The 267,935-nt window shown below is 40.6% G+C and overlaps 7 protein-coding genes across 15 annotated transcripts; 3 read left to right on the forward strand and 4 right to left on the reverse strand.

The window, feature by feature from the left end:
* Nucleotides 1-347: 347 nt before the first annotated feature.
* PSMG2 (proteasome assembly chaperone 2) lies at nucleotides 348-9,075 on the reverse strand. Of its 2 annotated transcripts, XM_065629306.1 has the most exons (8): nucleotides 8,941-9,075; nucleotides 7,121-7,292; nucleotides 6,291-6,349; nucleotides 5,227-5,345; nucleotides 3,827-4,000; nucleotides 2,588-2,708; nucleotides 2,052-2,162; nucleotides 348-1,055 (listed from the first exon to the last, which is right to left on the reverse strand). In XM_065629306.1, exons 1-7 carry the CDS (start codon nucleotides 9,007-9,009, stop codon nucleotides 2,070-2,072), a joined length of 807 nt encoding a protein of 268 aa, XP_065485378.1. In that variant the 5' UTR covers nucleotides 9,010-9,075; the 3' UTR covers nucleotides 348-1,055; nucleotides 2,052-2,069. The 2 variants fall into 2 exon arrangements, with proteins under 2 accessions (XP_065485378.1, XP_065485376.1); XM_065629304.1 differs by lacking the exon at nucleotides 348-1,055 and having other exon boundaries at nucleotides 1,867-2,162.
* Nucleotides 9,076-9,127: 52 nt separating this feature from the next.
* Nucleotides 9,128-24,720, forward strand: CEP76 (centrosomal protein 76). 2 transcript variants are annotated; one of them, XM_065628358.1, is made up of 12 exons: nucleotides 9,128-9,292; nucleotides 10,496-10,651; nucleotides 10,985-11,066; nucleotides 11,436-11,660; nucleotides 12,738-12,923; nucleotides 14,694-14,791; nucleotides 15,398-15,526; nucleotides 18,282-18,473; nucleotides 20,389-20,555; nucleotides 22,235-22,568; nucleotides 23,765-23,982; nucleotides 24,411-24,720. In XM_065628358.1, the coding sequence occupies exons 1-12, from the start codon at nucleotides 9,230-9,232 to the stop codon at nucleotides 24,547-24,549; spliced, it is 1,989 nt and encodes a 662-aa protein (XP_065484430.1). In that variant the 5' UTR covers nucleotides 9,128-9,229; the 3' UTR covers nucleotides 24,550-24,720. The 2 variants fall into 2 exon arrangements, with proteins under 2 accessions (XP_065484430.1, XP_065484431.1); XM_065628359.1 differs by lacking the exon at nucleotides 24,411-24,720 and having other exon boundaries at nucleotides 23,820-23,897.
* Nucleotides 24,721-27,571: 2,851 nt separating this feature from the next.
* Nucleotides 27,572-160,594, forward strand: SPIRE1 (spire type actin nucleation factor 1). The gene is made up of 16 exons (XM_065628014.1): nucleotides 27,572-27,998; nucleotides 40,402-40,436; nucleotides 85,615-85,860; nucleotides 108,731-108,856; nucleotides 119,666-119,749; nucleotides 120,811-120,975; nucleotides 128,119-128,205; nucleotides 128,592-128,721; nucleotides 139,912-140,075; nucleotides 145,299-145,389; nucleotides 146,274-146,416; nucleotides 152,870-153,007; nucleotides 154,382-154,452; nucleotides 155,197-155,224; nucleotides 155,316-155,452; nucleotides 156,306-160,594. Exons 1-16 carry the CDS (start codon nucleotides 27,674-27,676, stop codon nucleotides 156,556-156,558), a joined length of 2,223 nt encoding a protein of 740 aa, XP_065484086.1. The 5' UTR covers nucleotides 27,572-27,673; the 3' UTR covers nucleotides 156,559-160,594.
* A 3,130-nt stretch (nucleotides 160,595-163,724) lies between these two features.
* On the reverse strand, nucleotides 163,725-179,696 carry PRELID3A (PRELI domain containing 3A). Of its 5 annotated transcripts, XM_065629864.1 has the most exons (8): nucleotides 179,543-179,696; nucleotides 179,247-179,381; nucleotides 178,678-178,753; nucleotides 175,297-175,465; nucleotides 174,793-174,882; nucleotides 173,964-174,034; nucleotides 173,767-173,869; nucleotides 163,725-168,108 (listed from the first exon to the last, which is right to left on the reverse strand). In XM_065629864.1, exons 4-8 carry the CDS (start codon nucleotides 175,432-175,434, stop codon nucleotides 167,995-167,997), a joined length of 516 nt encoding a protein of 171 aa, XP_065485936.1. In that variant the 5' UTR covers nucleotides 175,435-175,465; nucleotides 178,678-178,753; nucleotides 179,247-179,381; nucleotides 179,543-179,696; the 3' UTR covers nucleotides 163,725-167,994. The 5 variants fall into 5 exon arrangements, 4 of the variants coding, with proteins under 4 accessions (XP_065485936.1, XP_065485937.1, XP_065485938.1 ...); XR_010605844.1 differs by lacking the exons at nucleotides 178,678-178,753; nucleotides 179,247-179,381; nucleotides 179,543-179,696 and adding an exon at nucleotides 178,191-178,306 and having other exon boundaries at nucleotides 163,725-165,544; nucleotides 166,161-168,108; XM_065629865.1 differs by lacking the exon at nucleotides 179,247-179,381.
* Nucleotides 179,697-179,957: 261 nt separating this feature from the next.
* On the forward strand, nucleotides 179,958-207,028 carry AFG3L2 (AFG3 like matrix AAA peptidase subunit 2). 2 transcript variants are annotated; one of them, XM_065629707.1, is made up of 17 exons: nucleotides 179,958-180,140; nucleotides 184,365-184,464; nucleotides 184,932-185,000; nucleotides 186,476-186,591; nucleotides 187,506-187,658; nucleotides 189,841-189,915; nucleotides 191,151-191,272; nucleotides 193,804-194,077; nucleotides 194,629-194,766; nucleotides 198,826-198,979; nucleotides 199,561-199,668; nucleotides 199,817-199,942; nucleotides 200,963-201,073; nucleotides 201,741-201,856; nucleotides 202,817-203,017; nucleotides 204,700-204,894; nucleotides 206,022-207,028. In XM_065629707.1, exons 1-17 carry the CDS (start codon nucleotides 180,018-180,020, stop codon nucleotides 206,262-206,264), a joined length of 2,424 nt encoding a protein of 807 aa, XP_065485779.1. In that variant the 5' UTR covers nucleotides 179,958-180,017; the 3' UTR covers nucleotides 206,265-207,028. The 2 variants fall into 2 exon arrangements, with proteins under 2 accessions (XP_065485779.1, XP_065485778.1); XM_065629706.1 differs by having other exon boundaries at nucleotides 179,959-180,140; nucleotides 191,148-191,272.
* A 4,852-nt stretch (nucleotides 207,029-211,880) lies between these two features.
* On the reverse strand, nucleotides 211,881-220,410 carry TUBB6 (tubulin beta 6 class V). Its single transcript, XM_065629947.1, has 4 exons — nucleotides 220,280-220,410; nucleotides 219,556-219,664; nucleotides 218,539-218,649; nucleotides 211,881-213,555 (listed from the first exon to the last, which is right to left on the reverse strand). Exons 1-4 carry the CDS (start codon nucleotides 220,334-220,336, stop codon nucleotides 212,492-212,494), a joined length of 1,341 nt encoding a protein of 446 aa, XP_065486019.1. The 5' UTR covers nucleotides 220,337-220,410; the 3' UTR covers nucleotides 211,881-212,491.
* A 17,598-nt stretch (nucleotides 220,411-238,008) lies between these two features.
* On the reverse strand, nucleotides 238,009-248,789 carry CIDEA (cell death inducing DFFA like effector a). Of its 2 annotated transcripts, none has more exons than XM_065629648.1 (5): nucleotides 248,724-248,789; nucleotides 244,354-244,436; nucleotides 243,903-244,049; nucleotides 241,535-241,716; nucleotides 238,009-238,271 (listed from the first exon to the last, which is right to left on the reverse strand). In XM_065629648.1, the coding sequence occupies exons 1-5, from the start codon at nucleotides 248,740-248,742 to the stop codon at nucleotides 238,139-238,141; spliced, it is 564 nt and encodes a 187-aa protein (XP_065485720.1). In that variant the 5' UTR covers nucleotides 248,743-248,789; the 3' UTR covers nucleotides 238,009-238,138. The 2 variants fall into 2 exon arrangements, with proteins under 2 accessions (XP_065485720.1, XP_065485719.1); XM_065629647.1 differs by having other exon boundaries at nucleotides 244,354-244,510; nucleotides 248,724-248,761.
* Nucleotides 248,790-267,935: the final 19,146 nt, after the last annotated feature.

Here is a 267,935-nt window from a genome sequence, read left to right on the forward strand (position 1 = left end):
CCAGTGTGGAGCCCACCTTCCACCTTGCTCCCAGCAGTGGTGAACTCTGGTACTTGAACAGAGTTCTTTAGTGCAGGCCACCAGCTGCCCCAGCATGAGGAGAGCAGCAACCTCAGGTTCTGTCTGATGGACAGTGACAGACCAGTTAGTTTCTGCAAAGCAGCTTCTGTCAGGCAGCAGTTGGCCTGTGCCTCACAGCACAAGTGCTGGGAATAAAGAAGAGAAGCAGGCTTGTTTCTTACTTCTGCCTCAAAAAAATTTATGCCCTTGTCTCAGTTTTCAATGGGGTTAGTTTTCCCAACCAGTTTTAGGCTTATCGGACTTGCCTTGTGCCACATGCAGCCTTTTGTCTGTGTTCCTTGACCACATCCACACTCTGAATCACTTAGCTTATTAGTCTCGATACCTATGGAAATTTCTAAAAATGTTTTGGTTAATTCTCACTTTCCAACACTAGAACTGCACCATCTCATATCCACGACCTGCCATCACTTTCTAGTGGTTTTTCCACTGTCATCCCCCTCTCAGTTAATGTTGTTTGAACTCACTGCTGTTCAAACACCTTCCAGTTTCCTGAGTTTAGAACAGTATCAGCTTCTCTTCCCCCTCGACTCAACTGAGTCTACCTTACACGGAATCCTTTTCCTGCCCTTTCCTGTTAGCAACCCGAACTGCATTGGTGGTGTACTTGAAGAGGAATCCACAAGGTTGTGTCTGTTGACAATTCCTTTTTTTTTTTCCTCCGCATCAACATCCTATGACATTTGAAAAAGCCTCATGAAGCATCTCCAGTGCATATGTAACTGTTTCCAAATAGCTGTACTCGTTGTACAAGCAATACACAAGCTGCGTTTGAAGAGCTGGCTCTTCGACAGGTGCTGTTCGGGATGTTGCAAGCCAGAGTAGTAAAGGACGTACCCTTCAGGGCTGCTGCTTTACAGTCACTACAGCAGTAACAATCTGAGCCCTGCACAAATGCAGGAATATTCCCATGCTCATCTCGCAGAAGGACCTACGCTGAGGTCATCCAGAGGTAGGTGTTCATCCCCTTCTTTCTGAAAAAAAGTTTTCATCTCAGGAAAGCTTCAAGAAGGTCAGATGCTAATCAAGGAAAATGAATACTCTGTTCCAGATTCAGCAGTGCCTAAGAACAGGCAAGTAGTTCTTGTGATTTACACAGGCCTGTGTCCTTAAAGTTAAGAGGTCGTCAAAGTACTTACAGGTTCAAGGCAAAAGTTTTCAACCAGCTTGGCAGATTCAGCTTTCCAAACTAATGTACAGCAGTAAATTACACTCTTGTAACAGTTACCAAATGTCTCTGTGCTCATCACACAACTAGTATATCAGATGAAACTTACGTACAGACAGCAGACTGCCTGCTATCAGGGCAGTGTTTTAATTCCTTTATATTTCAGAGCACTGTATTCATCCTCAAATCAGCCTAAGAAGGCTCATCTACCTAGAAAGCTTCAGTTTTAGCATCTCTGCAGCCCTTGGAAGCAGAATGGAAATTATACAAAGGAAGTAGACCAGGGAAGAGAGAACAGGCTGTTATATCGCTTGCAGTCTCCCCAGCTGAAGCTACCACAACAGCACTGGGAAAAGACAGAATTAGTCACTTCTGAGCTTTGCTTACATCACCAGGAAGGTTTTGAAAAAAACTCAGTATCCACAATTGACATGGAAGAGTAGGGTTTTATCTTCGTAAGAAAATCTATGCCTGCACACCAATCTCGAGTTCTCAGCTACATTAAGAACATGCACCATAAGCTTTTCCATAGCAGTAACACTTAACCAAATAAAAAGGTTTTTTAAAAAATATTTTATTAGAAAGAAAAATCAACCAAAGTTATTCAATAAACAACTGTACAAAACATATTTCTTTGGTCAATTTGTGGAAGTTACCTTAATTTCTTTAGTTACCCACACACGTGAAAGGAATTTTCCTTAAATAAAGCATTTATGTACACAACGAATTAAGCTGCTGCTGCTTGGCAATTATTATGTAATCACCTTGTCAAGGAATTTCTGAGACTGCACGTGTGACTTACAGTAGTATTCAAAACTGATCAGAAGAGCGCAGGTGGAAGACCGTTGCCAAAAAGTAAGCGCCAAGAACTTGGTATTTTCCATTGTGAAGAAGTATCTGTGGAATTGTTGCTCTGCAACAAAACCAGAAAAATTCTTTAAGTTTTAAATAATGATTATGTAATAGTATCTCTGGCACATGCATTAAGATAATGGGCAGCATTTCCAGTGTATCATTGTGGCTTGCTTTAGAGAAAAGTACTGGAAGATCGAACTTGATCAAACCTTTATGCAATTGTCTCCCACACCTGTCAAACAATCAGACTGAGGCTGAGGTTTGGCTTTTCAGGTGGGGAAATTCTCAGTGAGATTTTTAATCAAAATGTATCTTTAATTTGGTGTATCCTTGATGAACAAGGGCCAAAACAAACCCAACCCATACATTTTTAACTTTTCTAGAATTCAGCTGAGTAACATTTTTTATGTTCTGGATTGAAGAAAAATGAAAATAACAGATATAAAATATGGAAGCAAGACCTCTAGATTAAACAGCACTTACTTCGCTTTTAATTAGCTGGAGCCATTCATTAAGATAGTTAACAAGTGCAAACGCATCAGGGATGTTGTCCCCTTCTGAGCAGAATTTCAGAAGAACTGCCATTTGGATTCCTTTTGAACAGCTGCAACAAAAATGAGCAGGCATTTATATTTCTTTTCTAAATCCAGAACAATTATATTTATGCATTAAGAGCAACAACAATCTGCACATGGCTTGCTAAAAAAAAAATATATATATATACACATATTATTTTTTCCTCTCCATACTTCCTTGATTGCATTTTTAGACTTCATGTTCTTTTTCATAGTTTTGAATTTCTTCTTTACACTGTGAGGCATGAATCCTAGATCATGGAAGAGTTACTTAGGGCCTCTTCTACATACTTAGTTTGCATTTTTGTGCTGGTGAGCAATTTACACTGATCCTTTGATACAATCACTCCTTATCATTCTGTGTGTTTCAAACAGCAGTTTTGAAGGCTGCATATCACTACTTTACTCACAACATTCCATTTTTTCATTTAGATATTAAGCTTGCTATTATTTATTTTTCCTCAAGTCTTGAGAGGTCTTTTCTTTTGCATTTGTATATTGTTTCCATACTGCAGTCAGTACAAAGGTAAGCATATTAGTAACTCTCCTGCTGTTGGATGCAACAGTTTATACAGGTGTCAAAAACAATAGGTAAAAAAGTGAATTTTCCACTTGACACTCACAGAACAAACACCTTTTGCAGAGCTAACACAGTTTTACCATAATAAGCGAGTATTACTATCCAAAATCTGAAACTCAGATATGCTTTTGGCACTACTACTGATGCATATACCTTTTAACAAAAATCCCCCTCATTCTTAGTGCTCAGCATTTTTTTTAATAACTGGTGATGGAGCTATTTCTCATAGGAAACAGTTTTAGTTAGAAGTATCACAGGTACAGGAATTTTACTATTTCCAAATTGTGATTTGCGTAAAATCAGGTACCAGATAAATAATGATCTTAACTGTAAAGGCTTTCTTATATTCCTTTAGCCCATTCACTTATATTTTTGTATTTTAGCCTTATGATTCAGAATTTTTTTTCCCTCTTCAGGCTTGATCTGGAAGAAGTTCTATTACTATAAAACCCTCTTCTATAAAAAGAGGGACTTTTCCTGTAACACAGTGGTTTAAAACATAATTTTACCCATGTACTAAAGCCAAGTCTTCTGTTATCTTTCTGTGCTTATCTTTAGGCAACTCACCTCTCAGTAAACAACAGTTTTGTGATGCCACCTCCAGGAATATGTATAACTTTTTCTGTACCATTTATTCCAGGGTAAGCTGCTACTTTTTCCATTTCTTTCCAGTTTAGCTCCTGCATAAGGCCTCCAGCTGCTTTCTCAAGATCAGGTGTAAGTAGGTAGCGTAGTGGTGTCCTAGAAACAAATCAAGAACACATGTGACAGAAAGAAGCAAGCATTGAGGACCTCACACCTGCAATGAAGAATTGTACTGACATCTCCTTCCTACTCAAACAAAATTTAAAAAGTAGACTGTGGCATCAAAATAGTATAAACTACTCAACTTTCTGCCACAAACAGAACTAAGGTACCCTCATTTTAGAGGCTCAAATAACTGGCAAGTACCAGATACATAAGCACATATGCAGGAGAACTGCTTATGGCTGTTAAAAAGATTTACAAATAAAAAGTGCTTTTTATTCCTTCAGATAGGAGGTGATTAATTTCTAGTTAGGGTAAACTTAGCCTTCACCACGATACACTATTTTTAAGAAGCTCACACTACAAATATATGCAGGCTTCAGTCAAGTCTAAGTATTTTCCCACTACACTCACTCTTTAGTGAACCTGCTTTAAGAGTTGTTCAGCGGTGCTGGGGTGGGGGTTAAATCACCACGACTTATGACTCAGACCGCACTGAATAACTATCAGTCCCTCTCATTTCATTCCATGTTAGCTGGCCATTCTGCAACTGTATGCAAGTATCACAAGTAACTACATCTGGGATGTGCGTGAACCCAAATCTCTAAGGCCCTGCACGTTTATGCAGCCTGAGGATAACAACTGATCTTTTGCAAAAATACTGATTTTTGTTTGTTTTTGTTAAAGCACCAACTATGATGTCTTCAATCAACAAGTAATGTTTGTTGTTTAATGGGATAGTATAAAAATACATACAGTCTTAACCTTCCAGTTGCCACCCACCAAATATGAATTGACAATTTCCTATATTAAAGAAAACCTTAAAAATGCAGAATAATGACAAAGAGGTAAGAAACTAACCAATATTCTAATTAATTGTTAAAAATCTAATCTGTGACCTGTATGTTAGCAGCTAAACCCTGGCATTGCTTACAACCACAAGAAATTAAGAAAACTGAGGCTCTGTTGCCTGACAGTGCAGGCCAAGTGCAATTTATTTACAGCTTATTATTTGCTTACTTTTGATAGCAGTAACCAACAAAGTCCACTGACTAGCCCTGTATAACACGTTTTAATAGTATATTGAGTATTTTATGACTTATGTACCCAGCAAAGCAAAAGAACCCTGCCCTACTGAACAGTACTCAGTAGAGGGAAACATGTCACTTAGTCAAAAAGAACAGAAACATTAATTAGGTCTTTCAATGAAACAAACATACCCAAGAAGTTGCTCGTCATCACGCTGGTATGCATGGCTGCTAGACAGAAGAACGACTCTGGCACATTTGCTGCTTTTCACCCAAGAAAGAAGAGTTTGACAGAATGGCCTGTACTTGTTCTTTATGCAGAGACAGATTAAAAAGTGAAAAAAAGATTGTGTCAATTTAAAAAAAGCCAAAAGCCAATAATACTAGGTGTTATATAGAATGTTTAGCAGTTGTGTAAATTCTTCTTCATATCAATTTATTCTTCAGCTTCAGATACATTTTTAAAAAGCAGAGGGCTGCTCTGGTTGTTTACTTAAAACTACATGTATAATGACAAAAATTAGCATTAAGACCACGTTAACAACAGCAGTACCACCTGTTTTGTGTGCCATTAATGCCAATGGAAAAAGCTTTAGAGTAAGATGGGATAGTAGGAACGCAAAGTATTTTTTCATGTTTTGAACTGCTAAAAACTGCAGCATAGATTTCCTTCTGGTGTAGTATTCTGCTTATTTTAAATTACAGCCACTGTCTGGTGGATGAGTAATTCCAAATTCTTCATTTTTTACATAATGAACACAGATCAAATTAATATAGAACACTACGAAATAATTAAATTGGCATGACATCAAAAGTTAAGCTATTACAATAAAAGACAAACACACAAAGACAGTAAGAATAAAGAAAAAAAGAAATGGACAAAACCCAGACCATTTTGTGTTTCAAAGACTGTTAATAACTAAGGACATATTTACAGTAAAATCTACCCTACACCTGGATTGTTCTGAGGCTTGGAAAAACAAAAAACCCTCAACTCTCAATGAATGCAGAAGTCAGTTTTTATAGCTAAAATTGTATCAACTGCAGAAGGTGTTATAGCACAAATTAGAAAAATATTTTGCTCTCTTTCAGTCTGTGGGGGTTTTTTTAAGTTTTATAATATGGCAAAGTTCTTCTAGTTTTGCTTGTTTAGTCTGTTCTAGTGTCTTAAAATTTACCCAGGCCACTTTAACTATTTTCCAGCAGAACTATCCAAACTGAATAGTGAAGTAAGAACAATCAACGAACATACGTACCTTTATAAAAGGTGATCTGATCTGCAGAACTACAAGTTTCTTTGAAGGTAATGAATACACTAGAAGAAGAAATAATTAAGTTTTGTAAGAAGAAAGCAAGAAAGAGCTTTTGGCTTAGAAGTATCCAGATTTATCCAATTTACAAAGTTGAGGATAGTAAACCTTTCAGCTATCAATTCATACAGGAAAGCTTCACAATATCCTGAGTGTTAAAAATACATATTTTTGTGCGTTGTCTTCACTGGATTTAATAAATTCAAACAATTGAATGAAGAAAAATATATTAAGTTCTGCCTCTCATAATGATTCAGACAATCTCTTTATGCAGCTTTGCAAAGATTATGACAAATCATTTGGAGATTTCCATTATTAGAGACGGGAGAAAAAAGATGAAATGCAATAGTCTATATAGGGAAAGAACCTAAGAATTTGAAGGGGGAGAAACATCACAGAAGGAAAAGGCAAACGAAGGGCAGAAGGATGGATAAATATCTTGCTACACCAGAAGTTCAGCTTGCATTCCGGCAGTTTACTGCAAGTACGTGCACACTTCATGTTGCTTTGGCTTAAACCTGCAGAGCATTTTGGCTGCAGTGTAATATGGTCAAGAGTCAACATTTCTTAGCGGTTCCATATGTCAAACTGGTTATCCAAAATAACAATAGTAACGCTTTGCGAAGTGTACATACATTCTTATCTGTAAGTTACTGAAGTTATTACTGACCTTAGTTTAAACACTGTTCATGTAAGCAAAACATAACAACAACAAAAAAGTGTGACACTCTTGTACCTTATGCAGCTTGCAAATATCTTCAGCATTCGACACCTACCTTCAGCATTTATACTCAACTCCGTTGAGTTTTCTTCTGCTGTTGCATATGGATTATTTCCAACCATCGGCACCAGGCAATCAGTGTAGAAATAACCAACTTTAGTCATGTTGAGTGTGGAAATCACTAGATCCACTGCCAGCTGACCAACATTTCCCACTGACACTGCTGGCTGAGGTAAGAAAAGTTACTGAATTACAGCGTGTTTTATGGACAACACAATATGGTCTTCAAAGAGTGGACATTTAAACTACTACAGTCCTTGACAAACATGATTTCTAAAAGTGGCTGCTCATTCTCTGACAAAGGTGACTATTTCTTAACAGATTACTAATACAGATTTTGGCCCTGTCCCACAAAAACATCCCGGCCGCATCTGTGAATAATCCCATCGCATTGTACACTTAAATAAAGGCTTGGAAGCTTGTCTCCTCCCTGTCTTTTTTTGGATACGGAGCAGATCAAAGTCACTCAAACCACTACAGCTGAGACTGGTGGCCCTCAAGTGACACCTAATGGTAATGTTGATATTACACTCTAAACCTATAAGCCTGTAAATGGACTTACATACAAAAGTAGGTCATTTTCCATTTTTTTTTTAAGGATTATAATGCTAAGGGTCATCTTGGATTCATTTAATAGGAATCACCATGGGTTATCACCAATCACGGCAGATACTGACCTAATCTCATGGCATAGAAAGAGAAATTCAAGAATTTGTGTCCTTCTACAGAAACAAATGCTGGAAGACAACAATAAAATTTTTGGTTGCTTCCCTCTAATTTATAAGCAACTCCATTTCTAGGTATTTCTGCCGCCACCAACTGTGGAAATATCAAATTTGATGCTGATAAGCTCACGGTGAAAGAGAACCTAACGTTACTTAAGAAGTTGTCATTACAAACTGGCTGGCACTCAACAGCCTGTTACTCCCAGACAAGCAAAACAGCAGTGATCTATTTCCCGTGGCCAGTCAGCTGATCTGCAATGACTTCCCGTGCAGCCTGCAGAGTCATTACAAGCTGTGCAGCCCTCAATGAAAGGTGGTAAGGTTACCTTTAAGTAATACAGTTAAGGGACTCACTAACAGGAAAAATGATGGTTTGCTACTTCATAGCCTGCACTGGAACTCCTACCCCACAATAACCAATGTAAGCTCAGGCAGGTTATCTTAAATTGATTTCATACCGTGTAGGAAGGTGATTAAAACACTTCCTAAAACAATCCTAATCGGAGTCTAAATATAGCACAAATGAGATTTTTTTTCATTAAAAGCATATAGATATATGGCATCTAAGTGAAAAAATAAACTTTTATTCCAGTGCCAACCCACAGATACTGCAAATTTTGTGAGGCGACATAAAGCACTTTAATCTTAGAGCAAAAGCATGTAGCTATAGCTCAGCACATAATGTTCCCCTTGACGAGCAGAAAACGAGGAGCTGAGGAGAGAGAAATTGAGGGAAACGGAAGAGACCGCCTTAAGCTCTGCTGGAAACAGCTCTGGGAAGGACCCCTGCAAATCCCCCTCTTCCACTCGGCAAAACACCCGATACACACACGGGCACAGCAGCCGCCTGCCCAGCGCCTCTCCGCTTCCCCGCATGGAAATGCCAGGGGCGACCCCCGAGCAGGGCAGAGAGAGACCAAAGCGCCCAAGCCCTCCTGCCCCAGAGCTGCAGGCGGTCCAGGAAGACAGGCCCCTGCCCACGCCCCACAGAGCGGAGAGGAGCGCTCAGCTCCGGGGTGCCCTCTTGGGGCAGCGCCCCCTCAAACCCATCGAGGGCGGGGGAGGGAGAAGAAACAGGCGCACGACCTACCATGAGCAGAGTGAAGCCTTTAAAGTCGGAGCTGGCGGAGCCCCCGCCACGGTCGCAAGGAACAAACATGCCGGCGGCGGAGGAAGGAGGCGGCGGCAGGAGGCAACGGCCGCGTCTCGTCTCTCCTCAGCGGGGCGGGGAGTAACGGCCGCCGCCGCTCGCGCTGCGCCCCCCAGCGGGCGAGGCGCCGCCCGCGCGCCGGGCCGTTGCGCCGCCGCCCGCGCGCGTTGGAAAGGCCGTTGGGGGCCCCCCTCCCCGGAGTGGGAAGCGTCTGGGCCCCGCTCTTGCCATGGCGCTGCCGCCGGAGAAAGCCTCCGAGCTGAAGCAGATCATCCACCAGCAGCTGGTCAAGGTGGGGGTGTCTCCGCGATAGAGCGGCCGAGTGACTTCTCCTGTCGCGGGGGAAGGGTGGCCTGGCTGGGCTTTGCTGCTCCCCGTGCCGGCGGTGCGGAGCCCCGGCCCCTGGCGGCAGCAGTGCCCGCTGAGGGGGCAGGGTGCTCGCTCCCTGCCCCTTCCCTGCTTTGTTTTCCCTACTTCAGCCGCTTCAGGTGGTTCCCGGGCGCCGTTCGCGCCCCCTTGCAGAGCGGCCGGCGGCGGTTCGCGCTCCCGTCTGATCCCTGCCCCGCTCTGCGGCCTTTTCCTCGCCGTCTCCTACCGCCCCCGCTCCCCGGCCTCATCTCTTCTTTCCTGGGCCCCGGAGAGATGGAGCTGAGGCCCCTGTCGCCCTGTCCGCTCCCCCCTCTTGCTGCTCTCTGGCTCCGTGTCGCTGCCCCGGTCAGGGCAGGGAGAGGCCCGAGGCACCGGCGGCTGAGTGGGGAGGCCGGCACCCTGAGACTGAGGCTTTTCGGTGTTTTTTGCTCGATTTTCACAGAATGGTTGGGGTTCGAAGGGACCTCTGGAGATCAGCTAGTCCAAGCCACTTGCTAAAGCAGGTTCACCCAGAGTAGACTGCTCAGGAATGTATTCTTTGCTTGCAGCTTTTTGAGAGAAATGATTTGGCTTGGATTGAGGGGGAACTAAGTACAAATGCTTTAGCTCATATATCGCAAAGTATTTTAAGTCCCAGTAGCCGAGGCCTTAACATCCATCAGTTTTGCAGGTCCATGCAGTTTAACAACCGAGATGAAGGACAGGAATTCTGTTTTCCCTTTGTGCACAGGGGAAGCTTGCAATGGAGATTTCCTACTTCTGTGCCTTACCTCAAGTATAAAAAAGTGTACTTTTTCCCTTAAAAAATAAGAAACTATTATCCTAAATCTGAATTTTGAGGGAGACAAGAGTTTAAAACAGTGACCTTTTTATAATTGATGGATTTGCAGACTTTTTTATAAGGAGGCAAGTTCAAGGCAGGGAATGCTGTCAAGAGCAGTGAAAATGCTCAGGTTTATTATGCTTGTGATTTTTTTAACTGGTAGTTCTGAAAGGGTGAATATTTTGATGTAGTTATTTCTGTGTTCCTAGGAGAATATCTTTAGTCTTATTGAGTGACTGTTTAGTCATAGCTGCTACCATTTAAAGAGCTTGTATTTGTAGCATATAGAGAATTTTCTTTCAGATGGATGTCCATGGCAGGATCAGAGAAGTTCTTGCTGAGACTATACGTGAAGAGTTAGCACCTGAGCATCAGCAGTTATCCACAGAAGATCTGATAAAAGCCTTAAGACAACGGGGAATCATTGACGATGTTATGAAGGAACTTAAATTTGTAACTGTAAGTAGGTTTTGAAGAGTGAAAATATTTTTGCTTTTTCTTCTTACTGACTTGGTGTTTTGACAAAGTGAAAACTTGCTACTTCTAAAGATTTGTAATGGCTTTACTGATTTGTGAACATATTAGGAACAGAACGGCTTAATGCGTGTGCTAAAATTGGTTTAATGATAATATATATTGAAAGTATTTGTTCTGTTTCGCTACATCTCATGTAGGAGCACACCTGAGGAATGGTATTCAGTTGAAATTGAGGATTCTTTAATTTTTAGAAGGCTGTGGTAAGAGCACTGTTGCATCCCTTGATGCCTTAAAAAGTCTTAATTGTAATTTCAGGATGTGAATGAAAAGGAGAGGACTTCAGCTCCAAAACCGTCAACACATTTTGTTGACAGAGAACCACCAGTTTTGAAAAAAAGTATGTTGCTTGTTTATTTTAATATTTGGATCATAGTTTTGAGATAAATTTGAAGTCTATGAGTTTTTGAGCTCTGAATTAGTGGTCCAGTATGAACTGCCGTAAAGGTGGATGTTTTTCTTGTTTATCTACAGGAAGTAAATTTATGTAAGCAGCAGAAATTAAGTGTTGCATAAAATGTGAATTTTTTTAGTGTCATTTATCTTACATTAAGATAATTTCCATACATTTTAAAATCACTTTTTTCTAAGCACTCATTTTAAAAAAGTTGTGTTTTTTTTTCTCTAGTCTCCTGTTAGTTAACTGATATTTAACATGCTTCCTAAGATCTGTTTGTAGTCTCTTCATTTTTATTGCTACGCTTTACAGCTAACATTGACCCAACACGGAGGTATCTTTACCTTCAGGTTTTGGGTGGAAAAGCTTTTCTGGAACATCTTCAGGAACCAGAGCCTCTGCCTGGCCAAATCTGTTCTACCTTCACTCTGTGTTTACATTTCCGAAATCAGCGCTTCCGTTCTAAACCTGTCCCATGCGCCTGTGAACCAGATTTTCATGACGGTTTTTTACTTGAGGTACACAAGGATAGCCTAGGTAAGTATTGTGGGTCTAAGGCTGATGCTATCGGGGGTTTTTTCTGACTTCAGAGTTATTGCAAAATATATTTGATATTACTTACTGGCTTTCTTTCCAATTTTTTATCATGTTTTCCTAAGGAAACTGATTACTGTATTAGGTTATGTCACTTGTGGATTTTTCTCTACTCTTGCATCTTCTTTTCCTTCTTTTCCACTCTAAAATAACTTTTGAATTTGACCCACTTTATAATGGACAGCGAGATTATAGTCTCAGAGCTGGTAAGAGATACTAAGGTGGCTGCGATTTTTCATGAACTTTGTGCTGACAGTTGAAGAAGGGTAACATAAATTTGTCATTGGATGGAAAGAAAATCTTTAGTGTGAGTTCAGTTTCCCACTGGTTGGCAAACACCTGCAGAGGAGTCAGTCATCCACAGCCTGTATTACTGTTATTTTGTTGGTAGCCAGGGAACATGGTAGGAGCTAAGTGTGTTATGAAAAGACTTCTGGATTTTGTCTGAACCCTGTAGAAATCCAGGGTAGCTTATGGAATATCAGGTACCAGAGAGAAAGCCAGAGTTATTGCAGTTGGACTTGGGGAAGGGAGTGATTACACCATAAGTTCAAAGAAAACCAGACTTGGTTAATTCTGCTGCTCATGGAGCAGTTTATATCATAGGGGCAAGCTTAACTACAGAGAAATTTGTTTCCTAAATACTGATGTATATATAGTAAGTTGGCCTGACGCATTCCAACTTATTAAAAGAATATTTTTTTCAATTGCTGTTACTTAATGGTGCTTTAATATTTTTTTTCTTAAATGATAATTCCATTTTAATTTTTGTGCAACTAAACTGGTTACATTGGAGTACTCAACTACAGGAATCTTTTTATCTCTGTGTAAATTAATCTTTCTGTAGCTCTGTCCTAAGCTGAATTTGATTTTAAGATGGGATCATTGCTTACACTTCTGGATGTAAGATTTTTCTTAAAATGCAATGTATGCACTGAATGTAAATGCATACATTTTAATTTTGAGGAGGACTTGGGCTGATAATATTCTTGGTGTCTTATCTTGATTTAATAATGGCAGGTGAAGGAAGTAAAATGGTGGATGCAACCACTATGTTATCTATATGTGATCCAGTGCATATGGTTCTGATCAAAACAGACACATTTGGTGAGACAACACTAGTAGCATCCTATTTCTTGGAGTGGCGATATGTCTTGGCTGCAGAGAATGGCATAACAAATGTTGCTGTTGAACTCCTGGGTGTAGGTAAGGATAAATAATAAGGCTGTAATAGTGACTTAAAATATTGGATACTGAGCTTGCTCACAGGCTTAATGCAGTATTTATGATGTAGTTTAATTTTAGTTCAACTCATAAATTACTATAAGGTATCTTTAGAAAATGTGTAGGAGACCAATGGTCGTATTTTTCTGTTACTGAAATACTAAAAATATGTATTCCAGATTCTGTGTAATAATGGTCCCCATGTCTGGGAGCTCTCACTACTGATTTTCTGAAAAATCTGAACAAGTTGTCAAAAGCAAACCAAACAAAAATCAACCAATTAATCTCCAGGAATATATCAGACCAGTGCACTGAAGAGTAAAATCCAACTGCTGGATGAAGTGATCTCTGCTGTGCTGCCATTTATTCCAGTAGCTGGAAGCATGTTTTATGACAGAGGGGCTGAACAGCTTTGTGTAGGTGCTTAGCAGTTAGTATACATGTATGTTTTTGTGTATCACTTGTCCCCACTCCCCGTTTTAGGAGTTCCACCCTAAGTTTTTTTGAATATTATGATTTTGTGGGTAAAGATTAGATCTAGGACTCAATCTATCATGACTTCCTATACTAGTTATTGCAGTTTGGTCAAGTAGTAGCTGATAAGTCGTTTGAGTATTTATCATAGTTTTTCTACCTCTTAGGTAGGTGAGCAGTTCTTGATAGTTTCAAAAGAGATTAAATGATACCTTACATATTTTGAAGATTGGATAATACTACATAAGTTATTCCTGATTGTTATCACTATTACCTGGGAGGTTTTTTTTTTGTTTGTTTGTTTGTGGGGTTTTTTTGGTTGATTTGGTGCAGTGTTTTAGGCAGTGAATACAAATCTAGTAAGCTTATTTGCTAATACGTTTATTTCCTTCTGAAAATGCTGACTAGTGCCAAAACTTTAGTAAGCAATATGGATTTGGATAGTCTCTCAAATGGAGAGCTGCTTATTTATAATCACTTGGAAATGCATAACAAATAAGTTGAGTTTAATACTCAAAATAGGTGATGGGAGGAGTTAAATCTAATTACCATTAGCTTTTTTCCAAGTAATAAAGTATTGATGCAGTAAATCTAGTGCTTTTTCTCCTCTTCTGAAGTTTTGTCATTGTGAAAAATGCATCAAGAACATCGAAGCATGCTGCCACCTCAGATAAATAGGCAAACTACTATGTGAGGCTTGTATTGATTATAAATCCATCTCTCTGTTTTTTAATGCTTTTGTTCTTTGTGTAATTCTAAATTTTCAGCATTATGCAACAACATTAGGTTTGTGGTATTTTGTGGTTTGTTTGTCCTTTTTTTTTAAGTTGATTATTTGCATGGCATTCTGGATCTGTCATAATAAACTGTATCTTAAGGAAGATGAACTTCACTTATTTCCAACTAGTTAGGTTTGAGCTACCTGTATAGTCAGTAGGAATAGGTACTTTTACAGTGACTCTTCTCTATTTTAGATTCCCATTCTAGACATTTCTAGAATGCCATTCATCTCATATATCCTGGTATTGGCTGCAAAGAGGGCACTGGGTAATTATCTCAGATGTAGATGTCTGCTTTTTTGGCTGGGTTATGCTTTCATACAGCCTCTTTTGAGTTTGAATTTAAATAAAGGTTCTTATTTTGCATATACTTAAAGAAGTTTAGTATTTTTTTTGTGATTATATAGCTAAAATATGTATTACTTACTCCCGCCTGGCTGAACTGTCCTAAGTAAAAATGAATTTGAGAGAACTGATCAGAATTTATTTTGGTTCAAAGGTACAGAATCAAAGGTTTCTGTTGGGGTTTTAAACATCAGACTGGAAATGTATCCACAGCTTAATAAGACGCTCTCTCCAGAAGTAACTAATACTCAAGTAAGTAGTTTTGGGAAGGGCTTTTATGGAGGGGAGCTGAGTACAGAATTCCTTATGTACTTGTTGAGAGCTGTAGTATTTTGTAATGGGAAAAAGTATCAAACATTCATTTAAATATAGTTAGCTTTTTTAAACTACTTTGTTTATACTAAACATTATCTGAAATATTACTTTAGTAGTTTTTCTACTTACCTGTGTCAAAACTTGAAGAAAAATGAGAAGGATGCAATATACCTAATTCTCTTCAGGTACTATAGGTTTTCTTGCTCTCTCTCCTGTTTGAAAGAATAACTTCTGGTCAGCTATTGTGTCATCAAAAGCACATCAAAAGCCAAATAATCCTTCTGTATAGAAATGCATCACTTAAGATGAACACTACTTCAGTGGAGCTTGATGTGTGAGCCTACAAACAAGAAATGTAACTAGAAGGTTTTTTAATTGGATTTTAATTTAAAAATACTACTCTTCAGCATTTGCACGGCACACTAAATATTAAGCTTTATTTTACATAGACCCCATTTCGTGTTAATCTACTTATTGATTATGTTGGGTTTTTTCCTGTTTGGAATTAATGTGTGTGATTGGTTATGTTTTTCTTACCTGCAGTTTGCTTTAGAACGTCAGAAAACAGCAGAAAAGGAACGGTTATTTCTTGTATATGCTAAGCAGTGGTGGAGAGAGTACCTACAGATAAGGCCTACACACAATGTAAGGCTGGTAAAGATTTTTGCACAGGTTTGTAAATCTTACAAATAGACCAATCCTTTCTTTAAGTCATCTTTTTATTTTTAGATATAGTTTATGTATATATAGAATCTATATAGATTTATGATGCTACATTCAGGTCAGAGCTACATGTTGTGTATCGTGCAAAAAAAGAAATTTGTAAGGATTGAACTTGTAGATGTATATTGAAGCTCAATAACATGATGCAGAAAGAAGGGTTGCTCCAGCCATTTCTGATGCATGAGGTGATAAAAAAGTGTATTTAGTCTTTTTCTTGTATGCTCGCAAATGGCAAAGACTTAAGTGATCTGTGCAAACTATTTCAAACAAGTTTTATACCAGATAAAACAGTTATAAAAAATGAACTTACTTAAATCTATTAGAACATATCCACACAATATTTAAGCTGTGTGGTCTGTAAAGCAATCTGTCTGCTTATCATTACACACTAGCTACAGACATAATTACTGTAGGCTAATAAACTACTACGCATCAGTTGCTCCTTGCTAACTATCCCTCAGTAAAAGGAATGGTATGACTCTGCTTTTTTAGTGCCATTAATTTATCTTGCATGGTCGCAATTTTCCTGGCACAGATAATGAGCAGTAGCTTATCTCAAAGTAACTTCCCAAAGTGATCCCTGCCTACTCTTTCTTTTCAGTACAGTATTAATAACAGCTTACATTCTGGATGTACCATCTGTTCATTAGTGATGTGAACTTCCAAATAAGGATGTGGTGGGTCAATCCCAGCCAGCAGCTGAGTCCCCTCCCAGTCACTCTCTCACTCCACCTCAGCAGAACCAAGAAGGGAATGGAAAGGGCAAAAGTGAGGAAAAACTCATGGGTCAAGATGAAGACAGTTTAATGAGTGAAGGAAAGAAAGGAACAGGGGAAAAAGGTGATGCAAAAACAATCACTCACCACCTCCCACCAGCAGGCTGGTGCCCAGCAAGTCTCCAAGCAGGGGCTAGTTTAGAAAGTCTGTTCTTCACGTCCACCAGTTGTATTGCTGAACATGATGCTGTATGGCATGGAATATCCCTTTGGTCAGTTCAGGTCAGCTGTCCTGGCTGTGTCCCCTCCAAGCCTCTTGTCCACCCCGAACTTGGTCCATGTTGGGGCAGAATGAGAAACAGAGGCGACCTTGAAGCTATGCAGGCACTGCTAAGGAATAGCTAAAACATTGGTGTGTTATCAACTCTGTTTTGCTCACAAATCTGAAACTAAGCACCGTAGAGTCTGCTACGTAGAAAATTAACTGCATCCCAACCAGACTCAATACAAAGGCATAAGGTTTGTAGAGGGCAAGGTTTGTAGAGAAACAATATATATAATTAAATTGGGAATTGTAGAACTGGGAGATTGGTTGGGGATATGAGCTTAAAATGGGACTCCTACTATTTTGACAATAAAGCAATGTGTGAATTAATGGTATTCCACTTTATGCACCCACAAAACTACAATAGGGTTGGGAAGAAGGTTGGAGGGAAGAGTTTGTGGATAGGATTAGAGGACTAGGTTCTTTGTTACAGAGCAGTATAGAAACTGGCAGTCCTCAGAACACTATAGGAACCAGGCCCCCTGCTGGTTCAGTACCTATAGGAAGCTTACCTTGATTCTCTGGCTGGCCACAGCAAATATTAGTAAAACTACCCCTACTGGCCTTTCTCATTTCTGGGAACAGAAGTGAGATTATGAGAATTGTTTGATAGTTTAGTTACCAGGCAGTTTTGTAGGGATAATGCAGAAGGATGCATTACCTACATAAAACTATATTAAGTAAATAATTGATCCATCTTGTGAATTTTTTGTTTTGGCTTGCTTGTTTTCTAGCTGTGAAATAATTTACCACAAGATTCAGTCAGCTTCAAATAAATGGTGCTTTTCTTACACCAGCTTGCTGGAAAAGGGCAACATGTGACAACAGTAAAAAATATGAGACCATGATTTCCTGAAACTGCAGACATTTAAAAGGCTTGTTATCCCTTTTAAAATGTACAAACATAAAAGTACAAGTTTAGCCCAGTGAGGAAGAGTTTTATACTGTCTGAAGTATTTTTAATAGTTGATAATCATAATATTTCCCTGCAGCATGTAATAAAACAGACCTTTTTCCAGTCATCTTATTTTTTCTTTTTTTCCAAGAAATTAGAAATTCTTACTACTCTTGTAATTTTTATATATCTGATGACAGCACTGTGAGTATGTTGTTTCTTGCTGTTATGACTAGAGGTAAAGAGTATTCAAATTCAGAAGCAAATACATACCTTTTAAACTCTCAAATCAGCTGCTGAGGGGGGCTGTGTTTTGGGGTTGGTTGTGAGTCTTGGGTGTATGATTTTTGGAGGTTTTTTTCTTGTTTGATTTGGGGTTTTTCTTTGGATGTGGGGTGTTTGGCTGGTGGTGTTTGATTTGGGTTTTTTTGTTTGAAGTGAATATGGAAATTGACAGTGGATGGAGCATGAACAGTTCCTCACCCATTTAAGGAGATTAAGTTCAACCTGTACTACTCGAGGTGTCTGAACTTTTAGTCTAGAATGTCCTCTGGTGACAGAGGCAGTGGAAAAATCTAACTGTAAAGTCACTCCATACTAATTGCCTTAATGGTCTTGTGTCTTAATTCTAGAAGGATTTTTGTGTCTTAACATTTTTCAGTGATATTTATTTTGGGGATAATAAATCCTGTAGCAAAAAAGACAGTTTAAGATGAATCTTTTGTAACACTTGCATGTCTGGCAAATAAACATATTTTATATGTTCAGGATGAAAATGGGGTAAACCGTCCAGTATGTTCATATATCAGACCACTTCGAGCAGGCCGGTTACTAGACACTCCTAGACAAGCAGCGCGATTTGTCAGTGTCCTGGCTTATGAAAGAGCTCCTGTCATCGGAGGAGGTGGTGGCAAACAAGAACAGTGGTGCACCCTTCTTGCTTTTTTGTGTAGAAACAAGGTATGTGAAAATGGACTTTGTGTTACACAAGGCAGTTGGTATCATATTCTAGCAGAAGTCAGTAATTTAAAACAGGCAGCAAATACATCTATTAAATAAAATTTGGAGAATTCTTTTACAATAACTTGTTTAAGACCTTTTTAAAGAGAAACAGATATTAAATAGTAGACAAGGCAACTTTGGAGCAGACTTTCTTTACTGCTGTTGGGGCCCATTTGTTAATACACCTCTTTGACAATGAGCCTGCTTTTATTAATTTGCTTTTCTAAAATCCCGTATCATTATTCAATGAACCCCTGCTAGTGTGCAGGCCACTAATTTAAATTCTGGACTAATCCAGGAAAAGTCGGAAAAGTCACTTTTGAAAAACTGGCTTTTTTTTCAGATGGGCTAAAATATACTCGCAGACTTTGCATTTATTTTTTTACAAGACAGGGATTTTCACTAAAAGTTTCAGCCTAGTTCTTGGTGATCTGGCACTTGTATCATATGACTATAACAAATGAAACAAATTGTAACTCATTCTGGATTATAGCTCTTCTGTTGTATGAATAAAAGTAATAGTGATCCTTTTTTTACCTCTTTGGAGTGGTCAATGCTTTTCATTGCCATGGAGATACTTCTGCATTCAAAAACAATCTCACTGATGTGTTTAATATAAACAGATGTGTTCTTGGCAGCAGGAGCTGTATCCCTATTTTTAGAACTGTCACAGAGACCACACAGAACAGATATTAGCTGTTATCTCAGAATGTCACGTCGTGCATAGGTACCATTTAAAGGCACCACTGGCTGCTCACTGGTTTTCAGATGGAGGTTATCGATCATGACTTTGAGTTTAAGGACGTGTTGTTTGGAGATGCAAAGAAAGGGTTTCCTCCAAGGCAGAAGTGGAACACTGTATAAGAAAATAGCTGAATTTAGCCCCTGAGACACCAGCTGTACTGTTATTAATTTTTTTTGCAGAAAGTGGTGTGGCATTATTAAATGAACACAGGTTCACCAGAAACTTATTTAAACTTTTCTTGATATTTCCCTTGCACATTATGGTAGGGGAAGATTGTTTTGTCTGTGTAATGAACAGATGCATCCAAGAACACTGAATTTTACATTTTCAGCATTCTGAATAGTATTTGACTAAAGAGCTGTACTGTTCTACTTCTGAATGCTGTGCTTTGTGTTATGAAGGCTTCATTGCACGAGGAATTTTTTTTCTTACTTTACAGCTAACGTTTGTGAAGAACTTAAAAAGAGTTTACATAGCACATTCAGATATTGATTTCTCTGAATTACCAATGATAACAATAAATTTATGAAGAAAACTTTTTTTTTTTCTTCTGATTGAAGGGAAATGCAGCTACATGTGACTTCTAGTTGTTACACAGATTTGTGGGGGCATTTGTTTTACCTTTTTTAATTCCTGAACTTTGACAACACATCCAAGATAGTAAAATTACAATAGAATTACATTTTATTGTCTTCAAATTTCTGAACTGTGAGATAATACTGCATAATTTCTTATATCACCTCAGGTATTTGCCTTATGTACATTTTAGCATTTAATTAGGATGCTAATTTTGTCTTTACAGGTCAATAGTTTCTGGTTTTGATTTACTTGAAGGTATCTTTGTAGTCCTAAGAAACGTTTTCCAGTATTAAATTATATTTGAATTAAAAAAATATAGATAGTCTATTATTAAAACATACTAATATTTTAAAACAATTATTTCTATTGCAGAAAATTAAAACTTGTCAAGTTTAAACCTTAAAATCCTGTCTTCTGATCTGTGCTTTAGGTAAACAGGAGGGAAACATGACTTGTTAAATTATGATTAAAGAAATACCACTATATCCTTTCTTTAAGGTTTTATCCATGCCTGATACTCAAACCACCTTACTAATGTTTACTGCCTAGGGTGACTGTGAAGATCATGCTAACCTTCTGTGCAGTCTTCTTCTTGGGTTTGGATTGGAAGCCTATGTGTGTGTTGGAACAAAAGCAAAAGGAGTCCCCCACACTTGGGTAATGACTTGTGGAACTGATGGAACAATCACTTTTTGGGAGAGTTTAACAGGACATAGGTGAGTAAAAGGAGTATGAGAAAACTGAGCAATGTATACTGAGATTTGCGTGGGCTGTTTTTGTTGTTGTTTTTTCGTTTTTACACCCCGTCATGTAACTCATGTAATCAAAGGCAAAAGTCTTTGAAGTTTTTTCTATGTGCTGCTGTTTCTTTGGTTGTTTTTTTTTTTAATAACTGGTTCAGTGTAAGGTAAAATATTTCACCAGTTTGTAATGTAGTTTTCAGTGGCTTTGATACAGTATAGGAGCTGTTCTGTGTCTTATGGCAGCTGATTGCCATTGATCCTATTGCTGGTATCATTTGTAAAGAAGGAGATGAAATCTGATGTGATTGTTTAGGAACTGTTGTGGTTTAACTGCAGCCAGCAACTAAACACCATGCAGCTGCTCACTCACTCACCCCTCTGATGGGATGGGAGAGAGAATCAGAAGAGGCAAAATGAGAAAACTTGTGGGTTGAGATAAAAACAGTTTATCAGCTAGAGCAAAAGCTGCACACTCGAATGGCTCCCCCTTTCTTTCTCCTTTCCCCAGCTATATATGCTGAGCATGATGTCATATGGTATGGAATATCCCTTTGGCAGTTGGGGTCGGCTATCCCATCTGTGTCCCCTCCCAACTTCTTGTGCACCCCCAGCCCACTCACTGGTGGGGTGAAAAGCAGAAAAGGCCTTGACTCTGTGTGAGCTCTGCTCAGTAGTAACTAAAACATCCAGGTATTATCAACACTGTTTCCAGCACAAATCCAAAACACTAGCTACTATGAAGAAAATTAACTCTATCCCAGCCAAAACCAGCACAGGAACCCATATTTTTTGCTTATGTCATTTGTGAAATCAGTGTTACATTACTTTTTTCCCCTGCAGAAATCTCTGCAAGTTCTCTGCAATTCTCTCACTTGAGTCATTTTAGAAGGGCATATGTACCTGTTTTGTATTCCAAAGCTTCTGGAACATGTTTGTTAAAAGTTCTTTATATTCTTCTCATTCTGCCTGTTCTGTTGCCCAAGTGTGTAGAATGGTACTCGGTCTCAGTTTTTATATAGACTTTTTTTAAAAGCCTCAAACTTTAATGCAAAGAACTTCCTCTTTACTTGATTATGTTCGGCACTGTGATCCATCCCATCGGACTTACTAGTGCTATTGGAAGCACTACTTTTGGAAATAAAATTTTTGTAATATATAGCTTCAGGTTGCAATGGTAGAGGCACAGTGGGACTATGTATTTGAATATACGACTTTTGGCTTTGTGAAAAGTGCTGATTAATATCCAATGTTGCAAATAAGCAATTCTGTTTTGCCACTGTTTGTGTATCATATGATTAGCATTTGAAGATGGAAGTATTTCTCCAAATGTGATGAATAGTGGAGGAAACCGTATGGGTGTATTGTTGTAGTTGCAAAATTTAATTGCTGTTGAATATCTGCTTGATTATTCAGCTTATTTTTCTAGATTTAAACAAAAAAGTGGTGTATTATTTCATTGTATGTTATGCCTCCAAAATGTGTATAATTACTTTTCTGTAAATAAATTAATGCCATTTTGGGAAAAACAAATATGTTAACAAACTTGGCTTACATTTTTGGAAGGAGAAATGGCTTGTATCTATCCCATCTGAATATTTGTACCTTGCCTTGAAATAAAGTGTTCTAATAAGAAATTGAATGTTTTTGATTAGGTACATCCACAGACCTATCAACCCTGATGACCCTCCACTAGTTGAACAACCCAAGCCACTGTATCCTTATCGCACGATAGGTTGTATTTTCAACCATCAAAAGTTCTTTGGAAACTGTCAGCCCACTGATGCTGTGGAGGTCTGTGTGTTTGACCTGCACGATGAATCTAAATGGAAACCAATGAGTGGAGAAGCAATAAAATCTGTATGTTCCCCTGGAACAACATCTTCAGTTCCCCCTTTTCCTCCTCTGTGTGCTTCTGCAATTGATGCTGCAGTAGCAAGCAATGAGGTAGAATTGCAGCTGAGAATACTCATCTCTGAACACAGAAAGGTAAATACTGTTTAAAGATTGTCATTGATCTGTTGCGGTAATAAAGGTGCATGTTTTTACTGTATACTTGTTTTGGATAGCCATTTGGTAGTTCACATACTCATATCTTTGCAATGTGTTTTCCATCAGCTTTTGCAGAAATCCTATATGTGAAAAGTGAAATAACTGAAAAATTGTTTGGAAAGACTGTACTGAGCTAGTTCAGACATAATTATTTGCAGTGGTAATTCTGTAGCCTTGTGTGTGGGCTCTTCCCCCTACCCTGCCTTTGCCTTTCGTTCTAGGTCTGTTATCTTCAGCTTACTGGCACCTGCAGACTTACCTATGAGTGGTCTGTCAAAGCTAAAAGGATCAAATGTGGTTGTCAGTGGGCTTTGTCTAACCATCACAAATGGTCCCTAGATAAAAGCAGGCTTTCAGCTTTTATAACCTTACTCTTGACTGCTTTAGAAAATCAGAAGGTATTTCTAGAAGTTGGTTTCATCCTTTATCAGTATTTTTACAAGACGTAATGTGCCAGAAATTTTTCATCCTGTGCTGGATATGAAGGAGATGGTATTTTAAATCCCTGTTAGCTTATGTCTGTGGTGTTGGTGTGTGGGGTTTTTTTGTTTGTTTTTTGTTTAATCTCCCCACACAATGTTCAACCTTTTGGGTGGCAAGTAATTCTCAGCGTATGAATCTCCTGTAATGCTGAACACGTGTGGTAGATTTTTCTACTCATTTGCACTTGTGGGATGGTAGGAGGAAGGTGCACGTATGTGTGTATGTGTTTGGGGGAGCTGTAGGTCATTGCTTTTTTGGAAGTGGGTTTCCATGAGAAACATTAGAAGAATGTGAAGTGTATCTCATTTGATCATTCCTGTATTTTTGCTGTGTATTTATGCAGTATCTTCCTATATTTCATGCAGAGATACTGTAGGTAGAACATGTAGTTTCAACTCTGCTGGTCTTGTTTTAGTCTTGTAGTCTGACTTCGTTTCTTGGTAAATGTTTGGTGTTTTGTTGATGATGTTTGATTCATCTAGTTGGTGTGTGAATTAATATACAAATCTTATTGCTTCATGGATTCACTGCCATTAACTACAAATTAAAGATTTGTCATGGATTCATTTGAATCTATACAGTATACAAGCTTATTGATATCTTAATGTTCATTCTGCATGGTTGTCATCATTCTGTGACTTGCCTCACAGGATCTTGGCCTTTCTACTGTTTGGGATGACCATCTGTCCTATCTGTTGTCACCAGCGTTAGCAGCCTATGAGCTCGAACGTACAACAAGCATTTCTGCAGGAAATGAAGAGTTTCAAGATGCTGTAAGAAGAGCAGTACCTGATGGTCACACATTTAAAGGGTTTCCTATCCATTTTGTATACAGAAATGCCAGGAGAGTGTTTGCCACATGTCTTCGGTAAATATAAATATGTTAAAAGCAAATAGTAATAATTATGAATTGCAACTAGGTTTTTTTTTTATAATGACGTTTAAAGAAAATTAATTTCCTTAAATTAGAACAGAAAGAAGAATTGTGTAGTATATGTAATGTATCATGGGGTACAGAGCTTTTATGTTACATTGGTGAGTTCAGCGATGATAGGCTTTTCATGGGTTAAAGAATGAGGAGTTAATTTTTCTGCACTTGTTAAAAATGATCAGTGGTGGTCTTGTTCCAAGGCATCAGCCCCTGCACTGTGTAAAAAATATTGTTATTTATAATGACAGACTCATGACACTCATTTGCGTGTTAGTCACATTTTAAATAACTGCACGTATGCAATTGACAATTTTAATAACAGCTTAGTAATATCTGTTACTCTTGTTTTTCTGTCTGTCAAATAGGTCTCCTTTTTGTGAAGAAATAATCTGCTGTAGGGGCGACCAAGTGCGACTTGCAGTTCGCGTACGAGTGTTTACATACCCCGAATGTGCATGTGCTGTTTGGATCATGTTCGCTTGTAAATACCGCTCTGTCCTTTAAAAAAAAAAACCCAAATCATTCAGACTTTTTTAGATCTGCAAAATAATGTGTGTGGGTATAAAATTATGCAATTAAAACCCAATATTGTATTTTATAGAAGTGCCACTGATTTTGAATTCTGCAGCATGTGTATTGAAGAGGATTGTGTACACAGTAATGATTGTATTTATAAAGAGAATGTATGCTTATTTTTAATAAAAGTTACTTTTAATAATAATAGAAATACGGGTCAAGTTACTAAAATGTATGCATAAAATACTGGCTTTTCTTCTGCAGTTCTGCATTGGTGTCAGAATTCATTTAGAAAAAAGTCTGTTTTCCTTCTTCAGGGTAAGAGACTCTGCTCTCCAAGTAGCGCCCCAAGCGTGCTTTGTGAGTGGCTGAGATCCAGAAATAATGAAATTTGTGGAAAGGACATATACTCAAACTTCAGATCTGCCTCTCTTGGACCTAGCAATAGCTTCTACATTCAGCTTCTAAGAATAGTTCAGTCAGGTATAGGTAATCTGCTAATCTATGAATTTATTACCTTATGGATTTTAAAAATGCTTTTAACATTTAAAATTTAAACTTGGATACCTGAAGATGTGAATAGCTGTGCTGGGTTAGATAAAGTGGTTTAACCTGATGCCTTTTTCCTGGTGTTAGCTTAAGAAGTTTCTGAGCTAGAAGTTTAACCAGGTCATTTTGGTTAACAACCACTCATGAGTTTGTCTAATTCTGACACTCAGACCCATACTTAAAGCCATAGATGGATAATTATCTTAAATCTGTAAATGATGATTTTGCTGAGTGTCCTTTAGTCTTCATGCTTTGAGAAATGGCAAGCAATTGGACTTACTGAACTTCTCCATACTGCGCCCTTCATGTTTTTCACCACATGGACTCCAGCCATCTTTTTTTGAGGTTGAAGAATCTGAAACTATTTGATCTCTTCTGTGGAAGGCATTCCATATCTTTGATTATCCCTGTCCGCCTCCTTTTTTTCTACTTGTAAGAAAGATCCAACTCTTACTGCTGGTACTGGAGGAAAAAAAAATACAACCAAAATGCCTAATACTGGAGAAGCTTGAAACACATACAGCTGGAGTGAATGTTGGCATTTGGGCATATACGTTTAATCAGCAGTGTAATACTGTGACACTAGTTTTGTATTTTTCCATGAGTGTTAAATACTGCCTCCTGCAGCTCTTGGGTTTTTCCTTGAGGTTTTAATAGTACATTATGTACTTACTGGCAGTGCTGCTAATAGATCTAAAATACTTCACAAATCTCTTTTTGTCTTCCTTTTTATACCTGAAAGATCAGAACATGTTAATTTGCCTGTTACTAAATTAAGTAGCTTTATTTAAATACTAGTTGTAACTTATTTAAGCAGTGTATGTTACACACATGTATGTCGCTGCAGGAGCGTGTTTAGAATAATTAAAAGTGAATACAGGAGCTGACTTGTTAGAGCAGAGCGTGATGGGACCTTTCCAGTGTGCAGTGCGCTGTGTATACGGAAGGGGGACACTGCACAGTGCTGTCTTGTCATTTATGCACTTTGATCTTTCCATATAAAGTGGATGCTAAGGGGAAATTTTAAATTTCCTTTTGCGTATGCTAGGTAAAATTGTAGAATACCCGATTTTAAAAAAGCATAGAAATGTTTATTTGACGTGAGCTTTATTTAGTCTCTACAGCAGGAAGCTGGTTTTTCTGCGTGCAGTGCTCACTGGCTTGGTAGGGGCTGGGGAAAAAGCTGGTGCAAAGAAGGAGTCTTGGCCCTTCTGGTGCCTGGGGGGCTCAGGGACGGGAACCACACTGCACAGCTGCTGGGAAGACCGTTCCCTTTGTGACCGTTTCCAGGCCGTGCTCGTTTAACTGCGTCCAGCCTCTCCGTGTGCCCTTGGCGTCTCCTGCCTGGCTGCTGCTGCAGAGATGGAGATTGCCGGAGGAAGAAGCTTTGTGCCACGGGGTGCAATATTGTGTCCAGTTCTGGGCCTCTCAGTTCCAGAAGGATAGGGAACTGCTGGAGACAGTCCTGTGCAGAGCCACAAAGATGCTGAAGGGAGTGGAGCATCTCCCTTATGAGGAAAGGCTGAGGGAGCTGGGTCTCTTTAGCTTGGAGAAGAGGAGACTGAGGGGTGACCTCATTAATGTTTATAAATATGTAAAGGGTGAGCGTCACAAGGATGGAGCCAGGCTCTTCTCGGTGACAACCAATGATAAGACATAAGGGGCAATGAGTATAAACTGGAACAGAGGAGGTTCCATTTAAATTTGAGAAGAAGCTTCTTTTCAGTGAGGGTGACAGAGCACTGGAACAGGCTGCCCAGGGAGGCTGTGGAGTCTCCTTCTCTGGAGACCTTCAAAACCCGCCTGGACGCCTTCCTGTGTAACCTCATCTGGGTGTTCCTGCTAGGTGATCTGGACTAGATGATCTTTTGAGGTCTCTTCCAATCCCTGACATTCTGTGATTCTGTGTTGGCATCACACAGGCAGGCCGTGGGGTGGACAGCCGCCCTCCTGCCGCGACAGCAGGGCTGTGCTGGTGCTTTCTGCCCAAACCTCACCCATCGGTGCTGGAGATGTTGGTTGGTGTCATTTAACTCTTGGGGGTACAGGAGTCGCCCCGCTCTCCCACTGGAGGTGTTTGTTTCTCGCGGGCGTGGTTGAACCAGCAACCCGATGGTTATGAGCTAAGAACACCACGTCGCTATCCGTGACGAAAGCAGGTGGAAGCCCAGCAGCTGATTTAATCACACGGAGGTTGCCGTGGCAGCCCCCGAAGCGAATCCCGCCTTCCGCAGCCCCGCGCAGCCGGGACACCGCCCGCCGTGACGGCTGGCGCCGGCAGGGGGCGCTGCGGCGGCGGGCAGCGGGCGCTGCCGGCGGGGGCGGGGAGGACGCCATTGCGTTGCTATGAGCTGTCCTCCGCGGGCGCCGCTCCTCCCGCCGGCCGGCCGCTGCCCGCCCGCCTGCCTGCTGCGCGGGCCGGGCGGTCCGGCGGCCTGGTGGCACTAGCGGGGCGGGGAGGATGAGCACGGCGGGACCGGGCGGCAGCAGCACAAGCAGCAGCAGCAGCCGCCGCGGCGGGGCCGGTCACTGAGCCCGGGGAGCACCGCGGCGGAGGCCGGGCATGGCGCTGCCGGGGGAGCGCGGCGCGGAGCCCCAGCCCGGCGCCTCCCGCCCCGCCGACGAGGACGAGGACGGCGGCGGCGGGGCCGGCGGGCAGCCGGAGGCGCTGTCGCTGGAGGAGATCCTCAGGCTCTACAACCAGCCCATCAACGAGGAGCAGGCGTGGGCCGTGTGCTACCAGTGCTGCGGATCGCTGCGGGCCCGCGCCCGCCGCGGAGAGACCCCCGCCGCCCGCCTGGGGCCGGCCGCGCACCTCCGCGTCTGGCGGGACGGCGCCGTCACCCTGGAGCAGGGCGAGCCCCAGCGGCCGCCCCCGCCCGCCGCAGGTAAGGCCGGGCGCCGCCGTCGGCCCCCCTCAGCCCCCAGGGCACGGCCCGGTCCGGCGCAACAACCGCGGGGGCCGGGTGCGGGCGGCCGCCCTGCTCCTTCTCGCTTTGTCCGTGGGTTGACGGTCTCTCCCCGCCGGAGGGCTGCGGGGAGGGAGCGCTCGGCTCCCCAGCCGTGCCGGGGGCGGGCGGGTGCCCCTGCACCATCTCGGGTTTGTGCGCGGAAAGGGAGAAACTGTCGCCTTGAATTTAATCGGTCGCTTGCGTGTTGGGTAGAGGGGAGGTCGGTGCGGGTGTAGGGTTTTATAATCGCGTCGTCTTCTGGTGCGCGACACCGTGTCATCAGCACCTATATAGGCTTTTGGAGTTGCTTTGGCCGTGTTGCTCAGTGTCTTTCAGAAATAGTTCAGCTTCAAAAGGTGTAGATCACTTTAGAGCTGTGCTGACATTAAGTAAATGAGAAAGCCCTATAGACCTTCCAGGCGCTTAGCACCTACCGTCTGTTTCCTTAAAATACCCAGGAAAACACATTCTGCGTTGGAAAGGAGAAGAAGGGTGCACGTCTGTTTCTTGGCGCTTCAAAGCTTCTGGTTATGAATGTGGAAATGAATATTTTTTGTTGCAAGTAAAACTTGATTTCTGAAAAGAAACCAAAGCGAGGTAGCACAGGATTGCGCTCATTTGTCACAAGTGATGGTGTTCCCCAGTATCAACCTGATCCATGTTCAATGTCACTGAATTTTCCAGGAAGACGGAGGTTTCGGCATTTTAAAGTTATGTGAAGCAGAAGGCAATGGTAAACTCAGAAAACGGGGTTAATTTAGGCCTCAGCCTTTAGAACCTGGATATTATGCCTGGTGTTACAATTTAATGAAGCCTTTTAATAGAGTGCCTGTCTGAAAAGCCTTTTGGCAGAGATTTGCGGTAATCCAGTTTGGAGCTAGCGCTACATGCAAATATCAAAATATACTCAGTAGAAGAAGGGACATAATTTTGTTCCACAATTGGAATGAGTCTAATAATGACTTCCATTTAAATGTGATCTGATGTGCTTTTAAAATTATTTTTAAAAATGGGTTATTGTAATGTTAATGAAATACTAGACCAACACCCAGAAGTTCCAGGAAAATGCTTTCCTGACCAAGGCATCTGCATGTCACAAGAGCCCTGAAGAGTTCTGTACTGCGTATTGTGTGCTGCTTGTACCTACTGTGTTTTGACATGATATCAGACTCATTCCTTTCTCTCTCTTACTGTAGGAAATACGTTCATTTACTATGTATTTTTTTCTTTTGTTGCTTTTTCCTTGTAATTTGTGGGCTTATTCTATTTCCTTTTACAGTACATCTTTAATGGCCTGTAGGAAGGTCTTGGATATATCTGGATCTAAAGTTCAGGACCCCCACTGACATCCAGTGTGTTTACTATATGCTAAAGCTGCATGCTGCATCTACATTAGTCTTTTTAAAATGTTTTATTTAACATGTGCTAACCTATGTATGTTGATACTGCATTTAAATCCTTGGAGACCTTTTTGAAAAATCTTCCAACCCCGACTATTTTTCTCTTATATATATTTTTCTAACCTTATTGTTGTATGTGTCCTGTTGTATATCAGTTAACACCACGTATGTGTGCTTCTTTCTTGAAAATCTTAGATAGAGAGTGCGTGTATATATATATGTGTGTGTATATATATGTGTGTGTGTATATATAGATATATATGTATATATATATAAAAAAAAAAAAAAAATAACCAGTCAGCTAGGACCTTCCATGAAAGCATGAGGGGGGAGGTATCCCAGGGAGAGTATCCCCTCCAGTGCGGATAATAGGAAAGGGGAGGAGGGGTGGTTTCTGCCAGATGTCCATTCCTAGACCATACTTAGAGATCCCACTTTTGCATCAGCCGCAGGCTGGTAGGCGCCTGAATTTGAAAGCAGGCAGAATTCCTCTCCCTGGTGTCCTCTCCCTGCACCTCATCTTCCTCGTCTCCCTGACTTTGGATAGACTTCTGCAATATAGGCCATTGATCAGCCTTCAAGCTTTCACAAAGGATTTTGTGTGTCAGCAACATGAAACAAAGGTGGCCCTAGTCAGTTGGCATTCATTCTCCTTTGGTTTGTGGAACCTGTAGGAGGTTTTCACTGGAAACATCGTGTATGTGATACAGCAAATGCTGATAATTCACTACCCTGGATATTGAAGAGGTGACAATAGGCTTGCTTCTCCTTGGCATCTTTTGAACTGTCCCAGTTCTTTCCCTTGTTGCTCACTGCAGTGTCCTTAGGTGATGATTAATGAGCTTTCTGAGCCGGTTTCAGCTTGAGCCTCTTGAAGAGGTATTTATTCTTAGGCTCATGTGTTCTGCTTAGTAGGAATGAGAGCTTAAGAAGCAGCATTGCCCCGGTACTATGACTTGGGGAGCAGCACATTGTAGCATAGGCCCCGAAGCTGTTTGGCCATGTTCATTTTACTCTTGAGATACAAATTAAAGTTTTCTTAAAAAGAAATACTGATTATGTAGAAACCAGTGGTACTTTTCCAAAGCTGTTTCTTGTGAATCAGTTTTCCGATCAATGCGCGGTACTTGACATTCCAAGTAAAAATATTTAGAAATCGAAGAAAATGTCCTTGAGATATGAAACAAAGATGACTTTCACTGATACTGAGGCAGAACCACAACCTTGGAGTTGAATCCCGAACCTTAACCAAAACCAGAGACTGATTCTGAGATCTTTCTAGTTTTATCTATGTGTTCTATTAATATTTAGTGCTTTTGTTTTGTTTTTAATCAATAAGGTTTTGGTTAAATAGAAGTTAAAAGATTAAGTATGAAAATGTTGCTCAGCTGTTTGTTTACATGTAAGCATCGATATTACCTAATTCCTGGAAAGAGGAGGATCAAGAAGGATTCCTGCTAATTGTTTTCCTGCATTTGTATTTCAGACAACTTAGGTTTAAATGCCTGTGTCAGGAAGTTTAGTAGAGCAATAGGGGCTCTGCGGATTAACACTCCGAGCTGTAAAGCTATTTTGTTCTAGTGATACATAAAAAAATGTATAGCTGTAGGTTGGTGCATAGGTTTTTTTGATAATTCACAGGAACAAATATTGGCTGTTAGTTTCTGTTTTCGCAAACAGCAGAATCCTGTGTGGGCAAATAAAGGAGTCCCTGAAGAATGGTGTCTTTGGGTAGCGAACATTCAGGCTTTGTTCGGGATGGCAAAGAACGATGTGATCAGTCATGCCTGTCAGTGGGGGCTCGGGCGAAGTCGGGAGTGAACGCACCCGTGTCACGGAGTCTGTTTCAGAGATGCTCATGGAGCGATGTTTTCACCATGTGTTGCAAAACTTATCGTTTTGCCAGAACCGAAGTGAGTAAGGAATAAGCATGAATGTGCGAAAAATGAGGAGCTCGCTGTGGTCATCTTAGTATGAATCATTGTAACTGTCTGACGTCTGAATACCACAGAAATGTGGGTTGCTTAGAAATACCCACGATGCAATTGGAGATACAGTATAGAATGTATTTTACCTGATGGGTGTTCTAAAAGTCTCTTAGTTCCGTGCAATTTATATGAAATGAACTAACAGTGGCATCTAGTAAAGTGCCAGATGCAATAAAAAATAACTTCTGAAAGAGCTAAAATGCTTGGTATAAACACCTGGTTTGGCTCCTCTAAGCTTTTCTTGTGGAACGGTACTTATGAGCATTTTTTTAAACTTGAAGCAATAATGAAGTAATAGATAAAGGAGTAGAAAATCTGCACAAGAGCTGACAATCGACCTTGTACGCAGTACATAGCTGCAGCAGAATGCCCCGGGGCATGGGAGGCTGTTTTGTTGGGGTTGTGTTGTCACCGCGAGGTGGATAAGGGGCTCTTGCTTCTCGGAGTGCCGGCTGTGCCATCCCCCTCCCGCAGGGATGAGCAGGCTTGGAGAAACCCAGAGTCTTCCCCACATGTTTTGTCAGCACCAGGTCTGTGACTTAGCAAAGGCAGACGCTGATTTTTGGGCATTGCACTGAGTTCCTGAAGAGAAGCAGCCCTGAGGATCTCGAAAAGGGGCAACGGCAGGTAGCTGGAAAACCAAACTGTGCCGATATCCATCTGCTGGCTGTTGAGGGCTGGAATGTGTGTGGTTCTCCTCAGCCTTCCCTCTGTCTTCTGCAAGCATGCATTTGCGGGTAGTGTCAGCGGCCCTTCTGCCTTGTCCTCCAGCCCCAGAGGAGAAAGCTCAAGAGGGAAATTACTGCTGTTTCTATCAGAAGCAAGTACTATGCAGATTTTTCTCTTGGAAATCTGCCAGGCATTCAGTGGGAGGTCATGATGCATGGAGTGTTCTGGCTTTGCCTCAAAAAGATCACAGAGAAGTTGACTGCACGGTGGCGTTCGCGGGACCCGGAGGGCTCAGGATGAGAGACACTGGAGAGGAATAGCTTACATTGTCTTGGAAGTTTTGATGACTTTCATGTCCTTCTTACACTCAGGTGTGCCCAGGTATTGGAAGCTAGCGTGGAGAAATATAGGATGAGTAAATGCAAATTTAGTTTGTGTGCATCGAGAGTTTCTCATCTGTCAGTCTCTTGTAGAGCACTGAGGAAAAATATGCAAGATTTTTAGAGGAAAATGAATGTACTGACATTTTACTTCTAATTTTGTTGACCGTTTTGAAAGATAATGAATGCGAGTAGCCTTGCTTGCTGTTTAAATTTCAAAACAGGTATTGCTATGAATACTGCTACAATAAATAGTACCTCTAGAATTAAGAGTTAACTACGTTCTGAATTCAGATTTTGTTCAAGGGTATTCAAAAACATCTGTATTTAAAAACAGTAAGGTTTGATGTAGTAAACCTCACCTTTTCCTGCAAGAGTTTTAAGATATCTCTCTCTATATATCTATATAGATATGTCAATGTTGGAAGTCAAGGTAGGAAGAAAATGTCACTAGACAGCAGAGAGGAGCCTCGGTGAGTTGACACTTCATCTGTGCTCGCTGGCTTTGCTGATCTGTGGAAGAGGGAAAGCTTGGGCCTTCTTTGTGCCAGACTTTCTGCCATCAGTGTGGTTCCCAGTACGTAAGGGTGAACTGGAAGGCTTCCAGTCCTGGCTTATGCTGATGCATCCCGTGCACTGGGATTACATGGGCTCTCTGTGAACGCAGGCAGATGGGTAGGGACCCGATTGTAGACAGCTCTGGTGGGGGAGGACAAAATAAGCAAAGAAAAGATCCCAGCGTAACAAAAATAACGTCTCTGGAGGAAAAAAAAAAAAAACCAACAACCAAACAAAAGGCATATTCCAAATGCTTGCACAAAAGAAATGGAAGGAAGTTGCCCACAGTTACCTCTATTTGTATGCAGAGATGTTGAAAATGGTGAGTATGCAGTGAAGGAATAAAAACTAATTTGTGTTGTCTGAAATCTGCCTTTGTTCCTAAGGAAAACTTGAGAGCAAAGAACTCTGAGGAATTGTGGGCTCCTGATGTTCATAATGGCTTAAAGTAAAAGATAACACATTTGTAATTTAATGGAGGTTTTCTTGACTAGTGCAATAAAAATGTTGCTGTAGAAAGGAAAGTGGAATTGTGGTTGTCATTGTTAACTGTGACCGAAGAGAAGAGTGAAAAATGAGACATCTGCCTTGATGTTGCAGAGAGTTAATATTGTGTCCCTATGGGGCATCACTGGAGAGAAATCAGAGGTGCCTTTAAAAAAAAAAAAAGTGTAATGGAGTCCAACTTCAGGGTCTGGCTGGAGGTGACAGTTTACACCACAGTACCCAGCGAGAGGAGAGGGGATGGGGTGATGGGTGGGACTGGGGTGGCATGAGAAGGGCTTTGAAAACGAAGACGGTAGCAGTGTGTGATGTGATGGAGGGAGAGCGTGCGAATGCCTTTAACAGGATGATGCAGGATGTGATCAGAGCAACGGGCAGTGAAAACAACCCACGCAGGACCAGTGTTGTGAATGGGTCTGACCTGAGCATGGCTGCCTTTGCCAAGTGTGACATAGGTATGTTGCAGGTGACAAGAGGATTAGAGGTACATAACATCCTGGACCCACGCTGGCAATGAACATTTTTACAAAATTGGGAAAGCTTTTCCATAATGTCTGTTAAAAGGAAACTGGAGGGTGTTCACTCTTTGTTTCTGAATGAATTTATCACATTACAGCATTGGATCCCGTAAAGAGACAAAACTAATATTGTTCCTGATAAAACCTTAAGCTAGCTTGCATGACACATGCAACTATGAGTGTGTTATTGAATTTTATTACTGTGCACTTTAAGAGGAACAAAAAGAGATAAGTCAGTTTGTACAGTATAAATACAAGACTGCAAAGACATAGCTGAGGTGGAGAGGAATTAAGAGAACTACTTTTTCATCTACTTGAGAGAGTTTATTAATAGATGGTGAAAGTTCTTAACAGATCCTACAGTGCCGTGTTATCAATTTAGAAAACCTGTAACCTGCTTGAAAGTCTGGATCCATCAAACATGATGGTAGAAACTACTGCTGACTTCAATGGAGTCAGAATTTTGCAACAAGTAGACATACCTGTTGAATGAGCAAGCCTCTAGCTCCAGTAAAAATTAGAATATGATTAGAGTAACAGTACTTTTTTTTCTTTAAAAAAAAAAGAGAGAGAGACACGTGAACTCTGCAAATTCACACTTTTTGGAAAGGGTTGCTACCTGGACAGGCCAGAGGAAAGCGAGTGTAGTATCTGCAGTTAAGCATCTGCAGAAGAGACTGGTGGCTACGAATAGAGCTCGGCAGCGCTTGGAGATGCTTATCTACCACAGCATTTATCTTAGAATTTAAAAAAAAAAAAAAGTGATCCCTAGGTAAACTTAAGAGTTTGCTAAAGAGAGTGAGCAATGGAACGTGGAAAGAGTTGTATGGTAACCATGGCTGGTTTCCTTGCACAGAGTAGAAATGTAACAAGATGAAGAATGACCTTTTAATTATATCTTAGAAAGTAGCACTAAGGTAGTATGTATTTGTTAATTTGGAATTAAAGAATATTATTTTAAAATATTTTTTATTACAAAATATGTCTGGGTATTAACACCAAAGACCTGTCAGTGATTACCTTTGCTTTTTGCAATGTGCAAGAGGATTGCTTATGACTGTATGAAATGAGGAATAGCTTCAGTGAAGTATTGAACGGAGAAAGATGAAGGCATGAAGAAAGACTGACACAGGGAAGGAAAGTCCTGGACACCTTTTGTCTAGTAATCTCTCGAAGAGTTTTCCTTGTATTTTCTTCCAAATTTCTTTCTCTTTCTCTTTTCCTCTCCCAAGTAGAAAAATGAGGCGTACCATTTCTAAATCATCAGCTGCAGGCTGATGCAGAAATCACGACTCAGATCCAAAAAGCCACAAGCTGTAAAAACTCATCCCATTTCTTGTTGCTTTCCAATTACAGTTTAATGGAAGGATGTGCCGATCTTCAAAGCCCAAGTATTCTACTTAAAAACATGGGGCTCTGTGTGTGCTGCTTTGAGGGGTCTCTGTTTACCCCTCCTCATCCAGTTTTCCTCCTTCTGCTTCCTCATGTCCTCACTCTTGACCTTCCCTTACAGCCTGATCTCTCTTGCTCCTAAGCTTTACTTCACCTATATTTGTCTTTGTCTTTTTCACTTTTTTTCTTTTCTCTTTTGTCATGCAAGATTTCTCTATCCTCCTCTGTTTATGTCGTAATATCCGTCCTCTGGAAGTCCAGCTCACTCCTGCTACGTCAATATTTCACTCTCCATTTAATTATGAATCCTGTTCTTTGCATACTCATCTCTTTCTCCTTATGTTGCTTGGTTGCCTTTCTTCATTCTTTCCCTTTTATTGGTACTAATCTTGACTCGTGTATTGACAGCCTTGTCAGAGTTGGTAACTAACGCTCCGGTTCCTGCAATCAGATGATTAAATGTGAGTCTGAACTTCCCCCCACACACCTTTTTTTGTTTGTTTTTGTTTTGTTTTGTTTTTTTTTTAAGGAGTTCCTCGTTCTCTTGAGGGTAGGGAAAAGCCTACAGTGCCTCTTGAAGATGAAAAAGCTAGAAAGCAAATACCTATTCAACGCGTTAATTTGGGGGCTTGACCAAAGACTACTCAATTTAAGGATCTTGAGTTAGACTCCCCTGTTCTGCTTTGCTCCCTTTCCTTCCATTAGCCCCTGTGTTCCTTCTTCAGCCGTGTTTTCCACTGTCTTCCAGTACGTCTGGGTAGTGACTGTCTTTCCAGAGGGCAACTTGAGTTCTGCTGTCATGGAAAGAGCAGCTTGATTTCACCCAAAACCTGAAAGAAATGTGGTGTTTAATTAGAATATTAGAATACTAATCTTTAACACAAAATAAGTTTCGGGTTTGTTGCCAGTGTATACATCAGCTACACTATTGCCTGACAAATCAGTGCTAATAATTTCAATTCTGCAAGAAGCTGTCTGGAAGCAAATGCTTTTGGATCTATGCAGAGGAATCTGAGACATTAGAGGAAGGCTGGGAAGATGCTCTGAGGCTCTAAGCTACGATGGGCTGAGACTCATGGAGTAGCTGGTTACAGCTGAAACAGTGGCTGTGTGATTCTGGTGTCACATTGCTTAATTTTTCTTTGGATAGTGGAATGGAAATAAATGGTTTTGCACATTCTGCATGTTTTCTTACGAATATCCCGTGTCTGTCCATTTTAACATACTGAATTATCTATTTTGCTTTTAAATTTTGGTCTTCGATTTGTGCTTCTTACTATGGGCAGCAGTATTTGATATGCTTGCTGTTTGTTCTTGTATCTATGAAGACCCTTTCTAACCATGACCTTTTAAATTCTGCTTCAGTGAAGCACAGGCTATAGAGAAATTGACGATGGTCTTTTTTTAACAGCGTTGTGAGAGATTTTTGTGAAAATAATTATTTTTCGCTGTCTAACCAGCAGCCTGAAGCTCCTGCCTTGAGGAATGAGTCAGTGTGCCCTAATGCTTGATGAAAGTTTGGCATGACTCCTCTTGTTGAGGGTTTGAAATAAGAATAACTTTCAAATAGAAATTTTGAGGAATGAAAAATGACTGAAGGTTTGGGGATTTTTCTTTTTGGCAGCAAATATGTCTCTTTAAAGGTTGTTTTCAGAGATATAGGAAACTTCTAATTTCAGTTTCAGTCCTTCTTGCAAAAACTGTGCATTTTTTTCATTCAAACAATCATCTGATCTTCCCAAGTGCAGATTGTTTATAAATTGAAGTTAACTTGACAGTTAACGTTATGCTGCTTACTAGTAATGAATGCATTAGTCACTGTTGGAATGCTGTCATGGAAAAATACTGTTGAATTTTTTTGTCAGTAAGAGTGGTGAAAATGCTGCACAGATTAGTATCTAGTTGAATGGTTGTGAAGTCTGGATCTGTCTTAAGAAGTAGCAGCTTAAATAATTTTGTAAGTCTTCACCTATTTACCAGATAAGCGCTTAATACTGCTTACAGGCAGAGACTATTCTATGGCTTCTTGCAGAGAATACAGCCTAAGTATGACCCTCGGCTACATTTCAGAGCTTTTGCTTTTTCAGTCACATCAGCTGAAGAGAGAAGAAATTTCTCCTCTCAGTCAGTCTAAGTAAAGCCACTATAAGTAAACTGGCTTGCATCGGCCGCACAAAAGCAAAGTCATTTCAGCCTTGATAGATGCAGTAAGTGCATCTTTCTTGGGCCAGCACTGTTAATGCTGGTCTTGAGATTCCCAAAGGAGTGAGCTGATAAGTCACTGCAAACAGCTCAGAGAAATCTGTTAAGTGTATAGCTGGACTCAAGGTACAGAGGGATATGGAATGGTATGGTTAGTAAATACCATAATGCGGAATATCATATTGAAATGTTGTAAGTCAGTAGTTTGCAGCTGTCTGGAGTACTGTCTGTGATGCATTTGAACTGGTGTTAGACTTAAACTACTTTTTAATTCCCCCTTTCCTCCAAGCCCATGGAATCATGACAACACTATTGCTTTTAGAAGCGCTGATATAAATGTTGCCCTTCTCTTGTGTTGTTGCCCACTTCACAAGTAATAGGAATAAGTAATCCAGTTTAAGATGTTCATAACATTTTTTCATAATAAAACAAAAATTTAATTATGATTTGCTCTGAAAGTGGTAGTGAATTTTGATGGTACCATATATGAATTAAGGAAGGTTTTTGAAGTTTGAGTGCTTTTCCTTGAAAACCAGCTTTCATGGAAGTTTATCAAAGATCTGTCAAAAGGGCTGTGACATAAGCTTCTTGCTATCTCTTTCACAATTTTTACCTTACTTGTTTTGGCCTGGGCTCATTAATTTGTTTTGTGGTTCAGGAATGGGTTAAGACTTCTATTAAAAGGATCATCATAGGATCTCAGCGTTGCTGTGAGGTGTAGCAATTAATACTTTGTGTCTGTGCTTCTGAAAGGATCTATTACAATAGATAGTTTGACTCCTGCTCCATTAGACTGTCAGAGATGCAAGGCAGGATATTTTAAATTATCAGTGATTGCAAACATTGGTGGCTTTCTGTATGCCCTTGCATCATTATAGGTTTAAAATTATGACATTTTTCTGAAGCAGTAACTTTTTAAAAATAGTACTTTTCTCCAAAAGAGGCAGCACACTCTCCCCCCACACCCCCATCTTGACTAGATATCTGTGATTTGGTCTTGCATGATCTTGTATCGTGGAGGTACCTTGTTCTGGTTATCTGTCATTTGAGTTTCACAGAAGTAGCCCCTAATGTTAATAAATCTGCTAATAATTGTAGGGTTATTTCAAAAAAGTTCTCCGTAGGTTTCTCCCATTTATAATTTATAACAATCACACGAATGTTACCATTTGAAAGACAAAAAATGTCTCTTACATGGATCTTGAAGTGAATCAACCAGAATCACCGGTCCTCTTGAATACGAGATGCAAAACCTGCCTTTTTAAGCCGCTCGTGTGTTCTTCATTTTGAAGTCAGACGCCAGTGCTGAGCATTCCGCTGGCATCGGCAGCAGCTCAAAATGAAGGTCAGCAACTTTCACAATGTTTGGTGGATGTTCCCAATTCATGCGTTTAACCTGTAGTTTCACAGGGAAGATGACCGGTTCAATATGAAAGATTAATCTTTTTCTCAGCGGGTGACTCTTCCCTAGTGCCGACGGTTTTGCATGCCGTTCAGATTTAATGTATTAAGTTGATCGCTCCTCTGTGCAAACATTATGCTAACCAGTTGGTTGAGCTTCCTTGGGCTTGCCGGGCAATCTGACAGTCCCTCCACTTATGGCTACAAATTGCAGGCTCTTCAGAACTATTGCAGTAAATCCTACGGCTACACTGGGTAATGTTCAGCAACTATCGCTTGTAACATATGGTCTCATTGTACACACAGGCAAGCGAACACGCGCCGTTCTAGTTTTTGAGTTCATGGGCACTCAAAATCGTGCCATGCATTTCCTAAGGGTGAGTCCCGTCAGGCCCAAAGTCGCAAATCTTAAACTAGCAGTGCGGGTGCAGTGCAGCCAAAAAGCAAAGACGAAAAGAGTAGAATTCAATATCTATGTGTTTGGAAATTAAAGTTTTGGGTAGCTCCCCTTTGAAAGGGATATGTTTCTGTGGAATACTTGGCTTATTTGAGTGTCATTTTTCCAACAGAAAATCATCCTGTCAGAGTTACTTTACCCTACTTTGATATGAATTATTAATATGAAATTATAATCTTGCTGCTCATAGTGAAATTGTACTTTCCTACTATGCTGTGAAATTTCAGTCTTATGTTTTGTAAGCTGTCAAGCCATTTAAACTTTTATAGCAGAGTGTTTTGTCTTTGAGAAAATTGAGATTTCAATTTGATAAGACAATTCAGAAGCTTAATTTCTCTGTATTATATAAATTCCAGCGTGTTGTTTCTGAACTCAGAGAAAATGCAAAAATTGACAAGAGGGGACTTAAAAAATATTACAGCGATGTTTTGACTTTAATTTGCTTGAACTTTGTGTTGTTGAACTCTCTGATATCCCAGAAGTATCAGATGAAACACTGGCTTTTCACTGGTTTATGAATTAATGTCGCTTTTCTCTCTTGAAATAATTATTTGCTGCTGCTTAATTGAAGCCAACATGTTTTCATGTTCCCTCCATGGCCAAGCATCAGTCATACAATTTAAATAACGAAGCCAGGCATGAAAGACATCTTTTAAAAAGGGAGTATTATGAAGAATCCAAATAAAGAGGGCAGGGCTGCCTTCTTGTGAATTCTGTGATGCATACATAATAGCAGTATTATTGAAATGTATGAATAAAGTAAGGCAAATAACATTTGGCGATTACTCAAAAAAAGTTAGTCAAGTTTTTATTTTTTTATTTGTTTATTGTCTTTTACTTAATCTGAAACTTTCTTTTTTTCCAATTACAGACACATCGGGCCGTTTACACTGCACAGAAATGGAGGTGAGTGAAGTATTTTGTGTTCTCTACTAGTGCTTATTTAGCTCAGCTGTTTTTCATTAACTTAGAGTGTAATGTGGTACATTTATAGTGTGGACTTGTCATTGCAAAGTTGTACCGTGAAATGTGTATTGTATTTATGACTTTCATTAACAGCTGCATAAATGTGTCTTAGCATGGGATATTTGGTCTCATATTCAAAAACAGAGGAAAGGCCACGCGATTTTCCAAAAGCAAGGTCGAAGATACATTATGCAGCCAATGTAATCTCGTTTGATATTAATTTATTTTAAATACTTTCCCCCCCCCCCCCAGAATATTTTATTTAAATAATTTCTGTTGGATAAATTCTCTGAATTCTTTAGGAAGCAGTAGAAGGTCAGGAAATAAATACTTAGTGTTAATAGACTTGTTTGGTGATTTTTAACAACTGAAGAATTTGGGTGGAAGCAGAGAAGATAAGTGGTCTCAGAGTTGCTTGTCCATCTAAAGACATCCCAATTTCAAATACTTTTATTTTCTTTATCACTTGGCAATATTTTGAGGCCCAAGAAATGTTGTTTTATGTCTTGCTGGGGTAGCTACAGAACCACAAATTGAATTAAGTCTGCTTGGTTTATACCTTGACCATTATTTGACTCTGTCTTTGATACTAAGCTGTGACTGGTGTTCTAAGAATGTTCAAACTATCATTTTGTCAGATTCATAGACTTAATCCAAGACTGAAAGGAAAACTAAGTAGAATGTCTTGTTGAACAACATGGGGACTTGTAGTATAATTTTTATTATCATACGAAGTAAATAATGTAGTCTACTCCTTAAACAAACTTTTCCAGCAATAAAGACAATTTCTGTGTCTTTTGCAGGGCAGTCTTTTCTCACTGCCTTTGAACTTTCTTTGAAATGTAAAACTGCGTTTCTACTTCAGCGATTCCATTGGTACCTCAGGCTGAGCCTGGAGATAGGGCAAGTGCCTGCATCTTAATTGGCGGGTTGTCTGTTTTCTCATCAATAACATATATATGAAGGTGACAAACTGCCGTTACTGAATGGTTTGTACATATAAACTGTTCATGGAAACGGCTGGTTAAAGACAAAATTAAAAGCCAGCTAATTCAACTACAAATGGTAAAATGCTAAAGCCATCCTGATTTTTACAAGTGTTCATAACAATAGGAAAAGGAAATGTTCTTTCTGCAGGATACGGTGTAAGGAGTAATTCCTAACTGATGTACATACAGAAACTGGAAGTAGGCACATCTTGGGTTTTATGTGTTCAGTTTCAGCAAATGCATCCTGGTTTTGTTTCAGCATTTGTAAAATCTCAGTTCATAAATCTAGTATTTTATTTACAAACGATAATCTAGTGTGTCATTTGCTTTGCATACTAAATATTGTTTACAATTTTGCTTTGTGATTTTTAATGGAAGGTAATGATAGGCCCTAACACTAGAAATACAGGTAATAATAAACCTGTTAAAATATTTTTAACAAAATATAAAATATTTCATTTTGGGAAAGTAAAAGTGCTTTTGTTTCAAATGAAAATGTCTCGTGAGAACCAACTGGATATGCTATACTTAATCTTTCCTGGGAAAACAGTTTTTAAATTTTGATATTTTTAAAATATTTTTTTGTTGATAGCTGGAAAGAAAAGCAGATTAGAATTTCCTATGAGACAGAGGCTTCATTTTAAATTGTCTCTAATAAGCAGCACTGTAACCATCAGCATATTGACTCTTCTCTTTATCCTTGTCATTTTGAAGGAGGTTATGAAGGAGTCAGTGGCTTTTTCCTCCTCCGAAATTCCTTTGGGGCTGTAGCTTTAGGCTTGGAGTTGATGATGTTTGTGTTTTTCAGAACTCGGAATTCAGCAGCGACAGCCCATCTCACTCTTTTGATTCCTGTGGAAAAGAGTGTGGCCTGGTTGAATGTATTAGAATATGTAGGAAACTTCTTAAAATCGTAGCTGATAAGTCGTAATGTTTTTGCAGAACATGTAGCTTATCCTGAAGTGGTATACCATTTATTTCAAGCTAGCAATACGAGTGGTGTGTCAAGGTCAGAGTCCAGTGGCCGTAATGGGAAGATGGGAGTAAGGAATAAGGTGACTTTATTTAATCTGCATCTGCCGATGACTCTGTTATGTATGTAATGATAGCGCTCTTCTTCGTCTTGGCTGAGATGATGAAGATTATATAAAATATGCCAGCCTCATTTGTAAACATCTAGTACTCATACAGAAAGTATTCGGTGAACGCTACGTGATTCATACGTAGGAGGGTTTAATTGCCATGTATTTGAAAAGACCCATCTAACATAGGCCTGTTGTGTGTGATTAATGTACTTAACCAGTATGTAGGCTAAGAGAAGCATACACATTTGTTTAGAAGTCAGAAATGAATTAGATAGCCTGTCCCAAACAATGGTGAATAAATTGTTCAACACCACTCAGCTCATGTCAAATCACAAAAGAAATCAATTGTAGAAATGTTTTAGGGAGACTGTGTGTGCTCTATATGCAAATTCTATTCATGAGCTATCAGTTAAATGTATCTCTAATTATTTAAAATCTTAACATACAGTGAAAATTATAGTACTTGTTTCTGGAGCTAAAATTGCTCTTTTTTTACATTTTCATTGGGAACTTGAAATATTGACTATATTTCAGATAATAATTTAGGGAAATAAATATATAGGTTATAAGGATACTGTGTTCACTTTGGTACAAATAAGAATATACTTGTTAGTTTATTGTATTGATGCAAACAAAATCAACCATCTCTCTCTTGCTGATGAAAATGAGAGCATGTATTTAATAGCACAGAATGTTAGGATTTCAAAAGAGGTGTTGTAATTTTGCATTAAAAAAAATACCACACCTACACTACCCACTCAGTCAGTTTAAAATGGGGTATTTAGCATATACTGGTCTATAGGATTCATTTTTTTGTCCTTGTTGAGTGTACACAAAAGTAACATTACGATTGAGGAGTAATTGCTGCAGCAAATAATGCTTGTCATGTGCAGTGATAATTACTTTGTTCTATTAACACTTCTTGAGCATTAACCATATGATGACAAGGGAGAAGAAATGTCACTGCATGGAGGACAGGCAAAATTTTTTTTTAGGAGAATTGTTTCTCTTTGTAAGATATGACTGTGGCTACCATCAAAATAAGTTTTGATTATGCATTGAATAAATAAAATTCTCTGTGAATGCTTGATTACAAATCTGGTAATTCTATGAAAACTTTCGATTCCTTGTGCTGTTAAGAGAAGAATTAACAGGGACTCAGGACTGGCTTCTAGAAACCAAAGTACAGGGTGTTTCAAAAAGATGGACACACTGACTCGATGTTGGATGGGTCGTAGGGGACCCCAGGAGGTGGAGGGAATGTAGAGCATTTATAAAAAGGTTAGTAAAACTTGATAACTCATTAGACCGTTTGTAAATTTTTGTGTAATTGTAACATGTTGCCATCGTGAAATATACTGCTTTGAAATTGGGTGCATCTTTTTGAAATACCCTGTAGAATCGTGCATCTTTTCTTGCGAGCGTTAAGTCGTGCTTGGGCATTATGTGCCAGTTCTGATAAGCGAAGCACTCATCCCTTGCTGATGGAATTATCTCACAGAGAAGCTGCTCGTCCAGCATTTGAGGGACCTGTTATTGTAGATACCTGAAAGCCCATTCTGTGTGTTCAGTGATGTGGTGGTTCCATGACAGTCAGTCTGACCTCCTGATTTTCCTGAATTACTTCATAGTCACAGAGAAACAGCTTAACAGACACTTGGTTAAATAGTGAACACACAAAAAAAGTAGAATTTAGGTTTTGATCTTTTGTGTTTTGTAATGACCTGCTTTTTCAAGAGGAGCTTTGGTTTTTTTTGTAATTTGTATAAGCATTTGCATCACATTAGGAGGAGGTTGATCTTGGAGGAAAATGGATTTCTGTTGTTTACTTGCTATAAGCTTGGCACATTGCCCTTTTCATTCAGCAATTTCATTAGGAATACACAGTGAATATTGGGCTGGAGAACTAATAATGTATTTGACTAAGCTGATTTAGTGATAGTCAACTCCTGCCATCTGTCCAGAGCCTTGAAGAGAATTCGACTGTTCCTTGTAAAGGCTTTGTAATTTTGCAGCGTAGTGTGATGTGCCTTCATAATCTACACGCCCTTAAGTCGCACAGGATTTATGACAAAATCTTCATTCTAGTGATGCCAGCAGTGAACCTTTCAGTCAGCTGGGGAGAGTCTAGAGGCAGATTTCGGCCTTGGTCATCTGACAATTTCACATAATGGCTGGTTGAAAACTACGTCTTGCAGTAACTTTGATCCCTCCAGGGAACATTTTGCCTGTGAAAAGCACAAAGAGCGGAGCATGGAGCATTAAGTTAGTTGGTGCTTGTGATTTCTGATGGTTTTTTTGTTTTGTGTTTTTAAATCTCAAAGCGCAAAAATATTCCCTGTGTAGTTGTGGTAACTACAGAATTACTTAGTTTTTTCATGAGATTAACTGTGAAAGTTTGCAGATTTAGTTTATCTGACCCTGAAAGGGATCTCAGACTTTTGGGAGAATAAGGTAATTTGTACCGGTCTTTAGTTTTTGCAGAACCCTTTCTCTATAGATTCTATTATATTGTGCTTGAGAAGATACCTATTATATCAATGGCAGGCTATCATATCTATCTTAGCTATTAAATGTACTGATTGACATGATAGCTATTGTATCAGTTAGCTTTAAGGTGCTATGTTTTTAGCAGACCAGTGCCTGTGGACATGTTTGTCTGTCCATTCAGACCAAGAGCGTAATCTGACTGCTCATTCAAACTGCAGGAAAAAACTAAGATTTACATGTTGTTTGCGTGCCTACAACTTAATAGCCCTTTGTATTGTCCTTTGTTGTTGTACATAGTAAAATACAAGTTTAGAGTATCAGTATGAAATGAGAATGCTATGCTTCATACTTTTTGCTTGTTGTCAGAAATAAATTTTAAGCTACAAAATTTATAACTACATCTCTAGTCTGCTAAATCTTTCAAAGGCTTCTGAGATTGTATGACTTTTTTTTTTCTATGAAGTCTGTTAGAGATGCTGTGTTTTCCTTCCTCTGTGCTAAGTAGCAAGTAGTTAATAGTAAAAACATAATCCAAACAAGGGGTATGCTTTCTGGGGATGAATAGAAACAGGATAATAGTTCTTAGAATGATTGCATGGAGGGAGCCCTTTGTTATTCCTTGGCGGATTTTGCCTTGGGCAATACTGAAACTGAGGTAAAATACACCCCCAGAGTTCATTAAGTTAAATTTCTGTGGTAAGTTTGACCTGGTAATGTTGGCTTTTTGGTCTGTGGGGGACAAAACCCAACCCAAACCTTCCATTCTTAAAGATCTCTATTCACTCAGATGTCCAACATCCACAATGTAAAAAGTATGCAGAAGATTTACAGGTGATGAGAATAAAGTACATAAAATATAGATTAAATAACAGACCAAAAGCCCACAGAGAAGCTGAATCTCTGAAAGTTTCCTGTTGTTTACAGCCATTCTTTCCCTGCACCTCTTCAATCCACGCAGCACTTACACTTGCACTGATGAAGTTGGGAGTACTGAATAGGTTCAGTGGGTGGTTCGATTTTTGGGAAGCCAAGGGAAATCAGACTTTAGCACATATTTTTTTTAGGAGAGCAAGGAGCACTTTGGTGAGCTGGTTGAGTATCTGAATACAATATTGCATTACTTTTGTACTGCATTTTTCCTTCCAGATATTCTACTTTTGGTATTGTAGTTATCTCACTGCAGGACATGAGTAACTTCCTCTGACTGAAGTGGGTATTAGTGGTGTTTTATGAAGGGTAAACATAGATTTTGTGTGTGTAAAATGTTATGGTCCTACTGGATCATTAAATCACCTTAAGAGATAAAGTGGCTCAGTTGAGATTTTTTTTTTTTCTCTTGTCCGTGTGTTCCTAATTGATCTCAAGTTTTTCTTATTTCTGGGTGGCTGTAGTTCTCTGTGACTCCTGCATAAAGGCCTTTCAATATCTAAGCAGCATTATTTCAACTATAACATGCATTACTAGATTAGGCTAATTTTAACATAGCTAAGATAACCTAATTGCTTGTTTATCACTTTTTAATTTGGTCAGTGGTCAAAGAAAACAGAAACTCAGGGGAGCTAAACACTTAATTTCACTTCAGCAGTTCAGTTACCAGCTACCAGTTTCCCAATTTATAATATAAAAGCGAAATTTTTAAAAATTTAACTATTAAGAAAATGAAGCAAGGATTGAAAGATGGAACTAATAATATCAGTAAGTGTATTTTCAAAATGAGAGATTTGAAGTGAGAAAAATAGTTATTTATGGATAAGGTGAATTCAGAGTGCTCCCACCTACTTTGTTTAACAACACCTGTGCTCTTCTTTTCAGGAGTAACTTACAATAACATGGAGTCGTTCTAACATTCCTGCTTTGAATGTGCTTAGAAATATTGATCTTGTTCATCTAAACCATTCATGTATAAAGCAGATCATGTTTTAGCATATAAATTCTTGTTAGCCACTTTACATTTGTGGAACCCCCAGCAATTTATACTTAGGGAAGTAACATTATGAAAAGCTTTTTTTTTTTCATGCAGCTTTAGCTGACCTAATGGAGATGGACACGTGGAATTTTTATGAACAAATAGGAAGTGTGGTTAATCTTTGTTTAGCTTTTAATTTCTTTTTGTTGCCTCCTGCTATCTTATCTCTGCTGGGAGCAAGAAGAGCTGCTGTCTTCTGGTTCTGAACCTGCGGAAGTTTCAGTTCCTGCAAGAGAACGGAGAAGAGTTGTAGAAATGTGTCCCCTCACAGGATTTCCGAAGGTTACTCAGGGAAAATACTAAGAGTAAAGCTTAAGTGGAATTTTAGCCAGATATACTTTTTCAGTAGGTTAATAACAGGGCAGGTCGTGGTGGCCAGTTCAGAAATTCCCAGCAATGCTGCCCTTGGGCATTCAAAGATCATAAGGTCTATTCTAGCACACAGTGAGAGCAGCAGAAAACAAACTGTTGAAAACAATATGTTGTATTTTATTTTTAGGTTAGTTTCTAGGTTTTGGTTAATACATACTCAAAACTTTTTTTTTCTTATGACTAAATGTTTTTCTTCACATGAACACTAACATGTAGCTTTTTATCTAAATCACTTGACCTGAGAAACGGAGATGTTAAACAAAGCAAGTTTTGCAGTCGAGTCGTGAGAGTGTGCAGTGCTGCGTGCTTTCGTTGGCAGAGAGGGTACCAAATCCATCTTGAGGCTCACTGAGCCAAAAAGGAGCTTTTGTTAGTTTTGTGCTTTCTTTTATTTGACTTGACACAGTGCAACTCATTTGAGCTTTTGTTCCAAAGTGAACTTTTTAGCAACTGGTAAGTTTCTGTGCTCCCCATGACCTACCAGTGCCAACATTTTCATCTTAAACTTTTTTTTTTTGGTCTGGTGCTTACACGTTTGTAATGGCAATCATGGGAAAACAAAGCAAACTCCAAGATCTCTCCTTAATGGCGTGGTAGAAAGACTGTAAAAGATGTTCAGTGCTGGACGCTTTGGTTATCATTTAGTGTTGCCGTGTGTTATAGCAGGTGAAGTAAAATACTTTTATTTTCCAAAACAGAGTGTAAATTAAACATACAGGTAAAAAAAGGGGCGACTGAATTCTAAATGTGTATTTCATCATGTCCCTTTCTTCTATTAACCAGTAATAATTATGAAGCACCTGTCATGCTTTGAGTACTTCACCCTCAGCAAGAAGTGGAGGTTAAATAATTAACTAGGACAAGGCAAGCTGTTCACACTTAGTAGATTAACTCCTGCTTCATTTAAGCAGGTAGGGATATTCTGTTAAACTGATGGGTTTTCTTTTCCACTTATTTGTCCCTAAGCCTGGAACACTCTTGTTCGAGACTCCTGTCCCATTTCTCATCTGTATTGTACCTTTGCTTCCAAGCCTCCCTCTCCTGTTTTCTTTCAAAATCTTCTATAGTTCATTCATTAACTTCCTTTATTTCTGTTTCTCCCTAACCAAAAAGTTAATAATCTGCTTTTGTGGGTGTGTGTTAGTGCCTCTGACCAATCTTTGAGTGTCAGCGTTGCAGAGATGACTCTCTGCTCCAAACATGTTCTTTCATAGCTCCCTGCGCTTCTCCTTGTTCCTTTTGTTGGTCCTAGTGGATGTTGTACTGCTACCCAAATTCATTATTTCTCTGCGATGTATTTCTCATTGTGTCCTTATCTTTCTCTGTTATCTGGACTTGTGATATTAGCGTTATCTTCGACTCACACTCCTTTCCTCCAGATGCTTGCCAAATCCTTAATTGCCTTCTGCTCAAAGCACCCCTCTCTTCTCTGGTGCCAAGATGATAAGTCAGGCTTTGTGTTTTTTTTTTTTTTTTTTGGTTAGGTTGTCTTGGCTAATGCAAACTGCCTGGCACCTACTCCTTCCTTGGCAATCATGTGAAATAGTTCTTCAAAGTTTTTTGAAAGACCCTTTCTGGCTGCATTGTGGTTTTGGGGTTGCGACGTGTTGCTTTGCTCTTCACCTCTGGCCTGTGCATTCAGACTATCCTGTTCCTACTGTAGTATGTCTGGAGCAGACGCCCACTGCAGAGTAAACAAGTTGCTCCATCTGGTGTGTTTGCTGAGGAAGATGTGTGTTCTGTTTGCTCTGGAGCAAAACTCTTACAAATGTTTCAGAGAACATAGATGAGAAAAATGTGCACGTATTCCCCTTAACCATGTATTTCGAACTCCTTCACCATTTGGTGCTTGTGAATGAATACTTTGATTTGAATATGCTTTGTAGTATGTCGGATTGCACTTGTTTTTTTTCTGAGCATGTTGCTCGTGCTTGAATATTTGAGTATTTCACTTTTATTCTGGGATTGAAAGCTCCGTGCAATTCCTAGGTGTTCCACAAATGTTACGTTTAGTTGGGCATGGAGAAAATAAATACAGTTGGAAATGCATGAAAACAGTGAAGTCATTGTGGTCTCTGGTCCTTGGCCACCTTTATGCCTTGTAATTTTCCAGAGGGCTGCTCTTGTTTATAACTCTTTGTATTGTTTGCTGTTGGAGTTTGCTTTAAACCTACAACCAGTAAGGCATGCAGAAAATCGTTCTTTTGCCTTTTCTTCTTTCTTTATCTGTCTGTACACTAACAGAAGGAATGTTCTTAATGAACTTTGGCCAGGATGTGTTCGTAACATCCAGCATTACTTTTTAAAAATACTTTTAGCTTTTCTTGTCCAACTTAATGTACTTGAGGATTTCTGCGGTGATTTCATTTAATAAACCACCTTTTTATTCTAATACATTTTTCCTCAAAATTTTGCATTTACTTTTGTCAGCTCTTACTTAGCTTTTTATTCAGATGTGGTAGACAGAGCTGGTGCTGAACCTGGCTTTCTTTATGCAAAGTCTGGTGCTTTTATTGCACAGTCTAAAGGACATTTGAACAGTAATATTGCATGTGCATAGAGAGTCAGCTGTATGTTTATGCCTGTAACATTTAAATCATTGGCACTAGGAAAATGTATTGGAATGCAATTTATTTTTCATGTTTCAGATTCATTACTGGATGTTAAATAAAAAATTAATCTGAAAAATTTAGGTAAAAATCGTTAAATGAGAGAAAGGAAGAGAAACATGCCACTGCAATGGAGTTTTACCACTTATCTAGAGGGATTATTATAGCAAAATTATTTTTCTATTTGAAGTACTTCATTCACTTATACAAGCAAAACGTTTGTTTAAAAGTTAAAGTCTTTTTAATCGCTGGGCTCCTGACTTTCTGGAGTGTTGTCTGCTTGCAACTCGCAGATCCTCCAATTGATTTCTGTGTCTCGTTAGCTAGTTAGATATGCAAATATAGCAGTAGACTTTACAGTTTAAAACTCAGACCAGTAGTAAATGAGGTGTACGATGAATTTGACATTCAGTGACTTGCCCCAGTGGCTTAGTTATATGAATACTAGAGTAGGCAAGATGAATGTTTGGTGGGAGAAAATAAATGCTGTTCTCATTTTAGAGAAATCAAAATTAAGTTTGAAGCCAGTGTGAGGCTTAGGCTGCATGGTGGAGCCAGCATAGAATCTAGATTATTTAAGCCTTAATCACAAACCCCAAAATCTTCAGTTTTAAAGTACTGCCTGAAATAGCAAACCCGTTACTTTACTGCCAAGAAAATAATAATTCCCTTCAGAGGCATTGAATCAAGATACTGGGAATTTACTTTCAGGCAAGGCTATTCCTTTTTTTTCTGTGTAGATTTCTTAAATACTTTAAAATTCTGTTTTTAAGTAGTAACCCATTCTCTTTCAAAATAAATCCCTTATCTTTTGGAGTTATATACGTAGATGTTGCCATGCTAGTAAAAAAGCAGTCTTTACTTTCTATTGTTCAGTTGCTGGCAGTAGATAGACTGAGCTTTGTTCCTACACAGAAGACAAACTTACCCATAAATTTCTTGTATGCATTTCAGACAGAGAAAGCATTTCAAAACTGATGTAGAATGTTTGGGAAAAATCAAAATGAATAGTTGCAAAGAAGAAAAAAAGCAAACTTGGGAGGATTTGAGGTGCGAGTCATATTTTGGTATGAGAAGAGGGAAACTATTCCAGTAATAAGGAAAAGAAGCATCAAAAATTAACAGAGAGTAAGGAAACCTTTCTTTACTGCAGCATTTGGAATGGCATTGAAACAAATGAGGTCTATTGTCATTAAAATATGGATGAAATAATGTTTAGCTTTACAGTGTGGTAGTACTCTAGTAATAAGTAGCAGGACAGAAAACTTGAAGAAAAAAAAAAGCTGATAGAAGTGAGCAAGCTAGTGGTCCTAAAATTAGAATATAATTTCACAAAATCTGCTTCAGAGGACTGGTATCATTTTTCAGCAGGCATATCATGAACAAAGATATAATCATTAAAATCAGCCTGAACCTCACTGTGGATTTACAGTGCAACACGGTATTTTGGTATTCTTCTAGCATTTCAAATGTCATATTGAAACACAAAGTGTCAAATTAATGGGATTCCAAGCACTTTCCTGTCAGTGGCTCATCCTTTTGTTTTTGGAAAAGACAGCTTGCATATGTATGAAGATCTTCATTCTTCGATCTTACATCTATGTGAGTATCTAGATAGATGGATTTTACCAGACAGTGGGCACTGCAGCAGATACACACACAGTGTCTTGCATTTCCTATCTTGGCATGGAAACTTGAACATTATGGATTAACGGATGATTGTATTTGTATTTTTGTTGTATGTAACTGAAAGATACTGTTCATTAAAGGTGGCTGAATTTATGCGACACTGTTTTTTTTTTTTGTTTGACTTGGTCTATTACAGATTTCGTGATGTGACTGTGAAAGCAAGTTTTAAAAAAGCTTTCTGAATAGAAGACAGGAAAGTGTTAATTGCTGTGCTTTTTTTCTGTTCAATGGCTATAGCAACAAAGAACATCAGCTGCTTCGGGCTTTATAATAGTTACAACTTCTGTGGCTTTGATGCAGTGAAACTGAATTGTTAGACTGCGAAATAAAAAGCCCTTCTAACATCAGTTGTGCAGAAACTACAAAACAGTGCATTGTTTTCCTCACAAATTATGTTTTTATGGTCCCAATCCCATATCCAAAGCAGCTATGTGTGTAATTACATTTCCACCAATACATACATTCAAATGAGGAATGATACTTTGTCTCTCAGTGCTAGTTCCCATCTTCATTCAGAACCTGGATTATTGTGCACCAGGACACATACAAGACTGGAGGTTCTTACAGTGCTAATCTGAGCTGCTCTGTCCTGGCTTCCTGTGATGTGCGAAAGATCTAGTTGAGAGCACGTCCATCCCTCCGAATCACCCAGCGCAACAGAAACTGGTCTTATGGACGTGTTCTTTTCTGAATTTATTTATTATTCATTCTGTTGTAATGATCTTGACTCACTCATACTACTCTTCTATGTCCTTTTCTCCCTTAAAATAATTATTTTCTAATTATTTTGCCTGTTGCCTGTTAGTGACAGGCTTCTTTAGCTCTTGAGTGAATGAAGATCCCAGTCTGCCCTTTTTTTTTTTTTTTTTTGCTTTCCTGTAAATAGCTAGTAGACAACCTACCTCCTGAGAACAGCCTCCTCAAAGCATACTTCTTGTCATCCACCCACACTCTGAGTATCTCTGCTGCTCCACAGAGATCCAGTAACTCAGCATCAAGTTCTCAGTGGTTTCAGGTCCTGCACACAGAGGGAGCAAAGCCCAATCTGCAGAATCCCTCCTTGTGAGGGTGATGGGTGGCTTTTTAGACCGTGTTGGGGCTAATTCCACTGTTCTCCCTGGCTTGACCCACTTCTGCCATGGCCGTAGACGCTGCAAATCACAGGGGTGCTCAGCATCCTAGTGCAGGATTTCACCTGCAGATCTCATGAGGGTGTCCTGAGCAAAAAAAGTGAGCAAAAGATACAGATATGAATGGATACAGCAAACAGTTGTCCTCAGCCACAACTGCTGCTAAATACTGACTGCCCTAAGCCTGTCAGCTGCTGCCGTTGCACTCCCTGATAACACCTTGGGCTACAGAGAGTCAGGTTCCTGAATGTATTGGTGACTCTTACGGATGCTGTGTCCCTGTCTATTGTATGTTCTTGGCATCTGAACTCCGTGACTCCTGCTGCATGGCACTGTGTCCTCTTGACTCTGAGGTGGAGGAATAACTCATGTAATTACTACACAAAGTCTCTGATTTCCTTAGCTTCTCTCATTACAGTGACTGACTCAAGAATGTCTTCCAGGATTTCTGCGGTCAAGAAAAACAAGTATTGTTGCTTTCCAGCCTTCAGAGAACACTGTTGGGTCATAAGATGCTAAACAGCTCAATTCCTGTACCACGAGACACTGAACTATACAATATCCTATTGAATTTGTACCTTTGGCATCACGTTTACTGGTGTGTCTGTCTATGAAGTTGGTCTTCCTGTTAATCACAACATTATTTATGAGGAGACATTGAAGATCCTATGCCAGCTGTTCTTATGCAGACAGTTTACTTGTGTTTTCCTTCTGGATCCACAAAGTTTATGCACTTTATTACTTACTCTGAATGTAAAAAACTGTCTTTTGACATTCACAGGGCTAAGCCCTTCATATTATCTCTCAGATATTTGTCTCCACTGTGGAGGCTGGCCATCCCTCCTCAAATCCTTTTGACCTGGCTAATGTGTTGTGCCAAGACTGATTTAATTAGCTGTGGCCGTGCTGGCTTTGTTGATTTCCATTTGTTCATTGGAGCCTCAGCTGCATTAGAGTTCATGTTGGGAAGGTTTCCAGCATTGACTTGTTCCGCATGGCCACCATTAAACTGTGTGAGATTGCTGAAAATTTTGATGATGATGCTGTTTGCGAAGGACTGTGCTGTACTCTGGGTCCTCGCATGTGTGAAGACCTCCGTGATCTGCTCTTTAATAACTGTAAATTTGTGAGACAGGTCTTGAGATTGGCCAAAGTTAGGATGTTATTGAATTGTATAATAATGTAGTTAGAAGGGACCTTTGAAGGGACCAGACGGGGTGGACCAGATGACCAGCATGCTGAAGATAATGCTAACTTCAAGTTAAATGAGGTTGATAAGGACTTTGTCCAGTCAAGTTTTGATTGCATCCAAGGTCAGAGATTCCACAGCCTCTCTGGGAATTCTGCTCCTCTATTTCACCACCTGCATTGTGAAGAACACATATGCAGACAGCTACGTAAACACAGAAAAAGAAATTCTTAGTAGTAACTTGAAAATGTTATCCACAGGTATGGGTACATTCTTTCTGTCTTGTCTTTAATCTCCTAGCACTTGTTTTGAATTGCAGATTGAGAAATACTGAGGGCATGGAGGTTAGTGCTCAGAGCAGAGCATTGATGTGGCAGCGCAACGTGGCAAACAAAGCCATGAGCTCCTTCTCAGAGAACTGTTAAAGGTAGAAACAGACTTTCCAAACTCTAGAGCCCTTCTGTACTGAAACTTTGGGTTACAGATCTGGAGGAACTTGGATCACTGGTAACAAACCTCTTGTTCTTAGTTTCTGCGCTTAACCTTATATTTGTATGTCTGGAAAATGGCTGACACAGTTTTCATTCCAGCAATTTCACGTGAGTCTTCAATGACTGTTCTTATTTAAACTTTGCAAATCATTCTAAGGTATTATTTTTTTCTAATACAAATTCATGTTTTATCATGCATAGCAAACAAAACCACAGTTTTATGTATGTATTTATATTTAATTTTGTCATGGCGAAGTAGTAGACAAAAAGAAGGCATAGTGGGTAGGTTGGTGTTTCCTGTTAGCAGCGCAATTGTAATGTTTAATTTGCACAGATGTAAAACAACATCAGGAATTAGCTTGTGTTGCACAAGGAAAAAGTAAAGTGAGACTTGGTAGCTTTTTGTTAAACTATGGTAAGTGTATATGCGCTCATCTTGAATATGTAAATATCTGAGGGAAAAAACAGTTTCCCTTTAAGTGAAATGGTAATCTCAAGAGTCATAGAGCCTTGTGACTGGTCACAAGTTTTAGAAGAGACTTCAAATCACTGAACTTAATGTTACATAAAGTTTGTTGTTACTTAATGAGTCTTATGGATTGTAATGTTTAAAATACACACCATGTATTACCGTAATGTAGCCAGTTTCAGATTTAATCGAATGATCCCAAAAAGACTGGTAGGCAACTTTTGTCATTAGACAGTTGGATATATTTCATTTTCTGGTTTAGATTGTATCACTGTTAACTTGCAGTAAAGCTCATGATGAAATGTTTTCTAGACGGATGAGACTGGACAGTTTCTACATAAACTGAGAGCTCTTTGTGTGTCTTGGATCTTTCTCACTTTGTATGCATCCTTTTTTTTCCCCATGTGGATGTCTCAAATTTAAATACATATTTGCCAGTGGTTATTTGTATAGAATTTACTTATAGAAGGACAGCTACTCAACAACAAGCAATATCTATTATAAAACATTTGCTCTTTTAATGCCTATGTAGATAATTCCGTTTTAAAATGAGAAGGCTTCAAGATAAACAAAAATTTTTATGTATTTCTCAGATATTAGTCATGTTTTCTTAGCTGCTCATTTTGTTAAACCAGCCTAAACATATGCTGTTTGGAGCTCTTTGGTGTTATGTTTGTTCGTCTTGCTGTAATGAAATAATTTATGTAAAAAAGACCAAATCTATGTGTGTAAATCGGTCCCTTTTATTGCTCCTCGAGTGCTCTGAGCTAGGGTTATTCTAGCTGTGTTATTTATTCATCTGCATTATCCTCTCCAACTCTTTGTTGGAAAGAAAGTTTGTTTTTGGGTTTTTTTCCAGGTTCAGAGAGGAGAGAGTCTAGCATGTGGGAGTCCAAAAATATTTTAATAGCTCGGAACACCCTCGCTGACCGGGCACATGGAGATGAGGTGTCGGAGACAGGGCAGGGAGGTTTGAGGGAGGAGGCAGAAGAGTTGCCCTGGCTGACTCACAGCCCATCACTGGGAGCGTAGGATGCTCAGATGGCTGGAAGGAACGAGCCGTGATGTTGGCTAAAACACTTTTATAGCTTCTTGAAAGAGAGTCAGACACCCATCTGGAGGACAAAGTACGAACGGGACGAGGATGCTGCTGCTGCAGCCCCGACGTGTGCACTGAGGATGCTGGTGCTGCCCAAAATGAATCTGCCAGTGCAGGACTCACAGTATTGTGATACCCAAAACTGACTTGTGGATGTGAAAGTTGTGTGTGTGTGTTTTCAGTAATTCCTGCAATAGTTGTTGGCATCCTTTCTTTTAAATGAAGGTCTTGTTTATGTGATAGTGTTGATAGATCTAATTGGTATTAGTTTCATAAACAGTATTGGCTTAAAAAGGCTATTGTTCTCTAGCACAAAACCTTTAATGACTTTATTACAAGCTTTTTTCCAGGAAGTTCCTAAATATAATGGACTTCATTTAATTAAAAAACGAACAACACGAGTTTGTTAGTGGGTCTTATGATCAGTTATGAAACAAGTGTAGCGAGCAAATTGCCACATTTTCTTCATTTAGGAGAATGAAGTTTTTCTCTTGCTGAAGGACATGACTAGTATTTTGTCTCATAGGTCAGGAAAACTCAAGGTAAATATAGAGTTCAGTGCAGCTCTCTCGCAAGCTAACTTTCAAAGTCAATATATATTTCAGTATCTTGCATCATGTCTGGACACTAGGTTGTTCTTGATCTTGACTTCAGATGTCTGATTCTTCAGTAACACTTTATTTTCTGATAGTTGCCACATACTGTTTAATAGAAGAGTACACACTTTTCCCCCTGGTATCTCTAGCGGGGTTCCACAGGGATCCATCCTAGGGCCATCGCTCTTCAATGTCTTTATAAATGACTTAGACTCAGGACTTGAGGGACTGCTTAGCAAGTTTGCTGGTGACACAAAACTGACGGGAGCTGTTGACACTCTCAAGGCCACAGAGGGATCTGGATGAACTGGGCAATCACCCACTGCATGAAGTTCAACAAGAGCAAGTGCTGGATTTTGCACCTGGGACACAGCAACCCTGGCTGTACATACAGACTGGGGGTTCTGGTTGACGGCAAGTTGAACATGAGCCAACAGTGTCCCTGGCAGCCAAGAGGGCAACCGTGTCCTGGGGTGCATCAAGCCCAGCGTGGCCAGCCGGGCAGGGAGGGGATTGTCCCGCTCTGCTCCGCACTGGTGCGGCCTCAGCTGGAGCGCTGTGTGCAGTTCTGGGTGACACAGGATCAAAAAGATATTAAGCTACTGGAGAGTGCTACAGGAGAAGGCTACAAAGTTGGCGAAGGGTTTGGAGAGGAAGCTGTATGAAGAGCGGCTAAAGTCACTTGGTTTGTTCAGCCTGGAGAAGAGACTGAGGGGAGACCTCATGGGGCTGCAGCTGCCTCACCAGGGGAGGAGGAGGGGCAGGCGCCGAGCTCTTCTCTTTAGTGACCAGAGACAGAGCCTGAGGGAATGGCAGGAAGATGTGCCAGGGGAGGTTTAGGTTGGACATGAGGAAAAGGTTCTTCCCCCAGAGGGTGGTGGACACTGGAACAGGCTCCCCAGGGAGGTGTCACAGCCCCAAGCCTGACAGTGTCCGAGAGACTGGACAAGGCCCTCAGACACATGGTGTGAACTGTGGGGTTGTCACATGCAGGGACAGGAGCTGGACTCAATGATCCTTGTGGGTCCCTTCCAACTCAGGACATTCTATGATTCTATGGTATTTCACGGTAGCGGGGCACAGCACCCCGTGCCAGAGCCCTGCACACACAGGTAGGGGGGCTGCCTGTGCCCAGGGCCAGCTCTGCTGTGGTGCAGCTTCAGCTTTGGATCAGGCGGCCCTGAAAACAGCCATGTCAGAGCTGTAAAGCGCCATGAGAAGCTTTGTTGCCGGCATTCCTACTTTCTTCTCAGGAGCAGCATTTAAGCTGAGCCTTTGCATTTTGTCTCTTGAGCTATGCTGCAGGTCTTCCACTGCCCAGCCACATCCCTCGCTCCTGAGCTGCTGGCTCGCCCTCCTGGCCAAGCCTCAGACCTGCCTGGTCACCCTGGGACCTCTTTGGTGATGGTGCACTGTGTCTGACCCTGGTCTCTGTCACCAGACCTGCTCTGCTTTTCCTGTTTGGGTACGCGGGGCTGTGTCCCTGGTCAGGGAGGGCACGGCCCCTGCCTCTGTTGTGGTCACCCTCAGTTCCTGACTCGCCTTCCCTCGCGGAGGTGGCTGCCCTTGCTGCTGCCTCGCGTGGTTTTCTGTGCTCATTCAAAAACAAGGAAACATGTTTCCTTTCTCTGATCGCAGCATAGAAAAACAATACAGAAAATAAGACACACACGGATGCTGAACCTCGTGGGTGAGGACACACGCACTTCTTTTCTCTCCCTGCTGCAGTGGCAGCCAACGTGTGTATGTGAGTGCAGGTTTGCAGAACACAGAATGCAAAGGATTTTAAGGTGAAGTTATGAAGGATCTGGAAAAGTCATAGCTTTAATGCCTCATCCATCTTGCGAGTATCATAGTGGGATATCAAAGTAAATACCAAGGAGTTGTCCATGTTTGTCCATGCTGCTGCCGGGAGTCAGCATGCCGCAGCGTCTGACAAATTCATTCCAGGTTTGCCGCAGTATTTTATATCCACCTCTCCCCAGCCAGCGGAGATGCCATGATGACAGGGGCAACATCTGCAGAAGAGCCACCGGCCAGCAGGGTGACTGTGGCCTACCCATTTTTCCATCTTCCCACCCTTGATGTCTGTTTTATGTGGCCGTTGTGAACAAGTCACAATATAACTTGAGATTATTACTGGGATCATTGTGCATGTTTGCTTGAAGGTCAGGGACTTGTTTGTGATTGAGAGAAATTCCTGTGTGGAAAAACAAACGTCTCAATTGTTTCGTAGCAAATTATATTTGGAAAGAAATGTTCTTACTGAACTTCTGAGAAGAGAAATTATGATGTCCACTTTATGAGTCAGAAAAGAGTAGGCTTAAACTCTCGGGCCAACTAAAATAATTCAATAAATGCTAAATCTCATCTAATACCGTAAGTGTTCCCACTTACTTTCATTAGCAGTGTTAACATCATCACACAGTACTGCAAAAAGTGTTTTAAAGCAAACTAATACAGTTTGTGTATCCTGTCTCTCTGAAGAGAGGAAAGAACATGCAGAGAGGGAACTTCACTTACCTGTAAACAGGAGCAGTAAAAGCCTGTCCTTTCTAAGGATGCATAACAAAGTTAATACTATATCCTTTCTCCTCTTGCAACATCTAAACTGGGAGCTGTTTTCAAGGAACATCAGTTTTGTAACTTCCATATTGTTAATATTTCAGTCAAAACTTTGATACTAAAGTTAATTTTTGACTCTGCAGAACACAGAAAATTGTCCTTTGCCCATTTTTATTGCTGTCCGGAGAGGAGTGATAACATACTTCACATATCTGTGGAACTCTTAGGTTGGAAGTATTTATTAGATAGCTTTGCTTATCCTATTATTGCAAACAGGCAAAGGAAAATAAAACTTCAAAAATCTTCCATTTCTAAATTGCTAAGTCAATATTTCAGAAGAACAGAGAAGATGACAATTGTTATCTGAGATGTGGCCATTCTATGAATGAAAGAATTATATGCGTTACATGAAGAATCTGTTATTTAGTCAACAGGTTATATCTAACGTCCTACAAGGTGAGCATCACATCATCATCTGATGCTACCTTTTTCACATCTTTCTGCCATTCTGGCTCCTCTAATTAGGCACTGCTATTTTACTAATATAGAAATTTCATTAAAAACAAGAAAAGAAAAAAATCCATATATTACTTTTTTTTAAATTTTTTAACTAAAGTATCTATAGATGGCCTGCAGACTGGCTGAGGCTGTGAATTGGAGGAGTGGTTGGAATATGAATTGGCGTACAGATTATTTTTTTGGTAGCTGTTTTGCAAGAGCACCAGCCTGTTCAGCATGACTGTGCCATTTCCTGACTGATGTGGAGTGGACAGAAATTCCCCAACCAGTGAGTTGTAGCTGAGATTCTTCCACCTTGAGCTGATTGATGTATTTGGGCTGCCTTCAAGGCTAAAAGAAGCAGAGATTACAGTGCTTTGGATTTGAGCATGCATTTTTTTCAGAAAGCAAATACTTAGGGAAAAAAACCCCAAACTCTGTGTATCTGTGATGTTGCCATCTGTATAGTAATACCTAATAAAGATGGACCACCTTGGTTAGATAAATGCCTGTTACCTCAATCAGAAACGTAACTAACTCTTGGCTCCAATGGTTGCCTTGCAATGTGGTGTTTGTGCAGAAGTCTGGGCCCTGAGTGTCTCTTGCTGAAAGATGATGACAGGCACAGTTTCCAAACAGAAAATACAAAATTTAGAACTTGTAACCACAGGGAACACCTGGCTCTTTGTGTCAGCCCATCTGAGCTATCTCTGAATGCAGGTTACCATGGTGGCCCACAGCTCCGCATGGGTGATGCTCCCGTAAACCAGTTTGCAGCAGAGAGTTTTCTGGCTTGCTGGAAATTCTGGTGGTGTGCACAGTGTGGGTATATCTTTTGTACACTCAAAGTCGACAGGCAGAATAGATGCTTTACTTGCTGCTGAAATATGCCCTTTCATAACAAAACTGTATGTAGAGTCCTACATAGTAATCTTCTGCACTGTAGCATATAATCAATGAGTCAAACTTCTTACAGTTATGGGAGAAGTTACTTATGGTACTTGGACTCAAAAGTATCAGGGAGACAGGGAGCAATTGATTTTTATTTTTCTTGCAAAATGCCATTTCCCCCTCCCCCCTTTCTCCTGTCTTTTGATGACTTTCTTTGTACCTTTACACAAATTTTATACGATTATGTAAATGTACTTTCCAAAGGAAGATTAGACAGAAGTCACTTTGCAATAGAAGTAGTGAACTGTGCCAGCCTAACAGACGTAGTCAAAACTGATGTCATATCTTATAATAAGTCAAAAATTGTCATACTATGGTTGACTGGTTGGAGCTTCCTTCCATTAGCAGCAGAATGTGGAAGTGAGAAATCTCACAAGACTGTAGATCTTATATGAAATTCTGCAAGTTAGATAAACTTCTAAGAGAATAATGATGTGCTATAAATACATTGCATCTGCCTTTTAGGAAGAATGAAAATATTTTTTAGGATGTTGCAGTCTCATCAGAGCAACAGAAACATTCTATTTCTTGGGTCTCATGACATTTTGCAAACTCAGTGTGGGACTCTTTGGTGATTACAGCTGCCTCAAGCTGTGTTAAGCACAGGATCATAAACATGTAGATAGAAGGGACTTTTAGAAATCTTGTGTAATTCTCTCTTCTACATGGAAGCAGAAAAACAAAAAATCCATCTAAATTATATCATCACCTTTCACTCAATAGATGGTTTCTTCTTAGAGAAAGCAGTCGATTTGCTTGTTTATTCCTCTCAATTTGCTTGTATAGTCCTGTGCTGCTCCTCTTTGTTCTTGCTTTCCCTACCAAGAAAGATTAATGAATGATCATAGTGTAAAAAAACCCAAGAAACAACAACAAAACCCACTATGGAGGCATGTGAATCCCTGTCTTTTGCTTTCTAGGTAGTAGCTTTCATGGCTTTGGATTAACAAATCACAATAGATCTACCACCTGTGTTGTAAATATTTATCCTCTTGATAGTATTTCCTGATTTTTTTTTAAATCCTTTGGATACAATAAAGGGCTGCCTGGTCTGTCTCTGAGCAAAATACAAAGACCTAGTTAAGATTAAGTTTAGGAGAGGTTTAATGCATAAACTGTTTCTTGAATGCTTAATGATTTTTCAAGAATGGTGCATTTCTTTTTTTTCTTTGTATTCTGCTTTTATTTTGTATGCTACCTTAAGTGGTAGTCTGTGAATTTACTGCATGCAATTGGAAGATGGTGCAGAAAGCTTGGGTTTTGTAATGGAATATGTTTTGGGATTGGTTAGTTAGATACTGGGGAAGTATTATAATTATAATTACTAATAATACTGCCCTCTTTGCATAGGATTTGACTGGCATTTGAAAATAACTTAATGTTTGTAGGAGCAAGAATGTTGATACTGGGATAGTGCGAGTTTATAATTTTATTTTTCGTTTTGCTCCCTAGCACTTATAATATTGGTGTAAAACGTATATAAAGCCTGTATATACTAAGCATCCCTAGAAAATCTGCAGCTGTTAAAAAGTGAAAGTTACATAATGATTATTATGGGAATGATAAATCTGAAATTATGCTAAGCAGTAGAATAAAATCCAAGCATTTGAAATCAGGTCACGCTTTAGAAAACCTTTTTTTTCCCTCAGAAATTCAGGAGTTGGAATTCTTTCATTTTCTCCTTAAAACCCCAAGCCTTTCAGAATTCCTGGGGTTTTATTTTTATTTTACTTGAACCTTAAAGGCGAAAACTCCCACTTTTATATGAAGAAGCAAAAATCCGTTGTACAACTCGGAAATTGGAACTATAAGGAACAGACTAAATTGCATGAGTCTTTTTTGATGAAATAATGAGAACCGGTAGCTAATATTTCAAGTGCAATTGGAAAGATGTCTCAAGATGGAACAGGTTTTAGTACAAAAATGACTAGATAGGAGGTCTGTAGTGCAGCAGTTACGAAAGACTAAGTTGTCTTAAACCAAGACCTGTATATTTTAAGGGTTTGTCTTTCCATTTTCATTAAAAAGTTTTTGAGATTAGTCTTATTGGACTCCCAAGGAATGCCTAAAACATAAGTTGTCTTACTACAGTCATCTGATACAATTCTTACTGTCTTATGTTGCATGTAGAAGAACAGGTCTTCTCTGTTATTTTCTGTGCCACATAAAATATGCTGTACCATATTACCAAACATAATATTTATATAATATTTTAGAAAAAAATTGGGAAAAAATGTGGCCTTTTTATGCTACAAAAATTGGCATTGAGAACAACAAAATAACAAGTGTCCTTGAACAGAGTTGTCTGAAGAGTTATATCTTTCTAATGAAGCCTCTTCTTCTTGGGGGAGTAAAATCAAGGTATTTTTTGTGAACCACTTCTGGCTATGACCTGTAAACTGAACCTTCATCTGGCAAAGTCTGAATACACTGCTATATTTTCTGCTTTTAACGAATAAAGTTTTTGTGATGCGGGTACAGACTGGCTGTTCTGGTGGAAACATCTCACACCTTCTGTATTACGGAATCGCACAGAATCACAGAATGTTAGGGACTGGAAGGGACTTCGAAAGATCATCTAGTCCAATCCCCCTGCCGGAGCAGGAACACCCAGATGAGGTTACACAGGAGGCGTCCAGGCGGGTTTTGAATGTCTCCAGAGAAGGAGACTCCACAGCCTCCCTGGGCAGCCTGTTCCAGTGTTCTGGCACCCTCACCATGAAGAAGTTTCTTCTCATATTCAAGTGGAACCTCCTTTGTTCCAGTTTGCACCCATTGCCCTTTGTCCTATCATTGGTTGTCACCGAGAAGAGCCTGGCCCCATCCTCGTGACACCCACCCTTTATACATTTATAAACATTGATGAGGTCACCCCTCAGTCTCCTCTTCTCCAAGCTAAAGAGTCCCAGCTCCCTCAGCCTTTCCTCATAAGGGAGATGCTCCGCTCCCTTCAGCATCTTTGTGGCTCTGCACGGGACTCTCTCCAGCAGTTCCCTGTCCTTCTGGAACTGAGGGGCCCAGAACTGAGAAGAGATTGTGACCTGGATTTTATAGTGTGACTCTACATGATATTTGAGAGTCAGCTCTGTCGAACAGCAGCACTTCTATGAGTCAATTAAAGTATTTAATTATTCAGATGAAGAAAACTTTATCAAACTAGTCAATATTGATCTTTTTCATAAAGTATCTACGTAACCCAGGCGTTCTCCTGAATATGCCAGAGTCTTCCTAGATGTGTTTCCCTGTTATGTCCAATCTGTTCCTACTTGCTGTCCTTCAGATGTGACACGGTGCCAGCCTGTCTTCACCTGAAGTTGACAGTTTTCCAGTTGGTTTTGTCCCCGTTATGATACAGCCATGGAAACAAGACAAGTGCATTTATTTTTGGTACCAAAAAGTAGGCAGCTAAATCAGGTGGCTCTTACAGAGTTTTAGGGACTTCTAGTTCTTTGGTATGTGTGGTTACTTTCCCATATTATAATTTAGCACAACGTTTGGAAGTTCTTCAGTACATTGCTGTCATTTGGGTGCATAAAATAGTGGTAGAAAAAAATACACAGGCTCAACTAAGGTAACTGGTTATATTTGTTATTCAGAAAAAAGGGAGGGGAAGGCTTTTTATATGTTATGATTTGCACTCTATTTGATGCAAACTGTACTTTTGAGACTGTATAAATTATAAAATTATAAAATAGCTACATAAATTACGAATTGTCGTGTGCAAATTTTTAATCAGTTTGCCAGGAAAATTCCCTTTTATTCTTTGTTAGCCAGGCGAAACACCAATCCTGCAAACAGTTTTATTCCAAAACATCCATACATAAATACGTAATGAATTTTATATTTTCATTTAAATAACACATAGCAATAGCACTTATTCCATAAAGAGGTAATAATACTGTATGCATGTGCATGAACTCATGCCCACAGAAAGATGCTATCTTAAGAAAAGATAAATCCTAATAAATACTGGTTTTAAGGGACAGCTTTTTTTTAAAAAAAATTGTGTATACATGATGATTAATTAGTGTATTTCTCAAAAAGGAAAATTCCTCATTTCTGTATTTGCTGCTGCTCATACGTTTGCTTATGGCCATAAATATGATTACTTTAGGCCAACCACTCTTTCTGTTGCAACTGAAATGTTAAACTTTAAAGATAAATGTTTGCCTAAAAATTTCCAACCATTAGGCTGGAAGGGGCCTCTGGTCAATTCTCAGTTCAGACTGGGTTGCTCAAGGCTTTCTGTCTAGTTGGGTTTTGAAAACCTCCAAGGATAGCAGTTCCACAACATCTCTGGACAACCTCTTCCTTGGCTTAGTTATCCTTCAGGTGATTTTTTTTTTTTTTTTCTTTATATATGATCTGAAACTCCCCTGTTTCACTATATGATCTTGTTCTCACCCTGTGCAATTCAGTGAAGAGCCCGGCCCTGTCTTCTCAGTGATCACTTTGCAGATATTGGTTACCTCAACATTTTATCTTCTCCAGCCTTGAAGAAGCCCGGGTCTGACTTTAATGGCAAATACTCTAGCACCCAACCATCTATAATAAATGAAATAAAGACAGTCTCATCCAGGGATTTTTCCTTGTCTTTGTAAGTCTTGTTTTTTTATGATTTAAAAAAAAATTTTCTACAAATATTTTAAGAAACTGTAAAATGACCCTAAAGGGCTAGTTAGAGCAGAGGAGGGAAGAGGAGCGATGGGAAGGAACATCTCCAGAACTTTGTGAAGTTGAGCAGAAAGGAAACTCGGCCTATTCACAGCCAAAGCGTGGTCTGAGGAACTCACTGCTTTGAAAAGTGGCATTACAAAGATATAAAAACCTTATTATTAAGGATACAGGGTATTTTAATGATTAAAAGTGAAATCTTAATAAGGAGGGGTTTTAAGCTTTTGAACTATGCGGTATAATCTCCTGTATTATCTGATTATCTGTTTGTGTGAATCTGTTGTAAGCACTCATGTAATTTTTTTTCTGGAGACTTTCTTGGATTGGTTTGTCAAGGCTTTGTTGAAACGAGCTCTAAGAATAACTGGAGATGTTTGAGATACATCAATAGTTTTGAATTAGTGCTCATGAAAACAGAATGTCATATTGGGAAAGCAGTCTGCCAGTGAAAGAAATGTTCTGCAGGAAGGTCCGTGTGCTTTTAAAAACAAAAGATCTTTATCATTCATTTTACTGGCAGTTATTCTGATACTCTGTTCATCCTCTGTTTTGAATCCTTTAAACTGATAATGTTCAAGATGCTCTTGGGCTTTACTATTTTTTAGGATAGAGGCAAAACAGTAGAGGTACTTGCTGTAATAAAATTTCTTCTTTATGTGAACAAAACAACTCTTGGTGTGGATTAAAAGTTAACCAGGCTTTTCTCCAATCCCTGATTTTTTTGAAAGCGAAGAGGGGGGAGAAAAAGTCCTTTTGTGACATCTTCTTCAACCTTCTTTCTTCCTGCTCATAAAAAAGGAGCCTTGTGCTCTTGACCTTTCTGCCCTTGCAGGCACAGAGCAAAATTCCTAGTTATGTTGTCGGTGTGTTTACTAACAAAGTCCCTAATTAAAAGCCACCAAGAAATCCTCTTTGGTGCTATCTATTCTGTATACTTGTAACATTAATGTTCGGATTATACTCTTTATTAGGCGGAATATTTACATATATTTCCAAAATTATTTTTTCCTACTATCATGCACTCTAATCTCACAAAATTCTGCAAAATTATATTGTAAAGAGATCTGAATTGAGCAGGACATACGTAATCACCCTTGACTCTTTTTTTCTAGCAATTGCTGGCAAAGGTGTTTGAAATGATGTTGAAATGGAATCCTGCAGGATATTATGATATGAATTGGTACACAGTAAAAGCATGTGCAAAAAATTAAGCCCATCTGTCACGACAGAGACCGCTCATTTCAGCTTGCTGGTAATGCTTGTATTGACTGAAATGGTTATTTTTTTCCTCATATATCTTTGAGGAGGTGTGGAAGTTAACATGTTCATTCATGATCTTATTAAGAGTTGATTTAAAAATCTTCAAGTCTGTTAAATGTCTAGAAATAATTGCTCTTTGTTTTTCCCTGTATGGCATCATTAATTTGAAAGAGCGATAGGATTATAAAGGTTCACCTTTTAACAGGCCTTATGGCTGTTCCTTTAAAAAAAAGCAACCAACCAACTGACCAAAGGAACACCAAGAACAGCAGTATATTAGATATATTAGCTATGAACTCCCTAATTCTGGATAGCTGTGAATTTGCTAAGTGTTTCATTTTAAAAATGTTATTACTATGTTCTAGATAATTACCGTTTTCCCAATTAATTTCATGTAATACCTTTGAAAGTCAAATTTCATAAATGGAACTTTGGTATGTTCAAACTATGCTTGAATTTACCATTTGAGTAATCACACTGTAAAACACTTGTAAACAAGACTTGCTAAAATTAAGCTGATTTTCACAAGCTCTGTTGAGCTGACCTAATGCTGGAAATATGTAGGTGGTACTAGCAGTTAGTAGTTAAGAAAAGCTTGCATAATTTCTTCAAATTATTAGTTTTAATCTAAAGCAAGCTGCTAACAAGTGGCGCTGGTTAACATCTGATACCTTTTGTTGATGGGGCTCTAAACTCCTTCCTCCTGACTGCTTCTTGGGCTGTGGTTAATAGTCTTGTGAAGGGCTGAATTATGGTATCTGTAGCTCACTGGTCCATGACTAAGAGGCCACATGAAGGGAACAAATGCCAATTTTACTCTTTTACTGTTGAGAGCGCTCGGGGCCATGTCTGCGCCCTGCATTGATCTCAGCTGCTGGTCGCATCCTGGGTGCGGCTTTAAATCTGACTGCCTAAGTTCAAAGCCTAAATGGGCTCAGACAGCGTTATCTCAAAGGCTGCCTGTCTTCTCTGTAGTAGCTTCTCCCCCAGGAATAAAACTACTCAAGTACAGGTTTGGTCTCTACTTGGTGAAATACTCAGGCACTAGACAGAGGGTTGACCATTTTATGCTCTTCAGAAAAAGGCAAACCTATTATTTTTTTTTTTTTTAAGCAATTATCCCTCTAACTGTTATGGTGTAAAATTGCTCCTCCTAATAAGCTTCTAGAGTAAATAGAGTAGGTTCAGTAGGTTCAACTCTTTTAAAATAAGCAGCTTAGCTTCAAAGCCATAGCAGGAGGTAGGTGGGAATATTGTTTACTGCTGTAGGTAATGGTGTTTCCGTGTGTCTGTGCACATGTGCACTTACACGTGTGCATACTGTATGTGCACACGTTAAAACATTAGTACGGTGGGCTATGCACAGATATATTTCAAAATATCATTTTGAAGGAAGATCTATGTTTAATTCTGTTTGTACACACACACGTTTTAAAAAGGAAAAACTTAAGGTTGTAAATTCAAGAGTTCACAAACTAAGAATGCCCGTAATTGATGGTGGCCTTGCAAGAGCAGTTTGGTTCCTTTCTGTGTCTGCGTCATCCTACAGGTATTCCATAGGTTTTTCACAGAGTCATCCTATGTTATAGTTGCACTATTCAAGTCAATTTTCAAAGAAGGGTCAACTGTTGTGGACTTTACCGTTGTATGAATTGCTGCAATTTCAAAAGGTTTTATAAATGTATATTTTCACAATGCGTTTTCATTTTGTCATACAGATAATCTAATTTTAGGTGCCCCATTCTGAATACCCAGAACCTGACCTTCAGAGTACTTAATGCCTCCGTTGTACTTAATGATCTCCATTTCAGCTCCGGTGGTTCCACACCTCTCCTCTTCAGACCTACACCCACAATTCAGGCTTGCAGGAAAAGAGGGGTATAAAATGTAGTGGCTGACTAGTAAGTATGTGCAGCTGGCCTTCTGGCCATTTATGAAGATCTACTGTGGAAGATCTTTTTAAAACTTAGAAAAGTCATTCCTGAAACCAAAGCCATGGACACCCATGTTTTAAGCCAGTCTTCAAATCAGTGGGAGGGACTAAAGTTTTACTAATAAAAGGTTGCCCAATCTTAATACAATGTATCTCCATTTTTGCCATTAGGAGATAAAACACGGTGAAGAATGGGTTGAAGAGCACAGGGGTGAAAGAGGGAAAGGCCAGTCACCTTTGAAGTGTTCTGGTCAAAAGTATCAGGGAAAACTCTTTCGTTCTGCAAATGCCTGCCAAGGATAAATCAATCCACATGGAAGATAGCAGCCTTGTATTGTGCTTAGGTTCTGAATTAAAGGTTACAATTTTACAGGTGTCTTGATAGTAATGCTTTGACAGACCTCATTTTTTTCAGCTCTCCCACTCCCTTTTCTTACTTCTTGCTTTCATGAAGTAAAACCTATGAACTCATGCACGCGAGAGTTGGGAAATGTCAAAATTAGTGTTGCCCATTCAATCACAATAGGAAGCCCCTTGTGCTCACGTAAGATTTTCATGTATCATGATGAGGCATTCCACTGTCTCAAAATGTAATGTGGTTTTAAAGTTTATCCTTCATAACAATGATCATATATCAGTTACTGCAAATATCCCTGCTGAATCCTGGTCAGAGTATTCATTTTAAAATAAAATTAATTGTATTGTCCAGCAGAGAGTTGCTTCATTGCCCTTTGCATGATTCATGCTATGCCAAAGGCATAGATTACATATGTTCTTCTGTTTGGTTGGTTCTAATTAAATCTATTTAGTGCCTGTAATTAGCAGTAACAGCAAGAGGTTCAACAGATTCTCTTCTGCCCTTTAAACTTTTAAGAAGCCCCCCTTTGTTATTTCATTTTGCTTGGAGAAGATATGAAAAAGATACCTGCTATCTGAAACTAAAATTAGACATCTAACAATACCTGTGGGTGTGGGGACAGGAGAGAAGAAGGGAAAAAGACAGAGCCAAGTTTGTGTTACCAACACAAACTTTCTTTTTGTTTCACTTTGCTCTTTGTTGGAATAGGGTGCTCAGGAGACACTGAAGCTCTCTCTTCTCTCTTTAACTGCATTTATCCGAACTCCAGCAGAGTTCAGGTTACAGCGAGCTCGAGATACCTGACCTTGACAGCCCAGAGCCCTGCAGAACAGGTGTAGACCACCTGAGATTGCATCTCACAGGCTGGGCATTGTGAAATAACTACAATAACTACTTGTAAAGTAGGTTTGTACATCAATGCTGCTTTGTGAGTCAGGTCCTCATTAGAGTCCTTTATAGTTTCTCGGAGCGTAGCTCCCGCCTGGCGAACTATTCAAGGTGATGTTGGACAAATGCTGATCTGCGCAGAAGTTGTCTCCCCTTTGGAGTAAATGCTCCTTTGAGAGGGATCTCTCTGGTAAAGATCTGTGTGATGAAGCGGCTTAGAGCGCGGCATCCCCTCGTGTTCCCAGCACCATTTGTTTCAGGCACCCTGGATCACAGTTAATGGCTGTATTTGCAGGTGCATTTCACACGGGTTATCAGTTTTCGCTTGGGTTTTAGATTTCTTTTTTTTTTCCCCCACAGAGATTCATCAGTGCAGTTTCCTGTATATGTGAGTGATTGTATAAGATGTAGGTTACTCTTAGCACCCTGTTCCCTTGGAGTCCCCCCTCCCCTTTCCCACCCCTGCTTCTGATCCCTCAAAAGCTCCCTTACTCTTCTTTGTTCTGTGATACCACCACATGTGCAGGTTTTCTGAGATGACACGTTATCTGAGGATTTACTTTCAAATACAGGTATTTCCTATAGGAAGCAGGTTATCTCAGGTGAGGGCTGTGTGGGTTAAAAATGTGGAGTTTTTCATCTGTGTGGGATTTTTTTAACCTATTGCAAAGTGTATGGTAAAGGAGAGGCTTTTGGAAGAGCAGAGTGAATTGATCAACCACTGTGAGATGAGATTAAAAAATATTATTATATAGTGTCCAAAGTCATCTGACATTTTTTGTCATGAAGCAAGTGCTTATTAGTGTTTGAGAGGCCCTGTAGGACAGATGAAAGAAGCCTTATTTTCTGCCCTGAGGAACATTTTGATGGGGAATATTCTTGCTCTACTATGTTGCTCCAGCATGTCACTTCTTGTTAGTAGCTCTTTTCATATACCTCCTTTCCTGCCTTTTTAAGGTTATGAATGAAAGAAAAAATTTTGAGACTTTAACTTGCAGTCCATATTTGGCTTCTATTGAGAAGCTGTTGTTCTCCCAGTTGCTGACTGAAAAATGTTAAGTAATTTAACCTTGGGGTGGAAAGAGGGACTGGATTCGGTGAGTGCAGAGAATCCAGAATCCCTCTGGCCTTCTGGAGTCCCTTCTTTTAGGTACTAGAAGATGTAACCACATTCTGGTAGTAGAAGTGGCCAAGCTGTGGTGAATTCCATCTCCAGCATCGCTCCCATCTCACAGGGTTCTGCTCAGCAAGCAGGGACTCAGCAGACAGGAGATGCCCGAGTTGCATGACAGGTACCACACAGGTGAAAAACATCCTGTACGGGAAAGGTGTGGCTTGGGAGATCGTAATTACAGTGCCTTAATTATTCACAGGGTGTTGTAAATGTTTAGCATATAACTATAACCTTATTTAATCCGTATTCCATTATCTGTAGTCCCATTAAAATTGCACCTGAAGTAAGAAACGTAGATGTCCTAAAAGAAGACAAATAGATTGCTGAACAACGTGTATATATACAGTGGTATTTATTTAAAAGAAGACCCAATATTTGTCATTAACGTTAAACCACCCTTTTTTTTTTTTTACTTAAGTTAAAGTATCTATTGCCTACTCTGCATATGATTTCCTTCACACAGGGTGAAGAAGAGTGCGTAGAAGGTGCTGATTTGAACTGCAGTATAGGTGTATCTGTATCATTTCACCTTTTAATATCCAAAGCTCCAACTTCTTTTTTAGATCTGTTACATTCCTCTGGTAATTTTACTTCGAAGATAATTAACTTGCAGTTTCACAACTGTGTAGCAGCAAGAAAATATACTGATGTTGTTAAAGGAGGAAAACCAGGCTATTTTGTTTAGAATATCGGAATTATTGACATTTCTGGTTTTAAAACAAACTTTAGTTCGTCTGAGAGCCTGAGGCTGGGTGTGCCATCAGCAAAATGAGTATATTAGGTGAGCTTTGTGGGTTCATCTTCTCTTTTAGCTTCATCATTGTGCACAGCGCTCCATGATGCAACCCAAAAGCTCCAAGAAAGATGATGGGGAGGTTGACTTCAAAAGCGCTTAACATAGAAACTAATGTGAGTTGCCCAAAGAAGAAAACGTGGTTGGTCAAAACTCTATTCTAGTAAGGTGAACAAAAGCCCATTTTACTTGAAAACTGAAGTACCACAGTACACTTTAGTGACTGTGTGTGCTTCATCCTCAGCTTAGCAACCCACGCTAAGTCTGAAACATCATTCCACTTCGTACCACATTCATCACGGGATGAGTAATGAGTGCAGAAACAGGAGTGTGAATGTATTTCATATGTGTTTATAATTCGTAAGCAGTTACTTCTTAATTAGTGAGTTACAGAAGACAATGTTCTTTTACGGGTCCAGTGTTTCTTTAAAGCTGTAGCCCAAAAATGTGACTGAACAAGAGGCGTAAATGTGGGCCCTCAGTAATGAATGCTGCAAAATTGGTAAATGTTCGGAGCAGACCTGGTAGGTCTCATAGTCATCTCAAGCTTCTTCTCCTAGGTTTAATGACTACTGTTCCTTGGAAAACAGTGACAAGTGGGCTGTTGAGAACAGCTGAATGTTAACATTCGACCAGAGTTTTTTAAACTTTGGAAAAGAGCAAAATACTTCAACAGAGATTTAACTGGATGTTTCATAGTAAGATGAGGTATGTCTGGAGGAAGCAGCTGTAAATCAGCCCAGAAAAAATTAGCTGTAGTCAAACAGTCAGAGACATCTGGGCAAAAATCACATATACCATAAGAATATTAAGTCTTGCCTTCAGTTAAAATTTCTCAGGAACTGTTACAGTCTGTCTCTGTGGTGGCCGCTGGCCATCCTGCCCAACATTTTATATTTCGTGGTGTGTTCCCATATGAGCAGCAAGTAAGTACTGAAGCATCTGCTCACTGGAAGGAGTTTCTCCCCGAGGCCATGCTTTCTAGTGAGCAGGAATCCGCAGCTCCAGGTATACCTTCTGCATAAGGAAAAAAAAAAAAAATATTGAATTTATTTTCTACAAGTTTCTAGGTCAGACACATGTAGTGCCCCTGGTTTGTCAAGTCATGGAATAAATGTTTTAGCTGGGAGGTGTGTTTAAAATTATTATAAACATTGTTCATTCCCCCAGTTTTACCATCTAAAAATAGAGAGCTTTCTGGGACAGAGAAAAGCTTATTTTCTTCTGGTAGAATACTTTTTTATTAGCTTAATTAGATAAGGCCAATGAGCAGAGAGGTTGTGTTTCCAGTCTGCTTGTTCCTTTGCACCTGGGTTTTGTTGGAATGCCATGTATTACTCTGTAAAAAAAACCTTGAAGTGTAATGGAAAAATCCCTAGAAATTTGATTTTAAGGGTTTTTATTTAATTCGGTTTAAAAAAAAAATCTAAAAGAAAACATTGTATTTGGAGTATTTGTGTCCACTTTGAAATCTCTTTAATGTTATTAGATTTCTCTTACTAATAAATGTTAATTTAAAGTAATGTTATGATTTCAGTTAGTATTTTTTTATTTTACTGTGTCTTGCTTTTGGTCGACTTGATTAATCTTTATATAATAATTTTAAAATAACTAAACCTTTTTAAAAAAATCTTAAATATACAAAGCAAAACCTCCTAACATTTCCCCCTCCCAGCTGTAACTGTCATAGTATTTGGTAAAAAGCAAAGTTCATAGGTAAAACTGGAGATTAGGGAAGACAGTGTATTGAAAAAACACAGAAAAATTGTCAGAGAAAGGATTATATTTACACCAAGCATTTTATCTGAAAACATTAAATAGTTATAGCAAAACTCGTGCTGTCACTCTTTTTTTTTTAAGGCTAATTTTAGCTCTTCCAGTTAAAACAGACATTTCTTTTATCTGTAAGTATAGCTTTGGGGTTTCTGTAGTGCTAATGCATCCTTTTGGCCTGAAGTCAAAGCTGATGTTTGGGAGCACAGAATGTAGAGAATGTAGGCACATGCGTAGAGACTGCATACGGTAGCATGGAGAGCTGGGGGCTGGGGTTGTTGGGGGGTTATTTTCTCTTTTTATTTTCTCTTTTGTTTTTTAATTTTCTTTTTCTCTTTTCTCTTTTTTTAATTTTTTTTCCTTTCTCTTTTCCTTTCTCTTCTCATTTCTTTTTTTCCTTTCTCTTTTCCTTTCTCTTTTCCTTTCTTTTTTTCCTTTCTCTTTTCCTTTCTCTTTTCCTTTCTCTTTTCCTTTCTCTTTTCCTTTCTCTTTTCCTTTCTCTTTTCCTTTCTCTTTTCCTTTCTCTTTTCCTTTCTCTTTTCCTTTCTCTTTTCCTTTCTCTTTTCCTTTCTCTTTTCCTTTCTCTTTTCCTTTCTCTTTTCCTTTCTCTTTTCCTTTCTCTTTCCCTTTCTCTTTTCCTTTCTCTTTCCCTTTCTTTTTTTCCTTTCTCTTTTCCTTTCTTTTTTTTCCTTTCTCTTTTCCTTTCTTTTTTTTCCTTTCTCTTTTCCTTTCTCTTTTCCTTTTTCCTGTCCTCTCCTCATTTCCTTCTCTTTCTTTTTAGTGTTTCTTGGCTAGGCAGGAATGGTTTTGCTATTCCAAAGCTACCGTTCCTGTGGAAGTCCAGCAGAATTTAGTGTTCCTTCTGTAGTGGAACTTTAACTGTCACATTGCTACCTTTTTAAAACAAAAACAAAACAACAACAAAAATTAATTCCTTCCAGGAAAATTATTTCAATTTTTAGAGAACTATCTGAAGGAACAACCTCCTTTTCATTTTGCTTGGTCTAGAAATTGCCAGGTTGTTTCTTTTTGAGCTATAATATGAACTGTCGTGCTGTGCATGTTACAAAGGTATTCCCAAAATGGTCTGTGGACACGATGGAGTTTGTAAAAAATGTTAAAATCTTAAAGGATATTCAAAATAATTAGGGATTTGTAATTAATTTAAGGATCAGCATTTAAAACCGCAGTGTCAAAAATCATGAAAACGTTGCCATTTTTCCTGTTTCTTAGACTTCAAGACGTTAATTTTCTAGAGTGCAGTCTGGTAGGTATAATTATGTTGGTATAACAAGACAAAGGGATGATGCTGTCAGGATTTCCTGTGAAGTTTAGAACAACCTGATAGTCTAATTTTAGTAGCTATTTTCTCTGGCTACCTGTGCTATTATACTTACATTTAAATAAATCACTTGTATGTCTTGCTTTATATTCTCAAAGAAAAGCAGTTTTGTGTGTTGCATTGCACCCGGCTGATAAGCCTAACCATTAGCCTCAGGCATGGACTTTTCTTCATTTTTCCTTCCCCTGGTTTATGGGAAACAAAAGTCATAGGGAAAAGTGGATGATTAGAGGCACTTCCAGCTGGATTTTAAGCCTGTGTGTGTCACATGCAGAAATATCATTTAAACTTGCACAGCACTTCTCATCCAAAGCTTTGAAAATGGGTCAATGTCCTCATAGAACAGGTGGCAAAACTGTTATAGAAGACGGGAAATGACGAGTGAGAGGTTTCACCAGACATGAGCAATTAGGAAAACTCCACAGGACCTTCAACCCCATACGCTTCCTACATTTGAAACTGGCTCAAGTACTGCATGGAATTGGTAATGCCCATGTTTTACAGTGTGCTGCGGAAGGGCAGTTGAGTTTATTTTGCTGGGGAGTTCGGGGCCATAAAGATGAGACTAAATTTAGGACTGGAATTCTTTGGTTGTTTTGTGTTATGAAATTGTGGAGGCAACGGTATTCTGACCTAGGGGTGCTGGAACATCACTTACCAGGAAATTCTAAACTCTGAACTGTATTTGATATTTTACCAAAAAAAAAAAAAAAAGTGCGATGTTTTCAAAATCAGGAAACTTGCCATAGTACGAACATAACACCTTGATTTTCTTTTTCCAGGCAGGGATCCCATTCTGTCATTTAAAGGTTGACTATCTGACTAGAAAGAGAGGGTAATATTGCAGCATCCTTTTAATTTCCGAAGCATGACAAGTCCGAAGGAATTTATACTCCCTGTACACCCGAGCTCAGTTCTGTTCTTTGCAAGCCAGCAAGGCATCTGTGAGGAGCTCGGTGTGAATCCTTGATCCGGGGACGAATGGTGTAGAACCATGTTAGAGCGCTCCTATAGTGATCCTATGCATGTGACAGGTCACTCTGCCCTAGTGTTCCCCCTTCCCCTTGCTAGCATGTCACCTCCAACATGCATCTTTACATGTCTTGCTTTTCCTTGGGCTGAGGATGAGAGAGTGGTTTGTACACTAAATAACTTCAGCACATCTGTTAACAGGGTCTCAGCACAGAAGAAACTCAGAATCTGCTCTTTTAGGTGTAAGTTTATGGGACTTGCAAGTTTCCCAAGCAGTGCAAAATGCACTGAATAGGACAGAGAATTTCACTATAGATTTTGAGGCAGCAGTCCAGTTCATTAGTATGCATATACCTTTTTTTTTTTTTAATTTAGCCTTTTTTTTGTTCCCAAGTACCTGTGCAGCTTACATGGATGTAAGTGTTGGAATTAATCCCTTTTCCACAATGGCTGGATATTTAGTAACTTGGCTGCTACCTAAGCAGCTAAATAAATTGTCTAGCTAAAATCTTTATTAGAAGGCCAAGTTCCGAACATTGTAGAAAATCTGGCTGTGATAGAGGTTTCTGCAGCCAGCCAGTTAGGAATTGCTTTGGTTATGTTTTCGGGTTTTTTTGATTGAAGCAGAAAATGCATATGCATTTTATTTGAAATAGCATAACACTTCTAAACTGTGAGTGTAAGCAAATCTTTTTCATCACTGTACCAGAATACATGAATATTATCATTATTGGCAGAGAGCAATAAAACAACGCTCAGCAATTTGTAATCCAGGAATACGGCTGTCCCATTAGGGATAATAAACTGGCACATTTGAGCACTTTGACGGCTGGGAGATGGCAGGTGCTGGAATATCTTGTGCTATGGTACTTCATGCCTGAGGTTATAAACTGTATGTTTTCTATATCAATAACCTTTCACTGGGATAGAGGTATGTTTTAATGTGAATTTCTTCTGGGAGGATTTCACTGTTCAGGAGGAACAGTGAAGGAAAGAAAAAACTGTGGGTGTCATTTCAAAAATGGGTTCTCTGGGGTTTTGCAGCCCAAAGAGCTGGTGGCAGCTTTCTGCTGAGGCTTGGCCACACATTCTGTTGCTCTTTGGTGTAGGGTAAGTCAGCCTTCCATGCTGTGATTGTATCTGAATTTCAGACCTAAAAAATAATGTCAAGCTTATAGCTTGTTATGAGTAGATAACTTGTCAGCAGTACCTACTGCTGCTTTCTTGAATTATTCTAGCAACCGCTGGTCTCTCCAATGAGGCCATTGCAAGGGCTCAAAGGTAGTAGTGCAGTAACTTCCTTTTCTCATCGCTAAAATATTTCAGGTTCACTTAGGCATTCAGTCTTGGAGGAGTATTTGTTTGAATGCCAGCGATCCAAATTCCAGTATCCAATGTTGCTGCTTACGGCAAAGAGGATGTGGAATAATATTCATAAAATCAGGAGCTTTGCAGAGGCTTTGTCGGCCTGCTGTTACGTTTGTGTGACATAGCTAGGGATCATACGTGACCTAAATGAATATCAGTCTGGTACTTCAGTAACTCCTTGGACTATCATAGTAGTCCATGTGAAAATTCATGTATTTAATGTTCACATCATGTCCTTAATGTCAACCTCATGTTTTCTTGCAAAGCTGACTAAGAAAAAACCTCTCGGTAAGAGTCTCTGGTTTTTAGCTTTTTGTTTACAGGCCATGTCTGTGAATTCCCAGTAGTTTCTTTAGGAATGAAGTAATTTATAAATGTCTACCTACATCTGGCAGAGTGCTCTTCCACGGGATAGTGGAGGTAGCTTTGCATGGTTCGTTTTGGGCGGCTGTGTAATAAATGCCAGCATCCCATAGACATCTGAGAAGTTCCTCCTTCAGTAGGGATGAAAATCACAACCTTATCAGTGGTTGTTTGACTTCTCATCAATATTCAGTACCTTTAAGGCAAATAGCATTAAATTTGTGTTGCTTCGTGTGTGGTTAATGAATACTCCAGCCATTAGAAAACAGCAGCATATGTCAGCCTTCTTTTGTGGCACATGGCTTTAAAAAGGACCTGTGGCGTGGTTGCATTTGAGCTTGTTTCTTGACATCATTGAGTTTAGGCATGAAATCTTGGAATTACAACAATTTGGCTGACGGGAGAAGTCTGTCAGGAGGACATATTTTTTTAGGAATGGAAGAAGATGGATTTTAGGAAAGCTACAGTGAAACCAGAAGAGGTGTCATGTTCCCAACTGTGTGAACTTGTTCAGGTGCTTCATCTGTCTCTGGGAAGTTGATCATCTGTGAAAGGCTTGAAATGCAGATATACCTCTGACAAATTTGGTAAAACCAGCCCAATTTTTCTAAAGTCGGTTGAGAGCTGCTGCTGGAAAGTTTATAAGACATACATGCAAATGTAAAATGTTAACTAATCAAAAATCTGTATTTAAAAGAACAGCTTTCATTGTACAGGTATTTTGTTTACTTGGCTTTTGTAGTCGTTAATTTGGGGGAAAATAGGTGTGAGAAAGTTCTTGACTCACAGGAGAAGAGATGGTTTACATTGCAGTGGGTGTTTACTCACTTTAGTTTCTGGATTAATTAAATGGGGGCCAAGCCTGTAGCAGGCAGCTGTAGTGGTTTGAAGGAAACCTGTGACAAGGCTGAGAAGTTAATGCCAACTGACTTTTGGAGTAGATTAGTTGAACTGTGTAGGTATTTTGAATAAAAGTGGCATTGATTTCGCATTACTTCATGACTACTGAAATGGAACTGAATTGAAGCTACTGTAAGCATTTTATTATCTTTAATCTATAGCTTGTTTTGCAGACTGTAGGCATGTATGCAGTATCAGCCGAATTTAAACCAGTCACACACGAATTCTCAGGATCAGAGCTACTGAACTAGTTTCACTCTTCTTTATACCAGTTTTCCTTGAGCTGGTCACTTCTCTCTCTCACATCTTTTGCTGTGGTTAATGTGGTACTCTCGTGTAGTTTAGATAAAGCTTTATTCAAAAGGCTGATAGAACAGACGGCAATTTCTGCCTCTTACAGTTTGACCCCATTGGAGTTTCTGTGGCCTGGTTGTGTTTGCACCTGTTGGTTTACTTGGGGAGTTCACCTGATTGCTTTCTATTTCTATATAAAACTAGATATATATGTTTAACTGTATTTCATCATTAAAAACAAGCAAGCAAACAAACAAACAAAAAACCCACCCCAAACAAAACCGACAACAAAAACTTTGGACTTGACTTTCTTTAGTAAGGTCAGGAATGCTGAAGAGTTATGTGTGTTGAAAAGAATAATTTATTTGGTTGGATAGGTGTAGTATTATGTTGTAGCAATACTACTTGTTGTTTTATCAGATTAATTCTGGATTTAATTTTTTTTTAATTACCTCTTATGTGTAAGAAGCATTATTTTGAAGAGTAATAGCAGATTTTATGGCTTTGATGTACATGAGAACGGAACTAGAGCAGAAGTTTGTGACACGGTCTGATTTTGTGTCTTTAACTTTAGGTAAAAAGCATATATTCTCTTGATATTTCCAAATAACATTTCCATAGACCTTGACGTTTTTGTGTAATTTTGATGTAATTAATTTTGAAGCCGTTAAGATTTGGAATGAAGTTTCTGAGCAAATTGTATTTATCGACTGTGATAATAAAACGTTCTAAAAAAATCGACACAAGATACCGTGCCTAAAATTCAACAAACGTACCTATTCTGCCTATTCGTTTCAGCAAATATATTCCAATCTTAGAATTCTTAAGGTCATCGCCATCTCTGCCATTTACTTAAATGGGGTAGGGATAACATGACCTGTATTTAAAACCGTGATATGAATAGAGGTGTATTTAAGAACTTTCAACTGACTTGCACCATCTGCGTTACTTAATTATTGCACCTAATTATTTTACTGGAGTTTTAGCTATTATTGGAGTCTCCAGAGTTAAATCAGGGAATTAAATTTTGTTTTTCTCTGGGAATGAACTGTCGCTTTGGTGAAATTCCTCCAGGCTGGATAAATTCCTTAATAACAGAGTAACAATTTGTCTTAATCTTGGGGATTATAATGTGTGAACAAAAACTGGAAGTAAAATGAGGTTTTCATTTCAGTGTTTTAATGCAGCAGATAAAATGTAAGCTGAGACTGATACAATGGCATACATTTTGCTTTCATTTATGCTAATAAATGATAGTTCTTCTTAGATAATATCTATAGTGAAACTTGAACAACCAAAAACACGCTTATAATTATCTGAACCGTTGAATAAGTTGAAAAGATATGTTGCACGTGAGCCAAAATAAGCTTAGAGTTAAATTACTGCTATTTTATTAGAGGCAGCTGAGTCCAACAACATTTAACTGCTTAAATTTTTACATTTTCACTTTGAGGGAAAGAAATCAAAACAAAGCCCAAAAAAGCTAGCATCTCCTTTGTATATTTTAGACTCCTTCTGTGTCTTTGATCAGGAGTTCTTCCTGAATAGTAAAAAGAATTCAGTAAGTAGGTCTCTCTACCCGCTTAGTGCATTCAAAGACTCATAGATACAAAATCTCTTTGAGAAAGATCTCCCCTGAATATGGTAGAGAAATTTTCCTAACTCTGAATGTATCTGTAACAGAATGAATCTTGTTGAAAGGGTGTATTTAATTTCCTTTCCTATTTATTTTCTATTAGACTCTACATACTTGGATTTTTTTTTCTTTGCTTTCATTACTACTTTGTCTTAAATAGGAAGGCTCATTATTTTGCAGAAAGCAGTATCTCATTATTTCAGTAGGAAACCAACATCACCCAGAAGTTAAATAATTCTGTGTCTTACGTCTGTGTTCTCTGGAAATGAGTGTTTATTCTGATTCTGGAAGTATTCTGAATTTTGCTGCTTACCTGAAAGCACTTGGAAGTTTTTTTCACTGTTCTCATTTGACAGTCTGTTGCAAGTTGCTCTAATTTAGCAAAGGTCATATTTAAATTTAGCAATGTCCCCAGCTATAATATTAAAACCTGGGTAAGGCCAGCCTGTTTCCACTAGGGAATGTTGTGGTAAAAACTACCTTAGTAGTTTTTACTTAGTATAGCCGAGGTATGCAGTGACAGCAATGCATCTCTTGTAGCAACCTATTTCAACATGCTCTTCCATGACGTACTCTTAAGAGCTATGTAGGGCATCTAAGGATGAGGTAAATAACCAAAAAGTGTGCTTTGGTTTATCCTAACCCCATTATTAGTTCAGCCTTCAGCATGGTGTTTTTCAGTTCCAGAATTAGATACTGAAGAAACAGGCAAATAATTTTGTTAGAGATGGGGACAGTAACAGGGCAATAGCTTGCTCATTTAGCTGGAGAGAAACAGTTGGGTTTACGTAAAATTTTAACACGCCTGTCTTTTGGACCTTATTACAGAGTTCTAGCACAAAAACTTTTGCGTGCTTGCATGTCTTCTAATTGTGCCACAGAAGATTTAAGGTACATAACTCGTGGCTTCAGGGGCGTCTACGGATATGTTCGCATATGTCCTATGATTCCAGGCCGGCTGAAAGTTGGCAGCAGGATGGGTTGGTCTTTGCAGGTTGACTAAGCGCTGCCTAACGCCAGGGGTGGTGGCAGAGGTGGCGGCGGAGAGGAGCTGTGCCCCAAGGAGTGCCCTGGCTAACGCCAGCTCGGCGCTGTCACGGCGCTTTCCGCAAGGCCAGGTGATACTCCTTCATAAATTGTGTTGGAGGTCCGCTGGTAAGAAATGGGAGCACTTAAAAATAATAATTGCAGTATACATTTTTAATAAAAAAAATATGCAAATGCTTGAAAGACAGCGCAGCAGTAATGCAAATATTGTTGTGGCTGGTTGCCGTATCTGAGGTCCCTGTGGGAAAGTTCAAAGTTAGTTGACTTACCTTGGGAGCTGGAGCTTTTACAGGGTCTTTAATCCCAATTTAGGGATGCAAAACCTGAGTGGCTTTTGGAGGAAGGGAGAATTTAGGGAGGGACAGGCATTTGAGCTCAAAAAAAACCCCCAGACCTTTGCTGCTCTAAGTACAAGCCTGTCCTTAGGCTTTGTTGCTTTGTTTAAAAATTGAGGCAGAGCCGAGGAAGGGGATGAAAACTGAGAGAGTGCCCTATTGTGTGTGCGAGGAGTTGGGGGGAATGGCATGGGGGTTCTGCCTGCTCTCATCTACGCTTCAGCAAGTCAGAGATGTGCGTGTTGAGGGGAAAAAAGGGTTCTTCCTTGAAATAAAAAAAAAAAGTGAAGTACTTACAGTAATTTTACTTGAGACTTTTGCAAGCTTCAAACATGTTTGCTTCCTATACAAAGTCTGTATATTTGAAGAGTTTTTGAGAATTTTCAATTTGCAGTGTTCATTGGAAGAACATAATTTGTGCCATATACAAGACTTAAAACCTTAATGAACCCGCTTCCGAGAGGCATGCCTTAATATCTACGGAATGGAAAGTTCCATGCATGAAAATAATCTGAATTGTTTGGGTTTGGGTTTTCCTGCATGTATAAAAGGAGTGTGAGGATATTGTTTCTACATCGTGTTTGAAGTCCAAGAGCTCCAGCAACTTTATCACAACTTGCTATAAAAGAACAGTATAATATGAGGCCAGACTGGTGTACGAACTGAAAGAATGCTCACATACGGTGAGACAAAATTCCCCTTTCACTAATGATTTAAGCACAACGGAGTACAAGTTCAGTCTGTGGGAAATGTTGATGCGTTGTTTAGTTGGGGTTTTTTTTTGGTCTGAAGCCATGACTTTCAAAAGAACTTGGTGAGAAGGTGTAAAGCATAATAATGCAGACTTCCTTGTTTATTTTTTTAAGTTATTTAGCCACCGATAGATTTGCAAAGGTCAGGTCCTTCGCTAAAATGTAAATCTATCAGGAACAAATGAGTTCTAAAATTCAAGACGCAGATTTTTTTTTTTCCATCTGAATTGAGCAGCATTATTTTTCATCAGTGCTGGCACTTATTTCAGTGCCATGCAGTTGTTTTGGTGTGTTCATGTACAACTCTGTAGTTTAAAAGAGCCTTGCTAGGTCCATTTTTCCCCCCCCTTTTTTTTTCCTACTATACTTCTGTTTTGACATATAATTGAAAACTGTGCCAGTGCTTGGCACTTTTTAGGTGCCAGAAGTATTTATTTGGTGTGAAATAAGCAAATACTGCAGTTTAGAACCAGTGACTTCTTTGTAAATGATGCTTCAAAAAAAAAAAAGTGATAGTCCTTGATTATCCAACTCAAAAACCTGTATATTTATCAATTCATCCATTCAGCTCTGAAAAGCTTTTCCTTTTTTGTTTGTATTTGATTTGTGTTACAGGCAGAGTGACAGCACTCATGCATTTAAGCAGCAATGAGCTGACTGTCTAACCTTGTATATTATGTTTCCAGTTATATAGACACAGGAGTTTTATTTGCGTGAAGTTGTGTTGGTAGTTTTGTCCATGTGAAGAAGTGTTGAGGGTTCCGTGACTTTTGTTTGGGATTCATATGCCACTTGTGTGCTTTTACAAGATCCTGGGTAAACCAGTGTTACTGAAACCACTGCACGTTTTCAATTTTAATGCAAAGCAAAGTTTCTCAGTTCAGGTGTTTGCTGCTTTGTCTTTCGGCAAGAAGAATCTGTGATGCTGACAGACACTGAATAAATATGGTTTTGATCACGACTCCTAAACAAGGAGCTGAGAGACTGAAATATAGGTCTGAGTTGGTGCCGTTGCAGGTTTTTGCGTTGCGTCAGCTTTGCATGTATTATGAAATCTGTTCATAGTATGTGAAAATGCACAAACCTTACTACTGAACTGCAAAAACTCCACTGCTGATACATCAAAGCAAGCAGCAGCTGTCATCCAGCTTTAGCCACGGTGCTCTTGAATGCCTTAATCCTCTTCCCAAAGCGGAGGAGGCAGAGAGCGCACACTTTCTTTGTATGTCCCCCCTTTCTATTTTTTTTGAAGTGTTAGTATAGCAAAATCCAGAAGCTGTCTTCAGCAGCTGTCACTGCATGGCACAAAATGTTATTTTTTTTGCATCTAATTCGAACATCGCAGTCCTCCTCATGTATGCAAAGCTCTTTCAAATTTAGTTTTTATTAGAGATTACTCACATTGTATTTACTCCCAAGTGTTTAAAATATCAAAGCAATTATTCAATTCTACTTCATTTTAATTTAGGTCTACTTCAAACTGGAATTAACTTGGTATTCTTTGTTCCCTTGCAGTTGCCGAAGAGGTGTATGTTGAGGTTGTACTCAGAACCTGAGTTACAGGAAACATACATATATATCTACCAGTAGAATATATTTTATTTTGTGAAATTTTCACATTTTCAGGTTATTTTTTGTAACAGTGCAAGGTTTACAAGACAGCTATTAGGAAATAGCTTCTCTGGGAGGCAAACCACATATGCTGCAAACTCAAGTTTGATCTGTTACAGCTATTTGTAAGGTCTATATGGTGCAGTGTCCTGTCTCCAAAGGGGGTCATGGCAGAAGTCTGGGGAATGGTACGAGAACTGAGCAGTGATGCTTCCTTGGGATACTTTGCTGTCCCACTAGCATTTCCCAAGTCAGCAGCTGTTCTTTGAACTGAATAAACCAAGACAAATTTTCCTCCGTTAATTTGTCTCATCACTTTTCTTAAATACATTTTAAGAATATTTTCCAAATATGTATAAAAACATTTCAAGAGAATCACACAGGAAAATTACTTCTATTGAATTATCAAAATTATTGGAAATAAATTATAAAAGGGTGAAGTTTATTAATTGTTTTTTATGTTTGTTTATTTATTAGCCACTGTCTTGCAATGTACATTTCCACTACAAAGTAATCTCAACAGAGGAATGAGGCATGCAAGTGTAAAGCTGTCAGACTATAGCTAGTTCATTAAATTGTCTGTCTTGATAAACTAATAGGACATCATTTTAAATCTTTGCTAACCTCCAGCGTCTCAGACCCAGAATACTTTGCTGTGCTCAAATAAGTAAGCTGCTAGAGTCAATTTAGCATTTTGGGATGTTCGTGACCATTTTTCACTAGCTTATACTGAGTAAGAGGTTGTCTGTTCGCTTTGCCCTTGACAGAGCACAAAAGAGAAGCCTTAAGTTCAATTAAAAATCAAGGTCCTGCTTCATTAGTATGACATCCAGTTGTTGGTAGTTTCAGTGGAATACGTGTGCCATCACCAGCTGTGCAAGAGGCAAAGGAGTTCTTGGGGGCTGATGTCCCAGTGCTCAGCGAGTTAATATTGGGATGTCCACAGCTGTGTCCAGACACCTCTCGGGTCAACAAAGAGATGCAGAAACTGAAGGGCAGTTCCCAAGTGTCATTAATCTGTGGGAGGAGGGAGGCATCTCACATTAGTTTATTCTTTCTTTTAATTTCTTCCCCACTGTCCCCTCCTAAAAGATCATATGCATGTAATATAGTCTTAAAAAACCTTGAGTAAAGTTATTTTGAGGTTTTTCATATTAGAAGGAAAATGAAAATAATCTAAAAAGGTCCTGCTTTGTTTTTAAATTATGAATTTTCATTTCAAACTTTGAAATAAGAAAGCGGTAGGTATGTGGTATGACTTGCTCTTGCATGTTCTGTGCTGCATTACTGAAATACTGCTGTAGATATTAGAGGATCATTTTTCTCTTTAAGTTTGATGTTTTATTGCCCTCTCTGTTGCTAGGTTTGTTATAAAAACACCATAAAAGGGTGTTCCTAGACTGACCTATTCATTCATGTAAATGGCATTAATAAACATTTCTTTTTCACTTTTACAGGTTATTGAATCACTAGGGATTATTATATATAAAGCCCTGGACTATGGTTTGAAGGATAATGAAGAGCGGGAATTAAGTCCTCCGCTGGAACAGCTTATTGACCACATGACTAACACCACAGAAACAGATGGGAGTAGGGATGAAGGATATGACGCTCTGGATGAAGGAGTGGAAGATGATGATGATGATGGTGATGATGACAAAGAGGAAGTGGAGGCCATTCATTCCTATAAAGATGTCATGAAGGTACAGTAATGGGCAATTACATGATATTTCATTGGTTTTATCTATGAGAAAATCAAGCCTGATTTCCATGTTATTGCCTAGTGATACTGGCTTTATAATTTTTTTATTTTCCTGGTCATTCTGTAAGGGTTGCTTTCAAAAATGTCATGAAGTAGTATTTCATCAACTTCATCGTTGTATGTGCCATTAATATCACATTCTGTTTTCATCCATGCACTTGCATAGTCAGCCTTCCAGTGTAATGTCTGTTGAATTACTTTGTGTACACTTGGATACTTCATGGAGTGTTTTAATTAATTCACCTTTTCATTAGTGCAGTATTAGTTTAATTATTCCTTATCAGTTTCTTCCTTTGCCACCCTCCTCTACTGAAGCAGAGCAGTGAAGTGCTTTTATAAGAGTAGCTTATTTGTATGGAGTGAGTCAGGACACAGGATTTCTCTGACAATCGCTATGGTTGTGATTCTTGACTGGAGTTGTGAGATTTGGAAATATAGGTTATGAATTTTAATTACAACAGGTCATTTAATGTTATCTGGGCTACTGTGAACAATCATTTAAAAGTATTAACCCTCTGTTTTCTATAGAATAGTCTTTGGTACAGATTTTAGAGCCCAGTGAGCTCTTAATACAGACAAAAGTATTAATAAACATGTATTTTGGCAAAACTTGTATAATTGGTTTACCTCATCAATAATCTGAGAGATTAATGCAGGTTGGAAAATTGTATGCTAACTTGTGCCAGGGGATTGGACCCTGTATATTGCTTCTTCATAAATGCAAGTTACATCTAAGGACCAGGAGCTTATGGCGTCACAGAAATTAAGAGTGTAGTGGTGGAAGCTGAGACTAGAAGGGTGTCCTGGGTACTACATCAAGACACATTTGCATGCAGAAACAAAACCCCACTAAAACTTGCCACTTCTGATGGGTTGACGGTAATGAGGGAAGCTCTTAGGAGACCGGGATGGGAGTAACTTTTGCTTGAGATGCTTTTGTATCCTCCTTGCATCAGAAATAACGCTAAGTACTTAATGCCTTCGTTTTTTCTCCCTCCTTCAGAGAAGCAAAGGTTACATGGAGAAATGAATGAAACGGTGTTTTGCTCCCCTGTAATCATAGAATGGTTTGGGTTGGAAGGGACCTTCCAAGGTCATCTAGTCCATCCCCCTGCCATGAGCAGGGACACCTTCAACTAGATCAGGTTGCTCAGAGCCCCATCCAGCCTGGCCTGGAATGTCTCCAGGGATGGGGCATCTACCACCTCTCTGGGCAACCTGGGACAGTGTTTCACCACCCTCACTGTAAAAAATTTCTTTCTCATGTCTATAGTGTGAATCTGCCCTCCTTTAGTTTAAAACCATTACCCCTTGTCCTGTCATAACAGGCCCTGCTAAAAAGTCTGTCCCCATCTTTCTTATGGGCCCCTTTTAACTACTGAAATGCCGCCATAAGGTCTCCCTGGAGGCTTCTTTTCTCCAGGCTGAACAGCCCCAACTCTCTCAGCCTGTCCTCATAGCAGAGCTGTTCCAGCCCTCTGATCATTTTTGTGGCCTCCTCTGGCCCCTCTCCAACAGGTCCATGTCTTTCCTGCACTGAGGGCTCCAGAGCTGGACACAGGACTCCAGGGGGGGTCTCACCAGAGCGGAGCAGAGGGGCACAATCACCTCCCTTGACCTGCTGGTCACTGTGCTTTTGATGCAACCCAAGATACCATTTGCCTTCTGAGCTGCAAGTGCACATTGCCGGCTCATATCTAATCTTCCATCCACCAGTACCCTCAAGTCCTTCTCCACTGGGCTGTTATCAATCCCTTCATCCCCCATCCTGTATTGATACCAGGGCTGCCCCAGTGCATGTGTAAGACCTTGCACTTGGCCTTGCTGAACCTCATGAGGTTTGCATGGGCCCACTTCTTGAGCTTGTCCAGGTCCCTCTGGATGGCATGCCATCCCTCAGGTGTGTCAACCGCACCACTCAGCTTGGTGTCACCCGCAAACTTGCTGAAGGTGCACTTGATTCCACTGTCTCTGTCATCGATGGTGGGGACAGCCTGGCTGGATGAAGTGCTCCCCACTTCAATCCCCTGCCACTCCCAGCCGTGCTGAGTCGGTGCCCTCGCTGCGGGCAGGTGCTTTGCTCATTCCTCCCCTTGCCGCTCCCTGTCGCCCAGTCACCTTCTCTACATGTGGCCAGCAGCGCCCTGCTGAGCCCTCCTGGGAGCTGCTCCGAACGGCATGCCGTTACATAGAAGATAGATGTAATACAGCCCCTTTGCCCCCAGTTTGGCAAAAATGCTGTGAATTAATGGGACAGTCAAAGTTGAATTGTTAGGGAAAGTTTTGCTTAGTGCAGAGGCAGACGAGACCTTTGTATACACAGAACTGAGGGCAGTGGCTTGTAGAAGTTATTATTTCGCAAGTTCTTTACTTGATTTCTGCAAATAAGAGAAAACAAATTTGCAAAACTTTGGTCAGCTAACTCCTTCAGTTACAGTGGTACATGTCCCTGAAATACAAAAAGGATAAGAAAATGTTTAGTCAGGTTTCAACTGCTAAGGCTGCTGAATGGCATCTTTCTGGTTTTGCTTTGTTAGTGCATATCTCTGCTAGTCTGAGGTACCTGCTTTTTAAAATGTTTTAAGATCAGTGTCTTGCATTTTAACTTTTATCATCTTTCACTGTTAATTTTTTATCATTCTGGAAATGTACTGCTTTTGTAACTTCACCTTAGTGAACTGAAGTTCAGCTGTCATTTCTACATCATCCTAACTTTTACTGCTCCATTCCTCTTTTCTTGCTGTTCTTGCTTTTGCCTAAATTATTTGCTGCAGGCTTAACTCTGTGACTTGCCTTTATTCCCTACTCTGTGTCATTACTGCATTAACAGTACTAGAATGGCAGTATCATTCTGCCATGTTTTTGACACAAGTGCAGATTTCTAAGGTACTTTTTTCTTGACTTAGTACCTTTTCAGGAGTAACACCAGGTTTTTCATGTGGATTTATTTTTTTTTTTTCTGTTTTCCAGCAGTGGTAATAAACTATGTTGCAGGCTACACCCTTATTTACCCAGTGACTATTTCACAACAGTAGTGTGTGGTCTTGTGACCATGAGGCTCAATTATTCTAATTCCCTTTTGGCCAGGCTCACTGTGAAGCTTTCTCTTCTGCAGTTTGTAGTGAATGCTGAAGCTGGTTTGCTCATTGAATTGGGCAAGTGTCGTTCTTGCCTACCCTGCATTCTCTAAATTGCAAGCTTGGAAAATGGTAGAGATGGACTGTGAGCTACTTATATTGATTTTTAGGGTTTTCAACTATATAGTCTCCAGTATGGACCTTATTTTGTCCTTGAAATGTGATTATATGTTTTGTCCTTCTCCAGAAAGTTTCACTGTCAGGTCCAAAGCCTGTCTGCCACTAGGGCTGAATGTTTCACCATTAATCACTAATGTGGGTGAGCCCATTTTGTGATTAAAACGCAGAGCTAGATAAGATATGTGTTGGGTTTTTCTGTAATGTGAAGTAGGCAAGGTCAATCCTGAACCTTCCCCTAGCCTGGAAAATGCTGAGTAATGTGGTGGACACCTATTCACAAGAACTGGGAAAAGGCTGAATGCTAAATAGTACTGCCAGGATAATAATTGGCAAAGCTTCTCTTTGGAGAAGACACAGACAAGCTTTTGTGCCTCTTCCTGGTATATTGGGCTGATTTGGTTTTTTATTTCCTTGGCAGGACCAACCTGTTGCACAGACTTGATCCACTGTTTTTAAAAATGCATCTATGAAGAGAGGAGATGACGGTTGCCAAACACTTAACTTTTTTAGTCTTTGATGTATTTTGGATACGGCAACCGTAGTGAAATGAAAAGAGAAATAGAGACAGTAAGGACTGGATGTTTTCAGATAGATGCTTTCCTTGTTTGGGGCCCTCTTCCTTGCCCCCATCCACAGTACATACACACTGTGCACACTCGGTATAGGAAATCTATACATCTCGGGAGTGCCAGGTTCACTGTACATATACAGTCATCCAAGGGGTCGGGAACCTATCAGGTTGACCTCATGAAAGGGGGTTGTAGTGACAAGGATGTCAGTCTCTTCTCCCACGCAGCAAGCAATAGGACCAGAGGAAATGGCCTCAAGTTGTGCCAGGGAAGGTTCAGATTGGATATGAGAAAAAAATTATTCGCAGAAGGGGTTGTAAAGGACTGGAACAGGCTGCCCGGGAAAGCGGTTGAGTCACCATCCCTGAAGGTGTTTAAAAGACATGTAGATGAGGTTCTTAGGGACATGGTTTAGTGGTGGACATGGCAGTGCTAGGTTAAGAGTTGGACTCAATGATCTTAAAGGTCTTTTCCATCCAAATGATTCTATGAATCTATGACAGGACACGTACAGCTTGGGGAGCCTTGGGTCAACAGAGGATATAGATGGGGTAGGCCCAGCATGCTGGGCGGTGTTGGGCTTGCCAAAGGTGTGTGAAGTCCTGTCATGTGGCACCTTTATCACGACGCGTGGCCATCCCTGATACTGAAACGAGATGATGCGGTTTATCAACCTCTTCCAGAGTATGCTCAAACCCTAATTCCACTCCTACTCTTAATGTTATCTCACTCCTTCTTGCACAGATCTCTGCAGTCAGATGATTTAAACCAGCACCACTTTTCATGTTACCGTGGAGGTGCTTTCTAAGCTGTAGTTTATCAATATCTGCTGGCCTGAGCCCCAGCTCTAAACCCATTTCAAGTATTATCCTCTATTCTAGGCCAGCACTCTCTTCCAATTCCAGATGTATATAAAGCCACATGACCCTTTGATAGCAGGTTTTATTCTGTGCTGGTATTTGCTGGACTGAACCACCATCCTAGCCCTGTCACTTCTTCCAGTGTTGAATGTCATCGTAGCCAAATCGCTACTGCCACTACTAGACGTTACCTTAGCTCTGCCTCAGAGCAGAGGCGTTGTCAGCAGTATCTGCAAGTTACGACACTAACCTTTGCCACTGCCTCTGCTACCGTTTTCTGCAGGTCTGTTAGAAGATGCGTAAGGAGGCAGCGGTTTTCCTGAACCAATATCTTGTTCTCACTTACGTTCACCTGTCGTCCCAAAAGTTAACTCAGCATTAACAGGAACCTTATCTGAAGCCAAGCCACACCTTCTTGTCTCAGAGGCAAATATAGGTGGACGGTTCCTGGTGTGCAGTGACCTCTGGTCCCAGGCCTTACCTGAGTAATTGCTTTTAGGTAGTGCAGTAATAATGTTCGTTCGTTCATTCTGATCAAAAATTAATTCTTGTGCGACTGCTGCTGCGCAAAGATGAATTAGTTATCCAGGTCCCACAGTGAACAAAACTTGTACTTAGGAAATCTCCATGCTGACCTTTTAATTTGTATGAAAATTATTTTCAGAGCAGCATGTGCAGTATTGTGTTATCTCGCTACAAATGTAAACAAGATTATGCTTTGCAATATTTTTATTGGTAGAAATTTGTGTTTGTGCTTTGCTTGTAAGCAAAGAGGAAGAATAAGTTATGTTTCAGTCAACCCCATCCCCACACGTTTCACATATTTAAATTGCCCTTTAATCATTGGCATGGTCTCTAAAATGAGAAACTTGTTAGTGAAGCTGACTCATGTGTCTTGGTAGTTCAAGTATACGACTGACTTCTTTCAGCTGGAAGGAACCGAAAATTACAGTGGTGATATTGATCTGCATGTGTCTTGAGTACTCTGATGGCAGTACAGATCAACTATCTGTGGCATGTGTAGAGTTAGAGAGGAAAAGGAGAGTATGTTCTGTCTCCATGCAATTACAGGCGGGATAAGAAGATCTACATTTAGATCTATTTTGGAGGCTCCCTCTGAGTTTGAGGACATACATTATTATCATATATGTGGTGTGACCCCATGTAAGTATAATATGAGAACCTGTCAGAGAGGAACCAGAAAATGCAGTTAAAAACAAGTCTTGGAATTTGTTTATGACAGACAGTTAAAGAATTCATGTTACTGGAATTCAAAGGCCCATAATTTTGCCTAGTCCATGAGGTTAAAATTAGTAAGAAGCAGCTTTGTAAGTGTAATTCTGTTTAAGGCTGGGTTGGTTTTAGCATTTTTATATGAGCCTGCAGAACAGTATTTATGCTTCATTTCAAAACAAGCAACTTGCAGTGTATCCTGCAACTCTGCCTGAGTTAATATTTGAGTAAATATTTTGGGACCTTACTGAGATGGTAATCAATGCCCCAGATGTTGTCACTACATTTTATATTAAAGAGAAAGGCCTCTGGGACCTCTGAGTTCAGCAGCAAAATCCCAAGGACCAATGTTCATGTCCTGTGCTCAGGGGCTTAAAAACATTCCCTTTTGGGCTCTTACCCTCCCAAAGGTGACTGAGAGTACACCTTTTTATATCAACTACCCAGTGTCTTCAGACAAGACACACAGATGTCATGGAGTTCCCCGGAATACAATTGCTGAGATTGGGTTAACAAAGGAATATATGCGTCTTGACTGAATAGGACCAATCCTCAGGCATTTTCTTATTCCTTCACCATTCTTTGGGCTGACTTAGAAATGCAATAAACCCGCTATTATATTTTTCTCTTGTCCTAGCAAGCCTTGTACATCATGGTTATTCATCCAAACCATAGAGTGTTTCTTCTGTCTGTCCTGTCACCTTGGCTGGGATCCATGTGACCTATATTTAGTCAAAGCACCCTGAAAGATTTTTTTTTTAAACTCCATCAGTTCCTTCATCTATTTTGCTGCAAGACCCCTCAAACATTTGTGCAGGCACAACTGAAGGACTGGCGGAGCAAACTGTGCTGCTGGCTGAGCCGTGAAAGGAGTCAGTGTTTGAAGCTCCAGTACTGTGTGGGCCCAGGGGGCTGAGCTGAGGACAGACTGTGCAAAATAAAGCAGAAGTGTCTCTCTGCATCTTCGAGTCTTCAGAATGTATGAGCAATATCTCCATGTTGTTGGCTTTAAAATAAAATTATTTAACAACCATAACAGGGTTTTGATGCGAAGGGCTTTATAAAAAACTGCAGAGCAAGTGGATCTATGACAACTGAGGAGTATGTAAATGAAAGGTAAGTAGAAGTGGAAGTAATTTCGTACTGTTCACAATGGTTATTTTGAGAGGTTTTGCTTAGAACTGCGTTGTACCAAATGTACTTGCAAGGAAGTTGTCCCTCATGATTTTGGTCTTCCTATTAAAAAAAGACATGTTTGTTTGTTTGTTTTTCCCTTGCTTTAATTATTCTCATACAGAACAGTGGAAAGACCCTTTCTATCGGCATGGGTTTAGATGGATTGGAGTGTCTTATTCTGGGCTGGGAGACAAAACCGTATCACCTTTTCTGCAGTGATTTTTACCTTGCCATTATGGCTTACAGTAACACATCTACACTGGTTAAAAACCCTTGTACCCATAATTCACATAATTATACTGGTATAACCTGTCTAAGGTCTAAAATAGTCTGAGGAATCCAAGGAGTCGTCCAGCAAAAACAGGAAACACAGATTGAGTGTTCAGATTATTTTTATGTATGGGGAGATTAGAATACACCTGAAATTTGTGTGTGGCCTTTATGCATCTAAAAGAAGCAGAGTAGGGCATGGACTTTTTTCCCATCTGTTTTATGCTGCAATTATTGTAAGTAATTTATATATGGGTAAAAATAAAGTTCTAGTTTTTAGTAAAGGTGGAAGGATTCTTTGGTGGTAGTGGTGTCCCATAGTGCATAAAATACAGATTTTTGTCATGACAGAGCGCTAGTTTTTCCTTTAAAAATACATGTATCTAAAACATCCAAAGCAATCTGTTAGAAATAACATGTCTGAATATGAGGTTTAATCTGAAGTATCAAAGAGCCTATGTTAGCCTGTGCTGCCTAAAATAGACCCTGGAGACTAAAGTAGATCAATGAGTGTTTACTTTAACAAGGTACCATTTTGTTTGATCAGATTAATTTGAAATTCTAACTAATGACTGGAAATCAGGGTAATGGTCAATTAACACAGTAATGTTGTAGTGACCCGTAACAAAAAAAAAAAAAAAAGAAAGAGCAGAGCTGCTGTTACAAAAGTGACCCATATCTTCTTGGTGCTGTGGATTAACTCCAGCGCTCAGCAGGGGGATGCAGACTGACCTGCTCAAAGCTGCAGGGATCTACCTGAGAGTCCCTTAATTCACAACTCTCTTCCCTCTCCAGGTATTGAAAATGAGAAGTGCGCAGAAGGCCATGATGGATTTTTCAGGTTCACTGTCAGCCTGGTAAAAGGCAGTAGATCTGCTCAGAAAAATTAGCCAGGACAGCAACTTATTGTACATTAGCATTTGGCAAAGGTTCATCTAGTCAGAATCTGGTTTTCACCCATGCAGACTTGGCAGTTTTGGATATACGTGGTGTCGCAGACAGCTTTTTACCTCTACTGGCTCCTTTCGCTCCTTTAAAAATACACTCCATTTTTATACCGATTCACATGACATCTTCTATCGTGTCTGTAAGGCACAAGTGTTCTTTGATTTCCATGTAATGCCAACATCCCATAGGGAATCTCCCATGCACCTTATCAGTACTGCTTGTATTATTTATGTTGTGTGTGTGATATATGTTTTAGTAGAGAAGTAAATTAACGGTGACATGCAAAATTGCTGTACAATTTTCTCTCTTATATACCGTTATCCCAGTAGCCGCTCTCAAAGACCAGATTCAAACCAGTTGATTAACTTGTTTCTCCAGGTTTTAAGTTGTGCACACACAGCTCTTGTTTGAAATGGGCAGTAAAGGTGTTCTTGTAGCTGTAATGCTCTACAGGCATGAGAGGAGCAGAATTTCTGGGATGGGAGAGAACTTCTTAATTAGGCCAACTGATTTAGCCAGGGGAAAATAGGTTAGTTCATCCAGGCTGAAATGGAAGGTTCAAGGGCAGAGTCTCCAAGTGCTTGTCTGCTATAAATTTTGGAGTCTCTAAATTCTGTGAGGTGTTAATGCCTCACAATCCACCACGCAATTCAGAAGAGGGGTCAAGAGGAAAAATGGCTGTGGAAGTTTTGTCTTTTCTGGTTCTTCCCAGGACACAAATGACTAGATTTGAGGATGCTCGGAAGTTTTTCTTGCCGAAAACAGTTGTGTAAAAAACTATGGGTATTTCAGTTGTCAATATTGCGAGTTCAGAGCCACTTTAAGGGTGATATAATTGCATTGCCAAAGAAAATGGAAGCAACGTAGGTGCTACAAAATTACTTAATTCCTTATAGAGGCATGTTGTGCTCTAACAGCAACATGGGAAAAGTAAACAGAGCAAGGGCCCTTTAATTAAGCCACTGTGATCTTCTTGCTTTTGAATTATTCAAGAGGGAGCCTTGGGCTTGAGGCAAAGTTTCTTTTGGTGTATTTGTTTCAGTGGAGGTAAGAGTATTAAAAGAAACGAAACATTTGGAGGAAAGCTGTTTGAATTTACTTAAAAGTACCACTAATTTTCCAAAGTAATAATATTTCTAATTTCGCTATTTTCTGCACCCCTTTGCTTAGTGTACTGTTGTGTGCTGTATTTTAGAAAAATAGTTAAGTGGGATAAGGCCATTTGATACAAAGAAACAAACAGTGTATATTGGATGGTGCTGTCCCCTGAAGGTCTAAATCCAAATGTCAGAATATCATCTTTATCCCAAAGACTGGTCTGAAGACAGGGCATGTTTCGCATTTCTAAGTAAAAGGATTTTTACAGTAGGTTTTTGTTTAAAACTTGTAGTTGCAACAACCTTCAGTAGTTTCATAGCTAAAGTAGTCTTAAGGGGTAGCTTTCAAAAGACTATTGTCTGCAGGATGCATGGCCCTGGGTGTATTGTAAATGATTGATTTGTAAACATTTGTAATGAAATAACCCAATGGGAAAAGCAGTATTCTTCTGGGTGATGGCTTCAGTGCGTTTTTTAGGTAGTTTTAGCTATCCCTTACTGCATTACTTGGGCCACACCGTCCCAAAGCTTGCGCATCTGTGCAGATGAGTCTTGTATGCGTAGTTCTGGAGAATTATTTGAATGTTTTAATCTAGCAGCCTTCCCAGTAACTCGCACTAACTTGTGCAACCAAACAAAATGATCCCAAGAGATAAATTCCTTGAATCTACGAAGTTTGGGAGGGCATTTGTAGACGGGAAGGCGTAGGCTAGCCTGGATGCTATTGGAAGACAGCAGGCATGGGGATTCAGGGATTTTGTGTGGGGGAGCAAAGCGAACTGGCAGAGCTGAGTAGCAGCCGTGGCTACTCGGTGTTTGGAGACCCAAAGTAAATCATATGAAGAAGAAGATTTAGCTGAGGGACTGGCAAGGGCAGGGGGCTAAGGGGTTGTGCTGAAGGAAGCCAGTTGCACACAGGGGCAATGCTTCAGACACTGCTCTGAGTTTGCTTTGTGGAATGCCTGTAAAGCAGGCACTGGGAAGACTTTTTTTGGATGGAAAACAGAGTTTTTCTGCCTTTGCCCTGGAGAGAGAAGAAATCCCTTTATTTTATTGTTATTTATGTGTTTGCATCGCTGAGAAAGAGGCTAGAAACTTGATTTTAAACACTAGGAAAACCAGGCGGATTGTTTGATTGTTACTGAGTTCATGATGGCAAGGAAGAACAAGATACTTTGGGTGATTTAAGCCAAAAGAGAGTTTTATGGTTTATGGCATGGCTTTCTCTTAGGACAAAGCAAGCTCGGAGTTGGGACAAGAAGGTCCTAATGAGCAATTTTATTTGCTTTTCCGTTTCAGTATGCCAAGGTTTCTTCATCTGAGCACCAAGAGCAACACTTGTTTTAGATGAGCAAATTCTTATAAAGCCAGTCTCTTTATGAACTGGTCTGTTGTAATCAATTCATGTTGATCAGTCTGCTATATCATACAATATGTGTAACAAGCCCCCGTATATGTGTTTTATACAGCCACATACACTTGCACAGGTAGATGTAAAATATCACTGTCCTCAGTCCACTTATCAAATTGGAAATAATATAAGGTGATATTTGAAAACATGATGGCGTTGGGGGAAGAACATGAGCTATAGGCTTACTCAAAATAAAACAAAACAAAACAACAACTGACTTCTGTGGTAGCATGTAATATTAACAAACACATGAAAAAAATGAAGTTCAGGAGAGTATTAGCATGATTTATTAAGTCTTTTCAAGTCTGGGCAGAGGAATTGTGTCACAGTAGAAATATTTTTAATGGCTCAGAGGTTTTAAAAAAAAAAGGCAAATATGTTTTCCAGGCAACACACACGTTTGGAAATAAAAATATTCAGTAAGTTGTTTTTGTCCTTGTGTTTGAATTTAATTTCTCATAAACCTATACAGAAAGTGAAGGGATTCCTGGACATTAGCTTGATCAAGAAAGCAGGGGACAGTTTGTGTAAATCCCTTTAATGTAATTTTAAAGCAGCTTTGAACGTGACAAGTGTTTAAGTGAATTATGTTGATAGACAGGTTTCATTAATTAAAGTGATGTCATTTGGTGTCTTAAAGAGATGCTCTGCTTTTTCATTCTGGGCAGTGTAATTGGAGGTCAACACGTGGTCGTGGTCGGCTTTACTTTGAAAGTAACCACTGTGCTCATTTTGAAAGGGTGATGTCAGTCCTTTTTGCATTTGAATGTGTTAGCGAGCAAAAGGAGGGGTGTTTATTGCGATTTCTTGTTCTGGAAATGGCGCTTAACTGCATTCAGAGCAGGGGATTTTCCAGTGAAGAGCCTGGCACTTGGCCTCATGGTGGTCACCTTCAGCAGGAGTGCTGAAAACTGTCCTTATGGGGAAACCTTAAAATAAAAAAAAAGTAAAAAAAAAAACCAAAAAAACAAACACAAACCAACAAGCTGCAAAAAAGTTGGACAAAGTGTACCTCTGAACAGTACAGGTTGCGTTTTCTTTCCTACGTGGGCCCAGTTTTTGAGACGATGCGTGGTACCCATCTGCCCTCGGCCTGGCTCTAGGGTCAGGCTGGCAGGTCAGACAGGGCGGGCGTCTCTGTCACGTTCAGGACAGTCCCTGCCATAAAGATGAAACTCAAGAGGTTTGTAATCTCTCCCAGCGGGAACCATTTCTGCCTGGGTGCCCAGCAGCGAACTGCTGAGATGAGGTAACCGAGCAGGTAATGAGGCCACCCCCTCGCCAACCTCCGTTGTCTCACAGGCCTGCCACAATAAAATGATTAATTTCTTCACCACTCTGACGGATAAAGATAACTTCTCTTTGAGGTTAATTTGGCAGCTATCTAGGCCTTTTAATGAAGGCGCTGCAAGCGGAGTGGTTTCTTGGCCGCTGCCTGCTGGTGTGACACCAAATTTGGGGGAACTGAGGCCCCCTCACCTCCTCAGTTTCTACCTGAAGTCATCTGTCTTGTGGGATCCTGGGGTATGCTTAAGGATACTGGCAAAAAGTCCTTGAGAAACACTTCATTTGGGGCTTTTTGACAAGAGAGCGAGGTTTTTCAGCTGTCTTGGCTGGCAGAACAAGCTGTGAGGTTTAACACTCATGGGTTTTACACCAGGCTTGTTGTAGATGTGATGGTGCGTCCTAAATTCACTTCACAGCTGTCAACAGACTCCAGTTGAGGCACTTTGCCCGTGCCTTAGACTTACCCCTTTATCCATCGCTCTCAAGTTCTTCTGTATGAAGTTGATGTTAAGTAGGCTTTCATTTTGTCGAAGGTAGCAATGTTTGAGGTAGATCTATTTATTTGCATTTCTAGTTACCTGTACTTTGCTCTTGAGTCTTGTTTCTTTTAAAAATAACTGCCCTGAGTTTTGGCCCTCAGAAGTGGCTTTATCATGAAAATGTCAGTACAGAACAGAGTTACCCAAGAGTAACAATTGGTCTTTGACTACATGCAGGAGAGTGCTCCACCATGATCACCCCTTTGATAACCTTAATCTCCATGGACTGAGGTCACTACAGTATTAATTGCCTTCCAGAGATTTAATTCCTTTTATACTTCTGCTTTGGAAGGCATTGGTAAACGTATCATGAAAAGGCATCTATTTCAATGGACATGTAGTAGATGCCTCTGCAAGTGCCAGGGCTTTTAAAGGTGGCTTTGAAGTTGAAGAACTGAGCTGGGAGTTCCTGCCTGACTTGCAGAGATATATCTTTCATGATATGTAACTGAGAACAGGTAAATAATTATCTATGGTGCAGGTCCTTAGAGTACCTGGCACAAAATAGTTTAATTATTTTAAGAGCTGTGTTTGAAAACAAAGCACTCATGCAGCAGTTGACTGGAGAGCTAGGAAAGTGATTTGCCTCCTTCCATTTTCTCCTTTTCCTTTCATATAATAATATTTTAATGAAGAGGCAACTGGTAGCTGGGTTGTGGTGTGTGGTTTTTTGTTGTTGTTTTTCATTGTTTTTCCCTTAACTCTTCTTTGTCAAGGACACATTCCTTTTACTGCAGAACATGCTTGTTTCTACAAGTCTCCTTCTTACATAAGAATGCTAAGAATTATCTAATGTGTTTGAAAAAAGTTTTCTTTATCAGAAAAGATTTGTGACAAACTCAGTGGGCTTTGCATCGGTTTCAGATCTCCATCGGCACAATAGAATTGGTAATTCTTAGTGTTGCAAGGGTCAGAGAATACATGTGGTGTGGACTGTGAGGCAACTGCTGTCACAGAGCCCCCACAGCACTGACTACAGACCCTATAGTGCAGTTTGGGATATATGAAGCAGCCCTGAATGCTTGGCGGAGTAGAGCGGTGGTTTCGCTCCTGTTGCTGCTGTTGGCGAGAAATGCATGGAGCCGAAGTAAAGCTGTTTTTACCGCAAGTCTCTGAGCAGTCGGGGCAGGATAAACACCATCTGCAGTCCCTACAGGTGGTTAATCCCACCTATATACAGGGTTTATGTCAGAGCCATTGACTCCAGATAATTCAATTTCTAGTAACTACCATACTGGAGGCAATTTCCAGGAATAGGGTGTGCGTAGAGGAAAAGGACAAAAAAGGGCACCACCACTAGAAACAGGGGGAACTGAAGAGAAAATAACACCTTTTAAGTTCTGATTTGCTGAATATCTGTTCTGCTTGAATAAGCAAGGATATATATTTGAATAAAGATTATAGTATTTTATTTTTAGTAAATTAATTTAATCAATAAATCGTGGGTTAAATAATTTTGTTCATACCTATCTAAGAGTGGCATGTTTTAACTATTGACTTTTATGTAACTGATATGCTTGATAAGGCAGTTTCAATGTAGATCCAATGCTTGTAAATTTTAAGAAAAAAATATTGAGCATACTTGCCTAGAAGAAGAAGGGGAAGAATTTTTCTGTAGGCCTTTTCCATGCAGTCAGAGTTTCAAGACTTGATTTCCCTGACAAAGGTACTACAAATAAGGAGTACGGCATACATGGAGGAACAGAATATATTTCCATACACTGAGATTGAATGAAAGCAAAATGAGACTGTTTAGAAGTTGCTGGATTTATTCATTGGGAGGGAAGTTTAAAAGCTTGTTATGTTTAGTAATGCAGTTTGTTTGGTTATGCAGCTGGAAATCTCTTTTTTAATTTTTTTGGATAGGAATAAAAAGTCATGCTTCAGGACAAAACATGAAAGCAAATTATTATTATGCCTACTGAGAGAAGTTTCAGCGATTTACATAAAAACAGAAAAGCTTCCCACACACATACATTTTAAAGCTCTGTATGTGAACTGTAAATTGCTGCCAAGGAAAGTGCATGTTTTTATTTGAGTTGATACATTTTAATTGGCTTTTAAGTGGCTCATGAATAAAACTGCGTCACATTAATATATTGTCTCTCATTTAGTAAGTATGCAAGCATCTGAATTGTTTAGTAATGAGATTGATAGGCATTTTTTGAAAACTGATAGAGAAACAACCTCTCTTCTTCGTTATTGTCCCCTTCCTTTTCCATGTGTGTCAGTGAGATTTGGTGTCTGATTTGAGAGTCATTCCCCACCATTTTCTGTTGCCTCTTGAGGAAATTGTTTTCTCTTTTATTCTGTTTGAAAATTTCACTGTGTTCCACTGTTTTTCCAGAGATGCTCTGTTTTGTTTGTTTGTTTGTTTGTTTTTTCAAGCAGTACCCTGAGTGTAATAGCCGCTTTGTATGCTTGGATGGAGGCTTGGGGAGAGAGGGGAAAAAAGCAGGGTATCTATCCTGCTCTCATTCTCTGCTGCGTGTGCCAAGCATCCTGGTACAAAACCAGCTCTCCTCTCTTTCCCGCTGAACAGAAGCAGTAGATCCAGCAAGAAGGCACGCTCTGGCCCTAAGGAGGGCCTGAGAAGCGTGGCAGACAACCATACAAAATGACATTACAGGGGTGCTACTCTTTGCTATCAGTTGTTTGAGTCTAAGTTATTTAATAATGCAAAGGGTGGTTCCCCGGTTTAATGGGCTGTTAGCTAAACAACTGTACAGGTAGCCCTGTGCATATGTGCAGCCACTCCCCTTTTCCTTTAATTATCCGTTTTTATCATGTTTCCCCATCTACGCCTCTACACGGCTTCTAAAGCTGGTTTTCTTACTTGGATTCCTCCATCCTGTCCTTCGCGCTGCTGCTCCTGCGCGAAATGCAGCGGCGTGAGCTGCGCAGATGGGAGCTGCCCAATGTACAGAGAATGTACAGAGAGCTGCTGCCTTGTTGTGAAGCAGAAAGCTTTACAAAACGGGTGCTGTTGACAGGCTAACTAGTGGTTTCGGTAAACGTTGCAGAGGTTGGCATTTCGTGTAAAAGAATGGGGAAAAATATACATTGTAGGATTTTGCCATTGCTCGTGAATAATCCCATTGATGTTCCACTGACTAGTCATAGAACGAGAGCTAGCAAATTCAGGTTACTGTGTATTTATATTATAAATTCCTCCATTATTCTGCTAAGAAACAATAGAGCACAGTTTCTCTGAAACTAGGAGAGAATGCAGAATTGGTTTTCACTTAATTGGCTCTTTTGAAACAAGCCTCTTTGAGAAGCAGGATGTTATTAGTCCACTGTGTAAAGACAGTGTAACAATACACCTAACACATATTCCAGAAACAGCTGTATGCAGGGGGATGTATTCGAGAGGTCAAAATAGCTCAATAGCTCTCAAGAAGAAATGAGAATTTACACGCATGCAGCTTTGTCAAGAAGTCCGCACGAGCACATAAAATTAGTCAGTCAGTGAAAAATTAATGTCAAAATGTGCAGTGGAAGTATCATCGTCTCACAAAAGCATAGGTTTACCTTAATTGGAAGCCTATTTCGATAGTCAAGGTCTTCATTCTGTACTTAGAAAGCTAATTAAAGAGTAAGAATAGGGCTTGCTGAGCATTAAAAATACAGGATTTGGCTTAAAAATTGAAATGTAGTCAGTAATTTATACTGCAGTTTGCTTTTCATTTCTTAAAACTCGTGTAAGTTTTAAATGCTTTCAAACGCGTTTGTAATTGTGTTAAATATGTATAAGACTTGTTTCCCTGAAGATAGTATCGAATAAATGTAACAGAATACAAATTGTCTTCACCTTTAATTGCTTCTGTCCTTGGAAAAGATTCAAGTTTATAAGTGAGATAGTTGAGTGAGCTGTTAGTCTTGCAGTTGCTGTCTGTTGAAATTTCATCAGGATTCTCATCACCGCTTAAATTCAGTCTAAGAGCGTGGAAAATAGTTAAGACTCTTCAAGTGGCTGTGAAATGTAAGATTTTAAGAAAGAAAATGAATCGCAGTGCTCAGCACCTCAAGGCAATCAGTACCTGGAGGAAAGTGTCAGGACAGATACTCTGTTTAGAAGAGAATAGTGGAGGAGAAACCTTTACTGTGCACCAGTTTCATACTGAGCATTGTTGAATTGCTTGGGTTTTGCTTTGTGTTTCTAAAAACAGCCACAGCACATGAAAGAGCACTGCAGCATTTCCCAGCTGACCCACGTGAGTCTTTTAACTTCCACGCTGACTTAAGTTTTGACTCAGGAGAGCATTTGCAAACACTTGTTAGCCCATTCCTGTTTGACATTTTAGCGTACATGTAAATAATTTGCTCAAGGCCTTTAATCGAGTTTGCAAGTCAGAGGGTAGTTAATGAAGATTGCATGATACAGACAACTGGACACTTCTTTATAGATCAAGATCTTATGCAAAGCACTGGTTTTAATCCTTGCATCATCTAATTCCGGTTTGCAGTTTTGGTTTTAATTTCAGCAGCTACACTTTTTTCTTCTTTTTACAATCCTGAAAGAAGGAACCAACCAAGGCCATGATTTAATCAAATTGTACCTGTTATTGCTAAATGCAATAGTTTAGTTGCTATTAAAAAGGAAAGTCACTAAAGAAAGATTGTATTTGTCAAGTCGTTTTAGGAAGGGGATCATGTAAAGCATTAAATTCTGAACTTTAGTTAGGAGAGAGCTACGTAGTTCTTCTCTTGTCCACCTCAAAGCGATAAAAAACACGATCAAAACAACAAATACCAGCGTGAGGGCGAAGCCTTACCAGATTGCTGGAGAACACTTACATAACGAGGTAGATGTGCTTGACACCGGCAAACTAGCAATTTGCCTCAGTTTCTGCCAAACCTACCTTTTCCTTGAGGTGTGTAAAATTAATTAGGAGCTCACATGTCAAGTAAATGGACATTCCAGAGCGCTTGAAAACGATCATTTAAAATATCAACTTAAAAAGTTACAAAGCTTCTGCAGGTAGCTCTCTGGGCAGAGTAACTTCCTGTGAATTTATTTTGTGTATTAATAGCTAACTCTGCTCCCATCCCTTTTGTGTTATCGCAGCCTTACCTTGCTAGTATTCCCATCAGGTCCTTTATCAGAGGGATCAGCCGGTCCTCGGCCCACTGCAGTTCCAAATGGTGGAGATGAGGACAAACCTCTGCCCGGAAAGTTGGAGAGAGCAGCTGTGGACTGGTCGGGAGCAGCTGAGCCAGCTCCAGGTGCTGTGGAAGCCACCTCAAAACTTGCACTGGGCCTAAGTCTGGTGTACCGTGCACAGGGGTGGTCCTAGCAGGGAGAAACATCTTACAAACTCGTGTCAAAACACTTCTTATTCTTCTGAACGGTCCATCCCTTAACGTCATTCTGGATAATAAAGTGAAGCAAAATGCTCAGTTGAGTTTTACAAATACAGAAGTATTGCCTTGGTAAGATTTTTCTGGTAAGGCAAATGGCTCCTTGAAGTTCATATTTATAGGAATAAAAGGATATATATTTTTTAAAAAAAGTCTAGTTTATCTGCATGGAGATAAAACCTTTCAGAAAACAACCGGAACTTGGGATGGCATCTCAAAATGAGTTTTATTTATACAGTACCATACTGAAAAGGATGAGGCAGGTACCTAGTACGGTTGCATATTCAGCTCTCTGCTGGTTGAAGTGATTCCTTCTTGTTGCTTAAGAAAAAGCACATCTTTTAAGTCTGTGTTAATACTCCAAGGCTTTCAAAACACTTAACAAACCTGGCATTTGCAGGCTGGTAGTATGTTTTGCATAATATCAATAGCTTGTCTTTGTGACCCGTGGGAGAAAGCAATCCTTCTCTTCTTCGCGGTGCTTTCATACAGGCCCTCCGCCCAACATGACTGCAAGTGGAAACCGTTTTTGTCTCTTGAAATCTTAATTCCAGCAGGCCAGGTGTTTGGGTGAAGCTTCCAGTATATATCTAGCCAAAAAGGTTTTGCAAAGCCTACCTGAGTTTTAGTAGGTGAATCAGCTGTATTTTTTGTAATTTTATAGAGCCCTTGATGCAATATATTCAAACGGATGCAAGAAATGCTGTTTGATCTCTTTGGATGGTTAAATTGTGATTGCTGTTAACACTGCTTTGGCTCAGTGCACTCTGTTTCCTGGTCAATTGAGGATGAATTTGGATGGAGGAGCTGGCAAGGCTATGGTATTTACGTAATGCCTTTTTTTTTTTCTGTGGACCTTGAATGTGGATGGAAACAGTCTCTAATCTTCTTAGTGATCTCAGCAAAGATTGAATGCTTTAGGTCAAGCAGGGTTTTGGATAGGCACAGTTAGGAAAAATAACATTTTTTTAAAATCCCAGCTCTTCGCAATGATTGCAAATGGAAATACTTACAGACCAAGCTAGGTAATGTTTTGGTTGTTGATATTTTTGATATTTTACCAGTTTGCAAAGACCACGTAATTTGTTTTCAACCATACTTTTTGAGACTGCTTGGAAACAGAACAAACAGCCCTTGTATTAAGCTCTGGACACTCTTTGCGTTCATTCCCCTTAGGATAGTTTTAATTTGTACCGTGAGGGATGAAAAGGAAAGCATCAGAATAAGCAGCGTAGAGAGGCTTCCTTTCCTTGATGAACCCCGAATGGCTGGAAAAGACTGGAGACCTGATCTTAATCCTTTTCGCGCCACGACCACTATGACATGGCAAGGGCAGGAGTTCATTAGGTGCCTGTCCTTTCATAGCTCAACTATTCAAACATTCTGGTGGTGATTTTTGTGTTACAGTAACATAGCTTTTCAAACACTACTGTCAAAAAATCAAATATGTGATTTTTAATTTTTTTAAAGGTGGGTAAATATCCTGAACTTGGTCTACAAGTGACATTTTATACTTGATTTACCTTGCCTGCATAGATTTTGCAGTATTTTTTAATGTAGAAGCTGTAGTTTGTCGACAACATGCTCTGAATACCATGCAAGTACAATATATTCCAATGAAGGGGAAAAAAGTCAGTCTGTCCTATTTGCATTTTCCTTTTTCTTCAGGCTTACCTTCACCAATCCAAAAATTTATGCTAAGTCACTTGACTTAATGTTACCACAAGAGTTTTTTTGTATGTAATGCATCTTCACATAATATCACTCAGAGACTGATTTTTCAGAACATGAAAGTTAATAGGGGCTGGTGCCCCTCTTTTGATATTTGCAGTCTAACATTTACAAACCAAAGGGTTAACTTCTTATGTGGTTGCTTTTGTAACCAAGTTTAGCAGCAGGCATTTACTTTTTTTTTTGCTTTACTTTGTGTTCAATGATAGAATCAAGATTATATCCATCCCCTGCTTGCACTTGCCACTGCTGCATTTCATTAACTTTCTCAATTTTTAATGCAAGTTGCTTCTAATTAACATGCTTCTAAATAAAGAAAAAAAGCATTCTTAAAAACCTGTGTGCAATCTGTATAATAATAAAATTTTATTCTCAGCTATGAAGACTCATACCATTTTATGACCTTTTTGAAATTGCTGTTGTTGTTATTCTGATAGTTATTGTTATTCCTGTAAGTGGTTTATTTTAGAATGAAACCCTTTTTATCTGCGCTATAATTAATAACCAGAAATAGCTTACTGAAAACATAGTAAGGCAGGTAAGCACATGGTTAGTTACTGAGAGAAAGGAACACAAATTAACCATACTCAGAATCTGGTCTTTTAAATGTTCTGACTTTTTCATTATGTCAAAGGAAATATTTAATAGCTTCTATCTTTGTGGTATGCATCATCGCTGTAGCACACATTAGAGGACCATCTATTATAGATTTTCTCCCCTTACCTGCAAAGGAGGTGATATGATTTATTAAAAAGTAAAAAAAAGGGGGAAAAAAAAATAAGGCGGGAAGAAAAAAAGAAAAAAAAGTGTGAGGTTTTTTTCTGTCAACTATGTCCTTGTGATTATTCAGAAATAAATTTGAAGAGTATAAGAAAATTTTGGCCATCATCATAAAGCACTATAAAATTTGAAAGGGAGGGAGTCAAGGGCACTTTTCTGTATGTGTCTGCCTTGCGTTCCCTATATAGAAGGAAAGTATATAGGAAGGAAGGTATATAGGAAGGAAGGAAGGCATGAAGGAAGGAAGGTATATAGGAAGGAAGGAAGGCATATAGGAAGGAAGGAAGGAAGGAAGGAAGGGAATATACCCACGCAGACATATAAACTTACCTTATGGTCTTTTCGTGACTAAAAGGAGATGTGTATATATATATGGATATAATAATCGGAATAAGATATTGCAGGAGTCCAAATTGTGCCTATGAAAATTTATCCAAGAAGTTGCCCAAATCTGACCTACCTCCGAAGTCTGTATCGTTATACTAATTGGAAAAAATAAAAGGTAACAAGGGGGCTGTGGCCTTAGAAGGCAACGTGTCAGTGAGACGGAGCCAATCTAAACCTGAAGAGATGGTTCTGCCCTTCCTCCCTTTCCCCCCTCTCTCCCCGCTCTGGCAGCGCGCTCCCCTTGCTCCTGTTTGCCTGCACTACTACGCCTGTGTCCGTGCTGTGAGGAATTATTGTCTCCTGCCCCGCTTCCTCTGTGCTGTTAATTTTTGCCCGGGTGAGTGATTCTCTCTGAGCGAGGGCACGAACTCCAGTGCCAGCATCAGGGCATCCATGGGCACACGCGGCTGGAGGCCACAGGACCGCACCTTTTGGTGCCAGTATGGATTTAAATCAAATGGAAAGCAATCTGGAAGAGCAGTCCAAGCTTCACATGCGTTGTGCCCCTTGTTGCCACTGTGTTCATTGTCATAACAGGAGAGATTTAGACAAATGTGCCACTAGACCCATTAAGGGCTCTTCTTCTAAAGAGGCTTTTGTCTCAAGCTTTGGGTCTGGAGATCTGAATGTAGCCACCTAGCACCTCAGGTTTTGGGTTGTTCTTAGTTTTAGCTCTGTAAGTACAGCTATATATATAATAAATGGCTACTATAAAACCACAGCAACAAGATAAATTTTAAGGCCTTGGTTAAGATTTTGTTTTATTTTAATGTATGCACCAGTGTGATATATTATATGCATGCTCTAGTTTTGTCTTTGTTTTTTTTTTTATTTAAAACTGTTTAGGGAACAAATTACAGATGTTATTTTGTTCTGTCCGTTTCCGGCCAACTTTTTCATGACTAATACTTACAGGTGATGGATTTGCCTTAGGGGAAAAAATTATTGCAACTATTAGCATCAGTGCTGAGCAATTCTACAGTAGTAGAAGCTGAATGTTCATGAAGCTTGATGTTGCTCATACCGTTCAGGTTCTCTGTTTTAAATAAAAAGGCTGGTCTCAGTGAAACTTGTCTTGTTCCAAATGGGAGCTGCATGTTTTACTGTAAAAGCGATGCTGAACTGACTTACTGCTTAACAGTAGTTGCGAATTATTAGTAGTGATTTGTGTAGGCTTTCAGAGTTTTCGCAGGTTTAGCGTATCTGAAAACATTTATCAGTGTTTCTTTACATCAGCTGTGCCTGTGTCTGGAAATGTTCATGAATGTCTGAGATGAAGCAACAAGCCTGTGCTTCCATGGTTCTTGCTGATTTTTAAAACCGTTGTATTGCTTGAAATAAATTAAATCAGAGTTTCAGCTCGATGATTACATTTTACTTTTTTCTTGCTTCTCCTTCTATCCTCTCATAAATTGGTAGGGACACTGTTTTCTTCCACATTTTTAGGAAGTTAAACAACACTTACTGTGTTAAAGCTGGTTTGAATTAAGTAAATTTTCCCAAAAATTGATACTGTAAGATTGCTTTTTATCTTCTTCACAATTACATTGTCTCTTTTCTTTCTTTTTTTTTTCTTTTTTTTCTTTTTTTTTCTCTCTCTCTCTCTCTTTTTTTTTTTTTTTTTTTTTTTTTTTAACTGAAAAGGCAGTGTCTTGGTTTTCAGAGATTTCCAGGATATGGTCAACCAGTCCCCTTACCGTGCTTATAGAACTCTTCTCATAAAATAAATGGTAGCAGAAGGTTTAGAAAATACACTCCCATTTCTGCCTGAACTTGAATGTCTCATGGATTTTTGTGCCCTAAATATTCCATTGCATTTGCTTTCATGGTAGCTCATGCTCTGTAGCATTAGTGAAAGCAATGGGGCATTGTTTTGATATTACTCTTTATTTTTCTCTCTAGCTGTGTGCTGCCCACCTGCCAACCCGATCAGAGGCACCGAACCACTATCAAGCAGTATGTCGGGCTCTGTTTACAGAAACAATGGAACTGTACACTTTCTTGGCCAAAATTAAAAGTGCGAAAGAGGTAAGCAGTCTGAGAAGGTTTTCTACTTTTGAGCTCATTACTGTGTGAATCAGGCTTACAAAATCACTTTTGTACCCAGCCACTAGTGAATGTCATGCTTGAGGAAATTATCTGTAGTGCTCAGGGACAGCAGTTCTAAAGCTGAGATATTTTTTTCTTTTGGCTTGTAACCATTTACAGGTGTCTCGTAGAAATTGTTATTAATTGTGACTAACCTATTTGGGAGTAAAAAAAAGTTTTTCTTGGGGGGTTACACATTGCATATGTGCATCCATTCCTGCATGCATATGTGCAAGGTCTAAAAACTTCTCTGGTGTTTCAGGGATGCCGTGAAGTGTCAGAGCTTTACCTGTTGTTCCTCAGCTCCTCATCATGCCATGTCTTTGGCTGAGAATTACCTGAGATTCTTCTTGCTCATATTTTGTCCCCGGTCAGCAGCTTTCCTTACCTATGATGTGATTGGCTTGTTTGTCTCTCACGTAGGCTTCACCACAGAGCCAACTTAAAAAAAGAAAAATTTCCGCCTGCAGGTTGTGATGCTGATGTTCACTGCCCACTTGGATGTTACTGTTGACCAAAGGGCCATCCGATGAACCGCTGCAATTAAATCGTCTGGCTGAAGAATAACTTTTAGGGTGGGCAGATGATTTTTAACTAAGATAGCTTCAGCGATCTGGCCTGCAGAATGGCTCAGTAAACAATTTTATTAACACAGTGCAGGTGTCAGTTACATAGGAAAACTGGTGGGTGAGGGGAAGGGCAGGGAAGGGAAGGACGCTTCTTAAAGCCAGTTTCTTCACCAAAACTCCCTTGTCAAGTAATGGCACTTTCATAATTTTTCTTTTTAATAAGTCCCTGAAGGATTTTCTTTTCTTTGTAAGTCAGTACCTTTGAAAAGCAGGATGGGAATTTACAGGCTGATCTAAAAATTTTTCTGCTGCAAGAGACAGAACTATTCCACCCACGCGCACATACTCCCACTGTTTTCCTTCGTCTGGTTTTTGGAAACAAACACAGCAAATACCCCTCCAAAAAAGAGAAGTCGTTCCTTGTCAGATTAATGAGCTGAATCAGCTCATCAAAGGGTTAGATGAACCTCAAAGCAGCACAAGAGGGCTTTTATCCTCATGCTGCTGGGGGAAGACGCAAACCAGGCAGAGGCATAGAGGACTGGTGCTGTCTTTTCTTCCTGGTGGAGATGCATCTGTCCAAGGGGGAGAATCCTTCGGAGACGTTTTTCTGTTGCACAGGGTCAAGTTTCATCTCCATTTTTCCTCCTTTAACTGAAGCAGCATCACACAAGGATAATTTTGACAGTGTCAGCGCAGCTAAAGAGCCACCTGTTTTCCAAAGTGCCTGTGTTGCGGTTCATCTGCATCCAACATGCCTGATACAGAGAGCGGACGGGGTAGAGTGTGTCTGTGCTCAGTCTCGTGAACTGTGGCATCATTAATTTCACGGCTTGGCTTTTGACTGCTCCTTCATGTTCTGACCACGAGATATACTTATTGAGGGACCCGTGCTAGAAATGCCTCAACTAACAGGTATTGCAAAGTCCATGCTGAGGCTCAAAGATAAAACCCTTTGGAGTTGTTCTTTCTGCTCAGATAGGAATTATGTTTCCAGTAGTTCTTGAACATTTTGGCCACAGTAAGCAGTATTATGACATGTCTGTTGTCAATGTCAAAACAAAATATCGTCTTTTATAACTGTTTTAAGCTAACTTAACAAAAATGTTTTAAAATTTATTTTTAAAATGGAGGGGTGTTTTGAATTTGCAAATTATTTAATCACCTTGTAATTGGATGTGAAAAACCAACAACATCTGATTACACCATAGAGCATACTATGAGTTAATCCCAAATGAAAGAAACCATTTGCCTCTCAAAGGTTGTTAGGCATTGATTCAAAGCACATTTAGGTCAAAGGAAGTAATCCTTCTAGATGGAATTTTGGCCCTACTGAAATTCGTAAGACTTTTATTGCTGCACCTAACCAAGACCAGAATTTTGGTATTCTGATTTCATTTTACGCTGGGTCAGTCCCCCTGTAGGCATGCAAGAAGTGACCAAGAAAACTGTCTTACAAGCAGCTTCCAGAATCTGGATACTTTGGTTTTATGATGTGCTTGATCCTTGCTTATAGCTTTTGTTTGACTATAGATTTGGAATGTATTTAATTTTGAAAATAATGTAGCATACATAGAAAAAGATCCGTGTGAAGAAAATATGAGGTGGAATACTTTAAATTTTGTTAGACCATTTTAAAATTATCTCTGCAGTTTATACTTTAGGAAAGCAGGAATCATGTGGTCACACTGGGTTTGTGCCAGTTAAAGCTGTGGTGGTGTTTATGTGCTTTTCTCTCTTGCAAATACATAGAAGGATCTTAATTCATGAGGAATACAGTTAAATACATTTAAGTCAATAAATTCCTTTTCCTTTTCCTTTTGTTATTGTCAGATGAGTATTGGGTATGAAGGAGAGAAACACTTAATACTTCAGTAAGGATATTTTGGTGTCATTACCTTGTGGTGTTTGTGTTGGCAGTTAACTGGAAAAAAAAAGTTTTATACATCAGCTCCAATTTTAACAAACCTTGTACTGTGTAATATTGTGTTTGTGACACTAAAGATGCCGGGAATTTTAAACTGTTAGTTTATTTCAAAAACTGACAGCTTTATGTGGAGGTCTTCCTTTAGAATCCCTCACACCTAGACACAGTTGAGGATTAGAGATCAAAATGAAATTAAAAACACTAAAAGGGGGGAAAAAATCCTCTAAAATTACTTAAAATAGCTTACCTATGAATAAAATTACTGTGAAATCACATGGATTCCTTCTAGGGCCACTGGATGGCATCTGGGTATCTGTTTCCCAGGTATATGAAGATCATAGTTTTTACTCAGCGCTTAAACAGCCAACTTCATTGTGGTGGAAGAGGGAGAATTTTTATCTGCAGAAATGCACTTGCTAGGAGTGGACCAAATCTGACCTGTCTTATACTACAGCCCAGGACAGGTTTAGATGGTAAACAAACTGTGAAAGAGGCAGAAAAAATATTGCTGTCATGCTGGTTTCAATTTGGCACTGTAAAAACTTGTCAGGATTCTGAAAGTTACGGGGTTTCATGAGGGAGAGATCAGGAGGGATAGGCCTATGGAGTTGTAACATGTTTTGTTACTAATATATATGCTGAGTAATCATGTGCTCTCCAGTCTATCATGTGAACATCCCTGTCATATAACAAATGGAATGCAGTTTCAGAAAGGGTTTTATTGGCATGCGTTTGGGTGAGTGCATTAATCAGAAATGATGAAGCAATGAGTGAGCTGTTCAGGTCATCTCAATGGATGTCAAAGAAAACGTTTTAGGCACTTTGTCACATACTCGATGCTATGTGGCTTTTATTTCCAGTCTGATTGCCTGTGTATGAAAGGTCAGCAGTAAAGCTGACCTGCAGACAGGAAGGCAGTACTTCTATTCTTAAAGAGAATTAAGTGTTTAATGTAGTGGATGCATAGGGCAGGACTCAAGCCAGAGTTGAGAAAGGTGTGATACTACTATTGCAATAGGAAAAAAAATAAAATAAACAGAGTAACAGTAGTAAAAATACCTATTTGTGTGGAATGGCAGCAGCGACTCCAAAGGTAGGCATGAAATTAAGTTAACAAATCTGATCTAACTTTGCATCTTTTTGCAAGCTGAAGTTTTTCTAGCAAGTTTACCGCAGTATTTTTTCAGCTTGCTGGCAGCATCTGTATGCTGCTCGGGCTCTGAAAGTTGCCTTTGCTGCAGATCCACCCTGGGTACCATCTGCTGCCATCCAGAAGTGGTCTTCTGATGGGCCAAGACCTCCTAACTGTGTTTCCTGCTGTTTAAGCATTTATCACTGGTGACAAAAATAGAGTACAACTTGTTTCTCATGTCAGGCATTGAACTCTTAAAATTGCAGTAGGAAAATTCCACAAAAAAGGGGCTCCCTCCCTTTTTTTTTAATGTGTGCGGGGAAAAATGGTCAACAAGGTGGAGGAAATGCATGCGTGTGTGGCCAGGGGGAAGGTAGTTTGAATATCTGCTGAAAATGGACCTAATGTAAAAGAAAAGATTCATCTTTTTCAGGATCATCCAAAAGTCACTGAGATCATCTTTTTTGGCACCTAGCCATAGACAGGAATGTAGGCACAAAGAAGTGATGTCCATGAGATTAAAGCAAATGCTTCTGCTGTGGAGTATCTGAAAAGGTCATACACGTTGCTCAGAAATGGCAATAAGTGTGACTGAGAGAGACAGGGAGAGACTGTGCAAGCACAGGAGGGCAGAAATTTCTGCTCTGGATCGGACCAGGGATCCACCTGCCCTGCTGTGCACATAGTGGACCTGCTTTATTGAGGGGACATCTGCCCTAGGCCTCCTGCAGCTCCCTCATGCTGCCCAGTCTTGTCTTCTGGAGTTCGTGCTCCATGTGCACTTCATGGCTGAGTGAGCCCACAATGTGCCTTTGTCACCAAAAAATCCTCACCATGTCCTGGGCTGCGCTGGGAGAAATATTGCCTGCAGGTCAAGGGACGTGATCCTTCTCCTCTGCTCAGCACTGGTGAGGCCACAGCTGGAGCACTGGGTCCCATTCTGGGCTTCCCAGTACCAGAGAAACATGGACATACTAGAGAGTCCCATGAAGGGCCACGAAGATGATGGACTGGAACTTCTCTCCTGTGAGGAAAGGCTGAGAGAGCTGGGGCTGCTCAGCCTGGAGAAGATAAAGCTCTGGGGGTCTCATCTACAGCTACAAATACCTGAAGGGAGGGTGCAAGGAGGACAGATCCAGGCTCTTTCCAGTGGTCCTCAGTGGCAGGACCAGAGGCAATGGGTACCACCTGAAACACAGACGGTTCCTTCTGAACATCAGGAGACACTTTTTCACTGTAAGGGTGACTGAGCACTGGCACAGGTTGTCCAGGGAGGTTGTGGAATCTCCATCCTTGGAGTTATTCAAAAGCTGCCTGACAATGGCCCTGGGCAGCTGCCTCTGGGTGGCCCAGCTTGAGCAGATGACCTCCAGAGGTGCCTACAAACCTCAACCACTCTGTGAGTGGTACCAACAAATGGTGATGCCAGCCCATAGCAGAGCCAAGCATTCGTGAGTGTGCTGTGGGTGATAAACTCCACAACTGGCTCAGCTGGTGCTGAAAGTCACCATGTGATGCAGGGCAGCATAAAATACAAGAAGTGTCCAGTAGGCAGATATGTCTTCATCTGCTGCAGTAGATTTGACTCATCTCTCAAAAATTTTTAGAGATTGATTTATGCCCTAAAGCATCAAAATTAATATTCCTTCCAAACTAATTGAGACATTGTATATTTTTATAATTGCAGTGCAATCTTTGCTTGCAGTGAAAGTCCGTGTTCATCAAAAACTCATCCATAATTTCGTTATCCACAGTATGCTTCGTAATTAAGTTTTTGGTAGAATACAAATAAAGCTGCCAATCTGTCATCTTCATACTGTTCTTTTAAAACACGTCGCCTTTCATTTCTGTCCTTTCTGATGTAGAAACAAAATTCTTTCAGTCTGCCTGGATATATTTCAATCTGATCTGTATGAAAATATAAACATACAAATTCTAATTAAGTACATGAGCAGAAATGAAATTGTTCCTTTCTTTTTTTCCTAGTTTTCCATGCAAAGACTCAATTTGAAAACAGTTAATTAAAAAAGTCAACTGTTGCTTTCCATGGCTATACTGGTGTATTATTTGTGCAAAATATGATAATAGAGGAAGTTAATAGGTACCTAGACAATGTTAATGGCTAACTTATTTTGGAAAGGTGGTCATTCGCTAAGTTACTCTGGATAGTCTTGTGACTGTAAAAGCTGTTAAATACCCTGCCGCTTGCATTTTCAGAAAGCACAGCTGGAGAAAGGAATTGATTCAGAAACTTTTCTGCCCACACTTCCACGCTTTTAGTGACTCCACTTTTGCAACTGTGTTGCCATCAGGCTTGCAGCCCCATGGTGATTTGTTTGATCCCTCAATGTAGGTGCTTTAATAAGGAAAAAGGCTGCTGGTTTGGCTTTGTGGTTTGTTAGTTTGTTTTTCTTAAGTGATGCAGGCACTGTCACTCAGTAAGTGTTACATGCACTTGGTTTGGAGCTTTTTTGCCTCTTCAAATATTGCCCTTTCCAGAGCTGAGCAAAGTGTGTTGACCCATACCACTATTCTGTGAAGAACTTTGATACACACTCATGAGGTTTTCACAGACTGATTTAACCGATCCTATTCCCACGTTTGAGTTACAAGCGGTTTGGATCTTTTCAAAGACCTTGAGTAATGCTGCTGGCCAAGTCCTTTGACTTTACACCCATTTTGGATAGCTGAATATATAAAAGCAGGTTTTCCCCTATGTGCAGGTCATATTTTTTAAAACTGTGCCTAGAGGTGCGAGAATATTTTATTAGTTTTGCAGGTAGCAGCGTAAGAAATAAATGATTCCTAATTAAGGAAATCAACTGAGAACTACAGTAGACTGCATTCTGCAATTGGTGAAAGACAAAGTCCGGATCTGGATTCCTGAGAATGCCATCTTCATTAAAACGTTGCATTTTAGAGAGCATTTTGTGGTAGCGAGTCTTTGACGCTGCGCTGACAAGTGTCTTACATAAACTCCCATCTGTCAGCGAGCCCAGGAGAGCGCGTCTGAAATGTGGGACACGCAGCAGCAGCAAATCAACTGCCTGCTTTTAATAGCACAGCAAGACGTTTGAAGACATTTGGTATTTTTATTACTAGCTTTTGTCACAAAATGCTATTTTAAAATTTTTTTTTTAGTGGCCAAATGTTGTAATGGTTTTAAAAAAGCCAAAGCTGTTGAAACACTCGCTTCCTACACATCCAGCCCTTATTTCCTGAATGAACGCCCAGGCTGTAATAGGTGAATCAGGTCTGTGGTATGGGTCTGAGGTTCTGGGATCATTTAGAAAAACCCTTCTAAGATGTTTCTGGTTTTTGAAATGGAAACCCATTTAGGCCATGTATTTGTTACGCTGTCATAGCTTTTCTTAAGCCATTGTGCCAAGGGTGTAAGTACAAGTGGCTACAGCCGCTTGGGTGACTCAGGTTTTGGATCCCAGTTAAGTTCTGACAAATGGCCTCTCATATTGTGGATGTGTCAGTTTCCATAATTTATGATCGAAACAGATACCGAAACCCACTGATGCTGGCCGGGGATGCTGGAGGGAAATGATAATATTTCATTTAGGCTGGAAGTTTAAAGATAATCGTTTGTCACTGTGAATTTATTCCTTCCTAAGCAGCACCTGACAGGTGCAGAAGAGTTAAAAGAAACCTTCCTAAGCACTGGCTGCAGGATAGAGAACTTGCTATTTCTTTTTCTCCCCAGTCCTACAAAGCTTTCTGGCGTCTATAATGATGGAAAATCCTTTTCTTCCTACTGTTCTCCACTAATTGCATGGTGAGCTGCATTTAGGGGTCCGAGCTGGGTGCCGTGGAGGGGAATGAACCATCTCTGCGAAGTGCGGGTCTGTGCTGGTGTGAGCGAGGCAGCTGCAGCACTTGGCTGGGATGGGGAGAAGCAGGAGCCCAGCTTTGGCAGTGCCCGGTGCTTGGATCAGCTCCTTTCGATCATAAAACTGCACTTTGAGAGACTTTTCCCTTCGATGGCAAGTTTTGCTTTTGCATCTCTCCAGCATAGCCAGCATTGCTTACACCTGGGCTTTCTCGGGTAGAAACTGCCCCTCTAGCTATGTTCCAGAGAAACTAATTGGATGGTTGCCTTATTTGGAAGATCTTTCAGCTGTTCAGGGGGGTTTTTTGTTCCCTTCTTATTTTCAACTGTTAAGAAAAACAGGTTGCAATCTTTTTAGCTTCATGGAATATTTATGTCAATCAAAGGCATGAGCCTTTGGGCAGAAACCAGCCCAGTAAACTGTATGGTAGGGAACGTGGTTGCTGAGATGTGTAATTGTGGCAAATCTTGTTGAACAGTCGGAGCAAAGGTTAAGCAGCTGGAACATGTTATTTTTTAAAAAATTAATGTGTACCTTCCAATATGGAAAGGAACAGCAAATCTGACAGCTGTGAGCTCATTTACTGAGGTTAGCTTTTTGTTTACAAAGACGAAAAGGAGAAAGTATGAGAATGATGATTTTTTTTTAAAATTTTGCAGTTTATCAGTGTTAGCAGTTTGCAAGAAAGTAACTAGTTTACAGTTCAGAGATACCACATTTGAAACAATTACTGAAACTGTATGATACAGAAAAGAAGATAACACTGGGCAACAAAATACACAGAAGTGAGGCCTTTAAGATACTCGTTCTTTCCATTTTCCTTTTTTTTTCCTTAGAAAAGAGTGATTGTCTGTAAGTGTCAGACTGACTACAGCAACAAGACCAATACGAGTTTCTGTAAAGACATTTTTTCCCAGTTGGGTATCCTCTGGTGATGCTGCAAGTCATGCCCAAATGTTCCTGCATTGTCCCACGGAATATTTGCTTCTGTAGTGTAGGTGATTTATGGGTCTTCTTAGAGTCTTCCTGTAAATTATATATTTTATTTTTGTAGGGCAATGGTAGTATTTCTTCTTTGATATGAAAGCAAGTATGTTATTTAAATAAGACAATAAATAACCCATCTGCTCTCTTTCCAAAGCCTCTGTGGTGGCTGACTCACATGTGCTCTCTCTGTAACCAGGTTTGGTAGATACTTGTACTCTGATAAATGTGCAAGTTAAACACTCTTCCAGTGAGGGCTTTCACTTCTTCCACTGAAAGGATGACAGTTTTGGAACTACTTCCAGGAAAATAATTTTTTACATAATAAGTTTATTTCTAAGTTTTCTGGGAAGCTCAAAAACTAAATTGAGACCAATTGTTCAGTTCTGTTAAAGAAAGAGTTTGAGTACTCAAAAGTGAGAAAAAGATTTTTGATAAATGCAACTGTTGGACCTCTGACCTGTTGCTTTAGTCTCATAAAATAAATGAGTAGTTAGCAGAGGATTTAACTATCTATTTTTGATACATTAGTGAGTACTTAGAAAACAGATCAAATTAAACATTGTTAGAGATTTCCTGGAAAGCTGTCTGTACAAGTGGAATGTAGTATTAAGAATTTGTTTGTATGGCTGATTCCAGAACATTTCAATACAGAGGTAAACCAAAAAATAGCATTTTGAATATACAGTTGTTCATGTGTATGAGATCACTTCTGGAAAGCCACAGCCTTTTAAATCTTTTACTTGCATTTCCCTATGTGCAAACTTGCCTATTCTTTGGTCTACTGTAATTTTTAATAATTTTTGGGCAGGGAAAAATTTAATGAAATATAATAAGGGAAAAAGTAGAGTCTTACATCTGGGCAGGAACAACCCCAGGTTCCAGTATAAGTTGGGGAATGACCTATTAGAGAGCAGTGTAGGGGAAAGGGACCTGGGGGTCCTGGTGGACAGCAGGATGACCATGAGCCAGCACTGTGCCCTTGTGGCCAAGAAGGCCAATGGCATCCTGGGGTGTATTAGAAGGGGGGTGGTTAGTAGGTCCAGAGAGGTTCTCCTTCCCCTCTACTCTACCCTGGTGAGACCTCATCTGGAATATTGTGTCCAGTTCTGGGCCCCTCAGTTCAAGAAGGACAGGGAACTGCTGGACAGAGTCCAGCGCAGGGCCACAAAGATGATGAAGGGAGTGGAGCATCTCCCTTATGAGGAAAGGCTGAGGGAGCTGGGTCTCTTTAGCTTGGAGAAGAGGAGACTGAGGGATGACCTCATTAATGTTTATAAATATATAAAGGGTGGGTGTCACGAGGATGGAGCCAGGCTCTTCTCAGTGACGACCAACAGTAAGACAAGGGGTAATGGGTTCAAGCTGGAACACAAGAGATTCCATTTAAATTTGAGAAGAAACTTCTTCTCAGTGAGGGTGACAGACACTGGAACAGGCTGCCCAGGGAGGTTGTGGAGTCTTCTTCTCTGGAGACATTCAAAACCCACCTGGACGCCTCCTGTGTAACCTCACCTAGGTGTTCCTGCTCTGGCAGGCGGATTGGACTAGATGATCTTTTGAGGTCCCTTCCAATCCCTAACATCCTGTGATTCTGTGATTCATTTTATTATTAGTATGAAAGCTTTTTTGCCCCTTTTCAGACAATCTTTTCTATATTTGCATGATCTGATCTTGTTCATAAATAGCAGTTTTTACCTTTGAAAGATCGGTTTCTCTTCCTTACATGATTTTATTACTCAGATTTCAGAATCAATAACCATGTTATACAGACTACTTGATATCAATATACATGCAAGTCTGTCACTATTCAGTTTAAAGGGTTTCTCAAAGTTTATTTCTCCTCACAACTAACCTTCTGGGAATTTCTCCTCTACGAAAATGAGTTGTCTTGAATTCAACAAATAACAATAATTTTGGTATTAATGGGATCCTTACTAAGTCATTAACATTTTCTGTGTTGTAGCTTAACGGACCTGCTAGGTAGTTGGGGGTTTTTTTCTGTGCATAGCCCGACTTTAGCAATATGAAAATTTCTATAAATAGTTTTCATCTGGTATGCTGTTATCTGAAGTACTTTCGTACTCAAAACTTCAGATTTTTTTTCCAGCATTTAAGGAAAACTTTTCTATGAAGAGAAATATGTTCAAATAGTATTTCAAGTTACTTTTACAGTCATAAAACATTCAGTAGAATACCTAAACAACATAAGTCAACCAGTGTCAACAATTAAGCTTCAGTTTTACTTGAGAGCAATGCCACCGTTCATTTGTTGGCTCATTTTCTCTTCATTGGCAGAATCTGAAGAAGATTCAAGAAATGGACAAAGAGGCAAGTGATGAATCCAGCACAGATCTTGATGACTTAAAAAATGCTGACTGGGTAAGACAACAATTGAATAGTGATTCAGCATCATTACTAGTCGTTTATATTTCTTTATAATGCTTACCTAAGGTTCTTAGTTTTATTTTAAAATCAGTGTCTGTTGTTTTTGTAACGTATGAATTAATAGTAAGCCATGACAAGTTAGAACCAAATGGAGTCTCAACCTTCCTTCTCAGACAGACGAAACAATGTCCAGGCATTATCTTTTTTCTTTAGACTGTTTTCATAGAGAAGCTTTTGCAATTTAAGAAGAACTGGACATTTAGACAGGTATCGTGCTGACTGCCTTTCAAAGGGCAGAGCCATCAGCTGAGTTTCTCCAAGGGTGAAAGAAAAATGTTGCAGAGAAAGTCTTAACAGAAAGTAGCTTGTTTTATTTTCTAGTTACTATTCTTGCCAGTTCATAGAGGAATGTTATGAGGTTCTTAAAAATACTGGATTTCAGTCTCCCATTCTTCTATCCACCACATGTTCTTCCTCCTCTCCAGCCATTCTCGCTGCCCAAAAAACGAGAGGGAGGCGTTAGTGTGTGGTGCTCTTACAGACAGAGCGAAAGGAAGTTCAGTACTGAGAGGATATTGCTAAATCTTAGGACTTGGGGTCCATTCCAAAATTTCTGTTTGAAGAACAACTACTGGGAAATTTTGCAAGAAAGTTCTGGGCCTACAGTACCAAAAGTTTTGGATTCAATCACTCTTTTAATTCCCATACTATTAGCTGTAAGTCTGGAAACTTTCCTGACATGCTTGCAGTATACTTGAAATGGAAATATAGAGGTATGATATGAGAATTTCAAATTCTTTTTCTGTATTATCATGGAGACAACCATCACTTGAGGTGAGACTGCAGTCATGCTGAGTTGCAACAAAGTTTTTTTACGTTCATGAGGGTTAAAAATAGACTTAAATAAAATGGGTTTTGCTTGATGTGTTAAAAATAGAATAGTACAACTGTACTTATTTGATGGTGTCCTGAAAGGTGAATGAACAACTTTGGTTTAATCTGAGGTGGTATTCAAGGGTAAAGTATCAAATAAAATTTCTCTCTTTTCTCTTCAGGCTCGTTTTTGGGTACAAGTGATGCGAGATTTACGGAATGGTGTTAAACTTAAGAAAGTTCAAGAGCGTCAGTACAACCCGCTCCCAATAGAATATCAGCTCACGCCCTATGAAATGCTGATGGATGATATTAGATCCAAACGCTATACCTTAAGGAAGGTCATGGTAAGTCAAGAGAATCACTAGAATTTGTCAAATCTGAAATGTTCTTTTCCTTTTTTGTCTTCGTTTCTTATTTTTTGTTCTGAGAACCTTGAAATTATGATTTCGTGTAGATAGTAATGTTTATGGTTTTGATATGGCATCTTGAATTTACATAGTACATTGAGGGGAAAAAACGTGAAAACAACAAATATTGTGTATTTTGTTTTCCATATGACAGACATTTAAAATTCTGAAAGAAATACCTACATATCATATGCTTGAACAAATGACTTGTGTTGGTTTTATGATAATGCTAAGAGTCACATCAGAAGTCCTGTCACACTTTCCACTGAGAGATTATTTTAGGCTTTTCTTACTGGGGAGAACATTTATTTTGAGTTACAACATAATTTTTGGAATTCCAGAACATAAAGTGCTACCATGTTGTTACATGAGTGGTACTGTGTGACGGGAAAGGAAAACCTACAGTGATCGAAAACTTAGATTACCTATGAACTATATTACAGTGTTTGAAAACTTATGTTACTGTGACCTGTTATGAATTTTCAAGGAATACTCCATGTAAAAAAATTTAAATCTTCAGTTTGTAGAAGATGAGCTTAATTATTTTCAGCATGTCCTGTTGCTGCCTTCAAGTCAAGACTATGCCAAAGCAAGCTGGAGAGTGTTGATGGGTCTCATCCTCCTAGATACTCATAAAGGTGCATGTAAGGTTGACTTAGAGCACTCTTTTTATCAGAACCTATTCGATATTTAGTGGTATCTCCCTGTTCTTTCTTTCCTTTTGGTTTATATTGTGTTCAACATTAAGGTGTTCTTCCTGATAAGCTAGCAACTGATCTGAAGGGCCCCTTATCGCTCATAGGGCATTTTAAACCCCTTTGTCAGAGGCATAAATTTGGTCAATGTCAATATTTATACCTTGCACTTACTTATCTTTGCCTGGTGTTAGTTACAGTGGAAGCATTGTCTTAGAATATGCAGTGTTCAAATGTGTTTGCTTTCCTAACAAAACCTCACATAACCTTTGTTAGCGAGAAAGCCATGATTCCACCAGAAAAATTCAGAGATGGGAGTGGAGAGGAGACAGAAAGCGTGTGGTTTGTTCTATCAGAGATCATTAGAAAAAAGAATAAAGGAAGACAAAATTAGAAAAACTACATGGGGAGCAAATAAATGAGTTCTGTTAGAAATATAAATGCCTTTTATGTATGAGCTGAAAGTATTTCCTAATCAAGATCTGGATTTAGACTATCAGATTGTATTTATTTTCTGCAGCAGATGTTGCTTAAATATTAAATCAATAGGGTAAAATACATAGCCAGGTCTTGATGTGATCTCTTTCTGCTAACAAGTCAGAGAACTGCGCTAAGTGTTCCTGCTTCTCACTGCAGGAACAGTCCCCTCAGGACCTCGCTTACTGTGTGCAGTCAGGGTAGTAGTTTTGTTTGAATGGGATCCCCTGGGTCATCTAATTTTGCTTTTGTCAGACTAGCCTCAAATTCACCTTCTGCTGAGCAAGCTCCTGCCTCTTCAGAAGAGATTTTCTTCATTATATGGTAGGTCATGGGGGCACAGCTGCTGCTCTGCTCATCCAGACTCTCACTGTATACAAAATCCCTGCAAGCACCTATTTTTGTCCTGCTATCTTGCCCACTAGGTAGATTGTCCAAAGTGACCTCTGGACATAGACATGAATTGGGATTACAGTCAGCTGCAGGTACAGTACCTGTAATGCTGTCCGTGATGCGATTGCTGGCTTAGTCTGACAACTGCTAATGACATTGTGTTAGAAAAATAACTTCTTATTAGAAACCTTAAATGCACTAACTTGGATTCTGTCGCAGGGTCTGCTTGAAGAATGTGCAAAGCATGCACAACGATGAGTGCAGATTGACATGAAATGTGTGGAGCCTGAAGGATTCACACAAAATTACAAGTTTAGTTAGATCACAGCATCTTTTAGCCGACTGTCATGGGTCAAAGCTGATTATATGGTTTAGTGCTAGAGTTAGGTTATGGTTGGACTCAATGATCCTGGGGGTCTCTTCCAACTGAAATGATTTGATGATTCTATGATTCTGTATGTAATCCCATCAGAGAAAACTGTTGTGGCTCTTGGGAAGAGGAAAAAAGGACAAGAATCTGAAATCTGAATTTTAAGGCAGCCTGGGAAAGATGTATTATGTTTCTTTCTATCAGTCAAAACAGATGTTTGGCAAAATTTTTATTAAAAGCAATTTTTTGCTTTAAATTTATAGGTAGTATCTTAAGACTTGTTAGCTTGTGAAAATGCATATGCTACTAATAATAGCAAGATATTAAGTAAATTTTTTTAAGCAAATGAGATGCAACATGAAGTCTTTACTGTTCTTTTTATTAATATAATGCTGTGTTTAAAAGGGTAGCTTGATTTGTCTCTGACTGCTCGGTACTTTGAGTAGAAACTAGGAAAGGAACAAATGTTCCTATTAGGTGTATTACTTAGGAACTATTTTGGTGTTTCAGACTATGAAAAGTGTTAGCTAACAGATGTCAATAACTGGAGCTGTCTGTTCTTACCCGTCTTCGGTCACGGTGCAAATATTCGAAATGTTTTGAAGGTGTAAAATGCCAAATTCTGGGCTTTTTGTAAATAACTGGTTTCATTAGTTTCAGTGACGTTGACATTTCTATTTCAATACAAATGAAAAGAATTTCAAATTTGTCATTTCTCTATCCCTCTGATGCAACAGTCCTTGTTTGTGTCGTTGTTGTGGGAACAAGATAAGTTTAATCCTGGCATTTTGTAATCTTTGCATGTCTACCTGGAGAGATTTAATAGCATTTTTCTTCTATGGAGCACTCACTCCCAAAATAGTAAAAAATTGTGAACATTAGTAGAGTCAACACTTGGAAATGGGGAAATTTAAGAATTAAATTACTCTTGCAGGCTTAATTTTTCTTTATTATGCATACGTGTTAAGCTACAGCTTCGAATTCCACAATGGTTGCCAATTAGCTCCCTTTCCTGCCCACCTCCCCCCTCCAAGATGTGCACCCTTCACTGTATTTCTTGAGCAGCGCTTATTGAATGATAACTGATAACTCTTATGTTACTTATTCAATTCATGGCCATGAGGTACCTTTTGTGTAGTATCCAAACTCAGCTTTACATTGTGTAGCAGTTAAATTCTTCATAGGTAACGGTGCTCGTTGTATTCAAATTCATCACAAGTGCCTGTGATGCAGTGGTATTCCCTTGGACATGTTGCAAAAGGTGAATTTAGGCATATAGGTTGAAGCTATTATTATAAAAAATATCCAGTAAATTGAATGTCTAATCTGAGAATCCTGTGGCATAGTTGTTTGGGTATTTTTAACAAAAAGTTATTTATTTATTTACAGTATTTAGCATCTTACATTACTTACGTTAATTGCAATAAGAGCTGTGCATGCACAGGATTTTCATGAGTGAGATTTCAGATGTTTCAAGCTGGACATAGAGAATGTGAGGAAAAGACTTTGCCCGGTCTGTCCAGCTGAGGATTGTGGGGTCTGTCGTGCTCTTATGCACAGCTCCAACTCAGTGTCGCTGAGGGGTATCCAGCTGCTTGTAGCGGGGAACTTGCCTTTTTCATCTTCTGCCCTCATCACATGTTTCTGCAGAAGTTTAGGAGTCCTCCTAGGCAGAGCAGTGAGCTTTGCGGTTCCTGTCATGCTTCAGGGGTATTCTGAGAAGGACTGACTCTGTCTAAGTACTGTGGTTATTATGTGGGATTGTAAACTTGGATCTATAACAGATGTGCAGGAACAGCAGCACGAATACGGTGGCTTACGACGTGAAGTACCAAAGCACTTCATTCCTGGACACTTGAGCTTTCTGTGTGGTGTCAAATACACACTGTGTAACAAGTATGTTAACAAAAGCATTATACTGTCTGCATAATGAAGGATGGCAAATCTGTATCTACTTAAAATGCTTTAATTTGCAGCAGACCTTTGTCATGAGCTGTTCTGGAAATGACGGAGCATGTCCTCTCTGGCTCTTTCAGCGTCCATACAATTTCATTTTAAATGAAAATTTCTACATAGTACAAAACAATATCAGTTTATTGGTGCCTCTTAATTAGAGATAGCACTCTCCTACTTCATGCTGTCACCTTTTACAGTGAGACAAAGAAATGGCTGATATAATTGAATGTCAATGATAAGTGGTGTATCTTTTGTGAATGTCACGTGCAATGTACTTCTTGTTCGGGATCACCATATTTAAAGCTCAGGCTTGAGCCAAAGGTTACGAAGAACCATTTGCAGTTATTTTTAAAACTACAAATCCATATTTATATATTAAAATGTGATGGTAGCAGGTTGTGAGTGAGTAGGTGATTACATGGTAATTTTTCTGTGCTTTAGCTGTCTAGATGTCTAAATTTCTGATTGAATTTTATAATCCTTGGTTATGCTTGCCCTACACTGCCAATTTTAATGCATACTTCTGTACAAAAGTTGTTTTATACACATGAAGACTTAGGATAGTTTTACAGTGTTTTGAGGTATTTATTTAAATACTATTTTGCAGTTGAGGCCAATCTGGTATGTAGGAAAAGAAAGATAATTTTGTTGGGTGTGGTGTTTTTAAGGTTTTTTTTCCTCCTGCATGTATCATGGCTGCATCTGTGCAATATATCTCTGATTTAGATTTTAATCAAAAGCCATTAATTTTAATTAATTAAAAGATGCACATGAAATTGCTCATTACAGACAGTTAGTTTGAGTAAAGAAATAGATCTAGCGTGGACAGAGAGTTTAAAAGCTTCCCCTTCAGTGTCTTTCATACCAGCATCTTGTTTGGGTGCTGAGTACAAGAAGGTGGGTTCTGCCACCAGCGCTCCTGCTCTTGGCTGAGAAACATCCACTTGCTTCGCCACCAGCTCCCTCCGTATCCTGTGGAAAATCACTTAAGCAAAACCTTACATTCCTCCTTTTCCAATCAAATGGGAATACTGATAGTAATTATACCCTGGTGGCGCTAAGGCAGGGCGTAGAGTGCCCTGAGGTGAAAGGTTCAGAGCCATGTATAATTTATTTCATATTGTCATGCAGAGGGCTGTTCCCCAAGGCTGGAATGGAGATTATCAGTTTACAAAATGGCTGTTCTGATGGTAATAATTCTCAACTCCAGCTATCAGCTTTGACATCTGATGAACAGTAACTCGAGGAAGAGAGACTCCTCATTTCATTAACAATCCCACAAAGCATGCTGGCCTCAAAAAATTGCTCAGTCTTTAAACAGGAGAAATCAATCACACCACTTAAAATAATATTCTCCTCGTGATAAAATGTCAGATCACTGTTTAACATAAACCTCTTCAATTTTAATTTTTCTGTGCTATTTTTAGGAAGGTGATGCATGTTGCAGAGTTTAGCAGCTTGGTATTCTTTGCCAAGCTGTATGAAATTCACTTTAAGGAAGCTAAGGAGCTGGGTGGGGGGAACGAGTAGAATTTGGACCATGTCTGGGGTAGGATACCTCCAGAAAGAGTTCCCAGGAAAGCAATTAAATGTTCCCCAGGAGAGACTCTCATCGGCTTCCTTGTCGTGGACGTGATGAATCTTCTCTGGGAGGCTGTCACGCTGCCTTGGCCTGGAAACAGGGCAGAGCTTGTACGGCAGCTGCGTGGCATTGGGGAATTTCAATTTGGGATCGCATTCAGGTGACTTTGTGGGCATTTGAAACTATTTTTCTGACTGCAGCATTCCTTCTGGTTAACAAAAGCGCACATGATTTGACAAACCAGAGCTGTGTCTTTACATATATTTTCTGGCTACAGAGCTTGTGTGAATAGTCTCCCAAAATAAAATGAGCCAACTGACTCTTAAAAAGGAAAAAGAGAAAACAAAAGTGCTGAAATTTCGGACACTTTGGTCTAAGAAATACAGTGTTGTGGGTGTTTCTGTCAAATTGGAGCACAGGGCTGATAGCCAGCTACTGTGTAGTGGTAGAAGGTACCAGAAAGACGCCTGGCATAGGATGCTCTCTCATCCCTGGCAGTGCGCTTGGGCACTGCGCCATATGAAGGCTGAACCTGACAGGTGGATTTTTTTAAGCAAATCTGTACACTTATTCCCATTTTCCAATCTCTAAATTCTCCACATGGCAGGAGAACTTCCATTTTCTTCTTTTATATCCTGTGCCTACAGTGAATTGCTGCCTCTTTCCTGTGACGTGTTGTATATGGTCTCATGTCTAAATGAGGTAATCAGAGAAAAACATGTCTGTCTCTCTGGAGAAAACCAAGCAAACAAGCAAACAACCCTCACACAGCCCTTCTTCTACAGAAATACATGTTTTACAGTGAGGAAACATGCTTCCTGTACTTCCAATGGCATGCCATGGCATTCTAGTGATTCGCTTTCTGGACGCATTAGCAAACTTCGTTTTGCGCTTGAGTAACCTTTAAAACACAGGTGAAGAGGTAGCTATGAAATCACGCTCAGGGCTTCCTCCTCCTTTTTCCGGGATTTATACACAAGGGCAGCTCCTCATGGCCAGAGCAGCAAGATGAAGGCAAAAAAACAAGGGGAACGTATTTTTCATCCAGTGCTACAAGCAAATCATTGGTGATTGTGCCAGATCTGGCTTTGCTTTCAGGTCAGTGCTTGGGAGATGGTAAGGAGCTCAAGAAAACCGGGGCCTTAAAGAGCATCTCTGTTTTCTCAGGGGCTAAGAACAGAGATTTAGAGACTATGTAATGATTGACACTGAGACATGGTTCAAATAAGTGTTTTTTAAATGGTGTTGGCAACTTTTCCCCCAAGCAATATACAGTCTTCATCTGCATTCTCCCATAGACACAACTGCAGCCTTGACATGCAATATCATAATTTCAAAATCCTAAGTATTGCTGATTGAAGCTGCTGCAGTTGTGGTTATTCTGCAGCCATCCGCAAAGCTGAAAAGCTGTCATCCGTGTTTTTGCCTGCCTGTGCTCTGCACATGGATCGTTGTTCCGCTCAGGACTGGTGGGGTTTTACATCGGGTGCAGGTGCCAGAACACTGCAAGCTCTGTCAGGGTTGTTGTGAGTTTTCAATTGATCTCATCATCTGCATGAATATGAATGCAAAACACAGAAATACATATTTCACTTTCTCCTTTCCAGGTCAACGGTGACATTCCACCTCGATTAAAAAAGAGTGCCCATGAAATAATCCTGGATTTCATCCGATCGCGACCTCCATTAAATCCTGTATGTAATCCAGTGGGCTTCATTTCTAACAAAAATGTGGCTTTTTAAAGCATGTTTGTGTCCAGGGAATATGTTAAATATTATGTTTTCTGACATGGGATTTCAAAAATATTGTCTTCTGTATATAGAATGCCATATCTTAAAAGAACAGCGTCTAATATCTTGCACTACCAGTTAGCAGCTCTAATTACCAGCAGCCCTTTATCTCTGGTAAATCGTTATGAATTGGGGAAAAATACAATCCTTTTTCCAATTGCTGTGAGTTTTACAATTAAGTGCATATAAAATCACATCACAACATTCCACTTTTTTTTCTAAAAAAAATGTGGAATCTACTTTCAAGGAAGGACTGGTTTACGTAGACATGATTATCTTTATATCCCGAGGCGTCAGCAAGAAAACTGAAACCAACCCCACCACGGCCGCGCAGCCTTCACGAAAGGATCCTGGAGGAAATCAAGGCAGAGAGGAAGTTACGTCCAGTCTCACCTGATGAAATCAGGCGCAGCCGGCTGGGTAAGCACGTTGCTGGTTTTCACCTGCAGCATCCACAGAAAACTGCCCACATAAGCAGCAGCAATATTAGCGATAACTGTGCGGATTTCACAGAAGATAAAATTATTCTCCTCCCTTCAGAAAAAGAAGGAACCCACAGGCTTTGCTAGGGCTGTGCAATCTTTGTGCTAAGTTGTATTCAAAGATAAGATACTGTATCATGCAGCTTGATTCCCTTCTAGTTTTTAATGTAAGTATTAGATAAATTTAATGGCATTATATTGCTTCTTGCACATGACAGATTTGCTCAGAATGGAATTGGTGTTGCTTCTCCACAGTGCAATATTCCATACATGTCTGCAAGAATTCTTTACGTGTCTGTTTTTAATTAATTTTATTCTGTTTCCCGTTGTTATCATCATCAATGTCCTTATCTTAATTTAAAATCTCGTATTTCGTTTACTGAATCTATTGCTTTAATTTTGAATCCAAATCTTTGCTTCATTTTCTCAGTTATGGAACATGTGTTTGTATATATTTTCGTGGCCAAATAGTTCAGACCTGCACTGCACAGCATTTAATTTCTGCAGCGTATAATCAAGAACCTGCTATGAAATTCACAAATATTATGCTTTCCAACAATCAGCAATTTGCATTAGTTCAGTGGCTCTGATGACAAAAGCATGACAAATAACGTCTTACCTTGTGACTTACATTTCTTTAAGCGCACAGTATTTATCTGTGTCAGAAAAAATGACCCAGCTGGGTTTTTGAAGAGCAAAAGTGGCATCTTATGGCTGAAAAGCATGAAATAATCCACGTATGTACTCCTTGTCACTGCTTTTTGCAAAATATTTGTGCTTGCCACATGTGCGTAAAGGCACTGCTCCAGATTCAAGTGGATTGTGATGACCCATTGTCTCCAGAGAAAAACAATTTCATCAGTCTTGCTTTGTTGTGTTGTTTTGGAAGTGCTTGGTAGAGTTCGGTGAATGCTTGGGTGCATTTTTAAAAGCATGATGTTTTGAATATTGTTTCTTTGGGCCTTCCAATTTCTGTTTTGCATTCAGTTTGTGCTTGCTGTATCAATTAAGGTTTCTAATAGGCCTAGACGTTTTTCCAAATGTAAGAAGCTTGTAAAAACTTGGAACGATTCCTTACTTTTCTTTCAAACACTTAATTTTGGTATTTTATATGTTCTCCATCTGGGAACTATCATGTCGTCTCAGGGGCAGCAAATCTGATCTAACAGATCTTTAAAATTTCTAACTGATATAAATGATGTCAAACCCCTTTAGTAAACAGTTTCTAAAAACAATGTTAAATTTTGGAGTATTGCTGGTTAGGACTTCATGTGCTGATTTCAGGGCATGGCCTCCAATGAGGGATGCCTTTCTTCAACCAATTCTTCACTTTTTGTTAAAGAATTGAATTTTTGAGGGTTTTTTTTAACTATGGTTATTCCCCTTCAGTCCAGGGAATCATTTAGATTAAATGCCATATTACTGGAGGTTTAGAAGGGGATGCATTCACGTTTTACATCTCAAGTGTTTATTTGCTGCTGGCATGAAGAAGAAAAAAGAGCAAAGGCGTTGAAGATCATTTTCCTCGTGTTGAAATACGAGATTTTTTTCTTTCTCACATTGAAATGATTGTTATGACCAAAGTTCCTTTTAGAATAAAATGTGTTTCTGCAAAATTGGGAATAGAGTAATGCTAGTGACATTCAGTACAGTACAAATAGATCTGCCATATAGTTTAAATGACCACTGAATGTAATTCAGTGTAACAGCATGTAAGATAATGAGGCTTAAGGATTATTAATCTAAGTAGAAACACCATGTGGGACATTTGTGCCATCTGGATGCATAGATGAGGTTCTTAGGGACATGGTTTAGTGGTGGACTTGACAGTGTTATGTTAACAGTTGGACTCAATGGTCTTAAAGGTCTTTTCCAACCAAAACAATTCCATGATTCTATGATTTGTTGCTATTAAAAAGAAGGGGGGAAAAAGAGCATTACAGTGAAATATTTGGGAGTATAAGGCATGTTGCACACGTGCCAGAGTTATTGCCTGTTGCTCAGTTGGTAGCAGAACACAACTACACTTGACTATTGGGGTGAGCAGAGCTGCACTCCTTCAGTTCCCCCTCTGTGACACGGGTGGAACTTTGGCATGTTTTTCCCAGCAGCCACAGGCTTCGTCCCTCTGTTCTGCACAGCACATGCCCACGGGCAAGATCCTGTGTGCCCTGAGCTGCCACCGAAAAGAACCAGCCTGTGGCTGGCTGTTCTCAGTCTAAAACTTCATTGGAAATGGTAATTTAATTCTTGGTAGGTGTTCTAACAAAGTGGGGAGAGGTTTGACTGGAGGAATTGGAGTGAGCTTTCAAATGACCTCAAGAAATCATCAGGGTAAGCTATCGAGACAAACACAGCCTTGAGGTACATGTCCTTTTAATTAAAAGCATGGATTTGTGACTGCAGCAAGTTGAGTTAATGAAGCTGGGAGAAAACATTTTTTTCAGATATATGTTTTATCAACCTTCAGTTAGGACTCAGCATTAGGTTGTAAATGCCCTTATGCTTTAAATATATTTGCCTTTCTGCTACGTTTGGACAGGGATTTAGATGCAGTTTCTGTACCTTGTTATCTGTGGCTGATGTTGTCTCGTTAATGAACTACAGGAAAAATACCCTGACTCCCAAATTTGGCTCTGAGTCAGCCACCTACTCTGTTCACCATGCAGATTGGGGTGCCAAACTCATTTTCACTGGGGGCCACATCAGCCTAGCAGTTGCCTTCAAAGGGCCGAATGTAATTTCAGGAGCAGTTACATTTATACAGTCCTAAAATTATATTTGACACCCCTGACATGGATCTCTTCTCATGAGCAAAACTTGTCCCAGCACAACCTTTTTAAAAAAATCTTTTAATGCAGTGGTATGTGAGTCTGACAGGCCCTTTCATACCACTTTGCGTGTTTTTCACCTGTCAAGTAAGACAGATAAGCTGATATCAGTTTTGATGTGTTCTTGTACATTCTTGTCACTGGGCTTGGCCTGCTTACTTGGATTAATGCATTGACATTTTTGTTTTCAGTTGAGAAACATTTTGAGTGTCTGCTCCCTGAATTACACAGTTTAATTAGAAATATACATAGATATTTCCAGAAATAAAGGACATTTGACCACTTTCTTGTCTAAGAATAAAATGGTTAGAGGCCCAGAAAGATGAGGATAATACTACGGCTACATTTTAAAGGCTAAGTCCACCTAAGATTTTTGAAAAGAAAAAGAATCAGCACAGATCACACTGTGTTTGGCCTTTTTTCCCATCCTTTTCAAGGAAACTACTGCTCAAGCTTAGCTTGAGTGTCTCTCTTTATTAGTTTAATTATAATCATTGGAGATTATGCTTTAAAAAATTAGAAATATATTTATTTCAGGTCACTGAAACTTGTGTGAACTGTGGCTTTGTACTTTCAAAATTTTTCAGCTCTTTCTCTCCTCCCTCTCTCTTTTCCCTCTCCCCTTTCTCTCTTTCATGGCATTTTAATTGAAAATATTCAATTTTTAAGATACTTGCTTCTTGTTTTGATATTTGATTTGTTGAATTCCAAAAATCTCATTCTAGAACTATACAAATACATTTATAATTGCTTGGTTTGCAAGTCTCATTTGTGCTACTATGGTTTTCAGACTTTGAGCTTTACTACAGTAAAGCAAAAGTACATCTGACACATTTTGGATTTAGGCAACAGAATCCAGAATGTCTCAAGTGGAGTTAATATTTTGTTTTCGTTATCCCTTTGCTTTTCTAATAGCTGAATTGTTTTCTTTTTGTTGTTTTTGTTTCTTTTTTACAGCAATGCGGCCACTTAGCATGTCTTACAGTTTTGACTTGTCAGGTAAAAGGTGCAACGACACCTGACGTGGTTATTGTGCTTATCGTGAATTTTGTTCCATCTGCTTGTTGAATTCCCATTTTAAAAAGAAACTTGAAGGGATTCTTCCAAGATATGGTCAGTGAAAATAAAAATTAAGATAAATTACTTACTAATAACTACATTTCCCTTGCCACGAAAGAATGCCTACGTATAGGAAACAACTGCATTTCACCTGAAATAGAATGCTAGAATTCTGTTTAAATAAATAACCAAAGTAAGGCGGCCCAGAGATATTCCAAACTCTAAAAAGGATTGCAGAATACTAAGTCACATTTAAGTCTGATTTACTTATTTATTCATCTGACCTTAGTGTCTTTACACTCGCTTTTTGACTAGACTATCTTTTGCAGAACTTCATTTCTCACAAGGGTCCAAAAACTAGTTTTGAACTCATCTGCCTTTCTGGATTTAATGAAATACACCTATGAATACTAATCTAGAAAGGAACTGTCAGTTCTACTGAGTGTCTTTACAGTATATGCTTTGTGAGTCATGAAATCAAAGACATTCACTCTAAAGAGGCTAAACCTTTTTTCTTTACTGATTAGCAAAATAAGTTGCTAAGGCTTGCTGGTAATACCTGATACAGCAGATTCAATAGATGGTCCTTTATGAACTATTTAATTTCAAATTTCCTTTTGGTGGGCCATTAGTTAGGACATGCGATAACTGTATGAACATGTTCTACTTCAGAGACAGCGATGTCAGAGAGAGTTTGTGCCTACTAGCCAGAAAATAAATCAATTCCTCACTTATTGTACACTAACTTCCTGGGATGCTCAAGCCCACAGACTCCATCATTGAGGCTGAAAATATCCTACATTAGCCTCGAAGGTTTGTCTGCTGAGGAGAGCTCTTATGCTAGCTCTTACCTAATTTTCCCTAGGTGACTCCCAAGGAAAACAGTCTCCAAATAAATCCATGCTCTCATTTTGTGAAGAAGCAACAGCAGCTGTACCCTTCCCGCTTCCAATTGCGCATAGAAACATCTCATCTGCGACTTTTGCAGAGTTTTCATCCTCTGTTTCTCCGTGCAAGCTTTAACCTCATGTGCTTATTTTCTGACCAAAGTCCTAGGGTATTGTGAACTGGAAAGACCATATAGAAGTTTTTCGATTACCATAATATAAAAAATACAGTAGTTTTGTAATATGGGAGCGAAGTTCACAAGTGACCTGTCTGTGAACGCGGCTTCATGTTCCGGCTGAGCCAAGTAAAGAGCTTGTCCCGCTGTCAAGAGGCGAGGAGGGGGTGTCACTGCTCCTTCCCCTCCAAGTATATGATTCCCCCTCCTCCTCTGTGCCAGGCCTGCTCATTTACTCACAAAATGACCTGGTTAAACCCACGTAACCCAGGAACAAATACTTTTATTTTTTTGCCGGGTTGATTTTCTGCTCTTTCAGTCATTTAAACCCTCTGACTATCTGATCAGATGATCCGAGGGCTGGCTGAGGACAGATGATGAGCATGGGAGGGAGGGAGGGACAGGCTCTCCCTGCCAGGGGCAGTGGCAAACTGTTAATCCAGCTCAAGCCCTTTTGTGAAACCTTACACGGGCGTATTGTGCAGCTACTACAGCTCTCTGCTGGGATTCAAATTGTGGATGTACTTGGTAGCACGTTTTACTCCACTGAAAGCCGAAGGGTCCTCAGGGGGTCAGAGAGCAGCACAAACAGGCAAACTTCAGTTTTCAAAAAGTTTTGCTGCTTTCAGAAATGCCAGAAGTCCCTTCAGTTTTAAGACTGTAAAACTGAATGTGGCAGTGACCAGCAAAAGGGAAATGTTCAGATCTGTCCTGCTACATGTGTCTGTCTGCTTCTTCTTTTGCTTTTTATTTCCAAGAATCCTGAGACATCCTCATTCGTTTATATCCAACTAACATTTTGTAAAAGCTTTCTTCGTAATCCATTAATTCATTACCATAATGTTTTTATTTTAAAAGAAGTAGCTCCATAGCAATCTACACTGGACTTGGATTTGCTCTTTTTGACTGACCATCGAAGAATTCTTCCTGTTTTCTTTATCCATCTTCCAAATGTGATTGTTTTTTTGTTTTTTTAAATCATCTGGTTCTCAGCAAGTAGTATCATACGGTGTGACTGAGTGGCCTGATAAATTGTCTGTAGAAGGAAATTGAGGATGATTAAAACATTCCAATCAGGTAGATGCGAGACACCAGATGAGCAGTACAAATGAATGAGATGGGTTGGGCTGTCGATAGTAAGCAGATAAGAGATAGTTTGAAATGTTGTTGCTTTGCATGCTTTTACTTTTTTCCTTATTTGGGAGTCAGGGAAGCTATCCTGTGCTTTCATTCTGTGATCACCGTTTCCACACACTTGCTTTTTCATTGCTTTCATCGCTTTCTGCTTTGATGGTATTGCTGTCATGGAAAAACACAAACCAGCTGAAAACCAGAAGTGTTTCCTACAAAGCACTAAAGGACAGGTGTGCAGGCTTTTATTGTGTTTGCTCTCTGCGACTGGGATATGATGCAGACCAATTCTGAGAAGACTTGAGCTGGCACCGAGCCGGTGGAGCTGGTGTGTCCCACTGCCCGGCTCCAGGCATCTGCCTGCTGCTGTCACCCCCAAAAGCAGGCGAGAGGTGCCTGGGACCTCCTTTTACACTGCGGTTTGCTACCGGTGGAACACAAGGAGCATGCGGTAACCACCTGTAATGAGAGTAATCTGAGAGGTACTCAGATATCAACTAGGGACCAGAGCAATCATTGCCCACTTCTTCTAATGGAAAAATAGCTTAAAAGCAGCTTCACTTCTATGCACTGCGTTGAATGTAGCTGAAAAGACCAGTATTTCCCACTCTTAACACTCAGGTTCCTACCTGAAAGCCGTACGCGTGCCTGCTTTGAAGTTGTTACTTCAGAGACAGTTTGTACATTTTGGGGGTGGAGGGGTGCAGGGAGAGAAGAAAAAGTAAGCGGAAGCGTGTAGACCCAAACTTCACAGGGATTATTCCTGTTGTTCCCAGCCTTGCAAGGTGACATTTGTCACTCTTGGCTTTGCGTGGTCTGTGCCTCAGACCAGTGTGAGGAAGGAACTCCACCAGGTCCCAGTAATCGCTTAGTTCAGATAACACAATAAAAAATGTGAAGCAAACACCAGCAAAAGCCTGGCAGTTTGCTATACTGAATTATTAGTTCTCAGGTTTGACTTTAACAGCTAAGTCCATTGAAAGGAAGAGCACACCTCTGTTACCACTATTCATTATATAATCTTTCCCAGTATATTATCATCATCGTATACCTATATTCATTCTGCAAATCCATTTTAGCCTTTTAAACTCAGTGTAAAAATGATAAGGTTGAGGAGTACATTCGCTGTATAGAACAAAATCAGGTTTCTGTTGTAATTATTTGCCAAGGAGAGCTGGTTAGGAGGCAGGCAGCATATGGTTACATGCATACTGTGGTTTGCATGTAATCTGTGGTCTGCTTAATTCCTTGTTTCGTAAGAGACGTAATCTTACATGTAAATAAAGGCGCATTTCATATTATCCTAGGGTGGGGGTTTTTTTGTCTGCCTCTTCATAAGGCTAGTCAGGGAAGTCCAACACAAAGATGAAGTAATCAAATAAAGCCCTTTTCTTTCATTTGCATGTTGTAATGATAGCTTAGAAGGATCTCAAAAGAAACCAAACATATTCATTGGATTTGCAAGTACTACTCATTGTACTTGCTGCCTGAAAACATGGAGAAATGACGCTCTTCCAGTGTGTCTGACTCTTTAATAAAATCTTAACCCCAGGGTGTTACTCACACAAGACCTTTTTTTTTTAACATAATTTGGATCATCTCCAAAACATTTAGATGCTGTATGAAACTAGAGATTGTGAAACTACTGCCCATTAAAAAAAAAAAAAGTTTTTTGTTTCAGAGAATTGTCCATTAATTTCTTCTCTCATATTCATTTTTATAAGCATTAGTCTAATTGTTGTTCCTGACTTGTTTATCCTGATGAATTTTATCTTGTTTATGATGATGTACGATTATTTCCCACATGGTAATGTTTTCGTTGCCTGAGCACCTCACTAAAATAGCTTAAAGTAATCATTTTTTGGACTGTATCTGGTAACAAATCCTGGTTTTAATTTTGGAACAAGTTATATTTGTTGAAACCTATTTGCTGAAACTGTAAAATTTCATGATCTCTTCCTTAAATTATTATGATCCTTTTATTCAGGTATATCCAGTAGTGTAAGTGCAGGAATGATAAACTGAACTCAAGCACTGTTGTCAAACCAGATTTTATAAATTGGATGGTTTTCTAATTTTACTTTTGTAACAAATTTTTGGTTTATTGTTGTTTTATTTAGTGCTTGCAAGTTGGAAAAACACTTCCTGTGTTTTTTCTTTAGAGGAAAGAATGGTAGTAAATGACACATCCTGCTCAAGAGCCCTTCAAAACAAATACTATGGATTGTATTCTCGATTCACCTGAAGCTTCCATGGTATTTCAAGAAGACTTATAAACAATCTGTTTCTGAACAATTCATACATGTGTGAACTTAAATCTGTTTGAGGCTTTGGCAATAGTGATTGGCTACATAAATTACCTCCAAAATGCATCAGAAATTTCCCTTTCTGGAGCCTAAAGAAATAGTCTCTCTTGTTTGTAGCACTAGACAGGTAAAGACTGGCCTTACATCCCAGAACAGAACCAAGAGCTGTTCTGCTGCACAGAATTCAAACCCCGTCTTAGTTGTGCCAGGGAAGGTTCAGATTGGGTATTAGGAAAAAATTCTTCCTGGAAAGGGTCGTCAGGCATTGGAACAGGCTGCCCGGGGAAGCGGTGGAGTCACCAGCCCTGGAGGGGTTTAAAAGGCATAAAGATGAGGTTCTTAGGGACGTGGTTTAGTACTAGAGTTATGGTATGCTTGGACTTGATGATCTCGAGGGTCTCTTCCAACCAGAATGATTCTATGATTCTAAATTCTTAGAAGACAAAACAAAACCCCCAAACAAGCAAACAAAAGCACAAACCAGAAAAGAACAGAAACTAGATATGTGTTTTATCGCCTCCCGTAGTGCTAGGGGATGTCTGCTGGATGTTCCATCCTCTTGCCTTTCCCCACAGCTATTGTGTGTTTTATCTTTTGGAAAGAGGGCGATACTGTTGGCCTTCCCATCACCTTTATTGTGGTGAGTCCAACAATACTCGCAGGGTGTCCTTCAGCCTCCCTGCCGCCGGGCAGGGGAGTCACCACCCAGGAAGCTCTGGCAAGGAGGGACACGACCTCTGGCTGGCGTGGGGTTGGTGCTGGGGCTGCTCCATCGGACGGTCTGTTCAGGAACTGCCCTGTGCAATGGAAAGACAAACCAAAGGTTTTTCTCTTGCTCATTTGGGAAAGCCGCTTCAATCAACTGCACGCCAGCTAAATACGAGGTCTCAAGAAGTGGTTTTGGCAGCAGGGCGGTGAGGCAGTTCAGTTTTTGTTTTCCTCCTGTCGCTTTCTGGGGTTGCGTTGAGTGGCTGTTAGAGCTGGAATGCATTTGATGTGGAGGATGCCCGTGCTGTACTCACAGAAATCCAGGAGGAAAAAACCCATGACCTATAAGCCATAGTGGTAGTCAGGACACCCATTAGCAAAGCCTTTGAAGATAGGAACTAAGGGTTAGAGAGTCGAAGTCTTTGATTGCAAGTCTTTGTAGGGAGGACCTGAAGGCAGTAATGACACTGTAGTACACAGATTCATAGGCTTGGAATGTCACCATGACTTTAATAGTCCAAATAATTGCCTTTTCTTATACTCCTAGTTGAAGGTATGATTTATAGAGGAACTGTAATACAACCCCTGTCCTTTCTAGCTCAGTTTCCAGCATTCAACAATAACCTCATTAATTAAAAAGGTATATTGATTTCACTTACTCCTCTTCTCATTCCTTTTCAATAGCTACTCTGGTGAGAATCTTGTAAAACAGATGTACTGCCGTGACTGAAGCTTTGTCTAGACTGTGTAGTTTTATCTTACCTGGTGCAAGAATGGCTTTTATCAATGCAAATTGTGTTGTAGCAGCAGTGACCATGTCTGTTTATACCAGGGCAACTGTGGAAGTAACTCCAGATGATGTGTGAGTACTTATGTTGTTGGCACTGGGAGTATCTGGGTGATATAATTTCTCTGTCATAGTCCTCCCGGTAACCTAAGGTACGAGTCATTTGACCTTCTGTGCCTCTTTTCGCCATATATAAAAACGGGAATAATAACTTGTCATTACCCTAGCTTTAAAATACCTGGAGGTACTTTGTTATTACAAGACTGGGGAATGAGTCCTATAATTACATGGGTAGCAAAACACATTTGTAGAAAGACGAGATGCTTAGGCACACATGCAAATGGGAGATTAAAAGCTTCTCTTCCTTCTTCCTCCAACATATTTTTCTCCAGATTGGAATACTGCACTTTGAACTTTTACAGGGATAAAACTGATTTACCAGACCAAACTCTAAGCTCTCCTAAAATATCAAAGCTTAGGTCATTATCTTAATGTCTAAGCTAAGCTAGGTTAAGCACAGCAGACCAAAAGCTTACATTACCCGAAATGCGTCTTCATTGCACGCTGGCAGAAATCCCGAGTAATTTATCCAGTGGAGTAACATCCTTGTAAAACTCGTGTAGATGAAAATAGAGCTGGAGCCTCATGTTTCTGCTGTTAGATGAAGATTTGACATCACAGGCATATTTTTGATACAGATGACCATGCAAACCTAGGAATTGTGCATCTTTTTGATGAATGCTAGTTATTTAGCTCATTTTCATTCCTTTTCTGTATACTGCAGAATAAAGTGTAATTCTGTCCTCACAGGAAAAACAAGGTTTATTCCATGCTAAACTTCCTAATTTCTGTGTTGTGTTGTCTTCAGATTCACTGGAAACCTACTTGCTCAGATACAGTTGTGCATTCTTCCGATACTTGTCGTATAGTTAATTATAGACTATAAGTTGAAGGAAGAATATTTTCGGGCCTAACACAGGGTGGTTTTTTTTAAAGTTGATTGGTATTAGTCTGAGGTTGGTTTTTAGTATTGTGCACTGCTACTTTTTTCCACTGCCTTCATTCTTTCATATCGCTTCTGTACCACAAGCCATTGCCTGTAGTTCTCTGAGAAATGTATTGCTAAAGTAAAATAATTGCACACATATAACTATCACAATTTTTTTTTTTTCCTTTTGTGTATATTGCTTTGACAGTAAGATTTGAGAAGGCAAAATAAAAATTGTTCTGTTTCTTTTGGTAGATGTAGCTACGCCAGAGGCTGGAAGAAAATTATTGGATGCCTCTGTAGTGAACGGTGGCCCAGCACCACAGGGAAAGCAGAATGGGGCCACGCAAGTAACAGTACAACGCAAGAGACTCCTTAAGGCTCCCACGTTGGCTGAACTTGACAGCTCAGATTCAGAGGTAAAAAATCAGGACACAACTTGCTTCTCGATTCGTCAGAATTGAGTCTTATTCCTTAATTTGCTGAGCTGATCAGGTGAGAAGTGTCTTTGCAGATTATGATCTGAATTTTCCATGAGTGCTTTGTCAGCCCACAGAACTTCAAAAATATTAGATCAGACCTCAAAAATGAGAATATTCCTTAAAAGGTTAAACACTAATTTTGGCCTTAAACCCAGTATTTACTTGTTTTTTTTCTAGATGTCCACAGTGTATATGTAGCAATTATGCTTTTGGGAATGCAGGCAAATGTGTTGCACCCTTCTGGCAGCCGTGCAGGAGCTGTCACTAAAGCTGTCACAGCCTCACTGTACCAGCTGTTAAATAAAGAGCATCAGCTGTGCCAGGAGGGTTGCAGTTTGGTGCAAATGTCAGTTGGTTTGCTATAGAGGCTTGGGAAGTACCGCCCAACAAATGTTTCACAGATAGGGACAAGCAAATACCACTTAGATGGAGAAACTACTTTGAATCCATCCTATCTCAAATGGAGAGTTAAAGATGAAAAAAAAAAAAAAGGCATAAAAAGGAGAAAAGCTAAAAAAAGCTGCCTAGTTTAAAAGCTGCATTACATGTGATCCTCAAGAAGCACCAACATTACATCCTCAAGAATGAGCTTTGTCTTCTGCACCAGTAGCAATATTAATTGAGTTTGGACCTTTCTGAAAGAGAAGCTGCCTGGAAAGCCCACGCAGGCAGGGTTTATTCACAGAAGCTCATTTTAGCCTGGGGAAAGCAGCCTTCCGTGACTCTCTTTCTCTCTAGTAAAAGGGGAAGGAGGAGTTTCCTGACAAGGCGCTTACAGAGGCACCTAAGCTGAAAGATAGGAGGCTGGGTGGAAATATATGTGAGGAGAAATATATTTTTGCGTACTTTCTTTATCTATGAAAGGTTGACCCGCTTTGTATTAGGAGTTATCCTATGGGTGACTTGTGTGGGTGCATAATTTGGTGCATCTGTTCTGAAGGCAGAAGAGATTTGCATTCTGAAATCTCTCAGCAGTCTTTAAAATTACAATAGAGGCTATTTCAGGTTTTATTAATATGAATGAAGCTGGGCAGGATGCAGGAATATTAAGACCTGTCAATGAGAGCTGGATCTTGAACTTACAGCTTCCCAGCTTGTAGCTCAGTATATCCTGAAGCTAATGCAGCATATTTCATATGGAAAAATGAGCAGAAGTCACTAAAAGAAAATTCTGTAAAGGGAGACATGAAGTGATTCTTGTAGGAAGGAAAAATAAGATGTCTGACTGTGACTATTGATTGGGGAATACTGTGTAGGCAAGCAAAGTCATATAGAATAAGCTCTGGAACATACAGCAAAAGAGAAATTGAAAATAAATCAGCCACATCAAGCTGTCACAGAGAACAGATGCTGTACTGGTCTGAGTCAACAGAAGTAGCTGGTGAAGCAAATAAGACAATTGAGATGCTCAGTAGAATACTGCTTGGGGCTCAGGAGCAGTGCTAAAGTAGTGTATATAAACACACTGGAGGGAGTTTGGGTGAAATTTTCCAAGCTGACAAGGAGGGCAGGACAGAGAACATTTGAAGAAAGTGAAGATAACTTTTGTCCAAAATGTCCTATTTCTTTCCTGACTTACTTTGTCTCTAACACACAGAAGAGCCTATGTGCTGTCCTGATTGCCTATGAATGACTTGGCCACCTCTTTGCCTACAATTTGAACTGGGCTTAACCAATTTAGAGTTACTCACTGGGAGTTAAATTATGACTATGTTATGCCCTAAATTACAGGCTGCAAGTATCTGCACTGCTGAGCTGTGGACCTCCAAATGAGCTATGATGCAGATGCTTTTTTTTTTTCTTTGCATCCTCTCTTTTCTTCTCTCAGCTGTGTTGTGATGCAGACTATGCCCCAACACTCGGTATTGCCAGCCAGAGGTGAAAGGAGAGCTCTGATACAGCCCTGTGCCCATTTGCTGGCAAAGATTAGTATTATAAAATCCTTTCCTGCTTTCTGTCCATGATTTCTTCTGCATCACCACTAGAATCACAGTTTCAGAGGGGGAGCAGGAAGTGCCATTTCGCTTTATGTGGCTAAAAGAAGTAGCAATCTAATAGTGATTTTTGATTCAGTTATAAAAATGTTATCTTCCTAATGAAACTACAGCTATCTGGACAAAAATCACGTCAGTAATATATTCAGATGTTTTAAGGTCATGCCTTTAAAGCTGCAGCTTTCTCAGTACGTGTAAAATTCTAGTTTTTTAGCTCTCTGTGGAGAAGTGCACAGACTCATATGTTGGGTTGATCCAACTCCAACTGTAAAATGTCAGATAGTCTACCATAATAGTCAACAGTTACTGTATTGATATGAAGAAATTCATTTGATGGTTCATCAGCACTTCCTACACAGGTTTTCATTCTCAAAAAAAGCCTTCAATGTTTGAGAAATTGTAGGGCAGTAATAGCATTCTCAGTGCCTGCGTTTGTGCACAGAAGTAGTAATTTGAAATGACAAACCAGGAATACCTGTTGTCTATTAGGATGATATGTCAAATTTAGCATACTTCTGGCTTCCATTCTGCCTGGGTTTGTTGTTTATACTTACTATGTTTTATACTTAGCCATATACTTAGCTCTGACAGTTCATTCCCTCTCATTCTTTAGAATAAGAAGTGTGGCTCCTGGAATCCTTCTTGTAGGTCTTTACCAGAGAGAAGCACCTTACTCCTCTATTTTTGTCCATTTCTTTCACTCTGCTTTTTCCAAGACTCCTAGGCCACTGGAATAGCCAGTGTTCATCCATTACTTATGAAATATCTGGAAATCTTTCACAAAAATGGGAGCAAGATGGAGGCATCTGTGTGCTGCCTGGTTTCGCAACATGTGACAGACATCATGTCCATCTCGAGTTCAGAAGCGGAATGAAGGATGGTCAACAGCTATTTCTTTCCACTGAGAGGTGGCAATTAGCAAAATTAGACAGACATGTGAAACATTTCTGTAATCCCTATTTTACAGCTTTACGTTACAATATGTATAGGCTTTTGGTATTTTCAGTTGTGCACCTTGTTTTGTCTCCCTGCTCCCCGTGCCAGTGTTTGATACACAGGAAAAATGGAAGAAAAAGGAGAAAAAAAAACCCCAGGAAAGCATGTAAATAAAGTCAGTGCACAGGCTATTGCTTGAATCGTGATTCAATCTTTTGTAAAACTCTACAGCATAAGATGCCGACAGCTGAAGCACTAATTTTTGGTCAGAACTAGGTAGGGTCCCACAGAACAAGAGACTTCTCTAGAGCAAGGGTTGCTTGGATTGTGCTCCAGACAGGTGTTCCTCCCCTGCTCCTCAAAAAGCTCTCTCGGAAGCCCTGGCTGCTCTTCATTCATAAAAACAAGCTGCATGGCACCACGGTTATGCTTTTTTTAATCAACACCTACTTAGTTCTTAGTCTTAGCTTATTAGCTTCTCTGGCAATGGGAAAGTAAGCTTCTGCTCAGAAGAATTTGACTTCTACAAAGTGAAAAGTTTAGTAGTTCCCTTTGCACAGGGGTTATTCTCCTTCACAAGATTTCAGTGTTTAACTCTGGACTTGTGAACACTGTTGCACCCCTTCTAGAGAGCAGTGCATCCAATTGTCTTACAAGGTCTTCAGTGGTCTTTGAAGGCAACTGTGCGGCATGAAGCAGTGGTCTGCAAAGCTGTCTGAACTGGCTCTTAGCTAAACTGTCCTGATTTCTGGAAATAAGACAGCTGATGTAGCTAAATGTGCTGCTCAAACTTCCCTGCAAGCTTCCCGTCACAACTGTTTTGTGGGCTCACACTTGATTTGTTTTGGGATCTGAGCTATTTGGGTCCCTTTGCAAAATACGGTGTTGTGGCACATGTGTGGGAACAGTGTGCACCAGTGTCCTCTCATACAACATATACCCCTGAGCATAATGTACAGATCACCTGGTGGGAGTTTGTAAGGGCCCCTGTCCTGTGATGCATGGTGCTCACTGAGGTGACCCTGCCAGCTTTTCTTTGCTGACTCGCTGTTACCAAAGAAGACCATCTTTCAGCCGGTGGAGGTTTTCTTGCTTGCACTTCCCGCGACTAAGGAAATCTGTGAGGGAGAAGCTCAGTCGCTGGCTGGATTTTAGAGCAGGTCACTTGTCTGATCTGTAAATCTTGACAACTTAAATGATGTAAGTCTCCTTGGTTAAAAGCGTTCACATTAGAGCTAAAGAGCGTTCACACTCAGTCCTTCAACTCTGCTCCTTTGGGGGGCTCCTGTGATGATCTGTATCTTGCTGATATCTGGTGGCTGAAGACAGAAGTTTTAGGTGAAAGCAAAAGGGTTTAATAGTTTGGGTGATGTAATGTTTTAGATAGCCGAAAGGTGTTAGTCAAAGCCTGTTTCACTTTCATTTAGTTTGCAGGATTTGCTGTTGGCTGTTGTGATGAAACACATAATAAATGAGATTTCTTTTCAATGCAAAGAAAGGATAAATGCACCCAGATTAGGGATTAGAGAACACTGCAGTGGAGATCAGATTAATTTCTCCTTGCCTGAGTCATTTGTATGAGTGGCTCTCATTCCTTTGGAGACTAAAGAAATACAAGTGCTGGTTGCTTGCTAGTGCGAGATATAAAGTTGAGTTAATGTATCTCCTGTAGCTGCAAATCCTTAGAAGTCCTTGAATACAATGAGGAAAATCAAGAGGTTACAGTGGATTCATGCACCTCTCTTTTGGTCGTGTTCTTTCATGGAATAGTTAAATATGCTGAATTCCAACCATGTACCCTTTATTCCAGTTTCTAAAAAAAAAAAAAAAAAAAAAAGAGCATTGAGAATTCCATTTACTCACTCTTGCAGTGTACTCCATGTTTTTCTCAGGACTTCTTCTAGGGCAGGGCTGTGAAACTCATTTTCACGGGGGGGGCACATCAGCCTCGCAGTTGCCTTTAAAGAGCCAAGTGTAATTTTAGGACTGTATAAATGTACCTACTCCTACGTTTATACAGTCCTTAAAATTACATTTTGCCCTTTGAATGCAACTGCGAGGCTGATGGGGCCTCCAGTGAAAATGAGTTTGACACCCCTGTTCTAGGGCTTTGAGTGATAAAACAGTGCAAAATACCTTGGATAGCTTGTGATTTCTGTGTGCTACGAAGCAGTAAGAGAAGAAAAAACAATCCCTGAGGAATTCTGTTTCTTTTCCTCTTGCCTCACAGGAGGAATCGGTGCACAAATCAGCAAGTAGCAGCAGCATCTCCCCCTCCCAAGTGGAAGACCCCTCTCAAGAAGGCACCAGCAGCAGAAAGAGTGAGTTTCCGTGAGACAGCCCAATGGCTGCTTTTACACACTTCTGTTGTCTTCTGTTCTATGAACTTCATCTGAAACTTTTATAGAAAGTTGAAGCTGAGTGTCGTTAACAGAATAAATCTCTAAATCTGAACCTAGAACCTGCTGAATAGGTCAAATATAATGAACAATTGGAAGGCATTAACCTCTGCTATATGTAAGTACCTATGTGAAACAGGAGGTTTCATCCTTGATGTGGAACTGTGGAAGAAGTCACAAGTCAGTGTGAGGTAGTTTAGCTACGTCCGTCTCATTAACGAATTTGTTGCTGCAGAAATACATTCTAACCTAAGACCAATTTAAATGTTTCCTGCATCTGTGTCACCATGGCAATGAATGTACTTGTTTGAAAAACATATAGCAATCACCAATATTTCTCATAAGCAGTTACTGGGAAGAGGGGAGGATCTGGTGTGTTTGTTTGTTTCTTTCTTTCTTTCTTTCAGGCATAGTTATGTGTGTTTACTGTGCAGCAATATTTTTCATTTGTTTCAAAGTGTTTCAGTGTCACTGGAGAGGTTTTGTAATGAAACATGTGATCTGTGCATGTACTTTCTGTGCACTGTGGTGAAATAAGTAGAACAAGCCAATACCCTGACATACCAAATTTATATACAGTGGTAACTAGACTTGCATGCCTATATTTGCCAAGTTTATGAGTTTTCCTATTCTCTCAATCTGGAAAATATGATACCTCTCTTGAAGATGCTCTGAGCATGGACATGTAACTTCAGCCACCAGTAGTGGGAATTCTAGCAAATCAGTGGCTGGTTTAAATACTGGGCAATGTTATCCAACAGTCTGTCTTACAAGAACTAATTTTTTTATACCGATTGAATCTTTAGTGCCTCCGAAATTCTTGCCCATATCATCTACACCACAGCCTGAGAGACGGCAGCCACCTCAGAGACGACACTCCATTGAAAAGGAGACACCAACCAATGTGAGACAGTTCCTACCACCTTCAAAACAGAGCTCCAGATCACTTGTAAGTGGAGTAGGTGGTAGGAGAGAGAAAAAGAGGCATGCTAAGAGTATAATGAAGGTTAAAACATGGCTTCAATGTGATTAGAAATTTACTCAAAGAAAACTCCTCAATGCAGAAACAGCCCTTGGCTACTAAAGACATTTTGAAATCAAGATTTGAACTTTGCTTCTCTAGCGTATTTATCCAAAATCCCAGGTACAGGTGCCTCAGAAAACATTTGCACTGCGATTAGGACTCTGGGTAAAGCCATGTGCCTTGATTTTATTTCAGAATGTTACCGAACCAGACGAACTTCACCTTGCTGATTTTCCATTTGAATAGAGACAATTCCAAAGCAGAGGATCTATTTTGGGATTTGGGGGAATTTTTTAGTTGTTGAAACTATTTTAGATAACAGCTGAATGAATGGAATGGTTTCTTTTCTTCCCACCTTAAGAACATGTGTGGTAATATTTATACATGTGAAAGCTCTTTCAGTAATCCAAATCAAGATTTGTCCGTGTCGCTTTGTTGAAGTTACTGAGGCAAAAACCTGTATTACTGCTTGAAAAGAAAGTACAGTACATTTGATCAATTAGCTTTAATTGCGAGCTGTTTTCCAACAGAGTATAAACAGCAAAGGGTATGAAATCCTGGTTCATTTATGCTGACATACTGATTAGTGCTTTGTAATTTCATGCAGGGTATGTTCCTCATTTCTTTTCCTACCAGCAGGGTTTTGAAGTATGCCCCATGAGGTGCTGGTGAATAGAGAAATTGATAATCACATCCTAGTTTTGAAAGGAAGGGAATATACACTTGCCCTGGTTTTTAGTGCAGTGGTATTAATGGGCTTTGAAGATTGTTCTTGTTGGCCCAAGAGATGGTGGCCAGGATCGAACCCTACTAAGTGACGAAGCTGAACGGTAACAAAAATCTCCAAATATTCCCACAACATGCTTCCTCCTCTTCTTTTCTGACAGACTGCCACATTTTGTTTGTTATATCCTTCAAACTAGAATGTAGTTTCTCTTTCCAGGTGAAGGCCAGGTAGTAGCATGTTGATAAACGCACAACACAAGTAGAAGTGAACTTGGAGCAGAACATATTGCACTAGAACCAAGCTGCAGGGTTCCTTCAGCGTGTGTTTGAAAACACTGAAACACTGATGGAATGCCCTGCCATCGCCTGCCGCGCTCACTGTATGTGGAAGCACGAGTTTTATTTTCTGGTGTGCCCAGAGTCATTCACGGACATCTTGTTTAAGGGAAGAGGGGAGAAAGCTTTGTCTGTTACACCGATGCTTTTGCTCCATCACGCTTTTAGTGTAGCTAAATACGTTACATCATAATGCTGATCTCATATCATGTATTTGAGGGCATCATGCAACTTAAAAATCTTATATACAAAGCCATTATTTTAAATAGGTCAGCGAAGTTCTTAACAGGGCCTTTTTGACCACTTGCCTATTCTCCTTCTGTCAGTCTGTTCACTGACATACGCCTATAAAAATATATACGAAATAAAGCTATTGCAGAAAAGCTAATGCAATTATTCTGCTTCCCCTTAAAAATTCTAAAGGCAAAGGGAGAAGAAGGCATTAGATAAGTCAGGCCAATATGGGAACACATGAGAAGGGTTTTACTAGTTTCTTTTGTGCTTGGGAGTTTTTTGTGTTTCATATTGTTGCTTTTGTTTGGGTTTTTTTGTTTGTTTTTTAATCTTCAGAATCACAGAATCACACAGAATCACAGGATGTTAGGGATTAGAAGGGACCTCAAAAGATCATCTAGTCCAGTCCCCCCGCCGGAGCAGGAACACCCAGATGAGGCTACACAGGAGGCGCCCAGGCGGGTTTTGAATGTCTCCAGAGAAGGAGACTCCACAACCTCCCTGGGCAGCCTGTTCCAGTGCTCTGGCACCCCCACTGAGAAATTTAAGTGGAACCTCCTGTGTTCCACTTTATACCCATTGCCCCTTGTCTTGTCATTGGTTGTCACCGAGAAGAGCCTGGCTCCATCCTCGTGACACTCACCCTAGCTTGTCACCTAGCTTGGTTTTGGCTACGAAGTGAGAAAGAAGGAAAATCAGCAGTGAAATGATGTTCTCTTAATAAGAACCTATTTTATTTGATGCCTAGAGAGCTAATTCTTTAGCTTGGCAATAGTGCCCTCTAGGGTGTGACAAACAAGTCCCATAATACTCTGTTTTTTAGTTCTGGTCGTTGGTTTCTGAGATGCTGGCACTGGCCCAGTTCCACGCTTTGGCTTATTGCAAGACTTTCCTTCCCTGCAGAGGTGCCAGCCTCTTTCTGTGGGTGCTGCATATGGAACACTGACGTTCCTGGAGCGAACACTTCTTAATAACTGCAGAATATTATTTACTTTTCATTTGACTTCACACTTCTTCATCCCTTCCTCCAGGATTGATGGAGTTTCATTTCTTATCAGCTGCTCCCGTGACTGCAGTTTCTCTCCAAGGTGAAAGAGACCTCGTCAATAAATGGCCATTGAAAACAGGCAGGAGTTTGCTACAGTCTCCTGTCAGGATTAGCAAGGAGCTGGTCTGTCTTGCATACTAACAGCAGTTTTGTGAGCTGGTGTCTCAGCAGACAGAGGAAGTTAGACCTCAGGAGGTGGAGAGGGGAAACAGGTTTGGAAAGAGGCCAAACACAGTCCTTTTGGTGTGTCACCCTACCAGCACTGCATGGACAGGCAGGGCAGCTCTGTGATTTTTCGGGTGGTCGGCCTGGTGGTGTGCTCACTTGTAGTGAGCTGACTCGGTGCTTAATCAGAGAGATGAAGCCGGTGTCCTGAGATGTACATATGAATGCCTTTGTAGTTTGTTTGCTTTTAAAATTATTATTATCATTATTAATTTTTCATGAGCCAGAGGACCAAAGCTAACGGTTTCGTTCATGCACAGCATTCGCTTCTCTGCTTCCTATCTATTGTTCAGGTTCCTAGGATAACCAGTTTATTTCCAAGGATGACTTTCAGACCACTTTTTTCAACTATGCAAACAGCTTCTCTGCTCAGCTCTCATCCCGTTGAAGCAGCCATGTGTGGGGTGGCAGGGGCTATGTACTATCTCTGTGAGAGAGCTTTTGCCAGCAGGTGGAAACCCGCAAAGGTTTGCCTCTTTTTGCTGGCTTTGGAAATCACCTTCACTAGCATGTTCCCTCCTTAGGGGAGCACTTCCTAAGCTGTGGCAAGAATTTAAGCTTAGGCTGGGACACTGCACCTGATTGACATTGATTTCAATGTGTGTAGGATATTTGTGTGTCTTCAATCACCTCACGGGGAAAAGAAATCAGTTCTGAAAGGACAGCAAACTAAAAATGCAACATCACAAGATTATCAATGGGACAGACCTTAAATGTTAAAGCATGTGAAGATCCTGCAGCAAAAATCCGGCAAAACTATTGTAATCCTTGGACTATGTTGAAAAGAATAAGGTTTTATGTTGCTACCAAGATACGCTATGTAGAATGGAAGGGCGTTTGCAATCTGTTTTACTTGAAAACCTACGTATGATTCCAGTGTGAAACCTACGTATGATTCCATTCTCAGCACACTTATGTATCAGAACTTGCAGAATAACAAATAGCCATGCACCAGGGAAAGTAAATCCACTAAAGACAAAAACGAATTCGTTTGCCTCTATGTAGAACTGAACACGAATAATTTCATTTTTTCCTTCTTTTTCTTGTCCCAACCAATAAGTGAAAGCAAGAAACCTGCTGCAGTAGGGTTTATATTTGAGATATAGCTGACTTCTTAGAAACTTTTTAGTCTGCAAAAGCAACGAGATTTTAGATTGCTCGACTAATTGTGAATTGCAGAATTTAGAGGCAAATCCAGCACTCGTTCATACTGCAATTTACTAGTGCAGCTCATTTCAATGCCTAGTGACATCCTTTAGTGAGAAGTTTTACAAGGAATATATTAGTGTAAAAATGTGTTAGTCATAAGGACCTATTAGGTGTGTGTATGCTGAGAATGACCTATGAAGCACTTTATTTCACATTATGGATATGTAATTCTTACAGCCTGCTTTTCCTGAGTTTAAAAAAAATTACACATATACGCCTTAAGCTATTACAGTGTATATAAGATGATTGCACAGTCAAAGTTTTAAGCCAATTCTCGTGAGGATTATGGAAACTTCTAGTTCAAAATAGTATTTTTAAGTAAGATTTTTTTCCCTTTAAAAATAAGAATACTGACTTGTCTTTAATATTAAATTGAGTATTGAGTACAATTCCAGAAAATCAACACCATCCAAACCACATTTTATCTTTAGTATGTTCTGTCGTATGCAAGTGTTACAGAGAGCTGAAGTTCTCTCACTTGGAGCTGCCTAATTTGGGTGCAAATTATTGTTGAAAGTTTGAGTGATAACTCCAAAGCATCATTGTTTAATGAAGTTTAGTCAGTGCTTAGCGTAATTTTAATTCATTTCAATGCCTTAGAGGTAGTGTTGAAACAAAAGATTTTCTCGTGTCCTTATTTCTAGTCCAAAAAGGGAAAAAAAAAAATCCAGCCGTTTTCTGAAGTCAGCATCATATTTATCTCTCATTTAATGTTGCATTAACATTTTGTTGTCCTTGTGTAACCTGTGGAATTAAAACATTAGCATTTAAACATGTGAACATTTTCTATGTTTCCCCTGTTTCCTGCCAGCTATTTCTATTTGCTTTAGCGATAATCATTTCTGATAGGTACAACAAGAGGCCCACACTATTCCCCTAGTACCTGCTCTACACCTTTAGCAGATCCGCAGCCTTTCTCCCCAGGAGCGGTAATTCCCCAACGTCATCGCTCTGTAAATTAAAGGAATTGGGTGTTCATGAGGGGGAAGGAAGAGCTCCAAGTAAGAAATGTATTTCTAAAGGACTTAAAGCTCTGACTGATTGACGACAAGCATTCAGGCGGCCCCATTCACCTCGGACAGTTTCTCTCGGCCTCCCACGGTGCAGGATCGCGGGGTTTTTTGCCGGCATTGTGCGTGTCCCGCTTTCCCAGCCCCGGCCGGCGGCCGTGCCTTCTCCATGGCGAGAGAGTTGCTATGGGGAGAGCCCAGAAACGAAGCGCTGGGAGCTGCTGCTGAGCTGTGAAGTTTGCTCATAAGAAACACAAAGTTATTTTGGTTTGGCTGTGCCGTTTTTACACCGCAGAGCAAATTGCAGTTGTTTTTCACATAGTTTGTTTTTCCTAGAAAAATAGTGATTCTATACTCCCCAAGGTTTAGCTGGCAAATCTAACAAAGTTAACTCAATTCTAGTCTTTTGTGGGGTACCTTAAGCAGGGTGAAGTTTCTTTGTGTTCCCTTTCTAGATAGGTAAGACAACAGTTTTTAAAAATGTGGTGGTTCCTAAATGCTAATGTTTGCCAGGTCTGCAACGTAGAAAGATTTTCTTTTTAATCTAACGGAAAGACAGAACCGACCTCTGAGTACATGGAAATGAGCATTTCACTACTAATCCGATTCATCACTTCAATTTGTAAATGGGATCTCCGACCTGTCAGCCACATCTTTGTGTTTGCAGGAGAAATTTCCCTCAGTTATTCAGAGAGAATTACGGGTCATTGTCATTACCGCACAGTAGCCCCTCTGGGCTGACTGAAAAGGTTCACTGAGCATAAACCCATGGGAGTTCCCACAGAGGTTTCTGTCTTTCTGTTGGAAATGTCTAATCAACTACAGGGCTGGATTACAAATTGGGTTGGTGCTTTTTATTCTCTGGTACCAAATTCAGGAGTTCTCTACTCAATATTCTCCTAAATGCTGCGATACAGAACAGACGCAAAATGTTGTAAGTGGGGAGTTGTGTTGTTAGTTTGAGTCTCTGCCATTAATAATGCAACACTGGGTAACCAGATCTCCTGCTTTATATTTGAAGATTATTCTATAAAGCTTAAAGAGCTGTTGTTACTTTCCTGGAGGAGAAAGAACTTTTTTGCCTGAACTACTGTAAACTTTTTGTAGTCTTGGTGGGGTCCTGATTGTGTGAGCACCAAGATGTGGTACCATGGAATAAAAATTTCTGCTAGAATGGGCTACTAACAACTTTCCTTGGCCACTCTGGGCACCACAGAGAAATTGCGTTGTCTTCAAACCAATATACTTAATAGTGATACCATCTGCCAAATTACCTTTTCCCTTTCAAATTACAATCCTGAAAGAAATCTTTGTAATAAAAGATGGAGAGAAGGGTCGAGCGGTTTGAGGAGGAAAAATGAAGAAAACTGTCGTTGTTGTGAAGGCTGAAGATCAGACCATTTAGGTCACACTTACGCACTCTGCGACGGTTTGAAACTCATGTGATGCCCACGAATGAGCCAGTGCTATTCCAGTTTGAAGGGAGAAACCCTCTTTTTCTGGAGTTACTAACCAGGTGGCTGGTTGTCTAGGCTGAAGTCTGGAAGAAGCCGCTTGGCTTGGAAGTAATACGGCTTTTTTGGCTTCCAGGAGGAGTTCTGTTACCCGGTGGAATGTCTGGCTCTGACGGTGGAGGAGGTCATGCACATCCGTCAGGTGCTGGTGAAGGCGGAGCTGGAAAAGTACCAGCAGTATAAAGATGTCTACACTGCTCTCAAGAAAGGAAAGGTAGGGTACCAGCCTCCCATTAACACGTTCATTTTTTACCCTGGATTGCAGAAAAAGAAAGAATATCCACGAAACTCCCCCGAAATATATAACACGAGTCAGCTTCCTTGAACTTTGTGCAGAATCATCAAAACTTTTCATGGAAATACTTTATTTGCTTAGATTGTCTGTAAAAATGCAGTAGCGTTTGCAGTTATAGAACGTATCTTTTAAACTTCATTGACTAAAGTGATTTTTTTTTTCACCTGAGTCCTCACTGCCACGCAAAGAGGCAATGAAAGCCGTCACAGAAGTCACACAACATGTGACCCCAGAAGGAAGTTTAATATTAGAGAACCCATTAACTAACACATTTTTTTTCTGTAAACTGCAGACTGGGAATTGGTATTTACCAGTAGAAGCTGTGTCCTTTTCTCTCACTTTTGAGTTGTGCTTCTTGAATACCTCCAGCAAGGGTATTTTGACTTCACAGTGTATTTTACCTACAGGCCTACCCATGTTTAGTATGCAGGTTTAATGTAAAGACTTATTACATTTAAGGTAGAGGGACAATAATCTTAAAATGTCATTCATTAGGTTCAGCTGTTGCATATTATGATATCTAAACATTAGTAATGAGCTTTTATCAAATCACAAAGTAAATTGATGCTTCAATTAATTTAGTGTACTATTAAAATTGTTCACTTTTTTCCGTAACCAAATCTATCTAGCATCACCTGAGTCTTTGGATCTCATTGTGTCATCTTTCATTTGACTCCAAAACTTTTCATTGTTCAGTGTCTTTCCTTCCTAGAAATGCTCTTAAGCTGTAATCCCTAACTCCTTTGAATAAACTACATAGATGTGATTTATTATCTCACTATAAAGCAGGTTTTCCTCAAGTAAGTTGCTATGATAGCTCTTTCCTGCACATCCCCTAAATTTCAAGAACGTAGGTTTGGAATAAAATCATCAAATGTTACCACAGGCAAAAAGTGTTTGTCCCAGAACCTCACCCAGATGCTTAGGAACAATTTCCAGCCTAAATGTATTCATGGCTGAATTTATGCCCATTTGTTCTTATGTTTTCAGTTGTAACAGTTACCCTTCGTCACTGCTGCTACTTTCCTGTTGCTTTTTATATAGTAATGATGTAAGCATCAGTGAGGGAGGAGTGCAAATAAGTTAACAATTAACCGGCAAGTATTTAATTTAGGTAAAAAATTTAAGGAGTATTTCTAAATACAGGAAGATACAATTCTGGACCATTCTTTTCAATATCTTCTGAGAAGTACAGACCCCAGAACTGTGGTCTCACTGGTGGCAACTGGTGGCTGAAGTAATTATTGTGCGGGACTTGGCCTAACATTGTGGACTCCTCTGTTCTTCTTTCAGCTCTGCTTTTGCTGCCGAACGAGAAGGTTTTCTTTCTTTACGTGGTCTTACACTTGTCAGTTCTGTAAGAGGTAAGTATTTAACATCTGTTAATAAATTAGTACCATTTCAGAGGGAAAAATACTGATTGATGTGTTAGAAATCCCCAAATGTTTCTGCTGCATACTGTTGATTTTTGTTTCTGTAACAGTTAGAAAAACAGGTTAAAAAATTATTATTATCTCTAACAGGTTAAAAAAAAAATACGCAAAACCAGATCCTTCCTAAGCGATAGAATTGCTTCCTTGGACTGAAACTTTAGGCTAGAAATGAGAGAAACACCCATTTGTTCTTCTCTGGTCATGGGAGAGTGAGACAGAATTTATTCAGACTCCTCAGTCAACACTTCCATAACCTCTATTGTTGCGGAAAACTTTTCAAAGCAACTTACCTTTTCAGTTCTTTTTAGAGTATTGGTGGGTAGAGAAGGGAAAAAGAATAATTTTCACCCAAAATGAAAAATTTTAAGTTGAACAGTGAGAGAATAAGTCTGAAGATGTATGGAATCACTAATTTATTGTGTCACTTGCCAAATGAGGTTTCTTTGGAGGAAAACAGCTTATTTTGTTTTTTAATTTAGCTGTAGTTCTTGTTTAGCACTTTGGCTTCATGTTCTGATTGAAGTTATTACATTGAGGAAGCCTTAAAAATAAAAACATTTGCTTAAGGAGGAGCACGAGGGAGGATTCTAATTCTGAAAAACATTTCTCTCTCATTCTTGATTTAAATGTAATTTTGCCCAATGAAATTATTCATGCTCTTGCTTTCTTACACAGGCCTGTATGCTCACAGTGTTGCAAAAAAGTAAGTCAACAAACTTTTGGTTAGACCCTTCCTAAAAAGCTGTGATCTCTGTAATGAATACTGCATGTTCCTTCTGCTGCTCTCACGACAGATGCGGTTGCCATCAAAGCCATATTCTACCCTCCCCATCTTCTCGCTGGGACCTTCCACCTTGCAAAGAGGAGAAAGTTTTATGAGGCCGGAGAAACCCTCTACCAGTCACCACCGACCTCTGCGGAGCATGTCCCGGTGAGGAACAACCCCAGCTCACCCCTGCCTGTTGGAAACACTTCCCCAGTGTTTCCTCTTGAGTTACTCATTACTGCCCGTTTTGTAGTTGTCAGTGTTTCTAGTGCTTGTAGTAACTTTTCTGAAGCCTGAAGATCCGTGTCTCTTCCACTCATTGCTTTGATTTACAGAAATAGCAATACTAACAGCGTGTCTTAAACCTTTTTCACATTACAGGTGAAAAATGAGTCTGGGACAACTGTGTTTCTGTAACACCTCTGCAAAAATATCCCTAGCGTGTCTTTTTCTGGTGTGAGTAGAATCTGCAGAAATAAATCTCGCAGGCCAGATTCACTCACTGAACAGGAATTCAATGATCTCTTACACAGCTTTATCTCTTTTTTTCGTGATTTTTCTAATTCTAATTTTCACCTTTTTTTTTTCACTTGGACATTATGAAGTTCTCTGCTGGTTTTATATCTTATATGCAGACAGTTGTCAGAGTTAATCCGATAAATTAAATATAGAAGAAATGCTCCTTTTTGAGGGGATCTACAGTATAAACCACCTGCATAAATCACGAGGTTCTATGATGCTGTGTCAGAGTTAGCCAAACACATCGTCTGTTTATAGTTATTAGGAAGGCTGTTGGTTGTTTTTGTCAAGGTATATGTTACACATAGCCTCAATTAGTGACCTTGCAGCCTTGCTGGGGTGTCCTCTCCAGCGCTTGGTCCCCTGCTCTCATTTTTGGGACAGAAGAAAGGAAGATTTGAATGAAAACCATTCCGACGTGCTGTTTCCTGGAGGCGTCCCTTGGGGCCCACTCCCATGCTGCTAAATAACGTGACAGCTCCTGTCTTTTGCCTTTCAGGTTGACCTCAAGGTCCAAATCTGTGGATAAGTCACATGAAGAGTTTCCCAAAGAATTAATGGAGGACTGGAGCACGATGGAGGTGTGCGTGGACTGCAAGAAGTTCATTTCAGAAATCATCAATTCGAGCCGGCGCAGCCTGTCCCTGGCCAACAAGCGAGCCAGGTTAAAAAGGAAAACACAATCCTTCTACATGTCGTCACCGGGCACCTCGGAGTACTGCCCCTCTGAAAGGACGATCAATGAGATCTGAGCCTCGTGCCTTTTTCTTTGCTTTTGTCTCCATGAGGTTGTCATCCATGAGTAAGGTCACTGAAACCGGATCATCATTCCGTCGCTTCGTTTCACGTGACTGGCCTGAATTTGCATTCGATCACAGGATTTCCTACTCCAGCAGTTCCCAGGGACGCAGAACTCTTACGTTTAGATCTGGGCAGAATGATACGCAACAGGTCAGCTGCTCACACTGGAAGAAAATCGATAGTTTGAGATTGTTGCCTCTTTTGTATGTGCGTGTTGAAACTAGAAAGCCTTTTCTTGCTTTCAATCTTTTTTTAACCATGCTTTGAATCATTTTTTTCAGGAGATGAGCTGAAAACTTAAGTTGAATGGAGAACCAAATCTAACAAAGCGTCAGTGTTAGCACAGTAGCCGGCAATAAGTCACATTGGCATTAACCACCCCAGTAGCAATGCTCACGTCCTGGTTGAAAAAGCGAAGGGTCGTGTCGCACACCAGACCCCAAGTGTGAGCGACTGTGGTCAAAACCACCTTTCTTTGAACTGTTTGGTTGCTCTGAGATCAGGGTTCAGCACAGGACACCGTCCTGGGGCAAAATACGTGACAAAGCTGTTCGCCCGTGTGATTGCCCGATCCCCCGAGCTGCTGGACTTTTGAAGCCTTAGTGCACTTCTCGGTGTCTCCTGAGCAGGTTTCGGTAGCTTACTTTCTATCTTGAATGTATGACGATGATGACTACTAGTAGCAGTGAATTTTCCCAGTAGGCAGAGTTGTACAGTTTATGGGGAGGACGGGAAATAAGGGAGGCTTCTAATTTTAACCTGTAAAGTTCTTCTCGTGGTTACCCCGAGAAAATGGTGGGTAAGGTGTACATTTGTATTATATTGGAGCACACAGATACTGCTATAGTTACATCTGACAGCATATCCACTGGTAACCCCATTTTTTCTGGGGTTTATAGCTTGGCTGTAAAAATCCGTGTTCTGCTGAAATTTGGGACAGCGCTGTCTCAGATTGGGAGCAATCTCTGTCTTTTTTTCTCTTACCTTTTTTCTTTCTTTTTCCCATTTTAATTCACCTACGAAAGAGTGCTAGACTAGTTGTTTAGAAATTCCAACAATGTTACAACGTTAACTGACATCTCATGCTTTTTTGCACTTTTTTTTGGTATTCAAAATACTTTTTTTTTTTTAATTCGGGCATAGCCAGAGTTTAGTCAATAATTTGGGGCCAGATCATTTTGGCATTTAAAAACAAGCTAACATAGCCAAGTTATTAATACTTGAAAATCAACTACTGTAACTTTTTCATAAATTTTTTTAATACCCTGAGGCATATTTAGTATCTATATAGCAGTGTATTATAGAATGACATAGCAGAGAAGTTTCAGATCTATTTATTAACATTTCTATACTTTGGATTTAATGAGAGATACCTCAGAACTGCTCCAAAGTAGCTGAGACTGGATTTCCATAACCTGATTTTAAAGATGTATTAATCAAAGCCGATTCTCTCCTGTCCAAATCTCGTGCATTGGAAAGCCCAAGGGATGGCAGACTGTCCCCCCGGCCCCGGTACCAAGGGTGGTTGTCCCCGCATGGTAGCTCAGCTCCGGTCCCACCGCGGGCTGCCTCCTGCTGCCCAGGGGAGCAAGGGTTCCCCTTCAGAGTGTATTTGCATGTTACGTTGCAGCCTTCGGAGCAGCCGCTCATATCGTATTTTTTTAAGTCAATTTGAAAAGGACATGAAAAAAATCCCCTTAAACCTTCCCAGGGACTCATCTATCCCTGTGTTTTTCTTCAAATGCCCCCTTGGAAAATGAGAATTTTTGCATACGCAGGGCTTATTGAAATAATGTTCTTAATTTTTTCTGAAGCAATGCAAAGAGGAAGAGCGGGGCTGGAGGCTCGCTGTCCCTCGTGGCTGTCACAGCCTTCTCCTTGGGGTACCTCTGGAGACGCCTTTTCATGAAATCATAGAATCATTTCAGTTGGAAAAGACCCTCAGGATCATTGAGTACAAACATAACCTAACCTAACTCTAGCACTTGCATGTTAAAGCACACGGAGCCCTGGCGTGAGAGAAGGATGTAGGAGCGCAGGAGGCGAGGAGCACGGGCTGATTGGAAAGGTCGGCTGTTGCTGGAAGGGTCGCCCGATCTCCGTCACATCAGCACTTTTTCTTGTTTCTGTGCCAAAACCAGGCCGTGTGTTTGCTGCACAGCACATCAGGAAAGCCGGACTGAAAGGAACGCATGAAATCTCGCTTTGAATCTCCCCTCTTGTTGTTCTTAACATTTTCTCCTGGAAATGCCCCAGCCACACATTACAATCACTCAGTCCTCCGCTCGCAGTCCTGTTCCCTGCCGTCCTTGAGCCACTGAGCTGCGAGGTACCCCGCATGTTTATTTTCCCCTTCGAGAAGGATTTAGGATGTCGCAGAGCGGGCAGGAGCAAGGACTAAGTAAATCCCGAGTGTGTGAAAGAAAATGAGCCCCTCAGGGCTCACCTGGGCCACCCTCTGCCTCGGGCTGTGCCCGGGGGGCAGCGGAGCCCCTGCTCTGGCTTTGCCCTCCTGGGAGCCCTTGGCTCGGGCCAGGCTCTGCTGCGCTAGGCAAGGCACCAACCCAGAAAGCTCAGCGGTTGTACAAACTGCTCCACGTTGCTCACACAGAGCTGCCACAGGGCCGGGCCCGGACACCTCTTTTTCCCTGGAAAAAACCCTCTGGGCTGCTGACGCGCGTTGCGGCAAGCTCCAGAAAACGTGGTGCAGGGGCTGCCTCTCCCCTCCCCTCCCATCCCTCCCTCTGCCGCAGTCGCTCCGCATTATCCCAGCATCTCATTCCACAAAAGAAGAAGCAGCGGGTTGGTTTGTCGGGCAAAGCCTGGAGGAGCTGCGCTCGCTGGCTGCCCGGGTCTCTGCGGAGTGGGCTATTTTTAGCTTTCCATCTCGCTGCTCGCGCTCGCATCCCAAATCCACCGCAGCCGCTCGCCTGCCGACCCCGCGGTGCTGCCCTGCATGTCCTACTTACGGTCTGAACTTCACATTTAGCGTCAGAGGATGAAATCAGAAGCTTGTAAATATGTGTAATATATTTATTAATATTTAGGAAGTCTCCATCAATCATGCAATGGGAATCGACTTTCCCATGATGTTTTAAAAAGGAAATGAGTCTTATTTATATGTGTGTTGGCTATTATCTTTATTAGAGTTAACGCTTTCGGCCCCCTACTACAGTTTGCACTCCTTAGGCGTTTTAGAGCGAGTTACTGCTGAAAAGTACATGGGACTAGCACAGTAAGCTCCTCCCTTCCATGAATTTTTAAAATCTCTTCTTTTAGCTTTATTAATATGCCCAAGGTCTGTTTAAATATCTCATAGGAGACCCAAGGAGTTAAAAATGCCACTGGCGGCATTGGTCTTGTTGGCTTGTATGTGAACCTGGCTGTGGAGGACTCAAAAGCAGCTCTGCCCCACGGCAGCAATGGGGGAGGCGAGCAGGCCTGTGCTGCGGTAACAAACCTGACCTGTCAAATGTTCGTGGTGACAATAGTGCTTATGGGGTTTGTTGGGTTTTTTCCCTTTTCCCCATTGCTTCCTTTATACAGGGGTGTTACCTGGCAAAAATAAAATGCCTTTCCATTATAGCCTTTCTCTGTGTTAATTATTCATGTGGAAGCCGACTTAAATATTCTGTCTCTCTCCATTTTCATGCTTTTCTAGTTTTGTAAGACTAGTCGGATGTTTCCTTTGGCAAGGAATTGTTGATGAAAATGATTGAATAACAGCTGAGCGCTGGCTGGACTGCAGGAAGGGCTGGAAACATAGAATTGTAGAACAGAATCATAAAATCATTTTGGTTGGAAAAGACCTTTAAGATCATCGAGTCCAACCATTAACCCAGCACTGCCAAGTCCACCACACGTCCAAGTACTCTTAGAACAGCCATAAAACTGCTTCTATAACCCCGGTGATGTGATTAGCACGTAGTGACCATTTCCAGCCAGTTCCATTACCACCGTGTCGCTCCTTCCAAAGCCGATGGGCTGTAGCTGGGATGCGCTTGTTCTGCGAGTAGTCCTGGCTTAGAAAAATCTCCGTCCCTTGCCTTCAAGAGAGAAATGCTGGCAGTCTTCTGGACAGGTTTTTGAATGATTTAGTTTTTAAACCAGAAGCAGAGAGAACATTTTAACCACAGCTATTATGTTGTTCTCTTTTCTCTTTCAAGCTCCCTTTTCCCCCAGGCACATTTAGCATCAGCTTCCATGGTTCGTTACTGGCTGCATGCTGCATAGGTTAAAACTAATTTAAAAGCTCCAACTTTAGACGCTGATTGCTGCCTTCATGCTTTACCTCATCCAGCAGCTCTGTACATCTTTTCAGAATGTCTCTCTTACGAGGTCAGTCTCATCTGTGAAACAGCGACACCACACAGGCACAAGGGAAAGGTGCTGCAACTGTACACTCTGGTGCTACAGCATATGGATTATGTTAATGTTACCATCGAATTTTATAGTATTTCCATGATGATGACTTGGAGCTGCTCTGGTTTATTTCTTCTTCTTTTATATGTATGTCTGTATCTTAAGGTCAATCTGAAAATGTTTATCAATATTGATTCCAGCTATAAATATGTGTTCTGTTGTTTCTGTCTGATTTTTACTACTGTGTTTCAGGGTTTTTTTGGATACCAGACATTACCAGAATTTCCTGGTAGAACAACCGGAGAGGAGCATTAGCTCAGTCTGGCCTGATACACAAAGACACAGAAGTGTAAGTTCACTAGTGTTGTCCTCATGGCAGCGCAGTCCAGTCCGGTGCCGCAGTCCCCTTGGCCCGGAGAGCTGGTGCAAGGGCCGGGGGCTGAGCCCGGAGCAGACGGAGCCCCTGGCCCTCCCTGCATCCTCAGCTCGACATCGGAAAATCCCAAAACTGCGCGAGCTGTGAGCCCGTCCATGCTCCAGGGTCCCCATCTGCACCAACAGGGACTACAAAGTGGTTACAAGGGTTTAAAGACTTCTGAGAGCCACTGCTGAGGAGCTGAGTGCTCAGTGTGGGAGTTAATGGCATCCTGCGCTGCAGGCTTCCACCCCTCTCCGTAGCTGACAGCAATCAGCAGCCCCAAATTCCAGACAGTTGAAACTTTAGAACACTTTGATAAGCCAGGATTTGTGAATGAATTTTACCATGGTAGGCTGCACTCAACAAATGTCACGGGGTGTAATCGGGAGATGGAGCTAAATAGTTATCAGACACAGCAGGTTTTATGTAGCAGTAGCATTGCTTGTTTATTTGCACTAAACTGCAAGTCAGAAACTTTTTGGTTTCTCCTCTGGTCGGGCTGTTTTGCAGTGGCAGTGCCTGTGGAACCGAGTGTCAGATGTGCAGCAGGTTGCCTGGGCTCGGTGTCCTGGAATGGCAGCAGCCGCTGCGGTCTGCAAAGGTCGTCGAGATGGTTTTGGTAGAACAGTTCTAGAGGAAGCCATTTGGCATAGACTTTTCTATAGCTAATAAAAAAATACATTTTTAAGCAGATAGCCTTTTGAGGTGCCAGGCTACTTTTTGTACAGTTACAACTGGAAAAGAGCTGTTTGATTATCAACCCATTTGATTAAACAAACAAACAAACAAACCAACCCTGCAAGTGCAGAAAGGTGAGCATCCAGTATGAAAAAATTACATTCTTGGTGCCTCCTGTGCAGTTGTAGTGTTTACATTAAGCTATGGGTCCTCCCCGCGCTTCCTTAACCAGGCACGTCAACGTTTAACAGCGGGAGCCAGCAACGCCTTGGCTTTGGCAGGCCGGGCTGTGAGCCAACATTGCGGGGTGGGACTGTTGAACTGGGTTTCAGGCGTGCTAAACCTGGAATTAAAGGAGATGGCCATAAGTTGATGCAACTTCTGCAGAAATTTGGCTTCCTAAGTTTGGTGGGAATAAGCACCCAGTTCAGTTGATCATATCCGTAGAGAGGCTGCGTTCTGACAGCCCAGCTTACAGGACAGCTGGAGGCCAGGGACAAGTTTGGCTTGGGCAGTTTGAGATGGGCACGAGTCTGTTGAAGGGGCTGGTGGCTACATTACCTGTGAATTAGAGAGCAAAACCAAGATACGATGAGGAGCCTGTTTGAGCTGTACTGCTGTTAAAGCTCCTTACCCAACCCCTTCCTTTAATAAAGGAAAAAAGAAAATCCCAAACAGAAAATGCACTTTTTGAACATCAACAGGCCTAAAGCACGAACCTTTCCCCATTGAACTTTTGCTTCTGTGCTGCCACTGCACATGTCCCATCTGTGCAGCTTCAGGCACACCCAGGGCATTGGCCCTAACAGAGAAAAGGCAATAGAATTGGCTTCTGCTTCTTTTCATGTGATGTGGTACTGAAATGCAAGTTCTTGTTGATGCTTTACTAATAAAAAAGTTACTTAAAATGGCATTGCGTTGCTCTCCCTTCCTTGAGCTAACTGTAGAGATGCCAAGCAGCATTTCATAGTGCAGGTGGTAAGGGCATGTTCCACTTCAGTTTGGTCAATTAGAGCCCTGAATCTTGGCTGCAGCAGATTTTAACCAGGTTAGAAACAAAATTATAGAAGAGTCAGACAGGGAAATAGTGTAAGAGCAGGGCCCCAAATTAGGAACCATTACTGATGAATTTATTTGCAGGTGCCTTCCAGTAAAATTAGAATCACACCTCAGTCACCTTAGCTGTGGGAAAATTCAGAGGACAGGACTTGTGCTTCACCAAAATGCCTTTTCATTGAACAAATCCATAGCGAAAGCACAACCTGCCTCCTGGAGCTGCGCTTAAAAGGCTGGCCCATAACCTGCAGGATTTCGACCAGTGGCAATTACTGTTGATGGGGTAAGAAGACAGTTTATTCGGTAAAAAAGATTCAAGTCAAAGCTAATCATTTCAGATGACTCTTCCCTGTTTTACTGCAAAATGATGCAGCTGCTAGACCCAAAGGGAGGTTCCAGCTGAGGCACAGAGGATCCCTGCGGAGTTTTTGACCAGCATGATGCTCGGCTGACAGCAAACTCCAGGGAGCCTGGTACTGGGACCTGCTGCTCACACAGAACAGACTAACATGCATTTTTCTGCAGCCGTCTCTGAAAACCCACAGCCCATTTTATACGACAGGAGTTACACCCGGGAGTGTTTTTTTAACCTGAGGATGGCATTTATTTAAGACAGCACCGTAGTGTACATAGACGCTTCACAGAGTCCTGCCCTTCACAGCTTACAATCTAGGATGATGCAAGAATAGTTGTTACCCACTGCTCCACCTGAAGATTTAAATGAAAAGTGTCACATCAAGGAATGTCACTGGTGATCTTAGTGCTACTTTATTACATCATCACATACATCAATGCCTGATACGTGCTATACATTAGTTCCTGATACATGCTAAGTGCTGCAGTTCTGTGCCTTTACTTCTGTTAAGCAGGTCTTTCAAGAATACTGCAACTTTTGCTAGGATTGCCTGTTTTCCCAACAAATACAACCTTTCTCCCATTGCGCCTGCTGACCTGGTGGGAGAAAAGAAGTAAGAAGTACAGGGGAGCATGGAGGACTCACACTGGCACAAGGGCAAGTCAGAAAAAAAAAACAGAAAAAAAAGGATAGCCTACACAAAACCAATGACCCACATGACCATTTGATCATACTGCTTTAACGCCTTTTGTTGCTAACATGAGCCTGTTCTGCGCTAGCATGAAAAATAAACATCAAGCAGAAACCTGTGCTTACCTCAAGTCAGGTACCATCAACATCTTAAAATCCTGCAGGGCCAAGAGCTCACGTGCCCAGCTTGCCAAGCTCTGGGAGCCAGCGCTGCCAGCTTCCCTCTCTGTTCCCCCCGCAGTCAGAAACCAGCTCTCCCCAGCTTCACCAGTCCACAGCAGGCATGTGTGACGCAGCTGTTGTTACTGGGCAGGGTGAGCAACCACACATCTAACCGGCCTGGAGCCCTGATGTGCTGGCAATCAGTTCTTAAAACCAAACCACCTCCCCACACGCACACCCTCCTCTACTCTGTTTCCCTCGAATTGCAGCGTAATGGCCGAGAAACACTGAACTGCAAGCCTCAGTGGATTGAACAACAGCAGCAAACAACCGCCCTCCATCAACACACCAAACTCAATTTTCATTCTATTTTCAACTCTCAAAGTGCGGAATTCTTATTCAAAATGGAACTGCTACGCATCGATCAGCACGGTTACAAGTGCTGAGCTTGCTTCTGCTCGGTCAACATCCTGCCAAGTTAATGCCTCTAGACTTAACACTATTTCTGCTTTATAAACTTTTTTTTGTCCTACGTACCTGGCTGTTTCTGCACCAGTCCAAAAAGCTGCCCCTCGCAACAGCCCAGCACTTTCCCTCGCACGTGGCTGGCTGCCTCTGACAGAGATCTCAGACAGTGCGTGTGACATAAAACTGACTTCAGAAATATTTTTGAGCCATTTCCAGTAAATAAAGAAAAGATGAGGGGGTTTCCCTAGGGAAGGACTGGGATACAAAACCAAGATAAGCAATTTCAAACATGGGTTGGGGCTTTTTGCCCAAAAGGTCAACTCGTCTATAACAGTGACAGAACCGGAGTGGGAAATGGAGTGCTTCAAGACCAGTGTCATGCATAGCAGGGCTGAACATACAGCTACAGATCCCATGGAGAAGACTCACATGGTCAAGGGAGAAGAAAGGTGGGAGCCCCATGTGCAAACAAGATGAGCAGAAAGCAGGAGAGCGGAAGTGTCCAGGAAAGCTTACGGGAAATTAAGAATCCGTTTATCTGCTAAACACCGGAGCCTACCCGCTCCCAGTGTGACCACGGCCTGCAAGGTCCTTTGTACGCACTGGCGAGATGAGCAACCACAGGGAGATCGATCAACCCAGAGGTGCAGGAGTGTCACCTACCCCAAAGACAAGGTGAGAAACAGCAGCACTGTCCAGCAGCAGAGGCAGGCGGCTGGGTAACGGAACCGGCCTCGGGAATTTCTTCCTTTTAAAACAAAAAGAATTACTCTTTTTCTTAGCCAAAGCCTCCCCACTGCCATTTAGCCTAGAGAACAGCAGAAGAGGACAAAGCACAAGCAGGCAAGGTGCTGATCCATGGCACGTAGAGCGTCAAAGAGACTGGCAAACGAAGTATCTAGCTCTCTGCTTCCTAAGCAGCGTGAAACATGGAGAGCAAGCAGCCCAAAACCTACAGCGGGGAATGAAACTGAAAGGAGATACTGCAACACAAGCAGGTAAGGATTAGTTTCTGGAAGAAGGAAACAAAGTGCAAATAAAGTAATCCAGAAAACTGATGCATAACTGGTACAGACCCTAAGGTATGGCAGGGGAGTTCGGCCCTGGACAGAATGTAGGAGCCTCTGGTGACTCTTCTGGGACACCAGCTAGTGCTGGAAGGTGCTACACGCAAGGCAACACTAAGCAATGATTTCAAATCTGATGCAAGAAGTACCTTTAGACAATTCTTTTTTCAAAACGAAGCAACACATGAGCCTCTCCAAAGACATTTCTACCCCGTCCGACAGCTATGCTTTCATCATCTCCAGCAGGCATGTATGGAAACGCTGTAGCACAGGTTTCCACATGCACCACACACTTACTCATCTCTTCCTTTCCTTCGCAGAGCTCTGCCATAGCTGCACTCCCCTTCCCAGCAGGAGCTGGAACATCTTCTGTATTCTTTATCCAGGAAGCAGCATCACTCCTCTGAGAAGCACAACTGACCCACATCAAAGCTACCCAGCGTATCTTCTGGAAAGGAGCCTCTATCAGACTTTGAGCTCTAAGTTTCTGTTTCAAAACAAGAAAGGCCTTAGGTCCATATAAAAAGAGCAAAGTAATTATTAGCTACACATTTAATTGCTTTTGACTAATATACATATTTTTAAATTAAGTTTATTCATTAGGATCATGTAATTTACTGATAGTTACACCCAAATTAATGTTCACTTTCAAACTAACCAGAATAAAAACGCTCAAATTTTCCTTAAGCTATAGACACTTCAAAATTACCAGATCAAAACAGTGACCAAGATTTTATTCTTCTAGTTTTCTAGAAGTTACTCATGCTCTTTAACAGCTTCCTAAACACAAGCTTGCCACTTGAACAAGTAAACATCCTTACAACATTAATTTCACTTTGTGTGCACATCCAAAAATAAGTTAAAATGCCCTAATAGAGGGCTGTCTAAGAAACATGTACTACACCTGGACCAAGTATGAAAATGTTGTGAACATCAGACAAGGCTAAGATTATTACCAATACATAATTCTGCATGTTTCATAGGAAACAATTTCTGCAGTTACTGGAGTATTTTTTCTAGATAATGAGAAGCACTAAAAATGATCCTAAAACCGTTTTGTACCGATGTGGAAAAGTGCTGATAAAATTCAGTTACACTGGTAGTCAGTAGTTAGTAGAAAGCACTCAAAAAGGTGAGTCCATTTGTTTTTCTTGTATTATTGTTTTCTCCGTTCAGGGCATGAAAAGTACGCGTTCATGGAACTGTACCCTTTCGATTTCAAATTTCCTGCTTTTTCAACTCTTCTGGTTATTGCATCAGCCTGTTCCTCAGTTGAGACTTGATGTGAAGAGCAAGGACCAGTGTAACAGCACAGTCTCTTCATTCAAGTAGCCTACAAGCACATTTCTTAGAGATAAATAAGAGAAGTATTTTCCAGCACCTTCCAGGAATCATTACTCCTCTCCTCATAGGGAGGGAAGGAACTAGGGCACGTTAATATGAAAATAAATTATTAATATACCCTTCTCCCCACACACACAAAAAATTAGGCTATTAACATCCATAGAAACTTTGTTTGGATATAAACATTTAAGAGGTAAAAACATCTGTGTGTCATGTTCAGGCAGCACATTTAAACAACATAAGAAAAATTAGTACCACACAAGTTTTATCTTTTCAGGCTCCTCCTCTAGATAGATTTCTAATTCTACAGTATCACGTTCTGACCCTGACAATTCCCTTTAAATGGTTATAAAACACTATCAGATTACAAAACAGACAAAATTCAGTGCTCTAGTACCTATCAGCCCTTCACAGAGCAAATAATCACGTGGAAAATTCTTAATACCACACATGCATTCTTTTCAAGTTTTGAGTACGAAAAAACAAGATGGTGAAAATATAACATACTCTCTCTGTTATAAAAGGCACATTTAGGCAGTTTTAAATGTGCTGTTTTGTTTCCAGTGTTAAAAATAAATTGTTTAAATGAAAAGAGCATCTGCAGGAGGTCAATTTAATCTTCAGTAGGCAACAGGAGCTGCTGCGGAGATGATAGATGAGGTTACTTTTCCGCTGATGCAATATTCGTATGAATATATAAAATCTATGCAGATCAGCCTTGGAAGGGAGATCTTCAATGCAGTCTGCAGAATAAAACTTTTCTGCCAGTTACTTGGTATTTTTGGTTTTATTTTTCTGTTGACGCTGCTGCCATGGCTGGTTTCATGCCCTCACGTGTTGACTTCAGCTCCTCCAATTCTGTGTTTAGTTTGCTGATCACCCACTCCAGGGCATCCCGACCCTGCCAGGAAAATACTGGAATTTAGAATCGGAACAGATACACCACCACTGTTCATGTTTCTATAGTTTTTTCCTCTGTCAGACATGAGACTTGTTTTAAAATTAATTCCGTGTTCTGCATAGTTTGACAGCAAATTAAATTGGTGATTTCTTAGCATCTTCTTACTGAAACTTCACTGCAAAGTCATTTGCTTAACCCATAAGCAAGAAGTAAATGCCATATTGGTGTGAGCTTCCAGCAGCGCACCTAGGCAAAAAGCCTAATTCAGTAGTTAGGTTCCCTTGTATAAGCATATTGCTGGTTTTACTATTTGCTGCTCCCACCACCTGAAGAACACCAAGGCATTTATGACAAAGTCTATACACTGTTCTCAGATTCATTAGGCAAGTTACATAGGTACAGTTATTGAGAAGATCCAGGATAAAGAAAGTCTTCCAAGTGCTCTTTGAAGTAGCAACTAATTGATTTGATCTCTAGCAAGAGTTCAGAGAGGGATTCACAGCGAGTTCTGTATTTGTGCACAGCAACTTTTCAGCATATAAACCAGGCTTAACTGAGAGACTACAGTCACACATTTTATACCAAGGCACAGTCTTTCTCTGTTCAGTTCTCAGAACGGGAGTGCCTCACAGCTAGGCACTGACAGCCAATACTTCAGTAAGAACCGGGGATTCCAACAAAATAAGCACGTCAAAACCCTGCTGTAGCAGCTGCTCCCCAATGACCGCAAGATGAGCAAGCAGCCACACAATAAAGCCAAGACAATAAAGAGAAGCACTTTAACTAAACAAAAGTGCAAGATTTTAGAGCTCCACAATCTCAGAATCACAGCTGTTGCCAAAACCAGCAGATGGGATCAGACCAGGAAAACACCTGGCCTTTCTTCACATAGAGGGAAGCCAAGAGATATTCACCTCTATTATCCCACTAAGAATAAGAAGTACAAACACTGGGGAGCAGTAACTGAGAGCCACGCGGCTCTGGCCAAGTCTACAGGGGTTCTGGAGATAAAGGGTCTGAGCCCCCAAAAGTCCTAAGTCTTCAAGAGAGCCAGTGCCAGTGTTCAAGTCCTCTGCAGAGACTGAGGAGGGGAGGGAGAACACCCCTACACAAACAGAGGTGTTCTGAACTCAGATGTACTATTTTTGTTGCATGCATTATAGGTAATAAAGTGGAAAAAACAAAACAACCAAACCAACCAACCAAAACAAAACAAAAAACAAACAAAAAACCCCACCAAACCTCTTGAAGAATCCAGAACCTGCTGTTGTCCTTTATGAATCACTAAGCATGAGCAAGAATCTCTATAAACAGCTTTGAAAACCTCAAAACGAACAAAAAAAGTCAAACCAAAACCTATACATATTCCTGAAGAATTGGTTTTGGAGTTTAGGAACATTACTCTGAAACAATATTAAAAGCCCAGTTCTAGGCTGCACAGTGTAACATCTTAAAAGAAAAATTAAGTTTTACTACGAATAAAAGCACACATCTCAAGACCCTCACTAAGTTCAGCCAAGGGCTGACTGTTTCTCTTCAAGTTTTTCATATTTACGGGGACTCACAGCATAAATACTAATGCAACCTCTGCACTGGCTGGCAGTCCTTACACAGAGAAAAGCCATCCACATATCACAACAAAGTGTTCAAGCCTTGGCCAGAGCTCAGAAAGGGAGATTCAGCCCTACCCAGAATTACCTCAAGAACTAGTATCTTTAAGTTAACTCAGTTCATGATATGCCTTTAAAAAAATACTGGCAATATTCAGGAAAGCATGATTTAAACTGTCCAATTTAAGTATCGGTTGCTGAAAAAAGTCCTTAGAAGAGTATGATTTAACTTCTGTGTTCCTTTCATTTGAGCACCAAATCAGCCATGCTTCAGCAGGTGATAACTTCCACCATCTCTACATCCTCTGCAAGACCTGGGAACGCCAGCAAAGCACGGATAAAAGCACACAGATGGGAGTAGGCTACCGCATGGCAACAAGTTGTAACAAGCCCTGAATTAGTGGAGTAGATGCTCTGCAAAGAACAAAGCGGGGGGAGAGAGGGGGAATCGTCTTTCAGTAAGCAAGCATCTGGATATTTAAAAGTCAGGTTAAAATGTCCTCTCTTCAGTGACACAGGCACAGAGAACTGAGTAAAGACAGGAACATCTTAGATGTATTTGTCTAATTGCACAAAGAAGATTTGTTAGAAAGTCAAACACCTTTGACCTAGAAAATGCTCAGCAGGAAACTGCTGAGATTCTTGTCAGGCCCTGACTACAAAACAAGCAGGTCATAGTGTTTTAGTTGATGTATTTGTTGATAAGATAACATAAAGAAAAAAAAAATCCATGACATTAAACTGGAGCACCAAGATATTTCCTTCAGCTTTTGAGACTACACAGGTCTGCACATTTCCTTAGACCTGCATACGCTATGTGCTATACTTTGCAGCTAAGAACAAACCCGTGGTATCTGCAAGGAAGATTTCAGCAATATTCTGCATAGGAAATTAAGTTATAAAATCTTAACCAGATGCAAAGCCTCCAAGTACTGTAGGACTACCCAGTTACCAAAAAAAAAATCTGACAGAGGATTGGTCTATAAAGTTTCATATTGTACAGATTCTGTAGTAAGTCATTAAGCAAGCACATTCATAACCAAGCATGCATATTATATTAGTCTTTATTGCATATGTTAGCAGTATGACATGTTTGACAGACCAAATGCTGCATATGAAGACTTGTTGGTAGAGCTTAAGTGACTGATAAATGCTGAGCCTTTGTAGTTGACGTTTTCCAGAAAAACAGCCATAAAAGCTTAGTGGAATGAGAATGTAGAAACAAACACTCACGGCATACACTGATCTCAAAGTAAGCAGTGTTAAAAACCCGTACAATCTTAACCAGGAGAAGCAGCATAATGATTTTTTTTTCTTTTTTAAAAGAATCTTATTAGTTGAAGCATAAGCCAATACAGGAATGACAGAGGCTACACTGACTAGTGGAAGGAAAACAATCTGCACAGAGGTATCACAGAGGCAAGTACACACCGTTCTCTCAACCCTGAAGTCAGATTTTTTCATAGTAACGTCACTTAAGGGACACGTCACTACCGAAATGAATATAACCACAAGAACAACAAAAAACACAGTTTGGCATTCTGACAGCTTCAAGCTTTGTACAGATTCCCACAGAAGCTCACAGGAGGGCAACAATTTTCCTCAGGCGTAAAAAAAGCAAATACAATTTCACTATGCAAAAGATTACCCTTGTTAGGTAACCTGTTTCAATAAATCAATTTTATATCCTAAGAATACAATTCTCTTTCATTTTTATAATGCCAATTCCAGTCACTAACCAATTTATTAATTTCTTTCAGGTACCAGTTTTACATACCAAAATGACAGAAACTAGGGAGCAGATGGAACACTTGGTGGAGGGACTCATCCACATGCCTAGTTATCCGCAGTCATTGTTCCACTTTCAAACCATAAGAAATACTGCGTGGCACAAGACATGGCTGCAGCAAGTTGATTGTGCAATGACATAAGCACAGGTTAACTGACCCAGTCCAGATCTGACCTACTCCCACTCTCTACAACTGCACTGTAATGAACATGTTTGCCATTCCTGTTTGCAACGTATATAAAACATACATGCAGGTTAATTTATGAAATTCACATGACAACAATCCATGCACGTATTTGCTAGGAAGCTGAAATGCTGTACCAAGAAGAAGAATGCTGGCATTACCACTAGTTAGTACAAACTGTAGATGTGGAGAACTGCTAGCTTAGAGCGCTTTCAGAATTTTGAATTATCCACTCAATAGCATCCCACCCCTGGAGTAACACAAAAAAGATTTACAACATATGGCAAATGATTTTCCCATTGTCATTAAAAGTAATAATGTGTCGTCTGCCACCTTTGCCTCAGAGCTAAATCTCAATACTTACTTCCTACTTCTTCAGAACAACAAAACATTCTTCAGCAACTTTCATGAAGTTTAGAAGGGGTGCTAAGAGCACAGAAGCACAGCACAGCATGCAAGAAGAACTCGTAACAGCAGAGTAGATTACTGGCTAGGAAACAAAGGGCTGGTAACAGCAAATACAAATTCCTGCCAAGCTCAAAACCTCTGAAGAGATTCTTCAGTGAAACACACAGGTCAAGAAGGTCTTTTTGATTTGCAAGAAGTTTGTGAGCCAGTGCATTCCTTGAAAATGGCAGAAGAACAATCTTTAAAAGAAATCGAGTTCCCACACAGGCAACACCTGAAGAGGTACCAAGAAATATTTACGCTCTTTCTCCAAGCTCAGTAGAGACATGCAAATGTGACAGATACCACGAGAGGAACTCAGTCGGCACTTTTAAGTGTACCCAGTTGATCTGGTCATTCCAACTAGCTGGTGCTTTGCTACCTCCAAGTCAGACTGAAGTTTGGTTGTGAGCCAGATTTGGACTTCTCTTTCAAGAAAACGTACCCCACACAGACTTTTAAATGGAAAATGGATCAGAATGGAATTTTAATTTAACTGAAATACATCCCATTTATGACTTTCAAACAAATGCAGGGTGCACTCAGCTAAAGTTACTCTTTAGCGTCTAGAAATTACCTATCACTCCTTCCCCATCCCCTGATTTTAGCCTGTTTTCCTCTCATTTTTGGAGAAGCACACAGAAGGGAGGAAAAAGAGGCCTCCTCATGTCTAATCTAGTTGGTCAATATTCCCTCTCAAGTTGGCTTACACTGCCTTGGTCAAGCACCATCTCTCACAAGGCCCAAGGCCTGGCCAAAACACAGGGTCTCTGGCATAGCAGGAGTTACCTGGGCCAAATTCCCACTGCGCTGAACGTCTCCAGCAGCGCAGAGCACAAACTCAAATTGCTGGGGCACTCACCCTGCTGTTTGGCAGTGATGCCTGTGCTTCTCCAGCAACTCCATTTCTTTCCCACCTTCTCTGAAGAAGTATAGGACAAAGTGCCCAAGAATAAGCACTCCCATAGCTCTGCCTGTGCTCAAGTGCAGCTCCATGGCTGCAAGCCAAGCAGGAAAAGCAAGCACATAGATAGAGGAGTCGGTGTAGTGTTACCTACAAAAGTCAGCATAGTTTCACCTCTTCAAAGAACGCGCCTCTGCTTACACTACATTACTTTCAGCCAAAGGCAAGGAGACAACTCAATAATGGATAGGGAACTGGAACAACTGACAAAGCAGCACAGAAAATATGCTAGCATTGACTGCTAAATCCAGATTCTGAAGTCTGAAAAGGAAGCTATATTCACTACTAGCACTACCTCCTGGAAATAGGAGGGTAGTGTTTTAAAAAGGTGCTTTGGAAAAACAAAAACAACAAAACAAACCAAAAATCAACTAATAATTAACAATATGTTTCTGCTACACGTAACTGCAGCATCCACATAGCAGTTTTGTTTGTTCTGCTGAGCAATTCTAGTTGAAAAACAAAGATGAAGTAGTGAAACCTTTTCACACTTTGGGAAATTATATTCTACTTGCTGAGGTCCTAAAAAAAGGAATCAGTTGAAACTCCATGCACAATGTTTAGAGAAATTAAATATAGCATTCAGCACATGTGATTGACAGTTACTATTTCAACAAAAAGAAAGGTGGTGGGGAGAAAGAAAGAAAACAGAATAAAGATGTACCTTTCTGGCATTAGAAGATATTGTGTTTGCCATTAAGCTTTCCAGATAACTGCTCAAGCTAATGCCTTTAACAGTAATAATTGCTTCTTGAGTTAGCACAGTTCTGGAAGAGAACAAAGAAAAGTTAATACCTAAACTGAATTGGACTAACATAACGTCTCCTATACACAAAGGAGGACACAAATATCCTTACTTACTTTTCAGGGTTTTCAGGATGAGGCGTATAAACCAGTCTCTCATCAACAGACACCAAGTTTGTGAGAGTAATCTTAAAAAGAAAAAAAAAGCTGAAATCCTCACTTCCCACCTTTCATTTTTTTGTTACCAAGAGCACTACTCAAGAGCAGAACACTCAATTTAATGTCAGAAACAAAGCAGTGTACACAGAATATAAACCCGAAACACATTCAATAAAAAGACCTAAAAAAGGTGATGCATCTTCTCATATCCTAGATCTAATTATATCAAAGTTCCTATTCACGGTACAAAGCACAGCTTTCCATTAATTTTCCCTGATTTATGGCATGCGATTCAGAGAGGCTCTTCAAGACCAAGACCACCATAACACTATTTGGACTATACAGAAAATTAATACTCAGGAAAGACAATGCCTCTGTACAGAGACAGGGCTCTCCTACAGACAACTTCACTTTAAATCTGACAGTTACAAGTTCCCAGGATACCAAAATATAGCATAATACTTCATTTACATTGTGAGAAAAAAGGCATTTCACATGAAAACTGCTGTTGTAAATGGCAGTGTAATGTAGAACAAGCTATTCATCTAGAAGTCAAACTATTTTACAGGCATTCTGAGAAATAATTGTACATTAAAAACAGAATCACAAATGTTTGATTCCTAAGTATTTAAGTTTCCTATTTGTGGAAAGAAGGAGGAAAAAAAACCAAAGCTAAGATGTGGACATTGCTGCCTCCTGATCAAAGATGTAAACACATTTCTAATCTAAGAGCAAAACATCTAATCTCCAGAACTAATTACCAGAAATTTCTTTAGCTACCACTCACATTAGTTGAGCAAAGCTCCATCTTTTTTTCCACTGGATCCACCACAGAATGTTCTGCAATGTAAGTCAGGGTTCTACTTGTTCCTAAAATCTGAAAGTGAAGAAATAAAAGAAATTACAAATTTTAAAAATTAAGTACTAAAATTTTTTTAAAAAGGGAGAAACACATAAATGTCAAGTTCTTAGCGACCCTAGATAAATACAAAGTTATTAATGAATACCACAACGCTGTGATCAGTGGGAAGACTACATCCTGGTAGGTTGTATCAGCATTATAGCATGACACAGACCAATCAGGAAGGCATGTATAGACATACACACACTATAAGCATATTAAAGCCTACAACGTATTCTCACTACTAAGTACACTAATTGCAGCTTATGTGATATTTGTGGATGATATTTCCTATAAATTCAGCTTTTACTTTGAATTCAGCTGCAATTCAGATGATGACATAAAACTGCATCACACCCTTAGTAAACCATTAAGCCTGTAAAAGCGTACCGCCTTTACGATACTCGGCAATCCCCACTCTGTGCTGAGGAGACGGTGACTGTGCAACCTCCCCTTGTTATCAAGGCTTCTGTCGAGGACATCTACTCCTACCACACAGGGATTCATTGGGTTGGGGTACTTTCTCATAGCAGCTTTGATCACTGTATCCCAGGGGTGTCTGTAAAAAGAAGAGGAGACAATATTTGCAACTATTTTGTATTTAATTGCAAGTATTCAGACAACACCACAAGGTGTTTCAAAGAGATGGGCACAATTTGAAATCACCATATCTTTGAAATTGGGTCCATCTTTCTGAAACACCCTGTAAATCAGGGATCTAGTTTGTGTAATATGGCACATGCTGTAACTTCATAGCTTCCAAAAGTCCCTTCAGAATACAACAATGCGTGGAAAGACAATAAGACAGTATCGACGCACAAACAGAAAAAGAAAATATTCCTTTCTCCAGAGTGAAGAAAGGAATTATTAACCCAAGACTAACAGAAACGAGGGCAACGGGCAACAGTCACGAATTTTTGCAAGTGACATTCCAATTAGCTGTGTAAAAACCCCTCAATGACAGGGTAGCTGTCCACAAAGATCATTGAGATTCATTTCGGAACTCAACTGGAAAAGCAACGTGACCTAACATTCAAGTTAACTCTCCTTTGAGAAGGCAGCTGAACTTGATGACCTGTAGAAGTCCACATAAATTCTTCTATAATTCTAAGCACACCAAATAAACTAAAGAAGAAATCATTAGCTTTTGTTTCTTCCTGTAGCAAAAAAGCAAAGTGTAAGCCAATTCAACTAAAAAAAAAAAATCAGGAAGTTCAAAATAAAGAGACAGATTTTCAGAAACCGTATCAGCTCACTGATGATATGATAGGTGCAGTCTGTACCTGTAGTACTGCTTCCAGAAACTTGTTAGCATGAATGACATTTATGGATACTTTTCTCAATACAGAACTGTTTTTATGAGACAAGTTTTGATAATCTCAAACTCCAGAGATCAGAGGCAGCCCCACTCCTGGAGGCCAGGCAGTCCACATGGCTCATGTTGTAGGACTTCGCATTTCTTCTTCTGAAAGAGGGGGCTAGAGAAATCATGGACTTGATCCAATATGAAAATTCCGTCCCTAAGCAATGATTTCTATATTCAGCATAACCGACAGATCTCAAATGAAAACTTTATAACCTTTAAAGGTACCTTTAAAAATTCAGCTATTGATAATCTAACTCAAGAAGGCTTAGGGGTGCCAACCTGTATGTAAGAGTTGCACTTAGGGCCCTAAATGGATTTGATTTCTAAGAACGCTACTTTTAATCTTAAAATAGACTGGTACAGAAGAGAATCAGACAGTACACCACCACAAGAACAAACAGAAGCTTGGAAAAGGAAGTTATTTTTCCAACAAGAAGACTAAGAAAAGGTCTTTCAGCTTTATTAGTGCAAGCAGGAAAAACAGAGCCCTCAATTCCTGTCAGAAGGGGAACTGGAGAACTATTCCTTGATATCTGCAGTAACTATACACCATCATCAACAGAAGATATACAAACTGAAAAACGTCAAATTTCTGTTAAGTGTCCTTGAGGGATTTTAAGGGTTAGAGATCTGACAAGCTACGACAACATTTTATTAACCCCTGAACTATATTTTATTTACCCCTGTAGATAGTTCAGTTCAGTTGCTTTGAACAATCTACACCCACGCACATTACACCATAATATGGGGGTGTTCCAATACATATCTTCATGAGAAAATGCCAAATAAAAATCGATTTTGTGTTTTCCAGGTGACACGTATTCATCTCAAACTCAGAAGTTATGTCATACACAAGCAGCCTTTGCTAGCCTCTGCTTGCCATTTCACATTAGAAGCTACCATTTACTTATACCAGACTAATGTTAAGGTTGAATACCTAATACCTATGTCAGTTGTGTTAATGTAATTAAAGAAGTTCAAAACTGCATATCTGGGATATTTCGTAAATATTTTAAGAACTGTCACCCCTGATGCTCTTCAAGTTTCGGGATTTTCAAGAGACCTGTAGCAGGTGAGTTATCTGTGGCATTTTAAGAGTTGCACTGGAATTCCTGTGTGCTCCACACCAGGTCCCTGGTATAGCTCGTTATATACCTGTTGATACTTTTGCCTGTTGTTCCCTTCTTACACAAAAGTGGAATTGGATGACCAGAACCACGTGCAAAATAAATTTAATGCCGGAAAGGACTAACGGTAAGAAAACTTACTCGGATATCATGTATCTGTTGTCTGCAAGGCGTCTGTGTGAGAGTATCTGATGGCTAAGGTAAGACACACACTCTGTCCATACCTCTTGGAATAGCTCATCAAGTACGTCAGTAGTTCGGGATTGGTTTTTTTTTTAGTGTGTGAAAGTTATTTTTCCTTAAATACCCACATCTTCATCAAGCGATTCCGCTGCCGGGCCGCCTCCACCACAGCGCCGTTGGAATGGTATTTCCCGCCGAAAGCGGCAGGAGGTGGGAGAGATCCCCGCACCGGCTGCGAGCACGCAGGGAAAACCTGCAGGCTCCGCAGCGGCGGGAGCGCTGCCGCACCGCCGCGGCCCGGCCCCAGCCCACCCCTCGGCGCCGCCAGAAGCCGGTGCACCCTCCCTGCCCCCGCCCGCCGGGCGAGCCTTCGTGCCGGCACAGCCGCTCGGGAGCCACCGCCCTGCCAGCCTCCCTCCTCCGACCGCGCCCGCTGAGTTTCCCGTTTCCGCCCTGGCAGTGCCCGGCTTCCCCCGCACGGCCCGGCGAGGCGCCGGAGCGGCGGCCCGCCCGCGCGGCCGGGGGAAGGAAGCAGCGGCGCCGCCGTTCAACCGCCGCCGCGCCCGGGGGCCCCGCCGCCCGCCAGCCCTGCCCCCCGCGCCCCTCACCCGAACACGTGCTCCGAGCTCCAGATCTTCATGGCCGCTCTCCGTCTCTCCTCAGGGCCGGCGGGAAGGCGGGCGGGCAGCGGCACCCGAGCTCGGCGGTGTCTGACAGCCACGGGCGGGCCGGCGAGCGAGAGCAGCGGCGGGGGCGGGGCTCCGGGTGCCGGCACTGGCCGTGCCCGGCCGGCTCTGCGTCATGCATGTCATGCACGTCATGCACGTCATGCACTCCGTCACCGCCTGGTACCGCCCGGCCCTGGAGAAGCGGCTCCGCGCATGCGCACCGCCGCCCCGGCAGCGCCGCCGTTGGCCAGCACGCTCCGCCGGCAGCGCGGCGGGCAGACCCAGGCGGCTGCGGGACCGGGCTGGGCTGCTCGGCCTCGGCTCGCTGTGGAAACGCACAGCCTGGGAAAAAGCAGGTCTGTGTTACCAGGAACGAAGCGATCCCCACCCCCCGCTTTGAGCAAATAAGCCTTCGCGAATTACTTGCCTTGGAGTTTCGCTTTCAACATGCTAACGGTTGTGGGCGTAGTACACAGCCAGGTGCAGTGCGTGCACTGCTGCGCCTAGGAGTGAAATCATCACAGAATCATTGTGGTTGGAAGAGACCCTCAAGATCATAGAGTCCAGCCATAACCTAACTCTGGCACTACACCATGTCCCCAGCAACCTCGTCTATGTGTCTTTTAAACACCCAAGGGATGGCAGCTCCACCACTTCCTGCACAGCCTGTTCTAATGCCTGACAACCCCTTCTGTGAAGAAATTTTTTCCTAATACCCAATCTGAACTGGCACAACTTGAGGCCATTTCTTCCTGTCCTATTAACTTGCTACTCGGCAGACCAACACCTCCGTGCTACAACCTCCTTTCAGGCAGCTGCAGACAGCGATCAGGTCTCCCCTCAGCCTCCTTTTCTCCAGGCTGAACAGCCCCAGCTCCCTCAGCCGCTCCTCATCAGACTTGTGCTCCAGGCCCCTTCTCTGAACTCCAGCACCTCAATGTCTGTCTTGTAGCGAAGGGCCCAAAACTGAACACAGGACTCGAGGTGGGGCCTCACCAGTGCTGAGTACAGGGGGACGATCACTTCCCCAGTCCTGCTGGCCACACTGTTCCTGATGCGTGCAAAATGATGCTGCCAAACGCCTTTAATTCACGAAGCAATTTTATAGTGAACGTCTCGATATAAAATGCGCTATATAAAGAAAAAAAAATAAAAGGACACAAGGTTTCTTATTTTCCACCAGGCTTTGTTGAACATTCCCGCAGGATAAAACGGCAACGCCATGGGAGACCCGTCCCCTCCAGCAGCGGCAAGGAGGCGAGCTCGGTCGCCGACGCCCTCCCGTAACCTACCCCGTCCGCTGCAGCGGGGAATCCCGCCCTTCCTAGCGGCCTCGGCCGGGCCCCGCCGCGCCACCCACACGCCTTGACTCAGCAAACGCGACAGCCGCCGGTCTGGCCTCACCGCCCCCGCCGGAACGGCCACCGCCCGCAGCCCCGTCCCGGCAGAGGTGACCGCGGTGGGCGTGGCCAGAGAAAGGGGGCCGGGCTGGGCGAGGTTCTGCCGCCACCAAGGGGCGTGATCTCCGGGATGGGGGGCGTGGTCTCCGGGAGGGAGGCGTGGTCTCCGGGAGGGAGGCGGGGTCTCCGGGAGGGAGGCGGGGTCCCCGGGAGCGGGCGGGGCTCGGAGGGGTCCTTCGGACGTAGAGGAAATGCACGCGGCAGCGCGATGAGGTCAGACGTCGTCAAACGGGGGGGTGGGCGGAGCAGCGACAGCGATCGCGGCGCGGGGCGGCGGGCACGGCGGGCCGCGGCGGGCGCTGGGGCCATGGCGCACCGGTACCTGCTGCTGGCGCGGGGGAGCTGCCGGCGCCGGGGGCTCCCCGGGGTCCTGCTGCAACAGCTGCTCTGCGGGAGGGGCCTGCTGGGGGCGAGGCCCTGCCTGGCGCAGGTGAGAGGCAGGGCAAGGGCCCGGCCGGCCGCTCCCCGGCCCGTTGGCCGTAAGCACGGGCGGTGGGGGAGGCGGGAGGGCCTCGGTTACCATGGTGACGCGCGGGGCGACCCCTCCGCTGCCCGAGGCAGCGGGGCGGGGGGAGGTGCTAGGCCGCCCGGGGTCGGGGGCTCCTCGCTGCTCTCTGCGGCCTTCCCCGGGGAGTCTTCACCCCCTTCGGCGGAGGCCCGGTCGGTGCCTGCGGCGGGGAGCGAGGGCCGGTGGGTGGGCGTGAATGCGGCGCGTCCTGGCCCCGCAACGGCAGCCAGGCTCCGTGCGGGAGCACCCCCGGGCACTGCGGGCTGCGGCCGAAGGAGAGCCTGCCCTGACAGAGGGAGAATGAGGCAGCACCTCGGAGCTGCTGCTGCGCCCCGCCGGTACTGCCGGGTTTGTAGCTGGTTTTCGAGGGACGTGTTCCACCTAAGTACCTCCCTTGCTGCTTCAGGGTGATGCTTGGCGGTAGGTGGGTTTGTGGATCTGAGTTGCGGGCTAAACGGTTTGTTTGGGAGTTTGGGTTGTCAGTGAGTGCAGCGGTGAAGTGCTGAACAAGTGGTCGGTTGTTTGCGTTCTGGGGTTGCACCGTGCTGTGGCAGTGTGGATTTGAGCCTGCTGTTCTAGTATTAACTGATAAATGATGGTGGCTGGATGTTTGCTCTTAGTAAAATGGTTTAGACTGTCAGCTATTATGTGTATGACCCTTGTTGTCAACCCTGACGTACTGGAATAATGACAGGCCTATGCTACTGCTTGGGAAAAGGGAGATGCTTAATTCCTGCATATTTCAGTGGCATCTTGGGCAGATTGCTTCATTTTTCTGCAGCATGTAGAGGAAAACAATTGCACCCTTATATTTATGAAGGTTATCACTAGGATAGTGATAATTGTGAGGTGAATATAGGATGTTAGTAACTTAGTCCTAAGTGTAAATATGTGGGGTTTTTAAAAATTGAATTTGTGGGTTTTGTTTGGTCAGAGCTAAACAATACAATAATAAATTATTATTATTATTAATTAAAACAGTAAATGAAGCTCTGTCAGCAGTACTGCTAATCTGTCAGGGAGCTAATTCTTGTTTCTGTCAATGAAACTTAATGGTTCCTACTTGGAACAGAAACTATGAAGAGAACTGGGTATTCACTTTAGCATCTGGTTTAGTGTATAGGTGACAAAACAAGGATTTTTTTTTTTTTTAGTGAACAAAAAAAAAGTTATGGCTTTTGGCAAAACAAAATAAGTAGCTTGCATTAAGTTAGATTTCTTTACCAGCTTTCTGTTCCCTCTCTAACATGCTCTTATGTAATATTTTGGTGACTGTTAGATAATTAAGACTTTTGGCTTGACTTTTTGTTTGATTTGGAACTTGTTTATGGATAAAACTGTAAGTTTGTAACTTCTTTGAATTAATAGATTCTCGATCTTTTGCTTACATAACTGAGTGGATTTTTATGTTCTTGCTTTGTGTATCCTCTGTTTTAAAACATGGATTATGGTTACAATGTTTTTGTGAAGTCAATAGTTCTGTCTATTTAAAATTATCTATTTAATGCTGGAATCGTGGAGAAGGCATTTCTTTGTTGTTACAGATCTTGCGTTTATGTTTTACTGGAGTTGTAACACTTCAATTGCATTTGTAAAACAGACTGTTGTGTGCTTTAAGCTTGCTTATCTTGAACTTCTATTTAAAAAAAATATATTTTTTCTTTTAATAAGGCATCCCAAGGTTTGCCTGAAAACAAACACACAAACCAGAGATGATAAGGTTTTTTGCTTTATATGCTGTGACAATTTCATGGTACATAGCCCAGAACAGCCACTGTACTATTTAAGCATCCAGTCCAAATGTGCTTTGTTTTCCGCTGCTTAGGCTGTGGGTGTACTTATATCAGCTAAGCTCGCTTTGGCATTCCCATTGCCAGCCAACCCAGGGACAGCTCCTGTATCAAGACCAATATGATCAGTTTTCATGCTGATGATTTACAAAGTCAAAAAAACCCACCAAACAAGCAGTTGTTACCAGTGTAACTTGGTTCTAACAACTTTGACATTTGCGGAATGCTATGGAGAAAGGAAACTGCATGTTTCAGTAGATTGACTCACCAAGGCCCGTAGGTAGCGTAAAAGCACACCTCCCAGACTCAAGTGATTTACTGAATGTGCCATGAAGTCAGTTGTTTCTTTTTCTCACAAAATTACTTTTAAAACACTCAGCTCTCTGCATATTAACTTGGCAGGTGGCTTTCTATTTATTCATGGAATTTAGGATCTGTAGAGATAATCCAGCAACAAACCAGTTCATTATCCAGGTCTGGCCCAAAGCTCAATCTGCTTACCCCTCGCTCCATTTCTTCCCTTCCACCCCACAACCTGATTAAACTATAACTTAACTCTGTAATAAACCCATGCTGGCCTAGCTGAGCCAGGGATTTGGCTTACTCCAAATTTTTCTTTTAAATCTGAGCAGTTGCTTTATTTTAGTTTGAGTAAAGGTTTCTTGAACATTCTTTTTTTCCCCCACATGGATGCATCCCACTTGTCCTAAAGCTTCTTCTAGGAGCACAGATGCAATTGCTCATAGTGAAGGTCATAATGTATTGGACCTAGCAGCTATTCTCTAGATTAGGTGCTCTCCAGACTATCTGTACTGCACATGCTTTTCATGATCTTGGATTTTCCGTGTCAGAGGTTGTTTAAAGACATGCAGTGGCACAAAATCATGGCTGAATCGAGCAGCCTAAGTCTACAGCCAAAGTGAGCAACACGGACGTTTTGGTATTCCTCTTGGTTCCAGCAGGTGGAACTAGGTGGCTGCTCGAAATAAGTCTAATGTATTTCATCATTTAATAAGGGGTGTAGGGGGAAACTCCCAGACAGAAGGCTTCAGGAGTGTTAGAATTCAGTTAATGATACATCAGCATTCCTAGGGTAGTCTTAGCTTGTGTTCTAGTATCCTACAAGTTTGTTTAACATGTCAAAATAGATTTTATCTATAACCATTTTAACGTGACTGTAACAAAATTGCTATGGAGATGCTAGCATTGAGCTTTGCTTCACTCACGTAGTCCTAGAGGTGTTAGTCCTAGATGGATGTTTGCTGTCTTGCATGGATACCTTGAATCATGTTTCCAGGACCTCTTGTTTTCTGTTATTTGTTGGGGTGGTTTTGTTTGTTTGGTTTGGTTTTTTTGGTTTGGTTTGTTTTTTTTTTTTTTTTTACTATTTCTCTGGCTCTTAAGGTAAATAGCTTCTAATCAAAAAAGAACAGAAGGAGACTGAGTGTCTGAATGAGGCAAAAGGGAATGGAGGCAGAAAGAAAGCCTGTGGGGAAATCTTGATGTGAATAATGTTGGGTTTGTTTGTTTTTTCTTATAAGGGGATAAGTTAGGATTTTATCTAAAATATGTCCTTCTTGGAGAAAGGAGGTTTGATTTCTCTGTTTAAAAAAATGCCATTTACTCTATTTTTAAGTATTCAGTTATGATACCAAAAGTTTTCTTAAGACTTAGTAATTTAAAATAATTATATTTCCATCATTGCATTTAAATGGCAAATAAAAGTAAACAGTCTTAGAACACAATGTAATAGACTTGGGTTTGTTGTGTTTATATAACTGGATCTTTACATACAGAGGGGTTTAGGCCTGCATTTTGAACTGGCATTCCTCCTCTGTATTGGTTTTTTAGCTTGATGTAAGCATTGTCTGCTGTACCCCTTTCTTTTGGATTCAAGCACACCTTTCATATTCAAAAGATACAGGTTATTAACTATTTGGAAGCAGTTGCAGTTCTTTGACAAAATGTGATTCAGCACTGTGTGGATCATGCTCATGCAATCATAGTCAGTGTTGTGCTTAAGTGTCATTCAGCTGCTGTGATGAAATATTTCCCATAGGGTCAGTGTGTAGATGTCTAATGTTCATAGCTTTTAGTGTTTCCTGCTTGATTTTTTGCTTTTAATGAAGAATTTTATGTTGTCTGTAAGATGAAACTCTGCTCTTAACAAATACAATAAAAATTTCCTTGATATAGAAATTACCTGTTTGATTGACTTTTCCATTTTTGTCTTATGCTCTGGTCCACAGCAGTTATTATGAAGTCTGTTGTAAAGTAACATCTGATTTGTTGCAGGTCAGGACTACTAGGGAGCTTGAAGATCTTTGTTGCTTCATATTTGTTTTTCATTTTTCAGCTCCGTGAAAAAGTTACCACTGGAGTTCCCACGGACAGAAGTACTGTCTTGGCAAGTGTGATTGCTGCTTGCAGAAGGCTTTTCTCTCAGCCTCCCAAAGGTGATTATAACTTTGATCAGTGAAATGAAGCAGACTGCATTCCTTGCTGAGGACTGCACTTGTGTGTCATTTAGGTTTACTGTCTGTGAGGAAGTAAGTTCTTGTACTAACCAGCCATTAATCTTGATATGGTACGTTGATTTATGGGGGTTTTGGGAGCTCTTAAAGAATGACTGTGGTTTGCTCAACTTCACACTATGCAATGCAATTTTCTGTTGAACTAAGCTTGTCTATGTCAGGTTTAAAGGATAGCTTCGTGTTATTAGATACATTTCATATTTTCTTGTCAACAGTAGTAGATTTATTTATGGGAACCTGGTAGAACTCTTCAACAAAAAGACAAGAAAAAAACCATTTTTGCAGTCTATATGTTGCTAGCTGCTTTGTCGTATACATTCAATTTTTGACTACTGAAATGTAATGACAGAATCTTAAGCTAAAAAACAATCATGACTCTTTCTTAATAGGATTTGAAAAATATTTTCCCAATGGGAAGAAAGCTAATGGAACTAAAGGCACAGCTGCAGAAACAAAAGGTACAAAAAGCTGCTTGATTTTAGTTCTTTTTGTGGAATGTGTATTCATTAGATTAGATTTTAGCACAACATTGTGGGTTTGGTTTTTTGGTTTATTTTTTGAGGAAGATGTTTCTGTACCAGATTAGTTTAAAGTGCAAATTGATATATTTTTATTAAATGTTATTTTGCTTTTGTATCATGTGTATCTTCTGGAATAACATTTATTTTCTCTTACGCTTCTGTTGGAATGCTGTCCTTAAATTCTTTTTTTAGTGTTTCCTATTAGTTGAGATAATCTCTGAATGCATGACTATGTGTGTAGTTCTCAGCTTTTGCTAGAGCAAGCTAGAATACCCATTTTGTTATGTGGAATAACCAGAATTGTCATTCTGAGTGAGGATTCAGAACTGGCTCTTTAGCCAGGACCAACCATGTAGCCTGCTGCTTGAAAGAGGAGTTAGTAGTGGCAGTGCTAGAAGGAGCCCTGTGCTTACAAGGAGGGGGATGAATCCGGAAATTAGCAATAACAGCCACTCCATTGTATCAGAAATCGATGTAATGTCTTCCAAAGGAGAAGGAGAGATGGCAGCTCTGTGAGTCTCTTATGAGAGGAGTAGTTTTCCTTCCTCTGTGCCTTGGATGGTAAAATCCAGTGTCATTCCTAGATGCCCAAACTACAAAGCTCTAGAAAGAGCTGGGGTTGGAAGAGCATGTGTTAGTGTTGTGCTCTGTCTTGCCCTCTTGAGTATGTTGGCATATGACATTATGCTACACCATGCAGGTACCTTGTGAGTTGGATGAGTAGAGGAATGATTAAGATGAACTCCTCAGCTGTAGTTGGCTGTTACTGTGCTGTGCTTGTCTCTAGAATATTAAAAATGATGGCAACCTGTGATTTCAATAAACCCTGAGCTTTGAGAGAACCATAGTATGACTGGAGAGGTGAATTATGGGAGAAGGAGGTGTTACTTAGAGCTTGTGGTGTGTGGGTGGTTGTTTCTTTTTTATTAAAAAAACCAAAAAAACAACAAAAACCCAACCAACCAAACAAAACACACCAAAAAATACCTGCACACCCCTCCTCTCCCCAAACCAATGAAAAACTCCACCAATCCCCCCTTCCCAATCCCCAACAAAAGGCTTAGAATAATCTTGCACATCATGCATTGGTGCAGTAGAAATAAGTCTTCTGCAGTCTCCATAACAGGTTTCTTTTATATTTGGTACGTTTTTCAGTTCTTGCTGCCCAAGTGTCATCAGTTATACAGTTAACAGACCTCTCTTCTGGTCACAACTGTATGAGATAGATGTCTCTCTGACAGTTAATGGACTATATCTGTCTTTTTCTATGGAAAATGCAGTTTCTCACATCCTTTATTGTAGCATTGAAAACTAGTTCATTTTTCAGAACAACTCTTTAATTTTAAAACTAATAAAAATAGTGTGAGATTGGTATAAGATGTAAAGATGTATTTTTGTTATATTTTTGTTAGAAGCAAAGCCAGCTAGCACCCGACAGCCTAGTGGGACTAGTAGTGGAGGAGGTGGCAGTGGTGGAAAAAAAGGTGGCAAGAAAGAAGAAACTAACTGGTGGACCAGATTACAGAAGGTCTTTACTTTAAAATATCTTTATGGTACTAAATGTTTTGTCCCTTGTAATAACCTTGCATGTTTTTTTGCTTTTTAGGGTCATACTCTGATTGCCTAAATCTTCCTTAAGCCTCCTGTGCCTAGTATTTTGTAGTAACTGGCTCTAGGTGGCTCCCTGCTCAATGCCTTTCATAAATAACTGTTTTGTATATACCTTTAGAGGCATCTAACTCTGGTTCAGGAATGTTAATGGAGTTTTAAGCTATACGGATATGGTTGCTAGTAGTTAGTATTGTTATAGTGGAGCCTCAGGCCTTTAAAGGCTTTGTAATTTGTTTCAGAATGTCAGTTTGTGAAACTTGCTGACCACACAATGCTAGTTAAATGTAGTTTACTGTTAGCTGTTCTGACCTTATTAGAATACTTACCTAAGTTTATTTTCTTAATTTATATTTATTGTCATTAGCTGTAGCACAAACATGACAGCATGTGGCAGTACAAGAATATAAAGAATATTTTTCTGATCTTACTTAGTGAGCATAATTTTTTCCTCATTCCTGGCTTTTTCATGTTGTTCATCCTTTTTTTTTTTTTTCCTAGGTCTTGCATGTAGTCTTGGAAAGCAGGGAAAATTGTTGTAGAATGGAGAGACAATGGTCATATAACAGATGGCAAAACTTTTAAAATATAAGTAGTTCACAGATCAAAACTGTTCAATTGCTATTTGTAAAGCACTTAAAAGATTTTCTACTAAAGTTGTAATTCCTCAGAGGTTACTGAAGTTTGTTTATACAACAAAATACAGCTTTGTTTGAGATTCTCTGTGGTCACCTTGAGGGTAGGGAGTAGAAGCCAGAAATAGATACTAGAACCTGTTTATGTTCTTACTGTGTTATAGACTCTAAACCCCCTTTTTTTTCCTCCATTTCCTAGGGTGACATTCCATGGGATGTCAGGGAGTTTCGGATGTACGTAGTGGGAAGTTCTTTCTTCTGGACGATGGTTGTATATTACTTCTTCTTCAGGGTTCCTGGGAGAGAAATCACCTGGAAAGACTTTGTCAATAGCTACCTTTCTAAAGGACTGGTGAGTAGTGAGGGGAATTGACATGGAAAATCAGTGTACTGAAGATGCTCATTTCTGCCTCCTCGCTTATGCTTGTATTCCTGCATCTGTGGGGTGCAAACTGGCTTGAGAGTAACTTTTGAGGGAGAAGGGGATCAGCTTTCATCTTAATCAGTTCCTTGATCCGATGTTCTGGATGGCTGTGTGAAGATTTGTGTCCATTCAAGAGAGGAGAAGGAATAGGCAGCTCAGGACAGAGCTTTTTTTGTTGGCTAGCTCCTGTTAGTGCTGGTTTGAAGAGGCAGAGCAATCACAGCCTCTCAGCATAGGGTCTTATAGTACAGGTGAGTTGGCCTAGTGGCTTAAGTAAACATGTGAGCTTCCTTCAGAAGAAACTTACTTCTAACCTGAAACACTTCCATGAGCCCCACCCCACTGAAGAAATAAGTGTCCTGTTTGTTTCATGCCTTAAATCAGTTCCTCAGGCAATCTGAGGAGCTGCAGCGCAAACAGGAAGGTGAGGGTGGGGAATGGAAAAATCCCTTCCGACAACAGTAAATTGGCATGACTGTGTTGTAAAATAGCATCCTTTATTTGTTTTCTTCTCTCTTACTTCTTCTTTCATTCTTACCTGGAGCCACTAGTGAAGCAATCAATTTTGTCCTCGGTGTCCTGTCTCTATAGAACTTGGCAGCTTTCCACCCTTGGAGTAATAGGTTGGTGACGCCTTGAAGTTCAGATCGAGTATCTTACACAGGCCTCTTCCACTTCAGGAGCCACTAGTTCTTGGCTCTGTTACCTCCCTGTCTGTAGCTTCACCTGCAGGTTAGGAAAACATTGGCTTGCTTCCTCCTCTAGGTTTCAGATGTGGGATTTTGTGTGAACAGCATGCTTCCTACCCCTCCATTACTTTGGCAAACTGCTAAACAGGTGGTTTCCTACCTTCCTCTGTTTCACTGATCTATGCAGAGCTGCTCTATGTGCTTCTCTCTTTCTGCCTAGACCATGTCTTATAGTCCTGTTCTTAATTGACAATTATGTGTACAACTTGTGAAAAAACCTTACTGATTAGATCTGTCGTGAAGCAGTAAGACACTAGCTCAGTAAAAAGATTAGTTTAACTGTTACAGTGAACAAAGCCTGAACCCTTGTTGCAGAAAAGCATTATGAAAGTGGGTTGTTGCACAGAACCAAGTCTCTTGGGCCTTTGTAAGATGTAGTCTGGATATTCTGATAAGCTAAATATGTAGCTATCAAATGCTGTTGATTGCTATAGTGGTGGCCAGTTAATGGGGAAAAGACATCATCACTACTGGGGTTATGCACTTTTCAAAACAAAGATGTTCAGGTAGTTTTGCATGAAGTCAGGCTAGACGTAGAGTGGCTTCTTATCTCATATTTTGCTTAAATTCTGCTAGAAATGGCCACATGTAATCAATTCAGGGATACCTTACTAGTCTGTGTACAGTTCAGGCCCAACTTGTAGAGCCATCGCTAGTTTTAACTGGTTTCAGCATCTTTAAAGAATTTATTTCATGGAAAGAGGAAGAAAAAATGGAAGGAAACTTTAGTAAAATTCAAGAAACTAACCATTTGAAACTTCTGCTATTAAAACAATGCATATCTGCAAAACTGCAGCTCAGTCCTTGATTTTAGTTTATATGGTATCTGTTACCTCAATGAAATTCTTCTACATCTAATTGATGTTATTGTGTTTAATATGGTAGCACAGGAAGTCTTTTATTAGGGAAAACTGTAAGAGCAAAAGTAAGTTTTCCCTCATTCTCTTCAGTTTGGTTTGTTTTGGAAGCTGTTACAAGTGTTTGGAGTTGTGTGGTCTATTGCTTTTGGTGGTTGACCACTGAAATAGTTAAGTATTATTTAACTATTTCACTGTACCTGTGATTTGAGCTGAGGAGTGCATTGGGTTTTTTCCTTGAAAAAGTGTATGAGGTCATCCTTTCAATCTAAATTCTAATGTGCCAATATTACTTGCTTACTGATTACATACATGATTCCTCATGTCATTCCTAATGGCAAACTGTAGATTGTGGAACCATTCTAATCTACAAACGTGATTTTTATTCTTCTTACTGGAAAACAGAACAGGTTCCTATTTGGCATATGTAGCCCTTAGCTGTGATGGATGTGCAGTGACTGTATACTCATGACACATCACACATTTTGTGCTTTCCTCCTACAGGTTGACAGACTTGAAGTGGTGAACAAGCGCTTTGTCAGAGTGATCTTTGTTCCAGGAAAGTCTCCTCATGAATGGGTAAATGCTTTTAGTACATATACTTGAGACATTAGAAAGAGCAAAGCAATCTTTTTAGGTAAAATTTGATGCAGAAGGCTTGGTCTGGACCATTAATAATCTCTTAATCTAAAACATGTTTTCTGCCTTACCGTTACATTATCCTACATTGTGTATTTTTCACTTTCCTGTATCAATTGTTTTGCCGCAGATATGTTAGTTATGGCAAGTAGTTCCTTTCCAGCACCATGCTCTTAATATGAATACACAAACATGAAGAGTGAGAAATTGCTGAAGGTTCTGTATTTCTAACTGCTGTTTTCCATCTGCTCAAGAAAAGCCCAGACTTGACGATACATGCCTTTGGATCTTTTCTTTTCCAGACTGCTTTTAGCTAGTTATTTGGAAAGCAAAAGAGAAGCTTTATCAGGTTACCTCTTCCTGGGTGGTAGAGTTTAACTGACTTTCTGAAACAAGGTCTGCAAGCCCCTCCAGGGTAAAGTGAAATCTGCAGCAATTACTTCATCAGTAGGTTTCAGTGTGACTTATTTATACACCTACTCTTTAGCCCAAATACCACTAATTGCCTTGGTTTCTCAATCAGTTAATACTTAGGACTACTCTTTTTTTTCTTTTTCAAGATAGGGGAAAGTAGGGGCAAGTCAGGCAGGTCATGGTGCAAAAGGGGAGATTTTATTGAAAAAATGATTCTCAACACCACTTGAAAGTAACGTCTGAATCTTTTTTCTGGTGTATAATGTAAGTTTGTGCTCCCTCTTGTGAAGACAGCTAACTTTAAAGCTAGCATGGACTCCAACAATAGAGAGTTCCCTTTTTGAGCTAGAAAAGCTGAGACCTTCAGGTGGAACAGTGTAGGGCTGCTGTGTTTGCTGGTTCAGTGCTCTATATTATTCTGATTGCATAGCTCCCTCCTAAAGAACTGTTTACCTACTCTCCTTCCATTTGTTCCCGGAGAAAATGCCAGGATTTCAGTCTATTTAAAGAGCCCCCAAACTGTCGAACTATTGCGCATACAATTTCTGTAGAAGCAATGATGGATACAGTCTGTTCAGGTTGGTAGGACTTAAATTTATTTGGTGCATCTTACATCAGTTACACACTTTACAAGGCAACTTAAACTTGGTCTGGATCTGTTCTGAGAATTGCTTGTGTATGTGTTAGAAGAAGTTGGCTTGTAATGAAGCTGAAATAAGATAGGGCACTTTGTGGTGATCTCTGCTTTTTTTTTATAGCAGTACGTCTGGTTTAATATTGGTAGCGTGGACACTTTTGAACGGAATCTTGAAGCTGTGCAGCAAGATCTGGGAATAGAAGTGGAGAACAGATTGCCTGTAGTCTACTCAACAGAGAGTGATGGGTAAGAAGCTGCTTTAAAAAAGTCTCTTGATTAAAAAATGGTTATGTTTACAGTAGAAAAGTAGATTTGTAAGACATGCACCTTATGCTCACTAGGTGGCATTATTATCAGAATAACAATCATCTTGGCTTTGTTTTTGAATGTGAATGTTAACTGTAAGAGCAGCTGTTCAGGACTTTGTGTAGAAATACGTATCCTCTTACCCTAAATATAGCTTCTTATTACATAATTGTTACTGTTTACAATTAGTCCTCCCTTCATTTAAGCCCTTTCTCCAAATGACTTGGACTAGAACAGAAGTCAGCCAGGCACAGCTGTAAAGCTCCAGAGATGGCACTCATGCAGATTTTTGGGCGCACAAAATATGGCATAGAACTCCAGTATATCAAGTGAGATACAACAAGCACCAGTATCTGCCCGTAAATTCAGCAGGAGTCAAATTCTGCTGCCTTGCAAAAAGGCAAGAAATTGGTGATAAAGTAAATCACCTTATCCTGCCTGTTAGCAGGAGCTGGAAGATGCGTCTTGCTTTTAATCTCTAAACTGGTTAAGGAAAATAGGACTGACATTGGGTTTACGGCATTGTTGCTTCCCCAGTAGGGAATAGTGGCTCCAATACTAGCTTTGTATCCTTTTTATTAGTCTTAGGTATCTGAGTTTATTGAGCTGGGCTTTAGAAGAGACTAGATGTGGTTTTCTGAATGGCTTAGAAGACATGTAATCTTTTATCCCAAGAACTGATTTCTTTTTGATCCAAATGAGCAGCTTGAAAATTACTCCTGCTGTTACCTGTGAAATAGGTTTTGTACCATCAGGAAATTCAACTTTGGGCGTAGTAGCTTGTATTACTAATGAAAAAGGCTCATTTTCTGCCTCTCTTGTGTTTTCATTCTTGATACTATGGTGTGTGTTTCAGCTTTTGGGGATGGAGGGGAAAGTTTTGTTTATTTCTGCAATGTGTTTTACCAAGCTGCTGCAGCATATTTGTCTTGGTGGCAGCAGGAAAAACAGTAGCCTTAACTCTAGACCATCCTGCAACTTCAAATAGAGGTTTTCTGTTCCCTGTTCTTCTGCAAACTGTCTCTGCTTTATTTCTCTGTTTATGTCTAATGAGGCATGCTCTTAAGGACAGTCCATAAATAAACCTGTCAAGCCCTTATTTAAACAAATCTGGGGGAAAAAAATGAGTGGACAGGGCAACACAGTGCTTGTGCAAAGAGGCTGCGTGTCAGCCTGAGGCTTCTCACAACAGGCTGGGAAGAGTATGTCAGTTCCTGTGCCACCTTCAGCCTCACACAAATCCCTTACATGCTGACCTCCTCTTTCTGACCCCAGTATCTGGCCCTTTCTTCCTCAGTGTCTGTTCTTTGTAGAATATATTGCCCACATCTTCTTGCTCTGCCCTAAAAATGCCACAGGAAACAGGAGAAAGCAGCAGCTGTATGATCAGGGTGCTGCTGTTAACCTGCCAGGTCAGAATCTGCTGAATACCATAGGTCAGGGAAAAATCCTTCTTTTCCTCTTCATCCCAGAAATGCAGGATATCAATACAGCCTGGAAATCCTGTGCTCACTTGCAGTAGTGCTTCTCAGCATTTTGGTTTTTGCTGAATGTTGACAGAACCTCTTGTGAGCTGTTCTTTGAAGGTCTTGCCACAGAAGAATCTGTGCAGTGCTCAGAGACTATGATAATGAGGGCTGCGTTAGGATTTTTGGCTTGTACAGAGCTGTGCTGGAAAGCTGGAGGACAGACAGTGAAGGATAATGGGCAATGAGTAATAAATTTTTAAAAAGGGAAGAAAAACAGACATATAGAACTCCAAACACCAAACAAATAAACCTAACCTCTTGCCTTGGGGAAGGGAAATAGAGACATTGCAAGAAGAAGAAAATGTAAAAATTGAGAAAGACACAAGGGAAGAAGAGTGAGTAGAAATTTATGCTTGAAGTTGTAGCATACACTGACTATATGCTACCTAATACAACTTACTTTGAGAATATGACCGTTTGCATAAATAGTCTTGTGAATTTACCTTTGAAGGGCACAGAAAATTAGCTACTTCTGTTTACTAGGTAATGCAGTTTTCCTCTAAAACTCATCGTCACGTGATCATGTGCTTGGTTTAAAAACAAATAAAACTCAATAAAACAAACCCCAAAGCTGTCACTTTTTAAACATCAAGTGTAGAAATGTGTTATCCTTGAATATTGTTAATTTACATTTTCCCAGGGTTGTGAGGGATGGAAGATGGGCAACGAAAAATTAATTCCAACACTTCCTTTAATTGTAGTTATGAGAGTTTTGGCTTGTTTGACTTCTGTAATTCAGAATCTAATTTTTTTTGTTCTCAAATGTATTTTGTTTATTTCTCTGTGTGAACAACCTGCAAAAATGTAAACGTTACGAGGTAATAGAGTATTAGTCCTGAATTTGTTCACTTCTGATGGAACCAACATTTTGTACATGTTACATGCAGTAATGGATTTTTGTAAAATACATGGTTTTCTTCTTTGTTTGGTTTTTCTCCACAGGTCATTTCTCCTGAGTTTGCTGCCTACAATCCTGATTATTGGTTCTTTACTGTACACATTAAGAAGAGGTCCTGCAGGCTTAGGTCGAGCGGGGCGTGGAATGGGTGGACTCTTCAGTGTGGGTGAAACCACAGCCAAAGTCCTTAAGGATGAAATAGATGTTAAATTCAAAGATGTAGCTGGCTGTGAGGAGGCCAAATTAGAGATAATGGAGTTTGTTAACTTTCTGAAAAATCCCAAACAGTATGAAGATCTGGGAGCAAAAATTCCAAAGGTAAGGAAATGATGACTTAGTGGATAAAGACTTCATTCTTTTGGTAGTCCTCAGTAGTCTAAATTGGACTAGGAATGTTTGCCTAGACGATGCTTTGAAGCTTCTTTTTCTCAAAGTCAGAAAAAAATAGGCATTAAGTGCGAACAGCATAACTGTGGTGCCAGAAGATTTGCCTGTGGAATACTTCGTCTGTTCACAGGGGTCAGAAATAATAGATCATATGCATGTGTACCATCATTGCATATAATTGTTATAGGATTGTCATTTGGCTGTGTTGTCGTGGGAGCCTACCTTCTTTTTTTTTTTTTTTGCATGTCAGTCAAAGAAAACACTGTTCCTGTAAATCTAAGGCATCATCACAATGTTGTAATTTTTTTTCCCTTTTTGGTGGTTTGAATGAGATATTAATCTTCAGTTTGTTTCCTTGCACCATTTTGACTGTGGTGGAAGAAAAGCCAGTGGACTTGACATCATAACGTGTATATCTTTTAAGTAAGGTATTTCTTATTTTTGTTTTCTTCATGAGGAAAATATACCTGTTTCTCTTGCAGGGGGCAATTCTGACAGGTCCTCCAGGTACTGGGAAAACACTTCTAGCTAAAGCTACAGCCGGAGAAGCTAATGTACCATTTATCACGGTCAATGGCTCAGAGTTCTTAGAGATGTTTGTTGGTGTGGGTCCAGCTCGAGTAAGTCTTTAGCTTTGCTCTTTTATTTCAGTATTGATTGTTGAAAGGCAAATTTGGGTGGCAAACAGTTTGATTGTAGCTGAAGTTCTTTCGTCTATTCAGATTACTTATAAGTGATGCTAGATGTTTGTCTAAACCCAAGAATCATAGATGTACCTTTCGTAAAGGGAACTAATACAGTTCAGTGTCTGGTTGTGGGGGACCTTAAGGGTTTACCTCTTTGCAGGAACTTAAACAGAACAGAACTCTCCAAGCTCTGCTCTGAAGTAAATTTACTAGCTGGCTCAGAAATATGTAGCTCCTCTGACTACTGCTATGGGAGCGTCTGCTCCTGGTTTGAATCCTTCTTATTCCTCTGAAGAACTTTATTCTCTTTATAGTGCCAAACTCTTAGATATAAATAGTTGTCTGGGACACAAGTGAACTTATGGCTGAAATAGGAGTCCGAGGGTCATGGAGCTAATGATTGATTTCTGGAGATCAGGTGATTTAAATAACCAAAGATATCTATCTAACATGTTTTGTGCTCTTTTGCCTTAACTCTCTTAAAATAGCTTATTAGGACTGAGTAATGCTAGGCAGAAGTAAAAACTGGGAGGTGGGTGGCTGAACGAGCAGCCCAGCAGAAAGGGGTCTGGGGGTGCTGGTCAGCAGCAGGCTCAACATGAGTCAGCAGTGCGTGCCCTGGCAGCCAGGAGGGCAAACCGCATCCTGGGGTGCATCAAACACGGCATCACCAGCCAGTCAAAAGAGGTGATGATCCCGCTGTGTTCAGTGTTGGTGTGGCCTCACCTGGAGTACTGTGAACAGTTCTGGGCCCCACAGTTTAAGAAGGATGTGAAGGTCCTTGAATGCATCCAGAGGAGGGCAACAAAACTGGTGAAAGGGCTGGAAGGAAGGAACGTCCTGTGAGGAGCAGCTGAGGACTTCGGGTTTGCATAGTTTGCAGAAAAGGAGACGTAGTAGTGACCTCATTTCTCTCTACAGCTGCCTGAGGAGGGTACGTGGAGAGGAAGGTGCTGAGCTCTTCTCCCTGGTACCCAGTGGCGGGACACATGGGAATGGTTCAAAGCTGCATCGGGGGTGTTTAAACTGGACATTAGGAAGCATTTATTTACCAAGAGGGTGATCAAACACTGAACAGGCTTCCTAGAGAGGTGGTCGATGCCCCAAGCCTGTCAGTGTTTCAGAGGCATTTGGACAATGCCCTTAATAACATGCTGTAACTTTTGGTCAGCCCTGAATTGGTCAGGCAGTTGGACTAGATGATTGTTTTATGTCCCTTCCAACTGAAATACTCTGTTCTATTATATGAAAAACATATTAAGTGGAGGGAGTTAGCTCTGTTCCAGTGCATCCATTTTTCTTTAACTATTTTTTTAATTACAACTACGTTTCAGACATTCCATTTTAAATCTATCTTCTGTCTAGGAAGGAAGGACACTTAAATCAAGTTCCTGATAATATTTTACAAACGAGGCAGTTAACACACACACACAAAAAAAAGGTTCCTCATAATGCCCAAAATTATACTCCATTTCAAACAGCTCATCCTTTCACTGAATGCCAACCATCTTGTCTTAAGCCTTAAAAAGTTTACTGCAAGGTGACACAGTTTCGGAAAACTTGAGATTTGTTTGCCGCAAACTTTGCAAGCAGACTTGAGTAAAAACCATGGCACACTTCCTTTAAAAACTAATTCTGATAGCATGAGATGGAAACACTTTACGGTCTTGATTTGCATTTGAAATTTGACAGGGCATGGTGCTTACCAGATATACGCAGCTTTATGTCCTGTGAAAATTCACAGGAAAACTCATTTTGACTAAGTTCTGTAAAGCCTTGAAAAACTGCCATTTTCACCTAACTAGGTGTTTTAGAGATTAGCAAAGAAACTTTCCAAGGTTCAGTACTTAGTTTGTCACAGCTGTGCACATATACGCCTCTTGCAAGCCCAAGTCTCTTTTGATGGTCTTTTGCTGGAGTTCTTCCAGTACTAAAGGTGGGAAAATATAAGTGAAGCCACATAATTTTGGGTCTTCTGAAAAAAAAAAAAGGGGGAAGAGGAGAGGGGACACATGCAGGTAGGCACAGAGCTTGGGACTAACAGGAGCTATTCAGAAAATCAAATGCAGGAGCTAGCTGTGAGTGGAGGATTCAGTGACGATGCAGAGAGAGACTGGAAATGCGTCAGGAGATTGGGAAAAGCAGGGGAGAGGGTATAGACGGAGTGGGGAAATAGATGCAGAAATGGCTAATGATAAAAAACATGAATGGTGACTGAAAAAAGTGATTGTTTGAAAGCCAGAGGGTATGGGGGTAGTGATTGTGTGTGTAAGGTGAGTGGGACTTGAAAGAGGGAGTGCGCAGTGTAGAAGGGACTTTACCAAGAAACGGTAAGAAAAGAAACTGATCCATGTCCTCTGGGAAAGTATTAGATATCCTGAAATAATAATGGTACTCAGAAACTACATTGTCATCAGATGTCAGTACGTACCTGAAAAGCCCCAAAGCAAAGTGACTTAACCTTTTTCTGCTGGTCTATGCAGATGATTATCGGCTTTTACTACTGAGTGAGATCTGTTGACATAACAGTTGCTGCTTTGGCTGTGAATCGAGGTTTCAACACATTTGATAATTTCTGGTGCCTGTAGAAAACAACAGGAGAGAGTATTCTAGTTTCATTTCCTATGAGTTTAGTAAATAAGATAATTTTTAATGGTGTTTAATTATTTGTAAATTAGGATATACTAGAATTAAAACTGCTTGCACAGCCTTGTTTCCTTTGATGTTGTGTTTTTGAAGTATGTATGCATTACAGTAATTTTTAGTTCCATTCTGTCAGAAAAATAGTTTTATATTTCTGGATCTCTGTTTCTTTCCAACCAAAAGATAGTTAACTTTGAGCATCTAACACTTTTTCCTTGTTTATCACATTCTTTCATGCCTTATTCACTGTACTTTTTTTTTTTTCAAATTCTTTTTACTAATCAGTGTTACCTTCCATAGTAGAGCGTGCTGTTCCAAAATTAGCATCTCTTCATATCTGCTGTACATTGTTTGTCATCAGAGAAGCCTTCTCTAATTACATCTCTAACATACAAAGTAGTAAAGCTCTGAGCTGCATGTAATTCCCATTCAGGTCAAAATTGTTCCATAATTTTTCATTTCCTGTTTGCTCCAGTTCGATTCCTTGGTTGTAGCTCTGTTAACTTGCTGAACTGGTTTTAATGAGGTCCTTCTGATATATTTGCAAGCAGAGTAATGTAGTAATGTTGCATCTTAAAGCAAATCACGTTGTGCTGTAACTACTACAGTAGAATTTGATAGGTAATATCTTATGTTAAAGTCCAACAAAATTTTCTGCTATCTGCTTAAGTCTTGGCCATTTTTCCAGATTTCTAGAAGTTAATTTAGCTTCCAAATATTTGGAGGTGAATTCAGTTTTCCTAGCCCATGTCATGGAGAGACAGGATGTCTGAGTGTCAATATTTTAACAGCATAAGGTTAAGAGTACAATGGTCAGCACTTGTAAGCAAGCCTTAAGTTCACTATAGGACCTACATCACCCTGTTGTAACTGCAGGAAAACTTAAAAGATTTTATTTTCTTCGCATGAAGAACTACTGTCTGGTGGCATGCCTGTTCTTGTTCCAGTTCTGCTTGTGATAATGTGCATTAAAGAAGGGCTTTTAAAAGAGAAATCTTGTTTTAAATCTCTGCAGTTTGGAGGCTTTTGGAGCTGAAGTTGAAGATATATTTCAGTTGTTCGGGAAAAATGTTTATTTCTTAAGGCTTTTAATTTATTTAATCTTCTCAATTTATGGATTGAGAAAGGATTTGTCAACCAGTAGGCCTCCACAGGAGTGATTCTTGCTTAGCAGCAGCTACAGTGTAACTTACTATTGCCTTGAGAGCTGGCTGGAGGCTTTGGAACACTCATTAACAACCATACTCAATTATAGTGATACTGTTACTGGTGTGCCTCTTCCCCTCCTACCCACCCCCGACTCTGAACAGTTACAAACTGGTCTGATACATATTCTGTTTTCCTGTTAAGGTTAGAGACTTATTTGCTCTTGCTCGTAAAAATGCCCCGTGCATTCTCTTCATTGATGAAATAGATGCAGTGGGAAGGAAGAGAGGAAGGGGCAACTTTGGAGGACAAAGTGAACAAGAGAACACGCTAAATCAGCTTCTAGTAGAAATGGATGGTAAGTATTTTACATGTAATATTACAGTATAATAAGGATAAGGGAAAGACTGATAGACTTGTTCAGACCTGTTAACCAAGATTTGGGTTATAGCTTAAATATAAACTGTGTTTCCTTGCTTCCTAAAATGAAGAATGGTGACTCATTTTGCTACAGCCTGATGTTTTGCTCAAAGTTGTTCAGAAAAAAGAACCATCATTCTACATCTGATAACTCTGTCATAGTTGAATAGGCCAAAAAATATATTTGCATGAGATTGGTCCATCTGTAAAAACAAACAACAACAACAACTAGCCATGCTGGTTCTGTGATTTCCTGAGCCGTTAATCTGTTACTGCATTTTGAAGATAAAGTGGGATTCGATGTAGTACTTCACAAAGCAGAGCCCAAGGACATTTTGTTGCTTGTTATGAAAAGCTGGACAGTGCTCTAATAAATGGAAGTATTTTCAGCTTGAAGATAACTTGTTTAAATTGCTATTTCTTATGTGGCCTTGTAAAGCAGACAGTCTATTTATTTCTATTTTCTTTTTTTTCATGGAAATTCACACAGACTTTCTCTTCATTACGTTTCTTCTACAGGATTTAATACAACCACAAATGTAGTAATTTTGGCAGGTACTAACAGGCCAGATATTTTAGACCCTGCTTTAATGAGACCAGGACGCTTTGACAGGCAGATTTACATTGGTAAGTTTTATCTGCATCGCTGTATACTTCTGCATTTGTAGAATACCACTGAAATCACTGCAGCTATTTACATGTGTAACTTCCTTGCACACATTCAATTACTATATATATATATGAAAAGTAAAAGCATATTTCTTTAATTTTAAAGGACCCCCAGATATAAAAGGAAGAGCATCTATTTTCAAAGTTCACCTCAGACCTCTGAAATTAGACACTGTCTTAGATAAAGATAACCTAGCAAGAAAACTTGCATCACTAACACCTGGTTTTTCTGGTAAGTGACTTCTAGTGCCAGTATTCTTCTGCATTTACTATATAAGCTGTATATATTTTACTTCCCTACGGCTTCTGTTTTTCTTGCACCTGATCTTCTGGATGGCGCTCTTATTTTATATACTGGTATAGCATGAAATTCTCCTTGTCTTTCTGAGGGTCTTAAGTTTTGTCTGCCTCAGTTAGGATGACATACCAAAAGGCAGTTTCTTCTCTCTTCAGCAAAAGCAATCCAGGGATTTCTCATTGCTGTCACTCGTGCATGTATTCTTTCTTTAATATGTTTGTTAGATTATTTGAATATTATTAGAGAAGGCTTGGGTTTTGTGGAGTTTGTGTGCACATCCTGTAGGAGGATTTCTGTTTCTGGATGTAAAAAATTCTCCCTGGAAAAGGTATTGTAACCTTGTGTCGAATTAGGAATGGATATGAGAACTGTCATTACTGGCTTGTAATTTAATCCATTTAAAATCTGTGTTGACCAGTAGTTAAATTCTTCACTGTTTCTGAGGGTCTAACATTTCCGGCAATTGCAGTGATGATGCTTAAACTAAGTTATCTTAGTAGAATTACTGCAAATAATATTAACAAGAAGTGGATGGCTTGAAGCCAGTGATGTGAAAGGGGATCCTCTAGAGATACATCAAGGTCTGAGCTGTCCCGGATCCATATGTAGGAAATGAATTCTGCTAAATGTATACTAGTGTAAGTATAGCCTGTTGCAGGCAGAAAACTTATGAAAGGTAGGATATATCAAATAAGTACTTCACTGGTAATAAGTTCTGTTTGGTAGCTGTCTACCCAAGAGAAAAATCCAAACGCCTATGACTGTAGTATGTGTATTTAAATATCTCTTAAAGAATTATGCTATGTGTTGTTAACTGCTTCAGAGAGCATTGCCTTTAATTTTCAAGATCTGTGTGAATCTATAGAAATCTAATTCTAGATGAGGTTATCTTTATGTTAGACTGAGAAAAAGTTGTTGAAAATGATCAGTAATTCATGCCTTCTCTGCTTTTAGGTGCTGATATTGCTAATGTTTGTAATGAAGCTGCCTTAATTGCTGCAAGGCATCTGTCAGATGCTATAAACCAAAAGCATTTTGAGCAAGCAATTGAAAGAGTTATTGGAGGTAGGTGAATTGCATCAATCATTTCTCAAAAATTGTAATATGACATGCAGCTTCCTTTATTTTTATATATATATGTACGTGTGTGTGTGTACGTGTGTGTGCGTACGTGTGTGTGCGTATACATATATTTCAAGTCACACTGTAAGTCTTTCTCCTGTTCTTCAGGGTTGGTATTTCTTTTCCTCTCTTGAACTTGATACTTAGGAAAGAAATATCCTGTCTATATTGCCAACTTCTGTAATGGACAAGAGGGTAGGGGAAAGAAGTTTCATCAGGATGCTTTTCTAATTGCTTCAAATTGGCAAGAGGAATAGCTGTTTGGATTTAGCAATGCTTTTAGCTGCTGTTAGCCTGGGTTAGTCTAAAAAAAACTATTTGATTTTTAAAGTGTAAGTGTTTTATTTAAGTGTTTGAATATTCTTAAGAACTTATACTTTGAAACCAGAAAACCTAATCAAGGAGAAGGTTACAGTAAAATCTGGAGGATACAAATTTCTAAAACTTGCAGGTTTGGGGTTTGTGTTTGTTTTGGTTTGGTTTTTTTAACTTTTTCAGTAGATAGTGTACATGGCATCTAAGTATTGCTCACTGTCTTTCTAAATGAGATAAGGGATTTCAGTGGAGAAAAGGTATGTCTGAAACTATTAATCAAATTTGTTTTATAAAGGTTTGGAAAAGAAAACTCAAGTACTGCAACCAGAGGAGAAAAAGACAGTAGCATATCATGAGGCAGGGCATGCTGTTGCAGGATGGTTTCTGGAACATGCAGACCCACTCTTGAAGGTAAAGGAAACTAATTTGAACTAGGAATTTAATAGCAGCATGGACAGCGTCTTTTTCTTTTCCTTACCCGCTGCATCCCGCAATGTTTAAAGGGTATTAAAATATATAATATCACAAAAGATAGTATGTGTAAATTTTAGAGTACGTTTTTGGTTTGTTTTCTTTCACTTTCTTAACTGCTTCTGACTTAGCTGTTACAGGGTTTGTACTATAAATGTCCTTGGAAAGCGAAAGGGACCTGGTCTTCCATGAGTCTACCTGCCTTGATAGCTGCTTTTTCTGAGGCTTTTAGCACATCTCAACGGTTTAAGTTAATCTTAGCAGGTTATGCAAGTAGATGCCTCTTCAGGAATGTAACTATAAAAATTATCATCTACAAGCTGATTTTAGTTTTAATTTGCTTTTTGGATGCACAGCTTGACAAGTCAAACAGAAAGGAAAAAGCACCTAAATCTCCCAAACTTGCTTTAACATTTGTGATTTTGCTTGATTCTGTTCTTAATCTCATCTGACTTTCAAGCTTAAAATTAATCTCGTACAGTTTGCTTCTGGAAGGAAGGACATTAGTAAACATGGAAACTCCTCCAACTATTCAGAGCACTGAAGATGCAGAAATTCCATGTCCCCTACAGAACAGTTAAGGCCCAATACATAACTCCAAAAGAATTGTGGTTTTTCATTTAAAGATTTTTAAAATACCATACAATCTTTGGAAAGGATATGACAGTGGTCTTACCTTTCTTTTCCAGATATTCTAGTAGTTGTTATCCCAGTTTAGAACTAGCCAGGGCTTTTAAGGATAAATCACGAGGGCAAAACTCTAAATGGAAGTAATGTCTGAATTAAACTTCAAGGGTGAGTATGGTATAGGTTGTGGTATTAAAAATTAAGTCAAACCAAAGAATGCTTTATGTTTTTTAACACTATTTGGTTCTAGCATTCTGTTAATTGTGATTGTAGGTATCCATTATCCCACGTGGTAAAGGACTGGGTTATGCTCAGTACTTACCCAAGGAACAGTATCTTTATACCAAAGAGCAACTGCTTGACAGAATGTGCATGACTCTGGGAGGGCGTGTATCTGAGCAAATCTTCTTTGGAAGAATTACAACTGGTGCCCAAGATGACTTGAAGAAAGTGACCCAGAGTGCGTATGCTCAGGTAGGTTCTTCAGTAAGAAGGTGGAGTTTTTTTCTTACAGTTTTCCTTATCTGCCACCTAACACTAATATTTTGAAAGGATACAATTTAATCAGGTATGTCCCTCAAAAGCCTAGTTGTAAAAAATATTGTATAATTAAACATTATGCTGTTGTATAGAGATGCTGATGACTCAAGTATTTTATTATAGTCTTACAACAGGAGTTCATGCATTAGGCTTTGATTACTATCCTACATCTGCCCACAGGAACATATATACCACAGTTGGATTCAAATACATGTGCAAATTGTATACTTTTAAAATGAAATTTAGTGCACAGATTTGATCATCTGATCCTACTTTTACAATTTCCCAGTTTGAAGACCCAGTTTGGATTCACACATGTAACTAAATCCAGGGAACCTTGTATTTAAGCAGTATTTGCTGTCGATTAAAGCTGCTGAAATTAATTTCTGTTTGTACCATATTAACTAGTGTTGATGAGTAATTCAAAATCTTATCGGTGTAATGACTCACCTGAGTGGAGCTCTGTGCTACACATGGGCACTTTATTCCATTTCCTGCATCAACACAAAAGCTGTCATTTTATAAGACACTCACAAGGTGAGCAGGAGGGACATTTTGGAGTATGTTTCTCTTCCCCTGCACAACACTTACTACTACCCCAAAACCACACCCATGTGCTGGTTCTGGTGTGGTGCTTGTTGCCCCAGTTCTGGAAGTAAATGTGTAAGGAAATCTTGCTAATGTTAATTTTACAGGACCTTCCATGACGCTCATTCAATTTTAAATTAAAAGTTGTTTAAGTGTAGGCTCTTATTCGCATGAACCAGACATGTCGTCTGCAGAGAGAACTGGGGGCTTAAAAAAAAGTACTGACTTTTTCTTAAGGTCAAGATGCTTGGTTCTAATGCTGAGGTCTCTTTGAATTCTGAATGTTCTTTGTCATAGCTATATTCATCTTGCAAGGCCAAGCAGAGGAGTGCTGCTTTAGTAATGATCAAATTGATAGTGACCATGGAGTGCATATATAAATAGCAGTTTGAAATTATTTCTGCCTCTGCTGGACTAAAATGCAACTTAAAACATGTTTGGTAACCAGAGAAGTTAATATTCAGTAATGAATCAAGCGAGACCAGAATCTTTTTCACTTTTGTAGTGGGGTGTCTTGGGATGAAGTATAGCAAATGATTTTTACATATAAGACAAAATCTTCAAGACCCTGTACTTTAACCCTTAAGTTAATTTATCTGTATGGGTGAGTGGAATATGTTATACTTTAGAAGCATTTTGAATTGGAAAAATGCTTATATTTCTGGTAAAGGAAAAGAGTTTTACTGCTTAGTGAAGGCTGAAGTATTTTTTCTGTAATATCTTAGTACTTAAACAGCAAAGTATTTAGTACATCGTGAGTAACTACCTTTGAATGGTGGCATTTGGGTGCTTCAATTTAATCATTAAACAGGAGTAGGTGGAAGTTAAGTAAGTTAGTTTAGCTTAGGTAGACTTAAGTTTTCAGGGGAGGGTTGGGCTTGGAAGAAAAGGTTGGGTCACAGCAAAATGACTTCTTCCCTTCAGTTTCATTTACCAGATTTTAAATTAACATACCCTAAAATCTTACTCTGATTTTTTTTTTAAATTATTTATTTATTCTATATTTTTTTTCTTCTTTTATTCTTCAGATTGTTCAGTTTGGTATGAATGAAAAAGTAGGGCAGATTTCCTTTGACCTCCCTCGTCAAGGAGACATGGTATTAGAGAAACCTTACAGTGAAGCAACTGCCAGATTGATCGATGAAGAAGTACGGTCACTTATTAACATTGCTTATGACAGGACATTAAGTCTTCTGACTGAGAAGAAAGCTGAAGTGGAGAAGGTGAGCATTACAGTATTTTTAGCTGCCAAGTTCCAGCTGCTAAGCCAGAATCTCAATTGAACTGAATAGATTAAAAATAGTGACTGTTATATGAGGAAGTTTGCTCAAAAACTACTTGTTGTAATTTTGAGAGTGTGTCACAAGACTTGAGGTAAGTAAATAGAAATCTTTTTTGTTGGAATGCCTCAAAGGTTCTCAAGAATGTAATTTAACATCCCTCCTCCCTTACATGGTCATTATTAATTTGGGAAGTTGGAGGGAAGAGTCTGTCTACTAAAGAAGGATTTGGTAGATGTATTAGACAACTATGAAACTTAAAAAACCCAAACACAACATACCAAGATTCCAATTTGTTAGGCTAAAAGAAGGTCTGTAAGAAGGGAAGTTTGTATAACTTCCCTTCTCTGAATTCCTTTTGAACATGAAATAAAAAGAATCTTTCTATCATCTGCCTTCCCTGCCCCCTGACTGCTGCCGATCTGCCTCACTGCAGCTGACATAACCCTTGTGCATATTCTCTTCTTCCTCCACATCAGAAAGCCTGATACAGCAAGAGGATAATTTTCCAGGATAGGCATCTGACAGGCTTACGGACAAGAAGACAAGTTTGTATGGATTCTGTAAATGGTGATGTAGCAGGTCACCATCCCACAAAAGATTCCTGAATAGGCTTTGTGCTGAACAGTGCACTCAGAGACCCAAGAAAGCTACACTACAAGCTACACTTGTGCAGTATTATACGCGTTGGTTTTTTATGGTGTTCTCTAGCTTGTAACATAACAGCAGCCCTATTGAACCATCTGGTTTGATAGGAAGGGAATGCTTGTTTTCATCTATAGCTTCATGTCTTGCATCAGGAGCCTTTTGGCAGCAGCAATAGACAGCTGTTCTGAAGCAACAATAACAGCAACAGTGGCACTGTGCCAAGTCTTAGAAGTAGGATTTCAAAAATGGTATTTTTGCTACCTAAATGCTCACAGGGGAGAAAAATCGTGTACTAAGTGAACTCTGAGAAACCTGGTTTATTCTGTCAAAATTACCCAGTGCTGAATTTGGTCCCAAACTGCCTTAACAACTTAGCTAACTTAGGTATTTTATGTGTGTGACATAACTTATTGCTGTTCCAGGTTGCACTACGACTACTGGAGAAGGAAGTGCTTGATAAAAGCGATATGCTAGACTTGCTTGGCCCAAGACCATTTGCAGAAAAATCTACGTATGAAGAATTTGTTGAAGGTACAGGAAGTTTGGATGAGGACACTTCACTACCAGAAGGCCTTAAAGACTGGAACAAAGAGCGTGAAAAAGAGAAAGAGGAGACCACAGATGAACAGGTTGCTAGGCAGATCGCAGGAGGGGTGCCATTTTAACTGCAAAGTGTGTGGTGATGTTGACTTGCACTCTGGAAGAGAAACAAACTCACCTAGTTTGTACTTCAAAACAAAAAAATATTTATTCAACCAAACTGTATTAGGGATGGGTGGAAGAGTGATCTCTTGTGATGAGATAAGGATATTCTGCTCCTGTTTTACATATGTCATATCGTCAGTTCACTGGTAAAAGATGATCATCTTTCATTTGTCAACTGAAGAAACATACGTTGGATTTGAGCTGCAGTGGAATGCCAGAACTGAGCATCTCAAACTTCGAAACAGTTCGGATTCATGCACAAACTTTGTGGCCCTGGTCTTTTTTTTTGAAAAAATGTATGTAAGCTTACAAAAATTGAAGTCTTTCTGATTATTCATCTAAAGTATACCTCTATGTGACCTGTTTCCAAAAAAAGAATCACACAAAATGCATTGTTGAATGCTTAGCCAAAAGTTTGGTCTTAGAGAGTACTAGCTTTGCAAAACTATCGGTTCTTTCATCTGCCCCTTTTCCCCTCTACCTTTCATTTTGATTTTAAAAAGTTTTCCTACAGAGAACTGCCATGTAAGTTGACAGTGAAACTCAACACCCACTTAGATACCTTAAAATGTTCTCATGGTTCAGTGTCTTTAAGTCTGAAACTCAGCTTGGCTCCTGCAGTTTTTAGTCAGGTTTTTTTACAGACTTCTGTAAGATATTGAACATATGAATGTGTTGTGTAAATACAGTTTGAGTCAATAAAATCAGTACTTTTCTGAACAAAGCTTGTCTTTTTTTTTTTTCTTTTTTCCATTCTGTTTTCTTGGTATAGAATTCAGACCAATACAGAACTTCCACTTAAGCATAAGATTTTATTAAATTAGGGTAGCAAGATTGTGCTCACAAATAGCAAAACCAGCATCCAGATCCGAAGTTGCTAAATCAGATTGTCAGAGTTTCGTATTGGTTTGCTTAACCTAAAGCTGTTATTTTCCTCTGCTTAGTTGAATACAGTTGCTGGTTGTCTGCTACATGCTGAGGATTTATGAGCTGGAGAATTTAACTGTTCAAAATTAAACCGACCATCTCCCTGTCCCAGAAGAGGAGAGAGAAGCATGGTTGGGGTGGTGGGGAAGTGGGAAAGGAGAAGGAGCCAAGCTTCTCTGCTGGACATCAAGTCTTTTAATGCTTATGACTGAAAGGGCAGGTTAAGGGAATAACTAGTGATTGATTCCATCTGTATGTTGCAACATACTGGAAAGCAGTGAGATGACAAAGGAAAAAGTTGGCTCTGAAAGGTCAGACACAGGTCTTTGCTTGAGTTATTTGAAGTGAATTGTTTATGGAAATTATTTTTAGGGGATTTTTTTTTTCTTCATGATGAAGCTGTTGCTGTCTCTGCTGCCTGGCTTTACAGTGAAGAGGAACAAGAGAAACAGAGCAAATACAGCAAATTGGGATATATTTACTGAGCATTTTTAGTTGTTAAACAACACTTCTATGTATCCCTGTTGGATTTGTTGTTGTAGAATAAATGATAAACAGAAAAGCATCCTCAGTAAAACTAAACTTCAGTTCCTTTATTACTGGAGTCAAAGTTTAAAATGATTTATTGCAATACTAAACTTGTTTTATAAAACTGAAGTCTCGCACACATGGTAGTGACTGATTTCTGCGCATATACTCTAGTGCTGTACCTTACATGTATTCTGTCTTAATGCCTTGTTTGTTCTATTTCCCTACATCCCCCCTCCTCCGCTTTTAGCTGAGCACTTTTTGTTTAGAATAGGCAATTTGTATCCAGTGTTGAGGACTAACTGTGCTTATGTTGTAAAGGTCAGAATTCTGAATTTCTCCATTCTTTATTTAAAACAACAAACCAACCACAAACCACAGCCAAACACCCCCCAAAAAACACAGCCCTAACCGAACTCTTCTCAATGGCACTGTCAGAATGTAAAAGAATCACCTTCTCTCTGGGAAATGTTTTCTTACTCTATGCTTGTGCTCTCTACTTTTATATTTCACCCTTGTTTAGTTGCAGCATGCAATTCATAAGCATATGATAATATAAAGGAGAGGCAAGTCCCTTTCCCCCTACTTTAGAGCATTAACTTGCTTTGTGTACTCTTATCTCAGTAAGTCTTAGTATTTTGTGTGCCAAAAGTGGCGGAATTTGACTGTGCTGGGCTTTTGGAATCGAAACAAAGCTATGGAGAAAAAATTATATATAATATATATTTTTAATTTTTTAATTTTTTTAAAAAAGCTGTTTACCCACCCTGCTTCTTAAAGAGGACTGATAGCCTCCTCTTACTCACAGCTTTAAAAGTTCAGGTGGTTTAACAAAAAAATCAAGTTTAGTCTGTGCTATGGCTGCCGGTGAGGCCAAATTGATTTTTCTTGCAAACACATTGGGCAGTGCTGCTTCAACTAGTGAGGGCTTGTACAGCATGGAGGGAGCCACTGACTTCCCTGATCTTCTCATTGTTGGGAGGAGCAGGTTGAGACCCTCCTTCCCAGCCTGACCCTGTTCCTAGGAGGTGTCCATGTTTTCCTCTAAGGTGTAAATGCAAGAGAAGAAATGGAAAGAAGTGACCCCAGGATGCAGAGAAATCAAGAGCAGTGGCTTGATTAAGGTAGCACATGCAGGGACTGCCATGTCTGTGAATTAAGCATCTGGCCCATTATCACAGAATCATAGAATAGTTTGGGTGGAAGGAACCTTCCAAGGTCATCTAGTCCAACCCCCCTGCCATGAGCAGGGACATCTTCAACTAGATCAGGTTGCTCAGAGCCCCGTCCAGCCCGGCCTTGAATGTCTCCTGGGATGGGGCATCTACCACCTCTCTGGGCAACCTGGGACAGTTTCACCACCCTCACTGTAAAAAATTTCTTCCTCATGTCTAGCCTGAATCTCCCCTCCTTTAGTTTAAAACCATTACCCCTTGTCCTATTGCAACAGGCCCTGCTAAAAAGTCTGTCCCCATCTTTCTCATAGGGCCCTATTAAGTACTGAAATGCCGCAATAACGTCTCCCCAGAACCTTCTCTTCTCCAGGCTGAACAGCCCCAACTCTTTCAGCCTGTCCTCATAGGAGAGGTGTTCCAGCCCTCTGATCATTTTTGTCACTTTGACCAGAGTGACTTCGCAAAGGAGCTGGCCCTTCAGGCTGGATTCCTGTTTCTGTCCCAATACTACACCTTCTTCCCACGGCACACCTCGCCCACTCCCTGTTCTCAAGTGCTGTCAGCGGTGCAGGTTGCTGGGGTTTTTTTTCCCCTTATCCTGGTGCTGGCAGAGGTGTTGGTGACTGGGCAGTACTGGGAGTTGGACTGCTAGGCCTTCTTAGAGTTGGCTGGTGCAAAGTGGTAAAAAGGAGAGAAAATGAAGGTGACCAAGGCACAGAAAGAACAGGTGCAAGAGACTAGGCTGAAAAACTACAGGAAAAATGAAAAACACATACATGAGGAATGTGAAGAGGACACAGCTAGGTGGGATTCAGCAAGCAGATTTTAAAATAAAAGAGAAGTTTCCAAGGAAAAAATAGGACTCTATTTGAAAGGAAGTGCAACTGAAGGAATTGTTCACCAAACCTGTTACTAAAACAATTTTCAGTTTTATACCAGGAAAGGAGGATGATGTGAGTTGGTTGACTGAAGAGGAACAGGAAGCATTTGTGCTTCCCGTGACTGTCTTACTGCTTACGTGGAAGCTGGTCCTCTGACTATGTTCCTACTAGAGGTTCTCAGGTTCATTTTGGTGGGTTGTTTGTTTTTTTCTTAAGAGCAGATGGAAGAGCTATCTTTTTTTTTTCAAAAGAGGGCATTAGTTTGCCTCCCCCACGTTCTCACGTTCTAGAAATTCACATCAAATGGTTGCAAGTAAACACATGTGAAGGAATGGCTGAGTAAAACCAGGATCAGAGTACATTGTCAGGTCTGGATTCCACAGGCTCAGTCTGTATTCTGGATTTTGAGTCAATGTGTGAAAAATAGTAAAGAACAGGCTGGCTCACCAGTTATTTAGGAACTCCAAGATTCCTGGCATTTTTAAAGTATTAACTTTCCCCTGCCCCTCCCCCCAGTAATACCGGAATTTATGGCTGTATTACAACAACACGCAGTTCCACAAGGTGTGAGGTGGTTGGTTCTACTTCATTCAGAAGCAGCTATGCTAGTGCTTTAATTGAGAAGTCTGTGCCACAGCTGTATGATGGCAGGCTCTGAGCCTGTAACACATTCTCCTCCCTCTTGAGGCTAATAATCTGCCATTTACAAAGCATCACCTAAAATTCTAAGTTTAATGACTTTATTCCCTATGCATTTTTCTTTGTATTGCACTAAATATTAAGTTCTCTTTAATGCATATTGTGTTTTAGCATAAACTCATGTCATAATAAATATGCAGCGACAACATATCTAAACATTTATAAAATGCGTATTTAAAGGTACTCTGTTGCTATTCACAAATTCTTTAGGCATCACCAGCCATTGCAAAGAATGTGGTCCCTGCAAATTTGCTGACTCCATCATGACCCTTCAAAAGATACTCAGCCAGGCCCTCCCACCTCTGCCTACACACCTACGCCAAAGCCAGTTTGGTTAGTATGTTCCATTGACTGTTTCTCAAGTCATGAAGTCACATCACATGAAAAACTTGTACTTGATTAAAACTAGTTCATTTCCGTTTTTGTGTAGAATAAAATTGGGCAGATAGCCTCAACTTATGTGATTAACAGTTGCCTGGTTCATATACTTTATAAAATAGTCTTCTTCCCTGAATCTCAAAATAACAACATATAATATAATCTTATTAGGAGCAATGGATCTTTGGAAATTACACTATGTTTGCAAAGTGCCTTTTTAAGTATTGAGCAACACTTTTGCTTAGAAATTGCTTCTGAAGGCGAGAAGAAAAAGAGCAAAGAGTTCCTGAAACATTTAAAGTTTGGATTTCCGGAGGGTTTCTCCTTTGTTTGCTTGTTTTGTTGCCTAGAAACTGACCTAAGTAAGAGATTCCATGTAGACAGAGTGTTCTCTGGTAGAGGCTCTCTAATGGAGAAGGGCTGTTTAATTGGTATGAGCAGAAACATAAGGCACGCACAAAGAGCAAATGCCCAACAGTCACTTTGTCAAGGAGGCAAGTCAGCTGGGTAAGACAGAGACCTTTCTGTTTCAGCTTTAGCATAAGCAGATTAACTGTTGTTCATCTTTCATTTTGCCAGCGGTTTTGAACATTGTGGATAAATGCCTTTGTCTTTTCACTTTAATCTGTCCAGTGATTTTAACCTATCTTGGTAACAAGACATCCATAGCATCTATGTGTGGTGAACTTATAAACCCATGTAGTGAGGTATATTGGCACATAGCCTACATCCCCCCTCCCACCACGTTCTGTGGAGCATCTGAATTTCAGCTATAAGAGCTAGGTGGAACAGAGATAGGAATAGCACCTGTAACTGGGGACAGCCAGAAAGACATGGGACAAGCCAGATATTGGGGTGCCACTTTAAGCCCCAAGGATCCTTAAAGAACACATCAAAAATTGATAGATTTCATACACATAATCTGTGGTTATTCAGCAGCAAGTGATGGAGTTACCTAGCATAAATCCAGCTCCTGGCCTGCAGCTCGCTGGGTATTTATATAGCATTGACTGCCCAAAACACTTTTGCTTGAGAGGATATTCATCTTTTTTATTTTGTTTTTAGAGGACTGGAGTCAAATATCACTGTTAACAGTTACTGTACAGAATAGCCAAAATTTTTTTCTTCTTTTTATTATGAATAAATTTTGTTCCTGGTACTTTAGTATTGTACATTTGGTACAGAATGAATACTTCAAACCCACATTTTCTTACTCATAATTGGATGAAAATAGTGCAGCTCTATTTTGTAGATTTTCATGCCTATTTTACATCTTCTCTTGTACAACTTTACGAGTGATGAACTTTGTTTGGAAAAAAAAAATTCCCAAACTAGAAATCTCTGTGCTCTGATTCTTAGGTCAAAGTCTTAACTGAATACCTTATATTTGTCTCATGAATCGAAATGGCCTGATTTCCAGAAATGCTGAATGTCCTCAGTTCTCAGTGACCTCAATGGACTCTGAAAAGCACCTCTAACATCTGAGGCTCATGCTCCTTTTATTCTTTTTTTTAATAAGCCTAAATAGAAATTGATAAGCTTAATTATTAGAAATCCAGATTTGAGAATTTGGCCTGCAAAACAGCACACCTAATTTCTTTATTCATTGATTTCTTCTTCATCATCTTCAAACGCTTCCTCCCCATCATTTGCTGTTGCTTCTTGGTATTGCTGATACTCTGAAACCAGATCATTCATGTTGCTTTCTGCTTCTGTAAATTCCATTTCATCCATTCCTTCTCCTGTGAACCAGTGGAGAAAGGCCTTTCTCCTGAACATGGCTGAAAACTGCTCTGAGATCCTTTTGAAGAGCTCTTGAATAGCAGTACTGTTGCCAATGAATGTGGAAGCCATCTTGAGGCCACGAGGAGGTATGTCGCACACTGCCACCTTGACATTGTTTGGGATCCACTCCACAAAGTAACTGCTGTTCTTGTTCTGGATAGCCAACATCTGCTCATCAACCTCCTTCATGGACATGGGACCACGGAAGACAGTAGCCACTGTCAAATATCGCCCATGTCTTGGGTCACAGGCTGCCATCATATTTTTGGCATCAAACATCTGCTGGGTGAGCTCTGGAACGGTGAGTGCTCGGTATTGCTGGCTGCCTCGGGCTGTCAGAGGAGCAAAGCCTGGCATGAAAAAGTGAAGGCGTGGGAAAGGGACCATATTTACTGCCAGCTTCCGGAGGTCAGCATTTAGTTGGCCTGGAAAACGCAGGGATGTAGTCACCCCACTCATGGTGGCAGAAACCAAATGGTTTAAATCACCATATGTTGGAGTGGTGAGCTTCAGGGTGCGGAAGCAAATGTCATACAAAGCTTCATTGTCAATGCAGTAGGTTTCATCTGTATTTTCAACCAGCTGGTGGACCGAGAGTGTAGCATTATAAGGCTCCACCACTGTATCAGAAACCTTTGGAGAAGGCATGACACTAAAGGTATTCATTATCCTGTCAGGGTATTCCTCTCGTATCTTGCTGATGAGTAGGGTTCCCATGCCAGACCCTGTCCCTCCTCCCAGGGAATGAGTGAGCTGAAATCCTTGCAAGCAATCGCAGTGTTCGCACTCTTTTCTTACTACATCAAGTACGGAATCAACCAACTCTGCCCCTTCTGTATAGTGTCCTTTAGCCCAGTTGTTTCCTGCACCAGTTTGTCCTAAAATAACATACAACAGGGAAAGAAAATATACAAAATTATTGGTAAGATTTGGTATTTGCATGCTAAATGGATTTACATCTGTAACAAAAGCTGCTATAAATCTGCCAGGTAGATAACTGTGCTCTTCAGTTTTGCCCACAAATATCTTGTAAGTATCAACATAAACTTTTTATACAGTCTCATTTTGCCTCAAATCTCTGGTAGTTTTCATTTATGCCTTTGCATGTTTCTTTTCTTTTTTGGTATTTAACCTTCCATAAATGCAAAGATGGCCATGTCTCCTTGTTTTGAAAGCTTTCACACTCCCAATCTTGCTTATTCCATAAACACAAGATGACTGTTTAATATTTAAATACTTTCTAAGAACCGTGATGCATACAAAGCTAAACCACAGATACACATTTCTAAACGAAAGGTTCTTGGACTGTTCCCATGAGACATGGAGGCATTGTTGTCATTCAAGGATAAGGCTGAGCTTCAGAAGCCCTATTTAACTTGTTATTTCAAGAACTATAGCTTTTTTAATTAATGGTTACCAAGTCTGACTGAAAATACTGACAGACTGAAGCTTCAAGAATGTTATTTCAAAAATTTGGTAGTTAATAAGCACATTTTAGCTTTTACTGGTTTCCCTGCAAACTCACTGTTCTTCAGGATCTGCAAAGCAACTTGCAAAATTGGATTACTGACATTTCAATTTATTAAGATGGACAATCTGAATCCTTTGCTATGTCACTATTTTGTTATTACTTAGATAACAAGGAGGATGAAATGGGGGACCAGTTTTTCAATACTCCTGTTCCTCATTGTGACTACTACATACATACATTGTGCCACAGAAGTCACTTGGTGGTACTCTTGTGAGAGCTATTCAGAAAGAGCAATAGTTTCAGAATCAGGTATAGGACTGTCAGCTTCTGTGTTGTTCTGCAAGACCTTCCCCTTCCTTCCTGTTACCATATCTCATTTCAACTCCCAGTGCACTGTGTTGGTGCCAAACACATGAATCAGGGAAACTGCTTGCTAGGATATTGTTTAAATATGATGCACTTTATTTTCACTGCATAAATGCTTCGTTTCCTCATGATGTATTTGGTTAGTTAATGCATTGTTCTGCATGTTGCTATATTTTTCTCTCTTTGAACATAGGGAGCTCAGCACTTCCTGTCCAGCTGGGCAAAGCACAAAGTAATATCCTTCCAGAATTAAATGTTTGTAACCATCTGCAGTCTGTTTGAGCAGATCCCCTGCTACAGACAGGGCAGCACATTAGGATGCACACTAACAAGCACACAACGCTTCAAGATGCAGTAGGATGCTAACAAAGCTAAATTCTGAATTTGGGACTTCATTTTATAGATTGCCCCTTGTCTAAAGCTTGTGTTGTCCTGTGGGCAGTGAGATAAGGAGAGAATGGAGAATACAAACAAAGAACAAGGTAAAAGAAAAATGAGAATTACTCTCACAAATATGGAAATGCTATTTTAACCGGGGGGAGGAGCGGGGGGGGGTGGAAATCAGTAAAGACTGATTTTACTTGCTTTTGCTTAGTTTGCAATTTGTTAGGAGGTAAAATGCCTAACACAGAGGTGGACCTGTCCTCCTTCAAGCCTTCCACTGCACTTAACTCCCTCAGTCTTAATCTGAGTCAAACTCCTGCACGCCCACACAACTACTACCACCCCTCTATTGCGCTAATATGACCTTTGTATTTAAATTGTTGAGTGGAACTGTAGCAGTGGTTGCCTACACCAGCATCAATGGGTTCTCTCCAGCCCACAACTACCGGCTACTCCCATGCACTTCATCCACTGGTCAGCCACCTGTCGAGGGTCTCCGACATTTGCATTTGAAATTTTCTGCTGTGCAGGAATCCAGACCTCTTATCCATGACAATGCAGTACAGTCTGGAGGTGCCATGGGACTGACAAGGCTGTCACACACCTGGAGATCTTGATCATGACCCTGTGAAACTCTACTGGATACCCTCCACTTACCAAGTACGTACCAAACATCTGAAGAATTTTAGACAAACACATAAAATCATCAAGTCCCCCAGGATTAAATCTCTATGTGAAAAATGAGCACGTGTCCACAGAAATCAGGACTCAGCAGATTTTTTGCCAATCCTTGCAGTGAGCCTCTGCCTTTTTTCTCTCTTCCTTCGGGATCGCTGTTCAAGACGAGGGTGCTCTTTCTCTTTCTGGGATTGGCTGCTCAGAACAGATGAGTTTTTGAGGAATAGCATTGAGTATCTTTTTTTTTTTTCTATTCTATTTTCCATTATATAAGCAGTAGTATTTTGTTATTGTATTAAACTGTGCTTATCTCAGTCCACAAGTTTCTCCCCTTTTAATTCTCTCCCCTATTTGGTGGGGGAGGGTAAGAGTAAGCAAGCAGCTATCATGGTTTTGATTGCTAGCTTGCGTTAAACTGCAACGATTGTATGCAGCCCACCTCTAGCATCCTGCATCTGCCTTTTCTCACTGTGCATTTACTGAGTTTACACAAGGGAATCTACACAACACAATCCCACAACTGACGTGCACTCTTGGTACCTCCAGATCTTTCTACCACTATTTCTTTCTCCAACACATTGTAGCGTTATCACATATGTTCAGGTTGAGCTGCACATGCACAGAAGCTGTTTGTCTAAAAGTCCATTTATTTTTTAATCCCTAAAATGGCAACTATTTCCTGCAATCTGCTTTCACTCCTTTCCTCTCTTCACTGCTGGAAACACAAGATAAACTGACAGATCAGTAGCTTGCACACTAACACTTAGAATACCAGTGTGAACAGCCTTGGTGTAGAACTAATGGTATAATTTAGAGGGAAGGACAGCTTCTTGGACTAACAGCTGTCTTGTGGTTGCCCCTACCAGTTCAGGCAACTTAAATTGAGGTGGCATCTATGCAGCAAAGCTATTGGGAGTGTACACAAGAATGATAAATGCAAAATATACAAATGAAAACTGGCTAACAAGAAGAGATACATCGGAGTTCTTAGCAACTCCTGGTGGGCAACTGTATGCTGTCAGAAGGCCAGGAGACCTGCTGCTCTTGTGTGGCAGCTTCACTCCAGTTGCACTTCTTCACATTTTGGATCACCACCTTGCCAACACAAGCATTAAAGCATAGGGATTATTTTGTGTCCACCTCAATCTCCTGCTAGTCTGAGCTAAAACTCCTGTATCTGGAGTGTGTCATCATGTACTCAATATACCTGAACGAAATCCTGATTGAAGGTCCACAGTTACTTGCTAAAGAGACAGGTATGCGTGCAGGCATATACAAGCAGAGGCAGAAAACATCTCCATCAGAACGAGCCCTAACAGCCTGGGGTACAGCAAGTATGGAACTGCCAGCTTCTGCTACAAAATCCTTTGTGGGCCCAGGCCAGATTTTCAAAAGAGAAAACAAAATGCTTTGTTGGCTTTTGACACAGAAGATCATTACTTCAGCGCTCAGGCAGCCATTCTGCATTATTCAGCAGGTTGGAAGGACAGTGCCTGATGCTGGCAGGGGCCTCTGTCAGATACGAGTTGATCACATGCTGTTGGTTCATTGTTAGTTTGGCAGGAAGGGAGTACAGTGAACTGGACTATTGTTGAAGACACTCTGAATTGATTTTGCTCTGTTTTTACTGATGGTATGCCAAAATGTAAAGCTCCAGTTCAGGTATTCCATAGGTCAGGTGAATCCACTTCCAGAGGCTCGTGTGGTCCATGCAGAAGAAAGGAATGAAAGGAGAAACTTGAACATAGAAACATACTTCATAAAGTTGCCTATATCTATGGCTTTTCTCCCCAAGACAACTTCTGTATGTTGTAACTTAAAAGTCCTTTGAAAAAGACCCTTAACATCTCTGCCATGGGATACACAGGAGAACAATAGTGATAGTGTTAGAAGTTTGAAGTCAGTTAAAGACTTAAAGTGAGTCTGTATGGCTTCTTTACTCCCCACCTCAACAGCAACAACACAGACTGAAGTGTGGTTTATACCACCTAAATAATGTTTATCTTTTCTCTGTCTGTCCCTGGCATTGTTCCTTCCTTATGTTAACAAAATATACCAAACTAAGTTGCAAGTTAATCTTGCCTTGGCAGGAAGAAATGTGTTTTGTGGCTAGTGCAGACTTGGAAACCAAAAGGACATGAGAGTTCTCATGGTAGCTTTCATTCAGACTTCCTGTTTCAGCAAGTGGATCGCTTAACTTCCACACACAGTTTCTCCTTTAGTGCAAAGGGACTGATAATGTTTCTGTACTTTGTAACGATGCTACAAAATTTAACCCTGGTAATGTGCATTTTTAAGCTTAGATGGAAAGTACTACAAAAGTCCAAAGTGAAACAGTAAAGGTTAGAACAACCCTCTTCTAGAACACTGCAAAACCAGAAGTTCCCCATGTGCTCTCAGGCTGTTCCTCATTATGTTGGAAAATTACCCAGTAAGTGGCTGTATATGACAGTCTTTTTCATATTACAGTTGGTCTTCCTGTACTGTTTACTATTCTGTAAGAATCTGCTGAAAAAGTTGAATTACACAGACTATAAAAAAATCTAATGCTCAAGCATTTAATGTGAATTCAAGTGAAGAGTAGTCTGGTTGGTTTGTGTCTGAGTTTTTTTCCCCCCTCTCCATTTTCTGCAGAATTTCCACGCATTTTGTTGGACAGAAGTGGTCTCAGGATTTCTCTGGAGTTCATGTATATGGAAAGCCAATGTACTTTGCCTGAATACCATAGGAAACTTTCAGTAGTTTGCTAATTGAAGGAATGATTAACAAAAGAATGACTTTTCCAATTAACAGGATCTTTTAGCTGACTTACAGATAATTGTAATTGTATTGTTAAGCTAGTAGGATTTCTCAGTACAAACAACTACTTTGGAATAGGGAGCTTAAATGCTTTTTGACTATTCACTTGGTAATCAAGCACCTGTTGGATAGTTTTGTTTTTTAAAGAGTGATGTTCACATACCGAAGATGAAATTATCAGGCCGAAAGAGCTGACCAAAAGGACCAGATCGCACACTATCCATAGTTCCCGGCTCCAAGTCCACTAAGACTGCTCTTGGTACAAATTTCTGGGCTACAATAAAAAGTAAGCATGCCCTTAATGTTCTGAAATAAGTTAACACAGTTACAGGTTTCAATACACAAATACATTATATCTCATGTTATTATTCTAATTAAGATTGTACATGTATAAATATTTCTGATACGGGAAATCATGGTGGCAAAAACACTCAGCACTATAGGGACAAGTCAGTTCTGCTTGAAAAACAGAGCTGACATCTTTTTGGTCCTACAGATGGTAGATTACATTCTGTAAACTCTGTTTTAGCAGTAGATAAAGAATCTGTATCCAGTTGAAGTTATTCCAGGAAACTAAGGCAAATAATATGAATTAACCTGAACTGCACAAAAGGTGAAACATTTGCACTTGCAGGTTCATGTCAATAGACCAAAAGACTCATGATCCCCATTTTATATTGTTAACACCCTTTAACAACAGACTGACTCAGAGGATTTAGCCACCGTTGGCATCTTATTAATGAATCGCCATTGACTTCTGCATTACCTGTGGCCCAGTCCTCTCTGTCACAAAATCAGAGTACTACAGACGCAGGCTCATATAACCAACAGTTTAATTTGGGGCAACTGATAAGACACTTCTGATGAAAATAACCATATGTTTAAAAAGCAAAGGTCTAGCAGAGTGTTAAATAATAAATAAGCCTCCACCTCTGAGGACAACTCCTTGTGTCATTTCTCTCTGCCGGGGGAGGTAACACCCAGTTATAAGTTTCTAAGAAAGCAGAAAATCTTTTCTGTGTATAATGGGATGAGTTGGGATCAGATGGGGGGGGGCTGACGGCACGTGAAGAGCGTAACCATACGTGAAATACGGCTTCACAAACCCATTCTCTCCTAGATATCTGTGTCCCTTCCCACAGGGACCCCTGTCCCGCACCTCTCCCCGTCCCACACTCACACGATGATTCATTATAGTAGACATTGATCCTCTCCAGCTGCAGCGCTGAGTCACCGACATAGCCTCCGGCTGGGTCAATGCCATGCTCATCACTTATCACTTCCCAAAACTAAGGGAGGAAAAGGAGAAGCGGGTTGGGAACCCCTCCGCGGAGCACCCGCGGCCCTGCCCTGCCCGGCCCAGCGCCCCGGCCCCGGCGCGGGCGGCGGCCCCGCGGCTCAGCTCGGCCCGGCCGCAGCTGCCAGATTCCTGGCGTGCCCGCCGCCCCTCCCTGCGCGGGACGGGACGGGACGGCACAAGCCGGGCGGGCACCAGCATTTAAACCCAACGGACGAGCGGCCCGGCCGCCAACTCCTCGCCCGGACGGGCTGTGGCGTCCCGGCGTCTGGAAGGGGCCGCTCGGGCTTCTGCCGCCCTTGAGCCCGGACCTGGCCAGTTTAAACACAAAAAAATAATAAAATAATAACAATTTGAAAAGCCCCGTTTGGTTTCGGCGCTTCCCAAAGCCTTTTATGGTCACGGGGAGAGGCGAGATGCGCGGCGCTCCGAGCCCCGAGCGCGCCCGGCGCCGCTCGGCAAAGGGAGCGGGACGGCAGCGGCCGGCGGTGGGGAGCGGCGGGCACAACCCCGCCCCGCGGGGCACAGCAGCCCCGCAGCAGCGGCCGGGAGCGTCCCGCAGGCGCCGGGACACTCCGCCAGCAGCGGGGGTCCCCTCAAGGCTCACCTTGGTCCCGATCTGGTTCCCGCACTGTCCCGCCTGGATGTGCACGATCTCCCTCATGGCGATGCCCCGGCTCTCCCGCCGCCGCACCCGCTTCTGCGCGGCGCCGGCCGCCCGCGCGCCGCTTTATGGGCTCCGGGGCGGCGCGCGCCCCCCCCTCGCGCTTCGCCGCTGCGTCTCGCCCAACGGCCGGCGCCCCGCGCGCGCGCTCCGCCAACGGCCGCCCCCAGCGGGGACCGCCCTCGAACCGACAGCGGCTCGGGGCCACCCGCTCCCTAGCATCGGCCTCTCACGCCTCCCTCGTCCTCAGCCGGGGTCCTCCGGCCCCAGAGGTGTCTCTCATCCCCGCTGAGCTTTCCGCCCATCTCGTGTTTGGTAAAGATGGGCACGGCGTCTTCACTCTCCGAGGAATCCTGCCCTTGCTCTGTGCAGGTGGACATCACTAGAGCCACGAAGATGATGAAGGGAGTGGAGCATCTCCCTTATGAGGAAAGGCTGAGGGAGCTGGGTCTCTTTAGCTTGGAGAAGAAGAGACTGAGGGGTGATCTCATTAATGTTTATAAATATGTAAAGGGTGACTGTGATGAGGATGGAGCCAGGCCCTTCTCGGTGACAACCAATGATAGGACAAGGGGCAACGGGTATACACTGGAACACAGGAGACTCCATTTAAATTTGAGAAGAAACCTCTTCTCAGTGAGGGTGACAGAACACTGGAACAGGCTGCTCAGGGAGGTTGTGGAGTCTCCTTCTCTGGAGACATTCAAAACCCGCCTGGACACCTTCCTGTGTAACCTCATCTGGGTGTTCCTGCTCCAGCAGGGGGATTGGACTAGAGGATCTTTTGAAGTCCCTTCCAATCTCTAACATTCTGCAATTCTCTGATTCTGTGATCATCGCCTTTTCCATCGCCAGCCTTGGTCTGCCGCCCCGTCCAACGGGCACGTTGCAACCTCCACTGAAGTGGTAGCATCCAGAGGAATGGGTGGAGGACCTTCTCAATGCCCCACCAACGGCCATTTCTTTGCATCGCTGTTTGCTGGTGTGGTTTTGCCAGCAGATAACAAGCCGCCACCCGAAACTTGTAACTGGGAAGGCAAGCAGTCTCTGTGCAGCAGCTTCCCTGAAAGCCCATGTAACCGCAATACAAAGCATGCCATGGAATATGCTGAGCTTTAATAGCTTGATTTTTAATGAAAAGGGAGATTTTCTGTCTCCTTGAGAGAGAAAACAAGTTCCCACACCTGCTGTATCTCCTTTATAATCCCTTTAGGTAGCTGTTTCATAGTTTCCCTGGTAGAGAAAAGCTGCCTAGCTTGGCTGCCTGTTTTAACACCAGTGTGATTCTTCTGTGGGATGCTATTGTCTACATAGCCTATTGTGATATATAGCCCTGGTGGGAAGCATTCATCTATCTATGCACATCTTTACTGTCTGAACCTACCTCTGCTGTTGTGCAAGAGCAGCCCTGAGGCCAGAGTTACAGAACCTCATTATCTGCTTGATCAAAGGTGACCCAGCTAGGACTCTCCAGGAGAAGAATCTTGAGTGCTCTCTCCATCTTGAACACAGTTAAGGTAACCTCTATCAATCAATAAATACTCCCAAAATAACCCCAAATCTGTATCTAGGCTGGGAGGCCACCTCCTTCCTGCCTGCCTGCCTGCCTGCCCTTATGTTGCTGTGAGGTGACTGATGCCAGCTAGACTATGTGCGCTGGGCATCAATCTCGCCTTTTCATAAATGTTTTTCAATGGGGCTAACAGCTTCTTGTTGTTCTTACTATTTCTCCAAGTTGCCCCCACACACCATGTTTGACTGAGTCAAATGTCTTTCTGATATAAATGTAGCAGCTGGAGGATCAGTGTGTTTGCCTTGCAAGCAGTCACCAGCTCAGCATTGGATACTATGTGCCTTTTTATCTGCTGAAGGACTGAAATGAATGTCCTTCTGTGTGTGATCTGCATTTTTGGAAGAGGTCCATGAAAAAAGTCATTTGTTCAGTAGCCTGATCAATGAGGTTGTCTTGGGCTTTGCTGGAATCTATACGTCCTTGAATATGCCTCCCAGGCCTGGTTTTCCCCACACTTTGTAGATCCTTCTGTATACTGTCGTGCAGCTCATACTTGCTATCGACTTGCAATTGTTTCTGCTGGTATGTCACTTTTTAAAATTCAGTCAGTTCCTGGGTCCAGCTAGTGGTGAAGCTGAGTAGGCACACGCACATGCACGTGCATACGCACATGCACGTGCATACGCACACCCTGCCACACGCATATACATACAGGCACAGCTGGCCACACTGATTAACACAGGCAAAAACCACAGCACTCGTGCAAACACAAACAGCACTAATGGCCTCGTCTTGTTGCCCTCTGGCTGATCAGGATAGAAGCCCATTAATGGAAAATAAATATGAATTTGTATACATCTTTGCAATATGAATCCCTCCAATAGTTGGTCTTAGACATCCACTCAGTTGCTGACCCCTGGATCGAAAGTCTTCCCAGTTCCTGGCACCTGGAAATGTTATCCCCAGAGGCCTGCAGCTCTGCTCCCGTTGCTGGTATTCAGATCTACAGACACAGCCACACACATGGACTATGGCTCCCTACTCCACTAGCTGGTCTTAGGACACTCAGACTATTCAGTAGCTGGCCCATGGATCCGTGGTTGCCTCACACAGAGACACAAAGAGGCAAATTAATCTCTGGTAACTGGTACAAACTCATGACCTTAACAGCAGGTGACCCCCAGACCCCACCACAGTGTCCCCAGTAGCTGTCTTGGACCCCTTGATGCCTCCAGTAGCCAACTCACAGACCCTCTGGTCTCTTCAGTATCTTACCCGGACTTATGGCTCCTCCAAAACTTGACTCCCAAGCTTCCTACCCTACTTTCCAGCTAGCCTGGCTTGGTGTTTACCACTGACCACACGCTGACATACAGATGCACATAATGTGCATGCACCCTGGTCTCTCCATTTGCTCTGTCACAGACACAAAAGACCCTATGACTTGTGGCCCCCACCTCTAATTGCTGGCGCTCGGACCACCACACACACACATACATATAGAATAGAGGCCTTGTCTCACCCAGGAAAATAATTAAAATACAGATTAATGAGACAAGACAGACTGAGGTGATCAGGTGCGAGGCATGGCCAGATAAGCATACTGGCCAGCCAACTAGGCCATTTTAGCCCCATATTCTTTTATTTTTCTACACCAAACCACCTTTATCCCTCTCCTTTCCCCACCTTTGATTCCTCCTCTAAACATTTTTTAAGTCATCTTGTACAGTCCCAAAGATGCTCTTCCCTTCCATCCCCTAAAGCAGGGGTGTCAAACATTTATACAGTCTTAAAATTACATTTGGCCCTTTGAAGGCAACCACGAGGCTGATGTGGCCCCCGGTGAAAATGAGTTTTAAACCCCTGACCTAAAGAGTCCCATACCACTGCAGGCAGTAAGTCCACTCTGTACAGCAACGCATGGAACCCTTTCCATTGACTGTTGGTGATGGGTGTCACTCCTGGCCCATGGGCTGATCCCTCTCTGGGAGGAGCCAGGGCAGAGTTTCTTTTTGTCTGGCTATACTACTGGGGTTCCCCCACCTGCCACTCTTCCTCTGTGCTCCTTAGTGTTTGCAGAGGTAAGCCTTGAATCTCATAACCCAACAGTAGGTCAAACCCATGTGATCATCCAAATAAAATTATATTTTTAGAATAAAAATAAGAAGCAAAAAATGGACATAGGCCAGCAAGGGACCAAAATAAACAATAAGAGAATATTGTAGTAGAGTCTTTAATCCACATGCCTCCTGAAAATCTGTGTAGGTTGTACTAGCCAGTGTCTTTTGTCTTTGAAAGGTTTGTCTACTCTCCTGGGAGCAGCAGTTGGTCAAACACCATTTAGAGGCCAAAACTTCAACCAGTTTCCCACGCTTACAAAGTAACCCACTGCAGTACGTGTAAGACTGTAGAACTCTGTGTGTGATGAAGGTGAGCAATAGTTTACCCAACAAATTTGCATCTCACTTGTACTCATAACTATGTATGCGTGTTCTAATATTCAGTCAGACCTGAATCAACCTGCAGTTTCTCCATGTTTTATTGCTAGTAATCTGAAAAGAAGCAACACCTGTTTGTTGGTCATTGAATACAAATGTACTCTTAAATTCTTTTCATCCATGCTTGTGTTTACTTAGTAGTTTAACTGACGTAGGAGGTGAAGGTGCCATTATATCCCATGTCTACAAAAGCCTACACATTCTCTTTAAGTTTTCATAGGCTTGGTCCAGGATTTTAAAGGCACTTAGATGTTTCAAAATCCTACTCTGTATTTAACTGCTATGGATTACTTTTGGATGAATTTTAAAACCCCACTAAACACCTCTTGGAAATTTAAGGCACTTAAATGTCTTTAAAGATTTCTCTCCAGGTGCTTCATCTGACTGACTCCATAAGATTCATTTTAAAATAGATTAACATAGGAACACACTGTAAACTCTGTACAATGGATTTTCACTTGTATTTAGCTGTGTAGTCTCTCTCTCAGACATATACAATATATATTGACTTCTAACCTTCTTAACTCATAGTCTTTTCTTCTCATTCACTTCATAGCCTAATTTGAGTATGCTTTTTTCTTTGTGCACAAGATATGAAGAAATCTTTCTTAAGATTTTACTTGTAAATTTACTCCATTGTTTTTCATTTTTTCCTTCCTTTTGCAATTTTAGCTCCACTTCTGTTGTGAAAAATAAATAAATAAATAATATGTTAAACCCCAAAAATTACCAAGGTGTTGTGATGGCTACAAACTATCAGCCCACCTTTTCAAAATCATTTTCCCAACAACCTCTTGAACAATTCATTCACACGACTTACATCCCCAAAGTAATTCTTACTCCCAGGTGTGGAAACAAAAGATAAAATAATAAGAGAGGTCCATGCTTGCATTTTAGGAGTGTCATGACCCTTTACAATAGACAGGATGTGGATTAAGGAAGATCTGACTCTAGGCAAAGTCTGGATTAGTCTGAGATTTCTAGCTGGTTAAAGCCTAGAACATTTCATTTCCACTGGAGAGCCCTTTGGTGCTCCAATGTGGTGGGCAGATCCCAGTGTGGTTCTTTATTCCTGTTAGTCAGCATTGACAAGGATTTTGGCTGTCAGTCCTAGCAGTGGTATCAGAGAGTGACAACAAACAAAATACTCATAGGGTTCCTGTGTGAGACGCAGCTGCCTTGAAAAAGCTGAATACATTCATGGTCAAGACAAACTGATGGGGCCATGTGGGGTTGCAGAGCCTCCAATGTTCTTGCTTTCAGCCTTTCTCACGTACTCTTTGCTCTTGCAAAGGCTAAAATAGAAATGGATACCTACAAGATGATGAATTTCACAAGGCAGGACAAAATGTGTAAGATGCCTATGCTACCAACTAGAAGGATTTTCCAGTAATAGCAACCTAGCCAATAGTCATCTCCCACAAACTCACATGGAAATTTGCTTTAATGCCCTGGAAAAACCCCAGCAAAGTTCTTCTCTATTTAGCTGGTCATATGATACGATTGTTAAGCTGCTTCCTGCTTTTCAGGAAACACATTTGTGTTTATATCGGGGTTGTTGCTAGGACTATTTCTATTTACTGGAGTTTTTAAGGACTAGAGAGAAATTCATGTCATAGCAGAACAGTTAACATGGTAGCTACTATTCGCTTTTTCAGAGTGATAAGTATGCTGTATTTTGATTCATAACAATATCGACAAGGGTCCATCCAGCGTTACAAAGCTTGTTAGCACTTACATTAACTGCCGGAGCAATAAATATAATCCACATAGTGCATTCACTATGATTGCTTGTAGCAGGCTAGTAAATGCCACTAACCCCACAGTCACCTTTAGGAGAAAGATCTCGGGGTGAGTGTTGTTCCTTTCCTCTTTAGTCTGAAAGTTTTTTACTTAAGTTTAAAAAGAGGGGGAAAAAATCTCAAAATAGTTTGGCTTTGAAGATTTTTTGTCTGGTTTCCTGAGGAAATGGAGTATGGGAGGCCATGCTCTGTGGAAGCATGTGCCCGTCTATCTCTGCCACCACCTTTTCAATCTGTCAGCCTCTTGTGAGAAAATCTGTCAGAGGCACGTGAGTTCCAGAGATATTACAAGTGCAGAAGAGTCTAGAAACAGCCCAAGAACTCAACAGCATGGTCAAACAGGTTGAAAGGGGGTCGGAAACAGCAAGACACACACAGAAGCACACAGTCTAATAAGGCTAACGCCAGTGTACACATGTATCACAGATGGTTTGCAGCTTACATATTTTGCCTAGGAAAGCGACTATATTTCATATGGTCCTCAGAAAGTTTCTTGTTTTGTTCCTCCCCATCAGGCTTGTTGCTGTGGAAGATGTAGCGTCACTAATTGCCACCTATGCTCAAACATATTATTCAGGGGTTTGTTTTAATACTGTTTACATGTCTGCTTTATAAGTGTAGCTGTCAGTGGAGATAATGCTGCTGTTTGTGTTTTAGCCCACAAGATGTGGTCCGAACTTTGTAATGTTAAAGCAGAGGTCACTACATCAGGTCAGGGGTAAATATGTTTATGGTTGAAATGTCTGAGTGTGAAGAAACGCTGGAGGAATTCCACCATCTCGTCAAACGGTGCTTCCACCTACATTTTCATACACTGTTCTTACTGTTTGACAAGATGAATGCAAAAACACTAAAAGTCCAGCCCTGAATATTAACACGTTTGAATTCAGTCACCTTTGCACTTTCCAGCACTTGTTGTCTTTTCATTTGTAACACATTGTCTGTCCTTTGGAAATGAGTATATTCTTTCAGCCTTTTGTTTCCCCTTGTGTTTAGCCTCAGTGTTCATAATAACTCATCCAGGACTTTTTGCAGAGTTGGTCATAGTGATTTTTATGCAACAGCTGTAGCAGCTGGAGAAAAGGGAGGCATGTACCTGCCTGTTTTGTCAGGCAGAATGTGTATCTGGTGTGGCTATGTTTTTAACTTCCATTTTAATAGGTCGCTTAGCTGCATAAACAAACCGAGCCAGAGAATGGGCTGCACAAAGTCAGTAAAATATCTAGGTTAGTGTTTTCTTAGAGCTTCAACCAAGAGCATAGGAATAAAAAATTAAGTCAGGGATTTGTCTATATTAAACTCTCCAGCCTCTCTGGACATCGGACATGTGGAGGAACTGAGTTGTTTGAAGGACAGAATGAAAACAAATTTTAGCTGAGAAGTGTACTCTCCACTATCTGTATCACACAGTGAGTGGTACAGCTGTAAGAGGATGATGAATCTGAGATATTGCTGACTTGCTTTTGGAGTTTAGTCAGCTCTGAATAGATGTCAATACAATGCAGAGCTTATCAGTGAAGTCCTAGTGTTCCGAGTGTGGGAGACATCAGAATGAGGACAAAATGGTCTTTTAACCAGAAGACACGCTAAAGATTATAATGAGAAAAAGCATGTTCTTACTAGATGAGTACACTGACAGCAGCTGGTCTTGATTAGATGGAAGCTCCATCTAATCTAGAATTACATCTCTGACAGTAGCCAGTGATGGGTGCCAGGGAAAGAGTATGGTAATGTTTCCCCCAAAATGCCCCTCTACATCCTGACAATCAGTAATTAAGAATTTGTTGAGCCAAAGACTGAATCTGGTCCATCACATTTAATAGTCCTTTTGAAGCATCCATTAAGTTATTTAATTGATTTTTTAACCCACTTACACTTTCAGCCTCCAAAGTCTCCTGTGGCATTACCTGTCACGCACAACTGAATTCTGTTCTGTGAAAAAGTAATTCTTTCTGTTGTAAAGGAAATGCCTTAATTTGATGCCCCATAATTCTTCTATTCTGAGAAACAGGGACTAATGGTTCCTAGTGACCATTGTAGTTGTGTGGAAGATGAAGGTTCTAGTATTTGTTTTGTTCTTTCTTTCCCTGTCTGTCCAACATTTCCTGTGCTGAAATTACTAGCCTAATTAATTTTCCTGTGTTTGGGAGGGACATTGCACTCCTGTGTTAGTCATTGCTTATCACCCTTCTCTATGTCTACGAGCTCTGCTGCAGCCTATGTGAAATGGGAGTGACAGTACTCAAATAACAACCATTGATACATGCAGTGGTCTGAGATGCTTCCTACTCTGGTCTTTATTTTCTAATAAGTCTTAACATTGTGTTTACCCTCTTGGCTGCTGCTGAGCTTTTATTTTCATTGACCTCTGACACGTCTTTTGAGAGTGGTGACAGCTAAATTAGATTCCCTAACCACAGAGAGACAGAGTTGTTTTGCCTTGCGTTATGCAGTTATAGATATTGAATTTCATCAGATATTGTTTCACGCAAATCAGTATCATGAAATACTTCTGACACTCATTCCAAGCAGTGTTGACTACCCTAAAGATTTTTATACAATCAAAAGGCTTCACCGGTTCATTATTTTTTTCCCAGATCATTTAGGATTAAGTTGAACAGGTCCAAGCACAACTGATGGATCTGTTCTAGACTTTGTTTCTTGTATTTTGTTGCTAAAGCAGAAGAGCACCTGCATCTTATCCCATCTAGCTCCGTCTCCTTAAGACTCTGGAGTAAAACACCTTGCAATGCTTGACAGTAGAGCTTTGTACAGCAGTGTGTGCAAGGGAAAGGGGGGAAGGGTAGGTGTAGGTTGCATTACACAAATAATTTGTCATGGTTTTATTCTCTGAGAAAAAAAGACAAAGCAATAGACCTCTAAGATGAAGGACTGGAGTCCTGTCTAGACTGTCAGTTATTTAACACTTACTAAGCCAAGCATATATTTGAGATCAAATGCGTGGGTTTCCAGGTAAAATGATTCATCTCACTGTGAGAAACATTTATTTTAAAAGAGTAATTTCATAGCTAAAAATCAATTATAAATTGCTCCAGTTAGGTCTTGGGTTTCACAGGTGAGTCACAGTTTTCCTCCTTACCCTTTTTCTCAGGTGGTGAGTGGCTCCAGTCTGTCATGCTTCCCTCACCAGCACAGATCCTGCTCATCTGCCACACATGTCCAAACGAAATCAGCATACTGCTTCTATCCTTCTTTGCAAATGATTCTCTCAGGTTACGTTTGTAAGGAGAAAAGCACCATTCCTCGCAAGTCCATCAGCCCCAGGACAAACAGCACAGCACAAGCTACGACTGGACAAAGTCTGGCTTATTTTTAACAGTGCAGTCTGCGGTACTGTCAAGGGCGGGTGGGTACAGCCACTGAAGGAATGTGGTCTGGTACTGAATGCACAGAAGCAGCTGAAGCATCCGCCTCTGAGCAGGGTAGCCTGAGAGCTACTGACTGGGAATTAGGAGGGAAAGACAGCATTTACACACAGAGAACTGATAATTTTTCTTTTAGAAAACTACTCCGTAGCAGTGAGACCGAGGGTGTGTGCCTGTTGCCTTGGACTGCAGCCTATTAGCAGCATTACCATATGAATGATTTAAAGGCTTATGAATGCTAAGAATGTAAGAGGTCAGTTTGGCCTGTGGCCAGGACTCAACCCACTGCCCACACACAGTGAATGATCCATTTCACGGTCCATTTGTTGAACAGTGTACCAGAATGCAGGAGGATATGGGGTTACAATATATGTTGACTGCATGATTAAATGCCATTGCTTTGTGGGAAGGGTGTGGAGATGCAGTTGTTGCCTGTGCACAGATTTGCACAGAGATACATCTCTGTTGTGTAAAACAATTTCATTGTGGTGTCTCTCTACTGAATAGGGACTTTATATTATGTGTGGCCTGTATGATGTGTCAGGAATAGGGTTCAGTTCTAAGTAGTCAAAAGCTTTTTATCTCAGGACAGTAGCTTGGTTAGTATGGAAGACAGTTATGCTAAAAATGCTGCCTAAACAAAGAGGCTGACCAGTTCTATATAAAAACTTAATATGAACTACAGATAGAGCAAGACAGATAGAAATGTCTTTAAAAAAAAAAATTACATTTGCTTAAACACCTGACCCCCTGCCCTGCCCACTTCCTCAGTCTTCAAGTATTTTTAGTTTGAATGTGTCCAAAGGGAACCTGGAACAGGTGATGGAAGGCCACAAAAGGAACAACATAACAGGTTGCATGTGTAAAGGGGTCACCAGAGCAAGGTATAGAAAAACAGAAGAAAGAACTGAGCACTTGAAGCTGGTGACATCTAAGTAATGGCATCAGACAGAGAAAGGTTTAGATGAAAGAAAACAAGACCAGTGCAAAAAGTGCTGGGAGCTTCCAAGAGAAAACCAGAATGTAGCAGTTGGAATTTTCTGGGGAAAGAAAACAAACAAACACACACAAAACAAAACCCAACAACAACAACAGAAGAACCCCAAAATACACACACAAAACCAAAAAAACAAAACCCAAACAAAAAACCAAAACAACACAAAAAACCAAAAAATGAAAAAAACCCACAACTAACAACCAGCTCTTTGGAGAGGTACAAGTAATGGAAACAAAGGTGACTTTTATCCATTAGATCACTACAGCCTTTAGTCATTGCTGATGCTACTAGTAACAAAACCTGCTTTGTTTTCACTGTTCATAACTCTTGTGAAAACTAAACATGGTACCATGTCAGGGCCAATAAGACTAGGAGAAATTGAGAGAATTGTTCACTGAATTCAGCGGTCACAGAGGTGAAGCTGTACTTACCTACATGAAATTCTGATCTTCATGTAGTTTGCAGCAAATACTTATAATTATGAGGAAAACCAGCTTGATGATCCCATTGAAAGATGAAATGGCTTTTCTAGGTGACTGGAATAGCTAGCTAGTTTCAACAACTATTTAGTAATTTGTGATTTCAGATAAAATGGGTTTATTGTTGAATAATCAATTGTCTCTGAAAACACATCAGTTATTCTGGAAGGCAGTGACTTTCATTTGGAAAGCATGATCACTCACAGAGTTGAGTGCAGATTAGAACAATATTCTGCAACTGTTCTAGGCAGCTTCTCTAGGCAACTTCCCTAAGTGGGCAAGAAAGCAGGACAGCTGCAGCTGGGAGAGCACCTGAATTAAGCACATTTGGTACAGGGCTCACTGAAATAATGCCATTTGCACTTTAACTTTTCAGGAACAAAATAGAGAGTACGGTAGACTTCAGTTTCTCTAGCTCAAATAATAAATCAGTAGTCCTTACACATAAATAAGATTATTGGTTTTTTGCCTATTCTTTCCTGATTTTTGAGATGAGGGAAGAGCATTTGAAACCACTACTTCATCAAGAGCAGCAGCAAACCAAGTCACATACCTATGTGAGGGAAGATGCTTTGTAATTATAAGTGCTTTTAACACAAAGGATTATGGACTTCACAGTGTAATTATAAAATGTGTCAGAAATAATTATACCTAACTTTAAGACTTTAAAGGACTTCTTCGATGTCTGACATTTCTCTGGGTCTATAATAGACTGACTACCCACATCATTAAGCTACTGTTTTCTTAAATATAGTTGTTCTTTGAGGATCTAAGCTTTTTTTTTTTTTTAAACACACAGCAGATTCACAACCAATCTTTGACAATAGTTACATTACTTAAAAAAAAACCCAAACACAATCTTTACATAATGCATGCTGATTACTGAAGCAGTCTTTTTAGGAAACTGATGATCAATCAACTTTTTAATGTTGAAACTGCATAGAATGCACTATCTGGATTCTGGAGTCTATAAAGACATACTGTATTTCTAGCATTAAATTTCATTAGCTTTTTCATAAAACAACTAGCAGTATTATTTCAATGTTCTTTCAAGTGATAATTAATATTTATTAATAAATATTCTTAACCAAGAATGCATTAGGATTAGGGCCTACTACAAAAGAATTCAGACTGATGCATAACCTTAGAAAAGGCATGCTTGAGATTGAGGTTAGTAAATAGTTTGTACCATGACAACTGAAAATAATAACCCTGTCTGTATATGACTGGATGTAGTCTCTGCAAACACAGCTGTGAAAAGCCATTCAGAAAACACTCAGGTTTTTTTTTTCCCAATTTTACTGGTCACCTATAGCACAGACAGCTGTCTTTTTGCTTATTTTTACTTTTAGTGTTTTATGCTTGTCATGGGTTAACCTTGGCTGGCTGCCAAGCCAGTCTCTCACTCCATACCCTCAACAGGACATGGGGAAAAACTAAGATGAAAAAGCTTGTGGGTTGAGATAAATACCGGGATCCCTCATCAATTGCCAACACGATTAAAACAGAATAGACTCAAAGAAGATTAAATTAATTTATTGTAAATTAAAAATAGAGTAGGATGGTGAGAAACAAACTAAAAATACCTTTCCCCCATCTCTCCTTCTTCTCAAGCTCAACTTTGTTCCAAACTCTTCCACCTCCTCCCCCTGGCCCCAAGTGGCACAGGGGAATAGGGGTAGTGGTTAGTCCACAACAGTCCTTCCTCTTTACACTTTTCCTCTGCTCCAGCATGGGTCGCTTCCACAGGGTGCAGTCCTTCAGGAACAGACTGCTCCAACATGGGTCCCCTGTGGGGTCACAAGTCCTGCCAGCAAACCCGCTCCAGCCTGGGCTCCTCTCCTGCCAGGAGCCTGTTCATGCATGGGCGCTCTGCTGGCTGCGGCTTCCTTCAAAACATGTCTGCCTGCTGTAGCATGGGTTGCAGTGTGGATATCTTCTCTGATGCGGTCCTCCATGGGTTGCAGGGGCAAAACTTTCTTCACCGTGGTCTTCACAACAAGCTCTATGGGAATCTCTGCTCTGGCACCTGGAGCACCCCCTCCCCCTTCTTTCTGCCCTTGGTGTCTCCAGGGCTGTTTTTCCCCTCATTTTGTTCGGTCCTCTCTCACAGCTGCTGCACAGCATTTTTTACCCCTTACCACACAGGGGCACCACCAGCTTGGCTGAAGGGCTCAGCTTTGGGCAATGGTGGGTCCATTTTGGAGCCAGCTGGAAGCAGCTCTGTACCATGCAGAGGCAACCCCTGCTCTCTACTCACTGAGGCCACCCCCATAGCACCCCTTCACCTCCCACTACCAACACCTTACCACTAAGCTAAATACAGTGCTATTTTGTGCTTTTCCACAGCAATAAATCAGACCTAGGTTCTCCCAAAAGAGGAGAACTGCTCAATCAAGCTTTGCAAAACTGTACTTATCCAATAGAAGTGTGCTAGACTGATCACACTTGCATGTTATTCCTCCCAAAGACTATGTTAATTCCAAACCAGACAAATGTATTTTTTCACTAAATTAAATTCATATTTTTCTGCAATCAAATGTGTACTACTGTATCTGTAGGTAAATGACTGCAGGGAGTTTTCATAAGGGATTATAAAAAGAGGTCCTTGATCCTTACAGTATTTACTGAAAACCAGAGAGTGCTGAAGCCTTCTGTCTCCTGTACTAAGTAGCTTGTAGTCTTTTGCAGCTTTGGTAAAAGATGGAGGAAGACATTCCTTTTGCATGAAATGAAACACAGTTTGTACAGCTTCTTTGAGGCCAGAAAGTGAGTCAGCAGTAAAGAGTTAAGAGTTCAGAGCCACATAACAGTATCCAGTTACTTCACTGCCACAGTCCAGCATTTGGAAACTGTCTGTGCCAGACCACAGATCCATTAACATTCATGATTATTTCAGGAATAAGTTATTCTGGAAATTAATAGAGACAACATCCAAAGCCACCATCTGATTTTATTTATTCATGGACAGTGTTCCTTAAAATTGGCACCACACTGACACATAATTCTCACCTGCCTCGACTGTGATAGCAAGTTAAACTACTGAGCCTGAAAATTGTGAAGTGGTAAAATACTATTTCCACCCTTAGCAAAACAGTGATCCTCAAGTTTATAAATATCTTCACTGTGTGTATGACAAGGAAAGCAGTGATAACCTGTAAATCCCACAAGGATGCTTATTAATACATAACTGAAGTGGTATGTTAATCCCATTAATACCTCCAGTAAAACTTGAAGCATCAAGTCAAAAATATGCTTTTTTACTTTGGTTTTAAACTTCGTTTTAAATTAAAGCAGCTTGTGCCTTTAGTTCAAGTGCTATCTCAGGAAGAGGCATGCTGAAATGATTTAGTTATAATTCTAGTCAGTTACAAATGATCACATGTAGTTAACTTCACAGTTAATATTCAGACTTACCAACATTTCCTAAATTGTTAGCACCTACCTATCTTCTCACAGTACTAAGAAAAAATTCCAGCTCAAAGTCCTATTTTCCTTTATTTGCCCTTCCCTTCTCTGTAGGGAAGGGATTTAGGATGTTTCCTAGAGCATATTCCAAATTATCTAAAGAATTTAGACCTTGCCTTTTCCTCTTGTAATCCTGTTTCTCTTGAAAGAATAGGAAGGTGGAAGAAAGCAACAACTTCATGGGTTTATGAAAGGAAGGAAATGAAGCAGTGATAAATTACACATACACAGAAAAGCTACTAGATCCTTCATTCCAGTCATGAAGAGAGCAACTTTGTTTTGCCTGCAGAACATGAACAGTGTCTGAGTCAACAAGTTCGAGTACTTCAGTGAAAATTCCTTTTTTGGTAACTAGAGAGTATGACTTGGTACATTGTTAGTAAGTGATGCAAAGCCAACAAGCAGAAAGGGCCAGTGCAAGCGAGGAGGCAGTAAACACATTTCACACCTTCCACATGACACTGCTACCAGCCTCAACTGCAACAAATAACGATCGCAGATTAACCGAGTTTATGGAAAAAAGTTAAAGCTAAAAGTGTCAAGCAGAAAAGCTAACTTCTTCTCTACATACCTATAGTGAAAAGCCTGTGCTTTTAGTTTTTCTGTATCTTGCTAGGTATTGTACACAACTTGTATATAACTTTCTGAAAGGTAGATAATGCTGAAGTAGTTCTTTGCTGTGTACCACACATAGCTGAAGTGAAAGCTATGCCTTCTAAGCATTCTGTAAAACAAAAAACCAAACTGGTTCCAACCTAGAGAATGACAAACTCCTCCAGTTTGACCCAAAGCCAAAAGTTTATCTCTGGAAAGCAGTTGCTACAGTGGCAAATATCATCCCCCAAATACCAAGCCTGTGGCAAAACACAAGATTCAGAAGCAATGAAACAATTTCAGACACAACTTGCAAGACACATCTCCCATTTTGAGAAAATATCAAAGCTGAGTTACTTTGTTCAGCTGTTTGCATTTTGAATTAGAGGGAGATGTTCTGAGATTGAGACTTTGCAGCTCACATGACCTTCAGCAGCTCAAGTTTTAAGTGTTAAGCTGTCAAAGCAGCAGCTGCTTAAAAACATTGCAAATTCATATTGAGTTAACATTTTAGATCACATTAGGTTCTCAGAGCCATTGGAATCTCTGGAGTGTTAGTTCTGTAACAATTGCCTCTGGCTACAGAAGGCTGGAATCTGAGATCTGCACAGTTCAGACTTGCAAAAGCTTTTTTATTACAGATGTTGATGAGGCAATTCACACAAAGCAATATTGTGCTATGCAAGTTGCTTTGTTTTTTAATGTCAGTGCTCCCACCATTAGCAACATAAATATTCTTACGATCATTACATAGAGTTTGCTTTCAAGAGGTATGCTTTTTTTAACTGAATAAATGGTCCTTAAAACCTGAAAGAATTATTGACAAAGTCATTGCACTGCATCAGTTAAATGCAATTCCTTGGTAGGGGTAGAAAGACTTTGGCCAACAGTTATCATGGCAACAATCATTTGAGGGGGATTGGAGGGCAGGGTGTCAAGAACACCACAGATGAAGTATACAGCTTCTGTTTTAATATAACCTCTTTCTTGCTACTCTCAGAATAGTTTATTGTTTTCTTCTGAAGGAAACCTGACAGTGCTGCAAGCTACAGGCATTCTTCCTTGTGAGAAATTAGGAAAGAATCAGTCCTCCCCTTTGATAGAGGAGAGCACACTGCTCCAGACAACACTCAGAAGTAGATGCAAAACAGAAATCAGGAAACAACCAAGGTTTTTCTTAGCTGTCTACTTATTTGCGATACCATTACTGAAGAGACGGACAGACACCAGCCGAACTTGCCAAATCAGTCCCTTTAACACTTTGATTTAGGCTGCTTTTCATCACAACAGTGATTTGAAAGATGCAGCTCCAGCTCAGCTGGCTAACTCACATCCATGAAGGGAAGGCAAAAATAAGCATCTGAGGGTGAAATTTGCAGATTAAAGCGAGAGCAATATTACCACATATTAGTGACATTTGACATGACACAGACCCAGCTGACAGGTCAGAATAGATCCATTCAACCAAGATGCTTGGTCTTGCTCTTTGCAGTCCACCTGCTCCTCTTTTAGATTAGGTTTTCCTCCAACTGATGAGTGCAGTTAATGCACAGTTAATGGATCCCTGTCTCAGCAGCAGCATGGCAAGCAATGCAGGGTCCACACTGGTCTTTTCCCTTTCGCCCCCTCTTTTCTTCTCCTGCCCCACTTGTTCACTCTGTCACCAGAGCTTCTCTTCCCAGGTGGCAGCTGCCATCGGATCAGACACATTTAACGGTATCTGCTGTCTCCTTACCAGTTTTCAGTCCTAAGCAAGAACATAACAACTTACTAAAATTATTCGTGAGCAAGCAAATGAAAACCTCAAAAGCCACACCTATGAATAACCAAAGTTGGGCTTTTTCCCTTCAGCGATGGAAGTTTGTATTTTAACACAGGACGCCTAACACTGCATGTTTTTCAGTATTCTACACTGTTGAGGAAAAGCTTGCTGGAAGCTGGTCATGCTAGCAGTTCACTAAACTGTAGAAAACATTATGAACAATTTTACTTAAGAATTAAAAACTTTGTCCTTTAATACAGTTTGTCTGGAGAGACTATAAAACCCCAAATATCCAGTTTAGAGCACATGTATGTTACACAAGACTAGATAGCGTCCTGCTGAAAATCCAGCATCTCTTACATGTACCTCAAGTACAACTTGGAATGTAGTGTTATCTTGTAACTGAACAGTAGAAACTATGTAAGTGACGGTTTAACCCCTGAATGAAGCTTCAGCAGGTTGCTTGTAAGCTGCATTCATGAAACTATGGCAAATTATTCAACACTTCAGGCAGAACTAGACATCAGACCCATTAAAGAAAAAATACATCAGCTTCTTCAACTGGTATGAGCTATAGTAACCTGAACTTTCTGTAGATTTGAAGAAACATATAAAGAGTCATAATGAAAGGTTTTTCCTTGTTTTAAGGGAAATAAGGCTAAATTTTAAGCTCCTGCTTAGTTGCACTTTCTCCAAATCAGACTTAATGGGAGAACCAGGATTCAGTTGTATTGTGTAGTTCCATTGTCAGCAGGAGTAAATAAGTACACTTCGCACTTTTGTACCTCAATGCCAGTTGGGCACTAATACCAGCACTGTTAAGGATTAAAACCAAAAAACACAGACCCCCTGCCACCACCTTACAGCCCCATTTGTTCAGAAGACAAATAGACAGCCATGAAAACAAAACAAAAAAACAAAAAACCAAACAACAACAAAAAAACCACCACCAAAAAAACCAAATCAAAACCCACAACCAAAAACCAAACCAACAAACCCCAACTATGCTTTGATCCCACTGGTTACAAAGCAGCTAAGTTTCCAAGTATACTTATCATCCATTTTAAGTTGCTGAGGCAAAAACTTGCCCTGTCTCCTTTTGCTGCATTCTCAGACATGAAGCACCCATCCTTTTGCCTGTGAACAAACACTTATTTTAATGACTAAGGCCTACAAGCATTCCCAAGTGCGAAAAAGTTCACATCAGTGGACATCCCCCTACCATAACATCATTACAATCAAAACTGGGCAAGAGAATGTCTTTAAGCAAAAGGATTCGATATCAGAAGCGCAGCTGTGCTCGCTACTCCCGCCTTGATCTTGTACATGGGACATCTTCATCATATTCACCCATCAACTGCAACATATACGTTCCAGTATAGAGAAGAAACTGTCCGATTATTTGTGCTGCATGGGACATTAGCTGAAGTATCTTCCTAGAAGAAAAGTTAATCATAGAAGAAAAGTCATTTGTTTGGGGGTTTGGTGTATTTTTATTTAAAAAAAAAAAACAAACCCCACAGCAGAATGACATTAGTCCTTTCTCCCCACCCACAACACCTTCAGGATGATTTAGGTAGATACATTTAAAAACTCTCTTATTCCTCCTCACATCTGATAAGCTTGTCTTTTTTGTATCTTCTTTAGAAAAAAAAGACTTCTGTGGCCATTGATTAACAGAAAACTATTGACATGTTGCTAGAAGCAGAAAACACATTTAAGAAAGCAGGCAGTCATCCCATTAGACATTTACAGGCTTTTTGCTAAGCCATCACTCAAACTACCAGAGCACCACTGAAGACAACTTTGCCTGGGAGCCCAGCAGCATTCCTGTAGTGTGAATCCATCTTGCATCTCACCTTTAGGTCATTGACTAATACAACACTGTGTGTATCTCTAAGCTGCAGATCAAACTTGATTAGATCTGAAGCTGAGCAATCACATTACAGTGGATGCCCAACAGCAAAACCAGTGAAGCCAGGCAAATTAATGTTGTCTAAGCTACAACCCATAAGAATTCTCAGTTCAAAATATTCTGTTTTGTAAAGATTTAATAAGTATCAGTGTTCAAGTATATAATACTGTCTGAGAACCAGTACAGATCCCTAAACTAAGATCAGATAAGCATCAGAGGTCTACAATATAAATTGTAGATCACCACAGGATTGCAAGGGAATCGAGATCATCATAAACGGTCATTTATTCAACTTAGTTATAGCTGCATCTTCCTTCTATTCTCCACAAAACAATGAGGACATCAGTACTAAGAGCTATGTTCAAGCCTCATCCCCTGAAAGCTAAGAGGCCCTCACAAGTGTGAAGCCGAGGCATTGGGGATGTGGTACGCAACAACTAGAACAATTCCAAAACTGGAAATGGATCAGTTTCTGAGGATGCAGAAACCAGACCAAGTCTCCTCTTCTGCAAAAAAAGTGAGAAGATTTTCTGAATTTCTGCCTGAGAAAATATGCAGCTGTGAAACCTATGCTGCTATTCACTTCTCCTTTGAGCTCTAACAGAGAAGGCAAAGTCTTCTTCCTAAAAACTCATTTTTTCCACTGTGATGAAGAAAGTTTGCAGTCAAAAATCCAATGTTTCAAAAGAGCAGAATACCCTGTACTTAGAGAGCCTGGGAAGCCTTAAAAAAAAAAAAAAAAGAACAAAAACCCAAACCACCACACACACTGTATCCCTTATTCATGCTTCCCTCACATACGCCATTTCAGTATGTCCTTCCTTCCACCTCATAGTACAAGGCCAAGGAGCTTTACAGTTGTAAAGAAAGCTGCACCTGGTACCGAGTTTGAGCAGCTGCAGTGTGTCACTTGCACACAAGAGCAGTTGTCACTTAAGCCATGGAGGAAGTTATTTGTTGAACCAGACATTTGATCCTTCAGTTGGACACTACAGGGAGAAACTGTTAGGGGAAATGCACTAATCAGATCTGGCAGGTTCTGAACCCCTGTCCCCAATGAACAACTGCAGCATTTTAAAGTCCTTTCCCTTCACACTCCACAGGTGGGCTCAGGGAGAGAGCCTCAGAGTTAGCAATTTGGATCTCATTAGCAGAGGGACTACACCAAGAACCTAACAGCATCTGTCTTCAATTTCAATAGCAAGTTGAGACATGCCATCTCACTGTTGTGTTCAAGAGTACCCACAGTTGTCTCTTCTGTCACCCCTGTTCTTTGCTAGCAGACTGTTTTCCCACCCTGACACTGGCACTTCCCTCACAGCTCAACTCTGTAACATAACAGTGCTTCCAGAACTCCACAGCTACTTCAGCTGTCTGTCAGTACCATTTCTTTCTGACCAGCTGCCCTGTGTTGGCAGGGAGGCAGAACTGTCACTTCAAATTCTCTTTAACAGTGCAAGTTCCAGTGCTGATACTCATCTCCATAGCAGATAGCCAGAAATCAGAGTTTGTTCTGGCTCAAGAGACTTGACAAGCATAGGAACTGGAGGAGTGCAGCTGTTCAAGGGTAAGCCTTTGCTTTGAAGAAACCCTAATGAAGCCAGTGCTACAGGAGGGCATAGCACATAGCTGGAGAATCACTGTAGTGTGACCAGAGAATGGGTCTCACCTACAGTCACATCAACTATAGCCTAAAAGATTAAGCAAGGGACCACCTAAGTAGGGTGGGAGAGGTCAGACAGAAAAACAGGGAACAAGATTAGCATTACAATTCTTAATAGCTGCATCACGAGAGGAGGGACTGTTTGAAGACTTCAAACTAAAGACTACTTGTTGCACAGGGGAAGTGAAAACCTCTCAGGCAAATACAGAGCAGATCTGGTCCTCAAGTAATAAAATGCATCAACTCTCCACTACTGTGTCTCAACCAGAATTTGAAAGGTCAGGTAGAGAAACTTGGGGCTGCAGCTTAAACAGCTGCTAAATAGGGCACTTTTGTGAAGGAGTCTGAACTCAGAAGTTTTCTTCAACCACGGCAGGATACAGCTAGTTTTGACAAGGTACAGACTTTCAACACACTGTTGAATGCAGGGGACAGGACAGGTATTATTTTCACAGAATGAATCACGGAATGGTTGGGGTTGGAAGGGACCTCTGGAGATCATCTAGTCCAATCCACCTGCTAAGGCAGGTTCACCTAAAGCGTATCACACAGAAAGGCATACAGGCGGGTTCTGAATGTCTCCAGAGAAGGAGACTACACAACCTTTCACCCCTGCATAAGACAGCATTTCACAACAGCCAGTTCTACCAAACTCACAACCCACTACAGATTGGTCCTGCATAGAACAGTGGTCCCTGTTAGGCTCCATTAGTTTGCTTAGAGACCAGTTGGTTTAGAAGTGACATTACACAATCTTACTACAGATGATAAATTCACATTAAGACAGTAGACGGTGTCATATCTCTTCTGTGTAGCTCAGGTGATTAATTTGGCAACCAGTGATTGCCAAGTCTGCACAAGCTTTAAGACCTCTGCCATCAGATCTCAAGTTCCTCTCTTATTTCATCCCCTTGAAGGCCCCTCTTCAAAGAGTATTTTGCTTCTTCCTCAGCCTCCTGCATTCTTCAAACAAATCAAAGAAATCTGGGGATTCAGTATATTGGCCAGTATGTAAGAATAAAAATACAAAATTTATGAACACGCCTGCTTCACAGAACCAATAAGCAAACACAGATTTTACATTAATGCATATGCCTTACCAGTAGCAGAAACATGCTTACCGCAGTACACTTTTTGCTCCCATACATTTGATGTCATATGAGACAGAGTAGATCTCATAGAAGGTTGCCTTGATGTTTAAGCAGCCAATAAAATCCTTAGGGTTCAGCTTGTACAAATCAAATGTGATGTTAGCTACTCCCATTTTCTTCTTTTGTCTCACAGTGGTGACTCCATTTCGTGTCTAATTTAAAAAGAGAGAAGGAGGCAATTTGTACTGTGAGCTAGGAAACTACAGCAAGACAATTGTTAACAGTGCAGCTTTTCAGAAGCAGCTTGCTTATTCCAGTCTTTGGGCTAGTTCTCAATCAATTCTAAACTAGATTTAAAAGCATTCGCACAGAGAAAAGCAAGTCCCTAGCTCACGCAATTTTGTAAGAGTCCTGACCAGGAGCCTGAAGGTATCCCAAACAGACACAGAAGTTCTAGAGTGATGTAGCACCTCTTGAATATTTATTTCTTATAATATAGCTGCTTCTTCAGGGTATACTGAAACCACCAGTAATGCCACAGCACAGTGGCATTATTTAATTATCCTGGTATGTTCCAGCTGCTACCTGGGGCAGCACAGTCAACACCAAAATAGACCACCAAATTACCAGGACAACTTTAGGTTATTCTGTTTAGGAAGAACCACAATACTGATAAGCACTCTTAGAGATAGCTGCAAAGATGACATCTGTGAAAAGTCATTTCAAATCCTAGCTCATAACACCTCTCTTTTTCCTCCTGCTAAAAAAGTAACATGAGGTGGGAGCCACTACTGATTAGGCCTAGGGTTTAATATTGAGGTTTTTAAGAGAAAAAGCAAAGGAAGAGAAGCGTGGAAAGTCATCTTCCACCTTAAATGCAGCCTTCTTTATTGAGAGCAGCCTTCGTCTGCTTCAGGGCTGACAATGATGCTTTCACCATCACTTGCTTCAAGAAAAATAAGAAAATAGTAGAACAGACCCATATTTACAGAGACATCTAGTGGAAACACTAGATACTCTGCTCAGCACATCCCGCTCAAGGTTACTGACTTGGCAGTTGCCAAGCTGGTTTTTGCACGCTAAATGAAGCAATAAAGTTGTGTAAGACTGGGCCTTTTTGTACTTGTCACCCCAGCACTCAGACAGTACTGTGATAAGTCAAGCCAAGTTAAACACTGTAGTATGTAATTAGCCAGTAATTTTATGCCTGTTTTACTTCAACAGCCTCAAAGCTCCAGCAACAGGGTTCCACACCAACAGAAGTTTTGGATATGTGCAAGTAGTTGGTATGCTTGGTAGCGTATCCCCCATTAGCACCCAGAATATTTGGATAAAACATGACAGAGTTTGTGCTACCCTCCCGATGATTTGTGAGGCTGTGGTAGTCCTCCTGTCATTCAGCATGTCCTGAAGAGGGACAGCATTCAAACTTGTTCTGCTCCATGCCAGACAGGACATAGGGCAAAGAGGGAAGGAGCAAGGTGGAGTCATGCCCTAGCTGCAGCTTCTTTTCTGCTCTTGGAGCTCACAGCCTAGATGCAGTAGGTTGATAAGCCAGTGAGGTATCTCAGGGAAAAATGTACAAACTGCCCACACTGCAATAGGAGACTGAGAAAACAGGGCCACACAACTGAGCTACCTGAGTACAGGCAGAGAAATCGTAGGCCTGTTTACAGCTCCTCAGCTAGCTCTGCCCCAGTAGAAGAAATTTTGATGCTAGCTTTCTAGCAACAACCATTTAATGGAGAGACAATTAGGAGTTTATCTCATTAACATACAGATGACTGTTCCCCCACAAAACCACAAACTGGACACTGCGTTGACATGAATAGAAGGCTAAAGCAAGCTGATTTTAACACTTCTTAAAATATCTTGAAGCACGTAGGCTAGCAACAGGTTTTGATGATAACTTTTAGCGGTTTGCAAAATTAAACACAGGCATTTTTCTAACCTTCACTAAACCATTACTGCACTCACAAGGCAAAACTTTTACCTTTGGGCAATTTTTCCTTTCTAAAGCGAACCTTTAAAGACATTGTATTTTTAACTTCATGCAGTTACAGTCCTAGTTTTCTTTATGTTACAAAAAGGCTCAAGAATAAAGTTACTTCTGAGGATCTCCAAAAGCAGGAGATTTCCCCTATAATTCTTTTCAGTTGTAATGTTTCAATTCTTGGCAGATCTTTGCTAAGAGTTCTATGTTCAAGCAAGGGACAGAAAAAACAAACCAAACAAAAACCAAACTTGATTTCTCATCCAGGACACTCAAAGAGTTTATATCTTACCTTCTTTAGTGGAAGTTTTCTTTCTCGTTTCTCTCCTTTCCAACAATTTTAGCAGCCACAAACATTCTTCCATCCACTTCTATTTAAGTGAGAGAGAGCAGGTCAACACTTACTTGTGTCCATTTCTGTCCTTTTTCTAGAACCATAAAGTGTGTATTATCATCCAGGGACTGGAAGAACTCTTCTGTGTCCACAATCGTGCCATCTTCCTCCAAAACCAGAGTAACTATTCCAGCAGATATAAGGAAGGCATCTAAAGTCTGCAAAAAACCAGTAAATGTTAGCATTTGAAAGGGGGTCTATCATCCAAGATGTATAGATGTGGCATTTAGCAACATGGTTTAGTGGTGGACTTGGCAGCGTTTGGTTTGCAGTTGGACTCCATGTTAAAGGTCTTGTCCAACCTAAATGATGACATGATTTCATATTAAGATTTGCTGATCTGCCATATTTTCCTGAACTTCTCCAGTAATGATTTTTAGAAGAACACAAGTGTGTGGGTTGCCTTTCTGGGATACTGTACTTCACTGTAAGTTTCAGCTCGAGTGGGAATATTTGCTCTACCTTGCTGATGAGCTCTTGCAGACTGCTTGCAACAATTCCTTTCCGGCTGCTTCTGGAGGCATTCGACACGCGGAAAGGTCGCCCTGCGGGCATGAGAGGAGGGAATAGGGTCTGTTTTGTTACCGCTCCCACAGATGCTCCCATGGATACCAAAGATCTAAGACAAATAGAAATTTAGTGTAGTTATAAAAATAGTAACTTCAAGTACCATGAGAAGGAGGAGGACTGTTGAGTTCAGTGATGTAAGCACATTATACAAGTAATTCACAGGTCACATTAGACTCGTGGAGCTTGCTTTCAAAACTAAATATTACATTGCCCTACAGACATGTTGTCTCTGAACTGTCTCTTGCCAGCGACATTTGAATACACTTCTAAAATTAAAAACATTTCAAGCAGATGTGGGCCACCTCTAGCTCAGCTGATGTCAAGGTCATGATTACAGTGAGGCTGACAAGTTTTAACACTGAATTGGAAAGGCAGCAGCTCTTACTGTATTCAGACACTTAGATCATTCTCTTTACCTGCAAGATAAACGCTCAATGAGATAATACGCAAGACTACTTTCAACTAATTATTAAGATATGAGTTTGCTTTAGGAAGACTGAACACATTATCCATACTCAAAACACTCAGCATCAGAATGCAAGTCGAGCTTTTCAATACAGTTATGCTTGATTTCCAAACAGTCAAGGTGTTTATATTATAAAAAAATATCTACAGTTTACAAAAATCTCATCTACTTTTGAAAAAAATAATAAAAAAAACTTATTTGTGCCCTAATGTATCAAAAGTCATCAAATAAAATGAAAATTAAGATCATAGTACATAAATGCAGTGTTGGAGCAGGCTGTCAGAGAGGCTGGAAGAATTCAAACACTTTTAGAAAGAGGTTTTAAACTTTCCTAAGCAGTCACATGTTTTAACAGTGACTCTAGGTTTCCTTAGGTAAACCAAATACATAATGCTGGTAACTTGCTACTCCCACACCAAGGCACAGACCTGCTCCCAACTACATCTCATGACAGCTTTTTGCTGCTAAATTACATTGGTTAATTCGATATCCAGCTTGTAAAAAAATCACCCTCTGCATGACACCCAGAAAGGCTTAATCTCTGACAAGACTTTTAAAGGGAGACAATATTTTGTCTCCCACATTACTGGACTTTACCCCCTGTATACCTTTTGCTCCTTAATACTGAATTGCACAGGGGTGGGAAAGGCATGCACCCCCACTTTGTTCTCCCACACAGGCATAAAATGTCAGCTTTATGTAGGAAAATCTATTCTCGGACACTGTCACAGATGGGGAGGGACTGAACTGGCAGTCTCTTTCTGCAGCAAGCAAGTAAATACAGGAATTTTTTCAAACAATGATGAAGTGGTATAAAGTCACTCGGTGTCACTGTCACAGCTTTTGTGTAAGTCCACATTGACCAGGGAGAATAACTTTATTTTCCAAAGCTCTTATCTGGTCTTTAAGAATATTTTTGAGATGCATAGAAAGGGTGGGGGGTTTTTTTGTTGTTTTTTTTTTTTTTTTTGTGTGTGTGTGTGGTTTTCTTTTTTGTTTGTTTGGGGTTTCTTGACTGGCCAGATAGAGTGTCAGCAACTCATTTCCTGCTCTCATTCTGAAACACTCTTCTACAGGGCTTTGGGCTATTGCCTTTCCATTGTACAGCAAAGTTCACCTCCCTCAAAAACTCCTCAGCATTGTTAGAACTTCTATTTTTTCTAAGGGAGTGGGATGTTTAACAGTTTTATTCTAGCTCAAGCTAATACTTTCTTGGTAGTGCTGTCTAAACATTAGGTCCCTGGCTTTCAACAGTTTGCACATATACACACATGGCTGGTGGAAATCTCCCTCCTTTCCATTACAAAGCTGGTGAGGATAAGCAGTCAGTATGTTTTCCAGAAGACAGGTACTGTTTCAAATTAAAGAGGTAATAAATACTTTCGTCCTGGAGAAGGGTCAAGACCGGGGAGGAGGATGAGGTGACAGAGTAGCACTTGTGAAGGCATTGAAGCTCCGCAGAAGGGTAGTGTGCTAGGACAGGGCACCTTGGCTAATCTCTTCACTGACTAAGTTAAAAGTCCCCCAATCACCCCATTGGTCCATGGGCAGCTCTCATTTTGAATCACCCGAGTCTTTTCCTCAGATATGAAGCTTGCTCATCGACCTTGGGGCTGGTGACATCACAGGGCACCCTGATGTCAGAAGGCGCAACAGTCAGGATTCAAGAGAAAATGCTTTCAGATCTAGTTACATCCTGTTCTCTCACACACATTTGGAAACTAGCATGTAGAATAGTCACTTGAGTGGTATATATGACAGTACTGCCAAGATTTTGTTTTTTTTTTTTTTTTTTTTTTTTTTTGTAAGGACAGAAAACACTAGTCCTGTTGAACCGTTTTCTTTCCTATTACTTAAGCCAGGTTGTTATTGACAAAAGACAAAGCATGAAGAAAAAAGCCAAAACATACATCTTGATACAGAAGAGTGCTAGGGGCACAGCTCATGGGCAGGACTTAAGCTAACAGGATTCAACCTCGGACATTAGCACTGCCAACTATACAAGCCACATTTTGCAGCTCTGAGCAGAAGTTTCTTCAGGATTCAAGATAACTCATGTCACACTGCTGCCTAGTTGTACCAGATGTAAAAAGTCAGAGGAAAAATAACAAACCAAAGCAAAAATCCACAAACCAGATTAATAAACCAGGACTTTCACCAGCTCCACCAGATGGTTAGTTAACAGAAGTCCAAGTCTTAGGGAGTTATTTAACATTGATGCCACTACACCTACATTTCAATAAACCAACGTCATCTTTAAATAAGTCTGCTTATGAAGCAGTGAGTCTAGGCTCCAGTGCAGGCTGAGGTTTCAGTCAACTAGACAGCAAAAGTCAGTGTGATTAAAAAAGCCAGATAAACAGAGTGTGAAGCCTTCCACTTCTGGGCCTATTGCTGAAAGCTTGTTTCTTTTCCTTTGTTTCCCCCCCACACAAAGGCTACAGACTCAACCAGGCCAGCCCACCTTCAGGGCTCCTAAAATGATCAATTTTTGCTGCAGAGACCAGACAAACTGATTCCTGATGCAGGAAATTCCTCTGCTAGATTGGCATTACCAAAAATAATTTCCCACTAAAAGCTGATCAAGCTAAGTCAGGGAACAAGCAGTGGAGAGAAAAGAAACCTACTAAGATACAGTCAGCTTTATTAGAAAGTTGAGTGACAGGTTAGACACAGACAACTCCACTGTTGTTCTTTAAAGTCAAAAAGATCAAATCTTAGCTCTTCCCTAAAGGAGAGTGAGATCCTATGTCAGTGGAAACCACAAAAATATATTTATAATTGAAAGAGCAAATATCTTCAAACTCTAGTGTCTTGTCCAGTTTGCTTTGTATGACTACGCATTCAGTGTAGTGTCAAGGTTGGTGGGACAGATGAATTATCTTTTGAGAAACACCTGGCAACTAAAAGCCTGCCTTGAGTCCCATACATACATTTCCCTCTTTGCCTTTTGTTTGCAATATGCCTTGTATGTTTGTCTAAGCATGTGGTGCAATGGTCTTCAGCCTCACTCAGAAAAACCAATGTTGCACAACACGAGTGGCTTCAGAATACAGCACAGTTTGACTTTTAGGTTAAAGTTCACAGACAAATGACAACGGCAGTAACAGCAAAGCCAAAAAAAGAGTCAGAAATTAGTCAGGAGACTTAGGTTTCACCCAGATTGCAGACTTGATTTCCCTGTTAAAACATGAACAGTAGAGATGTCAGAAGCACAGCTCGAACTAGATGCATTTGAGCGGTGTACAAATGAACAACTTCACATACATGGTCAGCACAACTGAAATGCAGACAGAGGCCAGGAGCTGTTGTCCCGTTTTCGCTGAGTACAACTGGCTCCTAACTACACTGAGGCTCCACGCCTGGCGTACAAGCTCTTTGCACACAAGACGGCAGCTTCGCTACTGTCGAGAGGTGAACACGTCCCAGCCATTACACCTCAGAAAGGACTTAAAACTGCAAAGCTCCTACTTGCGCTTCCCTCAGAAGTCCTTCATCTGAAGCTCAAAAGGCTGCGAGAGCACACCTACTTGCTTGTCCCACATAGTGTCCATCACGTTTAATCTGCCCCCCGTCCCCAACGCCCGCTGTGCCTAGTCCTCACACCGTGCTTGGGAAGCGCCCTTTGCTCCTGAGCAGCTGGAGCTGACAAATAGTTATTCAGACTCGGCTCTTCCCGAGCATTCCCCGGCAGCCGGACCCGCCGTCAACCTCCGAGCCGCGGCCGGGATCAGCAGGGGAGGGAGCAGGGAGGGAGGCGGCGGCCGCCCGGAGGGGTGGGAGTCCCCGCACTCACCGCACCAGCGAGCCCACATAATCCCGCGTCGCCTCCATGGCCAGCCCGGCCGTGGGGAAGCGCCGGCCGCGGGGCTTAAGTGGTGCGGGCAGAGCTCCTCCCCGCGGCGGGGCGGGACGGCCCCTCCGCCCGGCCCTTCCACCGCGGCGGCCCTGGCGGGAAGAGGGGGTGGACTGCCGGGACAGGGGGCTCCAGGCAGCCTGTCACGGCGGTGCTGGGACTCCGCGAAGTTCCAAGCTTGTCCACAGCACAAACGGCAGCGAGGTTGTAACAGGTACAAGACACCCCGCGTAGGAAGGCATATTTCTTCAGGTGCTCTTTGCCTTTACCTGGGAAAGGAGCAAGAAAGGTTTTGTTTAGTGCATATCTGACTTACTACACATTAGCTAGTTACAGCTAATATAGTAACAGTGGAAGCCAATCTCATTTGAAGCCTCTCAGCATTAGAGCAAATTAACAGATCAAGTGTCTCAGCTTCTGATTTTAGAGCCTGCAAATAAGCTTACAGCTTGGATTAATATATACAGTAGCTTCAGCAGAGGTATTTAGTGTTATTACTACAGGCAAGGGAGCAGTGACTTCTGGACACTAAGCAGGTAAAAAGGCAGTTATTTCCTTTTTATGTATGCTTGTGGGAACAAATACAGTATTTTTTTTGGCTTTGAAACCATGTTCTGTTTCTCAGAGCTGTGCAATCACTATTGCACAGCGAAAACAGAGCCAGGAGCCTCAGAACATGCCTTTCAGGCAACTGCCTGACCTCAGGCCAGCGCCTGAACTGGGAAACCCTGTCATTGCTGATCCCTTACCACCAGCACTCAGGTTACCCTCAGGGTCAGGAATAGGGGGTTGCCTGGATTGTTTTTCCTGCACTAGCCTGTTTAGGGCAGAAGAGCCACTCACCATATTTCTTTACCCTCCAGGCTTCTCCAGCAGGCAGGCTGACAACTGCTAGATGTCTTCAGTCCTTGGATTGGGGGCTTTTATCAGCTATTAGAAAACCACTGACCTTTAGTCCAAGGCAAATTGTTTTCTTGGATGGCATCTCCTTCCCAGTTTGGTAGAGTAAATAGCTCCCTTCCTCAGAGCAAAGCTTATACCAACAGACTTCCCACTGGGAAACTGAGCCCAGACCTTTATCTCTTCCTCCTCAGGCTACTTAGGGCTTGCAGGTGTGTGGGGACTCTTCTCAAATGTTAACCCCTTCTTTTCCTGTTTTCTATGAGACTTAGTTCTGTGACAGTTCTGCCATGTGTCTCTGATAATACGTCACAGAGAGCAGGAAATGGAGAACAGTAAAGAGTTCTCTGAGTACTGGACTCCAAACAGCCTGTTTGACCCTGGATTTCTATGTTGTGGTTAGTTGTGGACCACAGCTGAAATTATTAATGCTAAGTGGGACATTTGTAAGGAATTCGTATCAAGTGTTTCTCTATTGTCAAAATACTTGTGTATATGCTCCCTCCTGCTGTAGAAGGAGAAAACAGGAGAAGGAGATGTTTTGTCAGATGGTTTGTCTCCTAGTACCACTGCCTGTGGAAGAGAAGGGAGATTTCCTCTTAGAAACCATATGGAAATTGCAGTAACTTCAAGGATTTTCCAGACAGGCTGGGGCAAAAATGTCTAGAGGAGGTGGAAATTTTGGTCTTGCAGAAGCTGAGCCTTCCTCTCTGGTCACATGCCTCTTCCCAGAGGTCCCTGCAGAGACATCCAACCAGTGCAGCCACTGTCAAGCAGACCCCGAGGTGACATATCCAGTGCAAGGCCTGCCACAGCTCTAAGGTGGGGACAGCGTGTTTTGCAAGCACGTGCTCCTCCATCGGCATTAGTACTTCAACTTGCATGACAGTTGTACTAACTAATATAAAGGCAGCTGTTGACTTAATAGCAACAGGAAAAACAGGTCCTTGTGAGGTCTGTCCTGATCTGTAAGAACGGGAGGTTATTACCTGTAGTTTCACAAACTGCACTGATTCTCCCTTTTTTTTCTGAGCAAGCAGCAGTGAAGCCATCAGATGGGCAAGAGCTGGGTATCTCAGCCAAGAAGTGTCTTTGAACATCAGCAAGAGAGTGCATAGATGAGATGTGTGCAGGACCTACCGAGGAAGAGTATAAAACAGTAGCATGAGCCAAATCTGGCAGGCCAAGGCAAAGTGAGATCTCATTCATTAAACGTGGATGTGACAAGATAACATTCAGTATAAAGACACTAGCTGTAAGAGGAAAACCAAGGCAGAATCATCCTGCTCTTTTACAGGGAGGGAAAATGAACCATAGGTTGAGGTAAGGAGGCCAGAATACTTAGCAATGTTTTGATTCAGTCGCCACTGAAAACATTAATCATGCAGGGGACAAAGTACGTGGCTGATGGTGAAGGGAGTGAACATTAGAGGTGGAGTTAAATAAGCAATTGTATTAATCCCTCTCACTAAATTACTGTCTTACTATCTCTTTGCTGAGGTGCGGTGACTGAGTCTATACATGTTACTCGTCCACTGCAGTTCAAGTTAAACAAGCTTGTTTAAGTCACTCCTCACAGGGGTCGTATTGCTAAGAAAAAAAAGTCTGCACATGGCACTTTCAATGGGGCGGAGAAGGTACTTGCGGTAGTTTTACATGCAACTTCACATTGGTGAGCATGCTGTATCAGGCTAGGTTTTCCTTGCCACCCTTCAAGAAAAAGTTGATGAACTGGAACAAACCCAGAGGAAAGCAGGAATGATCAGAGATCTGGAAAACATGGTATATGGGCTGTGTAGTTTGAGAAATAGGAAGATTCAGTGAAAACGTGAATCACGGCCTTCAATGATTTTACAGAACTCTGTGAAGAAGGATGAAATAAAATTTTCTTGGTACCTACAGGGACGTAACCTGTAGGAAAGGAGAATGAAGTTGTCCATTAAGAAACACTTCAACTGTAAGGGGACAGTTAGGTGCTGGGATCAGCTGCCTGGTGAAGATGTGAAGTCAGACACAGACATTGCTTGGTCCAGTGTTCAAATGACACAAAGGACAAATCAGGACACCAAGGATTAATTTGGACGACGTTCCTTCTATTTCTCAGAGTTCCGACAAATTATATGAGTGAGATTAATGAATTAATGCAAAGTACAGGTGTTTTTGTACCTTGCCTCCGTTGACCAAAGAGGAGAGTGCAAGAAGTGAACAGAGGTACTTACAGCAGCATTAGCAACAAAGGTAATGAATTACAACAGTTGGCTTAGATTTGCAAAAGCTAACCTTCTGTTCAACCTTTCTGCCCTTTCCTGTTTTCAGCTAAGCCTGATCCTGATTTCTGTTAGAACCACTCTTGTGACCACCCCTAAGTAGATTTAATTATTTCTTATCCCTTTCATAGAGACATGACTTTCTATTCTTTACTGTGTCCTCAAAATAACCATTTTTGTTTCTAAACTGCTTTTACTATTTAGCAGATTTCTATCTCCACTGCCTCTGGTTCTGCTTTATTTCTGTCAGGCTGTTCATGTTGAAGATTTGGTTGTTCGTTCTTAATATTTGTGTTAACCACTACTTCACCATCACTGGAAGTTTTTAAGAGCAAATTAGACAAGCATCTGTCACAGAAAGCTTAGATAAGGCTGATCGTTTTGAGATAAGACTATGGAGTAAAAGTTCTCGTGAGGCTGCTTTTTATAATTTTCCAGCTTTTCCAGAATCTTTCTTAATGAAACCATATTTTATGATGTCTATCTTAGGAGGAGCTACTGAGTGGTTTTCTGAGATGTACAGGAGGGGATGAGGCTCCTCCTAAAGGTGATCTCGCTGCCCTGCAAGGCTATGCAGAAGAAGACGGGAACACTTTTGTGTTCTAGTTAAAATCCTCTGTAATTGACTGGAAATGGGTTTGTGGCCAGCAAACATCCTGCTATTGAAAGCCCTGTTTGAACAAAAGACTAACCCTTTGCTTCAGTGAACCATCTGGCCAAGAAAAGTGTTCTTTATTAGGAGATTTCATGGGTGGGTATTTTGTTTTATTGTGTTCTTTTTGGTTTTTAATTATTTTAACAATAAGATCAAGATAGTGTTGATGGATGGGCACATGCTGTATACACGGGAAAAACCTTGCCAAGAGTATTTCAGTGTTGTGAAATTCTTCAAACACGAATTTAAATTTAGATGTTTTATAGTTAGACAAGATATTAAGATCAGAAAGTCAGGCTTCACCCTCATTTGCCCCCTTTGCAATACTGTGTGAATGAATTGCAGATATTTGTGGGCAGGATTTAGATGAAAGCTGACTCATTGAGAGCTACATTATGACAGGAGTAATGAAAAGCAGGAATTTTGCCCATGAGATTCATTATTGAAGATAATGTGCTGGAAAATTAATATTTTTTTATTCTGATCATGCCAAAGATAATCTGGAATATTTTATTTTACATTTCAAAAGTAGCAATTTCAAAAATGTATAAGCTCCAAATAAAACTAAATCACTGTTAATTTTTTTTGTTTCTAACATCTGTACAGTTTATTATTGTTTAGTGATACTCCCTACAGGAAGAAAAGAAAATATTATTCAGAAAGAAATATGACTTTTTATTTTATAAGTTTTACATTTTATTTTATGAGGATTTCTCCAGAAAATAAGAGGCTGTCAAGTGTGGAATTGTCCCATAGCTGCACAGCAATGTTATGATTTTTATAGCAGATCTTGAAGAGCTTCAGACTCCAGGCAACATTTCAGAACTACTGGCCACCAAACTGAACTGGGAGCTCATGCTTCTTTGGTAGCTGCACTAATTAATTAAAAAAGTAAATTTAAAAAATCTTTTTGGACAAGGAGCATCTCTAGTTTATGTCTTACATAGCATGCTCTCAAAGTTCAATTAAAAATAACAATTATTGTATTTTTGTTTTGTCCAAAACGTACCAACCAGGGCTATTATACTCAGCCAGCTTAATGGGTGATCTTCCTGAGGGTCCCACTGTATTTGAGAAGTGTTTCAGCCTGTGATCCAGTGACTTCTGAGCTAGATCATTTTATAAGGGATGCACAAATAGGAACTAGATTCATAGCTGTTGCACAGTAATCTGTGTGCACGTGAAACTTCCAAAGCAGCTTCACTAGGAAATTTTTAGGGACCGTATGTTGATGAGTTTTTACAGGACTCTGGTCATCTGAATATGAATAACCCAGTGTTTCAAAGATAGTCATTGTGTATTGTAAGCCAGGCATGTAGAAATAGCAGGAGGAGAGAAACTCCCAAATGCATGTGCAGGGAGGAAAGCACTCAGTTCTGTATAACCACAACTGTTTAACTGCAAGTCGCATTCTGAACCATTTGCTTCTGCCAAATGGATAAGACCGTTACCGCTTGCTTTTGCCAAAAGGATAAGATTCTGCTTTCTCGTGATAGATAATAATAACTGATCAATGCTCTTCTTTCTCTATGTAATAGAAAGTCATTGTCTGCATAATAGACAATCGTTCAAATAGAAACATAGATGTAATACGTAATCCTGTAAATTGTAACATAGATATAGTGCATAATTGTGTTGAAAAGGTATAAATACTTCTGTGTAACTAACAATAAATTTGGCTCATGATGATCATATCGGTCGTGTCATGAAGTCCGCTCGTACCCTCGCGTCAACCGTAGGTTGAAACAGACTGAGAAAAATATTGCTATGACTTACTGCCTTCAGATTCTGCTCAGGTACTTTTGCTCTCTGGATAAAAAGGCTCTTGGTAAGCTGCAGGAACCCTCCAAGTTAAGCAACTGTCAGACCTAGTTTGCAGTCCAAGCCTGACTTAGGAGCTAAATGCCCCTTCTGACCAGAGCTGGCCTGCCTCCCTACCCATCCCTGCAAAATACCCACAGTCAGCCTTCGGACTCCAACAGGTCTTTTTTTACACTGTGATTATTTTCATATGTGTGTAGTTGTCTTTTATAATCCCTTTGGAACAGGAGTAGTTGTTAGCCATTGGGTTAGTCTATGGTGTACCCCAACATGCACTGGTTTCCCTCAGGCCTGCCTTTAGGTGGATCAGACTGCAGAAGGAGAGGAATGGGTTTATGCCATAAGGTCGACAGTTCCCAGATCTGGATGACTGAGCCTTAATATTCACCCCTTGCTTTTCACCGCTGCTCAACTGCAGCTTCCTGACCCTGGTCACCTCAGCTCCAAAGCCCTTCTCCTCTCCCACCTCACGACCTCAGATTTCTGTTTGTGCCTACCTCACCGGCCTCAGCCCTTGTGCTGTCTCCTGGCCTGTCCACCTGTCAGGTTTGGCTTTGCTGGTTTTGACTCTGACCACTGGGTAATATGCCTGACAAACCTGATTAGTGTGGGTCATGACACTTGAAAGCATGAAGTTACTATACCCTTTCACTTATGGTGAGGCTAGAGCAGGTGAGTATTCATAATAAGTCTGGATGATTCTTGAGAAATCATGCCGTTTTTCACTTTGCTCCAAATGGGCATGTTTTCCTGGTGGTCTACCATCCAAGTAGCACCTGACCCAGTCTTGCTTACTTTCTGAAATGAAGTGAGTGGAACATGAGTAGGATACGGGGCTGCCAGCCTTATCTCATGGTCATGCTTGAGCCATTCTCTTTCTGACAGATACTAGGGACATGTTACTACTACCTGATAAGAGAGCTCTTAAACACAGCCAGCGCTGGAATATCCACTGTCATATTCACCCATGTTCCCATGATGAGTGACTGAGAATGACTCTGTTCCTGTGACACTTTATTGTGCAGTAACTTGGGGGTCAAAGAACAGATGTGAGTCTGGTTGTCAGTCATTCCGCTGGCTTCCATGAGGTTCAAAAAACATGGTTATGGCTATGTTCATGCAGCAGAAATCATGAGCTTCTTCCGCATGAGTCACCAAGGTTAAATACTTTTATCATTGTTTTGTCACCTTTGGACATGCATGTCATACAAATTTATCTCTTCTGAAATGACACAACTTCTGTAAAGTTATACCAAATCTCCGTTTTATCTGTAAAGTGTAGTGTGCTGAGAAAATTATAACTACTGCCTGGGTCTTCTGCAAATTTGAAATTAGGAAGTGATTTATTTGGAGTCAGCCAGTAAAATCTTCTGGATGCTTCAGGAAGCTACCCCAAAACATTATGTGGGCCTCAGTTGTATGGGCAGTGTGTGCCCATTTTTTGTGTGACTAAACCCAAAGTAATTCCCTGGAATCTGAAGACCTGTTTATTACAGATCACCTTAGCCTGGTCATGAATTGTGATGGTCTGAGGAAAACATATTCACTTAGAAGGAGACTATTTCACCCTGGGCAAAGGATAGTGCTCTCTGATGGAAAAATCCCACTCTTGATCAGCTGGTAGAGGGAATAACATAAAACAGTGGTTGATTTTCCCCTCTTGAGGAAATGTAAACAAGACCTGTAACTTTTCTGTGTGGTATTATTGCCTGATGAAGAGTAGCCAAAGAAGTTATATTTCCAGTTATTCCGCTTAGTTAGGAGCCTGATAAACCATTATGTATTTGCAGTAAGAGCAAAAGGCTGAAGGGCTTTTGTGTAGCTGTGTGTCCCACCAGCTCAGAGTCACTTGACTTACAGACTGTGTCGCACGTGCCACTCCTTCCCACAGAAATAGACTTCACATCCCCTAAACAGGCGGTCAACTCTGTCCCCTCCATCCCTCTGCAACACTGACTGAATACTGATTTGTCAGATTGTTGCCAAGCTTCTGTACTCTGGCTTATAGGTGTTTACTCTAAAAAGAGGATTTGTCCTCCTGTTAGAATGGATCAAATAATCTGTTTTTCTGTAGCTTTTCTCATCTCCATGGTGGCATTCCTTTTTCTCCTCCAGGTAGACATATATACATATAACACTGCGTGCAATAGCGTTAGATTCCTATAATCAGCTCCATGTCCATACAGTTGGCAAGAGCTGAGCAATCACATGGAATGTTACCAATCTTTTATTAAAAGAGGCTTGAACTCCTTTCTACCCCCAAACCCAGGTAATGTAATTGGTCCCTCTGAATAGAACACAAATCTTATAGTAGCTCTTTGAGGCTAAAGAAACCTAGTTATTTTTATAACTTGCATTACATATATACATATGTATGTAACAGCCACAGCCTCTTAATTTCATGGTGGTTTGTTGTAGTTACACAAGGAAATCTCCCACATCGTCAGTGGGGGTAGTTCTTATGGAAGGTGAGAAATGCAAATACATCCTTCTTGCGATAATTGATTCTCTATTCATCTGATGGATTTTCCGTTCAGGCCCAGCTGAGTGGGTTAGCAAAACAAAGACAGATGGTAGCAGATTATTTCAAACACTTCTTTGTTAGTAGGTGATCAGCACAGATTTCGCCCCCTTGCCTTCTTCACTTAGGGCTCAGTCAAAGTCTATTAAGTAAATGGAAAGACTCCTATTGATTTTGGTGGGCACTCAGCCAAGGCCTCTGTCTCAGCAACTTTCTCAGCTAAACCTTGGCCTACTCACCATTTTTGAATGTTTTGGGGTTGGGTTTTTTTGTTTGTTTTTAAAGAAAGAAGAAAGCAATGCTGATGTAGTCACTCTTGGGGACTACTGGGGGGCGGGGAGAGAACAAGCTGTACTTTTATATGCGCAATATACTGACATAAGCATACCCAAGGTAAAAGGTCAGCCTGTTTTAACTCTTAGAGTTTTATGCCAATTAAATTCAATTTTTAGGGAAAATGTAGGGATGAGGGATCTGGCTGAAGTGTGTGCTCTGGCTGCCTTCTGAGCTGCATCCCCTGGAAGAGGTTGATGAGCACGCTGTGTTGGGGCTGAGTGCAGACCTGGGAGCTCAGATCTGCTCAGAGTGGATTCTCCAAGGCTCTTGGCTGCAGGTGTCTTGTGAAGGCTTTGGACATCCCTGCTGAGATCTGCCAGTTGCTGCCTACTTGCTCCAGCTTTGAGGCACACTTTCTTAGGCCAAACTGTCATTTTGGTCTAAACCTTGTAGAGATTGGTCACGTTTTGTGTTATTTCTGCAGATCTATCTGGAGCACCTTACCCTATTTTGACATATTAACTATATTCATATCTAGTTGGCTTTTCTGCATAGCACATTCCCTTCTGTGATGCCGGCTCCCTTCTGTCAGTGTCAAATGTCCATTTCATTTCTTATGGTGGGTACATGTAGAACCGTGATCCTGTAGAATGAATCCTTTCTGTCTTTGATTATGTGTTAAGTCTCTTCCTCCTAGCACACATACTTGTAGAAGTGCAGAAGCATTAGGTATGCAGTGCTTACGTATTGCTTGAGAGGCCATGCAAGCATTAACCAGAGAGATGCATGCACAGAAATTAATTCCTCTTATGCAGCTCAAGGAGAGGTGTAATGTGAGGTTTTGTAACCACTGCTCTTGTGCTCCTGGATTGCAGCGCATTGGCAAGGCCAGAGGTGCGGAGTGAGTCTGTCCCTCACTCTGGCCTGCTGACTGGGACGGATGGAAGAACTCCAGCATGGCCAGCGTGCCTCCAGCCCAGGCACGCGTGAGTCTGAGTGCATGGGCACATAAGCCCATCCCGATGTAGGACTGCCCTCTATGGGCAAGCCAGGCCGGTGAGTTGGCCTCTAGGAAAGGGATATTTTTTTGTGAATTGGCAGGAGTAGAGTTAGGGCAAGCCACAGCTCCACAAGTCCTGAGCTGACAGGTGGTGCAGGACAGCAAGACAGCCAGGGACAACCCCAGGCAGCAGCCATCTACTTGTCACACCAACATTTCAAGAAAACAAGCAGAAAGTGGTCAAATGTTGCTAGACCACTAACCACATCAGATTTTGTTTGACTTCTTCTGTACAACCCCAAGAAGGAAAGAAAAAAATACGTAAGGATCTTGTATATTCACCCTCCTCACTTTTTCATACAACTCTAAGCAGAAATAAATAAACACAGTCATCAGGATTTGCAGAAAATATTCTGCTTTTGCATGGCCTTAAGCCATCACATGTACTCGCCAGCTGATACACCAGAACTAGTTGTTTGGTTTAAAATGAGATTGAATGTAGATGTTTTGTCATAGCCTCTCAGGCATGCACAGATGATGGCATCTGAAATGTCCCCAGGTGCATGAGGCAGAGTGGACTGAATAATCAGTCTGAAAACAGGCCAGTTTAAAACTTCCAGACTGAACATGTCTTTCAAAGTGAGCTGCTCCATCAGATCTTCTTGATCCGAATACTGGTCAGAGATGTGCTGTGTCACATCGTGCTATTTTTCCCCTGGCTTTGGCAGCTTATTTCACTACTGAAGAGAATCAGGGTGGACAGAAATTTGCCCACCTCTGAAATTAAAATCTGGAAGTGTTGGTTACTGCCAAAAGATTCTCTCTCAAATGTCACATGTAGTATGTGTGCTGGTTTACAAATGTTTAAAGATACAACAGGATTGCTGCATAGTTATGTTCGTTTTGATGATCTGCTTTTTAACTTCTCTCCCTCAAAGCCATTTGATGCAGATAAAGAGACAGAAAAAAAATTGCCAAGAACTGTAGTTTTCTAGGAAACAGAGACAGCAGTTTAAATTCAACATGGGTGGGAGTAGAAGGTTTCTGTTGGTTAAAATTGACTTACATATTTTCTATCCATTATTTTCTAGTTATCAATACGTGATTTCAACACCAGTCAGTTCTGATTTTAAGGATTTAAAATTAACATACTTGGCTGTTAGCAGGTGGCTCTGTGTTAAGACCAAGCTTTATTCTTGATGTATGCACAGAATTGGAACTGTTTCAAACAATCTATTTTATTTTTTGAGCCATCAGGAAGATAATAAAGGCCTGTGATTTGTCAGTAGGAAAGATATTTGTCAGAGGAAAGATAACATTAAAATGTCTTGCTGGAAGGGAACCGTGGCAATGCTGACATTACGCTGCTGGAGGAAACATCTAGTAGTTTTAAGAGTAGCCACATCAGCTCTGCTATATATGCAACCAGGTTTTCAGGTAATGCATCAAGCGTTTTATTTCTGTTGCAGACTTTTGCTTTTTGTTTTCTTTCAAAAATCCCTACTGCTCCTATAAAGGGCATTTTCAATGTATGATGTCACTGAGTGACAACAATGTTAGTAGAAGCACTGAAACTTAGGATCTTATCTATTTTACTGCAGTAAATGGGAATTTTTCCATTTCTTTCAGTGGGAGTAGGATTGCTCCTCAGTGCTTCATAGTATCAGGTTAAGGGTTGTTGCAGTGGCTCTCTGGCAGGGCTGCCTATCGAATGGAGTCTGAAGCTGCAGCAATGGCTTCATGAATATATAACAATATATCCTTGTTTGAAGTTGTTTGTGTAGCTATCAAAACAATGTTTATGGCCTAGCCCAGGAAGATTTTCAGCTATCAAAGGTAAAGGTTGACTCAGGGATCCCCTGCACCCTGAGGTGTGCATGACTGTTGTTTCTCAGTTTGGCATTTTTCAGTCTTTCTTTGGAAACCAAATTTGCATGCTGCTCTGTACTTGTGTCTTGTCCAAAGGAAATTGCAATTTAATTAGATAAACAATATAACACATGCTGAATAAACGAGAGGAGTGTGCTTTGCCAGTATTTCAGTTATCTTCTTATTTTAATGGTAGGAAGAAATAGTCTTTCGTAAGCAGGTGAGAGGATTCTGTGCATATGTGTATTTAAGAACCTTTATGAACATACGAGAATGGTGGAGTTAGGTTTTCAAAGAGAAAACTGTCCTATACTGGATGACTGGGCTGTGGAGAGAGTACAGTAATTAAGGAGGAGACAAAAAGGAACAACGTGTTCGCCACAGCTAAATATTCCTGGCCATTTCCATAGTTCAGCATATAGATTGAATTAAATGTACTTACAGCACTTATGCTGAAGATGTTTTGATCTTTTTTATGAGATTCAGGAAGAAATTACATCCTTCAATGAAATACAGTTCAGACATCTTCTCGTCATACCAATCCTGTTCTGTGACATTCTGCTTGGCAGTGAACTATTTCTGTGTAATTAGAGCTTTATTTTCAGTTTATTTAGGGACAGGGGGATTTTTGTTTGTTTTTAGTATTCTACTTCACTCAAAGTATTCATTTACCTAAGGTAAACTTAAAGCAAGGCTTTAATGGAGCAAAGAAGTAGATCACATTCCTGAGGTTACCTGTGTACCTTGCTTTTCAATACAGCCTTGCAATGGCAGAGAGCTACTGCTCATCACATCACTGTCACACGGCATCACAAAGAACAGTTTTCCAGCTTTTCATTACAGACTGGTGCTACATAGCCTATCTTGTTCAGTTTACTCTTTTTAAGCTTTAAAACAACGAAGATTAGTTTTGATCTCTAGACGTCCTAGAGTACAGTTGTTTACTGCTAACATCTGTATGCTGATGGTGCTTAATTTTGGTTTTGTTTGTGTCTTGGAGAAGATGTTGTCTAAGAATCCTGTAACAGCCACTGAGGAGGGATTGCAGAATTGCAGAAGCTGGAAGGCATCTCTCAGGATTGCCTAGTCCAACCTGTCTGCACAAAGCAGAATCAACTAGAGCATGTTGCTCAGGGCTGTGTCCAGTGGGGTTTTGAATATCTCCAAGGATGGAAACCCCATAGCCTCTCAAGGCAACCTGTTCCAGTGCTCAGTCACCCTTCAAATAAAAAGCAGAAAAACTTTTTCTTACGTTTAAACAAAATTATTGTAGTTCAATTTGTGCCCATTGTCTCTTGTTGTGTCTCTGGACACTGCTGAGAAGAGTCTGACTCCATCTTCCTTACTCCATCCCACCAGGTATTAATATTTACGTATTATACTTCAATAAGATCCTCCTGAGTCTTCTTTGCTCCAGGCTAAACAATCCCATCTCTTTTAGCCTCTCCTCCTATGTCAGATGCTCCAAGCTCTTAATCATCTTAGTGGCCCTTTGCCGGACTTGCTCCAGTATGCCTGTCTCTCTCCCTTGTAGTGGGGAGCCCAGAACTGGACCCAGCACTCCAGCTGTGGTCTCACCAGTGCCGAGCAGAGGGAAAGGATCACATCCCTTGACCTGCTGGCAGCACTTCTCCTAATGCAGCCCAGGACACTGCAAGGCTTCTTTGAGACAAGAGCACATTGCTGGCTCATGATCAACTCATTGTTCACCAAAACCTCCAGGTCTTTTTTGCAAAGCTGCTTTCCATCCAGTCAGCTCCTGGAGTGTCTAGTAGTGGTGTGTAGGGGTGTTCTCTTCAGATGCAGGACTTAGCATTTCCCTTCACTGAAGTCCATAAAGTTCCTGTCTGCCCATTTCTCCAGGCTGTTGAGGTCACTCTGACTGGCAGGACAACTATCTGGTGTATCAATGTCACGGAGGCACCCCAGAATAAGTTTAGGGAGACAACAAGGTCCAAAAGAAACTTTATTCTGGCCGGAAAAGTACCGCTGATAAACCGATTAGAAACGGGGTTTATACAATTAGTTAGCACTCCGATAACATAAGATACAGGTTCGGATATTAGGTTAGGAGATTATTTGGGGTGCAGCGAAATAAAATGATGAGGATCCACAGTGTGCATATACGCACTCAGAAGAAAACAAACCAGAGCCCTCTCTGCCCCGTTTTGCCCATAAGAGATAAACACTAGCCTACCGTGGCCAGGACTTTACACTCGTCTGTCCCAGATGAGGAATTTACACTCGCCTACCAGGCGAGGACTTATTAAAGCATATATTCAGTAATTTATCACTCACTCACACGCGGAGGTGAGGCGCTCCCCATCCCGGGAGGTTACCTTAGACGGTGTCTCCATCTAAGGGGAGGGACTCCGGCAGCATGGCAGACCCGCAGCTCCGAGAAGACCACACAAAGGGGGTTTCCAGCAGGAACCCCATGTATAGTCTGTTCAGATGTGACTGTGGGCATTCCAGAAGCTTCTCGGCTTCTCTGCACCCCTCCCCCGACTGTGGGCATTCGAGAAGCTTCTTGGCTTCTCTGGGCTGTGGGTGCTCTTGGCCCCTCCTCTGCTGCCCACCAACTCTGGGTCTCCACAAAGAGCTGTTAGCTGCCCCATTGAAGGCCCCAGTTCCGAGAGGGGGACGTGCAACTGCCACACCAGTTCTCAGGGCGTGGTGGGGGGAAGTGCAACTGCCAACACAATCAACCACTCCTCCCAGTTTTGTACTGTCTGCAAACTTGCTGAGTGTGCACTCTCTCCCATCATCTAGGTCATTAACAAAGATGTTTTGGTCCCCGTGTCAGCCCCTGGGGATACTCTGCTAGTGACTGCTATCTGCTGGACTTTGTGCCACTAATCACAACCCTCTGGGCCCAGCTGTTCAGTCAATTTCCAGCCCACTTCATTTTCCACTTGTCTAGCCTGGACATTATCAGTTTGTCTATGAGAATGTTACAGGAGGTTATGGGGAAAGTCTAACTGAAGTCACGATAAACATAAACTGAGTTAGTCATCACACCATAGGAGGCTATCAGGTCAGTTAAGTTTGATATCCCTTTCATAAATCTATGCTCACTATTCCCCGTCACCTTCCTGTCTTTAACGTGTTTTGAAGTGGCTTCTAGGATTATTTGGAACATCATCTTCTCAGGGGCTGATGTGAGGCTGACTGGCTTGTCTGAGGTCTTCCTTTTTGTCCTTCTTGATGGTAAGAGTGACATTTGCCTTCTTCCAGTGCTCAGGAACCTCCCCAGGTTCAACATTTCAAAGACCATCAAAAGTGGCATCACAGCAACGTCAGCCAGTTCCCACCGCACTTTTAGTTGCACCCTGTCAGGTCCCATGGATTTGTGTGTGTCGGGTTCAGGAGGCAGCACTTCAGCTCTAAAGCAGGTGCCATGGGAAGAAGCCTTGCTGATGCTTTTTCCAGGTCTTTCTTCAAAACAGACCTTATCAGCTTGTCTTGGATGTGGCCAGCTAAATGTCTGGGACAGGTGAGTGCACTTAGGGCCCTGAGAGTGAATTTGTGAGGCTGGCTATTAGGATAAACTGTCTGACCTGCAGGAGGAGTAAATGGGAAGTGGAACTCAAAGCAGTCATAACAATGATGAAAATCTAGGGTTTGGACTTCTGTCAGTGGGGAGAAGAAAAAGGAACTATTCAACATTTGCAGGTTTTAATGAAATTCTACTCTTCTATGGCTACTATAAGTCACTTTGTATTTATTTCGTCTGAGCATCCTTTTCACATGCGAAGTTTGACTATACTGCCTCCTGAGTGGGTTTGTCATTTCTCGGTCTCTTCTTCAGTAATTGGAGAACTGAGAACAGAAATAGTTTGATTAAAGCTTCTGTGATTTCAGAACTTGCTTAAACTGAGAGGTGTGTGCAACATGAAAGTTATTTGCAGATAGAACAACACAGACTTTCTCTTTCTTTCTGCATTTTAAAAATATGTTTTCCTTGATGAAATCTCCGTATGGTAGAAATGAGCCTAAACTCAACTGATAACAGTGGGTGGACAACATTGATTGAAATTGCACATGCTTACACGAGGAATTAGTAAGGTCTTTGGTTTCTTGATCCAAAGTAGGTTATCAGACATATAATGTATCTTTTCCTTGACTTTATAAAACATCTAAAGGTAACTATTCTTAGCTTCCAATATAATAATTACAGAAGAACATCATAGACAAATCTGTGGATAAGAAAAGTCTATATGAATTATAATGACTTTCATGTCTTCCTGTTTGTTTCCAGATGTAGACTTAGGTTCAGATTTAATACAGACTAACGAGTCAGTGGAGTGTAAATAACTGGCCTTAATCTCTTTTGAAGTCAGGTTACATCTGTAAGACTAATTCCTCCTCCCACTGCTGTTTTATGTCTAGATAAAATAATTCAGGGATGCAACGCATCCGAAAAAGTCTCCAGTAAAATATAAGTGATTTTCTCAGTATTAAAAACTGGTGAGCCCTTGTACATTGTATATTTATTTCTACATTTGAAAAGTGAATGCAAAATATTAATATTCTGTTAATGTAGCATGTCTTGTCCCTTTTACAAGTAGTAAGTGATTATAACAGGTGCCAGGCAGGAGAGAACTAGCATTAAATTTGTAAGTTTCTACATGTATGTATAATAATTACTATATTTTACAGTAAATGAATCATTAAAATATTTGTTGTCTGAAATGCTAAGTGTGACCCTGAGGCATGCTGAACACCTGAAATAACGCTTTAGAATCACCCAGTATATCCAGAAATCCTGACTATGTGGCACCTCATGGATGTAAGTATTTGTATTGCAGAAGACTGTTAGCTGTTATTTCAGTACAAAGACAATTGATAGTTTTGCTGAGCTACAGTAATAGTCACGCCATGCCCTGAGCTTCATAACATCACCAAAGTTGTATCCCCTTGTACCAGTAGAGGATTTAGCCCCCATTTTCTTAAGCTGGGCTCACCAGCATAATCTGGTGGTACTCCTCAACAAAACCAACACTAAGCAGTGTTTGGCAAGAGAGAATATCTGTGTTTCTCAGAAGAACAATGTGCCACTTATTGCAATGGACAAACAAAAGTGACGGAATTCTGATTTTAGTTCCATGTTGTCTGACAGCCTGGCTGATAATGCTTGAATTAGTTTCAAACTAGAATAAACCAGTATTTCCACCACGAATATATCCAATTCACGGTCTTATAAGTGACCATTAATGTCAGAGTATTTCGAAGGACTGATACAGCAACAGTGCACTTTCATATATACTTCTCCTTCCTCAAATAGCCTTAAATTCAAATACCACCATTACATATTTATGGCTAAAAGAAAAGCGCTGTTAAAAGACGCGGACCTTTCACGCTTGAAAAGGTTACCAGCTTAATGTGATGAAGTTTATCCCTTCCCTACTGACCCTTTTAATACCCAACATAATCTTTCTGTGCAAAGAGTGTGTTTGTGAGCCTTTTTACTTTCACAAACACGTCTGAATAAATTTTTTCTTTCCACTGGTTAATACTTTGAATTTGATAGTGACAGGTGGCTGCAGATACAAACACTCAGAAATTTTAAGATAATTTTTGTGAGCCTTTGCATGAGTAACTGTAAATAAAAACCCCTATTTTGGTCTCAATTGTCATCTATTATATATACGTATATATAAATAAAATATTATTGTTCCACCACTCAATTAATACTGAAAAACAAGATTGCGTGGCAGTATATGAATAATATTTTTTTCAAATTTTATTGGTGCATATCAATTAGCAGTGATTTTGACTGACATTGCTAGGTTTTGGATCTGATTACTTTTCCACACTGCAAACTGGGCATTCCTGAGCCAGAGGAGACTTTCCCTCCCTGTGATCAGATAGAAGGTTCTACCTGTGAATAATTATTTTGGCTATTTTTTTTCCTCCTGCAAACAGGTGCAATTCCACTAATTTATCCAATTCACCCCAATAAGTGTTGGCAAGAAGGCTCAGGCCTCAATTCTGGATCCATTTGTTTCAGTGAGTTAGGAAGCAATAGTTTTAATAGCTACGTTATAAAAATTCGGAGTGTTCACTAAAAGAATAACAGCTTTTATTAAAACTGAAAGTCAGCAGCTAACTGAAGAAAGCACAGTGTATTAGGTTGTGATATTAACGGAGCACGCAGTGGTAGTGTGCATAAAAGGTTGCAGAGAGTGCATGTATAAATGCTGTAGAATGAATGTATAAATGTTGTATATTAGGGTGTGCACTGAAGTATTCAGTGTGATACAATGGATTTCAGTAATTATATAAAACCAATGACAATTAAAGTGCCTTCTGAACATTAAATAATTCTCACACCATCTGTATGAGGTGGGTCTGGGTCCGTCTGTCTGTCTTGTTACCAGGCTGCGCTGCAGCACATTGTTTGTATGCATGGATTTCTTAGCAGTATACAAGGGAAATAGCACGTTTTTTGGTAAGTAAAATAGTAATGTTTATCATGCCGAGATGCAGAATTCTGTTTCTCTGTCTTGAGAAATAAGTACCTTCCCATTCTGTGACGAGAAAGGGCACACTTTGACCTCCAGTCCATTTTACTCTAGAATTCACTGTAAATAAAATCGGCTGTAAAGTACGGAAGCACAAACCCACTGTTGTATGCATCTTAAAATTAAAACTTTAGGAGCAAAACCCAATGGAAATTCAGAGTTAGTGTCAACAGTTACTCCTCTTTTGAATAAAGTAGTTCTTTTGCTACTTGAGCACAGCGTGTATATAAATGCAGTGTCCTATAGTGCTATTGTCATGTCTTGTGCATGGATTAGAAGAAAATGGAAATTCTTCTTTCTGCTGTTGGTGAATGATTTGTCATGTTCCTTAGTGTTGGGGAGATGTTCTATGAAAGACTCAACTGTAACATACTGTTGGACACTGCTGTAGGAACCATAATTCTGACTTCTCTACATTTTCAGTCTTGGCAATATAGTACTGAAAGAGAGCACATTTTGGCATATAGTTTCCCTAATGACATAAAGGAAAAAAAATTTAAACTGTCTTGGTAGCTCTAGGAAGTTACCAGGAAAAAAGGTGCAGTCTTTGTTAATTTGATATAGTGGCTTAAGTCTGATTTCATTATTCTAAGATCCCCCTGCACATCTCCTGTGCATACACTGAACAGATCCAACCTTGCTGGGGAAACAGCACAGCTCAAGTGCTGGTGACAGAATGGCTGGTAGCAAGTGGATGTTTTTATTTCTTTAATTGAAACCATTACGAACAGAGACCAAATTCTAGATGAAAAATGGAGAATACTGCCTGTGGGCCCCTAGGTAAGTGCTCCAATACATGCGAGTTTCTTTAATATTGTGAGATTAGCTAGTGTAATCAAAGAGAAAAATACTAGTCCTTCAGCACATATGACACATGCTGATACTTGTTCCGTAAAACCTGACAAGCTCAACAAAAGAAGCTGCAAAGGACTCAGCCACCAACCATTTTGCTGGAGTTTACAGCTATTTCCACTCTTTATTTTACCAGAACACACTGTCAGAGACGAGGCTACCAAGCCTGGAGGTATAAAATGTTCTCCACCAGTGAGCTGGTGAGGGCTGCAAACACAGACTGGGGTAGCTTTGGGGAGCTGAGCACCATTTGCTCGCAGAGGAAGCAGGCACTTTTCAGAGCACAGACATCTTCGTGCCAGTGTTCAGGGAGAAAACCTTCATCTGTCCTGGATGCCTAATTTTAGATGCACTTATGCACTCCATAATATATGTGGTGGAAAATATCTGCAGCATTTTACAACAGCTGGCAGGCCGAAGAGTCCACGTTCAAGCATTTTGGGGGATTTCAGTGTCTGGCTAAC

This window comes from Caloenas nicobarica, chromosome 2 (genome assembly GCF_036013445.1).
Source record: "Caloenas nicobarica isolate bCalNic1 chromosome 2, bCalNic1.hap1, whole genome shotgun sequence".
NCBI classification, from domain to species: Eukaryota; Metazoa; Chordata; class Aves; order Columbiformes; family Columbidae; genus Caloenas; species Caloenas nicobarica.

Bases quoted from the DNA above. Each gene is read 5' to 3' on its own strand.
- TUBB6 (XM_065629947.1), bottom strand. From the start codon at position 220,336: ATGAGGGAGATCGTGCACATCCAGGCGGGACAGTGCGGGAACCAGATC. The intron at 218,650-219,555 runs GTGAGTGTGGGA...TTTTTATTGTAG, and splicing joins CTACTATAATGAATCATCGT to CCCAGAAATTTGTACCAAGA. The intron at 213,556-218,538 runs GTATGTGAACAT...ATGTTATTTTAG, and splicing joins GCCTGATAATTTCATCTTCG to GACAAACTGGTGCAGGAAAC.
- AFG3L2 (XM_065629706.1), top strand. From the start codon at position 180,018: ATGGCGCACCGGTACCTGCTGCTGGCGCGGGGGAGCTGCCGGCGCCGG. The intron at 184,465-184,931 runs GTGATTATAACT...CTTTCTTAATAG, and splicing joins TTTCTCTCAGCCTCCCAAAG to GATTTGAAAAATATTTTCCC. The intron at 199,669-199,816 runs GTAAGTTTTATC...TTAATTTTAAAG, and splicing joins TGACAGGCAGATTTACATTG to GACCCCCAGATATAAAAGGA.
- SPIRE1 (XM_065628014.1), top strand. From the start codon at position 27,674: ATGGCGCTGCCGGGGGAGCGCGGCGCGGAGCCCCAGCCCGGCGCCTCC. The intron at 40,437-85,614 runs GTGAGTGAAGTA...TCACTTTTACAG, and splicing joins TACACTGCACAGAAATGGAG to GTTATTGAATCACTAGGGAT. The intron at 108,857-119,665 runs GTAAGCAGTCTG...CTTCATTGGCAG, and splicing joins AAATTAAAAGTGCGAAAGAG to AATCTGAAGAAGATTCAAGA.
- PRELID3A (XM_065629863.1), bottom strand. From the start codon at position 178,222: ATGAAGATCTGGAGCTCGGAGCACGTGTTCGG. The intron at 173,870-173,963 runs GTAAGTAAGGAT...GTTCTCTTCCAG, and splicing joins CATCCTGAAAACCCTGAAAA to AACTGTGCTAACTCAAGAAG. The intron at 168,109-173,766 runs GTACATCTTTAT...TTTTCCTGGCAG, and splicing joins TATCTTCTAATGCCAGAAAG to GGTCGGGATGCCCTGGAGTG.
- CIDEA (XM_065629647.1), bottom strand. From the start codon at position 248,761: ATGGAGGCGACGCGGGATTATGTGGGCTCGCTGGTGCG. The intron at 244,050-244,353 runs GTAGAGCAAATA...GGTTTTTTGCAG, and splicing joins TGCAAGAGCTCATCAGCAAG to ACTTTAGATGCCTTCCTTAT. The intron at 238,272-241,534 runs GTAAGCATGTTT...CTTTTCTTCTAG, and splicing joins GGAGCAAAAAGTGTACTGCG to GAAGATACTTCAGCTAATGT.
- CEP76 (XM_065628358.1), top strand. From the start codon at position 9,230: ATGGCGCTGCCGCCGGAGAAAGCCTCCGAGCTGAAGCAGATCATCCAC. The intron at 18,474-20,388 runs GTATGTGAAAAT...TTTACTGCCTAG, and splicing joins CTTTTTTGTGTAGAAACAAG to GGTGACTGTGAAGATCATGC. The intron at 20,556-22,234 runs GTGAGTAAAAGG...GTTTTTGATTAG, and splicing joins GAGAGTTTAACAGGACATAG to GTACATCCACAGACCTATCA.
- PSMG2 (XM_065629306.1), bottom strand. From the start codon at position 9,009: ATGTTTGTTCCTTGCGACCGTGGCGGGGGCTCCGCCAGCTCCGACTTT. The intron at 4,001-5,226 runs GTATGTTTGTTT...ATTTGTTTCTAG, and splicing joins GATGACGAGCAACTTCTTGG to GACACCACTACGCTACCTAC. The intron at 2,709-3,826 runs GTGAGTTGCCTA...TTTTTGTTGCAG, and splicing joins AAACTGTTGTTTACTGAGAG to CTGTTCAAAAGGAATCCAAA.